We start from the raw sequence: 256,402 nt of genomic DNA on the forward strand, positions 1-256,402 counted from the left end.
TGCGGGATGACGGAAGATTGCCGTCAAATACGGGAGTCTTCCGCAAAATCCGGAAGAGTTGGCAGCTCTGGTTAGATGGTTGATTTCGAGACCTCAAGTTCTAAAGTTCTAAATCTGAGGTCTCGAAATCAAATTTGTGGAAAATTACTTCTTTCTCAAAAACTATGTCACTTCAGAGGGAGCCGTTTCTCACAATGTTTTATACCATCAACCTCTCCCCATTACTCATCACCAAGAAAGGTTTTATGCTAACAATTATTTTGAGTAATTACCAATAGTGTCCACTGCCTTTAACAGTTGATTAACAGTCGCTATGATGGGGGCACAACTCAAAACTGATCTAGCTTTTACTTCTACCATACATACATACACAAAATTAAGTGGCAATTTTGAAAGAGAAAAAAAACACCCCTCCCCCCCCTTCTTTCCCAGAACCGCCTACTATTTACAAAGTGCTCTAGGTTTACTGTTGAAATCTGATCCATGATTTTGTGCAAATAGTGTGAATGTAGCAATGTGGAATGAAGCCCCTGGTATGTATATCTAAATAAAGTTGGTTTTGGATGTAAACATTCCTCGTGTGTTTTGCTTAGATAGGTAAGGGGATTATTGGTGTGTGTAAGTGTAGTGTGATGATCGATTGGTACTAAGGTATGTCACGATGGGTAGCATTTGAAACTTTGCATGGTGGAGATACGATAAGGTTTGTGGTAATACCATGTAATGATAATCTCTAAAGGAGTTTGGGTGGTTCTGAAAATAACTGTTGGTTTCAACTCGACGTTTCGATCAGAGCATACGGAGTTATTATTGTTATTTATAGTATTATATTTCTGGTTATGAACACCTTCGCACTTCCAATCCACATGGGACCTACAGTCTAATGTCATATCGGAATGACAACATAGGAGTCTTGCTCAAGGACACAAGTGCCACGACAGGGACTCGAACCCCCACTGATCAGAAATGCATGGCTGAGTATGGTATGCTCTTTACCGCTGTGCCACGATACTCCGCGTTCATTAGGTCAGTCGGTCACTATCATCTAGAATCCATAGACCAGGGTCTGGTCACAGTGGTCGGTGTCATACCTGGTAATATGTTAAATTCTCTTCCTTTAATCCATCTGCTTTGGTTTGAACCATTGAACCCAGGACCGGATGACGCTGAGAAACGCCACGGGCGGTACTGTACAAGCGAAGAGGGCGCTAGCCTAACTTTATGAAAACTCTAATTTGACCGAGCGTGTATGCACCCCGTTGGGGTTGACTATTTTGACAAGTTAAATCTTCACAAATAACTTGAAAATAAACACCTTTGGCAAGTCTGAGCCAGAAGGAAACCGTGTTTAGATCCATTTTCACCCATCAGAAAATCCCCCTTTCATCGGTCTGAATGCATTCATCTAGTGCCCAGAGGATACCCTTTACCATAATTGCTTCTCTTCACCCAGGAATATACGAAACGTCCCAACACACACCTCAATGTTTTGGGGTAAAAATGAACATTATTTGTTGACGCAAACTTAACTTCAATGCGTATTAAAAATGTATCGATCACTGTGTACATTGGATCATTGGATCGTGGTTGAATTAAGGTGTCCCCCCCCCCCCTTCCTCCACCATTACTTTCCATCAGCATGCCATCATTAACCCACCCACCTGTTAAAACACACTGATTAGTTAAAGCACGATTCAGGTGGCTTGCCGCCAGCCTCTCTCCTTCCCCGGCCTTGGGTAGTGTTTAGACACATGATATACTGCTCTGAATGTGCTGGGGTTGGGGGTGGAGGCTGGAGCTATAGGCTGGGTTAAGCGGGCCTACAATAACCGTTATCTTCCAGTAATTGGCCCACTAGAATTCTCACTATCGAGAACTGTAAATCAGAGATGTTGTCATTATCTCAAGAGTTTATAACTCTCAAGGACCTCCGGATGCCTACATGGTGAGAAGACCAACATTAAAGAGCTCTTATTCTCAAGTACTGGACAGGAAGGCTTCATTTCAAAGAGATGTTTGAAGCACAACAAGTGGCTAAGCACATTAAGATAACGCTTACCAGAAGAAGGACCAGCCAACATAGCATGCCACATGCACCCATTTCTGACTGGTATCCCGCTAATTTATGCTAGGTCTGAAATCTACAGGTCTGAATTGTTATTGTTTATTTTATTAGAAAAATGGCTCAGTGTTGTCCTGATTTAAAAAAGAGACCATCTTCAGCTGACCATCTTGAGACAAGAGTCCGAAGACGAACCACTCACTCTAAAGTGATGAGAGGAAAGGTTATCATCTTAGCGAAATGATGACTGGGTTTCATCATCTTATAAATCGATTACGTGTGATATAATGGTCATCTTACCTCATGGAGAAAAGCATGCGACTAAAGCCACTTTCACACGAGAACCGAAAACTAACGACCATCGTTAAAGATCAACAAAATAAGTCCATGGCCTCAACCATATGTAAACTAACTTCACAATCTCGTAAAACGATTGGAACGTTTTCTATTGATGGGTTAAACATGAGTTCCGATCTTTTATAGTGTCGATGGTTTTATGGTTCCTGTCTGTAAATAGGTTAGAGTCGTCAGTCCCAACCAACTACGATTTGTGTTGCAGCCACTGACTGCCCTGGATGGATGTTCTGCCTGCACGGCCCAATTTCAACCGCTTATTGCTTAAACATGTTCTGCTAAGCATAAAGAAGCAGGATACCAGTCATAAATTGTACATGTGGCATAGTATTTTAGCTGGTAACATGATTGGTAGTAAGCATAATAATGATGTTCTTAGCTACTTTTGGTGCTTTAACAGCTCTATGAAATTGGGCCCTGGTTGGTCAGGATTTTGAACCATCGGCATGCCTGCGACTACGAACATGGACTTCCTTCCGAAATCCTCGCCCGTAAAGTTCAGCAGAGAAGAAGTAAGGTACCGATGTCCCTTCTAGGAATGTGGTTGATGTGGGGGTAAATGCCCCGGTTGGGTGGGTGTACCCCTCGGTAAGGCCGACTGGGGGAGGGGGAAAATGCCCCGGTTGGGTGGGTGTACCCCTCGGTAAGGCCGACTGGGGGAGCGGGGTAAATGCCCCGGTTGGGTGGGTGTACCCCTCGGTAAGGCCGACTGGGGGAGGGGGTAAATGCCCCGGTTGGGTGGGTGTACCCCTCGGTAAGGCCGACTGGGGGAGGGGGTAAATGCCCCGGTTGGGTGGGTGTACCCCTCGGTAAGGCCGACTGGGGGAGGGGGTAAATGCCCCGGTTGGGTGGGTGTACCCCTCGGTAAGGCTGACTGGGGGAGGGGGTAAATGCCCCGGTTGGGTGGGTGTACCCCTCGGTAAGGCCGACTGAGGGAGGGGGTAAATGCCCCGGTTGGGTGGGTGTACCCCTCGGTAAGGCCGACTGGGGAGGGGGGTAAATGCCCCGGTTGGGTGGGTGTACCCCTCGGTAAGGCCGACTGGGGGAGGGGGCAAATGCCCCGGTTGGGTGGGTGTACCCCTCGGTAAGGCCGACTGGGGGAGGGGGTAAATGCCCCGGTTGGGTGGGTGTACCCCTCGGTAAGGCCGACTGGGGGAGGGGGTAAATGCCCCGGTTGGGTGGGTGTACCCCTCGGTAAGGCCGACTGGGGGAGGGGGTAAATGCTCCGGTTGGGTGGGTGTACCCCTCGGTAAGGCCGACTGGGGGAGCGGGGTAAATGCCCCGGTTGGGTGGGTGTACCCCTCGGTAAGGCCGACTGGGGGAGGGGGTAAATGCCCCGGTTGGGTGGGTGTACCCCTCGGTAAGGCCGACTGGGGGAGGGGGTAAATGCCCCGGTTGGGTGGGTGTACCCCTCGGTAAGGCCGACTGGGGGAGGGGGTAAATGCTCCGGTTGGGTGGGTGTACCCCTCGGTAAGGCCGACTGGGGGAGGGGGGTAAATGCCCCGGTTGGGTGGGTGTACCCCTCGGTAAGGCCGACTGGGGGAGGGGGTAAATGCCCCGGTTGGGTGGGTGTACCCCTCGGTAAGGCCGACTGGGGGAGGGGGTAAATGCCCCGGTTGGCAATCGGTGTTTTTTTTCTTTTTTTCATTCATTTTTATTAAAAAACCAACTGGCAGCACGAAGCTGAATAATGTGGCATTACAAGATAACAATATTGATAAAAATAGCATAGATAAAAAAAAAAAAATTGCACCACCGCGGGGTACAAAGGAACATTATATAAGAAGACGACAATAAGTAAAAAATAAATATTAGATAAACCACTAAAAGACACTTAAGAAAATGCACAGGGTGTTGGGGGAACCCTCTTATACATTGAAACCCCACTATGGAATAAACCAGCTAAAAAAGAGAAACCCTAGCAGTTAAAAACTGAACATATGACAAAAACAATGATAGCAAAAAAGGGAAAACAAATTTGATAAAACAGAAAAGGCAAGAATATCATAATGGAAACGTATAAATCACAAATCTAAGTGCTCATGGCAACACAAACAATAATATACACGTGGGGTGAAACGGCCAATTAATAACATGGATATCATTATTTCTTGAATCTATTCTTCAATCGCTTAGGCATGTGCTTGCATGGGAACAGCACTGCTCAAAGAGCTTGATTGACAAGTCGCGCCTTGCAGGTGTGGGGGGGGGGGGGCTGGGGTTGACTTTAAAGTTTTCCTTCACAATTGGGGTTTGAACCAAGGATATTCTCACAAGGGCAAGGGTGGTCAGGATCCGGCGGACGGGCCTTGTGGTGCAGGGGACGTTCAGCCAAACCTTCCTTGAGTAATTAACTACAAGATCCTTCATCACTCAAAAACAAAATCCAACACCACACATTGTACACTACACCCACACTGTTGGAAACTTAACCTGATCCAACGTGTCGTGCAGCACATTGCGCAGTCCACAGTCAAACCAGCAAAATCCAGCAGAAAGTGCAATTGGATTTTAAGGGTTTCTAGATGGCACCATCTCCCCAAGGTTAACATCTTCCCATGGTGTATGAATTAGAAACACAGTTCGCAGGAATTTCAGTGTCAATATAATATGTCCGGTGCCATTACATCGCCCATTGATTAAACCCCTACCACTTCAAGTATCTTTAAAACAGATGGAGGAAACATCCCTGTAACATGAATTATAATGAAATGCTCTTCAGCTGTTGAAGAGGGCTCTATAAAAATGGGCGAATAAAAAAAAAGGAGTTTTGATGCATTGCAGACGGTTTGTTGCGGAGGATGGGCGTGTGAAGACAGAAGTCCGAGAAGCGGTGTGATTCATGTGGGATGGATGCCCGGGCCAAGGACACCGATCATTGGTAGGAGGGGAGCCCGAGGTCACGTAAACTACCCAGGTGTCGTGATCTGAATGCACCAGACTGATCAAGTACCCAATTACGGCTCTAATACCAACTTATTTTAGTTAACCCCCTTCCCCCACTAGACAACTACATTCAACTATTGAGCAAGGATTCAACAAATAACAAAATAACAGTTAGCATTTGTCGTTCTTGCTAGAATAAGGTTTCTGTCAGTTCAATTAAGTCAGCCGAAAAATCTCGGTAATGCTTTTCTCATTACTGAAGCTATAAAAACCTTAAAGGAATTATACATGATTAGAGCTGATTAGATAGTCACAGAGTGTGTTCATGTTTGGTTGGATCGTGTACATGTAGCCTACATGAAATTTAAAAAAACTGTGAAAATTTGGGCTCCGTTGTGTGAGATGAGAGAAAATAGTGAACAATTTTATGCACATTTTGTCAGTATACAGAACAGTTGTAAGAACAAAAACCAGCTGTTGCTTTTTCCTCAAAAGTAATTTCAAAGGGAAATGTTTCATAGCAGACATGATTCTACGAACCTCAAAAACAAAGACCATGTTAACCTGTGTGACATCACACATTCAACTAAACAAAGAGCTTGGATTTCCTGCATGCAAGACTTGTACACAAACCTGGAAAATAAAACCAATACTTCATGGAGTCCACCAGTGTCTGATTCTTACCAACTTGTCGTTTGAAGAAAGTGAGCACATCCCAAAACCTCTCCAGTTTTTCTTTTTATAATTCTTGAATCTTTGTGGAAACTATTACACAAAATGTAAAACTTCCCATGGACCAGTGTAGTATCTCGCAAAGGAATTGCTCTGGATAGTACGGGGTCACTCCTCATTGTAAAAACGTTTGTCATTGCATTTTTACGAAGTAGAACAAGGTTTTCCTTTCATAGGAGCTAGCGGAACAGATAGCCTTTATATATCAGATTCCACCATTCCCCTTAATCACCCAGTTTATGACTCGATATGGCGTAAAACACCCACTTAAAGCTAAACCAAATTGTACAATCACACAATTAATCTATAAAGGAACCAAAGAGATAAATAGGATCTAACTATTTCAACGAGTCCATCGGGTTAATGTAAACCCCATATTGACCTTAAACAATTCTTTGCAGAAGGATTTGTTTTCAAAAAGATGGTGTGATGAAAAAGAAGAAGGCTGGGACTATTGACTCGGGCCAATTACAAACACATTCAGTGACTTCGGGAAATAATTCAAATAAAACTAAAATGGTTGGATTAAAAAAGTCGTATTTATAATTGTAATGGAAGGATTTCAGGTAAAATGGACACGACGCTGTTGTCAGAGCTATAACTACTATAGACCTGTTTAATAATAATAATAATACCATTTATAAAGCGCCTTTTCCAAATTTCCTTATAACTGAAAACCGACTGTATTAAGTTGTTTCACATGTCTGAAAACTTTAACCCATTTTTAAAGGTAAAATTTGAATTAATTCTTCTATGCGTGCACAATACTGCCAATGGTAATAAGCGTTGTGGAGGGGGCGCACGCCATCCGAGTCCGAGTCGTCAAAAGTGATTCGAGCGGGACTGGAATCAGAGTCACGAGTGATCATTCCAAAACTAATTTGTCCAGATTCGTAAAATCAAAACTTGTTCTGGTAACGAGGGTTTGAACATCTTCCCTTTTTTAGACACCTGTGTATTCTTAATGAACCCCTTGAGTAAATCGGATTGAATCACACCTCAAGAGGGGAGCAGATCTCAGACAGGATGACAGAACCTGTAGAGATACTTTGGTTCTTATACAATGGAATAAAAACACCACAGTCAGTGGAAACACCAAAGAACTCAAGTGGTTGTTTCGACGACTGAAGAAAACATTTAAGAAGATGGGCTTGTCAATCAATATTGGTTGAAGCAAAAAGTTCGGTCAATGAGTAGCAAATAACAAAAGAGGAATGCAAACTGTGTTGACAAGACGTGGCCACCCTGGGTCGTCAATTAATATCCGAATCGGACACATTGATAATAGTCCAGTCAAATCTGTGAAAATGTTGTCTCAAATTGGTCATCGAAGTTGCAAGAGAATAATAAAAGAAAGAACACCCTATTTGCACAAATGTGTGGTTTCAGATGCCTAATAAAATGCTTCAGGCCTGAAGTCTTTTAATGTTTTTTGATTGAGAAATTACCTCTTTCTCAAAAACTATGCTGCTTCAGAGGGAGCGTTTTTCATAATCAACAGCTCTCCATTTCGCATTACCATGTAAGTTGCTAAGCTAACGATTATTTTGAGTCATTACCAATAGTGTCCAGTGCCTTTAATGATCGAATGCATGAACTTCAGTTGACCTGTTATTGACACCAATGCGTGCTAGTAGCGAAAGCTCGCCCATTATAACAACACTACAATAAGGGCAAACTGACCCTAGAGGGCGCACTGCAAAACTTACGGTCTCGAAAAAGACGAACGGTTTTGGACCTTTGTCAAAAGTGAAAAATAATTTATATTTTAAGTGACAAACATATTCAAACTTAAAAAGTGATTCACGATTGCTGTTTTGAAACTGATGATATAAGTATCAGTGGTTCCGGTGGTTTCATATGAGCCAATGCATAGTCTGAAATTGTTTTTATTTGTTGAATTACTTGTTGAATCTATACATATACTGTTACAATTTGAATTCAAAAGCTGACTCGTTTGTTAGTGCAAAAATAACCCATCAACAGAAACGTTGCACTGGAGAGGGAATGGAACGATGAAAATCTTGTAAACCAAGAAGGTTTATGACAAACCAAGAAGGTTTATGACACAACCTTAGAGACCATCACAAATATGTTCCAGTGTGATATGATAAATCCATAAGAAAAAATAACTTCCTATTAATTTAGTTCAAGACTGTTCGAAACAGACATCATGCCATCACTAGGTCGACGAAACATGCCAGCAACGATATGGCTCACAATAAAAACATAAGCAATGAAAGATATAGGGCTTTATGTCAAGTTTAAGAAGGGATCAATTCATTGTCCATTAGTTTTCCAATACTAATATTTTCGGAAAGGGGATACAAAGACATACCTAAACTTACATGTGTTAACACAATTAAAGCCCATCTGAGAAAACATAGGGGAAAAAAACCTCCAAAGTTCACAAACACGACAAAGGGTCTTTGATTATTATACAATTGACATTAAACCTTGGCATAAAATAAACAACAAACACAGATTAGTTGTTGGTTTACAGTCTACACGTAACCTTCCCTTGAAGGTACAGGATTGGTAAAAGCTGACAAACAGTCGTAGACAGTGTTCGTGTTTGTGAAAATAACAAAAGATAATGTGAAAGTGGGCTTACTCCATCATGAATGACGGGAGAAAATATAGAGGAAAACCATGCACAATTGTTCAGCATGTTAACACATTGTCCATAATTTTGAAAACTGTTGCATTTTTTTAAACACTTTTTAAAGGTGTGAAATTAACACATGATGAAGCCACTGGTGAAACGTCACTGAGCATTTTGTGAGTTTGTTCTCAGTTTTCATCCATATTATTGGAATTGGTAACAATTAACGTCTTTACTGACTTTGTTTCAAAGGTTTTGACAGTTTTCTCGAATATGACTTATTTCAGAGGGAAATATTTAACTGGATTTTTGTTTGTAGCATGACCTTCGTATAATGAGTAAACCGTTCGAAGTAAAATGCAACGATGATGATCTTTACCAATCCTGTAACATACGTGTGTGCTTCGTTTTTGAAAGGGCAGGGGCACAAAGGCACTTTCACTTAGGTAAAGGGCAAACATTGAGGAAATTGCAAATTTCTACTAGAGCATTTTAAGGCAATGACCATGGACATGGAGGCAATCAAAGTATGAGGCCTGCTGTATATCATATTTAGTTATAGAATTTGATATTATCAGCAAACAGCCGTTGGACTTGTAAAAGGTTAAAAGGGGCGCACGAGCGGTTCAGAGAGCTAGAGGGGTTCTGTTTGATTTGGCACGGTGACAAGATAGGGACGCTGAACAGGTGAACGGAACAATGGAACACACGACAGGTGCACTGGGTGCAGGTAAAGTGGGTATGGGGCTAAGAACAGACCTAAAGAATGTGGGTCTCGTGTCGAGACGCGTGCTTTTGTTGCTTATGACGCGTGCCAAGGTTTCAATTATTCATGCGATTATTAATTTTTCTTTCTCCCTTTTTTTTGTTTACTAAGGAGGATGTTTTCAGATGATGAATGATTTTGCTGGGTTGAAGAGGTGAATCGATTGAACTCGGCGTCGTACTAATGGCTTTTGATGCACGGTAGTGTATCTCGAATGCCGCTATGCCGCAGGCTAACTGAAATTTCAAACACAAAAACACAACATTTTGTAATAAAACTCTTAGTCTTATTCAACGTAATGACAAGAGGACGGGGGAATTCATGAAAGACGAGTTTGTGTTTTGTGGTATCATTGAAACGGTTCAGTTCCCATATTTCCTGTTAGTAGACGATTCTGGCTTATACCGATACAATTGAAAGTGTGCTAGACATGAATGGAGGTTTCAAAAAGCTCCATGTCATAGATTAGAACAATTCTATCAAACAGGTGTCCCAAAAACTCACTTAAAAAAGGAACAAATCAAAAACGGGAAACACTCCTACACCCATTCCTTTGATGGAACTCAAATACTGGTACCAAAAAAAGAAACAGTAGCCTATTTACAGCATTACAAGCTTGACCGCCAGTCAAACATATTTATAAATTTCTTTATTTTACATATTTATAAATTTTTATATTTATATGACACTAAACTTACATGTAGGTTCAAAAACATTTATGGAGCAAGTTCAAGTGTTAATCGTAAGTCAAAAACAATTTGTCATTTGAAACTACGCATGCAATTGGTCTTTGTTTCACCCGAACGCGTTTGATTGCAAAAGGTGACGACGGCCCGGAAAAATAAAAATGCTTAAAGTGCAAAAACAATTACTTTAATGGTTGGCATAAATTATTGGCAAAAACTCTGTTTAGCGATTAGGCGCTTTACAATGATGTCTTTAATATTGTTAGATATCTAACAGTCAAACTAAACTAACTATATGAATACAATTATATATAACAGTACACTTTATGTTCATCTATTCAATTGGAATAATTGGATAAATCTCCTCGTAGGTTTATAAAATGTTACATCAGATGATGGGTGTAACCCCAAACACCTCATCATCCTAGACCTGTCATCTTTGAAGCCTGCCATCTCAACGCAGCACCCACTAGCGCTAGACAATGACCGTTATATATGCCTAATTATATCGGTTGGCCTTCGGACCCTTATCGATATTCTATTGTTATGATACTCATCAACAACCCTGGGAAGACCTGCCATTGGATTATCTGATTTGACTTATCCTTAATCCGCTTTCGTCGACTTAAAGACACGAGTGTATAACTTTATCGATTGATCTTAAAACCTAACAAATGAGTTCGGCAGGGAGTTGTTATGAAAATAACATTTGAAAACACTCAAGTGAAAAGCTGGAAAATAAATTATTATTAATAAAAACAATGACACTTCGAGACTTTTGAACGCTAGGTGGCAACAGACTAGGTATATTTCCATTGTCTCGTCGTTCTAAACATGCTCACATTTCCAAAAACAACTGAGTCTGCCGCCAACTGGTATTATTAAAACAAGTCTCCTTTGCTTCACTTTAAAGTAATGTTGATATTGTGGAACAATTTATCCATTTTTATCCCGTAAATTTTGAAACTGCTGAGAAGCATTACAGACAGTGACAGTAACTTCTCTTAGATTGTAGGCCTATATTCCAATTACGGATTAATATTCTTCCTGCGTTGAGACTCGCTTCGGATTCACGGCGATATATAACAAATGCGAACACCTTTTCAAATGTCACCGATTAACTTTATTGCATTTATCTTCAACTATATAAATAATAGGACTAAAAACAATCAAACGGTTCCAAAATTCAAAGCTACATTTTCTCATAGAGACCCTGGACACTGTTGGTAATTGTTAAGACCTGTCATCTCACTTGCGTATCTCAACATATGCATAGAATAACAAACCTGTGAAAATTTGTGCTCATTTGGTCGTCGAAGTTGCGAGATAATAATGAAAGAAAAAACTCCTTGTCACACGAAGTTGTGTGCTTTCAGATGCTTGATTTCGAGACCTCAAATTCGAGGTCTCGAAATCAAATTCGCGGAAAATTACTTCTTTCTCGAACACTACGTCACTTCAGAGGGAGCCGTTTCTCACAATGTTTTATACTATCAACCTCTCCCCATTACTCGTTATAAGGTTTTATGCTTTAAATCAACAATGACGGGAATATTTCTTTTTTTCTTCTTTTTTTCCGGAAACATTTAAAAATATTCTCATGTTAAATAGGCCACCACGATGTATATTTAATGAACGTAGACGTATATAATTGTATTTATCAAACAACCAACCCCCAAATAATTTTATTCTCGTGATCAACAGAAGCAGTTAGGTCAATGCTGTCGTTTAGGCATCTGAAAGCACACAAATTTGTGCAACAATTTTCTTTCAACATTCTCTTGCAACTCCGATGACAATTTGACTCAAAATGTTCACAGATTTGTTATTTTATGCAGTGTTGGGATACACCGAGTGAGACTACTGGTCTTGATTAATAACCAAACGTGTCCAGTGCCTTTAAACCAAACATAAACAAAGAAATGAAAAGTACAAAGACATACGGGGAGAAAACAAACAGAATACGCTACAAAGTTTGAAATCCTCTCGTCTCGGGATGAGAACTCCCATGCGGCAAGACAGTTCACAGAACCGCCGTCGAGGCACGAGAGTTTATTTGAATATGAATAGAAATCAATAATTGGCACGAGGGACTGTGACAAAACAATCTGCTTGCTGGACGGCGCAGAAACACTCTTTTGATTGAATAGTGTGCATTAACTGAAATTAATCACAGACAAAGTTTAGATTGCTCATTTGCATATGGAATATATGGGATGACTAAGTCTGGAGAGTGCGATACAAATCGATGGGCGTTCATCGTGAAAGAGTTTGACCAAATTCTGATAACAATTAGTTTCATTTTGCTGTATTGATATATTTTTCGCTTTTGTTTGAACTTTGGTTCTGATTATTCACTGTACTATAGACTTTCGCTTTCGTCCTTCGATTTGAAAGAGAAAAAGGGTGTGAAATGGCAGCAACACCAAACTGTTGTCTTTGTAATATTCACTCATATTGATATCGTGATGTTGGTATTCGATACTAGACGGAGACGTTTTCGTCCTTTGATTTGTAAGACCAAGAGAGTGTAAAAATCAGCAAAGGGAACCCTTTTGCAACTTGTCATATTCAGTCCTATTATTGATACCATGTTCTTAGTGTCTATTCGTACCCCAACACTTACAGTAATTAGTAAAGTATTAATACCCATGTTTACTTTTATAGAAACACTTTGCCTTGGAGAAATGGTTATCGAAGGAGGGCAAAGTCACCTGATATTTATGTTTACATCCTTATGAAACAAACTGGTTTAAACTGTTCTCATATTGAAGCACTATGGATACTGTGGCATTAATTACTATTGCCACCATAAAGCGAAGACAAATGATTTGTTTTGCATAAAGTCTCTGTACTCAACATATACATGTATTAAACCCTGGTTCGTTTCTTTATTTCTGGAAAAAAGGAGTAGTGAATTTGTTATTGGTTAATTTGTGTGAACTTACAAACAAAACTACACCATCCTTTAATTACACTTCAATATTGGTCAATTTAGAAGCAACAGCTGCCGATGACCCGAGTACAGGTAATAGCAGATGCTACCAGCCAAAATGCCATTTGATATAATGCGTGTGGCGTGTTACCAAGAACTGAAAACTGGTATCCAAATTGAATTAGAGTGAATTTTGCGAAATATTGTGTTGAGCAAGTACAGTTGCCGTTAACTTATCCAACATATCGTATAATTTAACCAACATATCGTATAATTTGTTTTAAAAAGTCCAGCATTCTCCTGAAGACGATAAGAGTATACTGATCGAAACGTTGGGTCGTTAACCAACGGTTCTTTTCAGAACCAACACTATATTTAAAGAGTTTATAACATCAACATCTGCAGTGCGTCTCACCAAATAGTTTTTAAGGTCATTCATTTTTTAGTAATACCAATAAATGACCCACATTTTAACAAAAATTGTGGACATTTCATAAATTTGTGGTCAAATTGTATAGTGAAAATTGACAAAAAAAAACACAATCGAAGTGGATTTCGAATGAATATTGATCAAAGGTTTCCGTTCACGTGTTCCTGCTTTGAAACTTTTGTCGATTATAGACACTAAAGGTATTGTTAAAAACTAGAACAAACCATCGCTGGACTGTGATTCTCATTGTTTGTCTGTGTTAGCCGTGTGTTTTACTTGCTAAAAGGTCTGTTTGTCTAATTGATTGGTTTGTCTTTGTGTTGGTTACCTGGTATAGTCAATGAATCAGAACCCATACACACGGGTTGCAATCAGTGAAAAGACCAAATGAACCGTGGTTGAGAGCTTTCAGTAACGGCACCAGCCAACGTCAGCCCAGCCTGGCAGAACTTTTCCTCATTTTATTTATTGATATTATTTTTTTGTGACAAATTACAGCTGACAAAACTACGCCACGTTAATACGCCACGTTAATTTTGTCTACTACAAACGTCACTAAGAGTAATCGTTTGGTTCTTGCAACAGACAGACCCCCCCCCCACCAATTATCGATATTTCTCGCCAAAACACGCGACAGACGATGTTTTGTTTGTATTTTTACGGGCCATGTTAAAAGTATGGTTGGAGGATCGATCGGAAAGCTGTGTAAATAGTTTAATTCAAATGAAAATAATGTTGAAAGCAAGTTATTACACGAGGGGGGGGGGGTATAGCAGCAGTTTGTCAAATTGTAGCAGAATTATAAATGCACAACAAAGTTAACAATTGACGTTTGGAACCTAGCAGAGTCTTTCTCGAAGGCTAAAATGAATGCTGATAGGTATCATAAGTTAAATGAAACTATATATTTTTACAGGCATGATACATCACAAAGGCAACGTCTCCATCCCCCTGGCTTCGGTACCCCTTTCCTCATATGGTGCCCTTTACTATTATAAGGAGAAAATGCCTTGGTGCCCGTGCCCTTTAAAAAACGAAGAACACAGGCCTGGATATGTTTATCTCATAATGCTCTCAAAATGTTGTTCAGGTATTTCTATTTTTGTTCTGTTAAATTATTGTAAAGTTATTTTTGTGGAATGGTATTTTACAATGTACTACTTTAACAGTATATTATAGTTAAAAAAATCAAATCAAGATACAATTTGAAACACAGATATCCTGCTGACGTGCCCATAACGGCCAATCCTAAAATGTGGCTTTTATGAAAACAGATTCGTGCTGGATCGGCACCCCGAGGTGCTGATGCTCACGCCGACCAAGCAGCCCCCGTCCAGGCGGTCTAAAACACCCCAGTCCCACTTAGTCGCAGTTACATTAATGTCATCCATTCATGCTTGCGTCTCTGTGTGAATAACGGTAGAATTTAACATGAAATTATCATACCAGGCGCGCGTTACAGGCGACTGGACGTGGCGGAGCGACGGGGGAGTAATTGTTCCACAATCTACCCCCGCGGGTTCAGGTTCGTCTACGGTGAAACTAGACCGAGGACGGCGAGCCAATCGCGGGGTCGTGGACGGGTGAGACGCATCTGTCTTCTCGGTAATCATCAGAATCGTCTCTGAATTCATGAAGCAGTCACTGATTATTAAGACATGTATGTGTCAGCACATCTCACCAAACCATAATTACATGAACCGGTACAGTTAAGTTCCAGCTACTGTGAGCAGGACTGTGAGCTATCAAAAATAACCACGGCTGTTTAATGAGCTCTAGTAACAACAAACATTCATGGGACGCAAACTGGTTTTCCAATTATGTTGACATTCAAGTAATTTGCTTCAGACATATTTTATTTTATCAACCAGCTTTTTGATATCAAATTTAATTATGGCGCGGAGATGCCGGAGTTGCGTGTTCGACAACATTAAAGGCACTGGACACAACTGTCAAAGAGCAGTTATCACATGCATAAAATCTGTGAAAGTTTGTATTAGGCCTCTCAAGTGGTTATCGAAGTTGCAGGGGAATAATGACAGAAAAAACAGTCACCAATGTTGCAACAATTTGTGTGCCTTCAGATGCCGAAAAAAAGGCTTCAGGCTAGGCCTGATGTCTAATAAAGTCATTTAATATTTGAGCGAGAAATTACCTCTTTCTCAAAAACTAAGTTACTTCAGAGGGAGCTGTTCCCCATTACTCGTTACCAAGGTTTGCTAACAATTGTTTTGAAATTACCAATAGTGTCCAGTGCCTTTAAGGACAAACGAGCACATTTAATCCCCCACACTTCCAGGAAGAAAGTCTCAACTCAGGCTCTCGAGTTCATTAAGTTTGTTGGTGTATAAATAATGGTCGATCAAAACTAGGTAAGTGTTAATATTTACAGCTGGGCAGAGTTGTTAGTTTTTCAGGAATAAATATTGAAGGGAAAAATTACACAAGTTTGTTATCTACGTCTTAATTTGGAAACACTATAAGGGACCTGGAAATTTAATTTTGAAAGGACCATGCCATAAAGTCATCCAAAAACAAAACGAAAACATTTATAGTCAAAATGGACAATACACGAGTACTTCTCAAGGATCTTGTAGAGCCAAGTCAATGCAATTTTTTTTTAAATAATTCCTAGAAGGGGGAAATGTCGTTTTTCCCACTCACAGTATTTTTACCTTTTGTCCCCCGTGGCTTGATGTGTGCAGTGTGTATGCGGGTTATTTATAGAGCATTATAAATCAACCGCATTGTACTGACCAACGATCAGCATGTCTTTAATCACTGAATTATTTCTATTAATCTACTGTTTAATTATACAGTTTAATTAAGACTCGACTAGAAATAAATACAGAGAGGATCGACCGGAAATCACGATACTAAATCCAAGAATCAACTCTTGGGGAGCTAAAGCCAGACCGATAAATCCCTCTCTAAAGACCTGCAGCAAGCCCACACGATGTGTCAAATTCATAAATAATTCAACTGATTAGTGGCTGGCCTGTCTATCTTGGCAATTACTACTTGGTAAAAAGCTCTTGGCGTTGGTGCTTAAGAGCAGCGCGTCACGGTGCGACCCTTCCCCCGTGTTTTGCTTTCGATTCCCCCGCTACGAGCGGCGCGATAAGCGACCAATGGGAACGTCAACTGCTAATGATATTCACATTATATTCTGCTGTGTAACAAAGAGTTCAAGCTTATATAGGTCGACTGATAGACTCAGTCTTTGCTTAGCACTTCAAGCAAGCAGTTTTCAACCGTTTGACTTTCAGGATAGAGCTTGTATCTTTTATTTTCTCGGGGAGGAAGTCATTGAAACAAATGATACTTTAATTCATCAAGGCTCCTCTAAGCGACGTCACTTATTCAGAATTTCGTTGATTAAAACACTGGCCATTCAACCACTCTTTAGTTTAGTTGTTCTTGAAAGCCAATGAGGGTCCTTCCTTGAAACTATTTCAATTGAAAGCAGCCCATTCTAAACAAACCTTGTCATATTTTGATCTCAGCCAAGGGTCAATTCCGGAACAACTTCGTAAGTGTGTTTCGGAACGAGCGACAGGCCTCTGCACTTTAAAGCACTTCTACTTTATTAAAAACAAATTGATATCAGCAAATACAGATACCTTTATATCGAAAATAAAAAACACTTCATTCGAAATAGTCCGGCTCGACGACAATGGATTCAAGTTCCACTTGTAATTTTGCTCTTCAAAGTAGTTCCGGATTCAAAAAGAGGGGAAAACCCGGATCGATAAGGAAGGGCCTAACAATGAATGCTTTCAACAATGATTTAAACTCGGATTTCATATCATTTGGACCCACCTTGGAGTAATTTTGAGACAGACGACTCCGGGTGAACAAATGCGAAGAAATATGGAGGTTCTATAATACTAGCTGTTAAGGTGCCACGTGAATTCAAAAAGATGCCTGTTCTTTTATTGACATCTGAACTTTAACCTTTGACACAAAGTTTGTAGAGTGTAGATTTGGATGTATTCCTTTTCAATTAGACTATCCAGTCCGCTCTTAGTCTCTTAATCTATGGGATATTGATTACAAATTGCTAGTTTTCATACTTTGATGATAAAATTATGAACGTCGCCATAATTAAAACAAGATAATGAGTTTGACATTGTTGCTGGTAGAGACCTTGACCATTGGTTCACCAAAAACTGTGCCAAAGGATTAGGCCCTTTGACCAATAATTAATGGGCCACAGCGAATAGCTTATTGAAAAAGAATTTTAGTTCGAATTGTGCGAGACTTGCACTCCAATGTTTCTCCATACTGTTGAGGCAGAAAAAAGTAAAGTTTTAAGAAAAACCGCTTATAATTAATTTGAACCATTATAACTTTTGTTTAATCTTAACTTTGAACCCTACATGAACCGTCAGACAGAAAATGTAAATAATATTAGCAACTAATTATGGGGAAACTCTGTGTAGGTCACAGCTGTTTCTGATGCCACCATCTCTACATAGAAATATAAAAACAAATGGCTATTCCTGGAGCCTGACCGTTAGGTTCAACGGACCAGTGCTCTGCAACGGACCGTGGACGCCCGCCCTCACGCCGGCCGATGATTTAACAGATATGCCGGTAGAGAGAGATAACAAACAAAGGAGTACAACGAATTTTAATTTCTGTGTTGTCGTCAGCTGGTCAAACAATCATCGCTTGGGTTTTGAGGAAAGATAACTCAAGCGCTACTGTATAAATTGACTGTTTCTGCAAAGTCTACAATTAAAAATAATTGTGTTTACAATTTGAGTTTAATCGGCTGGAATAACAATGAAAATATTGATAAAATGCATGTACAACAATCCATTATAAAACTGATAAAAGTGAACTTCCATACGCAAGCGTATATGATGTGTATTTTCCACCAATAGCAGGGATAGTAAACGGGGGTAAAAGGAGAAATAAACATGTTTTTTTTTTTTTTTTTGCGGACATCTTTCAGGAGTTTAAAGTATATATTTTTAGGCTATGTTTTTCCTTAATATTATTTTGAATAAACAGGACCATAATGTAAAACAGCTGTTGTGCTGATGTATTATGTATGAAGATCTTAAAAAAAAAAAAAAGTAATAATAAATAAATTAAATACGAACGGAAAAAAGACTCACACATAAATTAAGCACGTCGACCAACAAAAGGGTATGTGATTTGGGGGACAATACTCTATAGAAAAATCTTGAAGAAGAAGAAAAATCAACTAAATCTCTAGGTTCACTTACACTATTTGGACTAAATTATGTGGAACTACAAATTATCCAAATACCTTGGAGGGAAAACAACCACTTTATAATCAAATAATAAATTGGATTGCGTGTGTAAACACATTGGTCATCACCATTCCAAAATCCCACATCTCAAAAAGTTCTCCAAAACGAATTGATGTTTGCAAAGTGCCTCTTGGTTCGTTCATTGAGCTGATCCACGGTCCGACACCACTTGCACTACGACGTGGAATATTCAGATTCACTAATTACATCCAAAATGGTGTTAACCAGATCGAGTTAGCCGGGTTTCGATCACCATTAACGCTGTATTAATTGGCGGTTCCATACAATACAATTACAGGAACAAACAGGATCGCCGTGGATTGCACCAGGAGAATGGCTTTTAATGGGTTAGGTTACATTGGGGATTAGCGCTCCGGGTCCGGCGGGAATTTCGAGTTTAACGCCGTGGCACGCGCCGTCACAAGTCGACCTCAGACGGCGAAACCAAAAATCTCATTACCCAAAAAGGCGAGGAAAGCTGCAACTCAAACGTGTGGGTAAATATTTCCAGCTTTATAATTGATTGAATTCTTAGGTACAGTACTTCTTCAACTTGTTTAAAAACGATCATATTTTTATTGACAAAAGTGGTTTTATTTCGATGAGAAATGTCAGTCCGTGTTTATGCTGAAAGCAAAATGGATAACAAATTAAGCAAGAACGAATATGGCTATGAATTTAGAGATGAAAATCATTGCGCCCTGTGTGCTGCTATAGGTTAATTTGATCCTAAGTTACAACATTAATTTCTCCAATTTGTTTTAAAACATCATATTTTTAACGACTAAAGTGGGTTTACTTCGACAAGACATTTCGGTCCGTGTTATTCTGAAAGCCACAGATTGAACACCAAATTGATCAACAATTGCTATAAATGTATCTTGTCTACAAGTAGATGAAAATCATTGTTATTTAGGTATTCACGCAATTTAAGTATACACCTTGTCTACAATTTTATGTAAAACAAACAAAGAGGCATCAAAACAATATTGTATTTTTTTAAAGCTAAATAACCTGTCCTTGTTAATTTCCGGCTTCCGATATCTTGGACATTTTCGTCGGATACAAGCGCCTAACCCTCGTCAAGGGACAAAGGATTCTCTCCAGTTTGAATCTGATCTGTGTATATAAAAATTTAACAAAAAATGGTTTGATTTGGCGCGATGCGTTCCAGGAAATTGATGATTTCTTTGTTCAATGTCAACGTCGCGGCATCCAATAGGTTGAGCTGTAGTGGTTTGTAAATAGCGCTGATGAATCATACAGTATGTAGTTGTGTCTACTGCTGTTTCATGTTTCGTAGGATGTTTGTTTTTTTACTTGGCTATGAACATTCAAATCAATTTATTTTGGCAAAGGACTTAAAATAATTATTCAAAGAGCTTGCTTAACTATAGAGGACGAGCACTTAGTAGCATAATATTGTTCGTTAGCATTGTTATTTTGTTGTTGCATGTCTATTGTTATTGAACTATCATTTTGTGTATTAAAATAAATTGTATTATTCTCAGCTTCCAGAGAAACAGTAACATGTTTAGTGTATCCCTAAAAACTGGTCACAATGACAACAATATTATTGTTTCTATACTTACTAGCAGTCTAGCCACGACGACAAGGGAAGGGGCTGTGGCAAGTGTCCCTATTGTTTACATAGTTCTGAGCATGCGCACATTGCTGGGAACAATGAATTCACCTGGTAAGTCTGCTGCCACCTCGTGTCCCCAAAAGTATCCCATTGTTAGTGACTATTTACTGAACGTATGATTAGCCTGTCCTTTAACCCAACAAGTATTTCTTGTTGCTGTTTGAATATAATTACAATGATGTGGGAATATAATTACAATGATGTATATTATTCCATCTGCTACATCTGACTTGTCTATTATGATGAATGTGTGAAAATCTAGTTACCAAAGCCATAAAGCAGACCTCTCTCGATTGACCGACAAAACAGCCGAGGTCAGCAGTGGGTGCATAGATGTTCTTTTGTTCACTTTAATCAAGAGTCCTCAAGCGCCACCAGAACATCCCCCACTTCATACAATGACTGAAACAGCCGTCTGTGACTCAAGACGGGGGACACAAGGTGTATGGGATGTGGTGTTGGCCGCAGTCTTCTGGCGTCTGGGACGACACGGCAGATGGTTGAGTAGCCAAGCGATAAGTACTACGGCTATTGTCAGATGAATAGATTGATGATAAAGCAAAAGCTCATCACCATCGTGGCAATCTTCTTATAGAGGAAGACCGTGGAGGAAGACCTCACTATACATAAGATGAGGAAACACCCAACCACAGTCTCTGGGTATCAACACTAAGGGTTAATATAAAAGACAAGGGACCCTTGTTAATTGTGAAAATACATGCTTTTCTCTGAAGGAATATTCGAAGAAACTGATTATACACACGGATGAATGACTATTCATTATTGTTCAAGAAGGATCAGCACCCAACCAGGGATAATATAGAAGACAAGGGACCCTTGTTAATTATGAAAATACAAGATTTTCTCTGAAGAAATATTCGAAGAAATTGATTATACACACGGATGAATGGTTATTCATTTCTTTGACCACAAAGTATCAGTACTCAAAAACCAGGGATAACATAAAGGACAAGGGACCCTTGTTAATTATGAAAATGCTTTTCTCCGAAGGAATATCATTTGGAGAAATTGAAATCACTTGGATGGGTGGATGATTATTCATATCCACAAAGTTAAGTTAAAAGGACGTTCACTTGGGCTTCGGTTGATACAGTTCATTGAACCTGAGATACAAATTCTGATAATTTCCATGACAGAAAAAACAAAAGCGACTCTTGGTAAATCGAGAGTCACGTACTCCCCTAAAAAGTACCCCCAAAAATAATATTAAATTTAAGCTAAGAGAAGCATCCATGTAAAATCATGAAGAAATATTGCAACACCATTCATTAATAAAGAAACTGCCAATGTTACCACATTTTCTGTTCAAAAAGTTTAAAATATAAATCACCATTCTGAAAATAGTAGAGTACACTGGATTTTCCCTCTTTCAATAACCTTACCTGCGAAAATCAAGACGGTCCTCATTTGGGATTTGAACCCAAGACCTCTGACACTCCGGGCAATACTATTACGTCTCTTTCAATAGTAACAATGGACAATGTTTAAATCATAAACAAGAGGCCAGACTAATTTAACATTCAACCTCGGTCTGGTAAAATTGTTTTTGAATTGAATGAAGAAATAAAACAAAGATTGCTTCAGATCTGGGCCCGATTTCACAGAGCTGCTTAAGCACAAAAAAATGCTAAGCACATTAAAATTAAGCTTACCAGAAGGTTACCAGCCAAACTACCATGTTTATCATTTGTGATTGGTATCGTGCTCATTTCAGCTTAGCACAGAGATTTTAAGCAATATTTTCTGCTGAATTAGCTCTATGAAATTGGGCCCTGCATGTTAAAACCGTGCCCAGGTTTTACAGCGATTGACATCACGTTCAAGTCTGCACTTTCTATGACATTTATAAGTCTGCATCACCTTTCGGTACACATCAATGGTGCTTCGCTTACAATAGCCGAAAAATAGTATTCAACGAACTCATTTGCATACAGGTGCGCGTCGCGTGCCGAAAAGCTCGGAGCCCGGGACTATTTTTTCTTTTGTTGTCATTGTGCATGATTAGCCACCGATGGTCCCAATGCGTAAAGACACACGACTTTGAACTGTGCCAATCAAAAATCTCAAATCATAATTCATGTCACTGACCCGTTGTGTCTGATTTTTTGCGGTTTGTTGTGGTCATTGTTTTGACACGGTTATAAACGGTTATACACCTAAGGGTTTTGGGTGTTATTCATTGGTGTTTTTGATGAATTTGTCATGTTAAGACAACAATGGGTTCAATTTGAGGGTCTACTCAAGCTTTGTTGCAAACTGTGTCTACACGATTTGTTCAGTTTATTATGATATATTTAAAGATGTTCTTAGTGGTCTTAGGCTAAAACCTGTTACATCACGTGTTTACAATGCAAACTCTTCAATGTAAAGTCCAGTGCAGTATCTTGCCTGCCAGAAAGGCCATTACATGTAAAATTTCACTATTTGTTTGTAACAAACACAATAACTATTGTATTTGGTATGATGCCTATTTTTTGCCTAACGAGAATTAGTGAAAAGTAAGAGAACAATCAAATGGTCCTCTTTTTGTAAACAATGGTTACAAGGTCTTAAACAACTTTTTGCAGATACCATCGGTTCTTTTTGCAGATACCATCGGTTCTTTTGGGTAAGTGGTTTGCAACAGCTAATTCTAATTTCTCAATAATAAGAAAGGAAACAATTTGTTGATATTCACATTAATTCTCGTTCAAAATAAATGATCACTATTTTTGTCAGTTGTTTAAAAAAATATATATAAATCTAGAAGAAACTTCTGTTGGTTCCAATTTATAACAAAACAAAAATAAAGCTTTATTTCAATGTCCTTAATTGTCTAGAATTTTTTTTTTATCAATATGCCATACCAGTTCAACTTTTAGTTTTATTCCTAAAAAATGATGTGACGTGTGAGAAAATGTCGAACCCTGGACGGCCCATGGCCTCAAGTCTGACCCATAAAGTTGAACTTTTTTTTACAAACAAAAAGAGGGCAAATCCATGACATAAAAGACCGATGTCACAAGATAATTCAAGAAACTTTAAATTCCAGCATTCCAGAAACTATTCATCCATCTAAAGTACACTCTTTGAAACTTGACCAGCGTTGCATGGTTTCCCTTAAGGATAAATCACAGCACTCCGTGACTAAACTATTAAGGACTTTAGAAAACCTTTCACGAACCTTGCAGCATTTTTTCAACAACCCAGGTGAAATAAAATAAACCTACAGAATTGTTCCTACTTCTGAAGCCCAGCAGGTAGACCTAAGTAAACACCACTGACGATGGTAAATAGAGTTAACAAAGAACTGGCCGCCAATAGTGGGCACACCTGTCCCATTACTTCCATTATAAACCAGACTTGTATGCCATTTCCGAGTTGGCGCCTCTCAAGTTCAAAGTTAGTTGTTAGAAAGAAAAAAATGACCAAAAAAAAACGGCAATAAAATCTATTACAAAAAGAAGTACAATCTGCATTGGAAAGTTCAGAGTTTTTTTTACCACAATTCACAAAAGTGCTTCTTCAAAATAGTTCAATATTTTCTAGTTTTCTTTTCTTAAAAAAATATTCCGTGACACTGCCATGCTTTTTGTGACAGTTTTACAGCACTGGACAACTATTATGAAACATCCTGTAACACTAACCTATTAAGTGTTACCAGTGTCAGACAACCAAATTCATGCTTGCCGCAGAAATCTGCATTTTGGCCCATAAAATCGCGCCCTTAAAAGTGTGCAAAAGAAGCACAGAACATCGTGATAATAATGGTTATGATAAATGTACACAAAAATATGCAATTGGATTTGAGAAACAAAGCTTGCGGTGAGTTCGGCTATACAGAAGTATAATATAATTTACAAAGAAACATACAAATTGTCAATCTGTATAGACACTAAGTGACATAAAGTGCATCGGTAGACACACACTCACTTTAAAGTCGACGATTTCATTATTGTGTATGTTCTTACAGAAACAATAATCTAATAATTTCCATGACAACTAACACGATGACCTTGACATTAACGGTGACTCACTCTATAGAGAGTTGATTCACGCTGTGGCATCATTGTCTGCGCGTTACCAACGCTCAGTTGAACATTAATGTCATAATAGTACACTGTGGCCACTCATACTAATGTACATGTGATTTCACTGCCCACGCCGCGTAGATGGTGATTCATGATTCACAGCGTACTCATAATGAAGTCTGGTTTTCCAGGAATATTCATGAAATACCCGTTGCAAAACAATGTGGCACAATATTCTCGGAATGTTACGTCAATAGAGGTCGCTATTCACAACTAACAATCTCATGGGCGGGGGCGGGGCCGCGGGGGTGCAAGGCCGGGGCGGTGGGAGTAGAATGAACCAACGTTAAAATCACGGCTCAACTTGTTAGATTGTGTATCTACCACAGTGGCCCCAGTTGTACCACTTTAAGAACACGCCCTCTAAACCACTACCTTACAAAGATTCTCACTATCCAACATCAAACACAAGTCATTGAGCAAAATAATTAATATACAACAATGAGTGGCCAATGAGGAACGGCCTATAAAACAAGACTTTGTGAAGTTATGATAACAAGAAGTAATTCATAAACCAATCAGTAACTAAAATGCAGATGAAAAACAAACCAACAATAATTATTAATATTATTTTGAACGTTATAATGAGCAGTTGTCTAATTTGTGCTGCGCAGATAAACAACGTCAGCGACTAACCTGCTGGTGTGAGGGCGCCCTTTATAACGCACGGTCATGTTTCGGGGGGGGGGGGCACAATTTCGTTTCGGTATTCGCTCTGCAGCATACAACACAAACTAAGCATACAACATAAATCAAGTGGTAAACATAATTATCTTTTAAAGTTTTGCCATTAAAAAAACTAATAACTGTAAGAACTGTTGAAATTGCTGCGGTAGTTACACCGTCGAGCTGCCAGTTCAGCAACACGGTACAACTGCTTAAAAGTACCAGTCTATTTCATGGTTTGTCTAATTTCGTCAACAGTTTTCCTACAATGGAGGAAATGCAAAAGAGTTCATTCGTACGAAATCAAACAGATACCAACACGGGAAGGGTAAAGAGACACTAAACATGTCATAGATCATTATTTTATTCAATCAAGCTAATGGAAGATTTCTTTTCAACATTACAGATATTTTAATCAACATCATTTCATGTTGATCATGCGGAAGATGTTTAGTTTATCAAACTACTTTAATTATTTGGAAGAATATTAATGAGACTCTAATGTAAGACATTTCAAGTGGTTGTTAGTAAAAAGGTTACCTTTGACGTAATTAAATCTTAGAATTGTATAGAAAGATTGACTCTTTTGTACTGTGTACGAATTCTGCACATCTTTGCGTTAAAATGTATCCTCTTTCCCGACAAAGTGTATGTCTACATACAAAAGAAAATAAATAACTGTAAAAAACATAAATAAATACGGTAAATAACACCAACTTCAAGTCAACATTGGTGAATTTGATTTTCTCATCATTCAAAGTGCATAGATCTCACTCATTAGGAGTCGAGTGTGTTTTATGGCGTTAGTAAAACTTGCTAAACGCTGCCATCACTTTAGTCTGGGAGTGGTTTATATTTTGGAAACAGCCCCTATACATTGTATACGTCAACAGATTGATATAATCAATCCTCGCTTCAAACATTGGTAAACATTCATTTTGACAATTTGTTATTTTCCGAGCTAGTCGAGCGCGGGGGCAATCATCCCGAATTGTACCTATTATTGAACTTATTTGAAGAGGACGTTTAAAACAAGACGCGTCGACGAAAAACCGACAGATTTAACGGTGAAGATTTGTTTCCCCATCAGCGAACAGACGATTTGTTCTGAATGAACTCGGCCGACAATAGTGAAAGTGAACAGCCAAATTTTCATCAGCTGATCTTATACTTTGTATATTTCTTGCTCTTTTGTAACAACGACCATTTAATCCTTGTCTCATAACCGAGAAAGTTACGTTGGGAAGTTTTAGTTTCGACAACTGCACGGATACTTAATGTCGTGGGTTCGAGTCCCACTAGGTATTGGTGGGACTGTTACCCCCAACACGGAAAAGCACTAAAACATTGTCAGTGAGTAGACTTAACTTACTTTTGTATTCAACTCCGTTATAACATAATGATCTAAATTCAATTTAATAAATCATAGTTATATTCCAAGAAAATAGAGGACGATCTTTTCATATAATATCAATCAAGGTCTGAGGTAGATTATCGTCACAGTTTTTTCCCATTGCTTTTGACTGGGTAGGTTTTTGTTACAAAACCAAGTTTTTGGTTTACGTGTTACGAGAATAGTTTGTTTCTATCTTTAATCCGTGCTTCTGTTAAAAAAAAGTTACTTAGTCTCGATTAGCGACGTTCGTAACGTGATTTCCTGTCTGCAACACGAATTACTATAGAGGAGAGATCCGTATCACACACACATCCACGGATCAAAAAATGATTCCATCCAGACTCATAGACTTGCCCAGTCCCTCCGAGTCGGCCTCCAAAACAGTGGATGTTGCGTCCTCTACCGTCGACTAATAAAAAGAAACAGCGTCGCGAATCAAGACTATTGAAAACTGTTTAATTCATCACTATGCGTATTTTAGTGCTTGGTGCATTTTGTTTCGAAGATACAAACACTGCTCAGACCAGCTTTTTCAAACAGATAATAAATAAATCTGACTGAAGGAAATCTATGTGGCCTGTTTCTCTGAGTAATTAAAACAATCGCATTAATACAAAAAAAATAAACCGCATGCATTAATTCCAGCTGTTGGGGCATTTCAGAAGTAACAAATTGAATATCATAACTACGCCTAGGGCGATCGATCCGTTAGTTTAAAACGCCCCGGTGTTTGACCCTTACTATCGTATTTTTATACTCAATAACACTATTGCAAGAAGTGCAATTATTTGTATCTGTATAATTTAAGTAAATAATTACTCCAACGCCCTGTACGTGTCTTCGATTTTGGACCAATGCGTCCCATCACGTTACTGAGGATGGTAAATATTCTGATTGCTCCATTATAGCCGCCATTTGATATAATTTTTTGTTTATGATCCATTCGGAATTGTGAATGTTTTAAGATTGCTGACTTTCTTTTCAAATGTGGAGCATTTGATTCCATGCAAGCACTATCAGACCATTATTTTAAACAACTCTAACTCAATCGAATAGGGCTCAACACTTTTAAGCAAAAGGCCGTCTTTTACATTACGTGCAAATTAAACAAAATCAAAACGGCAAATAATATTTACAAAATACAAAATATACTACTAATTTCATATCTCATTTGGAATTCAAGAAATTGAATGGCTAACCTACACACCCTGTATTTACGATTTACAAAAGCAACACAACAATTTGCTGGAAAACACGTACATGTACAGAATATACATGTACCAACTGGTTTGACCGATGTCAAAGGTTGCAACTGGGTCAAACGTCATTCCGGGTCGCGCTTCCTGTTCGCGTTCAGCTATCGTTACATTCTTGCACCAGTAGCTTTCTAACACGAATGTTAGACGTATTAAACTTTGAAAGGCACATGCAGTGCAGTGACTTTCAAAACATCATGTGCAATTTTAGCGGGTTACTGTAGAAAATTATAATAAAAATTATAAATATTGCTATTTAATTGTTCTTTTTGCTCATTTTTTGTTTATCAAAGCTGCTATAAGTATAACTGTCCGATTTACTTTGCCTCAAAACATTTCCTTAAAGTGCTCAGCACTCCTACAGTTTCAACTAGTTCAAATGGTGAATTTGTTTATTAGATTTAATAATGGGGGAACTGTACTACGTTCTCTTCAGGTTTGTTTCGAGTCTACCACTCATCTTATATACCGCCCTCTAGTGTCAACTTATGTTGGGAAAGTTGTTTATGATCAATAAATTCACCATTTGAACCGAGGTTCATCATGATTGAATCTGAACAAGCATAAACCAAAATTGCAACTTCATGATATCAGATCAAAAAAGTTGATCTCAGTTCTGAAAAGTAAACACATATAATATCCCAAACTTCTTTTATCTGTGTATTTTTTTCAACGGCGACGACGACGACTTACATTAATTAATTACTACACATAATTTTAATATACATTACTCAATCAAAAAATATGTTTCTATCTACAATATTCTATCCTGATAGAGAGTTCCAGATTGTTTTCACTTAAAACATTTACCATTTTAAAGGCATTAAGATTTTATTTAGTTTAAATTCTTTTTACAAACTGTGTGGCATCATCCTATACTCCATGAGATTTCTTCCACCGACTCAAACTCTACAGTACAAAATAACAAAAATAAAGATTCTATAAAAAGATTTATCATGATTATTAGTTATTACACCCAAAGAGAAACGTGTAGAAAGCTTGTTTTAGTGGGGCACACAAACTCTGTGATGTTCCCTATGGTAATGTCACTGCAGAAAATGTACCCATTCTTTACACAAAAGAATGACCTTGTACATTCCATGGCTTTTCCTGGCAGGCAAGATACTACTCTGGTCATCATTTTGTGTCCTGATTTCAACATCAATTACGAGTGATAAAAGTAACAGCTGAGTAACTTCTGAAATGTGTCACTCTCTTCATAATATCAAAAGTTGTTGTGTTCTTACATTGGGCTGTGCACAAAGTGTGGCTGCAGAGATTTGCACCACAATAGCTCTTTTGTAAAGATGAGATGTTGCATGTTATTTGGTCTATACACAGTCCTTAAACCTCCTCCGCCATTTAGGGTTGAGATAGTACCAAAGGCAATCACTATGTGACGTGTAATTCAATACCACAAACAAAAACAACAACCAGTAACAAATATAAATTGACTGTAAATAATAATGGTGACAAAAACCCCAAAACACACAAAATTACAAATGCTCCAGAAAGGGTTCCTGGAGTAGATTTCCTAACATGACAACTCAAACTATTTCTGGAAAAAAAATGTTGGCAGTCCAAACTACCTGTATAAAATGCAGAGTAGCTTTGCAAAAAAACTACATGAGGGCTACTTGATGTTTATAATAAATATACATAAATCTGTGGCTTTTTCACAGGCACAGTGTGTTACATTTGTAACCGATGGCAACACTGGTAATCAATCTACCATTACTGGACCCTTGATAATGGAATGCCTCAAACATTAACAAGATTTGACCCCAATAATAAAATCTAACAATAACAAAGGTTGTTGATTCTGTTGGATATAGTCACTTATTCCTGTAGATAACCATTTCTAAAATGGTTATATACACATGTATTTATGCACCAGAAAAAAAGAACAACAACCAAAAACAAAAAATACCACATCACCATAAAAAATTCTCCAGAGCTTGCAAAAAATGTGAAATCTGTTGTGAAGTGACTTTTATATATAAAAAATGGATTTCAAGACAAAAAGAAAACAAACAAAAACCCTCAATTTAACAAATCCCTCCTGGGATTAAGAAGACCACCTGAGGAATAGAGAACTGTAGGTAGGATGAAACTGAAGGTCATGTCAAAGGTCAACTCAGGTCAGGAGTGACCTGACAGCTGCTGGTGTACTTTCATCATTGAAATGTTTGGTTGTGTACCTGAAAGAGATATTAATGGGAAGAGGACGAGATCAGAACTGGAAACGGAAATTATCACATCAAACATTTTGTGAAAATATCAATTGTACATTAGGCCTACATGCATTATAAAACGAAACTAGGCGATTTTAGGCGATGCGGCATTTACGCGTACGCCTAATGACCACTCAAATGGTTAGCGTGGCACAGTCTCAGCGGGTGAGGTGCGTGCAAGGGGTCAATATGGGTCAAACCAAACTGAATAATCTTTGTTTACCTTAGAGCATTCATCAGGGAGTCAATATCATTTGGAGACTGATCCTTCAGCACCTTTATGCAGCTTTTCACCTGCATCAATCAATCAACAACATTGGTAATTACTCAAAATAATAGTTAGCATAAAACTTAGTTGGTTAACGAGTAATGGGGAGCTGTTGATAGTATAAAACATTGTGAGAAACGGCTCCCTCTGAAGTAACGTAGTCTTTGAGAAAGAAGTAATTTTTCACGAATTTGATTTTGAGACCTCAGAATTAGATTTTGAGGTACCTACTTGCCAGGTAGATTATAAAGCAAGACAAATTCGCAAAAGAACACAATCTACCTGGCAAGAAGATACAAAGATGGTGTTACCGCAACTTATTAGTAAAAACTTTAGTATCCTAAAAACACAGTTTATAGTCATCGCTAAGGCCTATAAACTGTGTCTTTTTTTGATCGCGCGTCAAGATTTACATCGCTCGACCATCGCGCAACCGACTATAACTCAGCCTTAAAATGTACTTACATCTATGCTTGACTTCTTGTCAAAAGCACCGACTGGATGGACGTGATCATAGAGAATGATAAGGCCAACCATGATACGCTGACAAAACACTGAGGTATCCTCATTCTGGAACCTTGAGTAATGCTCACTGAGGAGTTAAACAAATACTGCCGTGAATTGAGTATCAAAAAGGTATTGCTAATTAGAAAAGGTTACTTTGAGAAATATAACATTATAAATATAAATTATATGAGGACTATACTAAGACATTATGAATATGATATTTTAGGAAATATGAAGACATTTGAGAAATAAAACATTTAAGGAATATGACATTTAATGAAAAAATACACTTTAGGAATATCATATTCAATTTGAGAAATAAGACATAGTACTTGTAGGCCTAATATTAAAATAGCATTTGAGAAATAAGACATTAAAGGAATATGACATTTACTGAAAAAGACATTTTAGGAATTTCATATTCAATTTGAGAAATAAGATATAGTAGGCCTAATATAAAGTAAATTAGCATTTGAGAAATAAAACATTTGAGGAATAAAGCATTTGAGAAATGTGACAATTGAGAAAAATAGCATTTGAGAAATGAGACAAGATTGAGAAATATAGAACTTGAGAGATAAGACATTTGATCAATATAGCATTTTAGGAATAACACATTTGAGGAAAATATCTATTGAGAAACAAGACATTTGAGAAATATAGCATTCGAGAAATGAGACAATTAAGAAATATAGCATTTTAGGAATAAGACAATTGATAAATATAGCATTTTAGAAATAAAAAATGTTAGGCATAAAGGATTTGAGAAATAAGACATTTGAAGAGAAAGAAATTTCAGGGATAAGACAGTTGAGGAATATGATATTGAGCGGGGAGAATCAGAGAAAAATGTGTAGAAGATATCGACACTCTTTCAAAGAAAAAAATATGCAATTCTTCAAATGCAGTAGTTTAGAATCACAGCCAGAAAAAAATACATGATCAATGCAAATATAAAAGACACATTTCATTCCAGTTTTCAAAATATGAAAAGCAAAGGATCAATGCAAACATACAATTCATTTCAGTTTTCAAAATAAGAAATGCAAATGATCAATGCAATACAAGTATAAAAAAAGTGAAACACACTTCAATTCAGTTTTCAAAATAAAATAAAAACAAATGATCAATGCAAATATATGTGAAACACACTTCATTTCAGTTTTCAAAACATGAAAAACAAAGGATCAATGCAAACATACAATTCATTTCAGCTTTCAAAAGGAGATATGCAAATGATCAATACAATATAATATGTGAAACACACTTCATTCCAGTTTTCAAAATAAGAAATGCAAATGATCAATACAAATTTATGTGAAACACACTTCATTGCAGTTTACAAAATAAAAAAGGCACAGGATCAATGCAAATATATGTAAAATACACTTATTTCAAAGGAAGAAAAGCAAATGAGCAAGTGTAAAAGATGCATGTAAAACAACTGATACAAATAAAAAACCAACCAGTTTGGTTTCAATATCATACAGTAAATATTCCTGAACAATTTGATATAAAGAAAGGAAATATCAAAGTTACCTTCTTGCAATCATGAGTTTACATACAGAGACCATGGTGCTCAGTATATCTGTTGTGTTTTCCACAGGCACCTGTTTACACTGTAAACAAAGCAAGATATAAATAAACATTACATCACACATTTATACAAATTTAACTCCACTCCACTTTTACACAGCACCTCATGATTTTACTTTGAAATGACAAAACCAAAGCCATATTCTCATTGGGCTTTTTCTTCCGCTGGCGCGCGTAAAGTTATTGTGACTGGCTTTGGTGTTGTAACCATGCATTCCCATGTGGACTTATATTCCATGACGTTTGCATAGCATTTTACAGTATGGTCTCGAAAGGTTTACAGCGCGGAGCTGTTCCCATTGGACTTCTAGCGGCCCTGTTAAGTTAACAAGGCTATGCCAAAGTCTTCTGTGACAACTTTCATCCTGTTAGTTTTACACCATGGTCATGGTAAGTCAAAGGGAGGTTATTTTACCATGTGTCCCCATTGGATTTTTTGTCAGTCTACAGAAAAGTCTCTTTACAGGTATAAGTTAACAAGATAATAAATTGAGGACTTACTTCAGTGACAAATTTAGTTGTTGAATCACTGAGAACCTTCAACATTGGTGTGGCCTCGGCATAGAACAATGACATTCTGTTTGCCATTTCATTGTTCACAGCAAAGGTACGGTCACCACTCTGTTCCTATGGAGATGCCAACAATACAGAAACACGATTAAAACTAATGTCATAATACAATTGCAATAATGCTCAAGTTACTCCTGGGGCCAATTTCATAGAGCTGCTTAAGCAAAAAAATTGCTTAGGGCCGAAAACAGCCTGCTTATTTTACACATGTACTGGCCACAATTTCATGCCGTTATACATTGCTTGTGACTGGTATTAGCTGTTGTTTACTTAGCATAACACTTGAGTGGAGTCTTGGCCGGTAGTCTGATTTTACTAAGCAAGAATTTTTTTGCTGAAGCAAAATTTTGTGCTTAAGCAGCTCTATGAAATTGGGCCCTGGTCATTTGATTGGAGGAAAGACCCTTCAAATGAAATAATGCTTAGACCATATTGGTTGGCAAACGCCATAGAGATGTGCACTCAGCAGACACACAATCTGTTCATCAGAATACGGGAACTTTCTGCAGCTCTGCAGATGACTAAACACAGTGAATGTCAGTAGGATTTGAAACTTTGCATGGTGGAAGTATAACTAAGAGAGGCTTGCGGTAACACCATGTGAATATCTCTTTTTGAGCACTGTTGGTTATGAAAAGAATCAATGGTTAACGACTCAGTATTTTGATCAGTATGCTCAGATCGTCTTCAGGAGAATGCTAGACTCTGTTGCTGGATGGTGCTTTAAAAGGGACACATTGCCTTGGATCGGTCGAGTTGGTCTTTGAAAAGCGTTTAAAACCGTTTGTTATGAAATACATATGGTTAGAAAGATGTTTTGAAAGTAGAATATAATGATCCACACAAATATGCCTCGAAATTGCGTGGTTTTCCTTTTACTTTGCGAACTAACACGGTCGGCCATTTATGGGAGTCAAAAATTTTACTCCCATAAATGGCCGACCGTGTTTGTCGACGAGGGAAAGGAAAACTAAGCAATTTCGAGTGATACTTGTGTGGATCATTATATTCTACTTTTAAATGACCTTTCTAATCATATGCATTTTATAACAAATGAATACAAACTCTTTTCAAAGACCAACTCGACCGATCCAAGGCAACGTGTTCCTTTAAGTACTTGGCTCAGTGGTGCGCAAAGGTGGGGACCGGATAAGTGAATATCTTACCGATGGATCCTGCATCTTGATTCTGCTGAGTGTTCTCCGGTAGTAACTGAAATCGTTCTGAATGGATGGATTAGTCATCTGAAATAAAAGAACAAGATAATCAATTGATGGAATGCGCATGATGTCACTGACCACCAGCTCTGATGTAAAACAATGGAAAAGTGCAGGTGATGGAGGTGATCACATGAGTGCGACCCCTTTACAATTTGAGGATGAGGCGGCTACGGACGCAAGTCTTTGCCGAAGTGTAATAATAATAATAATAATAATAATAAGACTTGTAATGCGCACATATCCACCCTGCTGGGTGTTCAAGGCGCATCTTCAAGTATGAAGATGACCCCCTACAATGACCCCCTCTGATGAGATTTCTTACCTTGAGATCATCAAACTTGAGTGTAAAGTGAAGAATCCTTGCAAACTGTTTGGCAAGAGCTTGGTGCCTGTCGAGATGTTCAGCTGGCTTCATGTCAACGTCACTGCACAACATATGCAATAACGGCCGCAGAACTTTCTCTACAGGAAAAACAAATATCAAAAAAAATGTTGTCATACCTATGTAAAAGGAGCAGAAAGGAGAATACGGACTGAAATATATGACGGTAGACAATGACTACTTCCTCAAACCAACACATTTTACAACTTGTATAATAAGAGATGAGTCTATGTGTATGCTGCAAACAATGGGAATCCCAGTTCAAAGAACAGTCACATTTTTTGAACAAGTGTAATTTTTTTTTTTGAAAGCATGATTTTCATTAAGCCAAATAGTACACTTGAAGAATTAAAACGAAAGGCTTTAACAAAACAAACTTGAGTGTGTCTTATTGGACAGGTTTCTACATTTGAATTTATGTATTCATGTGTGAATGAGGTCAGGGGTCAATTTCACAAAGATAGTCCTAACTGAGGGCTACTCCTCGGACTCTTTAGGAGTTATTAAAAACATGAGGCTCGTCCTAAGTTAGGACAAGTAACTTGTCCTAACTTAGGACTAGTCCTAGAAGTTGTTTAAAACTTAAGGCTAGTCCTAAGTTAGGACGACGAGATAAGACTAGTCTTAACCCTTTGTGAAATCCCCCCAGGATAACCCAAGGCAATTATGAAAAATCCACAATAGTTACCAATTTGTTGTGAGTACTCAAAGTATCTTTTGAGTCTGGCCACCAACGGACAGACATCTGACCACGCTTTCTGCTGCAAATCCTCATTTCTTGGGTTACAAATGGCCTGGAAAAGACAAAAAACACAACCTTTATATTAAGGTTCATGTATCATGATAAAGTACATACTTACAAAACAGAAACCTGGAAATGCTTAACCAAGTATACCCTTGTAATTCATGTTTACGTTACATTGTTATATATCTAGAAATGAACTTTTTTTTCCATCAATGTTTTATACCATCAACCTCTCCCCATTACTCGTCACCAAGAAAGGTTTTATGCTAATAATTATTTTGAGTAATGACCAATAGTGTCCACTGCCTTTAATGGCATCTGCTACTCACTGATCTGATGGATTCTCCAGCTCCTCCATACTTCTGTAAGTCTAGTAGAATCCCATCAGCTTCAATTAAGACATTATCTACTGTGTTATAAACCTCCTCTTCATCCTGGGTAGGACTTGCATCTGAGAAACAAATCACAAAAAACATACAATACATTTTGGATACCGGAGCAGGATTCAATGGTTTGCAAAAGTGCATGGGTCGTGGATTACAATCTCATCAGTGGAATATTTATTTGAAACTAAATGTGTGGAATGATGTACCCCCTTCTATTGTGTCTTCATTGAAATCTCAAGAATTCTTACGAGGCTTGTAGGGGAGGGGGGTATTTCTGTACAAGGGGAAAAAATGTGTTTTATTTGAAGTACACAGTATGGAACCTTTTTTGGGGGGGAGAGCCTATGCCAGGCCTGATACTTCACGGAGGCAACGGAGGCGATTGCCTCCATTGCCCCTTGCCATTGCCTTGGTGTCCTTGAAATGCTCCAGTAGAAATTTACAATTTCCTCATAGGGTGCCCTTTGCCAAAGAGAAAATGCCTTGGTGCCATTGGCCTTTCAAAAACGAAGCATACAGCCCTGCTATGCCATATATCTTTATCCTGTAACCTTTGATTGGCAATTCAATGGCAAATCAACTTTCATTGACTGTAGTGTACATTATCAAATGACTTTCTTTACTTGTGAAAAGCACATTGTTTGTTCATTTAAGTAAAGTGATTGGAACCAGTGCATAGAAAATAGGGAATAGCGGAAAAAACTAAAGGTTATAAATACAAATTGGAAAAATGTCCTTTTGACCTGTAAAATTATCCTTTAATGCACTTTTTTCAAAATTTTAAGGTTCAAGTTGCAAATTTATTAGGGAAAAACTCTTGCCCCTTAATAATAGAATCCTTTTTGTCTCTTTCTTCATGTTTTATCACTGTCACTAACACAACGGTTTCACTTTGAACAATTTTAACAAATTGACTGTTTACATGTAGGTGTGTGTACATTGTGTATTGACACATTCACGTGACTGTATACATGTGCAAACATACACATTTTACATTGTATACATGAATTCACCAGGTCACATACATGCATTAGTCGTTGCTTCATCGATTGAAAATATTTCATTTTCCATTTCCTCAAGTAATCAAGAGTTGTTTCAGGTACACTCTACCAGACCAGGAAGACATTCTAAATGACTCAACATGAATTCAATGAATGAAAGGCAGTGGACACTATTGGTAATTACTCAAAATAATTATTAGCATTAAACCTTTCTTGGTGACGAGTAATGGGGAGAGGTTGGTGGTATAAAACATTGTGAGAAACGGCTCCCTCTGAAGTGCCATAGTTTTGGAGAAAGAAGTAATTTTCCACGAATTTGATTTCAAGACCTAGAACTTGAGGTCTCAACTTTGATGACCGATTGAGCCCAAATTTTCACAGGTTAGTTATTGTATGCATATGTTGAGATACACCAACTGTAAAGGCTAGTCTTTGACAATTACCAATAGTGTCCACTGCCTTTAAAAGTAGTTTACTAATATCAATGTGACTCTGACACTACACTCCGCTCACGCTACTCTTGGAATCTGAGATATTACATAACTAAAATTGGTGGAGACAGTTCAAAGGAAGAAGGGGAAAACCTTGAGGGTACTAGATTCAATAGAGCTGGATTAGGCAAACTATAGATCATGTAACCTGTGACTTGTTTACAAAGGAGCATCAGAGTTTACTTCCTGCAGACGCAGACAGAATTTGTACATGGCTCAAGGAAAGAAACTTAAAATCTTAGATTTTGTGGAGAATACACTATGTGATTTTTATCAAATTTTGTAAATGTAGAAATGGGCATGTCTCAAAGTTTATTCAGTTGTTACTTTCATAACTCTTGAATAAATGTGGAGCTGGATAAATGATGCAAAAAATTTCTTTTGCAACAACTTACTTTCAAAATCAATGAATATCTGAGGGTCGTCATCCTGTGGACCCCGCAGCTTTAACAGCAAGTTGCCCATGGCAACCAAAAACCTGCAAGTAAGAACAAACAAAGATAAGTTTGATCATCATCAGAATACTTTTTTTATAATCATATTTTAACCAGTGTGACCCATTCAGTATGTATCACGCATTGCAAGGTTTAAAAGCCAATCTTGTTTACCAACATGCAATGCATCGTACAGTGCACTGTACTATTACAAAGATGTGAACTCAAACTGTGCTTTACATATTTTTACAGGAAAAGTGTGGAACAAATATCACCTCATTTTATATTAGACTGACTATGTACACATAATGTGTGATTTAGGTCTAAATGTGGCAGAGCTGCCAATATTTGCATCTTGCAACCAAGGAGATTTTGTACAATAAGTAGGAAGATGATTACATTCAATATCAAAGGGAGAAAGTTTCCATTATCTGGGAGTTTTTCGAATTTGGACATTTGAACATGAAAAAGATTAGTTAAATTTCAGGGAACTTTGAGTAGAATCAGGAAGAGTTGGCAGCCCAGATGTGGGTGTAACTATTTGAGACAGCAATATGTACAATGCACGAACATCTTCGAGAAAGACTCTGCTAAGGGCGAAACGTCAGGCCATTAAAGGGACACGTTGCCTTGGATCGGGCGAGTTGGTTTTTCAAAAGCATTTGAAATCGTTTGTTATGAAATGCATATTGGTAAGATAAATAATTTATGAGTAGAATATAATGATCCACACAAACATGCCTCATAATTGCATGGTTTTCCCTTTACGTCATGAACTAACACGGTCGGCCATTTTATGGAGTCAAAATGTTGACTTCACAAAATGGCGGACCTTATAAGGAAAACCGTGCAATTTCGAGGCTTGTTTGTGTGGATCATTAAATTCTACTTTTAAATTATCTACATAACAACAATTTCAAAGACCAACTTGACCGATCCAAGGCAGCGTGTTCCTTTAACTATTTTTCGCCATCGGTCCTATTGGTTGAGAAGTTGTTTGCAACAGCTGTTCTGTTTTTCAACATTGCTGCACATTACATTCTAGATATATGTACAATCTACAGGTTAGTCCTTGTTTCTCTCTTTTCCTTTTTGGAAGGGGAGGGGCCAGTAGATTTAAGCTTGAAGGAAGTGAAGCCTTTGTTTCAAGAAGTTAGAAATATAGGATGTATCAATGTATAATGTGACATGGCACAGTTTCTTGCACTTTACTTGATAAGGGAAATGAAAAATTATAGCTCTGTTGAAATATTTGTGCTAGACCCAGTTATATATAATTGGGTTAAGGAAACTAGATCCACAAGGGACGCCACACGTATTGACGCTGTCAATCAGGTTGAATCAAACGGGTGGTTAAATTTGGGTAAGTAGAAATTTAAAGGTTTCTTCAACATTGACCTTGGTGGGAAAGAAGTTGAATATGAATCACAATCAAGTCCAACATTATAAAGATAATTGATTTTGTTGTCAAAGTTGTTGCACTTGCTTCTTATTTAATTAAGTCCAAGTTACAATTTTCCACCATACGTAAATTTGCATTTTATTGCCTGGTCATCAATTGTCTTTCCTGCCAACACGGATCAAGGTCCATCCATTCTTGAGATGCAAATATTTATCTCAACGTAAAGCGTGGCATTCCCTTCTTCCAGAATCGCTGACTATTTGCTTACGAAAGCAGAGCCATGAAGTTAGGCCCAGTACACAGCATATGTGTGCAGATGTGCACGTTACAGGAGGAGGGGGATAGGTGCACTTAATGAACTCGATCAGTCATTAAAAGCTTGATTACTTATTAGCTGTCAAATCTAATGACTATAGTACACAGTAGACACAACACAGTAATTGGGAATGGAATTTTGAAATTATAATTTCACGCCATTCAGAATACATTGTAGGTTACCAGTGTATGTATGTATGCCCATGGTATGCCGAAGGCCTATGCATCAAGTGTATGGTAATGCCAGGGCAAACAATTCACACTGGACCTCAGGCCCAAGTCTGGAGATTTTACTGTTGGGCCAGTCATGCCCGGACAAGTACGGTGATTTTTGTGTTTTTCAATTCACTGTGTACTATCATTTATTTAAAAACATTGTGTTCAAATGTTGACTTTGAACCCGATAAACACCTACATACTGATGTATACTTCAATTTTAACAAAATTGAAAATACTCATTAAACAATGAGATAAATTTATCTCTTTGCTTGCACAGCATTAAGTGGATATTGCGCAATATAAACATTCCCTATTATTATTATTATTTACTAGGATCCTTTTTCACTCCCTACAAAATCTAATAAGTCAAAAATAGCATCATGGTCCAACTAATCAAACAAAGTATTCCAATTAATTTTGATGCGTTGGGGTTATTTATTGTAAAAAAAAAAAAAAAAAACTATTCAGCTTTTTTTACAAGGCAAAACTGTCAAATGGACAGTTCTGATTCTCTTTCTTCCCATAGGCACAGACACAAATGGGAACGAAACACCGACCTTCCACAAAATGTTTATTATGTTTGTGCATTGTAGGTCTACATTTATGTTACCTTGAAACACATTGAAGGCTACAGGTACATGGTGTATGTTTGTACATTGTGTACAATGGATTGAAGTTTTGAACAACAAATGTACACAAGTGACATACTATGAACAGCAACACTAGATCAGTTTGTTGGACTCAACTGTTAAAACTTGTGGAGTTAGAATAATGTAAAAAATGAATGGAACTCCTGACTTGGTTCACCTTCCTTGTACATTTGTACAGTACAACGGTACAGACATACATGTAGTACAGTACACAATTGTACACAATTGATGTACGTACTGCTCAGTTCATGTTTTAACTCATGTTTTTACTGTACAGTGAAATGAATGTAGGCCTACTGTAAATATGGATATGCACCTCTCTGTGATTTGATCAACATGCACTTTATCATAGCCTATTACAGGCCTAATGTACATTCATGACAGTTTACACACGAAACGCTATTCATTGTACATGATTGTATTGTACCAGGGCTTACCCTAAAACACTTAGCCTAGTGTAGTATGTAAATCATCATCTAGTAAAACTGCTACGATGGGCTTCTCAACTTGGCCCTGCGAGCTACAATGTACAGGTACTACAAACTGTGCCACATACTTGTTTGTAATGCTCATTATTTTCTCCCTTTTCAGATGTGAATAAACATGTATGAACAATTTGTTTAAATGTGTTAGTTTTGATTGTGTGAATGTATTGTAACTTCATTTGACCATCTGGTTCCAATAATACATCAGAAAGATGCAAATACAAAACATGCTTCAAATCTGGGCTACTAAAACCTCCTGGGGGTAAGTAAAATGAACAGCAGCAGTTCAGTAGTCCGGTGGGCAACTATACAAAAAGCAACGCATACTTTGAACATTTTGTACAATCTGTACACGTAATGTACACGGTATACACTGTACATTGTACTTCAGTACACCGTGTACAAGTACACATACACGTAGGTCTATTTGTTTGAGTGCAAAGCATGCACAGCAGGATGGTAAGGCAGCGACCAAAAGGCCAACCAAGTCACAAGAACACTTAGACCTATGGACAGGATATCCTATACCACATTGGGTGGTTCCTCTTTCAACAGCAACTCAACTGCTGATGTTTTTAATAGGCTTTTTACACAAACAATACTCGTCCCTCATTGATAATATGCATACAGTATACTGTTTCATGTACAAGTCCCCCAAAAAAGCCTTGCTCTTCAAAAAGTCATAGTTTTCAATGTTTAGAGTGGAGTTTTGTTTCACTTCTTGTTTAAATCCCAGTCTTGTAAAAAAAACATCCAGAATGTACATTTATTTGGTTCATGCATGGAGGAATAAATTAAAATTAATTTATTCCTCCATGGTTCATGTATGAAGTAGAGTCGTCATACTCAATACCGCACCCTACTACACAGGTACGTGCCTCTAGTGTGGTATGACCCCGTTCAACCACAACAAATGTTGACTTCTAAGTTCTTTTGTATTGACTAGACACCCATGCAAGCCACAACAAACAAGGATACAGGACAAAAAGAAATTCACTGCCAGCAAATGTTCAATATGCCATTTGTACACTACCAAGTAACATAGAACAGTACACTGAAAGTTCAAATAGTGAATTCAATTGTACAATGGGTTCATTGGTGCTTGCAGCAGAGAATAATTAAAACCAGAGCTGCCAACTTTTGCAATAGCAATCGAATCAGGGAGATCTTCATTTATACAACAATATATATATATTCAACAACACAAATCAAAAGCCGATTATTCTAATTTTGTTCACCCATGTCTCCAGTTGTTGGCGGTGTACGCCTTTCTTAATATTTATGCATGAGGTACGTGACAATGCTAATCCAAAACGAGGCAATGGGCACAACCACTGCAAGTGATGGGGGACGTACGCCCATAGCCTCATTTTGGGTAAGAATTATGACGTCATGCATAAATATTAAGAGAGGCGTATAGATAACCCATCCAGAAGATGCACGATGCACTGAGGCCATAATAACCCTAGAGCCATTAGCGGGCAAAACCCATCTATTTTTGGTACTTGATATTGATACTGGATCTTGCAAGAAGTCCATTTCAGCTTGTCATCAACTATATTGATTACAATATCTGGCCATCAAAACATTACCATGCTGGTTTCTGAATCTCAAGGTGTGTACATACACTGTACATCTGAACACCCCCCCCCCCCACAAACAAACAAAATAATAATAAGAAGAACAAGAAGAGATGAAGAAATTTTTCGTTAGAAACTGCACAATATACAACTGTACTTATCAATGAAAATAAAACAAAATATTCTAAAACAAACAGATACAACAGACTGGTTTTTACAAATCTGTTTTTTATTGCAATTGTACATTGACAACATGTAGCACAATGAAGCGAATTTGTGACTGAAACCCCAATATGCTAGTACTTCATCGTCAAGACTAAAAACACAATATGGTGTATGAGTGAAGATCGTCTCTCTAGCGAGGACAGATGATGCTGCCGGTACAGTGACTCAATGTGGTGATTAGCCAGCAGTGACTGCCCTTGCCCTCAGGTTAGAATTTCCATTGAACATGATCTAATAAAAGCAGGACATTAACTGAGAATTAATAAATGGAAACAGGCAAGTCTGGAATGGAAGGAAATGGATCCAGTGACACTGGCTTAAGAGAAAACTGACCAAGCCCTACATGTGCATGTATGGACAAAATGAATGGAATAAAAATTGTTAATGCTTTTACTCTTAGGAAAATACTTTTACTTTTTACTATACACTTCCTAGGCTCATTTATAAATGTACTACAGGGAACAATTTCATCCAGCACTTTATCATTTGCATAGCAAAATATTTTGACAGAACAGACTATGTGCACACACAGAATCCTAATTCATATGAATCGCAAACAATGATTTTTGAGTAACATTTTGCTCTGCTATGCAAGGGAAATCATTATTAGTTTTACCCAAATGTAATGTATAGTCTAAATGCTGTGCATTTAAGTACTGTGTGTAAATAAATTTGGTAATGAAACTGGGGGTGGAAATTTCTTTAGGAATTTAGAATTTGTCAAGACACGATATTGACTTGATCATCAATCTAAATGGCAATGGCATACCGATGATATTACACATGGAATAGATGCAGTTTGGCATGAAAGAAATTACAATACATGGCCTTGTAACTCGCCAAAACTAGATCCATTTTAATTTCCAGAGTTGTATGTATTGTAAGTTACTCTGCTTCTCCAACACGGAATAAATTACACACCTCTGATGAAACCAGTGTTCCAGAAGAGATACTGGCTCCTTAGTTACTTTGTACTACACTGGCCTAATTTATAAAGGTTGGCTGTCTGCTCTAGGACAAATTAAGCACAAGTCTAGGATGTACATGTAGTCCTTATGGCCACTGAACCTGAACCAAATAATATTTATAAGTACCCGTACTACAGGTACTAATATTTAATTGACAAAACAAAAAATTCACACATGATGTACAATTTAAAAGACAGTGGGATGACTAGGAGACAGTGGGATGACTAGGAGAGTAAACAGTTTTAAAATATAACTGTCGCCATAAGGTGTCTTCCAAATTAAGATGGTTCGATCTTTTATTAATTGTGTAGTGTACATATATACATGTACATGTACTATATGCCTACATTGTACGTACATGTCACATACAGTGTTTTAAAATATTTTTCTAATTTTTGAAAGCTTTTTTTACAGTTTTCAAAAATACCAGTTGTTTGTTTTCGGCCTCGACATTACTTGCATGAAATTTATTTTAGATTCAAAGATAATGTATGTTCCTGTTTTCAAAGTAGAAAAATATTATCACAAACTCAGTTATTAGGCCTATTGCTACATCAATCAAATTTCCTGAAACGTTCAAAGCCACGAGATAAACACTGCAAACATGGCCAACAGTGACAGCAGTGCACGCATTACAAACCCAAACAGGCACCATTAGCAATGCTAATTAAACACTGCATCACAATTTCTTGGGAGCTAGTCTTGCAAGACTTGACATACACCATGTATATTCATACCCCATAGGGCCCGAGGACTTGGGATGACATGCAAGAAAGCAGCAGCAACAAGGACGAACTCCAAGTCCATGTAAATTTAACATTATGGTTAAAGTGGTTCTTGTTACAAAAAAGCAATGTGGCATAGAACATGGGTACAATGTTACACGTAGACACCGCAGGCAGAGTTTTATCAAAGCACTTCCTCCATTTTTTTACAAACTGATTTTTCCATTATTAATACTTGAAATTCTTTCTAGTCAATGCACCTGACATGGAACCGAATCTGAAACTGTCAATTAAAAACATCTTTTTGGGGTACCTACTTTAGAATAACCTATGTACTGTGTAATTTTTTAACACAATTGTATATTTTAACCATGTGGACAAAAAAACAAAAAAATTGCATTCAAAGTGGACTCGGGTGGCCAATGTGTGCAAACAAACTCTGTATACTGATTATTGAATCCAACTCCCCTTCAAAGGTGTTACCCAATAACAAGGAAGTTGAATTTTTAAAAAGAAGAAGATAGTCCACAGAATAAAGGTTCATTATAACACTGTAAGTAAGGAAACAAAACATATCTCTGTCCACTGAGTGATTCAGACAATAACTATGTTTTGTAGCAACCTTTGATTATTCCGAGGAACACGACTTCCTCTTGGACAGTTGTCAGGGTTCTTTTGTCAGTGGACAGTGCCCAAGATGTAAGAACACCAGTATTGAAGAACACCATGGACTCAGTGACTCTACACACTCAGACCCTACCTCAGGAATTACGACTAATCTAATAACAGGAAGTTAATGGGTAATACTAAAGTGATGATCTTCAGTGTCTGAGGAAAGTAAATTAGTGACTGTCTTTATGTCTTGTAACCTCGATAAAGTATGACCATAGACTCTGTCCTTACTCTATGGTATGACCATGGAGGTACAATGTACATGTAATTGTGGAGGTCCAGCTAGCATACAGTATGCATGGTAAATGCCCTCATAAGCTTATTGCCCTCAATGTACTGGCGGTAGGCCTACTTGTTTATGATCAAACAGTACAAAAATGTACTGTTCAGTGACTTACAGAATTGTACTACAGTACTACAATAATGTGCACTGGACTCAAGTATTGATGTTGATGTTTCTGACCAGCAGAGTGTGGGTTCGAGTTCTGGTCTTGACACTTGTGTCCCGTACATGTACACTTGTGTCCCGTGTGTTGTGTGATGCAAGGTACACTTTAAGAGGTTTGCCCCAGTGTTTAGGGGTATATTTCAAGCAGAAGTTATGCAGCTCCACATTCCTTGGTAATAAGCATTTGAGATGCCCTAAGTTACCTCAGGTGTGATAAAGCAATATTATAAGAACTGTGAATTATAAATTATTATCGCAAAAATTAAGAAATTTATGCTACACATAGCCTCCAGTTGGACAAGATTACTATTTATATTTGTTGAAAAAAAAGGAGTGGAATGTTTTATGCATTGCATGCAGTTCCCCCTTCCCTTTGAAAGAGAAAAAAATGTAGTGAATATGAGAGAAGAGAAGTTGCTATACACTACATGTGTAGATAACAACATCAAAGTCCAAGATGCTTAAAGGCAGTGGACACTATTGGTAATTACTCAAAATAATTATTGGCATAAAACCTTACTTGGTAACGAGTAATTGGGGGAGGTTGATGGTATAAAACATTGTGAGAAACGGCTCCCTCTGAAGTGACGTAGTTTTCGAGAAAGAAGTAATTTTCCATGAATTTGATTTCGATACCTCAAGTTTAGAACTTGAGGTCTCGAAATCAACCATCTAAACGCACACAACTTCGTGTGACAAGAGTTATTTTTCTGTCATTATTATCTCGCAACTTCGATGACCGATTGAGCTCAAATTTTCACATGTTTGTTATTTTATGCGTATGTTGAGATACACCAACTGTGAAGGCTAGTCTTGGACAATTACCAATAGTGTCCACTGCCTTTAAAACGTCATAGTCATACGGTCTACAGTAAATATACAATTTCAGTTATCCTAAAAAAAATTGGGTATAAAATCTACTGTACACAACACATGTACATGAATGAAATAACAAAAATTCCTGAGTGGCACGATAGCTGGGCAACGAGATTAATTTCCCTAGAACAAAATTCCTTTGAACTTTAATGTCATTGGAGGATGCAAATTTACAGATGGTAGTGATAAATTCATTATCTTTGTCTTCCATGAACCAGCTACTCAAATCTCAATCAGACCATTCAGCATCTGCAGCTAGGATTTGACCTTCAGGGTTGAAATAATGCAGTAATGCATTTACCAGGCATTGTACAATATTACTATGCAAACTGTACAATGACACTGAATGTGAATTATTAAAGCAAATACCCACATTGAAGCAAGTAAAACTCAATAGCAAATAGTTTGTTATGCAATTTAACCTTCATACATAACAAATTTAATTTATACATTAAATACTATTACCATTTAGCATTTAATAATAATATATTAGTATGCTACATGTATGCACACTGTATGTACTAAGTACTACACTGTGTTTTATTTTATGAACACAAATAATCTAATTTCAACTGCATCCCCCCTAATATGGGTAAAAATGGTACACTGAAAGAATTAAATGATATTTATGGGATATTTTGTTACAAGTGCAACAACAACAACAACAGGTACACATGTGTACATGTGTACACTGTACACACAGTTTACAATGTACAAATACATTGTATTATGTACAACATTATTGAATGTCTTTTTTTTTTACTTTGATCGATACAAATGTAGGTGAACATTTGACAACAAATTGTCAGCTATAAATGTGATTGGAATACCGTTTTGAACTGAAGTGAATGAAAAAAATGTAGCTTCACTTTAGACCCTTTGCTTTGACCTTGGTTCCCAAATTATGTTGAAAATCATTCTTTGTAGGAGTGTACATTGTAGCAGATTGTCTTATTCCAATAATGGCATGCACAACCCCTTGTCTTGGAGCGAAGGGCTACTACACATATCGCAACCTATTCCAAACCAAATATACAGCTCAAGTTTGGCTTGATGTACTGTTCATTTTTATTATTATTAACCAATTCCTGGAATTTCATCTTTGAAAGGGCCAAGCCAATGTAATTTTCATTTGGCAAAGTGCAATTCCATTGGAAAATCTTAAAGTCAATGCCAAAATGTGGAACTTTTGAAGGGGCACCAAGGAAAGGCAAGACCAGGGGCACCAAGAAAAGGCAAGACCAGGGGCAGTGGTGACCAGGGGCAACAGAGGCCATGACCTCCGTGGCTTGCGTGTATTAAATTTCAGGCCTGAATTTCAGGCTTGAAATTAATATATCAAATAAACAAGTTGCCATTGAATTGATACAATTATTACAAATTATGTCAGCGAGGCAGGGGAGTTGGTAGTTGGCATGGTTGGAGTTAAACATTCACATTTAATGGGTATATGTACAAATAAACAGCAGCTGCCGAGCAACGCAGTGTGAATGTATGCCTTAATGTTTATCGCAAATAGCAAGATATCAAGAGAGGGCGCTGTTGAACCCACACAAAGATATAGGCGATGCGTGCGCGAGTCGTGCATGACAACCCACACCGCAGTAGCCTTTAGTCAAGGCGCACGCGGCACACCGGATGACAAACACAACCCCAAAAATAAAATGCACGAAAAAAGAGTATCACCGCGAGCGGCGAAGCCGCGAAGCGCCTTTACCAACTCGTTTTGGGGCCTTATGTTTTTCTTTACATTTGCCAACGATTTTGGTGGGAGAAGAATGTAATGCAAAATGCATTAGCGTGGTGAGTTGCTGGCCAATAAGAAGCCACATTTACTTGCATGACGTCACAAGGATTCAGCCACAATATTTATTCTAGCTAGTCATTGTGAAAATCAGAGTTTAGATGGGGTGGGGGATTCGCACTCACAACAATGTGATTGCAAGTCCTGCAGTCTAACGAACCACGGTTTTATATTTGTTCGAGATTTATGTTCAGGGAATGTTATTTATTGTTTAGTGAGTGTGACTGTGTGATGTGATTGTGATACTTGTGAACCAATTTTCTTACCAATTCAGTTGACCAAAATCCAAATGACAAACATGACAAAAGTATTTATTAATATTATCTTGATTAATTAAATTAAACTTTAAGTTTAAACAGTTAAACTAAAGTGAGTCAATTTTAATAATTATTGACAAAATAAAAATGACATTGTTGAAATTTTGTCTCATTCTATTCTTTACTTTAGACCTAAGGCTTAGTTTGTCAACCCTAGCAATTAAAAAACAGTATCCCTCATCAGTTATCACGTCGTGCACGTAGATCACTACTACTAGCACTACTACTAGTACTACGGTAACCATTTCATTATCAGATTATTAGATGTACGATACGAGACCGAGGGTGACACTTGTCACACTGTGTGACACTGGAGTCGAGTGGTGGTAATAGTATTGAATAGAACAGATAGTGACTGTCTGACCATGGTCTGACCACACAGTCGGATGTCAACATAATATTTGTATGTCAAAAAGTATGCATGCAGTTTTGGTTTGCACTTTTCAAAATGTTCAATTCAATCAGATCAAGCCTTCAATTCAACAACAACTTAAACAAGGCCCCCTTTTTTGCCCAACATTTAGCAGTGTTGCAGTTCGTTTGAACAACTCACCTTGATCCCTTTTTATGGGCAAGAATTCAGACGGTTCTTTTCCTCTTCTACACCCTCCTCAAAATGAAGTACTTTCCTCGTTTGGGTAAAATGTCTTCTTAAATGCAAGGTTTTAATCCCACGCCGACCAGTTTACAAGCACTATTTCCGGGTTCTAACATCGGCGCCACACAAAATCAATGTGGCTGCGTTTGCGCAGAGAGTTTACCGTCCGTTCCGTTGCGCCCGTTATCATCTAGTCTTAGCACAAGACGGAACTGCTCCATGTTGGATAGTGTACTAGCTACGCTTAGTTGTAAATTGCTAAAGCGCACCCTCTTAATACGGAATGATTTAATGGTGAGCTTGAAATCTAGACTATACTGGGTTGCTCGCATTGCTCCATTACACTGACAGTATAATGGAGTTCAATGGTTTCTCGGCAGTATAGTCTAGATTTCAAGCTCGCCAGTAAATTATACCGTAAGAGGGCGCGCTATTAGCGATTTACATAGACCTTATCGCAAATACCAATGCGCAAGCGCAGACTGTTGAATGAGGTGCATTGTGGGATATATATGGATCAAATTTGGATACCAGCTAGACCACAATGCACCTAATTCCAAGCTTTACGCGCGCGCCCCTGTATTTGCGAAAAGGTCTATGTGAGCGTAAGCTAGTGCACTATCCAATATCGAGCACTTTCGTCTTGGGCCAAGACTAAAAATCATCACACGCAGTGCATGGGAGTTTACATAGACTGGCTGTGCGCCCTGTGCGCTAACGCAATATGAGCGTGGGAGAATCTCGAGTCTGTTGCCAGACTTATGTCCTCTGTCATATAAGCTATAATTTAAAGCCAAATCTAAACAAAATACAATTATTTAAAGAAATTAAACGAACATTTTATAAATTTTAAAGATTTTGTACAATAACTTTTGTCAGAAATTGTAATAATAGTGAAAAATATTGTATTTAAAAAAGTTTTATGTTTTTGAAGCAGACGTGAGTTTCTTATTTTTGCAGACGACATGGTTTTTAAAACAAAAGTCGAAGACTGGTCAACACACTTGTGCGCAAAGGCAAAATGGATTTTGAGTCTGTTGCCAGACTTGTGTCCTTGGTCAAATAAGCTATTACTTGAGAGCCAAATCTATACAAAATAAAACTATTTTTTAGAAATTAAAGTAACATTTTAATAATTTTAGAACAATTTATACATTAATTTTGATCAGAATTTTTAATAAAAGTGAAAAGAATGGTGTTTAAAAAAGTTTTAGATTTTTGATGTAGACGTACAGTGGAGAGGGGTTTTTTACTTTTTGCAGACGACATTCAAGACAAACGTCGGCTCGAAGACTTGCTCACCACTCAAGAACTCAGCGAGAAGACTTCTTCAAAAAATCAAAGTAAGTTTTCAAAACACAATATTTATTAATCAAAGTTGAAGTTAGAGTGACTTGTAATTGTATTGTATTAGAAGCGACATGGACGAAAAATCAAATCCAACTTCAAAATAAATAAAAGAAGTCCAACACCAACAATATTATCATATATCACTATATAATATAGATCAGACATGACCATCCATGTTGTTGCAAAACATGACCAACCATTACTTTTAACCAAAAGCAAGTTTGTTTGTTTGGGGGGGGGGGGTTGTATAAAAGCGAGGCATAAAAGTTCAAACTTCAAAGAGTGTCCATTTCATGTTGTCTGCTCAGCAAACAATACGTTAATTAAACATGCTTTAAAAAACGTTAAACATGCTTTGATAGTTTAATAGATTAGTTATAAATTTTTAAATAAAATAAATTAGAACTTAGATTAGAATTTTAGAAGCAGTGACTGCCCAGCTGTCAGGCTGTCCATTAATTAATAAGGTTTATCGCGATTCAGAGCCGCAATGCTTTGTTGGAAGGCATATGGGACAGTTTGCTATACCGTACGATGTACATGATGATGTATGTTGTCATGCACGACTTGCGCACGCTTCGCCTATATCTTTTTGTTGGTTCAACTTCAACAGCGCCTTCTTTTGATATTTTGCTATTGGCGATAAACCTTATCAATGTGATGTCATGGCTGTCCCCTGGTCCCTGGACCTTGCTTCTTCTGACATGACAAGTTGCAAAAATAATATTAAAATATTATTATTAGGCCTAGGCCTAAATATAATGTGTAATAAAGAAGAAACGGCTACGACTCGAGTTTTAGTTTTTACTAACCTGCTAAACATGCTAAATCTGTTCTTTTTCTTATTTAATCTCAAATCAGCTAATTAAATAATCAAATAATGATTTAAAATTGACAAATTCATAACATAAACTTAATAATTCGTTTAGTTATTTGGCCTACATTTTCAATGAGTCAGGCTGTGAATTACTTACAATTTTTGTGGTGTGTCATGCATGGTTATTTTTAGAAATGGAAAGGGAGAAAGTGTTTGTAAGCAGAAACTAAACAAAGGTGTTCAAACCCATTGTCTCACCCCACCCTTTCAATTCTTTCAGTTCATAAACTGTTGAAATCCTTGAGATTACAGTCTTTCGTTTCAAAAGATCGGCCGCCATTTACTGAATACATTGGTACTGTATTCACGGCATGCATGCACCGTCATATGTTTTCGATCCTTCCAATGAGAGGCAGTTTTTTCTCAACTTAAGACAGACGAACGACGTGCAAATTGTCTCAAAAAGGTAGAAGTTTAATGTCTGTAATGATGTATGAATAAATTTCTAATTATTTTTTCAGAATATCTGTATTAAATCCTTTCCTCTCTTATGGTTGGTGGATCAAAAATACATGTCAATTGAAAAAAAAAAAAGACAGTTCACAAAGTATATCAAAACATAAGTTAAACAGATTCTAGGCCTAAGCTTAATTTTGAACTTGATACATTTTTAAAATGTAAATTTTTGCTAGTGTCATCCCTTCCTATCTTTGTATATTGCTACTGTTAGTGTGACTTATATGCCTATATAGGCTCTAAGTTTATCTTATTACTTGAGGTAACATTGGGAATTGCATTAATGTTTTATTTAGCTTCATTTACTTGCTTTTTTGTTTTTGTTGGCTTTCTTGTTGGTTGTTTTTTTATGTTGTTGGTTTTATTGAGTATTTTTTTTTTTTTTAAGAAGACAGTCAACATTAATATCAAAACACTTCTACTACATTACAGTTAATACATAAAACAGATTCTATGCCTAAGCTTAAATCTGAACTTGATACTCTTTGAGGCTTATATATGCTTCCTTTGGGTCTTAACCTCTACTTACTTATTCTTACTTTTATTTCAGGAATTTACTTATAGAAACTACCAAGCAGCAGGCACTACAAAATCAAGAAAAAGGATGGATTGGAATCTTGACACTTACACCTTCATAAAGAGCACACAAAGAAGTTCTATAGAAGAAGAAGTGTGTCTTGCAGTAACGGATATGCTTGCAGAGCTGTTCCAGACAGCATCTGATGCCGCCATTAATTGTAAATTTGAACAGAATTTCTTGAGCAATGAGGCTCCCTGTGCTAAAAGGGAACAGATTTTGGCTTCAGTCAGGGAACTTATCGATGAGTTATTCATAAAAGCATCTCGTAATTATGATTGGGATCTGGCACCCAAATGTTCATCAGAAGAACACAAGAGCAGAGATGTAAACAAGAACTGCACCCCAACACCTATGACCGCTTTTATAGACAATAATGAAGAGGGACTTGCTGATACAAAAAGATCAGAAATATCCAAGGAATGTCAAACAGCGACATCAGCAGCAGAGACTCCCAGAGATATCAGCGATATTGAAGACATCATACCAGAACATCCACTATATGAAAGTGAATTATCAGATGGTCAAATCCCAGATCAAAATTTGATCATAATCAATGAAAAGTCTTGTTCTGACTTGCAAGAAAGTGAATCTCAACATAACACCAAATGTGATATTTCCAAGATAAGAGAGGATATGCAAAAAGAATATTTTGTGTATCTTCAAGATTCGGTTGATTCAGAAAAAATAAGTCAGACAGCAACTGACCAAGAAGAGGCTCAAAAAGACAATAGTGATGAAGTTCTGCAGGGAGGCAACAAGTCTCCTATACACGTGCCATTTTTATCTCTCAGAGATGAAGAACTAGAGGTTCCACCATGCAAGATAGCAAAACTTGATGAACACCCATTTGGATACAGCGCTGACTTTGAATTAAACCTCTTAAATGGCGTCAAGATGTTGTTAATGCAAACTGTAGACTGTGTTAGTGAAAGTAATGAGGAAATCCCAGTTTGCTTGGAAGACATCACCCCATCTCAAGTCAAGACCCATGAATCATCTGATGAAGATCTATTGGTTTCTGTTGAGAGTAAGACTCACACTTCCCTGTCAGCAGAGAGTGTTGATGTTACACTAAAGCAAACACTTATCACAGGTGAGGACACAAGGACGCCACAGCCCACGCTTCAAGGATGTGATTGTGATAACAACGACACGATAAACTCAAACCATGATGATGTCAGGGATCTCAAGACACTGGAGAAGATTACAAAAGATGATGTGGGGCAATATTTGCACCTCCTTGAGAACAAAGAAGGTGTTAAGCTGCCATCGGGGGAGTGTCACACTCTCAGAAATTCAGATGTGGAGTTTGATGTATCATCTCTTCACATAGATGATAGCATCTCTTCAAAACCATCCGACGAGAAGTGTGAATGTGATGTTACAGATGAAGTGAGGGATCACCAAGAGAAGATTACACATGATGATCTGGGGCAAGATTTGCAGCTTCTTAAAAAGCCACACGAAGATAAGCTGCCATCAGGCAAATGTCACACATTGGAAGATGAAGATATGGAGGAACATGCATCATCTTCCAAGGCTATCATCTCATCAGAACAACAAGATGAAGACAAATATACATCTGATGTTGCAGATAGCAACCAAGAGAAAAAAATTGAAAAGGTCAATAGAAGAAATGAACAAGAGGCAACTGAAATACAAGAGGACTTAATGCAAAGTTTAAATGCTCATACTGGGGAAGATAGAGGTAACGATACTGACACACAAACCATCAATGATCAGATGGTACCAAGCTTTCAGAGGGAGGAGGATTCTTGTTACCATGGAGATGACGAATTGTATGCAAATGATGAAGGTAAGTTGTGATTATTACTTATTGAAGAAGTTTACACCTGTTTCCATGATAGGTGTGCACATGAATGATGACATTTTACATTGCCTTGTTTGGTTTTTACTTGTATTTTTTTTAGTTTATAAAAAAACAATCAGTGTGTTATTTGCATTAACATTATTTTACATATGAACATGTAGTAACTGCACATGGACATGGCCTTATGTAGGATGCATGGATATTTGTAAAAACGATCTACAGTTTTTTCCCCGGATCATTAGCCTTTAAACAAATTAGCTTCACATTTTGCATACAAAGATGAACAAAGACTGCCATCTTAAAGTGTGAAATATTGATGGATTATAAGCTAGTTTGTGTAAAGCCAACACAGAAATGCAAGGCAGATTTGATGGCTAAATTTTTACTATACTAAATATTTGTAAAAACAACATTGTAAAAATCTTCTTATTATTTTACTGTTTAACTTTTATTTGATCAATGTATATACTGTGACCCATGAGAGACTCCTGGTTACCATTGAATGGGTCACCCAGTTGGAATCATGAATAAATAAATACAGATAAACTACAGATAATTATTTTGAAATGCTTTCTTTATATCTCAGAACCAAAAGATGTGAAGAGGAGGAGACTTGGCAATGACACCAAAGAGATTACTCCACAAACAAGCCCTGATCTCAGAGAATTAAAGGATCTACAGTTGACCAGTGAGGGAGCAGGGCTTGTACCCGAGTACAGCACTGCAGACAGATCGAATATGGGTAAGTAGATGACAAACCCTTTTAGAGATAAGATTTTAAGGGGTAAAGTGATACCTTGAAGAATGAATCCCAGTAAAAGCACTCGCAAGCTTTGTGGCAATTACCTTTGCTTTCAACACTCTCAGAGCAATATATTTACACTGTTCCTTAAGAAGGATTGATGAATATTTCAAGATGTGCCAAACTTATTCCTGTTATTCATAAGTAGGTCCTTGACTGCCAATGCTAGAAGGTCTGGTCAGGGCTTGAATTTCAGGGGAAGAAAATCCACTTGATCTCAAGTAGAGTGTATGAACATGTACCTCTGGACTTTCAGTTGATGAGCCATTAACAAAAAGTTTAGAATGTACATTTCAGTGGAATTTTTTGCTTTTAAATAGAAACATCTGCGATTAATCATTCAATTATGAAATGTCATGTTGAAACCGAAACCTGCTTGATTGATTGGTGAGTTTTATGTCATGGCAATTAAATCAAAGCAACTTCTCAGCAGCTGAGCCGATTTCCTCTTTTTCTTGAGTTTTTGTGCTATTGAAGATCATGACAAAAACCACTGTGCCGTTTTTGTGTCAAAGGCAGTTTCCTCTTTTGGGGGGTAATTACACATTGCATTTCTGATATAAGATATATATATGAGCATTATGGGTGTGGACAATATTGTGTGAAATTGAGATATTTTTTGATACAAACAGTTGTAAGTTTATTCCCTAATATTTTCATTTCAAATTCAATAATTATTTTACTTTACCAGTTCCTGACTTGCTTTGGCTATAATTGTACTTAATGTGTTTATTATTCTCTGTTTTTCACCAATATGGAAATGGTCATCGATTGAATTGAATTTAAATTGAATGTATATGGCTCTCTGTTCAGTTTCAGAGAGTGTCTCTCCACGAGCGACTGGCAGTGTGGTTCAGGTTGTTCCACAGAATAGCAGCACTGGAATGTTCCACTGGAGGCAAGACATAACTTTCCAGAGTCAACTCAATAAAACAGGTGACAGTACAAAACCCAATTGTAAGTTTATTCACATAGCAAAATCTGTTACCTTGTTAAAAAAAAATCTCAGCATTTTTGTTGGGAGTGAACAACATGCAACTGCTGTTGGCCAAACTTAATTAAATAAATAAACAGGCCTCATACTTCACTGAGGCAATGAAGGCGATTGCCTCGTTGCCCCCTGGTCACTGCCTTGGTGCCCTTGCAATGCTCCGATTGAAATTTACACCTCTTAGGGTGCCCATGAAAATGCCTTAGTGTCCTTGCCCTTTCATGACACAGATAATGATCAGTTTTGTGTTACTTTTTTAAAACACAGATCCACAAGGAGCAACAGTAGGCCCATCCCAGCAGAGACCACAACCCTTGCCTTCATGCAATCGGAAGAGAAGAGTTGGCCTCTCAAGGAGGCAGAGATTAAGCCATCTTCATAGTGTGAGCCGCCCTCCTTGTCATCAAGTAAAGATGGAGCCATCTAAGAAGCATGAAGACTGACTTGGAACTAAGAACAATTACAAGCAGAGTTAATTGTGAAACCAGTGATGTTCTCTGAGTCATCAGCAGGATCATCCAATATAATACTCCAAGAGGACCACAGAGTAGTGAAGTTTATAAATCGTTGTTTGTGTTTTCTCCTTTGCATTATGTTCAGATTAATAGGTAAAGATGTGCAAAAGTTATAAAAGTTCCTAAATTAAAGATGCATCCTTCTAAAGAAGCATGAATAGTAACTTGAGGACTCAGTGGTCAGACTCTACTTAATTTGTGAAACCTGTGCCCAATTTCATAAAGCCTGTTAGCACAAAAACTGTTTAAGCAAAAACTGTTTATGGCTCAATTTTTGCTTAGCAAAAACAATTCCAAGCAGTGGTTTCTGGGTAACAGTTTTATGAATTTGGGCCCCTTTATGTTATCCATGTCACCCACTGGATCTATTATGAAATTCCATGAGGGCTACAGAGCATTTAAATCAAACAAACTTAACTTTGTCCTTTGCATTATGTTCAGATATGCAAAGATGTGCGTACATTATAGAGGTATAAAAGTCACTAAATACAGTGTTTGTTTGGTGTTTGTTTAAGTTGGCTTTGTATAATTATAAAGCAGATAATATGTTAATAACCTTTTACATTGTTTTTAAATTTGTATTTTTAATGCTAAAATTAATAAAAAATAAAATACAAGTGTGTGTATAGGGCCTGAATAAGCCATTCGAAGGGAACATGTTCAAAACTCTTATTTCATAAGAGAAAAAGAATCAATAATTTCATGTGTTCGCTTTTTCAATTATTACTCTTTCAACTTGTCACAAAATAAGTAATATAAAAAGTGGAGATTTCCCTTTTGTTTACCCTGGATTCATCCAAGCATAATCAGGGATAAGAACTTTCAGACTTTGTAAAGTCTGGTAAACAAATCCAGATCAAATAAGTCTTGATCTTTGATCTACTTCTCTAGCACTGGGATACTGTTCCCAAGAGCTCATTGGAATAATATAACTCCATCCCAGGGGCTATCAAAAGGTGCAAATATCCCCTTTCAAATTGCCTCCTCCTAAAGTTATGTTCTAACTTTCAAACTTTTTTTGTCAACAATGACTCTCGCCCTTGCATGATGTAACCTGATTATATCCCCCAAAAACTTAGAACAGGAAATGTTTGGGCTCATCTTGTTTAATTGTTTTTTGTTCACACCAGACTGATTTGTTTTTGTTGGATAAATCTGAACAGGAAAGACATGTTCAAAACGGAAAGGAATTGTTTTTATTGTATAAAGTGAATAATATAAGTGTTTTTGTTACCAGTATTTATCAAGAACAAGTTTCCCTAAAACAAGGAACAGTTGTGACACAGTTATTACATTTTGTGCTATTTATTGTTGTGTTTTAAAATGTTTGTTTTACAAATTAAAACATTCAAAATTAATTTAATATTTTAACTGTAAATAAAAGAAGTGTCCTTGTCATTTAAGTTATAAAATAAAAGTGTTTTAAAAGTTAGAATTGTTCATTCTCTGAAAATTGTATAGTGTTTTTTCTCTCTCCACCCGTATCACTTTTTGACTTTTCGAGTGAATGGTATGTCTGAAAGGTTTTTGCATAACCTTTAATATGAGTCTGGGCGGTTTTTGTAATGTTTTGTAAAAATCTGAATTGGAAAATGGTAGTTACAATCTCTCAAAACTCGGAGCCAGCAATGAAATTACTTTTGATTGTTTATGTTTAAGTCTATGCAAATGAAATGCTAAGAATCCAAAGTTTCGGGAACTTGAAGAAACTACACTTTGTTGCCACATGTGCAGACCATAAATCGCTTTTCTTTTATGGTCAGGGTAGAGATTGTTCGGACTTGAATCCAGACTTTGTGACACGTCTACCCGTGAACAAGACTTAAATTTTTCTCCAAGTTAAATAAGTCATGGTCTTTGATCTATTGTGCATTATTTTTGACCTATACCACCGCGGGCCCACACTGATGGTGCGCCTTGAAAAAGTTCCAAGAGAACTATTGATTTTTCTATACTTCAATACACTTTTCCAATAGACAACTCCTCTCGTGTGTTCCTCCTCTATTCACTGACCCATGATTGACCGTACCCGACCCGTCTTGTCCAACCCTTACATCTTTGTATGGATGTGCAGTATACTGTTAATAATGAAAAGCAATATCGCCGCTTGTCTGGGCTTACAGTCCCAATAAGAGCAAAACATCGTTTTTGTAATGAAATATTCATCGCCCGCGGATCTGTTTCACTAAACAGACGACATACAAGTACTTAGCAACGCCTGCTCAATATTGATAATTTATTCATGTCTAAAGGCATGCAGACTGTGTTAGGAGACTGTTTTATGAATAAATTATCAGAGAACATACTTCCATTTCAGTTTCGTCTTCGTTATTCTTCAGTGTGGACATGTTTTATTCATGTTTCAGCAAGTGGTGACAGAAGGCTGTAATCGAAAAACGTTATGAACGATTTTTAAAAGTGAAATCATAAAATTTAAAACATTTTAAAATAAAAGCCCAATGAAACGAAAGTTTGTGTATTAGAGGCTAGGCTACCCTAAATCATAAACTCGTGTCATCATAAATATTATTGTGTAGCTCTCAATTATTGAAGTACGTATAGTCAACAGAGGGCGGTCGTCTCATTCACAAACGCACACTCTCTGTACGTGTTCATCACCATACATAACAGCAACGTGTCAATCGTATACTACTAACAACTATGTGCGACGTGTGAACTTGTGAAGTTTTGCGATTTAAATAACTAAGTTGTCAATAATTTAAGGTTCTTTCTCCAATCAAAGGAGTTCATGGATTGTGGACGGAATTCTTTGCCCCTCAAAATGTTATTCAACTTTTTACATTAAGTTTTTTTTTAAACAAAATCGTCATGGCAAGTCAGTCACGATGCGTTACTTGTCTTATCATTAACAAATGGCGTAATTGGTGTATTTGTAATCTCCTTGGGAGGAGACGCTTCATTTTCCGCGAGTCTTTCTTTCTTCTTGTTGACTTTCCTCAGTCTAAAATTCATATCAGCCGAAATGTACGGACTCCGTCCATTTTCGGCGTAGAGCCACTTGACGATGTACCGTTCTCTGACGCTCGGTGTCGGCGTTTGAATCTCAGGGAGCTTGAACTCAGCCGTGGACTTCGTCGGCGACTCTGTCATCTGCGCTCTGTGCATATCCCTCTGCTGCTGCTGGAATCTTCTCACATCATCATCGCAAAGAATGTGTTGGTATAACGGTGCCCCGATGGCGCCAGCGGGCTCCGTATGAGGTCGCCTGCGCCTCACCGACGGACGATGAGCTCTGGGAGTCTCGCTAGTGAGAAACTTATGCTTGGCAAAGAGTTGGCACTGATTCGCACTTAGCTCAGGAAAGATGGGTAGCTCTCTGCTGTTTTTAGACGGCTTGTAGACCTGCATCACGGGTGGGAAGCTCGCCCTACTCGACGTATACCTTCTGGACTGGCGATACAAGATGGCTGCGGAGTTTGCATGTGAGCGATGCCACATATTGTTCTGAGCGGGTGTTTTGGATGCACCTGGTTGGTAAGGAGGATCTCGGGCTGACTGTGCAGCAACCATGGCTTGTCTTGACATCTCCCGCATCCCTGAGATCCTAAGATCTCTCATCAGGTCTTCAGTGATGACGATGCGGTTACGGATGTCGTCAAATTTGAGTCCATGATCGATTCGTTGGGAGAGGTCTATCAAGGCTGCCATGGTAGACGGGCTGACCAGATCTTGATCCAGTGATAGTTCACGCATACGTTTCAACATCTGTCTAAACTCAGTTTTCTTAACTCAGGTTTCTACATTGTCTCATCAGTGTCACTGGACGCAAAATGAAGGGTTTTCCGGGCTTGATTTACTTTAATTCCACTGTTTTCTTCACTTGTTTTTAATTCTTCATTCGAGATTATTCTTGTGTATCACTGTGACGGAGGTTCTTTAAGTTACTATCAACAATGGAGACTTCAGTTTCCAAAATGGTTCACGCTGTTTTTGTAAACAAAATGTTTTTCAGTAACTAGTTTACAATTTCATAGTTCTTTATTTACCTTGTCGCATAACGTAGTGGAGGTCTCACAATCGGTTTCAGGAGATACTCCTTTTACTCGGCAATAAAGTATATATCTTGACGCGGTGGCGTCAACATTTGAAGAAATGAAACAAACGTTCCATCAGAAAGTTCAATTAAACAATGTAGATATCACATTCAAAAACACAACATCCAGGATTGTGTTTGCATTGCTCCAGGGTATGTGTCAAACAACAATGAAACGTTCTCTCAGCGGACTTGTTACATGTTCTCTAGCTGGAATCTGAGGTTGCTGCAACACGTCTATCTTAGGCGAAACACCGATTAATCCAAGATCAAGACTTCACAACAAAACACTGAATTATCCATCCCGTTTTGTCCTGTAAGGTATTTACCAAGTCATCGAGAGAACGAGAAGTGACTATTTGCAAGTTATGCGTCAGCCGTGCCGTTTCTCATGTCGTCAAGAGAAGTTTTCGCCGTAGTTACATAGTATGAATAAATGATAATATTGATGGAAAAAGAAACCCGCGCTCAACTTCTTGATGTGTACCAAAATGTCTGTATAGTCACGTGGTCGGCAATCGATGGCGTTGCTGGCAGTTGCTCATGATTTCTTAATAGAGTTTTGGCGCTGTGTTGGGGAAAGTTTCATCCAATCAGGGATATTAAATGATGCACGTGATGAATAATTTCAGACTAAGTGACATGATGAATGGGTCATTGGTCGGCGATACTCTATGTAGTGGTTTAAAAATAAGCATTTTCTTGGTGTGTGGTGTGCAACATATTGAATAATAAATGCAACTAAATAATGTAGGCCTATGCACACAATAATAGAAGGCGAAGGTTTGATTGCAGAGTGCACGGGTGTAGTGTTTCATTTTGCATGCTTGTAAAAAGTAACAAGTACTTTATGTATATACATGTACATAAGTCTGTAATGCCAAGAAATGTTGGTCCACATAGATCAAGGTCTAGTCATTGCTCTATGGCCCAATTTATTCCAAAAACATTATTTGTTAAGGCATACTCATATTTTCAACAGATTTTAAAACCTTCTCAAATGTCAAAAGTATTCATTTGATGCCAGCTCAGATATTGTTCATGCAATATCAATGATGCATCCGAATAGCATCAAAATTAATCGACAGATATGGAAACAAGTTTAAGTTTAGAGTTTATGAACAAACTCGTCTCATTGCACTGACGTCATAGCTGTAGTGTCAAACATTTTTTGAAAGTCAGCCATATACTGGGAATATGCATTCATGGCTCAACACGGGAGGCTCAACCAAAATGTATTGTGGGAGTGATGACGTCAGATGAATTGTGTCAACATTGAACCTTGAACTTAAAAAGAACTTACTATCTATAGGGTGTTAAAAAAGGGTGCCATGCCGATCTGGTGGCTGATATATTTTAGGAGCTTGTAGCTGGATCGATGATTTGAGTGTACTCGAAATGAACCCGTCAATGGTTTGGGGTTACATGTACATGGGGGTTTAATCTTGGTTTAAATCCTTTGAGTGGGATTAGAAAAAAGAACACTTGCATGTTTGAAAGGAATCAGGTTTATGCAGTTTCGGTATTCATGACACTGTTGTAATGGCAAACCATAAGCTTGTTGCTTTATTTGAAGCCTAATCAAGCAGTCTTGTGGGTTCTTGTTACTCATTGGACTCATTACTTTGTATAGACATAACGGCAAGGACGGTTGTAGCCTATCCGATCGTAGGACCATTGCTATTGTGAGACCATGGAGGTAGAAAGTTCTACCTACCTCCGTGGTGAGACTACTAATCTATTCCGAAGACTTAATTCTGCTAAGTAAGAGCTTATACCTGCTTAGTAGGCCTACGTATGTACCGATAAGAGAATACAAAATGCCCAACATATTTAGCATATGGAATTAATGCTTAGCAAATCAACCTCTGGCCAATAATTGTTACAACTTTGGTCGATATGTCCACAGCTTATAAAAATCTCATAAGTGTAAATAATACAACTGGTCACGATACAACAAACTATTGTGTCCAATCCAAAACACCTATTGTCCCGGTGTTTACACCGGGGGCACTCAGCCCTTTGTACGGCGTCAACTCCAGCGTTGGGATTGCCTCGCAACTTTTGTTCCTCGATGGATCGATCGGCCGTGAAGGGCCTCGGAGAAGTGGATTAATGTGGTGATAATAGCAATAAATGACGGTAGATGAGTACAGCCACCCTCCACATTAGTCCGAGGATACGCAGCAAATTGTTAAAAAGTCGCCATTATTATTACGAGACTGAGAGGAAGCTGTATAGGTTCTCGGCAGCCATGAGTCTTCAACCTCGAATTGGTTTATGCATGGTTTATGGCAGCCAGCTATGGGATCTCGAATTTATCGTATCGGAATTCATCGTATCGTAGCGATAGGAAGCTGGGAATGCAGTATTCACTGATTTAGTTTGCATAATCGTCCGTGTGATGATCAACCTCCATGGTATGATAAAACTGAATTGGATTTACGTGGACAACAACTACCGTGTGGAAACCGATGTGTAAATTCAGCCATGAGTTTTCCCTTTTGACCCAGTTTGAAATTACTCGATGAAAAGGAAATTCAATGACAGTATCACCATGGTATCACCAATTATTATGATAGCAAATTATTGAAACAACATTTTGTATGTGTTCATGCTGATGTTATCCCTGTCGAAATAAAACTGCGAAGTTAAGTCAATAGGACCTCCCGGAACTCTCCCAAGTGCGGATTAAGATAAGATAAAGAGACTCATCAGGATAACAATTATCTGGATCTGTTTCAACAACAATAATCCTTCACCATAACCATGAAGGTGCTATTTTAGGTAAGTTAAATGAGTTTCTACAATCATGTTTTGTAATTGTATATACATAGGAAGAGAACTGTCATTCCACTCGTATTGGGGTTGGTTGTTTGGCTGTTGGTGTAATACACTACCTCAAATTAAAGTAGTATTTTAAAGACGGAAACAAATCAAATTCTTTTCAAAAACTTCATCATTGGTTGTAAAAAATATTATTGGTAATTTATTGCCATCTGACTTATAATTCGTTCGTTAAGTAGTTCTCATTTTTTTTACAAAAGCAAATTATGAACGGATGGTACAGTATTGGTTGCTGGAGTAGATTCAAATCTAGCGAGGTTTTAAGTAGTAAAAAGAAAAGAGCACAACAAATTGGAAAAGTCCAATCACACATTTTCAAAAAAATTATTTCACAAACACCATAGGCCTAATCATCTTTATATTTTACAAGTTTGATTTCTGCTTGTGTGTTTGATTTATGATTAAGTTAGGATTGGGCAGTCAATAAGGTGTCCACTCTAACACAAAGATAACGTATTTATAAAACCTGTCAATATCTGGTTTTATATGTTCTGAATCTACACGTCTAGTGTGTACATAGAAATTACATGAAGCACCGATATGGTCTTTTGTAGGCGAGGTATTGCAAAAAAATGGCATCATAATCGAACTTTGCTCGCAACTGAGCCGTGTGTCCATTGCTGAAGGCTACGGTGTTGAGCTGTGGCTAACAATTGCACGTTTTTCGGGCTCAAGTTTTGCTTTGGGGGGGGGGGGGGGGTAGTATGTTTACTTGCTGAAATCGGAGAGACGGCTTGCCCGAAATCGTAATGGAGACACGTTTCTAAGGTAATCCAACACTAAACCCATTGTGTACTAATGCAAATTTGAGCTTGGATTGGTGATGTTTGATTGTTTTGGGTTTTTTCTGTTTACAGGCTGGTATGGCGATATTTGAAACGACACTTGTGTGGTTGGACTTGACTCGGAGCAGACAGCTATGAACGAATTTTCGGAGATTTAACTGATTGTAATTGCATTATTCAACGTAATTAGTTATCACATTGGATGGATCCTTACGTCAATGTGATAAGTTTTGGATTGATATGTCACGAAACAAATGCTTGATTTTCGACGAGGTATCACAAGCTGACCAAAGGTGACTAAAACAAAATGTCTTCCAACAACAAAGGCACACAATATGACCCACCGGGAGACTCAACAAGTACCCAAGACTCAACCAATAAGAAGCTGAAATCTAACAATGCTACCCGAGCTACGCAAGACGGCAGGATGTCGAGGGAGAACAGGGTTGTTCGTGATTTGACGGAAGTGTCTTGCGAGGAGGATGAACCTGAGATTCTACCCCCAAGAGTAACAATCACGCCACGTAAAGCATCACGTCGGATCACGAAAGTAAGTCCGAGAAGTTGCGGTGCTCGACCTCCTGAAAAAGTGACTGGCGAGAACCATTCGGGAGATACCGAAGAGAAGTCGGGCAACTCCGAAAACCTTTCGGTAGGATCCGGTAAACATTCGGAGAAAGACGGGGTGAGTTCGGGTAAAGGGGATACTATTGTTTGGTCCACGGAGTATCGCAACAAATTACGCAAACAGGATAAAATAATGACGTCACACATCACAGCCGATAACACACACCCAGAGTGTTTTAAGCCACCTACAGCAGCCACACTTTCACGGAATCTTACTCTTGGGAAATACCGACCCAATACATCAACGATTCAGTTCGTCGTCAAGAATGAGATCAAATTCTGGCCTTCGGGAACAATTCGAGGAACGACGACAGTTGGCGATGTTGACCGAGTGACGTATTCGCGACACGCAACTCGAGGGACTGGTCGACACTCGGCACGGTTGAGGTCCGACGAAGAGCTACTCGGGTCACCTCGGACTTCGTTAACTGCCCGAAAGGGTCAAATCGTCACTAATAGATTACCACTAATCTCAAAATCCAACACTAACTCCTTAAAGTTCACCCCTGAACCCACCTTCGTCCACCGTCTCGCTACCTCCCTTCCAGGGGTCAAACTAGTCAAATTTAAAAACATTTCCCTGGAAGATCTTAACAAGCCAATCGAACGCGTGAGGAAAGCCAATCGAGGCCAGCAGTCGCCCCCCGCTTCCGATTCGTCTGATCCGACACCATCTGAGTACGAGGAGGCAACCGGGAAGGTCCGGGCGTGGAACATACATCGAGATCGCGTAGGATCATCAGCTCAGAGTAACCCTGTGAAGAGACAAACCAGAACTGAAAGAGGACTTTGGGATTTTGGAATGAGCCCAATGCGAAGGGATATGATCAAACCATTACGGCGAGCACATCCTTTGGTTAGAGCAACCATCACCGTGGGGAACTTTATGACGGATGGTACGGCGAGTAGAAGTGCAGCAGCTCGCATTTCCCCCCGGTGTGCTGGCGGTGTTGCCAGGAGACAAATCACTGTTCCATTTTAAAAGACAATAGACCTTATGCACATGACGTCATTTCAGTACGGCGCCCCCGCATTGAGGTCAAAAGGAGATTGTTCATTGGTCAATCTATGTGCGTTTTGATTGTTTCGTCACCGTTTGACCTCAAAGATGGCGGCTGGATGACGTCAATGCATAAGGTCTATACATTGTGTGTCCATGACGAATGGAAACAAACACTTTCATTTTGCATCTTTAAGATAAATCTTTACTGCAAACTGAAAGATTCATTCGGGAAATCTAACTCCACCATCCCACATCTGTCCGACATTCAGTGCTTGAGGTCTCTGGGCTCAGTTTCAAAGCACACTTTATAAAGCGTTTTAACAAACTTGCTAGCTCAGAAAACATGTCAGATGAGAGAAGGCAGGTTCATTTGAGAAGGCTGCTTATGGATAAGGTTGTGTAACTTATTCTTGTTAGTAATGTTCACTTTCAATGATACACCGACCCTACGATTCAGTGTAAAAATTAGTTAACAGGGTTATGTATGATGGTGTGTTTTTTCTAGAATTCTATTACCGACTCACTCTAGTTTATTTTACTATATTTTCTGAAAAATGTGTTTATTTAGAAATCTTGGTCTCTTTATTTTGTGCAATCCCAACAGGGTTAAGTTGCCATATTATGAGTTTAAACCCGTCACGTTTGCTCTTTTTCAAATGGAGAGCTTGGGGCACCACGTGCTCGTTACTCCGTGTCAAGAAATGAAATTTTTTTACTGTGTTTATGTAAAACGTAACTGATGTGCATAACTACTTTTTGGCTCATTGTGTTTGTCACCCTGCCACTAAGTTTTTTTGTGCGAACAGTCTGTTTGCGACACGTTGCCATGAATTTTTATAATAAAACAAACTATAATTGCCTATACTTGATCATCTCAGCGATTAGATTTGTTTACATCTGCTTAATATGTTCAAAATGAATTTCGTTTATAACATGAATTGCTAATAATAGTTAATATAGGCCCTTTTCGAAACCACCACGGCTTAGGCCCCAGATTCGGCTCAGGCTAGCTTAAGCCGAATCCAAAGCCGAAGCCGTGGTTCCGAAAAGGGCCATTGTCTGTTAAGTTGAGTGTCGAATGAACAAGTGAGCCCTCTGTTGTTAAAAAATAGTAAGTTTTAACAATAAAGAACCGTCGCTTGGCACCACTGGTCTCATTCAAGACCGCTGGGATGGGCTGATGAGCTTTTGTACAACGTCTCGTAAGATGCATGAATGATAGTGAAGTCGATTAGTTGGCCCTCTCCATTTTGAGAGTTTTTTTAAAGTGTTATTTGGATCGAGCCATATTTTCATTACAATGCAAATAATTAGTAATCATTTCAGTAGTTATTATTCTTCTATTATTGATCGAGGTCGAATCTTGTGTAAACATGGTGAGGGTTATTGGGATTGTGTGTGTGGGGGGTGTGGGGGGGGGGGTTGTCCAATGGGCCAAGCGCATTGTATGCATATATAGCTCTATCATTGTATGTCAGCCCATCCCTCCCATCAAAATGCGCTGGTACCGGGCAAAATGGAGGATCCTCAGCAGCTTCATAACTCATGGGACAGACCATAGATGTGCAAAATTTGAGCAAATTTAGCTGGACATGCTGTGACAGCTGGCCGAGTTGCCATATGACCGTGATCTGCCCATGGATGTAGAAATCTCCATGATCTGCCGAAGGCAAAGCCGTCATACCACAAGTCCATATGATACCTATGTAGAACAATGATACAAGTTATTGTGGCTTCAGGGATAATTTTTTTTGGAAAGGCGCCCTCTTCCGCTTATTATCAAGGCTGTTGTCAGGAAGGACTCCCGGATTGCTAGCCTGAACATCTAACGTCACACTCCGAGGCTCGTGAATCCTTGCGGATAGAGAGGGGCTACAGGATTGCCTCCTCGCTGTATTGTGCATGAAACATTTTGCACAAAAAGTATATTATGCCTTTACCTGTGACTTATTATGCGTACAAAGTCAATAGACAATCTGATGAAATGTTATTTTTGTTTATCATATAAAACAGCCACACCCACATTCCACCTCTACACTCCTTAGGATTGCTTTGGCAGTTAATAATTTCAATAGCGACTATAACCAACGCCAGTAAATTCTCTGGTCGCAACTACTATTGTCTTCACATATATAAACAATAAAGGGAAAATATTTTCTCACATTCAATTTGGTTACATTAATTTGATTGGAGAAAGAAATAAAGAAGAAGAAGAAAAGATGGCTGACAAAATGAAACCCCAATACCAGTCGACTCTCTTGAAATGCAAATAGATATACAACTGAAATAAAAATCTCGACAAACTGTGTTCATAATCCCTTAAAATGTATTTGTTGACTAATTCAGCCTCCTCTTGAAACTGATATCCCCATCTGAGTAGCAAAATGAATTCATTACTTTATTTGGTTAAGACTACACTACCACGTGACGACGATCCGCCAATCATTGCAATCTCTTAACCAAATTAAAGCCGACTGTCCTACGTAAGGAAAATAACGTATCAAATCCCATTAAGATTTCAGCACTTAAAAGAAGCACTACTAATACCATTTATGACGGCAAGTTGGAACCTTAATTGAGAAACCGGAATATCCAATTACTCTAATAATACAAGGTTATAGGAAACATGGCATATGCTGGTAATATAGACACATGCTTAATGGTACATGTATAACAACATGGCAAATCTGGACTTGGACAAAATTAAAAGCTACGGAAGAATTCCAATGACAGGAGTTTACGATAAATGAATACACATTATTATTACAAGTTATATGTAAACGTCGTTTATACGAAAGAGAAAATGGTCGGGAACTCGTTTTTTATTTTTCAGCAGTGAGATTTCTTTTATGTGATCTGAAAGTGAAGATTTGTAATTTTAATATATTAAATATCAAAGTTGTCAATAAATTGTATACGAAAGCGTGGGGCTACCATATTACACATACACATACATATTATGCGAAAATAAGACAGTTTGCCCCCAAGATAGTAACGTACTATATAATAATTCGCAAGTATAGGTCTACAAGATAATAAGTCGTACGACGAGATAATAAGCCTCGTACGTACGAGATAATAAGTCGTACGTACATTACAAGTCGTATGTACGAGTGCGAGATTATACATCGTATACAAGACACGTCAATGATCAGCCGTATGTCGACATAGGTCGACCGAATCCCGCGTACGACAACTCGTACCACCGTTTTGTCGTTTGTACGACTTATAATCTTGTACCATACGACATTTAAAAAAATACATGTATGTATTGTGTTTGTATACAAGTTTTATGCTTCTGTGTGTATCTTATGCAATTGTGTATCGTCTGTGGGAAAAATACAATTGTTCTTGTTTCATGTTAACACATACACAATGTATACGCAAACAAATATTATAATGTTTATGCCGATGTGATAAACCAAAACAGTTTAATCCTTGAAAATGAGTTGTCCGAGGGAGGGAGTTTCACATCCACAGTTCCGATTAAGCTTCCACACCGGACCCACCATAATCACATTACCACCGTGTCATATTCACTCATTTTCCTTATCTCTTGATTCGCCTTATTTGGGCTTATTTGTGGCGTTCCCATTGGGGAAAATGGAAATGTTTCAATTCAGAAGGAATTTTATAGCTCAGTATCTCTGATGATTTATCCCCACCCTCCATGATTGTTATTCAATCAATTACTCACAAATCATAGATAATGTTTTTTTCCAATTTATAGTTATCTTTGTTCATATTTGGTCAACAAATTAAGCAATTATGACTCATAAATTGACCCGAGGAGGATATACCGTTTAATGATTTTAACGTGTGTCTTTGTTTTACTAATGGTTTAACAAGTTTTACGATCCAATAATTGTTGTCAGTTTGTAAAGCTCCAAATCCTACTCAGAATTCTACTTAGTAAGCACATCTGTTCAACTCATTACTGAGACGCCTTCAACTTAGCTTATACACTTTGAGGTTCCTTCGTCCGTTTTATATATTCATACTTAACATGTATACGTACTCAACACCATGTAAAAGCTATATGATAATTTATACATGAAATACAATAACAAAATGCTTAAAGAGCTTTACTTAAATCTTAAATTGTGAAAAGTGCATCAATCCAAACTCTAAACTTCTGTGACCTTGTACTATTGTTGCTGTTTCTGTGAGATTCACATATTCTGTAAGTGACAACGAACGTTATTTTCTTCACCCATTGGCGGGTACCAGTCTATCAACCCTCCCAGCCTCGGTCTGGTTACATAATAGAGCGTGGGTTACATTGGTCATGCTCGAGCGAGGGACTAAAGTTTACCATTGGGCGATTTTGTCTGGTACCCGGGATGTATTGCATGTATATAGGTAGTCGTGCATGGGACATTGACTAGTGATTGACATAATGGTCGCTGCTCAAGACGGTTGGCTTTTATCATGGAGAATTCATCTTGTTTTTCTTCCATTCAAAGCAGTGTAACCAAACTGAGACTGGAAGAGGACATAGTCTGGTTCCTCTTTATCGTTTAAAAATAGCTATCAGTGTTATTGTATATACAGAGTATCTGACAAAGATGGCTTAACAGTCAAACGTATTGCTTTATGAATACAATAGCTGGTATAATCAAATAAACAAGTGATATGTAACTTCCCGGACTCCGTCTAAAACAAAGAGTATAGATTGAGAAAAAAATTACATAAAAAGTATACTTTTAATTTGGTGTCAGATATCTAAGAAGTCTTCACAATAGCACGAATACATATAACCATACAACGACGAATTTGGTTGATAAAACATTGCCAAATCTATAAATTAAAAAGCTGTATCAAATTTAAATATTTCTTTTCGGTTTAAATTGGCAAACATTGACATAGCATTGTTAATGCCCTCTCGACAAGGAGATCGGTGAAAAGTGCACAAAAGAATGGTTCGATACATTAGCCCCACCCACTGTCAAATTTTGTCGCCCTCGCTTGCCCCCCCCCCCCCCCACCCCAGTGAAATTGTCTGGTTACCATGGAACTGATGATGGTAATATGGTCCATTAGTTGACGATGCGGTGTTTTGTTTCATATTCCCCTTCATTACAACTAAAATAAGTAATTGATGGAGCTGACAACTCAAGATGGCGCAGCAATAAATCAGTATGAGCATTTTGATGCCCACGTAACGCCTTTAAAAACCATTGTGTGTTCATTTTAAAACCTAATGAACAAATTGTTGACATAAACAATTAGCTGTCAGATGGGCGATTGTTTTGAGTTGAGTTACTACTTCCGACTACAAAATAAATAATATATCACTTGATAACAATTCCTCCAGATAAAAACTTGTTGCTTGTTACTCATTCAAACCATGCCAAATTGCGTTCACTTTACTATTATTTCAACTAATTTTATTGTTTTAATAATCTTCATAAAGATCACACAGTTGTTATAAATTATTTATGAATATCCATTTAAACAATTTGTAACAATAGCATTTCCCTATAAATTATCTCAATATAATTTATGTTGTACGATTTCCTGAAACTCTTTTAATTGTTTTTTCCCCCTTTTTTTCCTTTCAATTTTAAGGTATACAAGAGACGAGCTGGTGAGCTGTTCTTTTTACGGTAAGCACGCCTCATCTGCTTAGCAAATTTATATTGTTTTAAGCTTTGAAATTGGGTTTGTTGTGAAGTTTACAGTTGTCCCTAGTGTTCAAATGCTGAGATGACCAAAGCCAATTTGTGGAATCTTACTCCCACCGCGTCACTGATTTATTTTAACGGCATCAAAACAGTTTGCACGTCATCATCAGCTGTTAAGACCCATCTATAATGTACACGATACAAAATAAATTCACACTTAAGAAATAAAACTGTAGGCCCTGTGTGTGTAAAACAAGGCAATTTTATACATTTACAAGTGGTAAATATTTAGCGTGTGAACGAAGTGCGTCAGTAAGTAAAACAAAGGATGCTAAATAACATTATTAGTTATTGCCTCGGATAACAAAGCCAAATACCAATTATAATTTGAGCTCATTATATAAACTTTTGTATGGTAATTTCTACAAGTGCTTGGTAGTATATTTGTGTTCACAAGCTTTATAATGCTTCCAGGTTTTTAAAATGGTTGTTTTTAAACTCTTCACAAATTAAATTAGCAAATTCTTAAACTGATACAAATGCCGTCGCTAGACCATAGCCAAATTCTCATAGAACTGCCTAAAATCGTAAAAAGTAGCTAAGCACAAAACAATTTTGCTTACCGGATATATTTAGATTACCAGCCAAAGTGTCATTCCAACCATTACGTTTTTGACTGGTGTGCTTCGTTTTGCTGAGCAGACATAAGGAACGTTTTGTGCTTAGATTATCAGCTCTATACGAAATTGGGCATAGTTTCTCACAACTAAACTATGGGCATTCGCATATTATTATGTTATAATTTCTAACATGGGAAAAAATACAATCGACAAATATGACTACTTATATCTTTAAATCTGGTATGGACAGGGACAAATTGGAATGAGTATTAAGGTAGTTTGGTCATGAAAATGGAAATATTAATTAATATCACTAAAAATAAATTAAGAAATAAATATACATTGTATATACAATTTAATTTGAAATTCAAGCCAATTGAGTTGAAAACAAAATGACCAAAATGTATTTGTTCACTATACTGTCTCATTTTGCGAATCAAGTTTTAAAAACTGAACATTGGAAGTTTTTACTTTATACACTTACTTCATTAACAACATACTTAAATGTAATATACACGATTGGCAAGGCTAAACACATAACTGTTTAATTTTAGTCTCAAAGCGTCTTGATCATAAAGCTCACTACCATTTTTCTGTGAACTTTTCTTTCTGAAATAAAGTTGTATTCGAGAGAACCGTTCTGAAAACCATAACTTTTCGTTTCGTTTGTTAAAACCGAAATGTTTTAAAAACTGTGCATGTTTTTTATACTATTTTCTCCCGTCTCGTATACAAAACCAATCCAGCCCAAACTTTCTCAGGTTTATTTCATGTATTATGGTTGATCACATGAAAAATTTACACTGTGTGCGACTATTAATTTGACAGTTCTATCAATCATTTCATACTTTTAAACTCAGTCTTTGCTTAACGTTTTTACATTCGTACGGATTTGTAGTGATGTAAAGGTCAGAACATTATTGGACTGCCTTTGTCAAAACAAAGCTTCTGAGTTAATGTCACGGTATATGCAAGAGTATACAAGGTGTATATTATTGTTGATTTTGTAGACATCCCACTCAATTAATATTTCAACCTGAAAACTGATTTGTTTGGTTTGGTTTGTAAAAGCCATCAGGCTGTTTCTATACCGATGATTGTAATGTTTGGATTTGCAGTTTCTCTTTGGGGGATTTGGGTACTTTTTTACATGCTAAAATAATTTTCGTCTCATGATCACTGAGACGAAAATTATTTTCATGACATTGTTCTACTAATTTCTCAAAAACTACAGCACCTCAGCAAGTAATATTTTGTGTTTTTTAGTCCCGCAAAAAGTACCCAGACCCTTTTATTAAGTGCGCATTATTATGTCCATCTCATAGTTCCTTCGTGCTTTTGTAAATGAGGTCATATCATCCCGTCTCCGGAATAACTACACTTCAAAAACTGGGGGTGTTAAAACTGGCACCATGGGTGTTTTCACATTATATATACCGAACAGAGAATACAAATTGACATCTCTAGGGTGTTAAAAACAACACCAATGTACACGGTGTACATTTTGATTCATGTGTTAGTATCTATATGTGAAAACACCCAGCATGGTGTTAGTTTAACACCTCAGTTTTTGCAGTGTACTGACTGTGTTAAATTACAATGCTTTACTTTGTCACACCGGAATCCGCTTTGATCAGACACACGTAGTGATCTCACAGCTCTCGTACTCGTGGTCGTCAGAGTCATCAGAATCCCTGCCGAACGTTGCCGTTGACGGGCTGGAGTTCATCCCGCTAAAGTCCAGTGAATCCTTGGAGATTGAACTCGTCAACGAGTCGACTTGAGACTCAGAGCTCGGTACCCTCTGCAAGCCGACTCTCTGCTGTGGGGTTGCCCGTTGTGGTGAGGAGTCCACCCTGGGCTGCGGGTCCACTCTCTGCGGACCTACCCTCTGTACGGGCATAGCTACTTGCAAGATGGGTAGTTCGATTGGGGGTCTGTTATAGGTGGCATTAGACTGCTGTTGGCACTGCCTCATACTCGATAGGGGTACCTCGGGAGGAACCTGGTCTCGATTCCCACATTGTGGGTTAATTGTCTCATAGATAGGGGTGCTGATTTGAACTCGGCTGGTGGTACCACCTGTCTTGTTGTACCTGTTGTAACCTTTCGCGCAGCTGTACAAGAGGAGGAGCATGGAGCAAAAGAAGATACCGAGGATAGTGCCGACTCCCCCGGCAGCCAGAGCGCTCGGGAGACGCCATTCAGTGGAGCGGGTCTCGGGCTGCTTGACCTCCCCAATTGAAATAGATTGATACTCCGGAGAATGAACAACCAAGAGGCCGGTTGCTGATGCAGTAAGTCCGGAGAGCATGGAGACCGAACATGTTATATCACACTGTGTGGCATGGTTCAGTGTGCTCAGCGTGATGGTCTGGCTGCCAGACTCGGACCAGAAGTCCTCTGGAGCCTGTTGGTCCGGCAGACAGTTGACCATCCACACAAATGTTGAGTTTTGAGGAGCAACCGGTTCAGTTGCACATCTGAAGTTGGCCTCACCACCAACGGATGTCTCAAAAACCTTAGGTGTTATATTCACGGTAATGTGTGTGTCTCTCTGAGATATCAAGATGCCAGAATCAGTTGCTTTGATTCCAGTTGTAGTAGCGACGTCACAAGTGATCATGACGTCATTGTCAAACATCAAGGCTCGTTCCTTTGAAATCAGCAAAGTTGACCCTAAGTGACCTATGTTTTTTATTCCAAATGGATGATTCTCGGAGGTGGTGTTAGTAAAAATTTGCAAACTGTCAACATACCAGGTGTAAAACAATTGCTGACTGTCTTCCGTTTCAGCAAAACAGGTGAATGTGTAAATGTCTGAATCTTTAAATACACGGAGACGCTTTGGTGATATAGCAACCGAGAGTGGAAGGCTTTCTCTCAAGAGAATCCAGGCCGAGGCATTGCTAGATAGTCCAGAAGGAAGGCTTACCCCACAGGTAACCCTTGTGTTGTTTGAAGAGCGTTTTAAGTTTGGCAACCTCAAAGTTGAACCTTCCGAACCGACGTAAGATATTTCCGGAGTGTTTGTCCCATCTGTGTTGGAATGACTGAATGAGCTTTCACCTACGAACCAGGTGTATTTTACTATGTATGGAATTCCGCTTCCGAGGCATTTGAACACTGCACTTGATCCCACCGCTGACACTGAATTCTCCTTCGTTATAACACCATTTGGTGGTTCGTTTAAAGGCAAAACTGAGCACTTACGCGGAGTCACCAAACTCGGGTGCGTCACAAGACAAACAAATTCCCGTCCATTATCCTGTTCTTTCAACGAATATCGGTACAAGTTCGCGTTGCCAGTTGTTGAGAATAACTCTTTGTCTCCTGTGACCCAGGTTAAAGTTGGTAAAGGATTGGAAGCAATCGAGGAGATGCAAGAAAGCTCTACCAGAGCGCCTCCAAACGTCGGGTCAGCGGTGGCGATTTGAGACACGCCGCATGACGGCACGTCTCCCTCGGGCGGCGTAACCACCGTCAGCTGCGCCTGATTGTTTTGTCCCGTTGCATAAATATTACGGATAGAGTCACCCACTTTATATACGCAGTGAAATTTCCCTTGATCTTCATCTTGGGTGTTGTCGATTTGAAGCAAGCAGAGGTCCACATGGGACCCGTTTGAAGTGCTTACCTGCCGGTGCACCGTGGAGTACCGGCCATGGTCCCCGAGGGTTGCAACGGGGATGGTCGTCGTCAGTGCCGTACCACGGAATAAATATTCATGATTTGTGGTCCTCTCAGCTGGGAGATAGTACCACTTTAAGAGTGAGCCATCGTCCCATTTTATAGCCCAGTATAATTCCTCATCGGACGTTTTATCTGCTGCTGTACAGTTGAACTCAGCTCTTCCTCCCTCGATAGCTGTGAAGCTGGATGGCAGCCGCAAAGCGCGAATTCCAGAGGTTATGGTGAAACATTGGCACAAAATAAAAAAAACAAGTTTGAAAATCTGAAGATAAGTGATTGTCTCCATTGGGAATTTTAAAGTGGGAAACAGAGCAGGAGAATAAAAAATGTGTTATGAATTACTAGGCTGAGAAATTCTCATACACAGTTCGATCTTGCGGTAATTCGTTGCGACGTTCAGTTATCATTACTAATCCCAATCAACCAATGATCACGCGCCAAACATAACGAGAGGCAACTTGGAGTATAAGAAGTTAAACATTGACATCGAACCGTCTGTTCGTCAAATAAAAATTAAAACATCTCAAAGAATTAGTGAAGTTCACCCTCCCATCGGGTGCAGTCAGCCGAGCGATTCCCTACCGTGTTCCGAATTAATTTCTCCCGGTAAAATTTGTTTGCCGCAGACCACCACCGAGGGACCTACTTCAACGTGTGTGCAGTTAACTCCATCGTCCATCTGCTCCCCATCGAAATCAATTTCGAAAAAGCTGAATGTTTGTACATCAGAGGTATTTAATCAGCAAGTACTTGCGCTTTTACCGTGCTTCAAGTGTTCCGCGATGCCCTCATGAAATCATGATAAATCGGGTCAGGTGTAGTCATACCAGCAGTTTGTTTTTCCTTCTCTCGTTTCCAGCAATTTTTCCCCACCAGGAAGTAAAGTGTTCCACACTGCGGTAGCTTGATCCTGTAATCGCAGAAGAATTAAATTGACGGGCAGTGATGATGTTGAATGGTAAACAATTCATTGAATGTGGCCATGCACACACTCATGTCGATCTCTCCTTGGTAAACTATGCGGGTGCTAAAATCATCCCCCACACCAGCAACATTTTACTCATTCTACTTCTCCAAGTGAGTCAATTATCGCTGTGTGTCAATCAAATTGTTTTTTTTTCTTTTTGCAAATTAAAATCCTCACACAGCTTGACGTCGGGTCCAAGGAAAATGATACCGGTCATTTATCTATAATCGAAAGTACTGTATCTCAACATAGAAAAGGGCAGGTCGAGTTGACGTCACCAGCATAATTACATCCGGCTACTCATCAGCGAGCAAAGTCGTCCATTTGCCCAGATGACTCGTCACGCCCCAAGTTTATTTGTTAATTTGTGTGGGGAGTCTGGTGTCCAATCAACTCAAACAATGAAGACAAAAATCCACCGTCGAGTTCTGAAGCCGATTGTTAAATGCAATAATGTCAATCAGTCAAAAGTTCCATCGATATTTTATTTGCGGTTGCAAAGTCGATCCGATCCAACACGAAGAAAGTTCGTGGAAACTGTTTAAATTATTTATTCAGTTGCTGAAACATTACCACAAATTGAAACACTCAAATTGTATAAACTCTCTCGGACTTATAGTTCGAGGAAAGTTTCTCGTGCTGAGATGAGCATTATCCTCCACCCATCACGCCATACTGACAAATCGACACCTTTGTGGCACAGATTGAACACTGTATAAATCCACCCAAGCCTCACACATCCAATAAAAACCAAACAGACACGATGTAACACTAACATACCACGGACACTTTAAAGAAAGGTAGATGGATCCGCTAAAAGGAACGCTGGCAATTAAGTTTGGCATCTTCCAATCTCATTTGGAATTATGTCTCTAGCCATCCTTCACAAGACGGGCCGCTCCAAAATGCGTCTTAAGCCGATTCCCATCTGTGTAGTGTAAACACGTTCCAGAGATCTAGGCATGCGTGTATTGTGTTTATATATTGTATTTCTTTTTTGAATGATATTATTAATGGCGGCACGTGTCTCGTGTGACACACGTGGTGCGGTTAGGTTTGGACAACTGGTCTGCCCGTGATGATAAGGTCAACACCCCGGGGTGGGCATTATTTGGGGTGATGGATACCAAGACGAGCGGCCGGAGTGTCCAGAGCGGGCATCCAATGTCAAAATAATTAATGGCAATCAACAATCATGTTTGCAAACTTCTTCCGTGGGAAGTTTTTTATCATCTTTTTTCCCTTGTGGGTTTGGATATGATGGCCAATAAAAATTCTCAGTGGCGCCTTGTGGGAACTCGTCCAGAATAATATTTACAACTGTTGTCAAAAGTTTACGATTCTTTTTTATTTAAGTTCCTGCGTGAGAATATGTTGGTGAAAAGTAGACACATAATAAAGTGAGTTCTTGTTTTGGTGAGAGAGAAAAAATAAGGTTAATGCCTCGTATGGTAGACTCAGAGGGTGTGTGCGAAAATCATTCAAGTTTGACAGAACACACTTAATTAAATTTTCAAGGCTTGTTTTATGTTATCGAGCGGATCTTTGCATGTTAGCGTTCCTGGGTCTTTACAAAAATATGGTTTCACTACAAAGTTCTCCTGTCATGCATGACCAAACATACTGCCTTACAATCTTGATCCGGTGAACATTATTATTGATAATGCAAGCCTCATTCCTTGATATCTCCACAGGCTCGCCTTGGATCGCCTGGCATACCAGCATATGTTTTTCAAATTCATCCATGGCTTGAGCAAATAATGAATTTACGAAGACTGTATTTGGTCTGCATCTCATGCTTATCGTGTACCCGGTCAAGCGTGCTAAGATTTATATTAACGGTCAAATAAACTGAGCTGATGGACGTTATAAGGTAAATATATGACGAATGGATCTAATTTTGTTGTTACAAGAATAGTTTGAATTAAAATCTTTGGCTGTTTATTTTTATCGGTAAAACAGACAGAATTAAGTAAAATTGGAGACCATTTTGACCCTCTGCGTTTTTACAATCTCATTGTTTCAAAGTTATATAAAAATTGAATTAAAAAAGTGTTTACTTAAAATTGCTTTGGGAAACACAAATACCTCATTTGATTGTGACTTAGAAATTTCAAGATTCTATAAACTAAATTAAAGTATGACACGTGATGCGTGTTCCACCAATCAAATTACAAGGAATAAGAAACTGCGGTTTGTGTATACATTAGTCCAACCTAACAATGCCTCATATGCACTCTTGAATTAAAATCAAGGTGATGCACCGATGTAGCGTTGCTTTGCAATATTGCATAAATTAATCCTGTTCATTTTAATACAATGAGGCAGGGGTCGAAAATTAGGGTCTACATGTATTTGTAACTTAGGCCATCAGCTGTACCTTCTCCAGAAAACTGGAAGTACATTTTCATTACTGTTCATCTCTGTTATAAATCAGCCAGTCATAAACTAATAATATTATATAATGACCGTATAGTGCTTTGTGTACTCTAGTACGCGGAAGGTATAATTGAAAGGAGAGAGTAATAGTACATTAGTGAGCACATTGACCAGTCCTGTCATTTATAGGAGTACTTAATATCAATGGCTGAGCCAACAACTCGTCAGACCTATGTCATGGATGGTCAAACCATTTCAATGGCATTTTTGCAATCGCTGCAACACTGCAGTATGTGTAGCTCTTTTATGTTTACACTTCCTTAAGTTATGATGGTCTAGAATGTTAATTGCAAAGTGAAAAAAAGTACTCCAAAAGAAGGTCCTGCAAAACTCATTATGTACTGTCAAAAGGGATGGAACAAGTCCCAAGCTTGGAATTTAAAGTGCTGTTCCTATCACTGATTGAAAAGTCCTTCTAATAATGTTGCTTAAATCCATTAATGTTCTGTGAAACTCATTGTGGAGTTCAAGACCGGAAAATGTGTTTTCCTTTTACGTTGTCTCGATTTTTAACGACACTTTGTTTCCCCCTATTCCAATAACAAAGTAAAGACACTCACAGTACTTTCCGTATCGAAATGCAATTTCTCTGTTTACAGGAGAGAAGATAGTTACTAGTTACGTATGTCACTGAAAGTGCGTCTTTCTTACAAATCTTTGTTCAGATTGGAAACCCTTCTGCTTGATCACTTTTCCATTCCGCTTAGAAGTTTGTTTGTGAAGTTGTTGGTAGATATCAGAACCATAGTCTTTATAATCAAATATGTATCCAGTCTCATCCTTTGGTTTTTAATTGTACTGTATTTTATTTTATCCCGAAACTGGAACAGACCCCATAACCCTGAGAGGGTAACATCAGTATAATCATAAATACTAGTAAGTAAAGCTAGGAGTGTTATCTTAGAACATTGGTTAAGCGTAATCACACAGTTTGATTTTCTGTTAAAGGCAGTGGACACTATTGTTAATTACTCAAAATAATTGTTAGCATAAAAACTCACTTGGTAACGAGTAATGGGGAGAGGTTGATGGTATAAAACATTGTTAGAAACGGCTCCCTCTGATGTAACATAGTTGTCGAGAAAGAAGTAATTTTCTACGAATTTGATTTCGAGACATCAAGTTAAGAATTTGAGGTCTCGAAATCAACCATCTAAATGCACACAACTTCGTGAGACAAGTTTTTTTTTCTTCCATTATTATCTTGCAAGTTCGATGACCGATTGAGCTCAAATTTTCACAGGTTTGTAATTTTATTTGTGTGTTGAGATTCACCAACTGTGAAGGCTAGTCTTTGACAATTACCAATAGTGTCCACTGCCTTTAAGCATAATCACACAGTTTGATTTTCTTTTAAAACGGTAAATAAAAAGACATAATATTTGGCAACACAATTAATTATAAACACGATACACAAAGCCATCTCATGGAGTGATTTCGTCCAGCAATTTTGCATAGCAAAATATTTAGACTCAACTTTTTTGTTCACACTGAATGCTAATGTAGCAAACCATGATTTTTAAATAGCAACTGATATATTTTGTGTAGCATTTTGCTCTGCTTTACAAGGGAAATTATTCACTGCCTCTCCAAAGATAGTAAGTTCTGAGTGGATTCTCGAATGAGAGGCTATAAATCTCCTTGACTGGTCTCAGCTGTTACATTATGATAGTCTGTTGGGCAGATCTGTAATGTTCCTGATGGAAATTCTTTATTACGAGAGAGCGTTTAACAGATGGTATAATGACAACTGCCTAAATTTAAAATAATATAGTATTTTTAGATAAATATTACAAAAATAGTCCACATAAACTCTACAGGCGCCCTACACTCTGAAAATTTCTGAGAAATACTTCCATTAAAACCTCGATATTATGTTGTTATAACCGAAGTGTGATTATAATTCCAAGTTACCTATGGACATGCCCCGTCACAAACAGACACCCCATCAATCAAAAAAGCAACTAAAATTAACCACTATCAAAGTATATAACTAAGACCAAACAAATGACAAACTATCTAACAAACTATAACTAACTATCTGACGAATTAATTATCTAACTATTTTAGTAACTCTAAACTAAGTAAATTTTCCAACTAATTATTCTATAAAAATTGACTAAACAACTTTCGATCTAACTAATCAAATCAACCCATTAATAAGCCTATACTAGGCTTAAACTGACCAACACAGCAATCCGCAAGTTTTCTGACTTTCCAGGCTATCCATTAATTATTACTTGTAACTTGTACACACCCATCAGCAGTGAGATGGAACAGTAAGGCCCTTTTCGAAACGACGGCTTCGGCTCTGGATTAGGCTCGGGGTTCCGCTTCTCGTATGAAGCCCTGAGTGCGTATGTGCAAAGCACGCGCATATAACTCACTGCCGGGGCCAAGCTAGTCTGAGCCGGATCCAAAGCCGAAGCCGTCGTTTCGAAAAGGGCCTATGACATACAGACCCCACGGCATATTAAACGATCGATCATTGCATAATGGTTTACATGCACTGTATATAAACAGTAATTTCACTCAATGTCAAATACCAACCAACCATAACCCAAACATGAACAGCCCATGGTTATTATGATACCATGTTCAGTCAGTCATTTATCACACCTAAACCAACATGTACTTGCGACAATGTACATCTTCACATTTTATAAAAAACATATAAAAACAAAAAAGAAATTCATTAAGAATAGAATCTCCCTTTTACTCTTGCACTCTGTGGTTTAGGGATTATTTTATTGAATGTACTAAACCACTCATTTGTGATTTGTTTTCCAATCGCACTTGGGGAAGTGTAAGGGGTGGGGTATGTGAGCGGGGAGCTACAGTCCCCCCCCCCCCCCCCCCCCCTCTGGTGGCAGGAGATTCCCCTACCCCCCCCCCCCAATTAGGCCAACTGTGCACAAACTTCTTCTGATAGATAGCGCCCTCTTTCAGCCTATGTTAATTTCCCATGGCGATGGAGCGAATGTGGTTAGGCCTATCTGAGAACTCTCAGGAAATTCAAATGTTTTTGTTTGTTTTTTTAAATTAGAATTGAAAGTCTTGTATTACATAGCAGTATTCACACTATGACGCGAGGCCGCAAAGTCTCTGCCACTCCCCTTCATTAGAGCAAGCCCCGCCCCAAAAGAAATGGTATAATGAAGAGAAGACTTGGGGAAGTTGAACAAAGTTAGGTTTTCTTCGGATACGAGTACACGCGCACATGACACTACGGCCGCGGTATGTGTTCAAATGCTGACCACAAAGGAATTGTAAGTTTTTGTCATAAAAAGCTATATTTAACCGAATAATGAAGACAAATAGATTTGTGGAATTGATGAGGTATATTATAATCGAATAAAACTGTTTTTAGTCTCATATTTAGAGGGACTGGAATGCTAAGTCATTTTGAACGGGTCATTGAGTTGTCCGGAAATTGGGCAAAGTGTTATCTGTCTATCTTCTCGCACAAAACTTGTCACTGGCCCGGCTGGCTTACAGTTTTTTACCTTTACTTTACATGTATTATACAAAAGCGTTGGGCAAAACATGAACATAACTTGCAACTTGACTTGACTCAGGGAAAAACTATTTTTGAGTCAATTTGAGTCAAGGGGGGGCCAAGTTCTTTATGATTTATTTATTTATGAGAATGAGATTGAATCATGAACTGAATGAGACTTGAGAGTAATTTAAATTTGACTTGACTTGGAATTTGATTCATTTGAATTTTATTTTACAAATGCAATTATTTGTATTTGTTTATTGTTTTAACAAAAATGAAAAAATTGAATCTTCGGTAACGATGCAGCCCAACAATTTTGAATTGAGTGCATGCTTTTGTCACCTTTTTTTCAATGCCGAATGTTGTTAAATGTGCACTACTCTTCTTATTTTATTCATGGAATTAGAAAAACTACTTGTGACTTGACTGACTTGATCACTTGACTTGAGTTTCGAGTCAGAAATTACTTATGACACTGTTTGCTGCTCTTTATTTAGATTAGAGTTAGATCCTGCCCCAACAACATTGAGACTTGATCATCTTTTTGATTGAGTGGTCGTCTCTAAGGTTGTGACAATGGCATCAACATCACCACTCGACGCTCAGCTGCAGGAAATCCTCAATGATGCGCTGGTGAGTGCAAACAAAAGAGTAGGCCTGGAATTCTACAGAGGACACGGTGGGCATGGCGTCTGTTGCCCTGGTCTTGGCATTGGTTTAAATTCCTATATTATAGCAGGAGGTACCCCACCGGTTTAAGATGAGATAAGAATAAGATAAAAGAAGATCAAGAATATTATTTGTGTTTTACCCATACACTGATCTGTGTTAAGCCGCTAGTGATGGGTGTTTGAATAATGTCTGGTATACACAATGATTTGCTCAGTCACAAGTGACTGCTTAAATTGGAATCCCTTAACAGTTGCTATTGTTATTTTTTATTTTTGCAGAGAACTACATCAATAGAGGAAGCATTTTGTGGGTAAGACTATTTTATATTTTTTTTAAATCTTGTCTCAGTTCCAAACTAGCTTATTTTGGGATTTCATATTTGGTGAACGGTTTAATGCATCTTCTCGATACATAATTAGCCAACACAACCTGTGCACTGGGATGGCTACAAATGGTTGGTCAACTCTCTCAAAAATGGTACCAAGTGTAAGAGGGTTAAACTGATGATTGTCTTGTGTTTCCCGCTTTCATCGATAGCTTCATCCTTCACTCCCCTGAAGATGACAGGAACAAGGTTATGTGCTGCATCGACTCCTTCAACCGATTCTGGAAATCTCTTGCTGCTGTAAGTTCTACTCTTAGGCCGTATCGGAATTAGCGGCTACAGCTATGGCTACAAGGACGTCCTATACTTCAATGCATGATGAGGCCATAGCCATAGCCACCAATTCTATCCCACTAAATCCGTGACATTATCTTCTTCCTGCTAAATACTGAACAAGGGCTAATTTCACATCGCCGCTTTAATATCCAAAGCAAATTCTTGTGCGGACTATAGCAGATACGTAAGCGTATTTCCCACCACAAAGAAAATCGTAAAATGTCCGATGACGGACCCTAATTTCATGATCTGGATTGTGAATGTCAACGTGCATGCTATTTTTTTAGTGGAAAAGAATAAAGATATGACCTGTTCCCCAAGCTGAGTTACAACCTTGTCGAACTGACTATAAAGGATTGTTTTTATTTTTAGGAGTCACATGAGCTTGTCTTGGGGTTCTACGTGACCCACATACATCGTCAAAAGTCTCACCAACGGTTAAAGCTCCTGTGTGATATGCTACTGATGTCAGCAGATCAACATGGCATCCCAGCAAGGTAAGAATTAGGATGTCAATTATTGCTATCTTTTAATAACGTGAAATTCAGGTTTCAAAACAGTTTCAGCTACAGCACATTTTCAGCTACAAAACAATCCATCCACAAAATGAGGAGGGTGAAGTCTCTTGTTATTAACCACTCTTTTCTTGTTCACATTTTCCCCCTCTTTTTCCAGAATGCTTTGTGAAGCTCTCTTGTCCAACCCTAGTCTTGATTATAAGTCATCTGAACCATGGTGTAAGACGTTTCAGCTCGTAGACAGGATTATTGTCAACGTGGACTACAAGGTTTGCAATCAGTTTCATCGTTCTCTAGAATTTCCTGTGAAAATACCGTGATGATTTTTGTTGCTTTCTCAGCAAGTAGACACTGTATTCAGCTGAAACTTTCACATATTACTCCTTCTTTGTATCTTTTTTTTTCTCCTTATAAATAAGTATTAATTTGATAAAAACCAATCTATGACTCTACCTTTTGTGCAAAAAATAGTTATTGGCCTGGCATATTGACCCCAGCAGAGTCTTTCTCAAACGCTTAATGACAGCCCAACAAATATGAACCTTTGTTAGGTTTTTAGATTAATGGATAAAGTTATACACTCATGCCTTTAAAGGCAGTGGACACTATTGGTAATCAGTCAATATAATTATTAGCATAAAACCATACTTGGTAATGAGTAATGGGGAAAGGTTGATAGTATCACATGGTGCGAGAATTGGCTCCCTCTGAACCGACGTAGTTTTCGAGAAAGAAGTTATTTTCCACGAATTTGATTTCGAGACCTCGGATTTAGAATTTGAGGTCACGAAATCAAGCATCTGAATGCACCCAACATCGTGTGACATGGGTGTTTTTTCTTTCATAATTATCTCACAACTTCGACGACCAATTGAGCTCAAATTTTCACAGTTTTAGTATTTTATGCATGTGTTGAGATACACCAAGTGAGGAGACTGGTCTTTGACAATTACCAATAGTGTCCATTGTCTTTAATGACAGCATAACAAATATGAACCTGATAAGTGTAACATAAGCAGTGAAGTGGAAATACATGCATAGAGACAGAGAGAGAGAATCAGAAAGCATACTCTACCTTTAAAGCAGATTCCAGCCAACGCTTTATGATTGTCTGTTGTTTTGTGAATATCTAGGGATGCAGAGATCTCCTGAGGGTGATCTTAGAGAAGATAGAGCTGATTCCAGTCACGGTCAACGTCTCTGCCTCGAAGCAGCTTGATGCTGCCGTTAAGGTTCTCACCCACATCCTAGACAGGAATGCTTTCCTACTGCCGAGCTACTTCGCTGTCAATGAACTCAAAAAGCTGTTCCCAGATGACAATCCAAACACTCATTGGGTAGGAATCTATGTTGCTTTAATGATTGTTTTATTTTTTTGTATTATTATTTTTTTTTATACAAGCCGCCAGACACACAAGACCTTAAGGCTTCTTCAAGGTGTAGCCTACAGATCAACTATTTTTCCAGGGGCCGTTGCTACCTACTCCTGGGGCTGAAACAGGGTTACCCCCGTAACAGTCCATACGCACTACCTCCCCAACTTTACAAAGCAATCATGGTTAAGTGTCTTGCTTAAAGACACAAGTGTTACTACCGGGACTCAAACCCACATTCTGCTGATCAGAAACACCAGAGCTTGAATCCACTGCTCTTAATTGCTAGGGCGCGATGGCAAATGTATTTATAATTGATATTCCTTGTTTTACTACAGACTGTTGGAGAGTTGGTTACCAACTTCATTGACTCATTCAGGCCTACTGCTCGAATGGTATCCATCACCGGTAGGCCGTGCCTCTTGCCGGTCGTTGGTCACTTCAACGCCACTCATAACTCTTGGAAGTTGGACCCTATCACGTTGATGTTCCCACTTAAAGGACTGCTTCCTTATGACAAGGTAAGCTTCTTAAAGATTCTCTGATCATTTGCCATACCATTTTTTACGTACTTTTGCGGCAAAATGATTGGAATATCAAACCCTTTCGTTTGTTGTGACCCTTTTTGTTGTTGTTGGTTATAGGAGCAGACCCAGCGCCAGACTAAATTACTACGCTATGTTTTGGAACAGCCTTACTCAAGAGATATGGTGCGGATGATACTGGGGTTGAACATCCAGGTGAATCTTAGTTAATCGTTTATTATGATACTCTAGGATTTTCGTTTTTTATTTTCATTTATTATTTTCCTTGACCAGTTCTTGAATGTCTTTGACTTATACAATTGTATTTTATCATTCTCCTTTTTTTTTCACCAATATGGAAATAAATGTTGATTGGATTTAATTGAATTGAACTATTAATTTTAGATTTTGAATGTAGATGATTTATTGCTTCTTCACTTCAATTAACAATCAAAATGGTAGTTTACACTCAAACCCAGGAGACTCCTGGAAGATCTGTGAGATTTAGAATCACTAGAAATCTTCCATTCTCTAACCCCTTCTCCCATGTGTTTTTTCACCTATTAAAGCAAAAGCAACGGTGTCTAGTCCTGGAAGAGATGTTAGCAGACCTAGTGGTCGTTGCCATGGAACGTACGGAGCAGACTGATGGGTCATTTGAGCTTGGCTGCCCCACGAATGCCCTCTGGCAGCACCTGTCAAGTCAACTCATCTTCTTTTTGCTTTTTAATTTTGCCAGCTTCCCACACATGGTGATGTCACTTAATGAAAAGGTAAACCTCACAACCTTTGTACATGTATCTGTCATCAGAAGTTAATGACAAAACAGTTCTAACCGTAAACCAAACTTGAAAATGATTCCTTTAATTTGTGTTTCTTTGGAGCATTTAGCCTAGAGCTGAAACTTCATACAAAGCACTGCTTGGTTTAAATGATCTACTTTAATGATTTGAGTACTTTTTGTAACACAAAACGCAAATTCCACAGTTTTTCATTTAACCTAATACGTGTACCTGGTTTGGAGATAATGATGGTAGAAAGCTTCCCTTCAAACATTACTTGCGGAGGTTCTGTAGTTTTTGAGAAATGAGTAAAACAATTGCACAAAAATAATTTTCTTAGCACATACAACAAATTTAAGCTTCTCTCCTTAAAACATTGTTCTGTGAAGTTCACTTTTTTTTCTCAAAAAAATTGATGACTAATGAAGCTAAAAACTTCCATAGATAAATTACATAGAGTTTCATACACAGTGAGTAGGGATTCTTGTCATCAAAACCATTTAAAAGAAACGAGGTAAAAGAACAATCTCCTGACGATGACTAGAGCAAGCTAGTCAAAACGTTGGGACCAATTTAAGAACTGACTCTGCGGCAGTACAGTTAATTACGATCCTGTAAGCTAAAGTAGTAGTCCCAGCCTATTTTATGTACCATCTGCCCGGGTAATAGTTAAAAAAAGGACAGTTCTTTTCAGAACTAAGAAGTCTCCCGAACCCCCGAACATCTACCTCGCGGTAGTAGAATAAAGCAAGACAGTTCTCTAAGAACAAACTCTACCTGGCAAGTAGATACACACATGGTGTTACCGCAAACCAAATATATAAGAACAGGCAATTTGTTTCTCCATTTTCTTAGCTGTGTAATCGTCGTCTGACCAAGGGACGTGATCATCTGATGTGGCTTCTGCTCCAGTTCATCTCTGGTAGTATTAAGAAGAATCCACTCAGTGATTTCTTTCCAGTCTTGAAGCTCTTTGATATATTCTTCCCAGAAAAAGAGGTATGGGATTTTCTTAAGCCACTTGACTGATCTAAGAAGGTTTAACTTTTCATAATTGAGTTTTTACAGCATTACGTTTTGATATCAATAGACCTTGTAATTTCTGCTTCTTCTCACCATACACTCTTGATTTGTTGAGATATGTAGAACATCACCATTCCAACAGCTTTATTCCACGTACTGCATCTCTTTGGAACTCTTTGCCTCGTGCATGTTTCCCTCCATCCTACAATCTACACTGTTTCTAGATTAATATCAATTCCTGAATTCACATTAAATAATTTTTCTACTTGTAGCCCCATACCGAGAGTGGCTTTTAGTCTTGTTTGGGGCCAACTTGCATGAAAAAAGTCTTGGGCCTAATTGAAACTTTTTTCTTTGACTTTATTCTCTCTCGTTGTAGCCTCTACCTGTCCCAGACATAAGTCATCCACAGTGTACACATAGCCTGGCCATGGCTTGTATCTGGATTCATCTGACACGTAAAGCACAGAGTGATAAGGTGTCATTACAGAGACCTGCACTCCCATCTCTCAAGCTGCATCTAGAGTAAGTGCATCGGTCAATAGTTCACTATGGCCCTGTAGCCTGATCTCTATTGACCTTTGTCTACTAATGCCCCTGCTAATCACTGCATAAATATGCACTTCCATCTCTCTCTGCATCTAGAGTGAGTACAATCTCAAGGTAGTCAATATGTCACTAGGGCCCTGGTATATCTAAACATGGCCCTGTAGAACTAAAACAAGTGTGTCGGCCTGATCTCTAATGCCCTTTTGTCTACTAATGCCCCTGTTAATCACTGCATAAATATGCACTTCCATCTCTCTCTGCATCTAGAGTGAGTACAATCTCAAGGTAGTCAATATGTCACTAGGGCCCTGGTATATCTAAACATGGCCCTGTAGAACTAAATCAAGTGTGTCGGCCTAAACTCTTATGCCCTTTTGTCTACTAATGCCCCTGCTAATGCCTACTCAAAACAAAAAAAAGTCCAAACAAATGATGATGATTTCAATGGTAATTTGCATGGTGTTCATGATGAAATATGCCACAAAATGAAACTCTCTATCTCCTTTCTGTGCAGGTTCCTACAACAGAGTTACAACTGTACCAACCTTCCATTGACTGACTATCGTATTGCCATGCTATGCAATGCATGTAAGTTAAATTCAGTATAATGTTGTGATGAGATGACCAATGATTTGTAAATTTATTATACCAAACAGGAATGAGTGATTATTAAGCTTCGAATGGGTACCACTATGATAAGCCTGTGCGTATGTTGTCTCTGTCCGTTTGTTTACTTCTAATGTGCAGACCTTGAAATAGCTTTTGCTGTGGCGCCCTTTGCAATGTTCCAATACAAATTGTTCATTTCCTCATAGAAGTGTCCCATTACTTGAGGAAAATTGCTGTTCCCCTTCATGAATGAAATTCAACGCCTGAATGTGTGATCAAGGGTCCCCATTTAGCTGGCATGCGTGCCTGTTCGGGGTTTCCCCTTTTGTATTTTGATGTTTTGTACAAAAAAAAGTATAAACTTAACTAGAAATGTTAAATATTATTATTATTAACATTTACCGAATGCTGTGTGTAATGGTCTATTGATTTTTGATGGTTGTAGACAGTACAAGTACCGATATGTTCCCTCGCCCCATGGCTGTTCTGGTTGAGAGTACATACAGCTCTGGGAAGACCACTGTCTCCATGCCAGGTCCTGGGATGTGTGTTGCGTCTGGACCCACCACACCTCTCTCAATGAGCTTATTGGATTCACTCACTGTACATGCCAAAATGAGGTCAGTATAACATGCTGTTTATAAGTAGGATTCAAAACTTTGCATGGTGGAAGTACAACCAAGAAAGGTTTGTAATAACACCATGTGACTATCTCTCTTGATTAGTGTTGGTTCTGGTTCTGAAACGAACCGGTGGTTAACGACTCATAAAAACGACTCTTAACGACTCTGAGAAGAGCCACCGAAACCAGAACCAACTCCAATCAAGAGAGATATTCACAAGGTGTCACCGCAAACCTCTCTTACATTAGTTTTGCTGTATACACTATGAGAATACATTGGGTGTCATGGCCGAGCGGATAAGAACACTGTACTCGAGCTCCGGTGTTTCTGTTTAGCAGAGTGTTGGTTCGAGTCCCGATCATGACACCTGTTTCCAAATTGCTGAACCTGTTTTTTCCCGATAGTGACATCATTTATTCTCTCTCCCCTTAGTCTGATTCATCACATTGTCAACAAGAACATCATGACCGCTATCCACCATCAGGCCACAGCTGTGGCTCTATCTCCAGCTCTGGTTGAAACCTACAGTAGACTCTTAGTCTATACTGAGATCGAGACTCTCGGCATCAAGGGATTCATCTGTAAGTCTTTACTGACACCCACTCTCTTCCTCATCCCCTTCTCTCTTCCCTAACCCTAACCCAAACCTACAGTAGACTCTTAGTCTATACTGAGATCCAGACTCTCGGCATCAAGGGATTCATCTGTAAGTCTTTACTGACACCCACTCTCTTCCTCATCCCCTTCTCTCTTCCCTAACCCTAACCCAAACCTACAGTAGACTCTTAGTCTATACTGAGATCGAGACTCTCGGCATCAAGGGATTCATCTGTAAGTCTTTACTGACGCCCACTCTCTTCCTCATCCCCTTCTCTCTTCCCTAACCCTAACCCAAACCTACAGTAGACTCTTAGTCTATACTGAGATCGAAACTCTCGGCATCAAGGGATTCATCTGTAAGTCTTTTTTTTTAATTTTTTTAATTTTTTTTTATGACAAATTCTTATATAGCGCATTTCACAATAAACCGTATCAATGCGCTTTACATTAGTCCCCTGGTCATTGGGCCAATAAACATCCCTTTAATCTTTCTCAGCTCCTATTAGGGAGTATACAGCCCCGAGCTGCCGTGGCGCTCCGAAAGCTTTTCATTCACAATATCAACCTCTACCCTCGCAGGTACCCGTTTATACCCCTGGGTGAAGAGAAGCAATTATAGTAAAGTATCTTGCTCAAGGACACAAGTGTCACGACCGGGATTCGAACCCACACTCCGGGGAATTAGCACCAGAACTTGAATTCGATGCTCTTAACCACTCGGCCGTGACACTCTACAGTCTTTACTGACGCCCACTCTCTTCCTCATATCCTTCTAGATTTATGCTGCGGTTGAGATGTCCATCTATGACCCCTCCACCCCTCACATGGTACTTCCTGTGCCTTTGGTGTTCCCACTACCCCTCCTAGAGTCCACCTCAAGTCCACCTCAACTCCACCTGTGCCCTCTGTCAACCACTCCTATGGTGTCCCCTTAACCCCTCCCACAGTGTCTTCTCTCAAAATCATACCTGTTGACCCCTCCCATGTTGTCCCTTCTGCCCCTCCTCATCCCATGGTGTACTCTCTGCCTGTCTAATGGTTCACCCTCTGCTCCTACCCCCATGGTGCCCCTTCTCTTTTGACGTTGTTAAACTGAAATAAATTAGTGACTGTCATCCATCCCATGTTGAGCCATGCATGACGTCACCAATCTAATTACTGACTCTCCTTAACATGAACATGTACATGTATATCAGCTTTTCTCTCATTTGACTGTTGTATTTTTCATGTGTTTTAGCTAAAGTTCTCCCCAGTGTCTGTGAAGCCAAGGCGTGGGGTATGCTACACACACTACTGGAGTTATTCAGCTTCCGTTTACAGCACATACAGCCACAGTACATCGTCCAGCTATTGTGTAATCTACACTCACTCAGCAAGATCCCACTAGCCAATCAGAATCAACTGTATCAATGGTAAGGGTCGAAGGTCAATATGGAGAGACTAAGGCTGGTTTCTAATTTGGCCGTTATGGCTATGCCCACGGCATATCGCTGCGCCATCATGCGTTGAAATATACAACTTCCTTTGTACTCCAGTTAACATTTGCATGGCTTCTGACTGGCACCTCTGAACAAAGATATTGATAAAATAGGGAGACCGCCAGCATTAGGGTTAGGCAGCTCAGTTGTTAAAACCTGGGCACGTTAATTTGGAGGTCGCAAGTTCAAGTCTCGATCAAGTAAATTTGTGTTTGTTCCACCCCAACATTTTTGAAATCTTTGTTTACGTTTAGTATTGAGAGTACAGCATTACGCATCATCACTGGGCTAGGGAGTGCAGATGTTCAGCCCCAGCTGTCACGTTTTCTCACAGAGCCCAACAACCTTCTCTCAGCTGACTCGGAGGAGTTGAACCGTGCTTTAGTTCTCACTCTAGCAAGGGCCATGCATGTCACTGGTAAGAAGTAGATCCTAGTGGTTTTTATATCAAGCAAAGATTTTTTGCAAACGCCATTTTTTCGGAGAGCGTTCTCTTGCAGATCTTGCTTTTTTCAGGGCACTTGAGTCGTGAGAGATGAATTTAGCTCTTGAGTTTTCCTCTTTAACGAATTCCGGTTTAGAAACTAGAAACTCGGAAAGAGTTGATGTAAACAATTCGTTCAGCAGAGGTGCTGATTATTAATATTATTATTATTTGTTTCGGATCATCTCAGGCTGTTCTCCATGGTCATTATACATGTTATAAGGGTTGATTTGGTTGGATACCAAAGGGTGCCCTTGCTTGCCAGCAGCTCAAACACATAGCCAGGTTGTCATGGTTGTTTTTTATATAGCTTCTGAGCTTGCGAGTAAGTGAGGATAAGCCTTCCAAAATATTTTTATTGTGACCCTTGGAATAAATGCGGGCTGAAGCGGCAAAATGACTCTGATGTGTGAAGACAACACAAACACGTCAGTACCGGTCTTCGGCTGGCCCAAAACTTAATCAATTATTTTTCATTGTTATTATAATAAACTATTTGCCTTTCTTTAGGTTCAGAGACGCTCTCAGGTTCCTGGTGTAAAGACATCTTAGCTACCCTGTTTGCCAACACTCCTCATAACTGGGCCTCCCACACCTTGAAGTGTTTCCCTACTGCCCTCCAAGAATTCTTTGAGGCTAACCCCGCCATTCAGGAAGACCGCTCCCTTCTCAAGAAGACCGTCGAGGATGAGCATCGAAAATGGAAAGGTAAAGACAATAAAATAATAACCGCAGGCGACTTTAGTCATAACAGAGTTTGTAAAAATGGCCTTTGAATAAAAGCTTTTTTTGTGTAAGAATGTGTGTTTCAAGCTTGAATGGTCAAACAATGGGGTCTACAGCGGTTCTTAATGTTAAATGAATTCGGGATCAAAAGGGTTTTTACGATTTATCGATTTGATGCATTGGTAATAATTTAAATTTTAGTTAATGAGGTTTATTTTCCCGGACAGCAATGACCAACGAAGCAGAGATTCTAAACCGGTTTGCCAGCCAAGGGACACAGTCGTTATTCCTCTGGTAAGATTTTATTTGATTGCCCTCTCTTGTCGTATCAACAGATATGAGTTTTCAAACAGTCGTGTAGGCATTTCATGTAATTTTTGTATTGAAATTTTTTTTTTGGGGGGGGACAGTATGTAAACTTAATGTATGACTTTAAGTGCCATGACTGGGATTCGAATGACACACTTGATTCAGAAGTTGATTCGATGCCCTTGACTACTTGGCCACGACATCAAATTATTTTGTTCTTTCCCCGTCAGCTTGATTTGGAAGATGCTTCTAGAGAACGAGCCAAGTCATATCAATCCAGTCGCGGTCAAAGTCATTGAGCGTATTGGTCCGAGGGCGCTCTCCAAACACATCAGAACCTTTGCAGATTTCCTGGTGTTTGAATTCTCGACCTCTGCAGGGGGTCAACATGTCAATAAGGTCAGTATGTTAAAATATTCACTGTTGTTATCTTATTCACATTTTTATTTTACATTTCTTAAACTCATGGTACATATCATGAAAACAACCCTTGTTGCACAAATTTGTGTGCTTTCAGATGCCTCAAGAAGGCTTCAGGCCTGAAGTCTTTCAATATTTGAGTGGATAGGATTTGAAACTTTGCATGGTGGAAATACGATATAGAAAGGTTTGCGAAACACCATGTAATGACTATCTCTAATGAGTTTGGGTGGTTCTGAAAGAGCTTTCTCCAGAAGACGATCAGAGCATACTGATCGAAACGTCGGGTTGAAACAAGGGTTCTTTTCAGAACCACCCAAACTCATTAGAGATAGTCATTACATGGTGTTACCGCAAACCTTTCTATATAACATTTGAGTGAGAAATAACCTCTTTCTCTAAGCCTATAAGTTATTCCAGAGGGAGCCGTTTCTCACAATGTTTTATATCAATTGAGATCTCCATTACTCATTATCAAGTAAGTATTTATGCAATTATTTTTGAGTACATGTAGGCACCAATAGTGGCCAGTGCGTTTAAGACACTCCAACAGGTTCCTCCCCATGCTTACCCCAAACCCTACTTTAATGGACGCCCTCTTCGTCAATCATTAATCATTGCAGGAGATCAAAGGGGTAGAAAATGGTTACTTAATAACATTATAGTGGACGACCTGTTGATTTGTGGATGTTTTCTTGTTACAGTGTGTTGAGACGTTGAATGACATGGTGTGGAAACTCAACATCATCAGCTTGGACAGACTCATACTCAACTTGGTAAGTTTTTTATTATTATTATGGTTTATTTATTAACTGCACTGGCGGCCAAGCAGGCCGAAAAATTACATTTACAACAAGTTCCTTGTGGTATTCAAACCTTCTCTCACTCATCATCATTCAGGACCAGTGCTTTAGGTAGTTCTGTAAAACATTATGTTCCTGTTGCTAAACTTTTGTTTGCAAGTATTGTTTCTGTACTTTGTGAACTTACGGAATAACTAATAATAATATTAATAATAATAATAATAATAATAATAATAATAATAATAATAATAATAATAATAATAACAGCTGGTGTCAAGTTCATAGAGCTTCAATGTGTACACATGTTATTTGCTTAGCCATGAAATCATTAGTAGTAACAATAAAAGCACACTTGTAAGGGCCACTTAAAACATGCTAACGGATTGACGTCATCCAGCCGCCATCTCGGAGGAAAAAGCTATTGACGTCATCCAGCCGCCATCTCAGAGGAAAAACGCTATTGATGTCATCCAGCCGCCATCTCGGAGGAAAAACGCTATTGATGTCATCCAGCCGCCATCTCAGAGGAAAAACGCTATTGATGTCATCCAGCCGCCATCTCAGAGGAAAAACGCTATTGATGTCATCCAGCCGCCATCTCGGAGGAAAAACGGTATTGATGTCATCCAGCCGCCATCTCGGAGGAAAAACGCTATTGATGTCATCCAGCCGCCATCTCAGAGGAAAAAGCTATTGATGTCGTCCAGCCGCCATCTCGGAGGAAAAACGCTATTGATGTCATCCAGCCGCCATCTCGGAGGAAAAACGCTATTGATGTCATCCAGCCGCCATCTCGGAGGAAAAACGCTATTGATGTCATCCAGCCGCCATCTCGAAGGAAAAACGCTATTGATGTCATCCAGCCGCCATCTCGGAGGAAAAACGCTATTGATGTCATCCAGCTGCCATCTCGGAGGAAAAACGCTATTGATGTCATCCAGCTGCCATCTCGGAGGGAAAAACGGAAATGAAACAATCAAGACGCACAGATTTGTACGCGCGGCGCACAGTATTGGCCAATGAACACCCTCCTTTTGACCTCTAGGTGAGGCGCCCTACTGAAATGACGTCATTTGCATGAGGTCTATCGAAGGACTAGACTTATAAGGCCTGATGTTGAGATAAAAATTGTGCATATTTTACTTCCGATCCTAAAACTGATCCTTTATACATTTACTTGATTAAAACCAGGCTCTGCGTAACCATGAAGGCAGCGAGGCTCAGGTGTGTTTCTTCATCATTCAGCTTCTACTCCTCAAACCCAGTGAATTCAGGAACCGTGTCAACGATTTCATTAAAGACAACTCCCCTGAACACTGGCTGCAGTCTGACTGGCACACCAAACACATGAACTACCATAGAGTAAGTCAAATCCGTTTCTCTATGTTCCTGGTTTGATTGGCTGCATATTGCGCCACAGCACCTTGTAAACCATTACATTGTGCTATATGATACAGTAGGTCTCATAATTCAGATGTAGTCCCACGTACCTTGCAGGAAAATACTGTACAGCACCTTGAGCGTCACTGAGTGGCGGGTATGTATAATGCCTTGCTTTTTGTATTTTCATTTTGTCTTAAATTTCATATTTGTATGTGCATTTTCCTTTATATTCTTGTACCCCCTCTTCTGTCCCACCCTATTTAATATGTATATTAGCAGACTGAACCATCTGGTTTATGTATTTTCATATCGATTATAAATTTCATATTTGTATGTGCATTTTCCTTTATTCGCTTATACCACCTTCTTCTGCCACCCCATTGATGTAATTAGCAGACTGAACCATATATTGATTATTGTATTTTCATATTTTAATAAATTTCATATTTCTCTGTGAATTTTTCCTTTATTCTTGAATGCCCCCTTCTTCTGCCCCCACCCTATTTAATATGTTTATTGGCAAATTCAACTATTTGGTTATTCTGCCTGGTCCTGCATATATTTGTTTTCCTTGTGAAGTCTGATGTGTAAATATTGTATGGAAGTTTTCAACAAAAGCAGGTTTTAATAATAATTTTGTTTTGCTGTGTAGAAATATCCAGAGAGATATTACTACGAAGGTATGTTGGAGTTGACAGGAACGACCATGAGTACACCCTGTCAGAATCTCCCTGTGTACTTCAGTAACGTGTGTCTCCGCTTCATACCGGTAAGAACCAGTTCAATCCAGTTCAATCCAGTTCAATCCAGTTCAATCCAGTTCAATCCGGTTCAATCCAGTTCAATCCAGTTTCAAACTGAATTTTAAAAAATCTGTCTTGCCTTAAAGTAAATTTGTTGATTACAAATTCAGCATCAAGAGATTTTCTGATGATTGCAAAATACTGGTGAAAATATGCAGTTTCTTATACAGTGCTATAATTTACTAAACCTTCCTTCCTTGTCTTCTCTCTATGGGTTCTTGGCTAGTACAGTGATTAAGTTCAGTTTTCTGAGAGTCCTAGGCTGCACAACCAGATTAAATGAGATCAATTGAAGTGAAATACTTTTCTATTTCCTTCATATCAGGTGTTTGATATTCTCATCCATCGTTTCTTAGAGCTTCCTCCCGCCTCTAAGTCACTTGAGATTCTCCTAGACCACCTTGGAGGACTCTATAAATTCCATGGTAAGATATTGACTCTAGATTAAAAAAGGAAATGGTCTTATTTTTGAGACTTGATTTTTATTAATTTCTGAATCTTTGTCCCCCCAGATCATCCTGTGACGTATCTGTTTAACACTCTTCATTACTATGAGAAGAAACTCCGAGATCGTCCCCAGCTGAAGCGTAAACTCATCGGAGCAATCATCCTGGCCCAGAAGTCCATCAAACCAGCCGGCTGGTGAGTAAAACTAAATCAGTTCTTTAATTGAATGCATACATTTGGTTATTATTGTTAAAACTAAGGGCAATCAAAACTTTGTATCTTATCTTTGCATTGTATTCCTTTTATATATTGCTTCTACTGTGGCATATAAAGTGTCTTATGAATCATCATTTTGAGGAGCTACTTACATGTATTCCCTTGGGAATTGTGATTCAACACTTGAGAATTTGATTGAATTATTTTCCCATAAATCTTAATGACTGACTTTGTACTGTATGATTTCATTCAAACGTTTGTACTTTCTTCCTTTTTACATGTTGTTTATAATGTAATGTGCCATGACTCATTGAAGCTTGAAAAAGGCTTTTATAAGATCATTTTATTCTTAGTTGTTACTGTTTCATTTTATTACAGCATGCAAACGAGAGATCACATTTTTTCTTTGCGCCGATAACTTGACTCCTAGAGTCAGGTTACGCCCCATCGGCTTACATCTCAAGGGTCTTTCGCAGGATCCTCACTTTTATAATTATTATTATTAATTGCTGTGTGATTATTATTTGATATTTTACCATGTACAATGTAAATGGTTTCTTGCCAATGGTCGTATTTTTATTGTGTACATTTTGTTTACACTTTTAGCTCTGAATTCATTGACATTTTTCCAGTGTCTCTTCCAAAAGTGAAGCTCAATACAAAACTTTATTTCTTCCTGTTATTTAAGAACATGTTTACTTTCTCATTTATTGTTTTACAATTCTTTTCATAGGAGGTGGCCAGTTGATGTAGGTCTTATAGATTTGTGGTAATCATTGGACCATCTTGTGTTAATATATTCAACATTGTTATTACATTTCATTTGAATATTTGAATATGTATGTGACTGTTTCTTGTGACCCCCGTCCATCCCGTAGGTGTCTGACTCCTCCATACTTGGAGTACATCAACAAACCTGGGGAAGATGTCACATGGGATCCAGACCATGACTATTACTGCAAGCTGATTGGACGATTGGTTGACAATATCCTTGAAAATCTTATATTAAACCTATTCGTGTATTTAACCTATGCATTACACAACACACAGGACCAACAGTTTTATGTCCCGAAGGACAAAGCAATAATTATTTTCTTGCTTAAGGACACAAGTGTCATTACCAGGACTTGAATCCACACTCTACTGATCAGAAACATGAAAGCTTGGTGTGCTTAACCGCTCCACCACGAGCCTCTTCCTCTCATTCATGAAATAAAGTAAAGCAACAATCGCACAAATTCCTTCCAAAATTTAATAATTTGTTTAATGATTTGTCAAGATGGTCTGGGGGTTGTCCATGAGTGTCGGGGTTATGTACCTTTACGTGTTTATGTACCTTTTATTGTAAATGTAATATATTTCATCTTCTCCATTTGTTGAGCTTTTGTTAACATATCAACTTGTAAGTTCCTTAACTCCTTGGTCATTACCAGTGTCAGGCAAGGCCCAACCTCAGTTCCTGAATATGGATTGGCGTTTTAGTGAGTTTCCTAATCTAGCAGCCCATGCTCTTCATGTAACGTGTGTTGAGCTGATGGCCCTTCCTGGTCAGGGTAAAGTGGTAGGCAACGCTCTACTGGCAGTCATCTCTAAGAAGTAAGTATCCTGTACCACTGTTCCTTGATAATTTGATATGTTGAGTAATGCAGAGTTGCAGCTTTTCATGTCTGTTTCTTAAATAGTATTTGCATCTTTGGTACTATCGTATTGGTATTACAACAGTAGAGACTTGAACATCGGGGGATGGGGGACAAGTGAAATCACAACACTTATTTGTATCCCAAATTATCTTGAATATTGCATTGAGTTTTTCTGTATTCTTCTTCTTTCTAATAGTCCTGGTGGTGTACAGAGGGATGAAATCATGGCTTGGATAAACACAATCGCTCTGGTGCTCACCTCGCTACCCGTAAGTCTTCAAGTTCTCATGTGTTTTGTCCAAGATTTTAAAACCTAGAAATAATTGAACTTTGCAAACCTACACCATGTGTACATATAGGCCAGGCTTTTTACTCCATTTTCTAATGACAAGATATCGTGCCTAATGTATACATTGTACGTTTTCTCTCCCCTACATCCAGTCTTGTTACTGTGAGGTGATCCAAGATCACATCTTAGATGTTCTCGTCAGCGATCTCCTCGTAGGTAACCAGGTCATACAAGGGAGCGGCATTCTTAATAACATCTTCGCTGTCTTTGATTTCCGGGGGACGCATTCTTCCCATACTGAGATGATGTGCGCGTACGTGTTAGCCATGACTCACGCTGTGTGGCATCACTCTAATATTGGCCAGCTCACGCCACTTCAACAGTGAGTCTTTTTCTCCCTCACCTTCCCCACCCCCCCCCATAATTTGAGTGACAGTACCTTTTTTATTAACTTGCATTTGATTCAAGGTGTTTTATATTAGTTCTAGTTTCTTTCGTGCATTTTGTAGTGTAGACATGGTGCATTCCTATTTTATATATATTTGTACATTGGTTTATCTGTAAAAGTTATTATCTTGCCCCAACATTTCTGTCAGTTCCATGTTTCATGCTTTTATAACTTAATGAAGTGTTTTGTACTATAATATTATTATCTCTATTTTTTTAATTCCTGCTTTTATTTCCTATATTTGAATATATATATGCTATTTGTTGGCGAGGTCTGGTAGGGCAAATCGCTTTGATGATAGGTTTTAAAACTTTTGCCTTGCAAACAGAATTATGTCTGAAGATTTAAAATAAACTATTTGTTGTTTGTGATAGATTCATCCGTGATCAGGTGAAGCCACTGGTACAGACTGAGGAACAATACCTCTTTGTTTGTCATCTTGTCGGACCTTTCCTCCAGAGGTTCCATGAAGAGAGAACACGCTTACTCTTTGAGGTATGTCTCTGACTTCAATAGTTTTTAACTGTTGTACAAAGTCAGAACAACAATAGTTTCTACCTATTGCATATAACCAGGCCTTGATTTCATAAAGCACTGTGATTCATCTTAAAGGAACAGTCCTTGGATCGATCGAGTTGGTCTTTGAAAAGCGTTTGTAACCGTTTGTTATAAAATGCATATGGTTAGTCAGTCGTTGTAAAAGTTGAATACAATGATTCACACAAACATGCCTCGAAATTGCACGGTTTTCCTTTTACCTCGTCGATTAACACGGTCGGCCATTTACGGGAGTCAAATTTTTGACTCCCATAAATGGCCGACCGTGTTAGTTCGCACAATAAAAGGAAAACTTTTTAACACATCTTTTCAATCATCCAATCATAACAAACGGTTACAAACGCTTTTTATAAACCAACTCGTCCGATCTAAGGCAACGTATTCCTTTAAGATAAGTTGTTGCCAGTGATTTGTAACATTATTATTATTGTTATTGTTATGATTTATCTGTTTATATTTTAGATATGTTTTTGCTTTCTTCCCTTTTTCAATTTACTTCCTTATTAACCCGTTTCAAGGGTATTTTCCATTTATGTTTTAACCTTTCTTGTATGCCCTTGTATGTGTATTATTATGCGTATTTGTAATATTTTTTATTGCTGTTTGTGTACTTTTATATATTTCATAATTTCATATTTAAATTGATTGTGCTCCAGGGTTATTTGAATAGATTGTGCTCTTTAGCTTGAGAGAAGAGTCTCTAGACAGGAACTTTTTTTCTGTTATGCAATCCTTCAGGCTCCAGTTGTTTCTTTTCCCTTCCTGTATTTAAATTGCTGATTGCTGTATTTTGCAATTCTTCTACTGTAAAGTGCCATAAAGTGTCACATGAATTGACATTTGTATTATGAGTTATATTTGCCCCCATTTCATATTAATTTTGTATTGAATGTTTGCATTTTCTTCCTTTTTTAATTGCTCATTTCTTTATCTTTTTAAATTAATACCTAATTAATGTGCATTGTTGTACTTTTTATCTACCCGAGAAATGAAACAAGTACAACAAATATAAAATATCATAGCCATTGACTTGTTATCTTTGCCAGTGATTTGTATTGTGATATCACACCTTACTTACCAGTTAAGATTGATACACAGCTTCAGCTCAATTGTAGCTTTTGTGAAATAACTATTTGAATCAAAATTGAAATCGTTTTCATCTATTATATAGCATCATGCCAGAAATGGTATCAGATTAGAATAGTCTCAACTGTTATGTAGGAGTATACTTTTATATATTTTGTTTATAAAAGAACATACATAGTTAATTTTTTTATCTAGAATCAGAATAGAGATAGTATTATTAAGCTATCTATAGATTCAGAGTAGATATAGTATTAAGCTATTATAAGTATAGATTCAAGTAGAAATAGCATTAAGCTATCATATATAATCAGAATAGAAATAGCATTAGCTATCATATAAATTCAGAGTAGAAATAGTATCAAGCTATCATATAGATTCTGAATAGAAATAGTCTTAAGCTATCACATGGAATCAGAACAGAAACTATTGTTTCTTAAAATCAGAGTAGCTTACAAACACTAGTGTATTTTGTTGTGTTTCCACTCAAGATGATTCTCATAAATGTTGATTTTCTCATCAGATAACCAAGGATCTCTATGAGATGTTACTTGCAGTTGACCAACACTGCAGTAAGATTGTTCATATGGATGTCATCAGTGACTTTCTGTATCCTTTTCAAATAACCCTGGCCACCACCCTTCTTCACCTTCATTATCCTTTTTGGAACTACACTTTGCCGTACAGCTCACTCATTAATTGCTAATGCCCCAACCCAACTCAAGTTCTTATGCCTGTGTCATGGAAGTGTAAGGGTCGAATCTTGGTCGTGACACTCGACTCCTTGAGCAGGGGTCGGTTTCACAAAGAGCTAAGACTAGTCTTATATCTCGAGTTAGGATGACCTACTCATCCTAACTTAGGACTAGCCATTCGTTTTTAATATCTCCTACTAGGACTAGCCCTAGGCTAGGACTAGTCCTAACTCTTTGTGAAATCAATCTCAGGACATTTTAAATGCAATTGCTTTCAATGACCCAGCTTTTGATTTCACAAAGATATTCCTAACTTAGACCTAGTCCTATGACTTTTATAGGAGTTATTAAAAACTTAAGGCTAGTCCTAAGGACGAGTAACTCGTCCTACCTCGAGATAAGACTAGTCGTAACTCTTTGTGAAATCCACCCCAGGAGTGCAGTGACGTAAGAGGGTGGAGGGGTGGGGAGAAAGGAGAGAGGTTGAAATTGTAAATAAAGTCCCCCATAGTCGAGCCTTGCTCTTCAACATGTTTAAACATGGCCTTGTGATCTCTCCTTTTGACCAACTAGAATGGATAAACTGTCTAAGGATTTTATGAATGACTGAATGTTAATTATAAAGCAGTAATGATCACTTCAAGGGCTTGTTTGTTGTTTGTTTAAATTATGTTTCCATCAAGGGAACTTGACAAACTCAACAAGGGGATATAAACACCAAGCTGGCAACAGCTAATCTCTCTCATACAAACATTGGTTTAACGTCTATGATTATGAATTACAAAAATCAAGAATTAGGGTTCAGTAACTAGACGACAACATTTATTCTAGTCATTGTGAAGTCAGTGGTTAGCTGGGGGATTCGGACCCACAACCTTGTGATTGCAAGTCCTGCAGTCTAGCCACTTGACCACAGGGCTTAGGTAGGAACAGTCGGGTGGATATTGGTAAGGCATTAGTACATGAAAGATATCTTCCTTGACCGATGATTATTTGACCAGCTATCATATCAAGTACATGTTTGCTGGTGATGGCGTCAAAGCAGATACTGACCGGGTGATTAAGAATCTCCGGCTGGCTTGGCAGCAAAGACTACGCTTCATCAGTAGAGGAGTGGATCCCACGGCCAACACTCAGACCACAAGCTGAGAAAGAAGCGCTGCCTATTGGCCGAGGTATAGTTGGTTGCACGATGGTCGGGCGATGGAAATCTTGACGCCAATCATAAAAAGACACAGTTTTTAGGCCTCAGCGATGAATATAAACTGTTTTTTTAGTGATGGCGCAAGGGCAAGGGCACCAAGCGTTTTTCTCCTTGGTAAAGAGCACCCTACATGAGGAAATTGTAAATTTCTACTGGTGCACTTCAAGGGCACCAAGGCAATTGCCTTCATTGTCTCCGTGGAATGTCAGGCCTGACGTGTGACGTGGATGAATAAACCTTTCAATGCAAACCTTTGTATAGTGGGCATTTAACGCTATGCCCAACGGAAGAGTACTGTGATGGTCAGACAAAGAGGTATATTATTGTCAAACCTCTTTATAGTGGCCCGTTTGACATTGGACCATTGCCTGTAGAACCTTTTGGGATGTTGTGGACAGAGAGCTTTGGTGGTCAAACCTGTTTGCAGTGGACAGTTGACGGGTTTGAAAACTGAAGAAGACTGTTATTATGGACAGACAAAATCTGTCCACTGTGGGCGAATTTTGCGTAATCTAACAGTGGAATAATGTGACCAAATCATGAGCTCTGTGAATCACTGAGGCTGGAGAAACTTGTTGGGGTCAAATCACTCTGTAAAGGTCATCTCGGCAACCGACTCATGAGCTATGTGAATCAGCAAGGGTGGAGAAATTTGTTGGAGAACTTGTTGGGGTCAAAGGTCATCTCGACAACCAGTTCTTGAGCTGTATGAATCATCAAGGCTGGAGAAACCTGTTGGGGTCAATTACCTGCCGTGACCTTGCCCCGTTTTGACAAACGGGCAAGGAAGGATAATTTTGGAAATGACACTGCGAAGTGCCTAAAGTATGCTTTAATTATCCATATAGGATTCCTATATTAAATTTGGAGGGTCTCGTCAGTACACATGGCAAAATAATGGATAGCACGTGATGCTTGTTCACCAATCAAATAACAAGGATCTTTGGGTGCTAATCTTGTATCCCAGCTGTGTAAATCCGTATTATATCGACTGCAACACGCATTTACATGCTTACTGCTACAAGTTCACTTTGCAGCAAAGTTGCTATCAGAACAGGAGTGTAACTGTAAATTTAACCTTTTATGAGAATGTCATATTCTGAAATGTATTTTGTTCATGCAAACTTTCAGAAACAATAAAACCTGTGAGGTAAAATCCCTTTAAAAATGTACGTAGGGCATTAGTGTTTTGTGTTATTCGAATCTTTGTTTTGAAAATTGTCATCTTCATCTGTGCCTTCCTTTAACATGTTTAACAAAATGTGTACATGTGGTTTGCTTTGCAACCTCCATCTCAGCAAAGATTGGTACCGTTGTGCCGCGCATTTCAGCATAATTGTTGTACAGGGTGTTTGTTAGGTGTCATGGCCGAGCGGTTAAGAGCACCGAATTCAAGTTCTGTCGCTATGTCATCGTGTTGTGGGATCGAATCCCAGTCATGACAGTTGAAATAACCAATGATTTGTGGTGAATGCTATTTCTTTGACTTTTGACAGTATTTAAGATGATTATTTTTTTCTCAGGAGGATTGGTACTTCAGTAGGATAGTCTGTGAGTCTTCGAATTGACCCGTTACTCTTTGCAATTCTGTACTTAAACCGTACATTTTTTTCTCAGGAGGATTGGTACTTCAGTTGGATAGTCAGTGAGTCTTCGAATTGACCCGTTACTCTTTGCAATTCTGTACTTAAAACCTTACATTTTTTTCTCAGGATTGGTACTTCAGTAGGATAGTCAGTGAGTCTTCGAATTGACCCGTTACTCTTTGCAATTCTGTACAAAACCAAACATTCCCAAATCCTTTATTATCTGATTACCAACTCAGGACTGGGGTCTTATGTAGGCCCAAGTAATTTCATAGGGTAAGGTATTCCAACATTATTTTAAGTTCAAACAATTTGGTGTAGAGTAATATAGGATTGGTGGATGAACAGTAATCAAAACCTGGTCATTTAAACTTTGTTAGCATAAAAGTAACCTAGTACACTCCAGTGGCTTTCTGGCAGGCAGGACTCGACTGGTCATCTTTAGGGGAAATTGTACATTTTTATGTCATAACTTCCACATAAATTCAAAAATTGTAAGAAATAAGTTTTCAGGTGTACCCCCTTTCCTCATACATGTATTAAAACTTGATACAAATCAGACAGTGCAATTTCCATAAAATATAGATGTTAGTTTTCTTCCAATGGGCTGCGTACAAATCATACCGGCAGGAAGTCCAGGCTATGTGGCTCTAGCTCTCTTGATAACATGTGATGCCACAGATAAAATGGTCTATACTCTTTGTTAAACAGACATGTAAGGACAGAACAATCAAAAGAGGGTATAAAGATAGTTGCACTATCCACAAATATGCAGACACATGTATAACTAAAAAATACACAAACAAACTGAATATTTATTCAATTTCTTTTAATATAAATTTATTTCCCTCAACCTAAAAGCGCATAATCTTGCAGAACAAAAAAAAGAAGAAAACAAAATAATATTTTTATTTGTAAGTCTTAAGGAATTCTTATCGAAGACAGTGCTCTGTAATTTTTATGAAAATATATCCATCGAAATATTTCTTTTATTTTTGGTTAGTGAGTTAATTGGAATACGAGATGGAGCGGGACAAACTTTGAAATAAATCTGGACTTTGTTTTACATAAAACTACTTTAATCACTGTTTATAAACAGATTGTAATAAGTAAAACATGTCTAACCAACCTTCACTAACTAATTAAACTAGTCAAAAACTTCTCTGCAAACTTTGGTTTGGTTGAAGCAGGGAATGTCCTGTCGATGATTCTAATTTAAGTTGGTAGAGTGCAGGCATGTTAATCCACAGGTTGCTGCTTCCAATACGTTCAACACAAAATTGTTTAACAAAATTACCCAGTCAAACTGTAACTACTCTTAAAGCCATTGGACCCTTTCGGTAAACAGTATTATGCAAGGCCCACACTTATATCACAACTTCTATATAAAATAACAAACCTGTGGAAAATTTAGGCTCAATCGGACGTCGGAGTCGGGAGAAAATAACGGGGAAACCCACCCTTGTATCCGCACGTTTCACCGTGTCATGTCATGTTTTTAAAATAAATCCGTAATTCTCGATATCGAGAATTGATATTGTTTTACTGTTTTCTCAAAAAGTAAAGCATTTCATGGAATAATATTTCAAGAGAAGTCTTTCACCACTACCTTCTGTAAACCCTGTAAGTTATTTGTAAATCTGTGATTGTTTTTTTCTGTACTGAAAGGGTCCAATGGCTTTACACAATTTTGACATTTTTTTTTCTAATACATGTATAATGCTGAGAAAATGTACTTTTCCAACCTTAACATTAGTATTCTAACAACTACATGTGGGAGAAAATTACCCTAAAAGCTTCAAAATTATTTCAAATGAACAAAATGATTATAAAAGCGCAATAATAGGCATTGCCTCCCGTTTCCTGACCTAAACATAATTAATAAAGGCAAGAAAAATAAGGAAGAAATCAAAGTAGACTAGATCATTAAACAAATTAAATAAAGTATTCTATAATAATAGTCTATTCCAAATATCATTTATTTATTTTTTACAATAAATTTCTATAATTTTTGTTGTTGACCAATTAAACATTTTAATTTCAATAATAATACAGAAGATTTTTCTTAGCGAAAAATGTTCCATCTTTATTTATTTCACAAATACTGTACATGTACTTTAATCAAAATCACTAACACGGCTTTTCCAGTAACTTTATCCCCACAAGGCTTTTCCCAGGTCCATATTCAATATTGAATAGGGATACTTATTTGTGATGTGTTGTGGCCGAGTGGATAAGAACACCGGACTCAAGCTCTGGTGTTTCTGTTCAGCAGAGTGTGGTTCGTGTCCCGGTTGTGTCCTTAGCAAGTAACTTAACCATTACTGATGCGCCTTTTGGATGGGACATTAAGCCGTTGGTCCAGTCTGTTGTGTAATGCACATAAAAGAACCCAGCGACTTATACAAAAGTGAAAGGGTTTGCCTTGGTGTTCATGGCTTGATTGGCTATATATTTTCCTACAGCACCTTGGTGCAACGTAAAGGAACTTGTCCAATATTTCAAAAATGTAGCTCCACAATACCTTTCAGGAAAATATGTGCGCTATTTAAGAAGCCACGAACTTTTCAATACTGAACTTGCCAGCCGGACCACCAATGGATTTTTTTTACTGATCCCCAGGTGTTTTAATCAGCATTTGGCCTGCTGACCACTGCCAAGGGAGAATACTGACCGAGAATGTCTTTCTTGATTAACTTGACACACATCAAGAAGTATTGAAAATAACTTTTAAAATACCTTAGTTAAGAGAAGACATTTAGAACATTCATATCATTTAGAAAAATCTATTTGTTGTAATGTAAGTGCATGCTTAGCCAAATTATAGGTCTTTAGCAACAATTACACTGATGTGCAACTTTGTTTTGGCTAATCAATCATACAAAACTTCTAGTTGCTTATGTAACTATGTAAGTGCATGCTTAGCCAAATTATAGGTCTTTAGCAACAATTACACTGATGTGCAACTTTGTTTTGGCTAATCAATCATACAAAAATTCTAGTTGCTTATGGAATGTTTCATTCTGTAGAATATCTACTCATTTCTACCACTTCCTTTGCATACATAATGTACACGTCAGCGAAACTAATAATTACTCCATGAAAAAGGAAAACTTGTTCTAAAAGCACACTTAAAAGGTCACAACTTTTACAAAATAGCCTCACTAACTTTAAAGTTGCACTTAGGAATGAAGAAGGAGGGAAACATTAGGAATGAGCGTTTTTCTTTTGGATCCAACTTTTTGGAGAGAAATTTTCATTTCAGCATCTTACAAAAACAAAACACGAGCAAAATATATCGATTATTTTCTGATGAAAAATATAATCTTGTTTATGGAGCGTACATGTATTACCATTAACAAGTTTTATAAAGCAGAAACAAAAAGGAATAAACCTTAAATAAGCCTTTACTTGATTTACAAAAAATGTGGCATTATTGGATAATTTGAATGTTTTTCCAGTTGCAACCAGTTGACTGGAAATGAAATTGTTATAGCATATAAAGCATGCTTTCAGTTTCCAGCCATTTCAATTTCACAAAAGAAATAAGATTGATCTTAAAGATTTGTACCAATTTTAATTGCTAAGCAAAGTATATGTCACAACACAAATCACTATTGCAATAATGACAACTGCCCTAAAGATGACACAAGTATTTTGCAAAGAACAAGCATCCCAAATCTATAGTGCTGCCTAAAAAGAAAATACATGTACTGCTTAACAACAATGAGTAGGATACCAGACACAAATTGTGTCATGGTATTAATTTGGCTGGCTAACTTACCATGGTAAGCATAATTTTGTTATGCTTAGCTACTTTTTGAGCTTTAAGCAGAAATAAAAGCACCAGAGGAACTATATACATTGATTGTACAAATATGACATGGCTTACTTTATTTTCTTTTTAAAATAATTTCTTGCCTTGGAAATATTTCATCGAAAATTTGGTTGAGCATTGGGGAGCGAAACATGGGAGGGGAAAATCCACACACAAAAATAATTCAATCAGACACGGTAAACAACTGATTGTTTGTCTGAACTGGCTTGGACAACATGATCATAAAGTCACCTGGTATTTACTATCCAATCAGAAAGCGGTTACCTTGGAAACAGGCTGTTAGAACCAATCACAATCTTTCATTATATTCTTGTGACGTTTCAAAAGAATTTTGTGATTGTATGTGATATCACAATAGTCAGACCCATGGTAACCAATACATAATCAACTTAATGTGACTCGCCTCAATCCAATCAGGTGCAGTATGCAAATAACCTTGGATCAGAGTGACCAATCAATGCAAGGTATAGGCTACACATTTCAACCGCGTATACATTGTAGCTCACCGCTAGAAAGTTGACTGTCCATAAAAGGGCACGTCTTGAGCTACTTGTTGACCAATCGGCATCCAAAAAAGGCCTCACAGGTCTCGACGCACCTTCTTGCGTTTCTTCACCGGTTTGGCTTCAACCCATTTACCTGAAAAAGAAAAACAAATTCATTCATCGTTTAATAATACTAATACTAAGCCACATTTGTAAAGCACCTTAGCTAGGTCGGAAAGACACTCCTGGATCATAGAAAAAGAACTCCGCTAATGCCAGTACTAGAAGCTTTATTTAACTGAACAAGTGAGTTTCCAGTTTGGTTTTGAAGTTGTGAGAGTGTCTACTTGTCTTTTCTTTGTCAAAAAAATAGACAACATCTGAAAAGAGTTGTGGGTGATCGTTTATTCAGCTCTGCTGAGCAAATATCTTTGCCTAGTAATAAATTAGTGGGATACCAGTTGCAGCAATGCTTCGTGTATGAATTATGGCGGGTAACATCTTTTGCTAAGCAATAATTTTCTGTGCTTAACATTTTGTTAGCTCAGCAGTTATAAGTCATTATATTGCGCCACAGGAGTAGGTCTCATAATTCAAACATAGTCCCACATTCCTTGCAGGAAAATGGTGTATGTTAAAAGCGCCTGTATAAGAAGCCACTATTATTATTATCATTACCACTATCTTCAACTTCAGGCACTGATTCTTTGGGAGCAGCCACCGATTCTTTGGGAGCAGCCACCGTGGTTGGCTCTTTATCAGGTTTACGGGTAGGGGACCCCGATGGAGGTTTATCACCACCTCTGTCAGGGGTTGTGGCACTGGAAACATCTTTGGCATTGGCTGGCGGCACGGAATGTGAAGCTGATGGAGAAATAAAAGCAAAAACAACTGGTTTTAGTGGAAGGAATTTCAAAGCAATTTGACCATCTGCATGATCGAAGCCAGCCCATGGCCGGCGGTAAACTAACTCTCACGTTCCTTTGGTCTATTGGTTTTATTAGTTAAAAGCTACATAAACTTGTTTTAAATGGCTTCCATAAAAAATTTTTAAAAAAGTTGTTCACCACTGTAGTGACATTTTTGTTTTGCAACAATACTCTGTCTTTAACCTTGTCAGTCATCTTTCCTGCCATGCCAATTTAATCATTTCCTATTTATCGACCGTCCAGGCATACCACATGCACCCTGCTGGAATCACAGGATGTAGGAAAATTAAATTCACAACCTGTTGTTTAAACAAAAGGTTCTGTTGTTCTGTACTGTGCATGACCTTTTTTGATACACAGGTATTGTACTAGCGTGGTGTACATAGTCCAGTAAACATAGGTAAAGATTAGCAAGCAAGACTTCTCAACTTGCCCTGTGGGCTACTAAAAACTGTGCCAGTTACTTGCTAATTTTAATACCGATTTTTGTTTAAAGCCATTATACACTTTTGGTATAAACAGTATTGTCCAAGTCCCACACTTCGTGTATCACAACTTATATATAAAATAACAAACCTGTGAAAATTGAGGCTCAATCGGTCATCGGAGTCGGGAGAAAATAATGGGAAAACCCACTCTTGTTTACGCACGTTTCGCTGTGTCATGACATGTGTTTAAAATAAATCCGTAATTCTCGCTATCGAGAATTGATATAGTTTGAATGTTTTCTCAAAAAGTAAAGCATTTCATGGAATAATATTTCTCGAGAAGTCTTTCACCATTACCTTCTGTAAACCCTGTAAATTATTTGTAAATTTGTGAACTTTTTTTTTTTTCTGTACCGAAAGTGTGTAATGGCTTTAATATAATTTGGTTTCTACCCTTACACCACTGTATTAAGCACTGTATACTCAGTACTTTTTCCAAATTCTGTAAACAAAATCAACACGCAAAACAAGTCTGGTACGCTACTTCACAAAAACCTGATAATTCAGTGCATCTGTTTCATCTTGTTGTCAATTGAAAAATATGTCTCATTTGGATTCTTTAAAAGCAGCTGTATTCTTTAATTAATTAGCTCCAACTTTCCACTACAATTTACCTTTGTTAACTGTATCAATTGGTTTGCCTTTAGTCTCGCCACCTCCTTTCCTTTTGTTCTTCTTTCCATTTGTTTTAACGTCAACGCTCTCAACTTGAACATCGATTGTCTTAACAGCTTCTGGGGTCGCTGGCTGTTTGGAAGGTGGTGTGGGTGAAGCTGGGGCCGACTCTTTCTTGGATTTCTGGATTTTATCAGAGAAGAAAAAAGAAAAACCTTTTTATACAAAATGAAAAAGTCTTTACCATATTACTTCAAATGGGAATCTTTTCTCGAAATAGTATCAACAGCTGCAGTGCTTCTCAACAAGTAAGTTTGTATGGTCAACATTTTTTGGAATTAACCAATCTATGATACTTTCTTTAAAAAGGTAACGCAATACTGAAACATTTGAACTCATATGATTTGTGTGCCACTCTCAGTCTCAGTTTAAAGCGGGGCAGGTAGTGCTTTCTGCTCTACCAGCCAGGCCCCTAGTGGATGATACGCATGCCTACATCCGTATGGACTGAGGCGTAGGTGGCAACGGTCCTTGGAAAGTAGCTTATTTGTAGCCCACACCTTGAAGTGGCCTTCAGGCCTTGTGTGTCTGGCGACTTGCACCCAAGAAGAAATGTTTCAATAATAAACGCTAGTGGAAGAGAAGCTGACCTTTTTTGACTTGCTTTTGGCGTCACCAGCAACCTCTGAGGAAGTACTCTTCTTTGATTTAGACGAATCAGGAAGAGGTTTCTCATCTGGTTTCTTCTGTTGAGTAGAAGTCTTTTCACCACCTGACTTCTTATTGGACTTAGAAGGACTGCTATCACTTGAAGACTTAGATTTGGCTGGGCTGGTATCAAGGCTGGATGTTGCCGAACTGTTGGCTTTCTCTTTGCTTTTCTTGTCTTTTAATGGTTTAGAATCTAGAGGGAAGGCATTGAAGAAAACATTTTCTTTTACTATCACCACCTGACATTGAGGTGGTCAGTATTAAGCCAAATATTATATAAGGAGATGTGTTTCCTGCATTGTATACTTTTGAAAGGAATGGATGATGTGCGGGAAATGAAAACAATAACAACATTTGAACCCTCACTCTGTTGATCAGAAACACCAGAACTTGAGCTCGGCCACATCATGCCAAGTCACTTTGGTCAAGTGGTTAGACTGCATGACTTGCAATCAAAAGGTTGTGGGATCAAATCCTACAGGCTAACTGCTGATTTCACAATGACTAGATAAAGTATTATCATCTAGTTTCTGACTTCGGCTACAGCAGTCGGCTAGATCGCATGCGTATGCCTATTCTTCAACACTTGCAAACGCACTGAACTAGCCGTAGCTATAGTCGAAGTTGCTTTTTCGGACACGGCCCTACCTGATTTGGCTGGATTGGAGTTTTCTTTCTTGGTGTTCTTCTGACCCTTTGATGGTGAGGACATCTTAGCGTCGTCAACCTTGCTTGACTTGGATGAAGACCCTTCCACTGGTGCATTCGTGGTTGATTTATTCTGAGAAGGAGACACTGGCTTGCCTCCTGGAGACTTCTTGGATGATTTGGCTGGACTGCTCTCTGGACTTGAAGTCTTAGATTTCTGAGTCTTATTGTCTACTGGAGTTGTCTTTATTGTGGTTTCTTCTTGTGAAGTCTGTGGGATATACAACAGAAAATACTGCTTAAATAATCTGTGCTTAGCAATAACAAGCATGATACCAGTCAGAAAGTGTACATGTGACATGGTATTTTGGCTGGTAACCTTATTTTGTTAAGCATAATTTTGTTTTGCTTAGCTTATTTTTGTGCTAAAGCAGCTCTATAAAGTTAAGCCCAGAAGCATACCGTCAATATTAGCAACTAATGTTTAAATGGCAGTGGAATTTGAGCAAACTTGCTGAGTCCTATAGTTTGCAAAAACAAAGAATATTTTGAAAGACGGGTTTACAAAGAACAGCGTACCTTCTGTTTCTTCTTGTTCTTTCTGGATTTCCCGGGAGTAAAAGCATCCTCTGCCTCTCCACCTTCCTTCTTCTGATTGGTCAGTTTTGAATCCTCCACACTCCCATTGGTCAAGCCTGTTGTGTTGTCTGCTGTTTGATTGGTTGTTTCCCCACCTTCATGTTGACCCTTCTTCTTTCTCTTCTTGCCTTTATCAACGGGAGACTCTGGGGCTTTGGCCGACTGAGTCGAAATGGAAGAAGCCTTGACAACATCCTCAACAACCTATAAGTATCAATCATCGTTATTATTACCATGGTAACCGATTGAGAATTGTTATTGGTCGAGAACCAATCACAAGATAAAACACATAGGCGCTTGTTATAAGCTTCCTTAATAGTAATACAGCCTGTGCTGCCAAATGTTGCCCACCAAGCTAAATCAATTTCACGACCCATCTCTGCCTTTAGGTTAAGCAAACAATGCTTGTTCGAGGACACAAGTGTCATGACTGGGATTTGAACCAACACCCTAATGACTCGCCCACCAAAACGCAAATCCAATGCAATAAACTGCTCGGCCACGACACTTACAAGAAGCCTGGGGTTGATTTCACAAAGAGTTAGGACAAACTCGAAACTTAGAACTAGCCCTAGAGAATTTTCAAACTTTAAGGCTGCTAACTCTTTGATAAATTCACCCCTTTACCTTTTTAGGAGAGCCCTTCTGCTTTGGCACTGTCTCCTTGCTTCCTTGAGTCTTAGCTGTCTCCTCTTTCTTCACCTTCTGTGAAGCCTTCTCACCTCCTTTGGGAGATACCTTGGGTGATTTGTTGCTTGGTTTGGCTGGCACTCCGTTTTGAACAGCAGTCTGTTTGTTGGTCTTCTTATCTTTACGGGGAGCTGTGACTGTTATCCAGGCATCACCTTTATCAAAAGAAGTTGCAATAACTTCAGAACAACACAGACTAAACTTATTTGGAAAGGAATGAGAGTAACCAAGCCTGTATGATTTGCTTTTGAAAGGTGTTTTCTCCTTGGAAAGGGCACAAAATGAGGACATTGTAAATTTTGAGCATTTCAAGGACACCGGGGGGTTTGGAGGCAATCACCTTCTAGCCTCCTTGAAGTTTCAAACCTACCTTCATCCTTTTCTCGATCCTTTGCTCCACCATTCGCCACCTTCTTTATAATCTCCTCCTCCTTCCCACCACCGCTCTTGCTCTTCAACGACTTCTCTTTCTTAGGCGAGACTTTGGGAGCAGTCTCACCATCTTGCTCTACCTTTTGAGCTTTGACTTCTCTCGGGCTATCTGACGACGGCAGCTTGACATGGCCATTGGTGCTGGGTTTTAACTCTGATGTTGATAATACTTTCTATAAATACAAACAGTATTTGACGACAATAAATTTCACAATACAAATCTCTCCCAAAATATTACAAATTACAATACAACAGAGTAAAATATTAAAGACACATATTAAATTAAAAACCTATTTGGAACCAACTTAGATTTATAAGCTACATCAGGATGATGAAAAAGGAGATTTCTAGACAATCCTTTTGTAATCACTTTTAAAATTTTGTTAGGATATAAGCTTGATAAGAAAATTATTATTATTACTTGTTTCCATATACATGTAAATGATCAAGTAACATTTATTATTTTGAAGTTTTATTTAAATAAAAGGAATCATACTGACTTTGGTAAATTCCCCTTTTTGTAATAATAAATTATAAAATATGAAAAATATTATAAAATTAAATAATTCGTTGATTTTATTTCCCCTTCTATTTTGTAACCATCATGATTTAAAGCATAATAGCTTCAGGCTAAAGCGTATGCCAGCAAATCTCATCAATCAATGAAGAAAACTATATAGGACCATATGGTCATTCCGTGCCACGACGCAGTAGCACTGGGTTCACAGTGCACTAACTTCGGCAGGGGCATGCAGTCGCTTATGCAGTCCACCCACAACATCCGTCCGTACCAAGGTGCGATATCGTCGCACTCTGTTTACACACAAATCAAGTTTGCTAAATGCACAACGTAAAGAGATAATGGTCAAAGAAACCCTCACAACAGAACTACAAAGAATTTGAGATTCTCGTGGCTTTGTGACACTTTTAGGGAAACTTTTTGTTATAACAAAAAGCGGAATTGTACCGACCTTTCGCCTGCCACGTTTGTTTCTTTTCTCATTTTCGTCTTCGAACATAGAACTCGGAGGTTCAGTTGAACTTCGGAAGCCACAAGCGAACACAAGAACGACAAACAAAACGACACCAATAACTGGAATGTAGATAAACAACGGCTGAACTTCCGTCCCCTCCATGTTGGGATAAAATGTCACCTAAACTGGATTAAAACAGGGCACATTTGGCCGAAGAACTCGATAAAATACTTCCAAAATAGTCACAGCTGGCGATTTATTTTGCCATACAACAAGTGTGACGTCAATGATGTGTCAAAGGTCATTGTGATTTTTGTAACTGGTTCCCTCTCACACGCACGCCATGATGCGTTAAATTATCGTCGGCAAAATGAAAACATTAGGTTACCAACACAATCAATTGAGAAAATAAAACTTGTTTATGGGGCATATGAAACTTAATTTTTCATTATTTTTGATCAAAAGGGGGAAGTTCACTAATAATTTTGTTTACAGAAAAACATTGTATGTGATACCGAGTATTCTGAATGAGTATTTTAGACGGAACCTTACTAGTACTAGCTAGATTTCCCATACCCCCACCGATCAATCCTTAGCCCCACCCACATCATTCAGAACTTTTTCACAACTAACTTATAGAATCAAAATTAGGCTAATATAAAATTGCTGAAAATAACACGAGATTGGTTGCTCTCTCAAAAGTCAAAAGTAATGGTTGGTAGTAATAAACCACAAACAAATGCAAACAAATACACCACAAAATTTATTTGTAAATATTAATTTATTTTCCTTAAATCGATAATTCAACAATTAAAAATAATTCTATGTACAATTTGTTAGCAGATTTCGAAAAAGCTTCCGATGGAAAAAGCAAAAAAAAAAAAATTCATAAAATACTTTGAAATTGTCCATCTACAACTGAACTTTTACAATGAGTTACAGGCCCAAGAAAAAAATCACAAAGAATTTAAGATGTTGCACCCCCTGTTTACCTCGATGGCATATGCATTTAAAAGTTTCCTTACTATTGTTTTGTTGTTACAAAAATAGCACACCATAACAAAAATATAATAATAGTGAAAAACACATACAAAAAAACCCCTATATTTTCATCTTAATTTAAGTATCTTACAAGGTTGCCCCTCCCCTCCCCATTAAACAAGGTATTTTCTCTCCCATACAAATACAAGATATGTTAATAACATTTTAAAATCAATAACACATATGAAATTTCTCCATATTTTTTTAATGAGACAATATAAATGAGTTAATGTATTACCTAGGCTCATAGTAAACTCAATTTGAATGCAATAATCTTGATGCAATCTAATTATATTCTTATATAAAAGACGACTAATTTACACTTCCGCACAATAACTTTGAAATTCCTGTGTTGTTATAAGACTAAATCTGCTGTGGTAATGCTACTCCCAAGTTTGGCATTTCATTTGAGCCACTGATGCTATTGTAAATATTCTCCCTCTATGCCTTCTTTCCTTCTTCTTCTGTTTAAATGTTTCCATCACACACATACACCAAGACATTGGTCTTTGTTTTGGTTCACACAGCTTTATGGAATGAGCCACCACAACCCCCTCCCCCTAAACCCAGCAAAATGAACATGTTGTTTCTCAGATTCAAGTGTTGATTTCTGGTTGAAACGTTGTGACTGGTACTTAGCTGTTGTTTACTTAGTATAACAATTGAGTGGAGTCTTGGCCGGTAATCTGACTTTACTAGGCAAGGATCTTTTTGCTTAAGCAAAATTTTGTGCTTAAGCAGCTCTATGAAATTGGGCCCAGGATTTTATGGGCATACATTTTTGGACTATTCACCAATCTATGACACTACATTTAAACTCTAACATACACAATTTGATGAATTTCATGAAAGCTGAAATAAGCAGAAATGGATAAGTGAATATTTGTTTGTTTTAATCAAATAACTTAAGTAACAGTAAATGTATTCCTATTTGTGACCTGTTGGTGAGAATAATATATACAGGCAATTTAATTTGGAATTCAGTGAGTTGTGACAAACCAAATTAGATTGAGGCTCCATTACTATTTTTATTTTTTGGTGGCTCAGGTGTTGAAGCCCCCCCCCCTTCTCGCAGTTATACATTATTGTAATACTTCATAGCATTGTTAATACAGCTTTACACCTTCTACTGTTTACCCGAGCGAAAGAGTGGAATAACATTTCAGCACATTTTTTTAGAATGAAGATTACCTGCGACAGAAATGAAAAATTGTACACACTTATTAAGACAGAAGTATATTCGTTTGGCATTACAAAACTTTACCCCCTTCGGAATTCAACAAATCAAACTTTTCATGCACGTTATAGATCCAAACTGCTCCCATGATGCTCCATTTCCTTTCCCATGATGCCTCATTTCCTTCCCATGATGCCTCTTTCCCCCACACTGCTGTGCCTGTGTTTAGACTTCTGGTATGCTGTGATCCATGGAATTCTTCACAAGTGACGATGCCATGCTGAAGTGATAAAGAACACGTAAAATAATTATAATAATAATAACAACTAGTTTTTATGTAGCACTTTATCTGTATATTTTGTTTCTTTGTCTTAGGGTGGTCGTATGTTTGATTAATAATAATAATGACGTCGTCTATAACGCTGGTATCCACAAAAAGTGCTCAGGGCGCTTGCTACAACAACAAAAATCCCTGTTGGTTGTCCTCCAGCGGTGCAAAGATCAAGAAAAATAAAACAATCCACTGTCTTTGGAATGTTACTGAAATATTCATGAAAAAGTCTTCAGGGTTGTTTTGAAAGTGTCTATTGTCTGGATGGCTCTGATGGAATGTGGCAGACCGTTCCACACCTTCCCTGCAGCTACCTGTAAAGATATATTTACTTGTTTGGTTGGGGATTTTGGTCACACTTTGTTTGAAAGATTTTAAATATGTGTCAAGAGAAGAAACTTGTCTTACCTCTTCATGACATGGTCAAAGACAAAGTTTGGCATGATCGTCAGGGTAACTGTCTTTCCTTCCTTGGCCAGGATCTCAAGAATCTCCCGGTCCTGAAAAAAGTTTCAACACAAATTAAATGAAATGGAGTGAACATTGTCAAACTAATTTTATGGACCCCCAATTCACACTGAAGTACAAGATTTGTCAGGCATGTGCTACTAGCAGAGGGGCAGCAGAAGAAATTGCCTCCTGACACCTGCCTTGGTGCCCAATGAAACGTCACAGGGCTATTTTCACAGGGAACGTTTCGCAGGAGTTGAGCATAAATCAACTGATGCAAATTGTTTGTTGCGAATGTGTGACTTCAAAAGTCGTATTCGCATTCGCAGGAAGTATGAACCGGGCATAAGAAGACTCAATATTCCACAAACATACCTTCATTCCAATCACGTTTTGACCTTGCACTTCCAGCATTGCGTGGTCAATGAGAAGTCCGTTCCTTGCTGCTGAGGTGTCTTTAGCAATGGCTGTGATTTTGCCGCTCTTGAAGACGAAGCCGACGTGATTCGTGCTGTCCTTCTGTAAAGTAATGGTCCTCTCGAATGGTCTAAAAAAAGAAATAGGTAGGGTGTCATGGCAAAGTGGTTTAGCGCATCACATTCAAGTTCTGGTGATTATATCATTGGAGTGTGGGTTCGAAACACGGTCATGACACTTGTGGGGGTTAAATGCAAAGGTAAATGTTGAGATTGTCTGAAGAAAAACCTTCAGAGCGCAACGGCAACCCGGGGCTGTATGCTCCCTAGGTAGCTGAGGAAAATTAAAGGAATGTTATAGACCCAATAACCAGGGAACTAATGTAAAGTGCGTTGATACAGTTATTGTCAAAAGCGCTATATTAGAACAAGTTATTATTAATACATCGCAGAAGCAAACGATTAGTCCCTAGCTTGGTTGTGCCGTCAGCTTTCTTCCTTTTTCAAACACCATGCTTCTTACCTGTCTCTGAGAGCCATCACGATCCTTTCAGCAGATGCTTTGCGAAGTTTACTCATTGTCTGATCAGTTGACATCCCAGCGCAATTCTCACCGTTGATCTGCAGAATCTGGTCGCCAAATCTCACTCCGCCCATGGCTGCGGGTGATCCATTGTTGACAAACGAAACAAACACACCCTGTTGAAGGAGAAACTTTCAATTATCAAATGTACAAAATAATTTGTTTTAAAGTTATGAAAAGTAATCAAGTGAAGCTTGCAGAGACAACATAATCTCTTATGAGCTGTGGTGGTTCTGAGAAGAACCGATAGTTTAAAAACTCTCACTTTTAACCTCGCTTGATTGTATCTTTACCAGTTTTGTAGCTAGACAATTTTAGAAGTGGACTCTAAATCAAATTTAGTTTACCAAGGGTGAGCGGTTCAACACATTATTCATGTTCAGATATGGGTCCATCATTGCTGAAGTGCAATCTGTGCCGGGCAGCACAGTGTACATTTTGCTCAGAGTACTGGGCAAAATTTGTTAGTTCTGGACAGGGCGCCTGGCACCGCCCACCGTGGCTACAACATCTTTATCATGAAAACTTTCCTACACATAGAAATTAGGGGGATCTTTTACCTTACTAATGGCCTTGACTCGCAGACCAATTTTGCCTTTTCCATCCTTGCACAAGATGACTTGTCTTACACCATTTGTCACATTGGCCCTGATCAGTCCAAGGTTCTGGGATCCGGTCACTGGAGCAACCATACTGCTTGTTCCCATGGCAACGGTTCCAGCTTGTCTCGGAACTACCGCCTGTATTTAAAAAGACAATTCAGTTTTTCAGGTCAAAGTTTTATCCAAGTTTTGTTGAGAAAGCAAACCAAAACGGTGGCCACATTATTGGAATTCTTCTTCTTCTTGGTTATAAAGACTATTTAGGGCAGTCGGGTTTGCACAGTGGTTTCTTTCCTCGCCTTCTACTTCTAGAACCCCAGTTCAAATCCTGCCATGGGACCTATGTGAATTGAGTTTTCAGTCCCTATGTGTTCCCCATGGAATAATTCTCTGGGGTTTTCCTCCCACATCTTAAACTGATACCTCCTTCTTTGTCTTCTCTCCATGGGGTTCTTGGCTAGTACAGTGATAAGGTTCACTGTACTGAGAATCTCTAAGCTTCACGACCAGGGTTAGACTCATTATGCCAAGTGAATTTCCTTATGTCGCAATTGAAAAGAGAGCGCGTACCCATTGTTACGTCACCAAAATTTGTTTCAATTTCGCAGAAAGTATAAAGTGGGCTTTATACATACCTGTACATTTGGCATGTTAGCTGCAACCATTTCTGGTGAGAGATTCAACCCCATGTATTCTTCAAGAGAGGGATACAGGGAACTAGACGATGCCATAGCCGTCATCTGACCTGGAGCAGGAGGGGCCGCTACTGCTGCCTGGTGTTGCGCAACATACTGGTGTTGGCTCTGGGCCTATAGACAGGAAAAATACAACGTTAATTTCTGGCTGACTTCAAAGGTATTAACAAGTGATAATAAAGACTTGTAATGCCAATTACAACCGTACTGGGTGTTTTGGGCACAGAAAACCAACAGCTCGGAACTCAACAAATCTTGAGCACATCATTAAATGGCCAGGTCTGGAATTTATAGTAAAAGAGGACGAGGCCAATTTCATTTTGCAATTGCATTTCCAGTCACACTGCTTCCAGTGGATAATCTTACCGTCTATGTGAACTTTGTAGGGGCACTAAAGGCCACAAACAGGATATCAGAGAACTTTGGGACTTGTATTTTGAACTGATGTGTAGAGTGGTTGACATGTTGCAATGGGACTTTAAGTAACCATGCGGGACTAGTTGGAGCATAGAGCCTGGATTGTTCTGGAGAGTGGTCCTCGGGTGTTTTAGCAGGCATTGGTCAGCGGACCACTATAAAGGGAGAACGCACCATTGTATATTGTGTATTACATTACATACTGTACTTACATTTGCCATCTGGTCCACCTTCATGTCTTCAAGTGATGGATAAAGTGACATCTTGTATTTCAGTTGTTTTTAAACTCCAAACGAAATTGTAATCTATATGAAGGAAGAAATAATGTATTTTAGTACCTTGTAATATTAATAATGAGACAATAATATCAGCTGTTGAAAACTGCAAAAGGTCCTTCTATTTTTCTATTGCATAAAAACAAATTCATGATCATCTGTCTGATGACGATTCATCATCTTAACTTACAAAAATGTACAATGCTCAGTTCATAATATAAATAGGAGTTCCAAAGTTAATATGGATTTGGAAGGGCAAATGATGAACTTCAAGTTCATGGGGTGGTTCAACTCGCACGTCAGTCAAAAAAATCAAAGTTACAAAGTAGATAACGCAGACTTCATAGATGATAAAGTTTTGCAGTAATCTATGCATTGTAATGTTGAATGACTGAATGTTCGTGTTCATGTTGTTACGTTGTCTACTCTAGTCTAAATAATATTTAATAATCCTGCCACCACTTTGATTTGAGTTTGATTGTTTATTTGTTGAAACAAAATATACCTAATTCTAAAATTAAATCAGGTAAAAATGAGTGAAAAGTGGTGGCAGGATACATTTACTTAGATACTAGTAATAGTAATATCAAGATTATAAGATATTTTGCAGTTTGCAGTGTGTTTGTGGTGTGTACATTGAGGAAGTTGTGTTCGTACGGTGGCTGTCAATGCAGTGATCGCATACGAACGAATTGCGTTCAGTTTTGAAAAATAGAACCTCACTCAATCAACAAATCGAGTGCTGAAATTGTTAAAATCAACAAAGAGATTCGTTAACTTTTAATAATAAAAATGTATGGAGAAAGTGCTACTTTACTTACCAAGGGAAAACTTTTTTCAAACTAACCTAAAACTGTGTAGGTAGGTAAATATTATCACGAACACTGACTTGTCCCGTGACTTTGACTGGAGTGAACAATGTGTGTGCAATATATAGGTAAAGAAGAAAAGAGACTTATTTTGCAACTGGTGTGCAATGTTAACAGGTTTCCGTACGTGCGTAAAAACAGAGTACCAGCGGTATCATGACGTTGAGTCACGTTCAGACTGTTATGCATTACGTCATTTTCGAGCTATTTATAGAAAGTAATGAGGTCGGAAAGTGGGTTTGTTTTAATGCTTTGCAATGCCAAAATGACCGCATATCCTATAGACTTGTGGACAAGTCGTTAAATCGGCCCCACGTGCTGAGATAGTGCTCCCCCGACAACACTGCTCTCGCGCGAACTCACTGCTCTCGCGCGAACTGAAATCGGGGAGCCATATCAGTTCGCGCGAGAGCAGTGAGTTCGCGCGAGAGCAGTGTTGTCGGGGGAGCACTATCTCAGCACGTGGGGCCGATTTAACGACTTGTCCACAAGTCTACATATCCTATCGATGGGATGTTAGTTTTCGTAGAAATAGGAGTGGCTATTATTATTAAAGCTCTTACTCAACTTCAAAAGATACTTCAAAACAGATTATCTACGTCCATGATGCTGCGACATTGGAAAGAATAAATTTGTACTTACGTATAGCGCCCTCTTATGACGAAGGTGAACAACTTTTAGAAAAACTTTTTCCTGACAGGGGCCCGGGCTGTGGTGGGTGGAGGCAGCGTTGCTACAATTGGCAGCACGCCGTATCGATACCTCTCGTCATTAACCCCGGGAAAAGGATGTACTGAGAAACGACGCTGATTTGGCTAACGAAATTGGTTATGCATTTAGATGTAAAGTGAGGGCGCGCATAGTTTTAGGATAGCACGTTGATGATCACGCCTGCATTTTTGATGGCACGAACACGATTTTTAAAAACAACAACAAAAACATTCTTTAGGACGAAACACATCAGTGCGCGTGAAGACAAAATTAAATAGGTGCTAAGAAAAAATTACATAATATAGGCGCTCATATTCTAGCACGTTTTAATTTGCCAATTCCAGCTAGCTCGAGGGGGGATAAAAATATAAAGTTACCCCCCTTATTACAAAGTCACACAGACCCCCTTACAAAGTCACCCCTTACAAAGTCACCCCTTACAAAGTCACCCGTACCCAAAGTCACCCCATTACAAAGTCACAAATTCACCCCCTTTACAAAGACACCCCCTATACAGCAAAGTCACACCCTCGCGGCTCCGCCACTCGCGCTGGTCTTTTTTCCTGCGTGCTGGTGTCGTGCTTGACATCTGGGGGTGCTGCGTGCGCCTTGACTAAAGGCTAGGGTCGAGGGAGAGGGCGGTATAAAACAATACGAGCTTGATAACAAGACTAGTTTGAAGAAAAGAAACACGTGACAGTCAACATTGCACCAATTTTGATTCTGTCATAATTTAATTGTAGACGCTCTGCCCTGACAAGTTCTGTTGTGTGCCAAAAAAGTTCTTCATTCTCTCAGCCTCAAATAAAAGAAAAGATGCCGAAGAGATTAGTGTATTTGTAATTAATAATTCACAGCCTTGTCGTCTTGTCATAATCGATAGCCTACGCCCAGTGCAGAGCTTAACTTCAGGAGGCCGCCAGCGGCGGGCGGTCGGTCGGTCGGTCGGTGTAACATTTGCATGCAGCAGACATGGCCGGCAGAAGATCGATATGGCAAGTAAGTACTTTTTAACAAAGCAAGTTTCATTGAATTTATCTCGATCAATTTCTCTCATTGATTGTTACCAGGACATGCCACAAACAAGAAATATAATTTGGCTTCAGTTTGTTCCACCTCTTGCTGGTCGGAGAACTTCTAAAGTCTAACTTCATTCCGAACTTACTAACTAAAAAGTTACTAACTACTATTTACTATCTAAACGAAATCGACAAACATGTCGAGCTTTTTTTGTCACACATGAGATGAGGAGTTATAATAATATCTTGTCACTCTCGGCAGCGAATTTACCAACAGGTTTGTACCAGCATTTTTACTATTAATTTAGGTGAATTCTTTTTTTCTAGTTCACAATGTCCAATCTTTTAATTATAAACGTTATTGTTTTACCTATGGTTTGTATCCAAATCCATACCAACTGCTGAATGTGTATTAATTTTAGCCTTCGAAAAAGACTCTGCTAGGGCTAGGGTCAAAACGTCAGGCTGGTAACAATTTTTTGTATTAATTTAAAAAAAAATTAAACTAACAATAGTTTACAACAAAAATAAGGGGGTGGCCGGTGGGGTACCACAGGAATGTGCAAATTTTTCCTTCAACTATATGGAGAAATACTCCTCTTTTTCAATTTTTATAATTATGGGCCTATGGGCTTGGAATTTCATCTAATTGGGAGGCCGGCACTTTGACTCCATATAAGGACATTCCAATTTGGCAAACTGCACTTTTATTCCCTTTAAATCTTTTCTTGAAAATGTGTATTTTAGTGTTCAACTTCAACACACAGCACTGCACTGCAAATAAGACTTTTGATGTTTACAATTTTATCTAATTTATATTGACCTAGCTACACTAGCTAGTCAGTTTTTCCCTTGTTGTGGTTTATTTACTTGAAATTTATTTAGTCTATTCAGAATTATATCAAATTCTCTTGTGATATTTTTCTATTCCTAAAGGAACAATGAGGCTCTATTTCTTGTTGACGTTTCTTGTGATTGGTGGTGTTTTCCAACAAGGTAAGGGATAGTTGCCTAGGCCTCGCTCGTATGCCTTCAAATTGTTGTGTTTGTTTTCTACCTCCATCGTCCATGAATACTCATCGGCCTCAGGGTCTCCGGCCCATGTAGATTTTGAGCCCAGGAAGTCCACATCTAAACATGATAAATTGTATCTGAAAAAGATGTTTCACTGTTATTGAAACACAAGACGGCCACTTGCTTCATTGTTTGGTCTTGAGTTTACTGGCTCGACGCAAAAAGTCACTAGCCTGGTGCCTCTGCATTACAGTGTAAAGTGTGAGGCCTGCGCAACCCTGCGATTGTAAGTTCTACCTACAGGTTAACCACTTATAAACCTGGTAGGTCCCAGAGCTTGAATTTTTGGGGAAAGTCCACAAATATGCAGGGCTTGTAGCTTCAAACTTTTACTGGACCGGAGTATTTGTTAGGAGACCAAAATAAAAACAAGATGAACTCATATCTACACAGTTTTAAAGTTCAGCTGTTTTGGAAACAAGCACTTGGAGAATATTTATCTCATTTTTCTCAAGGGTAATATACTTTCTTACTCAAATGAAATGGAAAGATATTTGTATTTAGCAGTTTAAGTTAAAAACTCAGTGAGGTATTACTATTTATAAAAACAAGACCACCAGGCCTGTAGTGTCAGAAGTTTACTGGCCTGATGCTGAAACCACTGGCCTCAGACTTGTAGTCCAATATTAGTTTCAAGCCCTATGCTAGCCTTGCTCAAGGCAGTCGCATTATTCGCTCCGGCGGTCTTTTTTCGGAGTGAATAATTCGACTGCCTTGAGCAAGGCTAGCCCTATGCCCTTCTCTATGCAATTCTCATCATATAAATGATTTTATGAATGTTGTTTTACAGTGAGCAGTCAGACGTGTAGCTCTAGTGTTGCTCTGGGTATGGAGGATGACACAATAAATGATGAGCAGCTGACGGCATCCAGCTATATCAGCGGTTATTTCCCCAAAAATGGCCGCTATATGTCAACTAGTAAGTAAAACATACTGCAATAATTTCAGGCTCGGGGTTTCTTATCAACAGAGTTTGGGTTCAAGTTCGAGGCCCAAAATTGCTTCAACATTTTCTGTTTAGCAAAAATTAGCAGGATACCAGTCACATTTTGTACATTTAAAATTATGTTTTGGTTGGTAACCTAAATAAGCATAATTTGGCTGTGCTTGGTGACTTTTTATGCTTTAAACGCAGCTCTATGAAATTGAGCCACGGTCGTAATCATTGCTTTGTCCTTTGGATGTGATAAACATAAAACACATAAGACATATAAGGTCCTGTGTGTTGTGGAATTTGGCATGTAAAGTTCCCACTTACACTTAGCGGGTAGAGAAGGGTTTTGCCAAAAGGCAGTGGCTACCAAATGCCCTCGGGAAGGTGCTTAGCAAATAAGTCGCACAATTCAAAACATAGCTCTGCTTCTGTTGAAAAACAACTAGTTATTAAAGTACGCTTTGATATGCCCCTTGCGGTGAGATAAAGCACTATATAAGAACTTGGATTCAAGTGTTTCTGGGTGAAAAATTATCAAAACCATATTACTTCTGCTTCAAAAGGACAGTGTCCCCAGCCCTCAAACTGGCTCTCAAGACCCACCGTTTCCACTAGTCTGTAGCTGGACGACAGCGTCTTTGTACTGTCTTGTTTTCCTTTTTTCTTCGGCGCCTTACAAGTATCCTTTGGCAATTTGGTGCTTTATAAATACAGTTGTTATTATTATTACTATTATTTTTAATTGTCTGTGTTCCACTCTGAATTTAACTTCTCCCTCAGGTGACAACTTCTGCTGGATTCCTGAAACTAACTCTGGTTGTTGGTTTCAAGTGGACTTTCTCGCAAATACAGTCATTGATGGAGTAAGTCTACTAAATGCAAAACCACCAAAGAAAACCACAGGTCATGGGTTCGAATCCCACCTGAGTAATATACCTGTGATTTTTGTCACAGAACTGGGGAAAATACTGAGTATATACAGTGCTAACACATTGTTGTACATGTACAAAATGTATAGGGTAGAACCAAAAATGAATATTTTTTATCCCTGATGCAAATTTAACATCTACTAATACCACTTGTTGTTTAGCAAAATGGGTCTACTATTTTCTACACCAATCTCGGGCCATTTCTGAATGGCTGCTCTGGCTATGGCTACGCCTGTTGCTAAGGGTGTTGCTATAAGACAGTGATGTCCAATACTTCAATTCATGGTGACTCAGCAACCCAGCCCTAGCTGTAATCGTAGCCGCCAATCTGGACATGGCCTCATCAGTAGACTTTGGCTTTAAAGGCACTGTACACGTTTGGTTATTGTCAAAAGACCAGTGTTCTCACTTGGTGTATCCCATCATAAGCATAAAATAACTAGCCTGTGAAAATTTGGGCTCAATCGATCATCGAAGTTGCACGAAAAACACCCTTGTTGGACGAATTTGTGTGCTTTCAGATAGGAATAAAAGACTTTTAGCTAGAAGTCTTTTATTATTTTAGTGAGAAATTACCTCTTTCTCAAAAACTACGTTGCTTCAGAGGGAGTCGTTTCCCACAATGTTTTATACTATCAACAGCTTTCCAATGCTCGTTACCAAGTCAGTTTTTAAGTTAATATTTGTTTTGAGTAAAATTACCAAATGTGTACCTTAACCCTTTACCTTTTTGGTACACAAGGCTGTCGCTACACCGACCACCAAAAACACGTCAAATTGGACTTTGATAAATTGTCATACCTAAAAACTACAATACCTATATATACTGCCCTCTTTCAGTTGTTTAGAGCGTTTGTTGAGCTTTCGATTGATGTGATGTTCAACAGGAAAAAATTCAAAAATTTGAGAAAAACATAATTAAACATTTTTTTTGTTTTTTTTTGTGTTAAATAAATCTGTGCACCAAACGGTTAAGTAAAATGGCCAATATTGCAAGATTGGTTATGGCACAGTAATTTATTCACACTACCGTATGTTTGTTTCCAGATCTTAACCCAAACTCGAAGGGATCTTTCTACGGACATTCGAAGAATTAAGGCTTTTACCCTCCAGTACAGCTATGATGGCTCTACATTCTACTACTATGAAGAGAATGGTAGCACTGAGGTACAATGGGGGTGGGGGGATGTTAAACAACATTGGAAACGGATTGACATTTTAAATCATTGGTTATCTCTGCGGTAGACAATCCGTAAAAACAAATGTCAGATGAACATAGTCAGCCGAATGTAGGATGTCATGGCCGAGTGGTTAAGCGCATTGATTTCAAGTTCTGGTGGTTAAGTCATTGGATGTTATTGGCCCAATGACCAGGGCACTGATGTAAAGCGCATTGAGACGTTTATAAAATGCGCTATGTAAGAATTCATTATTATTATTATTATTATTATTATTATTATTATTATTATTATTATTATTATTATTATTATTATTATTATTATTATTATTATTATTATTATTATTATTATTATTATTATTATTATTATTATTATTTCATTTTATCACAGCATGCAAAAGAAAGATCTCATTTTCCTTTGTGCCGGTAACTCCTCGAGCCGGGCTACGTCCCGTAGCCTTAGATCTCAAGGGTCTTTCTCAGGATCCTCGCTGTTCCCAAAAGCGCTGCCTTTTGTAATAGATCTACCCTCACATTTGTCCCTATTTCATCTAGATGTTTCCCCAGTGCTTTGGGAATGGTGCCAAGTGCTCCAACCACCACGGGGACTACTTTTACCTTTACCTGCCAAATCTTACGAAGTTCCCTGGCCAGGTCCTGGTACTTCTCGATCTTTTCCATCTCCTTCGAAGCTACCCTTATATCACCTGGCACCGCTATGTCAATGAGATGACACATCTTCTTCGTCTTATCTAATAGCACAACATCCGGACGCCTATGTTGTATAACATGATCGGTCTGAATGTTAAAGTCCCATAGGATCTTGACCTGGTCGTTCTCTACAACTTTCTCTGGAACATGGTCGTACCATTTCGCAAGTACTTTGACACCATACTTCTTACACAGATCCCAGTGAATCACCTTGGCCAGCTTGTCATGTCTTCCTTTGTACTCCGTCTGGGCCATCTTACTGCATTCGCTAACAATATGAAATACAGTCTCCTCTGCTTTATTGCACATTCTACACATAGGAGAGACGTTTGCTTTCTCTATCCTTGCCTTCATTACATTTGTCCTTAGAGACTGGTCTTGCGCCGCAGTAATCAAGCCCTCTGTTTCCTTCTTTAGTTCTCCACTCTTTAACCAATTCCATGACTTGCTGCTGGCCACTTCCTCAGTACACCTCAAGAACCGGCCATGAAGTGGTTTGTTCCTCCAATCTTGATGTCTTTCCTCCTTCCTTTCCCTCTTGTACTCTTTCGGCCCAACTTCGTCTGCCCTCGTGTACCTTTGTGCAACTTTCAACAAGCTCTCCTCGGTCCTCCTGACATGACAATGCAAGCTTCTGCGCTCGATGTTAACACTGTCCGCCACGCTAAGCAACCCCCTTCCGCCCTCTGACCTCGGAAGGTAGAGTCTACTAACATTTGACCGCGGGTGTAGCATGCCATGCATGGTCATTAGTTTTCTTGTCCTCCTGTCAGTGACATCTAGATCTTCCTTAGTCCACTCGACAATACCCGCACTGTACCTCATCAAAGACACGGCCCATGTGTTAATCGCCTTAATCATGTTCCCCCCGTTTAGTTTAGACTTCAAACATTTCTTTACACGCCTGATGTATTCTGCCTTCAGCCTTACCTTTGATTCCTTGTGAAGGACATGGTCCGATTCAAGTACACCAAGATACCGATAACTCTCCTCCTCACCCAAAGCCCTCAACTGTGCACCATCTGGCAGAGCAATGCCATCGGAATGTACCCTCTTCCCCCTCTTCATGGTCATTGAAGCACATTTCTCCAGACCGAACTGCATCCCAATGTCATCACTGAAAATCCTGACGGTCTGCACCAAAGAGTCGATCTCGGCCTCATTCTTCGCAAACAACTTCAAATCGTCCATAAAAAGCAGATGGTTGATCTTACATCCGTCCTTCTTCATTACATAACCTGCACTCACCTTCCTTAGAATCATCGACAGGGGCATCATCGCAAGAACAAACAGCAGCGGAGACAGAGAGTCACCTTGGAAAATACCTCTTCTTATGCATACCTTGCCCAGATTATCATCGTTGGCTGTCAGATTTGTTCGCCACGTCTTCATGCTCTCACCTAAAAGACGTTTTACTGCATCAGCCACTCCAACCATATCCAGACATTCCATTATCCATGTGTGCGATACCATGTCATACGCCTTCTTGTAGTCAATCCACGCCATTGCCAAATTAGTCTTTCTGCTCCTGCAGTCCTTCAGTACAGCCTTATCGATGATAAGTTGATCCTTCGTACCTCTGGACCGCTTCTTACAGCCTTTCTGCTCCTCCGGAAACGACTGCTGGTCATCCATATGGCGATATAGGTCTTCTGCAATCATACTGGTCAAGAGTTTATACATCACAGGTAAGCACGTGATTGGTCTATAATTACTGGCAATGTTACCTTTCTTGACATCCTTCATGATCAGCACTGTTTTTGCCTCAGTCATCCAAGATGGGACCTTACCCTGTACTAGACAGTCTTGCAATTGTAGGGCCATTCGCTCATGCAAACTACGGAAGTTCTTCAACCAGTACCCATGCACATGGTCCATACCCGGGGCTTTCCAATTTGGCACCTTCTTTATCTCTCTCTTAACCTTGTCCACGTCAATCTGGAACCCTTCTTGCTGTTGTACCCCTCTCAATTCATCTTTCACATCTGTTAATTCATCTTTCACATCTGTTAGCCATTCCGCTTGTCGGTTGTGTTTTACTGGTTTGTCCCAAATACCACCCCAGAAAGTTTTTGCCTCTGTTGGTCTCGGAACCGCTTGCGTGCTGTCAGCCTTCCCATCCAATTCCTTAAACAACTGACGCTGATTGGTGTTAAATAATCTATTCTGGTGAAATTGTCTAACCCTGTCGTCATACCTCTTCACTTTTGCAGCCTTAGCCTTAACCCTTTGCTTAATCTCCTCTATTACAACACTCACACCCTTACGTTTGACGTTGTACTTTGTCATAATTGTATTCCTTAAGTCTGAACTATTCAATAAACCCTTATTCATTTGTTCTATTCTACTGAGATCTCTTCGCAAATCTTTAATTTGACCCTCCAGCCGACGTTTCCACCATGGTGTACTGTTCCCTTGTTGAGACACCTCTACCCTTAACTTTTCCCCTACTACAACTGCCCCTGCAAAAATAAGACGGTTAGTTTCCGATAAATTATCCGTACTTACCGACCCAAGGACTTTACTTACCACGGCTGACATTTCTGTCAGCCTTTTCCTTGGGACCCGGCGCAAAGCTGGAATACTCCACCCGTTTGACCCCTTCGCCGCTTCCATCACCTCTTGAAGCCTAGCCTTAATCTGCACTTCCTCCTCCGTGAACTCTACGCCCTCCTCATCGTCGATGCCATCATCATTCTGACCATTTCGCAACCCTGGCTGGTTCACCTCATCTTCACTCTGTGAGCTAGCAGCAGCCGCCTCCTCCGGTATTTGGTGGTTAACAATATCTGTTCCATCACTTTCAGCTTGTACTATCCTCCTCATCTCCTCAGTTTCCACATTGGTTAACCACTGGTTCCGTTTGATAGTACTTATCTGGTCTGCAAGACGCTGCTCACTAATCTCAAACATTCCTTGATCTTGCCATAGGCTTATCATTCTCCTTCTGTATCCTCTCTTGTCCGGTTCACTCTTAATATAACAGTCCATCGCAATTTTGTTATCGTTCTTACTCCATTTTCTCCTGGTTCCACCACGAATCCCGTTGTGAGCAGTTTGGATACGATCTGGTAGCACCTGCTCAGGCATACCAACCAGATCGGGTGAAGGACTTCCTCTCTGGGAGTTTGTCACTCTTTCACCGTTGAATTGATGCTCCATAGCACTCATTATTATTATTATTATTATTATTATTATTATTATTATTATTATTATTATTATTATTATTATTATTATTATTATTATTATTATTATTATTATTATTATTATTATTATTATTATTATTATTATTATTATTATTATTATTATTATTATTATTATTATTATTATTATTATTATTATTATTATTATTATTATTATTATTATTATTATTATTATTATTATTATTATTAACATTAAACAAAAATGTTTTGTGTTTGTTTCTTAGACTATTTACGGCAATGTTGATGCAGCGTCAACTGTTACCAACACATTTGGGCCAATCTTTGCACGTTTCCTCCGTTTGAACATGAAGACATTTGCCGTAAAGCCTGCACTGAGAGCCGAATACTATGGCTGCTACAACGGTAAGATATCAGACGTATAATGAGAAATCTAATTCAAGTCAAATTGCGTCACCGTGCTTCAGTTTACAAATAACTGTACATGAATAATGTGTTGTGTAGCGTATTTCTACAAAATCAGCGTGCCAGGATGGTTTGCTGATCTTGGCCCAATTTCATGGCTCTGCTTACCGTAAGCAAAGAATGCTTCTAATACGTAGCTGTTACACCAGTATACCTGTTTATGTTTAGTTTGCAACAGTTCATTCTTGTTTTTTTCACAGCACATTTAAATTAGTTTTGATTTTGTCTTATTCTTGCTGATATAGAGATGGACACATGTACAGCTTGGGTTGGTGCAGTGTCTCCAACAGACAGTGGTTGGTTTTTCATCACCGATTCCAGCGCTCTGACAATAGACGAGAATACAAACAGGGCTAACACAGGATTCTGCCTTCTGCTCGCCACAAGTATGTTATCCCACTTCTGACACCATATTTTTTTGTCGATGATACTCATATATAATGGTTGCGGTAACACCATGTGTGTATCTACTTGCCAGGTAGATTTTGTTCTCTAGAGAACTGTCTTACTTTATATTCTACTAACCCGGAGTAGATTTTTGGAATTTGGGAGACTTCTTATATAGTTCTGAAAAAAACTGTCCTGCTTTTAACTACCACCTGGGCGGAAGGTAGAAAATCGGCCGGGACTACTACTTTAGCTTTTAGTGGATCATTATTAACTTCACTGGAGTGAGTTCTTGATTGGTCTGAGCGTTTGGACTAGCTTGATTGCTCTAGTCATCTTCAGGAGACCAAAAAGAAACTCTACATGATAATGAGACACACACATGCTAATACCACAAACCAAATATATATTGATACCTCACCATGCAATGCCTCAAAACCCATAGACAAAAAAATTTAACCTGTTCAACACTGTTTTCAGCATTTGTGGAATGCTGCATTCAATAGTTAGCAATTGTAGTATTGCCTGCTAACTTGAAACTGCACTTATAATATGAACATTGCAGCATTTTTGTATCAGACTAACAGTGGCGTGACGCATACCCATCCACCTAAAGCACAACTCTTTGGTAATTACTATAACCAAGTTTCTGTAGGCACGCACGAACCTAAAATTTTAGCATTATTTCACGGGAAAAGCTAAGGCCCGGTTCATAGTTCCTGCGAATGCGATTTGAATTTTGATTCACAAATTCGCAACATACAATTCGCATCAGTCAAAGTGTTCTAAACTTCTGCGAAACAGTCGCAGCAAAAAACAGAACTGTGACGTTAAAATTGTCTTCGCATTCGATTGCGGAGGAAGTATGAACCGGGCTTAATTGGACGACAACTTATGACCTTGAATTAATTTGGTTTGAATGTCCTTTTTTGATTGCCCACAATTCAGATTGGTATTCCTGCCACCATGCTCTGGGGATGGAGTCGGGTGATATCACAGATGACATGGTCACTGCTTCCTCTGAAAGCAATTCTAATTTTGGTGCAAAGAACGCCAGACCAGGCAACAGCAGTAAGAACTTACATGAGCCCTTTTCGAAACGACAGCTTCGGCTTTTGACTCGGCTCAGGCTAGCTTGGCCCTGTGGTTGTTTTGAAAATATTGCTTGTCCTTAGCGTACACACTCAGGGCCCCAAACTAGAGGATGGAGCCTGAAGCTGACTCCAAAGCCGAAGCCGTAGTTTCGAAAAGGGCCTTTCTTGGCCCAAGACGTCAATAAATTAATAATGCATTGAATAAGCAATCAATATGCCAGGTAGTGTGGGGGTGTGTGTGTGTGTGCAGACATAAACAAAGCTGGTTTTTTTTTGTACAAAAAGTTTCCCACAACGTTTTTCTTTGTTTAAGGTAATGGACATTAATGGTAATTACTCAAAATAATTATAGCATAAAACCTTACTTGGTAACGAGTTATAGGGAGAGGTTGAGTGAATAAAACATTGTTAGAAACGGCTCCCTCTGAAGTGGAGTAGTTTTTGAGAAAGAAGTAATTTTCCATGAATTTGATTTCAAGACCTCAAATTTATAATTTGAGGTCTCGAAATCAAGCATCGGAAAGCACACAACTTCGTGTGACAAGGGTGTTTTTTCTTTCCATATTATCTCGCAACTTCGACGACCAATTGAGCTCAAATTTTCACAGGTTTGTTATTTTATGCATATGTTGAGATACACCAAGTGTGAAGACTGGTCTTTGACAATTACCATTAGCGTCCACTGCCTTTAAACTGTAGACCGGTTCATACTTCCCACGCATTGCGGTACAAAGTTTGACGTCACAATTCTTTGCAACAAATAATTCGCAGCAGTTGAACCGTGCTCAACTCCTGGGAAATATTTGTTGCAATAAAAGCTAGGTGACGATAAAATTTGCTTTGTATTTGAATAAACTGGGCTTCAGTCCCCAAACATGATTCTTTAGAAAGGACTGCGTGTATGTTTTGAGCTACTGTTGGCGGGATCTTGCAGTCATAATCGTTTTTATTTCATCATATGTCTTAATTTTAAAACAACTCAATTTTGTTCCCTTACAGAAAAACAATGTTTGTATGAATGTGATTATTTCTCATATTTATTTTCTTATTTCAGAATATTGGCGCCCTAGTGCGGATAGCATAAATGAGTGGCTGCAAATACAGCTCCCTATCCATACGTATATTAGTGCAGTAAGTATCTTTAGGACTTCATCCACTTGCATCCAAAGGTGTCGCGGCTGAAGCACCTTGAGCTTCACTGAGTGACCAATACAAGCGCTATATCAAGAAGCCACATTAATTATTTATTGATTTATTGTTTTTATATTGCGCCCATTCCATAAAATATACACAAGCAGATAACAAAATAATTAGACAATGATTAAAAAGCTAACAACTGGTAGAAGCAGGAATATACCACAGTCCTCCACCTCCCAAAATCAAGACCCTTAATACAGGACTTCCCAAACAGTAAAAATGCATTAACATTATTTTTATTATGGGCAGTTCAAATAAAATAATATTGAATATTTCCAATTATTTATAGTAAATTTTTGCATATTACTCTTTCTACATTCAGTTTTCAACTGAGAAATCCCCGAACGCCAACAACGGTCTGTTGGAATATGTCGTCGCATTTTCACATGATGGAGAAAATTTTCTTTTTTATCAGGAAAATGGTGAGAACAAGGTAAGATTTTTAAAATGGTATTCGTATGAAGTAGATGTTTACTGGCATGATATTCTTCTCACTTTAGGTTGTTTTCCCCAAAAACGTTGCCCTTGAAAAATTCTGATTTGTTTGATTAATATGGCTGAAAAGTCTGTTAAATATAAGATTTGAGGCATTGCATGGTGAGGTATCATGATATATTTGGTTTGCGGAACACCATGTGTGTATCTACTTTCCAGGTAGAGTTTGTTCTTAGAGAACTGTCTTGCTTAATTCTACTACAGCAAGACAGTTCTCTAAGAACAAACTCTACCTGGCAAGTAGATACACACATGGTGTTACCGCAAACCAAGTATATAAGTCTGTTAGAGCATACACCATGTGTACATGAAGATCAGCTCTTGTACTCAATAAAATTGTCTTACTTTTTTCCAAGAACCAATCTTCATGCCTGTAATTTACTTACAAATAGATTGTTGTGATTTAATTACTGCTGTTTTGCATCTGTTGAAGGATTTGGGTACTTTGTGTAACTTAAAAAAAATGTCCACAGATTTACATTAAACTTTCACAGTTTGAAGAAAATGATGTTAGAAGGCTACTCATTTAATTAATACTACAGCACCTCAGTCAGTAATAATGTAAGGGAATCCTTCTACCATCGTTATCGTCAAACCATGTAAGTTAAACGTGATTCTGTCAACATTATGTTTTGTATCCTGCAAAAAGTACCCTTACCCTTTAAAGGGAAGGTAGACGTTTGGAACAAACATTAACTTAAAACCTGACTTGGTAACCAGCATTGGAGAGCTGTTGATAGTATAAAACATTGTGGGGAACGACTCCCTCTGAAGTAACGTAGTTTTTGAGAAAGAGGTAATTTCTCACTAAAATAATGCAAAACTTCTAGCTAGAAGTCTTTTATTCGCCCAACAAGGGTGTTGTTTTCCTTCATCATTTTCTTGCAACTTCGATGACCGATTGAGCCCAAAATTTCACAGGTTTGTTATTTTATGCATATGATGGGATACACCAAGTGAGAAGACTGGTCTTAGACAATTACCAAACGTGTACCTTCCCTTTAAAGAATAGTGTGTTGTTGTATAAGGCCTCCGTCTAAGTGTTCTTTTTTAGTTCACAAAAGTTTAATTCATGCCTCTTTCTGGCTTCAGACATTCTCCGTGGATACCATTGGTCGTATACAGGGACCTACTCCGTATAGATACGTAAGGTTTTATCCAATATCTTGGGATAATTACATCGGAGTAAGAGTTGAGGTGTATGGATGCACCCCACGTAAGTCCATGTTTTGAATGTTTTCACCAGTCAAAAGTTCAAATTCTATATGTTGTTTTGATTAATTGTCATGAAAAAGCAGCAATGTACTTTAGGTTCTCCGTTCAAAATGTACAGGCAATTTGAAATGTGGCATCAAGCGTACTTGGATTTTAACAAATTGCACTGATGAAGAGTATCACCCAAAATGACATTTTACTTTTTTTCTTAGAGACTCGTATTTTTTCCCTCAATTTTTCTGGAAGGGCACATCGCTTTGATGACAGTTTTTACATTTTTTTTTTTTTTTTTTTTTTTTTTTACTTTTGCCTTGACCTGAACGGCCCTTGCCAACCAAGAGTGATGGTAAAAGATTAAACATTTTTTTTTTTAAAATCTACCGGGGTATTGGAAAATAAATGCCTAACAAAACTGAATTTGACTCTTATGCACTGCATCCAACCCACACAGCATGGAGTGGCTTTTATGTTGCTTCTTTTTTTTAACACATTTTTGTTCGTCTTTCTTTTGTCAGCTCTTGTTAATTGCGACTTTCTCCAGTTGAGCTATGACGTTACAGGAGGCTGGTTCACTGTAAACTCTGGTAGTGGTAACGAGACAGTTTACTGTTCGCCGTACAGTCACAGTAAGTTTTCCGGTTTTTAAAGGAACATGTTGTCTTGGATCGGTCGAGTTGGTCTTTGAAAGGCGTTTGTTATAAAATGCAGATGGTTAGAAAGATATTTTAAAAGTAGAATACAATGATCCACACAAATGTGCCTCTAAATTGCATGGTTTTCCTTTTACTTTGCAAACTAACACGGTCGGCCATTTATGGGAGTAAAAAAATTGACTCCCATAAATGGCCGACCGTGTTAGTCTACGAGGTAAAAGGAAAACCACGCAATTTCAAGTGATACTTGTGTGGATCATTATATTCTACTTTCAAAATATCTCTCTAATCATATGCATTTTATAACAAACGGTTACAAACGCAAAAGTTCTTGTTGTCTTTAATTTACTTCTGCAACAACATAAAAAATCATTGCAAACACAAACAATGAATGACCGTCCCAAACTTGTACTATAAAGTTCCCAAATCAAAGTATTCCCATAGCAAATTCTTTTTATACCTAATTATTCCCATACCAATTTCTTCTTGTATACCAAATACTTTGTATTGTAGCTCTATGGACTAACAAAGTATTCCCATACCAAGAAACTTCTAATACTAAAGTGTTCCCGTACCAAATACTTCTTATACAAATGAGTTCCTATACCAACGATTTCAGATCAGAAGTTCCCATCTGCCCATGCCTTTCTCATTTAAGCCGTGACACCTTTGGGGAATTTTCCGCTGAGATATACCAAGCATTTCACATTATAGAAGTAATAAAATTCCCACTTGAGAATGTCTTGTTAACCTTTTTTTTTTATTCTTGTAAGAGAGATTTGTGGTAACACCATGTGAATATCTTTTTCGAGTAGTGTTGGTTCTGAAAAGATCCAGTGCTAACAACTCAACCACCGAGAGTCGTTTACCACCGTTTTGTTTCGGAACAAACACTACTCAAAAGAGATATTCAGATGGTGTTACCACAAACCTCTCTTAGTTATACTTCAACCATTCAAAGATTCAAATAATGCTTAGGATTCTATCTATTGAAAAAAGGATCACAGCATACTGATGGAAACGCTGAGTCGTCAACCATCGGTTCTATTCAGAACCAGCACTATATGGTGTTACCACAAACCTCTCTTAGTTCTACTTCCACCATGCAAAGATTCAACTCCTACTGATTTCACTTTCCTCAGACTTTGAGCCTTGCGTAGATGCTTTAGGAATGGAGTCTCTGGTAATACGAGACGATCAGCTCAGTGCGTCGTCTGTCAAGGAAGACAACCCAGATTTCGGCGCAGCCTACGGTCGGCTGAACGATGCCCGTACGGCTGGAGAGGGGTGGATTGCCAATGTCAATGATGCAAATCAGTGGCTTAAGGTTGACACAGAAGCTCTGACGACTATTACAAAAGTAAGACTAGTGACAAAAATAAAATAAAACATTTTCCGCTGAGATATTATATTTTACTTGACACTTAAAGTTATGAATGGGTACCTGCGAGGGTGGAGGTTGATAGTAGAGAGGTTTCGCAAGGCTATGGATACACATACACAGTTACGTCAACACTTTGTGTGTTCACGTGATGCGTATACGCGACTATCGTATTTTGCACACACGTTAGCAACGGATACAGAAGCTCATACGCGTCGTAGAAAAAAACGGAGTGTTTTGCAGACTTTTAGTTGTCTTTTTGTCCCAGATCAAAAACATTTCCCACGGAATTGCTTTTACTGCCAGGTATCGTGCTCGGTATAGATAGAAATTGTTAGTCATTTGCAAGCAAAACGATGAGAAAATGCAGTGTATAAAACACTAAGTCTCTAACGGTCATGCTCGTCGGGAAAAACACTCATGAGTGTGTTGATGATTGCGAGCTCCCTCAAGAGACACATGCCAATATTTTGCGAAACAAAATCCAAGATGCAGCTGACGTGAACGGATACGGTTATCATATCCGTATCTGTAGCTGTATTCACACGCTTGCGAAACCTCTCTAGTGTGCTAAGGGCTGTATTCTCCCTAGGGAGCTGAGAAAGATTACTTACAGGAATGTTGCTGACTCAGAAACCAATGCACTATCATTTTTGTTTCTTTGTTTTACAGATCTCGATTCAATCCCGAGGAGGGGCAAACAATGACCAAATGGTTTCCACTTTTAAGGTTGAGTATAGCTACGATGACGCTAGCTACACAGAATATCAAGAGAACAATGCAGAAGTAGTAAGAGTATAACAATTATTTCTTTTACTTCAGGGGATGGTTAAAAATCCCTTTTTTCCCCAACCAAGTTGGGGCCCAATACCTTGTTATTCGCGATTGATCATTTTTGTGGAAATCACGCAATATAAATCTCTAATTATTATTCTAATTATTGCCCCATTAGGTCTTTCAGGGCAGCGTGTCAAGTGATGTTATCGTGCATAGTTACCTAACTACTTCAATCCTGGTGCGATATATCAAGATTGTTCCTGTGACGTACACAAATGCTGTTGCAATGAGGATAGAGCTGAGCGGCTGTGTCAACAGTGAGTATCACCCCTCTCCACAAATAAAAAAAAAATTGTTTTTTATATGGAAAGGTTTGCGGTAACACCATGTAATGACTATCTGTAAATGAGTTGGGGTGGTTCTGAAAAGAGCCGTTGGTTTCAACTCGACGTTTCAAGTTTTTGTTCTCCAGAAGATGATCAGAGCAAACTGATCGAAACGTCGAGTTGAAACGAACGGTTCTTTTCAGAACCACCCCAACTCATTTAGAGATAGTCCATTACATGAGGCTACTGCAAACCTTTCCATATCAGATTTCCACCATGCAAAGTTTCAAACCCTACTTATAAATTGTATTATAATGGTTTAGTAACAACTTGTGAGGTTTACAGAAAAGGAAAATATAAACACTAACACTTCTGACATGTATCATTACAGGTTGCTCTTATTAACCACTAATTTAAGTCAGCTATGGCTTAATTTTATTTGGGAGGCTAATCATCCTTACTCACAGCTGAGAGCTGAATTGTGAAGGGCGCGGCTACAACATGCCCAAGAAGCAGGCATGCAAGGGCACCTTTGGCAGCCAGCCACAACCCATTATGACTACGGAGCACAGCCAAATTTCGAAAGTGATTGAAAACCGGATGGACTGTTTGCTTAATATCACTGTCTTGTTTTTCATCTCCAGGTATTGCTCCTAGTTCATCTGTAATCGAACAAGCTGACCTGATTGGTGGATGGTTCTTCGCTTCAGATGGTTCCATCCAATACCTTCTGAATAGTAAGTCCCTTTTTGTTGGATGAGATGAACCTCCACTTAATAACAACAATAACAAATATTTATAGGCACCAAACTCCACCAAAATGAGGTGCTCAAGGCGCACAGGAGGGGCAACCACACAAAGCAAGGAAAATTATACAAATATACCACTTTTATATAGCGCAATTCCAAATAATTATCTTTGCACTTCCATCATTAACCCCTCGGCCAGCTCGGCCACGACATGCCTGACAACGGCCACTTCAAGATGAGGGGCTAAAATTAACTGATTTGGGCGGTCCACATAAGTCAACTGCCACAAGGGGCAATTGCCACCTACCTACTCTTGGGGCTGAAACAGGGTTAGCCCTTCCACAGTCCATAAGGGTGTAGGCAAGGGTATCGTCCACTAGGAGCCACCTACTCCTGGGGCTGAAACAGGGTTAGCCCTTCCACAGTCCATAGGGATGTAGGCATGGGTATCATCCACTAGGAGCCACCTACTCCTAGGGCTGATACAGGGTTACCTCTTCCACAGTCCATAAGGGTGTAGGCATGGGTATCATCCACTAGGAGCCACCTACTCCTGGGGCTGAAACAGGGTTACCTCTTCCACAGTCCATAAGGGTGTAGGCAAGGGTGTCATCCACTAGGAGCCACCTACTCCTGGGGGCTGAAACAGGGTTAGCCCTTCCACAGTCCATAAGGGTGTAGGCATGGGTATCATCCACTAGGAGCCACCTACTCCTGGGGCTGAAACAGGGTTACCTCTTCCACAGTCCATAAGGGTGTAGGCAAGGGTGTCATCCACTAGGAGCCACCTACTCCTGGGGGCTGAAACAGGGTTAGCCCTTCCACAGTCCTTCAAATATTTGAAGAATTGTTCTTGCTTTGCCAACATGAATAAAAAATTTCTTTTAAACATCTTTTCAAACCTGTACATTTTGAAAAAAAATATCAGCTGAAAAGGTTGTTTTTTATGATTACAAACAATCAACAATTTTTTCTTTATGTGGCCTAATGGGCACTGTATTACAAATTGCCCAAAATATTAAACTGAAACCCAAATGTACTCATCTCGAGTAAAAAGCGCTATTTATTTAAAAAGTTAATAAATAATGATACCAATTTCTATTTGTTACAGATTTCTCTCCCTCTAAAACCATCTATTTGGTTCTTGGTATGGAAGATTCTAGCATTGCTGATAACCAGATTACTGCCTCTAGTATCGACGGTGGATCAAACGCTAATTATGCCAGATTCAACCATAATACTGGTCAGTCCTTATGTAGATTCAAGGCTCTTATTTGCCCCTCAACGGGTCCAGATAAAGACAAGTATTGGTCTTACAGAAACTGTCGTCCATTTCACCAAAGTCTTCCTATCTTAGGATTAATCAAAGGACTTCGAGTTAGGTTCCCTATCTGAAGACGGAGACGCATTGAACCTAACTTAAGTTAGGACCAGTTACTCTTTCTAAATCGAGATAGGATATCTATAAAAAAGAAGAAAATTCCAAGAGACATTTATGTGAATTATTATCTTCTTCTTGTCAAATATCTTTCGAAGCATATTAATTTCAAAACAGCATAAAAAATAAGTATAAAAACAATTGAGGTTCAAACTATCCTTTGAAGCATCGGCTCCTGGATTAATGAATGACTAAAAACCAATTTTACCCGAAATGTTAGCATGCAATATTTTATATATATTTGTTTTGCGGTAACACCATGTGTGTATCTACTTGCCAGGTAGAGTTTGTTCTTAGAGAACTGTCTTTCTTTATTCTATTAGCGCGGAGTAAAATGTTCGGGGTATAACTGTTACCTGGGTGGATGGTATAGAAATAGGCTGGGACTACTACTTTAGCTTAAAGGATCGTAATTAACTTTGCTACTTTGTAGTCAGTTCTTAAATTGGTCTCAACATTTCGACTAGCTTGCTCTAGTCATCATCAATATTTTGTTGAAGTCCCTTCACTACCTTTCTCTTTGTGTAGGTTGGACCGCTAGCACTGCTGATACAGACCAGTACCTACTAATTGACTTCACAGCAAACACTTATATCTCAAAGGTAACTTAAACATTTGGCTTAAAGGCAGTGGATACTATTGGTAATTACCCAAAATAATTGTTGGCATAAAAACTTACTTGGTAACGAGTAATGGGGAGCTGTTGATAGTATAAAACATTGTGAGATACGGCTCCCTCTGAGGTTTTTGAGAAAGAGGTAATTTTCCTGGAATTTGATTTCAAGACCTCAGAATTACGTTTTGAGGTCTCGAAATGGAGCGTCTGAAAGCACACAACTTTGTGAGACAAAGGTGTTTTTTCTTTCATTATTATCTCGCAACTTTGTTGGCAAATTTAGCTCAAATTTTCACAGGTTTTTTTATTTATGCTTATGTTGAGATACACCAAGTGAGAAGACTGGTCTTTGACAATTACCAATAGTGTCCAGTGTATTTAAAGGGAAGGTATACATTTGGTAATCACTCTTAAAATTAATTGCAACAAAAACGTACACTGTATTCTCAGTACATTCCAGAGCTCTGTGAAAAAAAAAACTGCCTCTAGCTACCTGGCAATCTCGGTGGTTTAGTTTGTAAAAAAAACTGCCTCTTGCTACCAGGCAATCTCGGTGGTTTAGTTTGTAAAAAAAACTGCCTGTAGCTACCTGGCAATCTCGGTGGTTTAGTTTGTAAAAAAAACTGCCTCAAGCTACCTGGCAATCTCGGTGGTTTAGTTTGTAAAAAAAACTGCCTCTAGCTACCAGGCAATCTCAGTGGTTTAGTTTGTAAAAAAAACTGCCTCTAGCTACCTGGCAATCTCGGTGGAACTGCCTGTAGCTACCTGGCAATCTCAGTGGAACTGCCTCTAGCTACCTGGCAATCTCGGTGGAACTGCCTGTAGCTACCGGGCAATCTCGGTGGAACTGCCTCAAGCTACCTGGCAATCTCGGTGGAACTGCCTGTAGCTACCTGGCAATCTCGGTGGAACTGCCTGTAGCTACCTGGCAATCTCGGTGGAACTGCCTCTAGCTACCTGGCAATCTCGGTGGAACTGCCTCTAGCTACCTGGCAATCTCGGTGGAACTGCCTGTAGCTACCTGGCAATCTCGGTGGAACTGCCTCAAGCTACCTGGCAATCTCGGTGGAACTGCCTCTAGCTACCTGGCAATCTCGGTGGAACTGCCTGTAGCTACCTGGCAATCTCGGTGGAACTGCCTCTAGCTACCTGGCAATCTCGGTGGTTTAGTTTGCATGATACTGCTCTAGAATTACAAAGGTGGTGGGTTCCAATCCCAACGAGTAAGCTTGATGTTTTTTGTATCCAATATTTTGCTTTCTACAGGTCATCCTACAAGGAGCGTCATCTGACTCATACACAGAGAGTTACTATTTATACATCAGCTGGGATGGAGTGACGTACAACGCGTATAATTACACTGGGGCACAAAAGGTATGGCGTCAATGCAAGCTGACTATTTCTCTGGTACTGTTATATTAATAATAATAGTGGCTTCTTATAGAGCGCATATCCATCACTCAATACACTTAAGACCCGGTCCCATTGCAGCGATAACAAGAACGAAAATGAGGCAAAGAGAATGCATTTCATTGGTTGAATGAGCGTGTGCGTATTCTGCGTGGAGCAATTCAAGCAATACAATGCATTCTCTTTGCGTCATGATCGTTATTGTTTTCGTTATCACTGCAGTGTGACTCTGCCTTTAAGGCACTTTAACATACAATTATTTACGTGGTACCACGTTTGCATTATAAGACCTAATCCTTAGCACCAGATAATGTTTTACAAGGTGCTGTGGCGCAATACGCTTTCAATTTTAGTAATCTTTAAAATATGCAACGTACAGGGGGCTTGTCAAAATTAATCCAGGGACACCGCCAGTATAGGGCTAGATAGCTCAGTTGGTAGAGCGCCTGCACAATAATCCGGAGGTCGTTGGTTCGAATCCCACTCTAGTCAATTCTTTGTTCAACCCCAAAAATCATTTCAAAATTTACCCAGTCAGTTTCCCTTGTGGTTTATATAAATATCTGAAACAAAAAGTCGCATCTTCTTAAGGTGATCCCCTGGCTGCCGCTTCCCAGGTTGTATCGTAATTTGGGTGTGATCCCTGGCTACATGGCAGTTAACGGTTGTATGGCTTCTGACTGGCACCCCCGAACAAAGATATTGACAAAATAGGGACACAGCCAATATAGGGCTAGATAGCTCAGTTGGTAGAGCGCCGGCACGTCAATCCGGAGGTCGTTGGTTCGAATCCCACTCTAGTCAATTCTTTGTTCAACCCCAAAAATCATTTACAAATTTACCCAGTCAGTTTCCCTTGTGGTTTATATTGATATCTGAAATAAAAAAGTCGCATCCCCTTAAGGTGATCCCCTAGCTGCCGCTTCCCAGGTTGTATCGTAATTTGGGTGTGATCCCTGGCTACACGGCAGTTAACGGTTGTATGGCTTCTGACTGGCACCCCCGAACAAAGATATTGACAAAATAGGGACACCGCCAATATAGGGCTAGATAGCTCAGTTGGTAGAGCGCCGGCACGTCAATCCGGAGGTCGTTGGTTCGAATCCCACTCTAGTCAATTCTTTGTTCAACCCCAAAAATCAAAACTAATCCAAGACCGGTATTCGGATAAAAATTCTTCAATGTCAATTCTTCTACAAACCCTGGTTTGACTCATTTAAAGCTACACAGTTCTCTGATGCACTCGAGAGAAAGAACTATATGCCAATGTACCCCACTGATAAGTGCAAATTTAGTATCAATACACTGGCGATGTATTTTAACTTTTGAATATTTGAATAAAATAATTTTTATGAAGCTGTATATTCTATATTTTGTATATAACTATCTAGACTCCCTTGTAAATGTCTAGGTGCCACTGGAAAGTGCAATTAAAAAATCAAACTTTACAAAATAAAATAAAAATAACAATTTTTTTTGTTTATTTAGCTCTTAACTGGTAATACTGGGGATGGCGATTTGTCTGCCGAGGAGTACCTCCAGGAACCTCTCTTCGGTCGGTACCTAAAGATTAATCCGCAGAGCTGGACTGGTTCCAAACCTTCCCTGCGTGTTGAGCTGTATGGAGATGAAATCGGTGAGTACCCAACTATTTCAATAAATTCACAGGCATAAACGAGTTCTGACCCAAGTTAATGGTACCCCAATACATCACTGAAATTTTTATTATTATTTATTATTATTATTATTTATTCGGCCAGTGTCAAAAACAAATACATACAAGTAGAACAAAGGATAATAAGACTTCAAAAAAGGTAACTTAAATACAGGGTAACTAGAGGAGCGGGATTAGACAAAAGGGTACAGGACAGGTACGGGATGTGGAGGAAGGAAGAGGAAGGGACAACAATCCATTCTAAGACGGCCAGGATAGACAAAAGCGTACTACTACACTATGACTCAAAAGCCTGCTTATCCAATCCTCGAATAGAGTATAAATACAAAAATCACTATGATAAACACTTAGATACACTATAAAAAAAACAAATATAAATATATACTTTGAGTAAAACCAAAAGAAAATTTGAAGCACTAGATAGAAATTTGCTTGAATGTATAACAGGTGTTCAACATTTAACTTTGAAAAATGTTTCACTTTGTCCAGCTCTCGACACTTGTGATGAGTGGAAGAATAGCGGCTACACAACAGCAGGCTATTATTTTGTGCAGCGAACATCCGAGTCATCGTCCGTTACTGGTGTGTACTGCGAATTTACCAAAGGTAAGAACTCTAGCTGTATTTAGTTTCTCGCCAAAAAGCTCTTTCAGGTCTGTGATTTCTCAATTGGCAAGTTTCCCTTTTGCCCTTTTCTTAAACAAGCCCCTTTTCAGCATTCTTTGTTATAAATGCCATTTGTTATCTGTTACATATTCATTTTGTTTAACCCTTACACCAATGTGTTTGCACTGTACACTCAAAAATGTTGTGAGTTCGATGAAAGAAATCTCCGGCATATTAATGGGGTGGGGTTCTAACCCACGACCGTTGCAATTCTAGAGCAGTGAAAGAAGTCTCAAAATGCATTTAACTATCCAAACATGCTGTTCTTCTTACGTAGTAATTTTTTATTGCAATTCATTTTCAGAGTCATTACCAACAGACCACTTAAACTCATATAATGTTGTTTCTTCCTTCATTTTTTGTGTGCAGCCTTTACAAGTTGTTCTGACTATGCAACTGCAGGGTTTACCGATGCTGGCTACTTCCTAATCTATCCCCAAGGAACGGGAATCGGCCTAGTGGTCAGATGTTCGTTCAGCAGTTTCGTAAATATTGAAGCTCTTGTTACTGTAAGTGAAAATTTATTTTCAAGTTTTAAGTGGGGAATATGTTAATCATAACCTTCCTATAGTAGTGAAAATGTTTCATCAGCATGGCTCATCAGGCTGGTGTTTAAATCCATTGTCATTAATAATAATAATAATAACAAATTCTTGTACAGCGCATTTTACAATAACCATATCAATGAGGTTTTTTTAAATTAGTGCCCTGGTCATTGGGCCAATAACATCCCTTTAATCTTTCTCAGCCCCCAATAGGGAGTATACAGCCCCGAGCTGCCGTGGCGCTCCATAGGCTTTTTCATTCACAATATCAACCTCTACCCTCGCAGGTACCCATTTATACCCCTGGGTGAAGAGAAGCATTTATAGTAAAGTATCTTGCTCAAGGACACAAGTGTCATGACCGGGATTCGAACCCACACTCTGGTGACTTAGCACCAGAACTTGAATTCGATGCTCTTAACCAATCGACCATGACACTCTACGATTGGCATGAGGGTGTCTCAATCTCCTCCAGACAGGATATCAATCCATTGCAAGTTACTCCCTATAGCTAGATCTCACCGGTAGCAATTCCAAATGTCGAGGAACAAAGCTGTTGGAATGGCTCTTTGATCTGCAATCATCTCAGCAAAGCAAGAGTGAGAAAGCCTGAAAGCAGTAAACATAGGATGTCGATCGTTGCCGAGCGGTTAAGAGCACCGAACTCTCATCAGCCGAGTGTGGGTTGGCGTCCCGGTAGTGACACTGTGTCCTGAAGCAAGACACTTAACCATTGCTTCGTCCTTCGAATGGGAAGTAAAGCTATAAGCCCCGTGTGTTATTAAAACTATCAACGCACGAAGAAAAAAGAAGACATTACACACTTGTCACAAAGAGAAGGCGCTCGTCCGGACGGTCTAAGCAGGTTATTTCTTTAATCATGACGGCTGCACTAGAAGGAGAAGAAGAAGAAGAAGTAATGTTATATTGTTTTGTCCTTGTAGGTGACTCATGACAGGATAGGCGGGGTAACACTCAGCAGCAGCTCTCCCTCGCCAGGATCTGTCGTCCACACCTTGGATTACGGAAACTCGGTTGACATTGGTGAGTGCCTAAGAGTAATAACTTGCCAACCTTTATTAGTGGTCCTATTTGTGGTGTCACCTGCTTAAAAAGCACCCTCACTTGGATCAAAAAGCACCATTATTGCGGTTTAAGGAGGCAAATGATTGGACTGTAGCTGTTCTTTGTGCATCAAAACATGTGCTTGAGCTCAGCTTCCTTGTAGCGTTTCTCGCTATGCAAGGGCCCATGCGCAACAAAGTAATTGGTGTACATTTTTGGTATGAAACGAAGGATGCCTCATAAGTGAACTTAATCACTGCAGCTTGCAAGCCTGAGGGAACCTGTAAGCAAGGGTGCTTGCTATGTGATCCAGAAACCCTTAGGTAAACCTCTATTCTTCCATGATAAGTGTTATGGGTTCTTTTACGTGCACTACTACTCCTAGTTCACAGGACATCCCACTGCTTAATGGTCCATCCAAAGAACAAAGCATCGTCTTTCAGACTCTTACGAGCACCTCTCTTAAAGACAATGGACACTATTGGTAATTGTCAAAGACCAGTCTTCTCACATGGTGTTTCTCAACATATGCATAAAATAACAAACCTGTGAAAATTTGAGCTCAATTGGTCATTGAAGTTTCGGAAATAATGAAAGAAAAAACACAATTGTCACACAAAGTTGTGTGCTCTGAGATGCTTGATTTCGAGACCTCAAAATCTAATTCTGAGGTTTTGAAATCAAATTTGTGGAAAATTACTTCTTTCTCAAAAACCATGTTAATTCAGAGGGAGCCGTTTCTCACAATGTTGTATACCATCAAACTCTCCCAATTACTTGTTACCAAGTAAGGTTTTATGCTAATAATTATTTTGAGTAATTACCAATAGTGTCCACTGCCTTTAAGAAAGACTCTGCTAGGGTCAAAGGGTCAGGCTATTAACTATTTTTTGCAGTACGCTATCGATTCTTGGTTTGGTAAATTGTTTCTAACAGCTTATTCTCATTTTTCATTGAAATAACATCCTTCATCTTTTACTTTCTGATTAGCTGATATAACCGCCATGGCAGCTGCGTCATCATTTTGTTACCAGTATCTCACCTACGAGAGCAACAAGGCCAAAATATGGGACAGTGGCACTCAGAATGTGTGGTGGGAGGACAACGCGGGTAACAAGATGGCGTACTGGGCCGGGGCTGACCCGTCTGGCTCCAGTGGTTGTCGTTGTGGCCAGCTCAGTAACTGCGTCGATGACAATGAAAAATGCAATTCGGACTCTGAAATTAACGACCCGGCGTTCGACGGAGGCTACATTACAGATACAAGGTAATGACCAGGGATGAGATTGTTCAGACTTTTGGCTGAATTCAGACTTTTTATGTCGGCCTGGTGAAGAAAATTAGACAATATTTGTTTCCCCAAACAAAGAAATCCTGCTCATTGGTCTACTTCGCTAGTGCTTTGGATACTGTTTCCAAAAGCTCCTTGGAATCTATAACCCCAGGGGTTACCAATTGGTAGAAATGGCATCATTTCAACATACCTTTGAATTTGTATCCATGTTTCAGACTATTTTGTACTTAGTAATGACTCTCACCCCTGTAATCACCAAGGCCCAGTTTCATAGAGGCTGCTTTTTAACTTTGAAAAGTAGCTAAACACAACAAAATTATGCTTACCGGCGCACTATTAGTGTTCATATTATTATTTATTATGTTTCACTTGATTCTATTTCTTTCGCAGTGTTCTCCCGGTGACATCAGTTAAACTTGGAGGTTTTGATGGCTCTAATTCTGCCACTTATAGTTTGGAAGAACTAAACTGCCTTGAGGCTGGTATGTATTTGTGAATCACTTATTAAAATATAACCTGGGTTGGTACTTCACTGGTTTTGGGATTGAGCAGTTTTCAACAAGATCTTTCTCAAGTATTGTTTGAAGTTTTGCATGGTGTGGATAAATAGGAAGAAACTATAAATAAATAATAAACTAGCGGGTACAACCATGTGTAAATCTCTTGTGTGGGAGTGTTGGTCTCGACGTTTCAAACAGTATAATCTGCTTTCTTCTGAAGACGAGCAGTATACTGTTTGAAATGTCAAGACCACACTGGCTCTTTTCAGAGCCGACACTCCCACAAAAGAGATTTACACATGGTTGAACCTGCAAGTTTACTATTTATTTATAGTTTCTTCCTAAGATCTTTCTTGTCTGATCAAAATTTCAAGATGCGAAACAAGTAGTTTTGGGTCTCACTGCCTGTAAAACTTTCACAAATATCGACAAAATTTCACAGGTTCTTGTCCATACTGTAAAGTGTTTGGACTCAGTGTTGAACCTTTAATATGGAAGCAAATTGATTTAAGAAAAACGACCAAAAGCATCTTGAGAAATCAAATGAGAAACAGTAGGTTTGTCTCTCTGCTCTTTTCATTTTGGTTATTGGACACTAGCATTAGGCTTATGGGTCAGCAGGATCCCTGGCCTTTGGGAAGTGGGTTCCAGGGTGAATGTTTATATTACAACTACTTTACTGATAACAGCTGACACGTTGGTACAAACTGTTTCCGGCCGCTGTTGTATTTTATCACAAAATGCACTATGACCCATTTTGGTGGTCAATAGGTTTACATGTAAACGCTGTGGCGTGTTATGGCTGAGCGGTCAAGAGCACTGGATTCAAGCTCTGGTGTTTGATTAGCAGGGTGTAGGTTCGAATCCCAGTCGTGACACTTGCTACATAAAATTGGGGAGGTAGTGCTTTCTGCTCTACCGGCCAGGCTTCGGACTGATGATACCCAAGCCTACATCCGTATGGACTGTAAAAGGGGTAACCCTGTTTCAGCCCTAGGAGTAGGTGGCAACGGCCTCTGGAAAAAAAATATTTGTAGCCCACACCTTGAAGTGGCCTTCAGGCCTTGTGTGTCTGGCGACTTGCATTAAAAAAATAAAAAAATAAATAAAAAAAATAACCTAAAATGTGCACTTCACTGAATAACGCACAGTGACATTGACCACCAAAATGGCGCATCCAAGATATATTCTGATGATGAGGATGTCAGGTGAATTGGGTCAATTGTTGTTAGATTTCTAGTTATGCCGCTTCGCAAATGGTTTAAACAATACTTTCTGCTTAAAGGCACTGGACACTATTAGTAATTACTCAAAATTATTGTTAGCATAAAAACTTTCTTAGTAACAAGCAATGAAGAGCTGTTGATAATATAAAACATTGTGAGAAACAGCTCCCTCTGAAGTTTTAGTTTTGAGTTGATTTTCTCACTCAAATAATAAAAGACTTCAGCTGAAGCCTTTTGTTTAAGTAGATGAAAGCACACAATTTTGTTGAACAAGGGTGTTTTTTCTTTCTTTACTCTCTTGTAACTTTGGTGTCCAATTGAGTCCAACTTTGCACAGGTTTGTTATTTTATTAAATTGGGATACACCTAGTGAGAATATTGTTCTTTGACAACTACAAAAGGTGTCTAGCGCCTTACTGTCTGTGGAGACTGAAGCCAGACCGCTAATAAACACATATCCGAACTCAATTAATAATATCTTTCTATATCCATGGCTTTTTATTTGCAGCGAGTGCTCTCCCTGCATCCTGCCAAGCAGCCTACACCACACCTGGTCTGTACCTACTCGACCCTGATGGAAATGGACCACTTAATCCTGTTATTGGTAAGTTCTTAAGTCATTTTTGTAAATAAACTTAATCTTAAATCATTGCGGTACCCGCTGCAACTGCCTTTAGTTACCGGGCAATCTCGGTGGTCTAGTTGGTATGACACTGCTCTAGAATTGCAAAGGTCGTGGGTTCGAAACCTACCCGAGTAATATGCCTGTGATTTTTTTTCACAGAACTCGGGGGAAAGTATACAGTGCTAACACACATTGGTGGAAGGGTAATCCCTTTTTTTTTCCTTTCTTTTTTCCCCGATGCAAATTTAACATCTATTGAACTATCATCTTGTGACTTGTTTTTATTTGGGTTGAACAAAAAACATTTCTATAGCGGGATTTGAACCTGCCAACTCTGGATGACTGTGCAGGAACTTGTCATTTTACACCTTTTTAACGTGACGATGTATTTTTTGTCCACTTGAAAACTCCATTCTTGTTCTTGATAGCTCAATGCTCCGAGATTGGGAACGCCATTGTCACGGAAATTACCCACGACTTTGTAGGTAGCGTTGAGATAGTTGAATATTCTGGAGCAGGAGAGTTTGCTAAAGACATCTCTTACAGTGGAGACCTACCCTCCCTAATTGCTATGGTTGCATCGTCCACCGCCTGCTCTCAGTATCTCGAGATGAGATGCTTTGGTGAGAATTTTTTATTTTTTATTTATTCTATTTGTTTAATATTAAGAAGCAAATACGAACAATAGCCCAACAGACATTAACAGGGTCAATGAACACTAGACCACACTGAAGGCGCTTAAAGGCACTGGATAGTCCTTAGTTACGACTAGTCCTAGGAGTTATTAAAAACTTTAGGCTAGTCCTAAGTTAGGGAGAGTAACTCGACCTCACTCAAGATAAGACTAGTCTTAACTCTTTGTGAAGTCCAACCCTGGAGAGATGCAGAAGAAATAAAGGCTTACATAGATGGCAATTTAAGCACAAAAATAAGTTTTCAGATGAGTTTTGAAGCTGGTATATGTAGTGACTTGTCGGAGATTGGGAGGGAGTTCATTCTATAGTGCTGGGCAACAGTGTGAGTAGGATCGAGTGACCCATGAGTGGTGTCGATTTGGAATATGCTGTTGATTGGTTGATTTTTAATGTTTACAGAAGCGAAACTCTTGAGAGGTGATGAATCATGGTGGGTAAGCAGTGATGGCACAAAGAAAGACCACTGGTCCGGCACAACGATGTCTGGAAAATGTGCATGCGGCGCTACAGGCTCTTGCTATAAACACAATAGAAACTGCAATTGTGATGAAGGCGCGTCCTACTGGATGCAAGACAAGGGATACATCACTTCCAGGACCGACCTGCCAGTGTCTCAGATTCGGGCTGGGGACACATCTTCTAGCAAGCTGGGCTTCATAACACTAGGCAGTTTGAAGTGTTATGAAAGAGGTGAGTGGGATAAACACCATTGGCGCTGTCACAACCAACCCAATGGGGTTTTGGTTGCAACAGAGAAAAGCGCTGCATAATTATTACTAATGCTATTCCAAGATTGTATTTACAAATTAATATAATTTATTTACAAAACATTTCCTTTGACATAACCATACATACATAAGTGGCAACCGTTTAAGCTACCAAATTTCACACATCAAAATCGTACAAATTCAATCCCCGATGCAAATCTTCATCTAGTAAATTGCTGCGGTACTCGCTGCTCAAATATAGGATTCGAACCACCTCTAGCTACCGGGCAATCTCGGTGGTCTAGTTGGTAAGACATTGCTCTACAATTGCAAGGGTCGTGGGTTCAAATCCCACCCGAGTAAAATGCCTGTGATTTTTTTGTTCACAGAGCCCGTGAAAGTATACAGTACTTACACACATCAGTGTATATGGGTAAAACCAAAATTAATATTCGTTATCCCTGATGCAAATCTTCATCTTTTAAATACAATCCTCAAAAGTCATACTAAAGTTTGATCCCTTGATGCTTTTCTAATCTGTCTTTGTAGTTGGTCCGTTGGTTCAGACGTGTTATGACGTGAAGCAGAGCGGAGAAACAACTAATGGGTACTACTTGCTCGATCCCGATGGAGCAAGCGGAACGGATGCATTCATAGGTAAGTAAAACCCGTTTCAGACAGGCTTGATAGAGTCGCGCCGAAACCAAAAGATTAGGAGCGACTCTTGGTTGACCCAAATGAATTCTGGTTTCAGACAGGCGAACTTAACATAACATTTACATTGGCTCGACTCATTAAAAAATCAACATCTGAAACCAAGTCACTCCAGAATCGTTCGGAAGTACTGCAACAGTCGATCTTTCGACTTCTAGTCGGTCCAGTCGCAACTGTTCCAGACGTCGATCTCTTCATACACTTAATTCAGAACTGGTTTGGCACGACTCTGGAGTATCTATCTGAAACTGGTGTAAATCACTCACCAGCATACACTTAATTCAGAACTGGTTTGGCACGACTCTGGAGTACCTATCTGAAACTGGTGTAAATCACTCACCAGCATACACTTAATTCAGAACTGGTTTGGCACGACTCTGGAGTATCTATCTGAAACTGGTGTAAATCACTCACCAGCATACACTTAATTCAGAACTGGTTTGGCACGACTCTGGAGTACCTATCTGAAACTGGTGTAAATCACTCACCAGCATACACTTAATTCAGAACTGGTTTGGCACGACTCTGGAGTATCTATCTGAAACTGGTGTTAGACCATCAAGCCTGACATTCTTCTTCTTATTAATAATTTGAATTGAAACATTCTTAGATGAACCAAGTGAGAAAAAATATTGAATCGACTTGAAACACATTTTCCCTTCTCATACACAGAGGCCTTCTCATAGACTGGTTACATTATATTAATACGACAGATAGATGATGGGCTTGTGCCTTTTGATTAAAGCCATTGTACCCTTTCAGTAAATAGTATTGTCCAAGGCCCACACTTCGTGTATCACAACTTCTATATCAAATAACAAACCTGTGAAAATTTAGGCTCAATCGGTCATCGGAGTCGGGAGAAAATAATGGGAAAACCCACCCTTGTATCCGTGCGTTTCTGTACCGAAAGGGTCCAATGGCTTTAAACAAGCATAGAACTAGAACTTGACATGCATTCAGAGTGTGACATGAGAAAGATAATTCCTACGTTTTTTTATAAAAAGTGTTACATACTAATTGTGGACACGAGAACAAAAGAAGTCCACATAAGTCCACTTGAAACACTCTGTGGACTTACACCTGTCCACACAGTGTTTTGTACAGTGTTGAAGAGCATGGCATGAGAAGATATTTGGCTACTTGGGGATGTTTTTGTTTAAGCGTTACATACGATGTGTAGACCTGAGAACAAAAGAAGTCCATGTATGTCTACTTGAAACACTCTGTGGACTTACACCTGTCCACACAGTGTTTTGTACAGTGTTGAAGAACATGGCATGAGAAGATATTTGGCTACTTGGGGATGTTTTTGTTTAAGCGTTACATACGATGTGTAGACCTGAGAACAAAAGAAGTCCATATATGTCTACTTGAAACACTCTGTGGACTTACACCTGTCCACACAGTGTTTTGTACAGTGTTGAAGAATATGTTTTTTCATAAAGGCACAGAGGAATGTCCACAGAGTGTATGCAACACAGAACTGTTGGCTTATGGGATCACCCTTATGGGGTCTTTTAGATAATTTAACAATGGACCCCATAAGACAAGTCTTTGTTCCACAAATATCTTTCTCCTGTCATATTCATGGCACAATTCCATCAAATATTTTCCAGATTCCTTTCTATTACTGAGTTTCCTGAACACACAACAGACAATGATATACATTCTAAATGCAGAATTGCATCTTGACATTTTGAACTTGTGTCATATTGTTGACCTGATGATGATGCAATTGTTTTTGCCCACTTTACAGCTGAGTGCGACTTGAACTTTAACTCCACCCACGCCGTGACCATCTACAATCACGATAGCGAGAGCCGTGAGCACGTCGTTGACATTTCCGGCGACAAGGACTACATCCGATCTGTGGTGTATGAGAACATGGATGTTGAGCAGCTGGAGTCCCAATTCACTCTTGCTTCCAGCGACTACTACCAAACTTGCAAACAGTATATTAAATATGAATGCTACGGTAAGCAGCCCAGTGGACAACTCTGGCTTTTTAGTTTTGGTGAAAGCTCCATCGATATTACGGGAAAGCTCTTATAAAGAATTTCAGAGTTTGCCAAATATTCATCCTTTTCTGTGAGCGAGTATGATTTTGTTGAATTACTTGGGTCAGATAGCAGGACCCAATTTCATAGAGCTGCGAAGCACAAAAACTTGCATAGCATGACATTTCTTCCTTGATAATTTTGAACAAGATTACCAACCAAATTTCCATTTGTTGCATGCGCCGTAGCACCTTGTAAACCATTATAAGGTGCCAAATAATTGGGTCTCAAAACTCATCACTGCAATTACCTATTTTTCTGAAAGTTTGTATATACTCCGCGCCTTTGGTAGATACGTGCGCTATATAAGACTTTGATATTATTATTATATTATTATATTGCTTGTTCCTGGTATTCAGCTGTTGTTGTTTTTATCCTGAAAATCACGTGGAAATTTGGTTGGTAATCCTGTTTTTATCAAGGAAGAAATGTCATGCTCAGCAAATTTTTGTGCTTAGCAGCTCTATGAAATTGGGCCCTGAGTAGTTTATCAATAATTTGGCCTGTAAATCAGCAATGTATAAACAAAAACCCAATCTATGGCTGGCTATCCTTGAGAATTGGAAGATCTGTAGACCTTGTATATGCAAAAGCCTTTCTCAGGCATCTTAAATCACAACTTGGTACAACAAGGGTGTTTTTATTTTCATTATGTTCTAGCAACTTCGATGACCAATTGAGCCCAAATGTTCACAGATTTGTTATTTTATGAATATGTTGGTTTGACACCAACTAAGGATACTGGTAGTGACCAAACAGTCCAGTACCTTTAAAGGTAGTGGACACTATTGGTAATTACTCTAATTAATTATTATCATCAAAACTTACTTGGTAACGAGTAATGGGGAGCTGTTGATAGTATAAAACATTGTGACAAACTGCTCCCTCTGAAGTAACATAGTGTGACAAGGGTGTTTTTTCTTTCATTAATTTCTCGCAACTTCGACGACCAATTGAATTCAAAGGTTTGTTATTTTGTGCACATGTTGAGATACACCAAGTGAGAAGACTGGTCTTTGACAATTACCACTAGTGTCTAGTGTCTTTAAGGTGATAGGTGCACAATTTATTTGTTTCCTTCGTCCTCAGATGCACGTCTTCTTGATAGCTCCACTTCGGAATGGAAGACATTCAAAGGAGAAAGCAAGACGTACTGGGGAGGTGCCAACGGGCAAGACCTCTATTGCTCCTGTGGACTCAATGGAACATGTATCGGTAAGCCAAACAGTTTTCATCATCAGCAGGTCGAGCATGCTTGGCTTTCTTAGAAGCATTTCTTCCATCTTTCTCTGCATTTGGTAGATTTTCGAACCTGCATCCAGTATCCTCCATCAATCTGTCAATATAGGTCTTCTTTGGGCGTCCTGGTGTTTGTGGTTGGGTTTCCAAAGTAGAACTGCCCCAGCGAGTTCCTCTTTGCTGAGCCAGGAATGGCCAGCAAATCGAATTCTTTGTTTCTAAATTCTATACTAAACAGATATTAGAGTAGTAATTTAGATCTGTATAGTTTGAAGAAGTATCAGGATTCCTCATAAATCTGTGGAGTGACATGGCCGAGCGGTTAAGAGCACCCAGTCTGGTGTTTGGCACTTGTGTCCTTGAGCAAGATACTTTTACCTCAGTTGTAGACCTGCCAACCTGTACGCATTTTCCGTACCATGTATGCATTTTTACATCTGAGTAAGATGGTACGAGGTATTACGCAGAAAATATGCAAAGTCTATATCTCGGTGTTTTAAAACAGAGCATGAACTATATTGTCAAGTTATTTGCATGCTGAGTAAGTTGCTAAAAATTTCTTACAACTTTTTGCCCCTTGAGTTAATAGCATCTATGATCATTAAATAAATAGTTCAACTACATGTAGAATGAATTGGTCCATAGTTTTTTTCTGACTGACCACCAACAAAAGCATGTAGTTGGGCTTCTGGGTTATGCCGCTGTGCCCTGCGCTTCTGGTTCATGTCGCTGCGCTAATGTGGTACTAAACCAAAACTGACTCGTTAAGTATAATACGCTGGCTTCAGCAAAGGTTCTTATTGTTCTCATACTGTTCTCCAAAGATACCGATAAATTATGTAACTGTGACAGCCAGACAGCATCTTGGCTTCAAGACGATGGTTATCTGATCGACTACTTGGAGGAGGTGCTCCCCGTCACTCAGCTTCGTTTCGGTGATACAGGAGGTGGTGTCGGCAGTGAAGAAGGATACCACACACTGGGCAAGCTAATGTGTTACGTTTCAGAATGTGAGTATTAAGAAACCCTAGGGATAGACGAGTCAAAACATCTCACAGAAAGCGCAATGGCGTGCGAGCGATGCTGTAGCTTAGGGAAGCGCGCGCGTCATGTGTTTTTTTTTAGTTTGATTTCTCAACAGATGCTGGCAGATGATGTGACAGTGCGAGAGACTCTTCATGGGAGTCGTGAACGTGGAGTCACATCAGCATCAGAGAAGCTCTAGTCAGCCTGGAGTGAGGGTCCAGGACACTGCCTGGATTGAGGGCCCAGCACACCGCCTGGACTTGGTGCAGAGGCAGTTCTCCTGGAGCTTGACAAAGTATGGAGGTGGAGGCCTTCCTATAGCGAACTCAACTGTCTGCATTTCTGTGGCAATGACGGCAAGGGGTGATGCGATCAGCAAGATGACTAGGCTCAAGGGATATTGCTTTTATGGTAAGATGTGGGTTTAAGAGGGAGGTTTCGGGAGGACGAGACAGCCATTGGTTGACTAAATGTGCGCACTTGAACTTGCTCCTGGCTCTTGTGTTCTTGAGAGAATGTTATTAGATATTATGTTCAGTGCTTTTAACTGCTTGACGACGACATGCCTCGTATCTTAATTTTAGTTTGATCAAAGAAACATTTACTGAGACATGAACCTGCCGACGCTCCGCAAATTGAGCTATTTAGCCCCGAGGTCTCCCTGAGGTTCCCCTGTTGTTCTGGGTGCCAATCAGAAGCCATTCAACCTGTAACTGCTATCTAGCCAGAGATGCTTCATTTGTTGTAAATATCAAGTAATAAATCTGACTGCGTACTAAGTTGTTTTGTAAATATTTTTGTTTTTTTCTGATTCTTTTCAGCACACGTTCTAGCAACCTGTGTCTGCCTGGACAAACTGTAGGATTTACAGATCCCGGAAGCCAACATGAACTGTTCAACTTTTATTGAAATGACGGAATCTACAGACCTTTATCACAAAGAAGTCATCTTGTCCCACTCAAATGATCCTTGCTTATGCCGAGCCAAACATTGAAGCACCAACATGATGGACTGCATTGATGGCCATTTTGCTCTGGCTGTCTTCGCTGGGTTTCATATAATATAAGCAGCAGTGATTAAAATCACAGAAAAAAACTTACTATTTCATGCAACCAACGATTTTGATTCGATGACTACTCTGTGATAAGGGTTTGGAGTTGAAGCGACTGTCGGATCTGGATGTAGTGTTCTCTTTAAATTCTGTAATATTTTCCACATTTATTTTTTACTGATAATGCGCAACCTGACGCACACTTTACCATATAACCCCCTATCAATCTATGAAAGAGGTGAAAAGGAAACAATGAAAGAAGAGAAAAGTCTGCATGCTCGACCCTGCATTTCAACCCTTGAAATTCGTAAAACTTTTTGAAATTAAACGAATGTACTTATCAGGAACAAGTGAAAGAAATCACTTCTGTTAAAGGGGCTGGGTCGTCATGATGAAAGCATGCCTTAGGCTATACATGGAGTTATGAATTCTCACCAAGTTACTGTTTCTGTCCTCCCTCCTTTTGTATCATGTCTATTCAGAGCGCATGCGTTCTCTTTAACTGGGTGAGAGGTCAGAAATCCTTGTATGACCCGGGTGCTTTGATTGTGACAACACAGCCCCTTTAAATGTTTGGTATTGCCCTTTAAATTTCTACCTTAGTATGTTCGGAAGCTTGGCAAAAGACTTGTTGAAATTGGAATTAATAAACCAAAGTGTCCTAATTTTAAATGAAAACCTGACGATGTTCCCTCTGAATGTTTCTTTAATGTGCTACTTTGTTGTTTTATGTCCTGGCATGATAATTGTCCTTCTTAAGTCTAATTTTCAATATTTAAGCCTGAATTTTTTTTTAATACCACAGGAAATGTTCAGCAGCCTTTTTACTCGACGAAGTTTCCTTCTTTTTCCCGATGTGCCAATTATCATGCCTGTGCAAGTCTAACCCCCTCGCAGTTTTTTGAATTCTTGCTAAAAAAAGGCCAATTTTTAAAATTTGGCCCAAAAATGAAACGGTCCCAAATTCATCAAGAAAGCAAGTTTAACCCCTTGCAGTTTTTTTAACCAACAATTCTGGCTCAAAAAGGCCCATTTTTAAAAATTGGCCCAAAAAAGAAACGGTCCCAAATTCATCAAGAAAGCAAGTTTAACCCCTTGCAGTTTTTTAAACCAAAAATTCTTGCTCAAAAAGGCCCATTTTTAAAAATTGGCCCAAAAATGAAACGGTCCCAAATTCATCAAGAAAGCAAGTTTAACCCCTTGCAGTTTTTTAAACCAAAAATTCTGGCTCAAAAAGGCCCATTTTTTAAAAATTGGCCCAAAAAAGAAACGGTCCCAAATTCATCAAGAAAGCAAGTTTAACCCCTTGCAGTTTTTTAAACCAAAATTCTGGCTCAAAAAGGCCCATTTTTAAAAACTGGCCCAAAAATGAAACGGTCCCAAATTCATCAAGAAAGCAAGTTTAACCCCTTGCAGTTTTTTTAACCAACAATTCTGGCTCAAAAAGGCCCATTTTTAAAAGTTGGCCCAAAAAAGAAACGGTCCCAAATTCATCAAGAAAGCAAGTTTAACCCCTTGCAGTTTTTTAAACCAAAAATTGTGGCTCAAAAAGGCCCATTTTTAAAAATTGGCCCAAAAATGAAACGGTCCCAAATTCATCAAGAAAGCAAGTTTAACCCCTTGCAGTTTGTTTAACCAAAAATTCTGGCTCATAAAGGCCCATTTTAAAAAATTGGCCCAAAAATGAAACGGTCCCAAATTCATCAAGAAAGCAAGTTTAACCCCTTGCAGTTTTTTAAACCAAATATTCTGGTTCAAAAAGGCCCATTTTAAAAAATTGGCCCAAAAATGAAACGGTCCCAAATTCATCAAGAAAGCAAGTTTAACCCCTTGCAGTTTTTTAAACCAAAAATTCTGGCTCAAAAAGGCCCATTTTTAAAAATTGGCCCAAAAATGAAACGATCCCAAATTCATCAAGAAAGCAAGTTTAACCCCTTGCAGTTTTTTTAACCAAAAATTCTGGCTCAAAAAGGCCCATTTTAAAAAATTTGCCCAAAAATGAAACGGTCCCAAATTCATCAAGAAAGCAAGTTTAACCCCTTGCAGTTTTTTAAACCAAAAATTCTGGCTCAAAAAGGCCCATTTTTAAAAATTGGCCCAAAAATGAAACGGTCCCAAATTCATCAAGAAAGCAAGTTTAACCCATTGCAGTTTTTTAAACCAAAAATTCTGGCTCAAAAAGGCCCATTTTTAAAAATTGGCCCAAAAATGAAACGGTCCCAAATTCATCAAGAAAGCAAGTTTAACCCCTTGCAGTTTGTTTAACCAAAAATTCTGGCTCATAAAGGCCCATTTTTAAAAATTGGCCCAAAAATGAAACGGTCCCAAATTCATCAAGAAAGCAAGTTTAACCCCTTGCAGTTTTTTAAACCAAAAATTCTGGCTCAAAAAGGCCCATTTTTAAAAATTGGCCCAAAAATGAAACGGTCCCAAATTCATCAAGAAAGCAAGTTTAACCCCTTGCAGTTTTTTAAACCAAAAATTCTGGCTCAAAAAGGCCCATTTTTAAAAATTGGCCCAAAAATGAAACGGTCCCAAATTGATCAAGAAAGCAAGTTTAACCCCTTGCAGTTTTTTAAACCAAACATTCTGGCTCAAAAAGGCCCATTTTTAAAAATTGACCCAAATAAAAATATTTCCAAAATGCTCCCAAATCAGTCTAGAGAGCAAGTTTAACCCCTTGCAGTTTTTTAAACATCAAATTCTGGCTCAAAAGGCAATTTTTTTAATGTGGCCCAAAATGAAACGGTCCCAAATCAGTCAAGAAAGCAAATTTAACTCCACGATATTTTTTTTTCCAAAAATTCTGGCTCAAAAAGGCCCACTTTTTTTAAATTGGCCCAAAAATGAAATGGCCCACAATCAGTCAAGAGGTCAAGTGTAACCCCTTGCAGATTTTTTGTACCAAAAATGCTGGCTCAAAAAGGAATTTTTTTAAAAATTGGCCCAAAAATCAAACGGTCCAAAATTAGTCAAGAGAGCAAGTTTAACCCCTTGCAGTTTTGGTGCTTTATGCAAATTATTTCCTGGAAGTCCCGAGAGTCCCAGAATCATGGCTCAAAAAGGCACATGGAAAACAAAATTAAAAGCAACAATGTCCATTGATTTTGTCCAATGAGGAGGATTTTGTGCTCTATACAAATTATTTAATGGAAGTCATGAGAGTTGCATGATCACGTGCTACGAGGCACTGCTCATTGACGTTTTATACCAGTTTTGTTAGCAATTTTCTTGCAATTTTCTTGCCTCATTTAAACGAAAACTTTCATGTTTTGTTTTCATTTGGGGTGCTGCAACTTCCGATAAAACAAAACAAATCCGAATTTGTTGTGACCAAATGATTAAGACTGGCCAATGAAAACGACTGTTTCAAATGCAAATCCTGAAAGCCGTTGATCATGTGACTCCAAACAAGCGCGTAGTACTTCTCAGTTTCAGAGTAAAAATGGACGGCGTCACACGTCTCGATCCCGTCGTTGCTTTAGCGGCCAACAAATTGACGTTTTTACGGACTTTTAATGACAACAACTACCACGAACGGGTGATGGTGAGTTACTTATTTGTTTGTGATCATGGTGATACTGATAAACATGATTTATCATGGAGAATTTGACTTGATTGAATGTGGGGTCGTTGATTGATACAAACTGCCTTGTGATGCACAATACCCCATAGCCCCGGTAGGACGTCCGGGTGAACCGGTGAATTCAAACCTGGGCCGATGAATTCTCCAAACCTTTTCTTTCTTCAATCAGGAGCGAATGCATTGTACAAATTCAATAGCCTTAATTCCTACTCTTGCAAATTTGACAGGATTACCGACTCTAAATAATTCAACTAAAACGGAAACCCCACATCACTCCAAGCCAGTGGCGTGGCCATTTTTCTTTTGCTCGAAGTCGACCATGGACTTAAACGTTAATCGAATTTAATAGTGAGGACCATAGGTTGGTAAATAGGAAAAATGAAGGACAATGAAAACTTTGCACTTATTCATAGATTTTAAGAACTGAACTTCTTTCGAAGTAACAGGCAAATAGTTGTTAACCCTAAAACATTTCATTCTGTTAGACAATTCATGCATGAATCCTATTCTCTGATTTCTGAGGGTTGGTGTCCGTGTTTGAATGCTGCTGATACTTGGGTTAGGGTTACAGTTGAAATCAATACGACTGTTTTTTGTTTTTTTTTATCTGAAACTACTCTTGTGTTTCATTACTTGTAAAGTTTACTATAGCATTATATTGTTCTGTGTGTGTCTGTTACAGTGACGGCTGTTGTTTACAGAGAGATCTAGCCGTCAAGTGATGAGACCTAATAATGCCGAGACCTGCAAACATCAATGTACAGTATCTGGTAAATGAACTGCTCTCTCCGTTAAATAAGGTTAGTGCATAAAATATTTCATAATTTACTTTTTATTATAATTTCTTAGTGTATTTCCACCTATTGTAGTACATGAGCAGGCCCGTAACTAGAAAAGGGGGGACGCCCCCCCCCCCTCCTGGCAACTATTTTTGTAAGAATACCCAGTTTTTAAAACGATTGCTTTGTATATAATATTGTGATAATGTATTATCCTTAAACATTACATTCCGATTAACAGTTAATCCACGAATAGTTTCTCGGGGTTGGTGTCCAAGTGTAAATGCTGTTAAAACGAGGATGGACTACTCTTTTGCAAACACCATGTCAGTTTTGTTGTAATCCCAAACTACTCTTGTGCTTCATTACCTATTACTTGAAGCTAACTATAGCTTTATATTGTTCTCTGTGTGTCTGTTACAGCGACGACTGTCGTCTCTGACGAGATCTTGCGACCAAGTGATGAGACCTAAGATGCTGAGACCTGCAGTTGACAAGCCTCAAACATCGATGTACAGTATTAAAATAAACCGCTTCCTCAGTTAACAAAAGGTTAGTTCAGAAAATATTTCATATTGTAGTTCCACCTATTGTTGTACACTAGAAGGCCAGTAATCAGAAAAGGGGGGGACGGCTCCCCCCCCCCCCCCCCCCACAAAAAGGGGAAAGAAGGCGCATTCTACGCAGGATAATTTTTTGTCACAAGAAAAAAAAAAAAAAAAAAAGTCTGGAGTTATTTGATTGTCTATGGAACTCCTTTTGCACACCAATAAAAAGTTGTTTCTCTTGGTCTATGGTTTTTTATGGTGATGTTTCTGAAACCAAATCAGACCTTGAAACCCGTTTTATATTCATTTCATTCGTCGTTCAAGGCCCAGTCGAGTGGAATAGAGGAATAAAGGGAACAAAGACCTTTATACCCCTTAAATCAAATATTTGTTTTACCTCATGTAAAATATATATACTTCTCTTTTTTGAAGTCATGCCTTCTGTAGTTGACATCGAGCTGTCAGTGAAAGAGGAGTTTCTGATTGCCCATCATCAGCCAAATGCCTACCCAACTAGGAGTGTGAGGTTTACAATAAAACAGAAGTACGTACAAAACCATGTGGGCTTCATTACCCATTTTTTTACACTAACATCGAAAAGTGGGCTGTTTTTGCAGCACTATACAAGCGACACCCCTACGCCACATACCACAACATTCTGGGGAGAATATGCCGGCACCAGCCTAACCCAGATGAATGGTTGTCCCTACAGATTAATTACATAATCAAACATTGAGAACACGTTTTTACTAACAAAATTCTTTGCTTTCAAGTAAAAGCAGTGTCTATAATTCCATGAATTGAGTTATTGAACTATTCCATAAGACTATTAAAGGAACACGTTGCTATGAAATGTATATGGTTGGAAAGATGTTTTAAAAGTAGAATATAATGATCCACACAAGTATCACTCAAAATTGCACGATTTTAATTTTACGTCGCGAATCAACACGGTCGGCCATTTATGGGAGTCAACTTTTTGACTCCAATTTTATAACAAACGGTTCCAAACGCTTTTCAAAGACCAACTCGACCGATCCAAGGCAACGTGTTCCTTTAATACCTCAAGAAACCCTGAAAAATCATGTTTTTTAGTGATAATTATGAGCAGAATATCCAGTGAGTTTGCTGAACACATCTTTCTTGACTGAAAACATTCCTCAATTCAATTTTAAATGGTACCATTCAGGCAAATCAAATTTGATACAATTAAAGTTTAATGTGGTTTTAGAAAATTTGAATTCGATTGACAAATTTTGAATTAAAGGCACTTGACACTATTGGTAATTACTCAAACTAATTGTTAGCATAAAACTTGCTTGGTAACGAGCAATGGAAAGCTAAGAGGAACTATACTGAAGAAAGTTAGAACGATATATAGGTAGAAGGAAGATAGATAGACAGATAGATTGACAAGGGAAAAATGAAGCCACCAGAAAGAGGTCTGGTTCATTTGAACTTCTTTTTCATGCACATAATATGTTACCTCGATGCATTTGTTTTCTTTAACATTTATAGGAGCATTGCATTGGAAACGAGACATTCTACGCACCAAGGGAGCATGGAATAACAACCACCGAGCATGTTGGCTTGACTTCTGATATCTTAAGTAACCCTTTAGAGACCAATCATTTCTGTATAATACTCACAGACGCTGCTTATCTTTAGTGACTTTACACTCGAATATTTCAGGATAACTGAAAACAAAAAACAAAAAGATATGGGTTGTTTTTAGAAGTGCAGATTCTGTATTAACATAGGAAACATTTGAAATGTCAATTGAGTGCATTACCTATTTTGACCTCTTGACCCTAGTTTGAACATCAAATCATGTGGTTGTCTCGCAACTTCGACGACCAATTGAGCTCAAATTTTCACAGGTTTGTTATTTTATGCATAAGTTGAGATACACCAACTGGGCAGACTAGTCTTTGACAACTACCAATAGTGTCCACTGTCTTTAAGATCACCTAATTACATATCTTCACAAATTGAAAGAGTGTGTCATTTTGATTAGTTAACCAAACTCAAAACTATGAATGAAAAACAAAATTTTTAGTTGAACTAGATCCAAAAAGCGATAACTTATTTTAAAGTGTTCAAACAATACGTACTTTAAAAAGCTAAAACTTCTTTAGAAAACTTTCACACAATCAAACTTAGCGTTAAAAGTGTACAAATAGTTGACAAAAAAACTGATACCGGTGCAAATTGAAAATGTGTCTAAACATTGCAGTGTATGACTGGTCATGAACAGTGTCGACAAACAATTATTTAATTCATTCTTTAAAAGACTCAAAATTGTTCCCTTTTTTAGGCTAGTTCAATTACAGTCAAATTAATGTTAGTGATGTTAAATTTATATTATTAATTAAATAACGTGTCGAGTCAAATAAAATGATTCTAAAAATATAACAGAAGAAATTTGCCTTGAATTCCTTACTTTATGTGCTATTACTGTTAAAGTAACTTTTAAGAAAAACCACTTTGACCCTACCCTTTAAATTTGTTTGAAAAGTAAAAAAAAAATCCTTTAAAACTGTTTAAACTGTTCCTTTAAGTCATGTTCATCCTGTTAAACCCATAATACTTTAACTAACAATAACTTCAAAAACCTTCAAAACCATTATCTATTACTTCAAACAAATAACACCTTTAAATTTGTTTGTAAATTAAAACATTTTGAACTATTCCTTTAAGTTTGAACTGTCCCTTTTAGTCAATTCTACCCTTAAGAGACGTCCCATAAACGAATATTACCATAATAATTGTTGAAAACTTTAAAAAACCTTATCAAAACCCATTCTTTGCTTCAGTACAAAATAAACACCTTTGAATGTGTTTTTACAGTAAAACAAATATTTAAAAAAACAAACTTCTCCTTTAAGTCAATTTCACCATAGAGACTCTTCCCACGTCATAACTCCTTTAAAACTTTCTAAACCACCAATTAAACCTTCAATAAAATTATACACCTTCAAACTTGTCTGAAAATTATAGAATCCTTTAAAATAATTCTAAGTGTTCCTTTAAGTCAATTGTCATTTAAACTTAAAATGTACCACCCCTTTAAATTTATTTGTAATGTAAATATATTCCTTAAATACTATTAAAAATGCCCCTTTAAGTCAAATACACCCTATAGAGAAGTCCCCGATAAGACTTATTACCCATCTCAGCTAGCCACACCCTAGCATGATGCAGTCATCTCCCACACTAAGACCAAACCATCTTATGCCACTGGCAGACTATACCTGTATCCTTCCCATCTCAGCTAGCCACACCCAAGCATGATGACTTTTAATCCATCTCCCACACTATCATCCAATCATCTTATCCCACTGGCAGACTATACCTACATCATACCCATCTCAGCTAGCCACACCCAAGCATGATGACTATTGCTCCATCTCCCACACCAACATCCAACCATCTTATCCCACTGGCAGACTATACCAACATCATTCCCATCTCAGCTAGCCACACCCAATCATGATGACTATTGCTCCATCTCCCAAACCAACATCCAACCATCTTATCACACTGAAAAATACACTCCTTAAATACAGTTCATCATTTAGTGAAGTCTCATGAACCATTAAAAAAAAGTACTGTACCTTTAAACCAATTTCACCACCCAGAACTTTAAGACAAAGAAAACTTCAACTTTAAGTTCTTTAGTAAAGTATTGTTAACCCTCCAGAGTAAAATTTCATCAAAAGAAATTGCAACCACTCTGAGGTGAATGTATTATGTCTATACAAAATACCCCACAATAACATTACATCTAATAGTCCCTATTAAATTTAGACATATACCAGTCCTATAACATTAAATTGTGCTGCAAGATAATATAATTGTATTACTGTTCGAACTGCCCCTTTAAATCAAATACACCCTATAGAGAAGGCCAAGATAAGACTATTACCCATCTCAGCTAGCCACACCCAAGCATGATGACTATTACTCTCCCACACTAACATCCAAGCAGCTCATCCCAATGGCTGTATGACCCTCCCGCAACATCATGCCCGTGTATAATCAGCCATCGCCCCAAAAGATACCCTCACCCCAAGCCTGCATCAGTCAAATCAACTCAACCCCCTAGCTGACTGATCACCCCAAGCCCATCCTCCCAACCCCGCATCTCCATCCCCTCAGCAGCCCATCCCAAGTGACTGCATCCTCTCGACTCAGAGCTCCAAGGCCCTTGGCCAACCCTCAGATCAGCTAGAAATCCAAGGCCTGAGCCAGGCCAAACATTTGGTGACAAATTTGTGAAAAATTTTCTAAGTCCAAATGCGTTACATTCATCACTCCAAAAACCGTTAGATTTTTATAACAGCTCATAGCCCAGCGGTTAGAGAAAGGGCTTACAGAGCGGAAGGTCCCCGGTTCAAGCCCTACCGATTTTTACTAAAATAAAAAAATAAAAAAAGTTTACTGTTAAAAAAAGGGCTCTGGCAGGATTTGAACCCACCCTGCTCACAGCCCCGAGATTCCGGAAGCTGTGAGCTAGCCCGCTGGGCTACCATGGCTCTTGAAAAAAATTGCTCGGAACTAATATTTAAACCTCAGGATAGACAGGTCAAAAAAAAATATAAAAAATAATGAGATGCGCCCTATGACTGTTGACCTTAGTATGAGCCAGGAGAGGAAAAGTAATAGAGAAAACTTAGTTGGTGATAAAAAAAAGAGTTTATTTGTAGAAAAAAACCACTATTTAATGCTAGATACGTTAACAAGTAATAAGTACGTACTATTAAGATGACAAACCAAAGTAATTATCACTTAGCTAAACTTCAAACGATAAATTTAACGTAAAAAATAGTTAATTATTCGCGGTAAAACATTCTATCGACAGCGTTTAAATTTAACTTTAAAACTTGTATAAATATACACCTTGGATAAATTTAACATAAAAAATAGTTAATTATTCGCGGTAAAACATATTCTATCGACAGCGTTTAAATTTAACTTTAAAACTTGTATAAATATACACCTTGGATAAATTTAACGTAACAAATAGTTAATTATTCGCGGTAAAACATTTTCTATCGACAGGGTTTAAATTTAACTTTAAAACTTGTATATTTTTTATTTGAACACACAAATTGAATTCACTGCAACTAAGTAAACAGTCTTTATTTCCTTATCACAGTTCATGTATTAACATAAGTCGAGGCTGCTTTTTTGCATCGTTTAAATCGATCGCGCATAAATTTGATTTAACAATCATTTCTGTAGCGCTCTTTTACAAAAAATATAAACACGGTATTTGTTTACCCACATTTTATTTTATTAATGCAAAGTGATAGGCTAATTTATAATCACCTTTAACATTTAATTTCGTTAAACTTGTAATAATATAGATTTATATTACTTCCCTAATATTCCCAATTCTAGCTAATTCTTGAAATCATTTTATGTCATTTAATTTTTGTTTAAATTTGATATTAAACTTGTTTGTTTTGGTAAAACAACACCACCTAACTTCAAATCATTAATTGTTTGTTATAACATCGAAATTTTTATATTTGCATATTAATTAAGTGTTTAATCATTTTTGATCCCCCTCCTCCACCCTATTTGTAATTGTGTGGTTAAAGTAATATCCCCAAATCTAGCTTTCTCCATAATTTATTTTATATGTGTTAGCTATTATGTTAATTTAATATACTATATATTTCTATTTTGTAAACAAATACTAACTAACTACAAATCTACTACTATTTTTTGTATAAAAACAGCATTTTTTATATATGGATATTTATAAGTGTTATGTCTTTGTTTGATTCCCCGCCACATTAGTAATTTTGTGGTTAAAGTAATATCCCCAGTCTAGCTTTCTCCATAATCTATTTTATATGTGTTAGTTATTGTGTGAATTTAATATACTATATATTTGTACTAACAAGTAAACAAACACTAACTACAATTTTTTTTTTTTTTTTTATAACATCAGCATTTTTTATAAACTGATATTTAAAAGTGTTATGTTCTTGTTTGCCCCCTCGCCCTTTCCACATTTGTAATTGTGTGGTTAAACTCATACACACAGTCTAGCTGTCTACATAGTTCATCTTACATACATGTGAACTAGTTATTGTTTTAATTTGATATATTATATAGTTTTGGTCAAAATAACACTACATTACAAATCATAAATTGTGATAACATGAGTATTTCTTATATTCGCATTAATGTTAATTCCTTGATTGATCCCCCCACATTCGTAAAATCATACCCCCTCCCACAGTCTGGCTTTCTCCATAATTCATTTTCTATTTGATTTAATTAATGTTTCAATTTGGCATATTATATATATATATTTTGTTATAAATGTTACTACAAAACTTAATGTTTTGTTATAACATCAGCATTTTTTTATACGAATGTTTTATTAATATACATGTGTGGTTTAATTAATATACAGTCTAGCTTGTTTGGTAATTCATTTTATATATAATTTAGTTGTTGTTGAAATTTTACATAATATATATTTTAAAAATTGTTTCTTTTGTTGTTACAACATCATATTTTTTTTATATATATGCATATTAAATAAGTGTTTTATCCTTTTTTGACCCTCCCTCCCTCCACCCTCCCCCCCCCCCCCCGCATTTGTAATTGTGTGGTTCAAGTAATATCCCTACAGTCTAACTTTCCACATAATTTATTTCATGGGTTAATTATTGTGTTAATTTAATGTTATATATTTTTATTTTGTTTACAAATACTACCTAGTTACCAATTTGAATTTTTCAGCATTTTTTTGTATGATATTTTTTAGTGTTATGTGCTTGTTTGCTACCCCCCCTATTTGCAATTGTGTCCTTTAGTTAATATCACCCAGATTGGTCGAAAAATCATTTTGTATAGTGTTTAAGTTTCTGTTTATATTTATTAAATGATGATTTTCTTTGATAAAAAAAAAGAATTTTATAGACGCATATTTTATAAGTGGTAATTCTTTGTTTGATTCTCCTACATTGGTAAATATACCCCAATATACCCTTTTCCTTTAATCATTTTATAGGCTATTTAACTTTTTTTCAATGTTTATATATTATATATTTTTTTTTTACACGTGCAGTAATACTCTTGTTACTTGTACAATTTCGGAATAATGTTAACCTTTTTATACAATATGATCTTTTTAATATTTCCGGCGACATTTTCAACGCACGACGACATTTTGTCTGCCTGACTCATACAGCGACCCTCTACTCAGTACTTTACTTATCATGTATTATCCAAAATTACAAATCTCTCCACAGAAGTGTGGTTCAGGTAAACAAGAAATTACTTTTAGAGACATAACTATGTATGAATAAATTACAAATAACAATTACACAAATGCTAAGAATTAAAAAATAAATTATTCCCCTACTGATCTACCGAACAAACAAAGAAATAAATAAATTGTGCCCTCGCACCATTGAAGGACTAAGATTGTGCCCTCTGAAAACGGAAGGACTAAGATTGTGCCCTCTGAAAACGGAAGGACTAAGAGAGTGCCCTATGAACCGAGAAGGACTAAGAGTGTGCCCTCTGAACACAGGACTAAGATAATAATAATAATAATATAATAATAATTTGGGGGGCTAATCGTCCTTACTCGCAGCTAAGAGCTGAATTGCGAAGGACGCGGCTACAACGTGTTCGAGAAGCAGGCATGCAAGGGCGCATTCAGCTGCCAGCCACATCAACCCATTATGACCACGGAGCACAGCCAAGATCGAAAGTGTTTGATTTTTTCCTGAGGGAGGAAAGCCGGATAGTCTGGAAAACCCTCGTGGCACAGCAGAGAACCAACTCACAACTCAACTCACATATGGCCCCGACCGGGAATCGAACCGGGGTCACCTTGGTGAGAGGCGAGCGCTTTACGCACAAGCCAACCGTGCCACCCAAAGATTAAGCCCTCTGAAAACAGAAGGACTAAGATTGTGCCCTCTGAACACAGAAGGACTAAGATTAAGCACTCTGAAAACAGAAAGACTAAGATTGTGCCCTCTGAACACAGAAGGACTAAGATTGTGCCCTCTGAAAACAGAAGGACTCAGATTGTGCCCTCTGAACACAGAAGGACTAAGATTGTGCCCTCTAATCACAGGACTAAGAGTGTGCCCTCTGAACACAGGACTAAGAGTGTGCCCTCTGAAAACAGAAGGACTAAGATTGTGCCCTCTTATCACAGAAGGACTAAGATTGTGCCCTCTGAACACAGAAGGACTAAGATTGTGCCCTCTGAACACAGAAAGACTAAGATTGTGCCCTCTGAACACAGAAGAACTAAGATTGTGCCCTCTGATCACAGAAGGACTAAGAGTGTGCCCTCTGATCACAGGACTAAGACTTAGCCCTCTGAACACAGAAGGACTAAGATTTAGCCCTCTGAACACAGAAGGACTAAGATTGTGCCCTCTAAACACAGAAGGACTAAGAGTGTGCCCTCTGAACACAGAAAGACTAAGAGTGTGCCCTCTGATCACAGGACTAAGATTGTGCCCTCCGAAAACAGGACTAAGATTTTGCCCTCTGAAAACAGAAGGACTAAGATTGTTCCCTGTGATCACAGAAGGACTAAGAGTGAGCCCTCTAAACAAAGAAGGACTAAGATTGTGCCCTCTATCACAGGACTAAGATTGTGCCCTCTTATCACAGAAGGCCTAAGAGTGTGCCCTATGAACACAGAAGGACTAAGATTGTGCCCTCTGAACACAGAAAGACTAAGATTGTGCCCTCTGAACACAGAACTAAGATTGTGCCCTCTGATCACAGAAGGACTAAGAGTGTGCCCTCTGATCACAGGACTAAGATTTAGCCCTCTGAACACAGAAGGACTAAGATTGTGCCCTCTGAACACAGAAAGACTAAGAGTGTGCCCTCTGATCACAGGACTAAGATTTAGCCCTCTGAACACAGAAGGACTAAGATTGTGCCCTCTGAACACAGAAAGACTAAGAGTGTGCCCTATGAACACAGAAAGACTAAGATTGTGCCCTCTGAACACAGAAGGACTAAGATTGTGCCCTCTGAACACAGAAGGACTAAGATTGTGCCCTCTGAACACAGAAAGACTAAGAGTGTGCCCTATGAACACAGAAAGACTAAGATTGTGCCCTCTGAACACAGAAGGACTAAGAGTGTGCCCTCTGAACACAGAAAGACTAAGAGTGTGCCCTCTGATCACAGGACTAAGATTGTGCCCTCTGATAACAGGACTAAGATTTAGCCCTCTGAACACAGAAGGACTAAGATTGTTCCCTGTGATCACAGAAGGACTAAGAGTGAGCCCTCTAAACAAAGAAGGACTAAGAGTGTGCCCTCTGAACACAGAAGGACTAAGATTGTGCCCTCTGATCACAGAAGGACAAGGATTGTACCCTGTGATCAAAGAAGGACTAAGATTGTGCCCTCTGAACACAGAAGGACTAAGAGTGTGCCCTCTAATCAGAGAAGGACAAGAATTGTACCCTATGATCAAAGAAGGACTAAGATTGTGCCCTCTGATCATAGAAGGACAAGGATTGTACCCTGTGATCAAAGAAGGACTCAGATTGTGCCCTTTATCACAGGACTAAGAGTGAGCCCTCTAAACACAGAAGGACTAAGATTGTGCCCTCTGAACACAGAATGACTGAGAGTGTGCCCTCTGATCACAGAAGGGCTACGAGTGAGCCCTCTAAACACAGAAGGACTATGAGTGTGCCCTCTGAACACAGAATGACTAAGAGTGTGCCCTGTGAACACAGGACTATGAGTGTGTCCTCTGGAACACAGGACAAAAGTTAGCCCTCTGAAAACAGAAGGACTAAGAGTCTGCCCTGTAAAACAGAAGGACTAAGAGAATGCCCTGTGAGCACAGCAGGACAAAAAGTTAGCCCTCTGACCACAGAAGGACTAAGAGTCATTCGTTGAAAACAGAAGGGCTATGAGTTAGCCCCCTGAACAAAGAAGGCATCACAGTATGCCCTTTGAACACAGAATTACTAAGATTGTGCTCTGTGAATACAGGACGAGGAGTGTGCCCTCTGAACAAAGAGGGAAGAAGGGTTTGCCCTCTGAACACAGAAGGACTAAGATTATGAACACAGACGGACCGAGAGTGTGTCCTCTGAACATAGAAGGACTAATGGTCCACCCAAAGTGAAGATTAAGAGTTTGAATCGGTAGATCAACAAAGAAACAATCTATAATTATTTGGGGGCAAAACTTCTACATTAAAGCTAACATATACAATTAATTACCACAGTAATGCAAAACATAACCTTGTCATTAAATTTAATACATATGTTATAAGTACACCATCGCAAGCAAAAATTTGGCATCAGATTTTGTCTGATAATCATCCTGATCAGCTTAGTTTATTTAGCAGGGCCACCACGTGCAGGTGCCAGGATACCAGCCCCACACGCTTTCCAGATCGTAAGGGCCATTGCACCTCCTTCCGTTGGAGGGTCCGGTCCGCCGCCTCAGGTTTAACCCCAAGGCAGTCCCCTACTGTACTCACGCGGTCCCTAGCCGAAAAGACTAGGAACTCCTCCCGTTTAGCCAACCATTTGTGATAACACCGGCGCATCCTCAGGGGAGGAGCCCAAATGCACCTTTAAGATCAGCCACCCATTGTAGCGAGCCGGGAGTAGGACCCCACAAGCCACGTGCAAGTGTCCAGGTCCCTTTAGTTTATTTCGGAGTTATCCGAAATCTATTTCGGAGTTATCCGAAATTTGCCGCACCTGCAATCAAACATTCCCTCCACCAATTGTATACTCCCACCACCAATTGTATCCTCCCACCACCAATTGTATTTTCTCTACAATCGTCATTATTTCGTGTCATGCTTGCCCATGTTGGGCAGTTCGGTGTCCATCGTTATTAGTCATTGGTCATTTTAATTTGTAATGTTATTGTCACTTGTAAAAAAAAATTGTACAGTGAAATGTGTTTTGGTTTTGCGTGTCTAAAAATATGTTCACTAAAAATTTACCATTTATACAAAAAATTATCGAATCTATTGTCATTGGTAATTTGATTGGTCATTTGTCATCGTCATCGTCATCGTCAAGGTCCTCTACGTTGCAGGTGTTATGCACCAAACAACAGAATCAACTTACTTCCAATCCAATCGTCACACCTCCAATCCAATCGTCACACCTCGAGCCCAAGCGTCAGATCTCCAATCGAATAGCTGTGTCACCAAGGCTCCAAGATCTCCAATTTCAAAGCGCAAAAATCGCGTATGTGCTTGCTTGCTTGCAATGGTGTACTTATTTACAAAATGTAAACCGAATAGTATAGTTCTACAAAAACATTAAATATCTAAGAACTACATCTTACTATTGATGACAACAAATGGTACGGCGTCCACTCATGATCCAAAGACGAATTGCTAAGAAGTCTCGACGATAAGATGTCAGTAGAGAAGAATCCCTCTGCACTTGAATTCATGAACTGTCCGCTTCATCTTTGACTCTGAAAGGTAAGAGATATAAAAGTGTATGCAATTGTAAGTCAACAATGTGGAAAATCTCTTGTAGGGGTGAAAAGAAAATGGTGGAGACAGTCCCTCCCTCCTCAGTGATATAATTTGTTCTTTAGTGTGTAAAATCATCACTGTCATTCTTACGGTTTTCAAACCATTCCTAATCCTTGTTTTTGTATTAAAAGTAAACTCTAGTCTCTTTGATAAAGTTTGCCAAAATAATTAAGTGATTTATAATGGACTTAACTGCGAATGTGAAGCGTCAAGCAGTGACAATAATTTGCAATGGTCAAATGATTTCCAAATAATTTTAATAGCAGAAATTGCATCTATTAAAACTATTACAGTTTAGTATTACATTAAACAAAATACATACCGAGGAAAGTGCATCTTCAATACCAGTCTTGGACATCTACTTGTTGACAGGTAGATCTCTTTTCAGATGCAAGTCTCTCTGTCAAATATAAAAATTGCAAAATTTTTAAATTTACATTTGGTCCACGGTAAAATAGTTTGTTTCTGTTTCCCCCTGGCCGAATAAAAATTTTAGGGTCGCAAAGTGAAGTTAGGGTTGGTCTGGTAATGAGAAACAGAATATTTTAGGTGTTGGCCTGATCTTGTCTCATCACATCCTCTCCCTGTCTCAGACCTCGAATCACTAAAAAGTCTGTATTCAATTAGTTCAGACATCTCGACTGTGAGGGCCGACTACAAACATTATTCTTGTCAGCTGGAAGTGAAAAGAAGTTATATAAGGCAACATTCAGGCAGCTTTCCTTGAGGAAAAACATGGGTAATAATATCAAAGTCCTATATAGCGCACGTATCTACCAAACAAGGTACTCAAGGCGCTGAGTGTATACAACATTTTAGAAAGATATGTTATTGCAGTGATGAATTCTGAGACCCAATTATTTAGCACCTTCTAAGGGCTTACAAGGTGCTACGGCGCATACAGCAGCCACAGCCAGGAACACCGAGCGAACCCACTGGGTTCTTTTACATGCATTATACAACACATGGTACCAACGGCTTTATGTCACATCCGAAGGACGAAGCCATGGGTAAGTGTCTTGCTTAAGGACACAAGTGTCATGGCTGGGGATTCGAACCCACACTCTGCTTGTATGAAACCCAAGAGTTTGAATTGGGTGCTCTTCACCACTCGGCCACGACACTTCCAGGTAGAATAAACCATGTTGTATATTGATACTAAGATAGTAGAGAATAACAGCAACAATCCAATATTTCACTCCTCGACTTTGTTCAGGTTGTCTTACCTGTAAGAACTTTCCTCTAAATTACATCTCAGCCAAACAACAAGTTCAAGTGGAAGGCAGTCATCGAGAATGTTTGAGCTCCAGAAAGAAGACGCTGAGATCCCGGTCTAGTGCTACTAGTGGTATCTTCAATCCTAGGAGGACATCTCAACTGTATGGATGGTTTGTCTACTTCACTGTGCCAAAACAAAGACGTGGTGGATTTCATGGGCAGCCATCTGCAAAGAACAAAACGCGAACCTTTTCAAATGGACTATTATTACTGAAAGAGTACACTTCTTCCGATCTCTCAGAATTATTCACAAAACATACAAACATGTAAACATGTTAATAAATTGTAAATGTTGTTTGAAGCTTTGCATGGTGTGAAGGATATGAATAAACTATAAATAGTAGTAAACTTGCAGGAACAACCATGTAACAATTCTTTTTTGAGGGAGTGTTGGCTCTGAAAAGAGCCAGAATGTTTGGAACAGTATACCTCTGCTCATCTTCAGGAGGGAAGACGAGCAGAGTGTACTCTTTTGACAAGAGTAGGAGGAAATTGTATGAGGCATCAATTAAGAAGAATCAGAGATTGAAAAACACATGTTCAGTGGTGATACCGGAGAGTAAACAGCAACAATCCATTATGTCACTGACTTTATTCAAGTTGTCTTACACGTCAAGAGCTGTTCCTCCAAATTATTTCTCAGCCAAAGGTTCAACTGGAAAGCAGTCACTGTGAATGTCTGGAATCCAGAAAGAAGAACGTCAGATCCCTGTCCAATGCCCCTGGTTGTCATTTCCATCCAAGTAGGAGGACATCTCAACTCTTACATGTAGTAAGGGATGGTTCGTCTACTTCATCTTGCCAAAACAAAGACATGGTGGATATCATCAGCAGCCATCTGAAAGATACAAACTCAGATTCTGGTCCTTCTTATTAACAATTTAAATAGCCTGCAAAATAAATCTTTGTTCGGTTCAACTTGTCAGTTAGAAAACAGCTGTAGTTTTTATAGAAATGTTGTAATTTTGTTTACTGTTACAACTAAAATAATAAACAGTAGTTTCAGAGGTCTGGAAATTTAGCTAAAACCTCCAAATTTGATGCACGCTGGAAATAATTCTGTGGATGATTTATTCAGTGAGCTTCCAGAATGAAACGAATCAACTTTGCTTTCTGATGATTAAAAATCATGTCATTGCCATTGGTGGTATGGAAACTAACAATAATACTAAATAAGAACAATAAAGACGTATTGTGCACATATATCCACCCTGCTGGATGTTCAAGGCGCACCCTAACTACCATAGGAACCAAGTCAGATTGGTAGGTTGGTATTCTCACAGCTATTTAATGGTGTCATCCGACCAGGTTTACAGAAAGTTGGTGCTTGCATGGTAAGCTGAAAATAGGGCAGGAGTTCATGAGGTCTTTACTGGGTACCATACTCGAATCTGACTGAGGGCTCCACGCCAATCTGCTGCAGGATGGAACGATTTCTCCACAAGCACCAACAGTCCTGTATTGTAACTTTAAGAAATGTAATAACTTTTGTTGGTTTATATAGTGTTACATTATTGATACATTGTGGGTTATTGAAAGAATGCATACAATTCAAGCGTTTATTCAAGTTTGACTATTGGTAATGAAGGGTTTGTGAACTGACCAGCATACTCTCTATTGCTATCAAAATTGCATCTTGAAATACTGTATTTAGGTCTTTTGGTTTCCTTTGTGAAAACATAAAAACTTTTCCATCCTCGATCCAGAGTTAAAATCACCATGGCTTGTTTCCCATTGGCAACGTAGTTCTTTCATGCAATGGTATTGGGGGAGGGTACATGTACATTTGTACATCTTTTACTATAGGCAGCTCCAACATTATATTCACCTAACAATGACTTTATTGACTGATGACAGCATACAAAGTATCTAACAGAACTTTTTTGCTACAAGGTGATTACTGAAAAGAATTTTTGTTGATTAGTCTTCTCATGCATGTATAAAATTCAGTTGTTTTGTATGGATTTACCTATTTGATGAAAAACACAAAATAAAAACATAAAAAGTTGTTGGTCTAGTGGTTAAGATATCTGGACCCAATTTCATGAATAGGCTGGATACTGCACAGTTCTGCACTTACATCAGTCATTATTCTCAGGATTTCTGTGCAGGCTATGTATTAAAGGCAGTGGACACTATTGGTAATTACTCACAATAAGTGTTAGCATAGAAACTTACTTGGTAACAAGCAATGGAGAGCTGGTGATACATGTACATGGAGTTTAAAACATTGAGAGAAATGGCTCCCTCTGAAGTAATGTACATAGTTTTCAAGAAAGAATTAGTTTTCCACGAATTTGATTTCAAGACCTCAGAATTAGATTCTGAGGTCTCGAATTCAAGCATCTTAAAGCACACAACTTCGTGTGACAAGGGTGTTTTTTCTTCCAGTATTATCTCGCAACTTCGTTGCCCAATTGAGTTCAAATTTTCACAGATTTGTTAGGCCCCTATTTTGTGCATTCAGGTGTTCCGTGTCTTTAAATGAGGTAGCGTGATGTTTGTACGTCTACAAGCCAACATTCCTAGCTACATGTACATGTACCTTTGAAACATGCTAAGTACATACATTTGTGCCTCCATAAAAGCTCATGTTTGCTTAACATTCATGAAAGTAACCAGAGCTATGATTTTCAATCTACTCTTGAATGTAGAGAATAAAGTAACAATGCACACATCGGTGTTGAGTAAAACAAAGCATGTTACAGTTATACAATTAAATATTGACTGCTTGAATATACGTCAGCATAGCTGGGTCACTGGTAGTCTCAAGACGGCAGGACTCTCTGGAGAGTGTCTGTGTTCGTGATACATGTTGTCATTAGACAGTCCTTCATCCATGGTTTGAACAGTCGTAACTTCACCACTCTGGTGGGATGACATGGTTACCATCAACTTCATCCCTTGTATCACTCTCAGCATTATCATTGTCTTGTTTGCTCCAGGTGACACCTTGAAGACACCTTTAGCTCAGCTGGATCACTATCAGTCCTATCACTCACCCACTCACTACCGTATAGAGATCTGGGGTCTGTCATGCTGATCTCCTACGGTATGTACTCGCTTCATAGCTAGGTTCCAGAGTCAGTCAACGTTGTTTGGTGGACCCATCAGTTGCTCGACCCAAGATGTCCTTGAGCGGCCTCTAAATCTTGACCAACCAGGTGAAGGTGGGATTCTGCCTCTGCAGTTTACGACAATGTTTAGTGCCTTTTTTTGCCAGGGTTTGTCATCATAAGGCAGGCAATGTCCTACCAGCTCAGCTAAAAAAAGGGATTGCTCCCTTGATGTAACAGACAAACACCATGATTCAATTTTATTACATTTATTTTCATATTGACCAGTACAGTTAATAGATTTAACTTTCTTAACAAACAATGAGCAATAGATATTTAAAGCATTGTCTAAGTATACTAATAATGTACAATGAAATAAAGAAGGTAAACTTAACATGACACATTTTTCTGGGTTATGCTTTTTAACAATACACAAGGTGGACTCAACTCATTCACAAAGAACCAAAATATTACACTTCTTAGGGTCAGACTTTACTTAATGGCACATTTATGTCCATACTCTGCAAGACAAACGTTCACAGTTTGAAAATCACCCGATATATTTCGAAAAATGTGCTTCCTTCAAAACATGCATATAATATTTACATTTTGAGGTCTGATACATACATATAGGAGTAAACAAGGTAAGGATTGTAAAGTCAACCAGAAAATTAATTTGTGTTAAAAGCAGCCACATCTGGAGAAACTAATTATCAAAAAATTACTGACACAGAATAAAAACCAATGCTTTTGTTTGGGTCAAAGTTATTTCGGGTCAAAGTTATTTCGGGTCAAATTTATTTCCCTTCCTCCTCCACCATCGCTCTTTTCGGATGCACAACAGTTGAAAGTTTGAGTTACAAATAATGGTACATGTATGGCTGTTCAAATAACAATGAATTCATATTCATCATGGCTAAAATCCAAAATTTAACTTCTTTAACAAATTGTTTGAGGATTTTGGACCAAAACATATTCAGTTGGTTAGAATTACCTTCTTGTTTGTGTGTGTGTGTCTACAATGTATGTACATGTATATACAGGATTGGTCGACCTGACAAAATGTTCACAGACCTTGTTCATGTTTTACTTGATCGACCTTACATGTACATGTGACACAATAAACAAACCAGTGAAAATTGTTGGCTTTATCGGTTGTGAGTCTGGAGAAAAATGTCAAACCCATGTACAATTTTCATGAGCATTTAAAGACACTTAATTTTGGTTACAACTAAAATCAGCTGATTGCGCTTTTTTTATTTTTCAAATATGCATTAATTTCATGGGGAAATATTTCACAGAAATAAAAATAGCTCTCACACTAAAATTGGACAACTATTCTTTGTATCCTTACAAATCCTGTTTAATACCTTTTACTGAATTGGATTGCAAAGAAATACAAAAAAACAAACTCGTACAATTGACAACACATTTTATCAAAATAAACTGTTTATTTGCCAGTAAGACAACCATTTACAGTTGGACAAAACACACATCACAATAACAACACAAACAAAATATTACCAATTCAGAATCAAACCAATTCACTTTCTGGGGTCAGTTAATATAGGGCAAATTTATTTCATTACACAGCAAAAGAAGTTTGCTTGGTCCATACAAGTGTACATTTAAAATAAAGAATGGAAACTCACAATAAAACCCTTTTTTCACAAGTTTACAACACTTTAAAGACACAGGACACCTTTGCTAATTGTCAAAGACCAGTCTTCTCACTTGGTGTATTTCAACACAGGCACAAAATAACAAACCTATGAAAATTTGAACTCAATTGGTCGTCGAAGTTGTGAGATAATAACCAAAGAAAAAACACCCTTGTCATTTGAAGTTGTGTGCTTTCAGATACTTGATTTTGAGACCTCAAAATGGTCTCATTGTCATCGTCTTATATTGGGTTTTTTTTTTGTGGGGATGACAGCGTTTCGATCAATGCACATCGCACTGCTGCCAGTATCTTAGAACACAACACGAACATTGTTTACAAGTTGTCCGGTTAAAACGGCCAAGCTGTGGGCTAGTAAGTTTTCATTATTTCACTAATTGCATGCACTAAGCCTGGGCGACTAGTGAAGTTTACTGCACGACAAGTCGCGCCCAAACAGTTGCCATTTCAACATTAGTCGCGACTAATTTTTAATTCCCAAGATGCATTATAATAAAATTCATAGCGAAACAATTGAAGGATAGTGTCACTGATGTCTGATTGTGTTTTGCAAGTAAATTATGTTGTCATGAATAGTCGCGAGCGACACCCAGCGTGAAAGCGCGTCTAATATTTTAGTAGTCATGTCAACACGATTGGCCTAGTAGTTAAAGGGCAGTTGCGACCAGACTAAAAGCAATCAATAGGCCTAGTGGGAGGATACAGTTTCTGTCAGGGGCAATGCATGTGATTCCATAAATTGACTTTTTTCTAAATGCCTTGATAACCATCTATATACTTTATAAATCATGCTTTTAATGGAATTTTCTACAAAGGAATACTGGCATTCATGCTGTTTTCTTTACTTACTAACCTTTATACAATCATTGCTGACTGATCATACACTGCTCACATGCTGATGAGAGATCACCCCTGGCTGCTAGTTCCCTGACATCATGTCTTGGTTGAAATACAGATGGTGGTGCTGTACATGTGTCTTCACTCAAAACCAATAAGGAGGGGGGGGTGATAATTTAAAATCATCAATTTTCAATATTCAAACCAGGCTGATGTTTCACTGCTGTGAAAGTGAAGTACTTTGTGAATATCTTAATTGGCACACTTTCCTCTTTTGCACACAACAAACAAGAAATGAATGACACATGTATGTGTGTGTGGCATACTTTTGTCAATAGAGGGAGCAATTAAAAAAAGAAGTTTGGTCCTTTTTTTTTATTGTCCCACAATTAATCATTTTGTATTCTTGACCAAAAAACTTGAAATGAGAAAAGCGACTTTTATTTTAAACAAGGACCAATTTGGGTACAAAAGCAAAAGTTTAACTGAAGAGATTACAAGTTTTCAATGAGTTTTAAGAACTCATTTTTTAGTACAGATGATGCCTCCATACTCTATGTATTTATTTTTCTCACCCTCATTAAATAGCTTTGTTTATTGGTTATTCCTTAAAAACATTGGGAAAAGTTTCCGTATGGCGCCACCACTTTTTCATTTGAAATAAAATAATATAGTATCTAATTTACCTGATTGATATATCCCTTTTTGTAAAAATGAGTGAAAAAGTGGTGGCGCCATATGGAAAGTTATCCAAACATTGTTTGGAAGTATGGAAATAAATATCAGTTTGAATGAATGAATGAAAGTTTGAATTGACCCCCCTTTGACGGGCTTTGTTTTTGTTGACGATGATTGAAAAATAATCACATTATTATTTTTGTCAGCCAAAAATGCTCAGCAAAATAGCAACACTGAACACCCGACAATATTTTGAAACAAAACACAGTTGTCCAATTCATGTGTTCGTTTTTTGCTGCTGGATACGAAGAATTTCCATGCCGTTAAAAAAAGAATTCACCACTGTACAGCTTGACACATGTGCTTTTAAAAATGGCCGCCGTGCCAACTTTCAGTAATTTCCAGAAAACATTTTAATTTTTATTTTGACTGTTTCAAACCCCCACACTCAATGCAACAGATCTTTACCGGAAGGTATGAATAATGGTCAACTCACCTTGCTTAGTTTGCAGAGATTTTATCACCTGAATTGCACATAAATGTTAAAACTGCAGAGGATTTATCTTCAGAGAATGGCGATTTTGTTTTTCTGACGAAAGTAGAAGAGAAGTCGAATGTACATGCGCCCTCTTGTGTTAGGGTACACCACAACATTCGCTCGTCCCCAGCGCATTGCCGAAACCAAAGGCGCTGGGATGGGCAAACGTATCAAGCACGCTCATTGGTCTATCATTTATCAAGAAATAGCTCAGTCCCATCATGCATTAGAAATACATGTTCACTGGACGTTACTTCCTGAACAATAATCTGTGCAAGCTGATTAGCCCATCCCAGCGGGCCTGGATATACTGGGCGCTTGGTGGGGCCGAGCGAAATAGAACGCGCTAAGCTAAACCCACGTTTACTTTTGAATAACATGCAATTAGCAGATTTTGTAATTAAATTTAAGAGATACGTTTTAGACGTTTTTGAGTATTTTTTAATTTAGCATTATAATAAGTTGCTTGGCATAGCCGAACCGACGGCGAAAGGCAAGATTGTTTCTTTCAATGAAAGTGCCGAAAAGTCAGAACCTAAAGGAAGATTAGAACTAAATAGTTTTTGGAGTGTTGAGAAGGGGTAGGGATAACTTTGATAGATTGGGAGCACCCCTGCTGAATTTTGGAACAAACGTGCGTAATCCTTTTTTAGAGACACGAGGCAAAAACAAATAAAATAAACAGTTGATTGTCCCCTCCTTCATCCTTTTTTGTTTGAGGCCGCATCCTTTTTTCATTATTATATATTTCATTTAAACATTTCTTTTTCAAAAAGAAAAATTGTATGTGAATTTCTAAATAAACTTACTGATCTTTTAAGAACTGTCAACAACACAGTAAGTGGTGACTTTAAACATGAATTGGTGGCCAAAGTGCTTGGCGACCACCTATAAAAGAAATAAAATATAAAAAGGCCCTCATCCTTTTCTTTTTGGAAAACCTGGACGATCAACTGGTTATTATTTTTTACTTGGCCTTATGGATAATTAGTTCTTCAAGTGTTAATGCAAGTTTACCTTAAGTTAGTGTAATAACTATAAAGACAACAGAAAGTGGAAATCAAGAGAAAGTGGAAACGCTGTGTATTAATTGAAATTACCTTTATTTATAAGTTACGAGGAAGTTATCTGATCCCTTTTCCCCTCAAATATTTGAACTTAAAATATACACACACAGTTTCCCAAAACATTGAAAGTATATCAGTTAAAAATGTGTACATCTCTTTTCAAATGAGAAAAATAATAACAATATTGTAAAAAACATAGCTGTTCTATTTTTTCCCAGAAAAATACTATAAAAGAAAAAAATTATACACGCAATTTTGTGCTAAGCAGAAATGAGCAAGATACCAGTCGAAAATTGTACAAGGGACATAAGTTGCATAAGTTGCACTCTGCTGCTTTTGAGATAATTTTATGACTCAAAAACTATTTTTTAGCATAAAAACTTACTTGGAAACGAGCAGTGGAGAGCTGTTGATAAAAAATTGTGAGATACGACTCCGTCTGAAGAAACATAATGTTTGAGAAAGAGGTCGTTTATCACTTAAACAATTAAAGACCTCAGCTAATATGCCTTTTAATATGCATCTAAAGGCATACAAAGAAACGCAACAAGGGTTTATTTTCTTTCATAATCTCTTGCAAATTTGATGACAAAGTTATTTGTTGAGACCATTGTATTTACAGGTTTGTTATTTATGCATAAAATTATATTGGAATACACCAAGTGAGAATACTGGTCTTTGACAACTATAGCAAACGTGTGTCCATGTTGAGCTTTAGTCTTGATACAAGACGCACAGTATTTATTTGGAAAAAATATTAACACACAGCGATCACTTCCCGGCCTCTTCACACGAGCATCCAGGAATGCTGAAAGAGCCAGACCCAGACTATTGAATTAATAAACCTGAAAATGCAGATTTATAACAAACCTTTTACTTTATCATCAAACATTCAATCCATTGATTGGTGATAGAGCGCCCTCTGTTGATGGATTGTACAAACCTATATCAAAGCGCCTTATATGATACTACATATATACCTTGAAATTATATAATAATCTAGGTAACAATAATTTCCACAGTCACAATCTAATCTTACAAAACAATTTTTCACAACAATTCCTTTTTCCTAAAAAACAAACAAAATCTTAAAATTGACGTAAATGTTTAAGATCTGCTATTAGCGGTGAATTTGAGTTCGAACTGTCCGAGTTAGAATAGCATTCATAGATTTCATTGTCCACCATCATAGTGGTATCAGGGGCTTCTGAGTCATGGCTCCCATGTTCACTATGGGTGCTGCCTGATTGATCAAGAAGGGCACCACTTGTTACGGCTTGAACCTCCAAATCATCCGAATCATAGTCACCAGATCCAGCTGATCTCGAATCATCCATCTCTTCTACCCCAGACTCCTCGCAGGCTACCAGTGAGTTCTTACAACTGACTATACCCACAGCAGGGAACAAACTATAGTAGAAATGATCCGACAAATTACTACCAGGTCGTATAGTAGATGCCGTGGTGTCCAGTAAAACAGTTGATAAGGTTCTGTCACTATTATTCGCTGTCTCGCCCTGACTACAGAGCGTGCGCCGTAGAGTCTCAACGTCTGCAACGGATAAGTGCTGGCTCAACGTCCGAATCCTGCGCATGTGCACTGTCTCTAAGATATTCTTGAGCTCTTTCATGACGGGGAATGTTCGACTTTGTCTTCGCTGTCCAGTTGTAGAGCGCCTGGTGTATACACTGCGCCGTAAACTCTCTGCTGATGCCTGCAGACCAGTACCGGTCGAGGAACGCTTCGAGTGGAATCCCGATGAGGGCTTGGAACGCTTGGACCCGTAAGTTGTACGTTCGGACAGCGAGAAGAACTCTGTGGCCGACCCGGAGGTTGAACTTGGCGGGAAATTCAAGGTCATGTACGCCGTGGGTTCGCTTGGATCTATCGAATGTCGGTTGAAGAATTCCGATCCGTAGATGAATGGTTCATGGAAACGGCCCCGTCTCCTGTAAAAAAAATATACAAAAAATGTTAGGTTTTATAAAATCACAAGGATTATTAACCACGCCCTTTGTGTTTGCAGAGCTGCCCCATGTTCTTTTCTTGAACAAATCCTCCTAATGAACTTTAAGGGTATGGGAAGGAGGCCGGTATGGTAGGAGATTCTGCACCCCCAGAGATTCTGTCCCCATATGGCGTACTGTGTACAATTTTCTTCGGATAGCGCCCTCTTTTGAATCAAACTCCTACACTAGCTGCTAATGCATGGCAATAAAGCAGCCCTGCTACAAATATTTAATAAATTCATTTTGAGAAAATCAAATAAAGAGATAAACTGTAGTGCCATAAAAACAAAAGCAAGAGGCTGATGAGATAGGACACGTTATATTCACATCCATACATAGTATGCCTGTGAAACTTTGAAGAAAAAAAAACACGCCCCCCAATTAGCCCAGAAAATGATCTTATAAGAGACCATGCATTTTGGAGTTGGGCTGTTGGAAGGGCCAATTTACACCCTAATAATAATAATTATAATAAAAATAATAATAATAATCAGACTTGTAATGCGCACGTATCCACCCTGCTGGGTGTTCAAAGCGCATGTAAGTTTCTAACATGGGGACAGAATATCCGCGGGACAAATTTCCGTATAACACCGGCCGTCTTTTGATAAAAGAAGGAAGCATTCACTAAAATTCATCTATAGGTGTTCTTTGGGTCATTCTTACCTTCTCTTAGACCGGATCCGGATGTGAATCATTAAGGTTATGAGGAGCATGAAACATGTAGCTGCAAAGAGAACCAGCGCGATGACTACAAGGCTCACTGTAAAGATACAGACCAAACAAATCAATCAAGACATCGCCTCTAGAATTAACTATAGCAGCTTGAAAATATCTCACAAGAAGTTGATATCGTGAGAACTTTCCCCTATGAGCTTTCAGAGCAAATACTCTGTCAGAGTACGTTTCCAGCCTAAACATTTTAGTGCTGCTATACCTGGGAACGTTTTTGGTGTTACTTGTACGCTGGTAATCTATCTTGGGCTGATTCTTTTAAACTGCATCAATTTTATTCTCCCCGTTATTCTTTCGTTCTTCCAATGCCGTGACGATCTTTTGTTTGTAAATACTTTCACTTGGACCACATTGCACCGCTAGACATCCGGAACCCAGCAAGTTTTGCTTATAAGGTATTTAGTAAGCTAGAACAAATATCCAACTCACAGGTCATTTGGATTCTGAAACTTAGCGAGGTCATTGACCTAACACCTTTATAAAAGATGACGCATCTTTCTTAAAATAGCTGCATCTGTTGAATGCTGTCACAGTCCGGAAGGCTACATTTAAACCACTTTCTAAAAGTGCGAAGCCCCCAGGTCAAGAAAAGGGTAAATCACACTTTAAGAAATGAATTAAAAATTACACTTAATGTAGTTGTCACTAACGAAAGAAAGATCAACAAAGTGACTCTCTGGAATGTATTTTGTCTCACTGCATAAAAATTTGTTGTGTTATAACACCCTGATACAATGTGTAGATCTTATACATGTTTTTGTTCCTGCAAGTTTACTATTTGGTATTTATAGTTACTTCTTGTTATTCACACAATGCATAGCTTCAAACCCCATTTTCAATGTTGAGTTGCTTCTCATCTTTACAGAAAGGCGGATGGTGGGTTAGGTAGGCTGGGGCAAGAGGGGACAAGTCTACAAGGATAAACCTTTAATCAATATCTACAAACCTTATTTTACCACACCCCCCCCCCCCAAAAAAAAAAAAAATAGCTGCCTATATACCAGTTGAAAAGACCTGTGATCTAAATGCAATGGTCCCAAGATTCTATACTTTTATTTAAGTCTTTCCCAAAATGATAATGACAATTAAGCACAAACAAATTCTATAAGTTTAACAGTGAGGTGGACGTTGGGTAAAACTCAAGGAGCAGACAGAGTCTCTGCCAGGAGCAAAAGGTGAGTGCCACTTGTTTCTTTTTCAAGGTAAAAGTGACATTTCACTTGTTAAGGCCGAGTAAAAGTCGGTCATGCGATGGTCGGGCTGTGAAAATCTTGACACGTGGTCAAAAAAAGACACAGTTTTTAGACCTCAGCGATTTGCGCGCGTCAAGATTCCCATCGGCGACCATTGCGCGACCAACTTTAAACCGGCCTTCATGGTGGTAAACTAAAGCTTTTTTTGTAGCAGTATGTTATTCTGATTATTTTACCCGCCGTTTGAGGATCCATTCCTGTCCCTGGGCTGTCGGGTCCCAGTCCTGGATCGATTGGAGTACCTGCATCACCCTTCGTCAAAGAGGGCGCTTTAGTGGCCATAATGGTCACCTTGGCTTCATCGCTGGAATCATTATCGTCCCAAGTTATGTTTGGTTTGAATAAAGGAAAATCTGCGTGAAAACATAACATTTGATTAGCAAAGTACTGCTGCCTTGTAGGGTTGACAATTAATTTCAAAAGTTTTAATCTCAAAGATTAATTCATATAAATTCGACACAACTTCAACCACATCAAAACAATAGGCTTCTTGGGGATCCCATGATTAATCCACAAACCAAGTTTGGAGTTGATACGTCAAGTCCTTTTCGAGTTATTGCTCGGACAACATTTCTTTTGTTTAAGCCATAATGAGCTTAATATTTATCTGAGGGGGTCCAAAAACAATAGGCTTCTAGGGGATCCCATGACCAATGCACAAACCAAATTTGGAGTTGATTCGCCAAGTCCTTCTTGAGATTTCGCTCGGACAAGGATGATGTGCACACACGCACGCACGCCCACACACGGAAGGACAAGGCAAACACTACAATGCCCCTTCGGGTGGCTTCGCCGGCGGGGCATAAAAACAGCAGCAATAGCACAACAACAGAAGCAGCAACCACAACAACACTAAACAACAACAGCAGCAATACCTCTCACAATAATAACATCAACAGCAACAACAACAGCAACAAAAACAACAACAGCAACAACAACAACAACAATACAATTACAATAACATTGTCTCTACTTACCACACACTGTAACATTAACATCGTCGATTGCGATATCTGTGTCAGTCCCACTAATAAATCCTTCGAATATGATCTGGTGATATGAAGACAAAAGGCAATTCAAGGCTAATGTTCGGAGCTGCACAAAGACTGGTGTTGGACTGATGAGTTGGTTTTAGAGATTTGTCCTATACTGTTATCAAATATTAATAACACATTATCAATATTAAAGCGAGAAACGAAAGATCCAGACTTAGAAGTAATTAAACTCACATTTAAAAATAATTAAAACAAGAGTAGTAATTTTATTAAATATTTTTTTATAGGTAGAAATCTTATTGGCATTTCTTCCTTACATCCTCAAACGGTTCATCTTCAAGAAAACAATCTCATACCAACAAGTATTCTAGAAGTCACCAATAAAGATCCACATTAAACGGTTCAACCGTTTTTTTTGCACCAAACATCAATAAAAGATGAACTAACCAAAGTCGGCAAAAAAAGTGTGACTTTAGTTTATCTCAGATTTAATTACATCGATGTACAGTCTGAAAAGCCCAACTCGTGCACCTAGTCACTGTAACTCATGAATATACCCCAGTCACTGCGCATGAAATTCACTGCCGACAAGTTACTTGCAAAACAGGAACGGCTTCGTTTTAAAACTAAAATTTATCAATTGCTTATTAAGATGGAAGTTGGGACTTCCTCTAAATTACAAATCCTTGACAAATCAGTTCCAAATTGATCTACAGGTGCAACTTGTCACTGGTGGGACGAGGTGAAACTTGGCTCTGTGTTTTCATCAGAAAGGGGGGGGGGGAGGTTGGAAGTCAGTCTCAAATTATTACCACAAGTGCCCCGTGTCAATGGTAGAGACATCCACTCCCAGATAGTCAATTTCCCGTGTTTGATGAATGGCTTTCAACTATTACTCGACCGACTTCTGCTGATCAGGCTAACAGAGATTAAAATCAGTCTAATTTGTGGCTTGTCTTCCTTTACAGTGTCAAACAAGTTCTGCAATCACACTTTGGCATAAATAAATTTTGTGGGGGAAAGGGAAGAAACAACTTTTTATCAGTTTTGCGTCTGACCTTTGAGGTTTCCATCAATACCGTGTCCCACTTTTTTGGAACATGATTCTTACGATTACAAATTAGCCATACTTGCTCATTATAACTAGGCTTTCTCCTGACTCCACCTTCGCCCCTCCCCTACCCCTTCAACTCTCTTTTTGTTTTGCTTCTAATGGTCCTAATTTTGGCATTATTTCTTGTGCATTTTCTGTGTTTAGCTCAAATTGCAGTTACATTCTGCACTCTCTTTAGTCTTTTCTATCGTGTTTTTGTTTTGTTAATGTCTTTGCTTATTGTTTTTACCTTATCTAAGGCTTACCCTCACAAGCCTTGGCTGATTTGAACAGCCTACTTACTAGTTTCTTAATGTTAGCCTTTTTTCTTCTTAAAATCATCGGCCATGTTTACTCATGTACTGCTTGTATTGTACTAGTGATTCTGTCTGTTTAGACTGTGAGCACAGAAATAAATGTAATTGAATTGGCAGAAACTGCAAATGAATAGTAAACTTGTGGGTTCAACAAAGTGTACAGAGCCTCTTTTGTGTGAGAGTTGCTATGAAAAGAGCCGGTGTGGTCTTGACGTTTCAAACAGTACTGCTCGTCTTCAGGAGTAATTGAATTGATTGATATTGTAAAATCTTTGGTTTATTCACCTGACCACTGACCTATAATGGAAGTTAGATTGCGCTGTTAAGCCCGATTCATACTTTCTGCGAATGTGAATGCGAAGCGAATGTTGAAGTCACGAATTTCGCAGCAGTTCAGCTCTGGACAACTCATCCCACTTGCGAATACCGCTGCGAAAGGATAGTCGCGAGGTCAAATTCACGTCAAACTCGCTTTGCATTCACAGGAAGTATGAACCGGGCTTAAGTTTCTTGTAAACACATGTTGAAAGTACTTACCCTAAATGTACCATTGCACTGGATACGTATTTCAGCTTCCATCCACACGCTCCCCGCACTAGTAGAAGCCTTAAACACCAAGTCCTTCTGCTGGCAAGCAAAGACCTTTAAGGTACCCGCTGTAGGGTTCTCTTGAGCATTCCACAAATGGTAGAAGAACTTGAGATCTGCTTCCAGGGAGTCAGGAATCGTGATGGGTGGGGACATGATGCGAGCATGCCCGCTCGTCCGGCCGTTCTTTGCGGCGACCAGGTGGGCAAAGTGCCCTGTAAAGTTTGGAGTAAGAATCGTTGCTTAAAGTGAAGGTGTTTTTTTGTCGGATGTGTTTCTTCAATTGGGTATCACAAAAAAGTATAAAAAACATGAATTAGTAGTTATAGATGTCTGCAGCTGAGAAACCCAACAAGCTGTTTTTGTAGACAGTAAAGTTGTTCATATTGAACATTGGCTATTTACATAGGTTTGCACAGTGAACGTCTACTCTGCTATTTCGATATTGGACATATTGATTTACTTGTACAGTAAATATACTTTGCTATTTCGGTAATATTGAACATTGGCTATTTACATAGGTTTGCACAGTGAACGTCTACTCTTCTATTTCGTTATTGTACATATTGATTTACTTGTACAGTAAATATACTTTGCTATTTCGGTAATATTGAACATTGGCTATTTACATAGGTTTGCACAGTGAACGTCTACTCTGCTATTTCGATATTGGACATATTGGTTTACTTGTACAGTAAATATACTTTGCTATTTCGGTAATATTGAACATTGGCTATTTACATAGGTTTGCACAGTGAACGTCTACTCTGCTATTTCGATATTGGACATATTGATTTACTTGTACAGTAAATATACTTTGCTTTTTCGGTAATATTGAACATTGGCTATTTACATAGTGAACGTCTACTCTGCTATTTCGATATTGGACATATTGATTTACTTGTACAGTAAATATACTTTGCTATTTCGGTAATATTGAACATTGGCTATTTACATGTGCATAGGTTTGTACAGTGAATGTGTACTTTTCTATTTCGAGTTTGGACACTTAACATTAATATGTACTTTGTACAGTGAATATTATACACATAATGAATGTTTATGAGTGCAATGGTGCGAATATGTTCATGAGTTGAAAGATGGAATGTTCTATTCAACGAGGCGGAGCCGAGTTGAATGGAACATTCCAGCTTTCAACGAATGAACATTTTCGCACCATTGCACGAATGAAAAACATTCATTATTTGTTTTATATAACATCCAAGTAGATCTTTGTCATTTTGATTGAAAGATACAACTTTCAAAACAAACAAAGCGCAGGCCTACAATTTTTAATTGTAGAAGCCGAATGCTAGTAATTTTACTAATATGCCTTGCAGTAACACTGCTGCGTTACGACACGCGCACGCAGTGATGTTTTTACTCAGCTTTTTCGTTCCATCCGAAAAGTACCATTGCACGCTGGCAGCGTGCAATGGTACTTTTCGGATGGAACGAAAAAGCACGGTGAGTGACTCAGCGTGTATTGGTACTTTTATTTGCTATCACGTGACAGACAATCCTCCAATCAAATGGCAAGGATCTGCTTGGGTGTTATATAAACGTTGCTATTTCCATATTGAACGTTGGACATTTACACAGGTTGGTATAAGGAATATGTACTTTTCTAATTCGATATTGGACAAATTTTGACATTATAGGTTTGTATGTGAATATACAATGTCCAATGTCAAACTAACTAACATACCTGACTGATTCCCATAAGTGTGATCCACAAAATGCCTCCCTGGTTGCATCTTTGGCGGCAGATCAAGAAAGATGTTCCCGTTATCCGCGTCCCATTCATCCACGGGATCAAGTACCTGAATTAGACCCATGGGACCCGGCCTCGATTCGGCCCGAATGCTGCCTCTCTTTCTCCGGAGATGGCGTAGTCTTCGCTGGTGGTTGATGGGCGCTAAGCCTCGATGGACCTCCCAGTCAAAATCATCACTTGGGTCTTGCTCGATCTTGCAGTCCTCATTCGACTCAAAGGTGCAGTGATATACAACTGTTAGGAAAACAAAACATTACACCAATTAACAACTCATTGGAAGCTTTTACGTCAACACTTAATAATTCTTTACCTTTTTTCATTGCTTCCTAATAGATTTTAGCCTTGCTATGGGCAAACTTGCAAAACAAAAATAATAGTAATAGTAAACTAATCGCACCCAAAGCAAAAAATTATCTGTTTTCCCCTTAAAATTTAAATGCCCCTCCTTCCAGGAAATGCTGATAAACAATAATTGGCCTTAGACCAAGTTAAGTACGCTTAAGTACATTACCTAAAGGTCGTTTCCTATTCCGCAAATAACAAAACAAAATTATTGAAGTCTCTTTAAAAACTGTTAAAAGTAACGTTAAGAATGTATTTAGAGTACGTAACCTAAATAAAGAAAGATTAAGTGCATACTTAATCAGGTTTTGGGAACATGGGAATCCTGTGATCATCCCTTACTCTTGTTTAAAACTATGAGTAACACAAGGTGCAGCATGGTTTTACTACGCAATCCCTGATCTTATTATCTAAAAGAGTCGGTATGGCCCCAACGTTTCGACTAGGCTGCTCCAAGTCGACATAACTAACTTCGTGAGAAGGTCTCCGTTATGTGGAGTAATACACCAAGTAAAAGGAAAACCAGACACTTTCAAGAATCAATTGTGCGGCTCATGAATTATACTCTTTAAACTTTTAACTCTTTAACTTTTAAAACATCTTTCAAACCATACTCCTTTCACAGCAAAGGAGTGATTTTAAGCCTCAAACTCCCAAATCTAAAGTCAATGTACCCCTTTAAGATGCGCTAAAGGCCAAACACTTCCGTGAAACTCTGATACAATTTGCAAAACATCCACGGTACCTGTGCTATATTTAACCCATAAAAAAATGGATGTCCCCTTTCCACGTTGTCAACATTGACAACAGTCATGATTTACTGCATGGGGATACGCAGTTATATCTTTATTAACCAGCAACACATGTCCGATTTATCTGTTTAATTCACACAGATTCACTGGCACCATATTGTAATTAAAAAACTACGCAGTGCTAATCCGCTTTGTCGTTCTGCAAGGCTATAGTATGGAGGGGTGTTTGATCCACGGTAAGATTTCTTTCTTTCGCTTCACAGCCAGAGTTTTTACCAACTGAGCTCCGAGTTGTTCCCAACCGAGGTTGGATATCTATGGAAAGCCACGAATGCAAAACAAAGCAAACGGCCGAAGCTCAACAATGCCACACAACTATTTAAAAACAGAGTAGTTTTTTTGTGTGAAACAAAGCAACCAATCATGGGAGATATTTTATTTTATTGGCCATTCATGCCAACCAGCGCGGTTTGTTTATCCATGACGTGGTGTTGACCTACATTCAAAAACTCAACCATTACGATCTGGCGCAACTTCATTCCCACGGGTGATTGGTCTCTCGTGTTTTTTTTTACCCCGGTAGACCAAACTGTTACTGACACGTGTAATAAAGATATTGGTATCAAAGTCCTGAGTATTACTGGCAAAGCAATGGGCTTCTGTATCTTTGGGCTCCAGTGTTGTTTTAGAACCATGTATCAAGCTAAGGCCATCCCTATAGTACGTTATCTTCGGAAAAGAAATGTTTTCTGTAAGGTCAAATTGATGACAGTATGTTACTCTTAAATGTTAAACTTACCATATCTAGTCACATTTCCAAAGCCCTAGGCCTGGAGTGAATAGAAATTAAGCAAATGCTCTTAGTGTATGTCTCTGCCTTGAGTTGGGAAATTAAACTTTGGCTTGACATGTTTTCACGAGGAAACATTAATTTAAAGAATGACGGTAAAAGGAGATCAATTTTGTATTTCTAAGATTGATGTACGGGGTTAGAAGGTGCTAGCTAAGGGGGGCTCCCCTCAGCCCGGAGGCTCCCCCTAGCCTCTGGGGCTCCCCCTTGCGCAGGGTCCCATGGGGAAAAGGAGACCAAAGTGCCAGGAAACCCCCGTCTTCGGTGATAAAACACAAACACGTCTTGCTAAGTGCTATCGGCAGGTCTCACCGCTTATTATATTTTAACAGGGCTTTTGAGAATTTACTCTCAGAGATAAAAATAATTTATAATTGGAAACATTCCGTACTCTGGTATAAAAATAGAACTGGATATACGGATGTTTTAGACTTCATGGAAGTTGAACGTACATGTAAGGGGTAAAGTTATTATTGATGTAGCTTGCATAATTATGTTTTACTATAAATATAATATAATGTAATCCACAATTTTCTGTCATTGACCCATCGAGCTTAAAGGTATTATGATACAAAAAAGTCGCACATAGTGTTCATGTTTCGTGTGATCGACCACATACATGTACATGACTTAATGTGGATTCTGAGGAACGTTACTGTCAGATTCATTTCTCAGATTGTGTATTCTAATTACTAAATATTCTTCCAGCATGAACTGAATAATACGCTCTGACTTTCCGGAGTTAAAGTTAGTTGTTTTATGTTTAATTCTATATACACTGTAGTTCCATTGAACATTTCCAAAAACCCAAAGAAGACTTTCCCTTTAAACCATATACTTAGACCATAGAGCAAGGAACAGAAGGAGTTACAACTAGTCGAACTTCGAAGGTACCATGTGCGTTACCGCGGTCAGTTTTACAACCAGCGCTAATGACTTTGCTCTATGTTTAAACACAGTGAATACAGTGCTAAATAGTCATGCCTAATTTCAATGTTATGTTTATGGTTTGAAATTATTGCTTTACCGTATGTGTGTCTTAGCGCACACATCAACGAAGCACGCAGCCCCAGCAGTCCTGGTTGAAGTTCTACCTGGCACACGCACGCACACCCTTCACGCACACCCTTCACACACACCCTTCACGCACACGCTCACAGACGCCATGTTGGTAGGGCAGATTTGAACGGTGATGTCATTTTCAGTACGGTCTAGTGGTGTTCGCTGTTGATATTTCAATCTCTTTGACCCTCTTATTAACTTGGTTATCACAAACCACATCATCCTTATGTCGACCCCGTACTAATTATGTCCTAGTGATTAGACAAGTCACAAACCTGGTCATGTCTATTAACTGATATGAGTTGAAGTCATAAGCAATTTCCTCTCGCTGCGAAAACACGTTGCAGGTTTTGGCAAGTCCCCAGCCACAAACTTTAAAAGGTGATTACAGTTCCAGGATTTCAGTTACGATCGGGCGTAGTGGTCTCTGTCCTCGCTTTCTTAACTATTATCTCTAAGATCCTGGTTTGAAACCTGCCATGAGCGCTATGGATTGGGTTTTCAGTCCCTAAATGATTGCGTGTGTTTCCCCTAAATAGTTCTAAAACTAAAAAAACTACTTCTCTCCATCACTTTTTTTTGCTACGTTTATATGTGATTAACTTTGATTTTCTTCGTTGTTTTTTCGTTCATTATTCTCTAACAACTTTGATGACCAATTGAGTCCAAATTTTCACAGATTTGTAAAGCATATATATTTGGGGTACATCAAGTGAGAATACCAGCCTTTGACAGTTACCAAAGGTGTCCCGTGCCTTTAAACAGAACTGAATCCATCTCAGGAATCATACTTATTTTGCTTAAACAAGGGACACGCAAAACGGGGATCTTAACTAAAAAGGTGGGCGTCCCTATAGAAATGCTTCCTGCGTGGATTCCCTCGATACATCAGAAAATGAAAAAAAATGATGGGGTCAAAATTTTCTTTGCTGCCAAGGGTTTATGATAAAAAGTATGGTTCCCTTACCATTTCCACTATTATGGCTATGTGATCACAGCCACCATATTGACTGCACGTTGCTATCGTAAGTGTGCAATCAGTGATGACAGAGTCAGCCCCGCAGGGGGGTAGGTTGGATACACGACCTTCCTGGGAAGAGTAACTTCTTGGGTTACAACTACTTGGGTAACATCTTGATTCTGGATTGTCATGGGCAAGCGTGTGGATTCGGGTCCCAGAAGATAACACTTGTGGATTCTGGTACCAGAAGATAGCACTTTTGCCATTGAGCAAGGTGCTTTTTGCCATTGAGCATGGGGGTGGGGGGGGGGGGTCGATTTGGTACAAGACCTCGCTCGGAAGGGGCAGCTACGTACTTGGGTTAGACCAGGGGTTTAAACCCTCTTGATTCTGTGGTATTGTGGGGATTCAGGTACCCCCTATGTTCACTTTACTTTCACTTTACTTTCTCTGGCATTGTCTGTTCATAAATTATGGCTCTAGACACCTGTAATGCTAGACAAACTCAACTCATTTGATATTCAGCCATCTGGTTTCTACACCTTAGTCAATTTCTGGTCCTCCTCTATTTATTTCCGAATCCACTTTTAAGGGAGTTCGGATGAAGGTTTTTGGATGTAAAAAAGTCTGTAATAGCATCCTATACAAGCAGCATTGGAGGATTGGATATGGTTCCTGCCCCTCCCCAGGCATCCCTGTGTGGAAAGCTAAGATTACCGCAGGATGCAGACTAAAAGAAAATTTCAAAATGTTTTAAGGCTGGAAGTGAGGTGGGATTAAAGGTCTTAAACTAAATGTTAACAAATTTAAGTTAGTTGATTTCAGCTGATAAGAGATATTATGGAAGAGTGATCCCTCAACATCTAAAGAAAGTATTTCAGCGGCTACATTATGTCCTCCACTATTTTTAGCCAGCCTACTGGCCACGGAAATTTGCAATTCGCCAAATTCATCCAAAACGAGCGAAACAAATCTTAAGTCAGGTAACAAAGGCAAAGTTTTTAAGAAATAAATAAATATATAAATATATACATGTGCATGTACAAAAGTAACAAAACGACAGGAGCCATTTTGTTTTGGTCCTATAGGTTCAAAAAATTGATTCCCAAACACAAAAGGTACTAGTAAATTGATGAATTATCTTTCTTACCCCATTATTTGACCTCGGCTCAATTTCAAACAAAAATTGATGGCTCGTTTTTATGTTCGCCATTTACTTCAAGTTCGTCATAATTAGTTTCGATTTTTGCAAACAGGCAACGGTGATTACAGGAGGTTTTCAAATGATATCCTAACTCGATTTTGACAAACATCCTCTAATGTTCTCTAAATGACTGGCACTGGTATGAACTTAATACTTAGCTTGACCCTAGCTTGATCTTCATTGACTTATTATAGGCCTACTATGACTAGGAATCCTGTGTGTTTTACCTGCTTTGTGTGTTTGAGGAAAATACAGTCACTAAACGACGCTGGTTGGGTGTGTGTGTTTCTTTTTGTTTTGAAAGTTTAAAAAGTGGACAGTCTCTCTGGGGAGTGAATCAACTTGTCTGAATGAACTGTCTAAGGAGACGGAAACCAGACGTCTCAGTCTATTTTTGTCCCAACCCAACCCTTCCTTTCAATCAAAACAAAATGGCTTCTCGTCATCGTACAATAAGATAGATCTGGCATGATAACCAGTTCGATTTGAATGGGGTCTGCCCAGGAAGCTGGTGTAATTGCCACGGCCTGGTGAAGGGGAAATCTTTGATAAAAACAGCCGAAGAAATAAACCCTTTCTGTTTTGTATTGTTGGAAATCCCACTGCAGATGTTATACCATCATCATCACAATGTGTTTTGGTTGTAGGCTTAATACATTCCATATGACATGGACATCTAAGGAGTTTGGCAATACGCCTTGCTGGGATAGTACTGCTCCCTGGTGCTTTATTCTATATTATGTGTACTTATTATCAATGTTTTGTTGATGTCCATCTCTGCTGAGTTTTTAAACTGTTCAATATAAAACATCTCTTATGACACTAACAGTCAATGGCGGTTTCAGGGTCAATATACATGTAGCAGTCTATAGCGGTCAGTGGTGGTCTACAGCGGTCTATAACCTGATAACAGTCTTACCAAGTTTGTCTAAACCGGTCCTAAACGGTCTATACCGGATAACTACAGTCTTTACCGGTCTATACCGGTCTACACCGGTCTACAACAGTGTACACATGGTCAGTACAAGTTTACAAGGGTCCAGTTTCTAGTATATAATTTGAGCACTGGACTTTGGCCATTTGCCAAATGATCACCTCACTAAGTGTTAAAGGCAGGATTGGCTGGAGATATATTTGGCTGGAGATGTATATCAGCTATTGTTGGGTGTTCAGAAAGGGACTTTTTAGTTTTGTTTTAAAAGCAAATTAACCTTAAAGGATTTATGTTTGGTATTGACTCTGAAAATAAATGGCAACAAACTTGCTTGGCCGAATCCCAATTTTCAAGCACTGGACATTTGCCAATATTAATGATCATCTCAATGATAAGTGTATCTTCTGATTAAGCAAGTTAACCTGAAAGGGTCTGTACTGCTTGATAACTCTGAACAAAAATGGCAAAACGTGAATAAGACACCAGTTCCTGGTTCACTATTGCCACACTTCCACACAGTAATTTTGCATGCTAAAGGAGTGACTGGTCCACTACTCCTTTAATAACCGAATCTTGTTGTTCCGATAAACAGTCAGTAGTGTTGTGTCATTCTTAAACCAATTTGTTTGGTTTCGCAAGATGTCTAGGTTTTTGTAATTCCTTCCACAAGTACCACTTAGTTTATTAGAATGGACCAAGACGTACAATTGGATTGTCTACAAATTGGTTGGTGATTTAATTTACCCAAAGAGTCCTTGGTTTGGCTGGTACATCGGGGTACACCCATAATTCTGTCTGTTTTGGGATTATCAGACGATGACTGATGGTGGCAAAGATTGTGCAAAGACTGAGTGACTTGTCGCCATATTTGAGAAACTTTCACATGGGAAGTTTGTTCATTCGAGTCATTGAGTCCCTCAATAGACTACTGTGTGGACGGAGGTGGGACTGCAAGACAAACATGAAGAAAAGTGTAAAGTCTAATAAAACTAAAAACTCCTGCTTAAGGTGGGTTTCGAAATGGAGTTCACAGAGGAGGTAAAACAAAGAAAGGCAAGGAAAGAACCACTGATCATACGTGAATCTTGGCTTGAAAGGGCGTACAACCAAAAAGTATCCCTTGTAAAGTCTAATAAAACTAAAAACTCCTGCTTAAGGTGGGTTTCGAAATGGAGTTCACAGAGGAGGTAAAACAAAGAAAGGCAAGGAAAGAAACCACTGAGTGATCATACGTGAATCTTGGCTTGAAAGGGCGTACAACCAAAAAGTATCCCTTGTTTCCATACAAATCCTTGTTCTACTGTTGAGTAGAGCTTTCAGATCTAAACTCTGTCTCTACGAAAAGGTTACAGTGGTGCTTTACCGCAAACCTCCCTAGAGTGAAAATTGCATAGAATTATACTCAAGTTTATTAACTGTGGGTTTACTACAAACTGTGAGTCATAACCTTCTATCACTTCTCTATGAATCATATCAAATTTGCCAAATAATTCTTTTGAAAAGAACAAAAATATGATTGAGGGAATCGTAAGGATTATTTTCAAGAACCAGTACTGCTTGTGGTTTTCCTTTATAAAGGATCAAAGCGAACTATCTTAATAAAGTTAATTTTGAATATTTGTTTGTCAAGCTTGATCAAGTTTGTGATGAAAACGGCTGGTTTCGTTATGAAGTTGTTGTTGAATATATGGGAAAGGGTAAGTCAGCCCCCAGGTGCAACGCCACAGGAAAACACTGAGGGAGTCAACGAGAGCATTACAAGCTTGATGCCCCATCTGGGACAGAAGTTCAAGGACACAAGTGCCACGATCGGGACTTGAACGATCGGGACTTGACTTGCCACCACGGGATCGGCTCCAGATTCGGCTCAGGCTAGCTTGGCCCCGCGGTTGATTTGACTTTATGCGTGTGCTTTGGGTATGCGCCCAGGGCTTCAGACGAGAGGACGGAGCCTGATGAAGCCGAATGCAAAGCTGAAGTGGATTCGAAAAGGGCTTATATGTTGATCAGAGACATCAGAGCTTGAGTCCGTTGCTCTTAAACCATTTGATAAATTCTTATTAGATGAACAAACATGCTTACTAACGTCTTGAATCAAGACTATTCAAAACTCAGTACAGATTTGCAAACATGATCCTTTATCTGCTGCAAATCATTGCTCATCCTTGTTAGATTGCGAAGATAACGTGTAAGACGATCAACAAGTCTGTAATTACAACCAAGAAGCCTACGCCCTAATACTTGTTTGATTGTAATAAATGTTCAAGAAGATTGAAAAGTGCAGGGGGTTCATAGACTATGGAAGTAGTAACTTAAGTAATAAGGCTTCATGTCAGCTATACGTCACATCAATTACAAGAAGCCATTTTGAACAAATCGTCAGCACTTACTCAGTCAAACCATGCAGCAATGTCACAACCAGGACCTAACTCCTTGTTAAATAAAACGGTGTGCCTGGGTAACCTGTTGGTTTGGTTTTACTTAAAACTGTGACATCGTCTGACAGTGTCGCGTCACTGAGTGAACAATTGTTACTGGGTCATAGAGTGTCATCAGTGAAGGAAGCCTTACCCCTTCACTGAGAACCACGGTGCGAGAGCGACGGCCGGCAGCCGCGAGGAGAAGGAGTTGGTCGTTCTCCCCGCGAGGATTAATGGCTGCAGGCGTCAGAACGGGTAAAACCTTTGTGGACTACACATAAGGTCATAGATTAGGTTTTGTCAGTGTGGTGCTGATGTTACAGGGAAAATTAGCAAGACAATAAAAGTCACAGGTGACTTTTACAGGTCTGTGAAATTTTGAATACAGCTGAACAAACTGTCATGATATATATATATTTTTTTCGAAAGATGTAGACAAATTTAGCAACTGCATCTCTGACACTTAGCATTTGCGAACGGACACCAACCTTGAGAAATCTGAGAAACGATTCATGCATGAAAACGTTTCTCAGATTAAAGTTTGTCAACTGGATGAAACATAATCCAAACCATACTACGAAGGACTCCTTTTTCAAAAGAGTTTCTCAACAGTAGGTCTTCTTACCATGTAGGTTTTTAAAGTCAGCCATTTTTTTCCAATCTATGAAAATTGAACCTACAATTGATGTATCTTTACGAAATCCGAGTACAAAATGGTCCACTGGGTCAAGATAACAGAAGTTGTGATTTAAAACCCCTTTTGACCAGCGTCTGAAGGCCGGGCCTGACTATGTCTGGCCCCGGGACCCGAAATACGGGTACTTTTTCACACGGGAGATTTAAGAATACATGTGATGTCCCAACTTCTACACAAAATAACAAATTTTCTTCATCTTCACAAGTTCTTTATACATATGCAAACAAAAAGTGAACTTATTTTCTTCCGCTGTGCCTCGCACCCGAGTACAATTTCAAATAAATCTATGTGACTAATAACACTTTGAAACAACTTCAAAATAATCCCATATGCCAACATGGGCTCACCCTGCTACAGTTTAAGACACCCCCCCAATCTCATCGACCCAAACTGTTATTTTTGATCTTGGAACTTGTGGATATTTTGATGTGGCAGCGGAAGACAGTATCGGCTCCCCCGGAGTCTCGAGGGGTTAATTGAGAGACAGATCGCGGCGGTAATACGGCTTGGATTCTTCCTGTTTTGCTGCTTGTTCTTAAAGAACTACATCCTACCCCCTCGGACTAATCAGTCAGACATCCTTTCCGTGTTATGCCCACATTATATCAAAGCGATCGTTCATACTCCCATCAATTGGCCTTCAGAAAACCTTGATAAAAATACACAAACAGAAATATCCTCACTGCCCCACATTAAGAAAACATCAGCAGAGATTCATTTGATGGATTACAAGAAAACGAGTGTCAGTACTTCTAGCTTTGTCATACCCTGATTGAATTGTATTGCAATTGGAGCAATATTCATCAGAACCTTGGGTGGGAATTGAACCCATGACCTCTGCAATAGTGCGGGTGTCTCAGCTCTCTTGTAGTCTGAGACCCCTATACCTAAAAGTGGGATAACCTTGTACCCAAGATCTAAATGTGAACCTACCATATGACATGTCATGTCCCCAAGACCCATGGCCTAACCATGTAGCTCAACGAAGCCTGGACCTAAAGGGTTGGTCCAACCATGTACCCGCCACCCGGGTATAACTCAGGACCAATATGTAGGCAACACCTTGTACATGTAGCCCAGTCGTTAATTTAGCCTCAACTACCCAAGAAGTGTAACCCAGACCTAAATGTACCATTATCTTAAAAACCTTGATCCAGATAATACTGAGATATATTTCCTGCTCTCTGGTTCAGTACCAAGATTTTTGTTTATACTTACCCGATTGAAATAATCACAAAATCCCTGACAAAACTTAAACCATTACCCGGTGCTATCTCGAGAGCGCACCTCTTGATGTTGTGCAAAGTCCTCACCGACCGTAGTTTCACTTCTAGAAGACCCACTTCATGAGTTCTTTTTAAAAGCACGTAATTAGTTTAGGTATTTTCCATGAGATCTGTAGTCAACTTAGACCTTGACATTTGAGTGAGACTGCCAAGAGTAAGATAAGCAAAGGTGTCCCCATGCCTCAGGATAGGACTATTTCCTCCAGGTTCTTACAAGTCATTCCCGCTACAAGGGCGAGACGTGCCTCGCTGTAGACTAGGTTCAAGTCCCTTTCTCGTGCGAGGTCCCTAACAGCACAGATACGTAAGACCAGTGCGCCCTCACCGTCTGACGATGGCACGGGATTGAGACTTGAGTCAAGTCTAGCCTCGCTGTTGCAGAAACCCCTCGTCCTGTTGAGCACCAATTCAGTGGAAAAACAATACAGTGGGCGTTCCTATCTCGGGTCATGTCTGTAATACTCTAATTGAGGCTCAGTCACAGATGGCTGCAAGGGGCGCCAAAACTTGGGGGAGTTAAAGGTATACTTATCCATCCCATTCTATCCCAAAAGGTCCCAGGACAACCGCCAAGTCTTTCCCTTCACCCTAAGCTCCCAACAAACAAAAAGTCCTAAACATTTTTACCCATATCGAAGTTGCAAGAGAATAGTGCAAGGAAAAACAACCTTTTCATTTAAGTTTGTTTGCTTTCACGTGCTTAATAAAAGACCTCGGGCCATGAAGTCTTTTAATATTTGAGTGAAAAATTACCTCTTTCTCAAAAACTATGTCACTTTAGAGGAAGCTGTTTCTCACGATGTCAACAGTTCTCCATAAGCCTTTTTGAGATGGCGGACACAATGCTACAACAACACTATAAGGTTTGGGGAAATTTGTGTGTATACACCCAAACCAAACGGCACACTCCTATCAAGTCCGCCATACCTCAAAAAGGCTTATTGCCATTACCAAGAAAATGTTTATGCTGAACATTGTTTTAAGTATAACTAATAGTGTCCATTGTGCCTTTAAACATGCAAACTGTTTCTGGCAAGAGTCTGGAAGGGTTACAAACTGTCCCCACATTGCCAAGTCATGCTTCATAACCACGTGTGAACATTATTACACTTTACCAGTAAATGGGGCTACGATCCCCGGGACCTTTCCTCGACTACCAACCCCAATTCCCTCCCCTGATCTCACCATCACATGAATTTCGAGATCTTCCACCCATCCAGCCTCGTCCGTTACACTCGTTCACAATCATTTCCTGAAGAATCTCAGTCAACAATTCCTTGACAAGACATCTGTCATCTGACCGGCCGATGCCCTTATATAAAGCTCCCCTGGGAACTGTCCGTTAACCGGGCATGATATCATCACCAACTAGCTATGGGTGCTGAGTGACTAGATGTAGATACCCGCTCTGCGCCCCGGTTAACGGTTCAACTTACCAACAAAAGAAAGGACTGAACTTACAAACCATAATACAAAACACAGTCAGTTGACGAAGTGACCCGATCTGCTACGGAGCCTTCCGGAGCTAAATATTACCCAACATCATAACAATATGATGACAAAGGCAGTGTGGTTACACTCGTAAAACTTTAACCCCAGGTGAAACAAGCTTGAGCGGAAATTGCCGAGGCTAATTACTCATTACAGATATTTCTTCCCATAACCGTGAACAGGACAGTTGTTGTTACCATGAAAACCTATTTTTGTTTTCATCATACAGAGTTTTTGCTTATTAGGTTGAGTTAACCTGGATTCTCAAAGAAGTTAAAAAGCTTTTAAAAAGCTTCAATGAAATGTTGTTCATTAATTTTCAGTTTAGACAGGTCAAACAATGGATCTTTAGTACTAATGGCATCACAGTTTGATAACCATTGTGTTTTTGTACTACTGTCGGAAATTATACAGCAAGTAAGCAATGCAGTAAACAAACCATGACGTCACCAATACAATGGTCTTTTGCAAGGTTTAACAACAATACATCACGTACATAAGATTGTTCTAGTCCTGAAACTAATATTTGAGAAAGAGTTTACCCAAAGTTTTCATTGATTCGCCATAAGACCAGTGAGCTTGTCATTTCTCTAGACTACCATTTTGTTTTTTCATTGGCCCATGTTTCACGTAAAATCTTTTCTAGCTAACCAGCCGGATCAATTGGAGTGAATTTTGGCTGGTCCACTGATGTTTTAACTGGCATTTGGCCAGCATTAGAGAGAACCATGGCTAGGATCGAAATGTCAGGCGATTAACAATTTATGTTTGCATAATAAAGGTCCCTTTGGCCGACACGTTCTTTGCGACAGCTAATTCTATTTACTCTTGAAACTAATGGCTCAAATTAAAACTCTTGGCAGGCTTTGGGAGGGGCGAAGATTAGAATTAACATTTTGAAGTTAAAAAGCTCAGGTAATTGGACACATTTAACCGTTCGTAAACACAGCAACCATTGCTCATGAGTCATTATCCAGGGTAGTGGAAAAAGAACGCACTAAAAAAATAAAAACAAGTTTTCACTTTACTGCAGATATCTTGCACTCATGTGTATGTTCATTGCTACGATAAAAATGGGATTATTAATCATATTTGTGTACACACTCTAAAACGTTCGGGTCAGATTAAGCCGGATCTGGGTCCCACGGGGAGAGGCCTATTTCATGATCCGTGACCCCGGAATCTGTGTCAAAATTACGCAGAATCCGAGTGAAGTGGTATTAAAACAAACAGGAACTTAGCTACATATACATTACCGTACCAGTAGACTGGTACAGTGTTTACCCGCAGGAAAAGACAGGTACTCAAAGAGAAATCAAAGAGTTTATGAGGAACTCAAGCCTGTATGCTTCGTTTTTGAAAGGAAAAGGACAAGGCATGTTCTTCTTGATAAAGGGCACTCTCGTTGCCTCCGTGAAATATCAGGCCTGGGAACTAGCTGTTAAAAGTCCAAATGAGGGGCATTTTATCAGAGTTAATGCCGTTTTTGTGGTTGAAAAAACTCGACTTTGCTCTCCTTCAAAAGTTTAAAGCACATTATTGAATGCCAGCTATATGTAGCAGAGGGAATAAATTGCAACCAACTCCACAATGAATCATTGCCACCCGACATGGTATCATCGTGACCCATGTTATCATTCCAGTCCCTGTGGGTTTTAGGGTTGACTTCCAGGCTTGGAGAGGGGAACTCGGCTGCCTGTCAACAATGAAACCTCATTATTGTGGTCTGAGATAAGGGTCGCTGCAAGGTTGGATCCTATGGGAGGATCCCGTCAGGGCAGTAGTATCTATACATTCCAAATAGGTCGATCTGGGTTCGAATCCCATCTTCGCAAACAGAGTGTCGGGAGCGACCGAGATCTGGGGTCCACAGGGGGCCGGATGGGTATCATATGTTTCGAATTGAGGTCAAACTGATTAACACACTGGTTTCACGAGATGTGGTTGACTCACATTTCTTGAGACATGAAAACCATGCAGTCTTGTTTTTTCAGCCCGCAGTTTTATAATTCAAAATGTCTACCTGTCCTGGATATACGGGGTCGACAACCAAGTTAGTATCTGAGAACGAAAGAGGTCCACACATTTGTAATAGGGACTTGAAATACTTTTTGGCCTAAAAACACATTCACACAGTTGTTTTACGAATACTTGTTTTGGCAAGTACACAGACTATGCCCACAGTAGTCCACCGAGTGAATGGAACATGGAGCTGGGAGCTTTAAAATGGGAGTGACGTTGCATAGGACGTCATTGACCACCATCTTTGATGAAAAACAATGGAAAAGTGCACGCGCCATGCACGTGTACAAGCTGCGCACAACTCTCAGCCAATTATAATCTTTCACACGTGCAAGTTTCATCAAAGATGTCGGCCAATGCAAGCGATTATATTGGGTCATTCGCACAATGGAGCAATGTACATGTGTGGTGTGGGTATGTTACATCCCGAATGGGCTCATCCCTAAGTGGACTTGGCATGATTACAACTTGCTCATTTTCAACAATCTCCATGTCCTTGTTTTAATGTGGGGCTCACTAGCTCGCTGCAGGTACTTGAGGAGGGGTCCATTTGTCAAATACAAAAAACAGTATCCGAGTCACACCTCACTCGTAATGTTTTAGCAGCAGTAACCTTAGGGCTTTCTGTGACAGTGTTTAACAACCATATCTCCCAAGACACCGGGGATATGGGGCCACTAGTGGTCAGCCAAGGCAACGTTCCGCTAATATGGCCATGGGCAGGGAATTAAGACTAAAGACGCCAATAATTAGTTCCAACATAAGGCTGAGTAAGGCCAAATTTTGTTGTAATATTGTAAAACATTATCTAAAATCATGGAGTTAGAGGGAGAGGCAAAAGCTCAGCTATACAGTCGCCAGGGACATCACGGTGCTTCTGACTAATCTCCCCACAGTTTTCATGAGGTATAGACAAGAGTGGGTAAATCTCATCATGATTCTTACCTTGGTCTATTAGAGAGAGAAGGGGGGTGGGGCAAGGGTCCATGTTTGCCAGGTCTAAGACTCTAAGAGTTTAGTAAAAGGCATTGGACACCAAGGTTGTAGCTACCACGGTCGGAGCCGGTCGGCTATGACCGGCCCGAGCTTTCGCCGACCGGGATCCAACAAAAAATATCGAACTCCGACCGGCATAAATTTATGTAAAATTGTTTAAAATGTCATTGAAATAATTGAAAAATAAAGACAGCAATTATGATAAACTCCTAATTAGATGTGTATTTTATTTCTGTAAAAACAATCAAAACAATTTTCTATCCAAAACCGCGATCTTCTCCGTGATTGTTGCTTAAAAATAAGCCGCTAGAATGCTGCGAGTTTATGGAGTACTAAAAAAGCACGCACATTCGCCGGCGTGCGTGTAGTATACATGATGCACAAAACCACATGGTAATACTCACACGGTCGCCCACTGGTTCATGTAGCATCCATGCACAGCACATTACACACTCAGCCAGTCCGAAGTCCATTTTAACCTAGATATCGCACGCTGTGATTGGCCATTGATGGCTGTTGATAAATCCATATTCATATATTCTTGGCTAGCCTTTTTCACAATACACCCTCACAAACGGAGTAAAGAATTGGCAACCGTTGTGCATCACGCCTGCAGACTGTGCACAATGTACAGCCTTGGAGGAATGCTAATAACATGGACAACTTCTGCCAACAGAGGGCGTTGCTGGCCAAAGTTCATTGAATTATTTCTCAATGTGTGTTGTTGACCGGTCGTTGGTTCAAGAAGATTTTGTTGCAAACGGAGATCAGAACATGTTCAAAAACAAACAATTCTCAAACCACAAGTTCATTCAAATGGTTGTAGATAATTTAGGACATAAATTAAGAGATAAAGTCGTCCATTTTTAGGGACTTCACTTTCGTGTTTTTTTTTCTTTTTTTTTCTTTAGTTTAATTTGTTTTTATCATACTGTACATGCAGCAGGCTAGTGAAAAAGAATTTTGGTTGGCTCGCACGGCGGGCGATTGAAAAAAAAAGTTAGTCTGATGGGCGGACAAGGTCGGTGGAGTTGTCCAAGTTGCATGCAATTTTTATTTAGAATTTTCAGAGTGAGTGTAGGGTTGATGATTTTCCTGTCTATTAGTATTAATACTTGTGCAAAAAAAAATATATATATAAAAAATGAAATGACAAGAATCAAATTTTGCGTTTATTGAATGCACTTCGTTCAGAGATTGTCAATGAATATAACTTAGTGAAACGTGGCTTTTCTATTTTACAAAATTTACTCCTTTTTGAAATGGAATAGTCTAGATTTTGCGGCTGTGTTTCTGAACTTGTCTCTCCACTCTGCATTGCCTGCTGATGAATGTATGCAACTGCAAGCCTTTCAATTGATAAATTCAACACTCAAAAATTCTGCCTAGTAGTCTACCTACCCTATTTTGAGATGGGATTTAAATAGTAAACAGAATATATTTTATTTATAAATTTTACCCTGACATTTTACTTTAAAACTTAATAATTATTATTTTCTATGGCTCCCTGGGCATGTTTTTTCCTCTGGCAATGACTATGTCAAGGCACAAATGGGCAAGACATAGAGCCTGGGGAATCCGTCAAAGCTTAAACAAAACCTAAAACCCTTCAGCTTCCAAAGACGCTGCCCCTGTTGATCCCACCGGGTTGTGAGGCGCTACGCTGCCCCCATACACCCACCCTCTCGACCAAGCTCTCGACAAAATTAGCCGGCATCCAATTTGCCCTAGCTACAACCTTGTTGGACACTATTGGTAATTGTCAAAAACTAGTCTTCACAGTTGGTGTATCTCAACATATGCATAAAATAACAAACCTGTGAAAATTTGAGCTCAATCGGCCGTTGAAGTTGTGGGATGTTAATGAAAGAAAAAACACCCTTGTCGCACCATGGTCACACGAAGTTGTGTGCTTTCAGATGCTTGATTTTGAGACCTCAAATTCTAAACCTGAGGTCTCAAAATCAAATTCGTGAAAAATGTCTTCTTTCGCGAAAACTACTCCACTTCAGAGGGAGCCATTTCTCACAATGTTTTATACAATAGTGTCCTTTAAGGGAGTTGAGCAAAGAGGGGTTTACGATTAGGAGGCTAAACACCTGTGTGTGTGTGTTACTGTTGGGGAAGGGGTATCCTTGAACTTGAAACAACCTTTTGCAACAGTGAAAACATAACCTAAACCTTAAACCTTCAGTCATACATCTTGCAACAGGTGATCTAACCATTGTCCATGATCTAACACAATGACAAAGCAGTGCATTGTCATGCATCACCCACACAGTAAGCCCTACATTGTAATCACAACACATTGTCACGGTCATCACGCATTAAAAGGCATTAATGCCACTCAGTGACAATGCAGTTTTGTATTGTTTTGTCTGGCACAGTTAATAACCGAACAAGCATCTTGTAGTGTTTTGTAATGAGCAAGACGTTCATAATCAAAACCTTAAGCCTTCTAAGTCGTACATTTTGTAACAGGTGATCTAGCACAATTGACAGTGCATTGTCCATAATGACAACAAGAACACATTGTCACCGCCATCATGCATTACATGTCATTCATAAATACCTCAGACAGTTTTGCTATTCCTATTGGTGGAGAGCGCGTCACGTGGGTGTGTATAAACCTTTGTTTATGACCAGTAAAAAGTGTTCAAACATGGGCGTGACACGCCAGCTTGCACCTGTTCTTATAAGACAGTTTCTTCATTCCTATTGGTCGAGAGCAACGGCTGAAACAGTTGTGCCACATCACGCGATACGCGCGTCGCGCACAGCATTCCCTTATAAGGAGTTGTTCACACGATCGGGCCAAGGGCCTTACCATTTCATAGCTGGAGGGGTGTTGTGTTGAAAGAAGTCATTGAACAATTATAATTTACGCATTTATTTTACTTTTTGACCAAAAAGTGTTGATGTTTTTGACCGAAAAGGTATTTATGAATGGGAATCAAAGAGTGTTGAATCGGTTTTCACCACACATTGATTCCCTTATTAATGCCTCCTATTGACCGTGCAGTTTTGTATTGTTTTGTCTGGTACAGTTAATGACCAAGCAAGTGTATTGTAGTGTTTTGTAATGAGCAACACGCTCATTGTTCATAGCCTTTGGGAAGTTGACACACAAATAAATGTTAACTGACTGTGTCTGGGCAACAACAGGTTGCTACAACGAAGAGAACAACTGTCTTTTGTTTCTATTATAAGTTGACTTCAGCCAATCTACTACAAGTACATGTGTCATGGTTTAAGAAGTCTTTGCGTACTAAAGGGAAGGCACATGTTTGGTAATTACTCAAAACAAATTTTAACTTAAAAACTGACTTGGTAACGAGCATTTGAGAGCTGTTGGGGGACAAAACAATGTGGGAAACGACTCCCCCTGAAGTAACATAGTTTTTGAGAAAGAGGTAATTTCTCACTCAAATATTAAAAGACTTCTAGCTAGAAGTCTTTTATTCCCATCTGAAAGCACACAAATTGGTCCAACAAGGGTGTTTTTTCTTTCATCATTTTCTAGCAACTTCAATGACCAATTATAATAATAATAACTTTCCATTTATTTAGCGCCTAATAACTCACACTTAATTCTCTAAGCGCTTTACATTAGTGCCCTGGTCATAGGGCCAATAACATCCCTTTTTAATGTTTCTCAGCTCCCTTGGGAGTATACAACCTGGGCAACAGTTTATATCGCTCCAAAGGCTTTTTCATTCACAATATCAACCTCTACCCTCGCAGGTACCCATTTATACCCCTGGGTGAAGAGAAGCAATTATAGTAAAGTATCTTGCTCAAGGACACAAGTGTCACGACCGGGATTCGAACCCACACTCCGGTGAAAACGCACCGGAACTTGAATTCGATGCTCTTAACCACTCGGCTATGACACTCGTAGTGAGCCAATTGAGACCAAATGTTCACAGGCTTGTTATTTTATGCTTTTTTTTATATGATGGGATACACCAAGTGAGAACACTGGTCTATGACAATAACAAAACGTGTACAGTGCCTTTAAAACCAGGATACTTTGTCGCTCAGTTGGAGCTCGTCTAAGAATAGCATACAAGGGTGTACTAAAGCCTACAGTTTCTTGTGTGTAAGTGTGACAGACAGAACTTCTTGGCAGACTTCTTTAAGATCAGACAAAAACAAGACTATACATGTAGGTCACAGGATTATTATTCATGAAGGGCTTGCAATAACACTTCCGGGCATCTTGGTGTGTAATCCACTTCGACAGCAACAACAAGAATCTCTGGGTATCGAGAAGATTTAGCGACCACAATCCATATCCCGATTCGGGTAGATATGGGATTTGTTAGTGAATTATATGGGATTTATTAGGATTAAGTGGGAACAATACATAAAAAGATACATAATCGTGATCTATCAAGGAGTGATATCATCTCATGGGATCAAATCATACATCAGAACTGGTTCAGTGGTGAACACTTTGAGTGTCGCAATTTGACGGGCGTTGTTAAGCAGGAACTCATGTTCTTCCTTCAAGGGTTTTTTTAAGACAGTGAATCAGCGGCATGTGACGGCACGTTTTGAAAATGTACAGGAAGAAAAACTAAGCCTACAACTGAAAGAATTGTGCCTAAATACCACCTTGCATTGGGATGTTTTGGAGTACTACATGTACATCTAAGTAAAGTATCATCTGTGGTAACCTGATTAGACTAGCCAAAGCCACTCATAAGTTAGCCTGAACGTCTGACGTCATTCTTCGAGGCTCGTGAATAACGCCAGAGACCGACCAAAAACCGGCGTGTGGTTTGATCTTTGACCTCTCATAGAGATACATTTTGTATATGTACACACAAATTCTACACCAACATACAAAAAAAGTACCAAGCAATTGTACCGTATCCACCATGCATGTACTGTAGTATACTACCACACATGTGGACACACACGTGCGGACACCGAAAGTAAGCTTTCCATATCAGTGTTTTGATTGGCCAACCAAGGTGAGTCAGACCAATCAAAACAAACCCAGCTACTTTATCCTTGCGGATAAAGACAGAGGCCCAGTCTATTCATACATTGTAAGTAAGACTGCAACAGTCCCTCTTTAGAAAAAACTCACAGGACCAACCAACCAGATTTGACAAGCCACAGTCACACACACAGGCCTGATTCAAAATATCCACAACCACTTACAAGGAAATGAATTTAAAAAAGAAGAAGAAAGTATTAGCAAATCAACTCTTCATATACATGTCTGTGCAATACTTTCCTATTGCTCTTTATGTATTCTTCTGATTACAATACTTGATTAATGTATACCTGAACTTCAATGTCCTTACTTCACATTTTCACACCAAGTTTTTGAGCGAACTAAGCTGGTTCAACAAACTGCCAATCAAACACAAAACAACATACGTAAGCCACTTTGGCTATGACCCGGAAGATCTTTAAACACTTTTAAACCGCATGTCACCAAGGATTGCTGGTGAATAAAACTACACACGCTGCCATGAATTTATTCCACGAACAGGCACCATGTCCAGGCAAGGAAATTCCCCCAGGTTTAGAGAGGGGCTTACGGTTGGCTACAGTCACCCATCCTGTTCATCTCTTGTTACACGGACTCGCCTTAGTGGAGTTTGTTTGTTTGTCTGTTAGTTTGTTTATATGATCTTCCCATCAAGGGAACTTGTCAAACTCTTACAATGGGACTTTTTGGTTTCTCATCCTTGGTTTCATTTTTCACACCTCAGAGATTTACGAACTAAACAAAATGCTTCTGAAGGTACACTACTCAGTTTTTATTTCCCCAGGTTTAGAGAGGGGCTTACTGTGCAAAATGTAGGCTACAGTCACCAATCCTGTTTAACTCTTGTTACACAGACTTTGCTTGTTTGCTTGTTTGTTTGTTTGTTGTGTTTGTTTATATGATCTTCCCATCGAGCGAACTTGGCAAACTCCCACAAGGGGACATTTAATTTTTTTTTTAACTTGGGGATTTATTATAGCCTAAACTAGACAAAATGTTTCTGAAGGCCCACCACTCAGTTGTTGTCTCCAAAGACCTTAGCAGGTGGCTGATTTATCTTTCAATGCCAACATTGTAATTCAGTTTGGAGTGAATCACTGTTTCTAATCAACACCTAATTTGACTCACATCAAAACAAGAAGGAAAACTCATCCAGCATGTCCAGGGTATCAAGAAAGATTAGGATTATTTCAGCGGTTTTTAACAACTTTGTTTTTAGATAGACAAGATTTGCCAGGGTATCAAGAAAGATTAGGATTATTTCAGCGGTTTTTAACAACTTTGTTTTTAGATAGACAAGATTTCAGTTGGGCATAACTTTTGCTCGTCACAAAGTATTTATAGTAAATCATGCCAAATGATACCAATGAGGTACAACAAACAATATTTGATTTGTAATTGGTATGGTGCCTAATCACTCTAGGAGTAAAAAATAACCAAACATGGGATGAGAGAAAAATCAAATGTAACTCGATGGGATTTGAACCCAAGATCCCTGACAATAAGTTGTATTTTGAGTTTATTTCGCAAGTGCATGTACTTCCAGGCGTTATTGGGTGACATTTATTCAAGAAAACAAAACTGAAAAGTGATTTTAACATCAGTTGAAGACGTCGACAAAAACACAACCTGCCAAGTGAAGGCATTTCCCCTAGTTTCTTGTTAGCAGTTGTGAAAAACTTCATTCACAAGTGCTTGGAAATTGTCCAAATCTTGAGGCGAATAAGGAAATGAATTCAGGTCGAACATAATGGTGTTGGACGCGTCTACTTTTTATTCAATGAGCCGTGCACAAAGCCATGACATGGAGAGTCGGTGTTAGAAACGCTCAAACGGTTCTAAACAAGTATTTTCTCACTAGGTACGGCATTGAACTAATTTCTAAGTTACAAACTTGGATTTTCCATCAGGAAATTATGTAGCACCGGGTTTGAAGAGATAGTTTAATAATGTTAGTGATAGGATTTAAAACCTGGTTTAAAAACTTATTGTAGGAACGCTGTTTAAAGTCCAGTGAAAAGCTGATTTTAAAAGCATCACACTAGAAAACTTTCAAGACGTATTTCCGTAGGGACAATTCTGAAAAAGTATTTCCATAAAGCTCCTAAGAAAACTGCAACTGAGTTGGTAGGCATAATTCAAGAAATTAGCACATCCCGTGTGATGATGAAGTTAAAGTTCCCCTTTCCTTAATGTAAAACAAGCGTGAATAATGACATTCACAGTGTCTGTAAATGTTTCCGCAATAAGAACACCATCCATCAATGTGTACAGCGAACCTCATTTAAAACGGAACACATGGGGCTTTACACAAGAGGGAAGTGTAGCATCCACAAAAGTAAGGTGCTTACTGAAGACTGGTCTATATTTAGGGGTTGGTACATTAATCTAAGGGATGTTGGACAAGGCTTATCTCAAGTCAAACATAATAACTACAGAACTTTGAAACTATTAGCACAGGTTTTAATTTTATGCTTTTCCAATGGATGGGTGGGGCAGAGAACAAGATACGAAAGAGGGGATGATGTTGACAGTATTTTTGTTTTCGTCATGTTCATAACTCGTTGGTTGAGGAGCTTGAAAACAGGTAAGTAGACAATGATGTTTTGATTGATCGACTTGGGGTATGCCTTTAGTTTTATTGATTAATGAATGGTTGTCTGTTATTATTTCATACAGTAGGCCTACTTATCAAAACAAAGGGTGTCATCAATAAACATTTGCAACTGAAGTTGCACTTTGTTATTATGTTGTTGATGCATTGTTTATTTTAAAAACACTGTTAACTAAGTGACCGAAAAAAGGAATCGTTCAAACATTAGTTGTCAGTCATAAAAGAAATGTTAGTGTCAATCAACTTTTTTGATAACACATTCAACTCGTTGGTTGAGGAGCTTGAAAACAGGTAAGTAGACAATGATGTTTTGATTGATCGACTTGGGGTATGCCTTTAGTTTTATTGATTAATGAATGGTTGTCTGTTATTATTTTATACAGTAGGCCTACTTATCAAAACAAAGGGTGTCATCAATAAACATTTGCAACTGAAGTTGCACTTTGTTATTATGTTGTTGATGCATTGTTTATTTTAAAAACACTGTTAACTAAGTGACCGAAAAAAGGAATCGTTCAAACATTAGTTGTCAGTCATAAAAGAAATGTTAGTGTCAATCAACTTTTTTGATAACACATTCAATGACAGATTATTTTGGGGAGTGCTATCGTAAAAGTTAACCGTCGACTTAGATAAAAGTAAACAGTCGATCATCATTCTACGATTTCCTCTATGTGCCAACTGAATTAATTTTACTTGTTAGTGTCGATCAATATGTTATGAAAATCTTTAATTGTATACTCTATTAGCTTGCAGAGCTATATCATTGAAATAGTTTGATCATGCATGGCCCAACCTAGTTTAATATAACTTGCAAACTCGACAAAGTTTTGATGTTCTTAAACTGTGTTTCGATGTCGATAAACTTCTTCAATAATGCCGGTCAAATTTTCTTATCAACACTATAAATATAGACCCCTGAAATCATCCATTTTGAGGTATGGTGGACACAGTATTGCGGCACTATTAGATTTGGGTAAATCTGTCTCTAGACACCCAAACGATGCACTCCTGAAGTGTCCACCATCAAAAAGGCTAAGGATTTTGCCTGAAAGAAAAACATTTTTTGTCGATCAGTTTGACAATGCAACCGTAATGTAGAGTCTTACCTTGACTTGCTTGACAACTCCTCCCTTGCAGCGAAAGTAACACACACAGTAGAACAAAATACCACAGCGTTTCCATCGACAAAATCGAGAGCGTTGTCACCATGATTATTCTCAAGTCAAAGTATCTTATAATCCTTGCCCGAGCACAACAACAAGTCCTACATTGCACGAAGGTAGGGAGACCACACACAGCGTAGGGGCCGAGTAAAGTTCAAACCGCATGATCTTTAGACGTGTACGGTGTGCAAGCAGCGAGTACGTCCCAGCTCTATGGTCCCAGTGTGACTGGCCCCGGTGGTTGATTCGCTCACGGAGCCAGCTCAGGAAAAGGGGGGAAATGGAGATGACATCACTGGGTTGGCTTCTCCCTTGTACAGGGGCCTGGGACAACATAGACTAGCCTTGTATACTCCTCGTCAGCTTGGTGACTCATGTTGAATCTAGGAATTGGATATCCAAAAAGCAATACATTGAGATAGATTGTGTTAGGGTACCACAAGGGTCAAGGTTTTGAAATCAGTATACATACTGCAGCTGTTAATGCTAGATCAGTTTTTGTATTTGTGATTTTGTTTTACAGGGGCAGGGCTGCCTGCAGAGCTGAAAGGCACTGCACACCTTTGGTAATTGTCAAAGACCAGTATTCTCACTTGGTGTATTCCAACATAGTATGCATCAAATTGTTTCTCAGATTTTTTTTTTTTCAATTGCAAAGTATTCTTCCTGCATGGACATAACCGATCCATATTGTTGGACATTTCTCAAAAACGTTACAAATTTTTGATTTTTTTGGGGGGTTAGTTTTATGGTATGGTCTTCTAAATCTATAGGAATGAACAGTGGGTTCCAATTTATAACCAAACGTAGTATACAATCCCTTTAAATACTTTCCAGCTGTCTGAGCGACTGCTTCGAGTCACTCAATCATTACACTTTTTGTTTCCATTACAAACATGACAAAAGTCTAAACCATGGTTTATAGACATACATCCTCAGTCTCCTACCCATCAAGGGCGGCTACATCAAAAAATGTGCTTCCACTCAGAAGCCAAAATGCCATTATGAAGTTCTAAAAACACCATTTTGCATCGCGACCAGCAAACCTGATGTCAACCAAATGAAAAGTACAGTCAGGTGTCCCTTCGGGCAAGGGTGTACGCAGTGTATGGACTAGGTCAACTAGGGCGTGTCTTCTTGTAAAACCCCAGTAGGTAATACTTGAACTTGGTGTGACATAATAATCATGGAGTGGTTATCACGTGATGTCACTGCTAGACATTTTGGGTCTGCGAAGAGTAGTGCATAATAATGAAGAGGGGTGTGGTTTCGCCTAGCCTCTAGAGGGTGCTGTTTTGGCTTGTGATGTCATAGGATAGGTTAATGTGGCGTCACGATGCCGGATGCTAACCAGTCTTGTGCAAAGGGTTACATTTGGGTGTGTCAGCACTTAACCTCGTTGAGGGCGCTGCTTAAGCTTGTGACATCACATTCAATGAGACCCCCATGTCAACCTATACCTTGATGGGCTCAAAATATATACTTTCAGAAATGGGAGTCCGGAAATTAAAGTCTTAACTGGACCAAGCAGGAACCCTGAACCATTGTATGAGCCTTAGCAATGGTTCTAAAAAAAGGTAGTTGGCCAATCTACTATCAAGGGTATTCATGTTTACAGAGTAGGCCCAAAGTGTACTTGAGTCTAAATCTACAGTAAAAACTACGGCGAAAAACGGAGATGGATTGTTATTTTGATTTGTGTTTTTTTCCCATTAATATTTAACTTATTGTTTTTAAGTTTAAAATATTCCCCTTTCTTTGCCAAAAGAAACCACCCACAAAAGAGTCAAATAAACATTTACTTCCTATTTGCCTGCTTTGGCTAGAATAATCATTGTCAATACTTAAGCGACCATGACGTTAAAGCATGTGTGTCAAATCTCACACAACTCCCAGGTGTGTAAAACTATAACCAAGGGACTTGTTTTCAAGTCTACCAGTCTGCTATTTGTTTTGCTACAGGGGGCACCTCGCTGAATCACCTCTAGTCTTGGCCCAAGACATCGAGAGTGATCGAGAGTGGATAGTGTACCACGCTTAGTTGTAAATCGCTGTAGAGTGTCAATCACTGACGTCTTGGGCGAAGACTAAATCACTCCAGTCAAGTGACTGAATCACAGACACAAGGTTTACTGTTCTGCATGTCTGACAAAATATAACATGAGTTTGTGGCTCTTCACCACTGGGTAATGAGAGCTAATTATTCACTCAATCTTCACCTCGATTTCCAAAGGTCAATGGACCGATTTTCATTGCTAAAAGGTTATGTGATAGATTCACCCCTCTATTGCCGAACCCTATTTAAGGTGGAGTGTGGTAGAAGAATGGTTAGTAGGTAATTGCCTTATTACAAAAGTTGTTATCGAAAACAACCATTCGTTCTAAAGATGTCCATAGTAGATTGTATGAAAAAGATGAAGAAAGTTTTTTATTTTATTCATCCCCAAAAGTTCTAAATATTTTAGATGTTGGGTATTAGCTTTAACACCAATCAGTGCAACTCATGGCAAGGTCTCAATTTCACAGGGCTGCTTTAAAAGCACAAGATCTGCTTATATTTTTGCTCAGCAAAAATTAGGAGGATCCCAGACAGAAATTGCACAAGTGACATGGCATTTTGGCTGGTATAAACCTATGGCTAACATTATTTTGTTGTGGTTAACTACGTATCGTGCTTAAGCAGCTGATCGTTTGGTTGCTAACTAGACCAGCATATACCTCATTCAACAGTTAGCGCTTATTAAAAGGTCTATGAATTAGGGCTCTGAGACAACAAATCAATCTAGAGTTTCAGCTTATGTCATCTCTTTCCTCCTTATTAGAATCACGTTCAAGATCACCAGATTTTCTTCTTTAACTTTGTATACTGGGTCATGCACCTTTTGTCCACACTCCCCATGCACCGACTTGTACAGCTCCCCAGAGCCTAGTCACACGTGTCATTCATTGACTACAACTTCCTACCACTCCGCACCCTCTCAAAACAAGAAAGGTTTTGGTTTCCAGCTACTTCTAAGTTTCTAGAAGTACATGTAGTTTCCAGCCATCATCAATAAGATGGTGCTCACATCTGCCTCAGTATTAGTCTTGGTGCAAGACGTTCTTGTTGAGTTGGTAAAACCTTTAGGAGTAGTGGTGCAGAGGATTGCGATAGTTGAGTGATAGTGAATTCAACGTCTGGAAAAGTTTCCGTATGGCGTCACCACTTTTTCATTTGATATGAAATAATATATCATCTAGTTTACCTCAATGTGATATCCCTTTTTGTAAAAATTTGTGAAATAGTGGGGGCGCCATACGGAAAGTTTTTCCAACGTCTTGTACCAAGGCTACCTCATCAGTATCCAAACATTGAGCTGTCCTGATGAAGAATCCATGGTAAGAAACTCTTGGTTGCTACTCACCCTTTCATAGCGGATGATAACAGCTTTGTTTATGCAAACCTCCGCAGGTCGACTGCCCTCACCCTTTTCCTTCAGCAGCATGCAGGCCAAGATACTGGATGGAACAGACAAGGAACTAAAGAATTAAGAGAGTTGTTTAGTCCAGACCCAGTGACTGGGGCGTCAGATTCATTTTTCAAAATTTTGATCGATAAATTTTGACGTTAAATGTCAAAATTTTGAACTGAGGAATACAGCGCCCCTGCTGGGTCTTGTCATGCGTACAGTCCGTCAAATAGAGACTAGAGGGAACTTGCATATCGCTTGAAAAAATATTTAGGCCTACCGGAAAAGTTTACGTATGGCACACCACTTTTTCATTCGATATGAAATAATATAGTATGTAATTTACTTCAATGAGATATCCCTTTTTGTAAAAATGAGTGAAAAAGTGGTGGCGCCATACGGAAAGTTAAACTTTAGTTTATTGCTCCAGAGTCCATGTGCATGGTATCTGGTATCTTTTTAATACGGGTCCAACGCTAACAAAACTAAAACTAAGCCGACAACGCCGACAACGCGTCCAGAATTACGACAACACGCCGACAACAAGTTTCAAATACCTCAAAAACAAAAGCTTCTTAGTCTTCGAACGATGTGGTAAAACCTTACGAATAGTCTGAAATTTTAACCAGAAAAAAACACGAACTTACACACACGGCGAGCGGTCAGACGCCATCTTCGCTTTTAAGTGAAAAACCGTGTTTCGAGCAGTCCATTATGATACGGGTAGATTTAGCACTTACAAAAACAGAGGGCGGACGTCATGTCAGCCTTCCCTCTACACTGCGTGCACAAAATGAAGGTCTTTGCATGACGCCCGCCCGCTATTGGGTTGTAAGCGCCAATCCATCTTACCCTTTATAATAATGGACTGGTCGAAACACGGTTTTTAAGGAAGCGCAGCCAAGATGACGTTCGACAGCTCTCCGTCCGTGTAAAGAAAGTTCAGTTCAGACTTTTCGTGAAGTTTTGCCATTACATATCTGTATATACTACAAAGTACACTTAGTTGTAATAAGTCTATGGTTTTTTTTTGCTGTTGTTGAGGTACCTGAAACTTGTCGGCTCTCTCTTGACTTGTTGTCGGCGTTGTCGGATTGTTATCGGGCCCGATTCATACATCGGGTTTGCGAGTGATCTGCATGCAGTGATGGTCACGAAACTGGAGAGAGAAAACTCTGTGAAAAGTATACTTAACTTGGCAGGAATTAAGCATTAGCAACGATGTTGGGATCTCGATATGTTGTTGATTGTCCTAATGGAAACGATGACAAAAACAAAGCTAAATCTCTGAGGATAATGTGGAGGAAAATGTAGCGTGAACAATAAACGGAGCATGTACAATGTGTCAATGTTTGCCGCCATGCTTCAATCCATCCGTCCGTGAAGAAAGCACACGTGAGAGCATGTTAGACGTCTGGGTGCTATGCAATGGAATGCACGATTTCCCTATTGGTTGGAAGTTTTAGTCTGTGGATAATGCGAGTTTACGGCTCGGTGTTGTACAAACGGTTGCATCTCACACACAACGAACCAGTCCTTCGTACGCTAAAACAAGACAAGAGAAGTGATCCGTGGTAAGTCAAAATCATGTTTGTTTGTTAACAAACTTTATTTAAGAAGAGCAGAGCACTTCAGATTGTTATTTGAGGAGAACTTCCCGTATCCTATCACCACGTTTACCACGTTCCCACGTTCCCACTCAGAGTCATAGTCATAGTTATTTAAATATTAGTTTAGTAGGCATATACATCAAACATAAAGGCATAGCACTCTGATCATAAACCTCATTTGACTCATTGACATTACATTGAGGAGTAAAAAATACCATAATTTAAATTTATACAAGTTATAATGAATGAAAAAATGGTCTCCAGGATACGGGCAATTTTCCCGAGTTTACCTGTTCTGTAATTAATTTTAATTTTAAAGAATAACACCCTGAAACTAAACTAAAGCTCATACATTCCAACTAGCTGTTCATCACTTTGTACGTCTTGTGGTTGTACAGACTACTACCCGACCCGATTGGCGTTTCCTTTTTTCTGTTTGAAACCGGACGTAAGATGAAAGACGTATTCTTAAGCACTTCCGTTTCTTCAATGTTGTGTAAAATTATCTTTCACATTTTGATTAAACCGGTTCTGTGATCACCCTCAAGATGACTGACTCATTAGGTTATTTTACTCTTTCCTTTTGAAATGCTGTCATCAAGGATTGGAATGTCTATGTCATATCATGACAGGAGGAGATGTTCCTCCCCGGGCCCCTCCCCCATACGGCAAACTATTCACAAACTTGTTCTGCTAGCGCCCTCTTTTGATTTGTTTATCCCCCTGTTAGCTAAGTTTTTAAAAGGTTATTACTCTTTCCTTTTAAAATGCTGCGATCAAGGATTGTCTGTTTTTATGTGGCAGGAGATTCTGTGCGTCCCTCAATCCCCCATTGTGTCGAACTATTTACAAACTTCTTATGATAGCGCCCTCTTTTGAACCATCCTCTTTAGCCTGAGTTAATTTCTCATAATTATTGGGGGACAGAGAATATCCAGCGGACAGTTTCCTGATTGCCCCTTGCACACACTCTGCTGCATGTTGCAATTTAGACCACCCCAACACAGTTTACAGTTTTAAGCAAAGCCTAACTTTAATACCCCCTCCCCACCACCCCAACCCCCTTCTAATAATTATACCCTATTACTAGTTCTCTTCACTGAGGAAACATTCCTGTGGGGCTTCAGTTCTTCATTGTTCCGATTTCAATTTTAAGACTAAGCACTAAGCCTTGAAGGAGGAGAGAAGCCCGAATTGGTTATTTTGTTATGCCTTTTTAAATAAAGAAGGAACGTGACTTGCTTTGTCATTTTGTTTTGTACCGGTACGAGACATTTTCTTTTTCCGGAAAGCCGTTTTACATTTTAAGATAATATCCGACACGTCTTGGCAAGTGCCGTTGGCCACTTGAAAACAACGTATGGTTTACAATGTACCAAAACAATGCTTCAATGAAACTAAAAATGGTTGTTTTGTTCTCAAAATGGATGTCCTTGTAGAACAACTTGTATTTAAGAGTTTGTTTCCCAATCTTCCCTTGCCCAGATCATCGCATCCACCCATTGTCAAAATAAAACCACCCATATTCCCACGATATCAGAGAGTCAATTCATTGTCAATTTATTTTTTTATGGATTTAGATAAGCCCCTTTTGCCCCAGAAATGAACTTGAAGTTTTCAAGAATTGGGTATGCAATGTGTTACCTGTATGCTTTGTTTTTGAGGGACAAGGGCACCAAAAGGTAAAGGCTTAGCTCCATGGTAAAGGGCACCCTGTGAGGATGTCAAGGGCACCAAGGCAATGACCAGAGGGCACGGAGGCAATCGCCTCCATTGCCTCCGTAGTTTCAGGTCTGGATGTTCATGATTTTGAAATGTAGTTATAATTAAACAAGGTTTACTATACAACCAAGAAAACCGACCACAAAAAACAAACTACGATATCATAAACAATCGGTAGTTTATAGGAGGTGAGGTGTAAGAAAAGTTATCAACTTTGAAACGGAAGAAGGGGGCCAATATTTTTCCTTCATGTGGCCAAATTTTACAAGACTTTATTTAGTACAACCTTTCAATGCGGGGGCATTTCCTTTCAAGACGTTGTAGCACCAAGACTTGTTCTATTATGACATCCTGTTATGTATTAACTGATTGGTTGGTGGTTAATAAAGTAGTTCCGTTTATCGTCTTGGACATAATTCTGGTTTTTAGTACTAGGTCTATAGTTGTGATGTATGGGCTTGTGTAGAGAGGCAGCGTAGTTCGTTTTATTCAACCGGCTGTCAGTGTTATTAGTGTTGGCTAAGGAGTCACAAAGTGACTTATTATTTGTAGACTAAAGGGCCAGGGAAAGTATGCCTGTTGTTTCTGGAACTTCGATTGTTGTAATCCTTTATAAAATGTAGATTTACTGGCTCAATTTTATACGATTTAGAAAAAGAATTTTTTTTTTGGACACTCCAGCCTGTAGACATGTATTTTATTTGCCAAACAAAATCATTACCGTGTCTGGTAAATAAACTAGTTTTGACTTGTATCAGAAAACACCATTAACTTCGTACTTCATCATGCCAACTTGTGCAATTATTTAGACTGTGCACCAAAACTATAAAAAACAAACATATTTTGAATAACATACCAATGTCCTACCAGCAGACAACATCAAAATTGTGTTTCCATCAGTAGTAATTATTTACAAACAAACATTTTACATAACTTTGCCTACATATGAATTTTAAAACGGAACTTGATTTATGCATAAGAACTTTTAATTAAAGGTCTCAGAGGTTCGTATAGGACCTGTTTCTTGACATGTGGATGGATAGGTGATGCTTAAGTGGCCTCATCTTCCCTGGGGAAAATCGCTGAAATTATTACCGTCTCCTCGCTCCTCCCGTCCCAAATCGAAAGCTCTCTTATAGGCCGTGTCCGTAACGGCGACTTCGGCTACAGCTACGGCTGGCCGTAGGCGTCCTTAATATCATATTGGACCAAGCCGGGTAAAACATTAAATTTCTCTACCATTAATTTATTTAAGTTTACCTCTAGATTCTAGTTCGTTCTCTGTATGTGCAAAACGGCAGTTCGTTTTTCTATGAAGACAGCTATTATACAGTTATTCGAAGATTAGAGATAAGAAGTTTCTTCCTCGTCATAGTTATCTATAATTATCTCCACATTTGGCGAAACTGGAGATGGTGGGATAATGATCGGGGCACTGACGGGCAACGGGCGGAGCGAATTACCTCCCCGTCCATTTGGGAGATTTATCGGCGTGGCTGTTGGTTCATCAGCATCCTCGAACCGGCTGGCATCCGGAGGACTTTCTCGTTCATCGTCTGAGTCCCCGGTGCTGTAGTCAACGGTAGTGGGCTCCAGGGTGAAATAGGCCGACTCCACGGCAGGGCGCACGGGTCGTACCGGTGTACCGAAGGTACTCATTCTCGGGTTGTTGTAACCTTCGTCTTCATCCGGAATGCTCTCGGTATCCGTTCGGACACTTTCGCGAGACGAGTCCCGTTTAATTAGCAATAGCTGAGGCGCACTGCTCATCAATCTATCATTGTTCGTTTTTTTCGATGGTTTATCATAGAGTCTGTTGACTGGTGGGGGCGGGGCACGCCCTTTCGGCCTAGTGCGCGGTGACTGACCGTATTTCAAGACGCTACTTCTTGGCATCTGAGATGATGCCTTTCTTTTGATGTAATCATAATTTGAGGCTGACTTACTCCTGTCACGTGGTTCTTCGAAAAGAACACCAGTGCGCTTGCGCACTTCCTCGTACTGTACCGAGCTGGGTCTGTTCTTCCTGGCAGCAGCAAGATTCTGCACCCCGCGAGTACGTTCATTGAGCCTCCCGCCTCCGGGAATTCCCGGCGGCTTTTGCTTCGGAGCCGGTCGCTTCTCAAACCTCAGCGGCTGGTACTTACTCATTTCATCAATAGACTCGTATTCATTGATTGGACGACCGGGTAAACTTTTAGTCCTCGGATGAGGGCGCTGTTGCTCCACATCACTATCGTCGCTAACATCCAGCAATGCACCCTGACGGGGTGGCGGTATACCATGACTGATTGTTGCCCGACGTGGGTCTTGTTGCTTCAGTATATCTGATTCCCTAAGTTTGGCTAAATAGATGTCCTTGGCTGGTCTGCATAGACTGTTACTACACGGCGTGTCGGGTTCCTCGGTTGGAATAAGGTTCATTTCCAGGAGCATGCTATCACGTGGGTCAGGTTCTGGCGCCTGTTGTCGATCTATGCTACGAACCTTTTGAAGTTTTCTGCATCAGGACAAAACAATAAGTACTTGTCAGTTCTTAAAAAGGAGAAAATCTACTTGAAATGATGTGGGAAGTTGATTCAAGAATTTTGAGTTATCGATTCATTGAATTGTTTGAGGGTACGAAGTGACATTAGTTTTATACATTGTTTCAGATGAAACTGATATTTTTGTTTGTTTTTTATTGTCACTGGACTTTAAACATAAGTGCAACCCTCAAGTTGAGCAGTGACTTTGATTTTTATTTGAGGTGTTATCATTTATTTGTACTTAGTGTGGTACCTTAGATAATACTCAATGTAATGAAATAGTCCTTAAACCGGTGCACGTCTTCATCAATTTTACAGGACAGCGCCACCATGAGTCAGATATTGTTGATTATTATTAAAACCGGTTTCAAATCATGAGGAAATCTTAGCATACCTCTGTCTGCCCCATATAACGCAATGAACAGTGATGGTTACAACGCAAACAGCCACTGACAAAACAGCTAGAATCTGCGCAAGAAGAAGAGTCATTTCTGTGGAAGGAATCAACAACAACAACAACAACAAATTAATTTTACGTAGGTAACACAATTACTTTAGGGTCCATTAAGTTATTTGTTTTAGTTTCAAAGAAAATATTTCATCAAAATATGAATACAAAATTGTTCTTGGTAACGTCAGCTTGATCAACGATTGTCTTGTTAAACCATGGTTAAACCATGGATAAACATGTTGTGAATGTATGAAGCCCTGAGCTGTGTTTGAGGCAGGGCGCCCTCCAGCGATGCCTGTACTTACCGTGATCCAGAAGTTTGAAGCTATTTGCATAATCTGATCCGGAAGTCTTGGGTGTAGTTACATCTGTATTAACTGTTGTCTGGAATCCAATCGTAACTGTGTGTAAACCATACCAAAAGAATGTTAGTGTCCTTAGAAGTGTGTTTTAAATGTGGGCGTGATTGGGGACGGAAAGTGAGTCGCTCAATGACACGCATAGACTGTTCCCCTGCATGCAGGCGCATGCTTTACAGCACCAGCGATTTCATTGGATATAATTATTTCATTGGATAAACGTGCAGTGACGTCATGTAGTGACTCGTGATCACAGGCTTTGGTCAACGTAGGCTTGGTTGGATACAATCATTTCATTGGATAACCTTGCAGTGACGTACGCTTTCTGTATATGTGTTTTGATTGGTCCGGGGTGACGTTTGGCAGTTGCACTTTTGGTTGTATGCTTAATAATCTAGGTGAAAGGTGATTATGGAGGGTGCTGACCTGTGGCGTCTCCGCCATTACAGTTGCGTTATTCACGAGCCTCGAAGTGTGACGTCAGACGTTCAAGCTATGAAAGGCCTAGTAAATTATTTTCTCAACTGTTAATTGGTATTTCATTATTTTGAAACATTCACATTTTGTATGAGGGTTCAGCACACCAGCCTGGTCACCTTCTGGAGTGATCCTCTCACATCTAAAACCAAAACTTTCTTTCTTGGTCCTCTCTCGATCTCCATTGTATTTGGTTTCTATTATTTTGCTGGTATCAAAGTGACTCACTTCGCTTTCTGAGAGTCCTGCTTCGCAACAGTTTAGCATGAAATGGAATGAAATAGTTGCGCAAATATTGAATGACTTACGTGGATACCCTCCTGTATCTTCAACCTCCTCTCCTGGGGTCTGAGTAGTGCTTTGTATGTTGGCGTCGTTCTCATTTGGATCCTCCCTAGAGTCACAATTCAATGGGATCTCCAGAGGTATTGTTGGTAAAGGGAACTCTGCAAACAGATGACATGCGCAACAAATCAATATCATGTTCAAGTGTCACCACATTTAGGTAAACCAAAGATGAAACAATGAAAATGCAATCATTTGTGAAAATAAAAACGCACAAATTTGTACGCGCGGTGCGCAGTCCGGATTTACCCCCACGGCGCTCTACTCAAGTGACGTCATTATGCATACGATCTTTTATGATACGTCGGTGCAGGACTAGAATGAACATCTGACGTCACACTTTGAGTCTCGTGTGTTACGCCCGCGTACATACTCACCGTTGACCCCCACGCATCATTTCACATTGCTTTCATCATGGTTCTGCAGATTCGCAGTTAAATCCAACGTACATGTGTACATGTGTATACATAAATCAATTACCTGCGGGTAAGGACATGGGACAAGTCTAGGTCAGTACTTACCTTGCGGTTTGGTTCCTTGGACAACGACATCATCGACGCCGATAACTTGTCCACTTTCCCCAATCTTTGCTTCAAGTATTAACTGCGGGAAAATGTGAACACTTTTAAATACAAGGCCTTTCGTGAGACTGCATTTTGAAGTGTGATGCCTATTTAGTTTTTACACATATAGCACCATGTAGGCCTAATGATTTACATGGTTCTGTGGTGTAATATGGTGCCAATCAAACCAGGAACACCGGGCGAACCCCTTCTATTTTTGATAAATGCACTGGGTTATTTTACGTGCATTACACAACACACGGGACCAACGGTATTACGTCCCATCCGAAGGCTGCCAGCCGGCCACTCTGACTATTAGTCCATACCACAGTTCACGCAATTAGTGAAATCCCCCAAAGAGCAATTTTTATACAACTCACACTGAAAGTTCCTCTACTTTTTATAACCACTGAAGCTAAAACCCAAATGCCGTCAGTCCGCGATTCTGACGTGTCGACGGAACTCCAAACTTTGTAATTGGAGCAGTTATCACAATACAAACTCAGCACTGGTCTAATCTCTGGATCGTCGGATATACTGGACCCGTCGAGAACGTTGATGGCGTAGCTAAACGTCACTGTGCCGCTTCCACGCTCCCCAACAGCAAAAGAGGCGCCCTCTATTACCGATAGCTGGTAAATGCACTTGTTTGGACACGTGGCTACAACACGATTGCCTGATGAGCAAAGAAAACACATGATCGCATTTACTAAAGATTCAACGTTTAATAATGTCATCCGCTTAAAAGAATTAAAACTGATTGTTTAAAGAGTTTAAAGCTAAGGAAGGTTTCGTGACGTAGTTCCAGAGCTTGCACATTATCTAGCCTGAACATCTAACGTCACACGAGGCTCGTGAATAACGCCAGAGAGTGGCCTCAGGCCTAGGTCGATCCCGCCCATCTTCACCTTTCACCTAAATCTATATGCAAACGACCGAAAGTGCACGCTGCCTACGTCACCTCGGACCAATCAAAACACAGTATAGAAAGCTATACGTCACAGCAAGTTTATCCAACCATATGACTGTATCCAACTAAGTCAATAGGTTGACCCCAGCCTGTGATCACGAATCCGGTGTCTGGCCCATGTTGCAAGGATACCTGCTTGGAATTTCTCAGGCTAATATATTTATTACACCGAGAGCACTGGCTACAAACCTTGATTCGTCTGCTCGATCGACCATCCTGAAGTCCCACATGTAAACATTGGAAGACCAGAATATGCATTTCCTTCGAAACCCTGGATTTTGCTAGCTGTGAAAATAAAGAGTCATCAAAATCATATAAGGCTTGGTACATCACTCGTTACTGGAAGATAATTTTCTATTTATTACAATATAAATATCATAGGCTAAAATTGACCCAGATTTCTGGTTTTATGGGGCCTGGATCATTTTCGAGTCAGGCTGACCCCAAAGTGGTTATATTATTATGAGAAGATGACTCTTCCTCTTAAGATCAGTTTTTAGCTCTTTGTGAAATCGGCCCTCTGGGACTTGTTGACACCGTGATGAAGTTTTCAAGTAAAAGTAGTAAAAAAAAAAAAAAACATGAATAAGTATTGATAATAATTATTACAGTTACCAATTACGGCTGGCAATGACCACTTTCTTTGTATTTAAACCTGAACAAAAAAGCTTTTCCGAAATGCGGTTTCATGAAAATAACTTTGTACTGAAAGTAACAGCTACCGGATAAAGGTACCGGAAAAGCGGAAGTGTGTATTAATCATTGGTTTAGGTTTGTCTTCGGTGATAAACCCACATCTTCTTGTGGTAAACGAAAAATGTGATTTCATTTGCTGACTAATTTTGTTTGTGCAGTTTTCAAAACACCACACGTTCAAGATCAACTGTCAAATTAATATCGCTGCTTTTTTATTTTATTAATTTCGTGTAGTTTTTGTTTTGTGGTGCCACCATGTTTGTCGTGTTCCCAGTCTTCAACAACAAAACGAATGTTGATTTGTATTTTATCAAAGAGGGCCAACTCATTTATTGTTTTTACAACCTCGGCTCGAATATAATGTGTATAGATTGTGGTTTGCATGTCCACAAAATGTGTCCCACAGTAAAGTCTAGAAACAAACATGGCGAGTCAATGTTGATCACCAATGTTTAATTTCCATGTGGCCGTGGTGACTCAACGAGTGGGGTTCTTCATCAGCACGAGACGCCGTGTTCAGGATGCGTTTCTCGGGGTGGGCTGTTCACGTCCTCTGCTGAGGGTTGCGAACTGCCCCATTTATAAGTTGAGGGCAACACTGTACGATTTAACGACTTTATTTAAGGACGTGTTGTGGCACTTTGTATTTAGATGTCGATGACTAGACGTAAGGATGTGGTAGATAAATCCATGGGATGGATTCTATACACTATACGTACGGGGCAAGGATAGATGCTAAGGGTAATGGTGTTCTTCCCCCTCTTTTCATGAAGTAAAATTGTAATTTTTGTTTTAGCGCCATCGAAACTTACATTAAGTTTCAGGCTACATGTTAATACTACTGGGTTGGGGTAACGTATATAGGTTGTTGGTGCAGTGTAGACTTACATCAGGTTCTGGGTATGACATAATAGGGTACTTTCGGGCAACATGTAGGTTGGGTTGCATACAGTGTTAGTCTTCTATTCAAGGTTCTCAATGCATTTATGATGCATACTATTTCTGATACAAGAGTAGCAGAATTTGCATCCAAGAGTACTATGACCTCGGGCTACATGTAGGCGTCATAGGCTAACTCTGACCTCTGACCTAATGACCCACATCTAACCTTATTATTTGTTGTTCATCCACACAGTAGATAGTTGCTAGTTTACTTTCATAACCTGTGTACAACCATTGATGTAGAAATGGTACAACTATTCTGACTGCAATCTGTTTAGACAACGGATAGGGATTTCCGTTGTCATAATATTATTGAGTAAGTACCTTCATTGTACATTGAAGCAATCATGGGAACCTAGAGTCATTTACACAAGGATCTATCATTGGACCATTACCCTCTCAGTCTTATGGTCTTATGCCCTATGTGCGAGAGAAACGATGAGATACCAGTTTGCATTATGCCAAAACGGGATCAGACTATATTAGTCCATCAAGCCTCGCTTTGGTTATATTGATTAAATAAGAGAAAAAACAATGGCCGCACCTTGACAATGGTCCATTGTACTTTAAGTCTGACCAATCATCAGGTCCTGACCCGGTCCCCTACTGGACGTCATACAGTCCTGTAGTCGTCAATAACACTCCTACGCGTTTTATATCAATCGCTGAGTCAAAACCGATAGCTTCTCAATAAACATGTTTGGAGGTGACTCTATTCACAATGAAGATAAAGTGCGTCCAGGAACAGTTTTGTAGTTTTTAAACGAAAGGTAAAATTGTGTTTATTTATAAAGATGGTTGAACACGTACAGTGTATTCAACGGTGTGTTCAGTCTGACAATTTTTGTAAATAATAATATCACCTTCGTTAGCCGTTTTGGGGTGTCCTTTTTTTTTTTTTTGAAATATATTATTTATGATAATTTGTTTTTCTTTCATTTTTCTTTTCGGTTCTAAAACGGCTTGTATTTTTATCACTTAGTTAATTCATATTTTGTATTAAAAACAAACATTTAAAGCAAACTAATAGCATAGCGAAAGAACGCCATTCCTTACTTAATGTCTTATGTTTTCAAGGACGTATTAATCACTTATTCACGAATTCTTAATTTTTTTCGCGTCCAAGTTTGTATTGCCTTGAAATCAGATCTCTGACTCTTGTCTGACTCTCCAGCCTGGATCTCAAGTCAAGTCCGTTTCAATTGTAATTTCTCACTCAAATATTAAAAGACTTCAGGCTCGAAGCATTTTATTAGGTTTCTGAAATCACACAGATTTTTTTCTTCTTTCAATTTCATCTTTCTCTCGCAACTTCGATGACTAATTGAGTTGTAAATGTTCACTAAGTTTGGATACACATAGTGATGAGACTACTGTTTTTTGAGAATTATCAAAGGTGTCCAATGCCTTTAAAGTCGCAAACCTATTGTATCAAAATATAGACCGGAAGTCGTGTTTGCAAATCGTGACCTTCAGGTCTAAGGTCAGGAAGCGATTTGACTTCCGTTATCTAAATTCTAATAATTTTTTTTTATTGCATTTCCCTTATCGAGTTTGTAATTTCTGCTGATGGCTTAAGTTACCATTTTATTGAGCATTATATGGCTGTTGGGAGTAATGATACCTTGTTAAATATTTTTAGCATTATTTCAGTGAGTTCGTATGTCAAATATTGGTTTTGCAAGTCGAGTCGTATTTTTGTATTAAGGTTAAAAATTCAAATGTAACTAAAAAAAACAAAAACAAAACAAGACCAATGGACACCTTGCGAATCATACGACTTTAGGAGTTACGTTGATTGTTTGACAAAATAAATGTACACGTAACCATCACTCACTGGTTTAATTTAACTTAACAAAAATGTATTCCTTGTCAATATTATTTCTCCATTGTCATAACATTCTATCACAAACTTCTAAAGACACTCACAGCATACGGAATCGTAGGGCAAGTGCGTATACAGATGAGACCATTCTTGAACGAAATAATGTCCATGTATCATGCTAACATTAAATATTCTGTGAACTTTCAAAAACCCAACTTGGTAGCTTTTATAATTTAAAATAAGTTTCCAGAGTTTTTTTAAGGGTACTTACCGGCAGCCGACACTGCATGTGGAGTTGCTACATTTAGGAACCATACACTAATGTATAGGAGAACTCCTGATGTGGTCCAACGCTGGTATCCTTGCCAAACATGTATGTTCTTCAGTAGATCCATATTTTAAGGTACTTTCCCGACATGAAGGAAAACAACTTTAAATCCATACAAATATTTCATGTCAAAGTGAATTGAGATTCATCCGGTTTATCTGAGTTGATCTGCAGGAAACTGTGTAGCGTGGGGTGGTGCTCACTGCGCATGCTCAGAGTCTTGCCGCCATCTTGTTTGTTTCTTTTGTTTGGTGACGGTGTGAAGTGAGTGGTAGTTGGTTTCCGTTATGCTATGACAAACATGGGATGTGGCAACTTGTCTGAATTGGTCGTGGTTGGAAATCCAGGAAAAACATGGTTTTAAACATCGAGACAGCAAGAAGCTACATAATATCCTGCATCAACCTCTAGGCCCAACCACTCCACGTGCTGGTTTAACCACGTCTGCTGAAGATGACGAGTGAAGACTGGTAGGAAATACTGCTGCTTTGACTAATTCGGGCGTGCACACAGATAGATGCGTCCAGTGTTTTCTACGAACTTCCACTGACCACCGACTTGTGCCCTTACAGAAATGCTGCCTGCCTACTATACTGGGCTTGAAACCCATACCCGCTTGGTCTCCATCAAGGCCCCACGTAGAATCGGAAGTGTGTCACTAATTAAAACACAAAAGACCGACGTTGAAGCAATATTTTGACATCATTGGGATTATTAGACCCTCATTGCACATTAACAAAATCTTGACCGTCCTTTACGTAAGTTATAAAAAGTGTGCCAAAAATACGCACCTTAAAGCGTACTTCACCACTGTGCTAAATCATATGCATACGTCATCGATCAACCGCAGCCGTTTCACAGTCATTAGGCTCAAGATCACAGGATGGTCACACATTGGTTTGTAACCGTTGGATAGATTTAGGAAACTAAAGTGAAAACAGTTAATGATGGGACATATACAGCGTGTGTCTCTCTACCAAAGTCTCAACTCTGAACATAGTTGTATGGTGGCTTAGTATACAGCGTGTGTCTCTCTACCAAAGTCTCAACACTGAACATAGTTGTATGGTGGCTTAGTATACAGCGTGTGTCTCTCTACCAAAGTCTCAACACTGAACATAGTTGTATGGTGGCTTAGTATACAGCGTGTGTCTCTCTACCAAAGTCTCAACACTGAACATAGTTGTATGGTGGCTTTACGGAACATTGCAGACTTCAATGCTGACGCTGATTTACATGTCTTATTTCGTTCTTAGTATGTCCCTTTAAAGCATCCTTTAATGTATACAATTATATTCGAACGTAAAACATATTTGGCAGGGCTATCGTAAATTTGTCATTTTGACGAGACATGTATAACAAGTGGCAGCCATTTTGAAATAAAATACTAGTCTGCACAAGCTTTCTCACTCGTGACATTGACATTGACGAAGTGCTAAATTCCTTAGTTTTATCAGAGGTACATCCCCCCAACTACTGTGTCTGTCCCTCCCTGGCTCTTAGGACTGAAGACACATGCAAAGAGAAGATAACGAAGAAACGTCAGTTCTTACAGACCATATCATTGCTTGATGGGTCACCTCGTCCTACTGGATATATTATGTAATAGTTACGAGGAGGGATATAAAATCATTTCCCTCTTGCCTGGCTATCCTTCCATCTTTTCGTGGAAACTATGGATGAGACCACTATTGACCAGTCTTTATTATGCTAGGAGGAAATATAATTAATTATGTGACCATGGCCCGGGGCAGGAACGGAAGAGGGACTGAGCAACCCCCCCCCCCCCCGCCTCAGGTCCGAAGTCTTAATATTTGAGTGAGAAATTGCCTTTTTGTTGTTCTCTTTCTCACAATGTTTTTATACTATCAATAGCTCACCATTGCGCGTTACCAATTTTTTTTTATAGTAACAATTAATTTGAGTAATTACCAATAGTGTCCAGGGGTCGATTTCACAAAGAGTTAGGACTCGTCTTATCTCGAGTTAGGACGAGTAACTCGTCCTAAATTAGGATTAATCTTAAGGTCTGCATGCTACAGTGCAGGGTTGGGACTCTTCCTAAGTCCTAAGATTAATCTTAAGTTAGGAAGAGTTTTGTGAAATCGACGGCTATGCCTTTAATGGAGCTCCCACTCACCACCCGACTGACTGTTAAAAGACCTCTGCGGTAAAATAAAACATCTATTTTTATTATCAATGGGAACTCTATTGCAGACAAACGTCAGCAATACTTTTTTTTTTTTGATATTCCCAAGAGGGGCAATTTCCCCCCACTAAATCCTTATTTTAACTTTTTCCCGCAAGATTCTAATTCTGGATATGATGACGTCATTATGTACGGGCCGAAAACGGGCAAACTCACTCTTACCGCAGCTAGTCACTCTGTTCGTCGTTAGCGTAACTGGGTAACGGTTATAGAAGTTGTGGTTTTAGTTATTGTGGTATTTGCGTTGCAGACTGACGTAACCTCAGCCCTAAGGTCAAAAATAAATATTTATTATTACTTTATCTTTATGGGGTGGGTGTTGTTCATGTTCCGTAGAAATTAAAATAGAAATTGTTAAGTTTTCTTTTCTAAGTAGGTCTCTCACGCTTATAAATAATAATGAGTGAACGATACTTTGGACCGCGGGGGGGGGGGGGGGGGGGGGGGGGGAGGATGCTGCTGTTTGCTAGCCGAGTCTAAAAATAGCACAGCGTGCGCGGTATTTGAAACGCTCATTAAACATGCAGCAACTTAAAACTGTTGCGAGGGTTGATATAGTAGGCACGTCGAGCGCTAGAGAGTGCTGGTCATATCCACACACAGTCTGGAGTTCACATCTTAGTTAACAAAATGTAAGTGACCCACGCTGAAGTAAATGCAGCAAATTATCCCCCTTCAGAAAATTAATAGTATTGCTAAAATGTCCAAAATGTTCGTTTAGGTCTGGTGCATAGGCCAAAGGGTGCAAGATGCATGATTTGACCAACATGCTGTCGGTGGTCATGTGCTTTTAAATTACAAAACAATAATCTTAACAAATACAAACATTAGAGGAGGTGAACCCAACCCTTTTTATTTATTTGTCTTTCTTTATAACAGTCTTACTTTAGTCAAAAAAGAGTGTAAAGACATTTTCAGATTAATTAAAAAATAGTTAACTCAGAAGCTCGATACTAATTATTATTGGTTAGCCGTGAATCTGATTAAACTTTCTGCATACTGTGATTATTCGAATACTTTTGCTATTGGAGTAATTATTCGACTACTAGTACTAAGGGAGGGAGTCGACTGCTGTGCATCGTAGCTTTCGTTAGATCACAATATGCCCGAAGTGTCAGGGGTCTTGGGTTCAAATCCCGATGAGGACCATTTGATTTTTCTCTCATCCAATTTTATGTGTTTCGACAATCACTATTCGACTGCTATCACTATTCGACTGATTATACTAATCGACCACTGTCACAGTTTGACGACTGGGACGCAATACTGTGATTCTACTATTCGATAACTGACTCAAATGAAAGTACTCGAGTTTCTTCCTCGGCATCATTTTCACGGCAGTGCTCCTCATCAACCTCCTTCTCTCCACTGCCTGCTTTCGAAAGGATGTCACTGTCTTTATCGATGGGGTCGATGACGACGTACGCCGGACTCCTTAAGGCACAGACGAAGATGGTAAGGCCAATCAGAAGAACGCAGAAAGATACTGATGTTGCTATGGTAATCGCCACAATCCACTGTGCAGTGACCATAATATTATTTTCTTTTTCAAAATAGAGGGCGCTGCTTAACAAACTTCTTCTCGAAATAATTGGAGTCACCGTAACAGGTTGGCCTGACATGGAAGAAAACAACATTTTACGGAATGAAACGAAATTGCAACTATGTTAAGGTTGAAAATATAAAAAAATGTTCTGTGTTCTGGATCAGGTTCTGGTTATAACAGCTGATTTAAAGGTCTTTATTTTTGTTTATATTTCGGCACCCACTGAGCACACAAACCGTTCACCGTCGGCAGCCGCTCCCTTGTCTAGATGCTGAACACAGCCGGCCTTCGACAATTTTAGTTGTCAATTAAAATAGTAGCCGAAAAGATGTAGATGTAGATGTTTGGTGGTAATGCGTTCCAGTCTTTAACTGTTTGTGGGAAGAATGGGTATTTGATCACTGGTATGTTGTGCGGAGTATAGTTGAGTTGAGAAAAATGTAATGCTTAAAAATGTTATCGACAATATAAATAATACAAGAGCTTGAATGCCAGGACAATCTGTAATATTTTCTCCATTGTTTTCAAGAACAATTTGTCGCAATAATTTCGTTTAATAAAATAAACCAAATAAGGTCACATTATTCTTCGTATTACCTTGCAAGGAGCAGGAATCACCAGCAGACGGTTTGGGCAAAGAAACTAGCAGTTCGCCATAGAGCAGTTACAACAAAACATACTGAAAATTTACAAGTGTTTAGAAAAACTCGAGACGCAAGGCGCGTTCGATGCACACAGCACGAATACGCGTAGATAACCGTCTTTAGCCTAGTTTTGACAGAGGTGACGTTTACACGAATACTGTCCGCAACACGAATTACTGGAGAAGAGATATGTAAAACATATGGATCGAGATCCAGATCGGTAGACTTGCCCCAGTCCTTCCGAGTCAGGCTCTAAAACGGTCGATAAAGCGCCCTCTACAAAACAGGGTCGCCAAAGACTTACCATACCTTATCACAAATACTCGGTACTTGCGCTGTAGGCGTTGAATGAGATGCATGCTGGTCTAGTTAGCGTACAAGTTTGATCCCTAGCTAGACCGGCATGCACCTCATTCAACAGATAGCGCTTGCGCAATTTTGCGAAAGGTGTCCCCAGACAGGGCCCCGTATCGGTACCCCCACGTGGGCCTCAAATTGAAGGTCCCTTACTTCAAGGCCATTGGTCCAATGTTTGCCAAAATCGACTCCATTTTATGCAACATTCTGGCGCTGTGCCGACGGTTCTTTGCGCCCGTCTTCCCCACACCCATTCTCAAAATAATCGTTATACTCTAATACCTTGGACACACCCAATGTACAATATCTGAAAGGGCGTGGTACCCGTTAACATAACCATTTTGAGAAAATAAGAATTAGCTGTTGCAAACTACTTTCCACCAGCCTAACAACCAAAAAGGGACCCAAGGCATGTAATTGCAAGAAATAAGTTATTACTTGACATTTCGACCCTAGCAGATGAGTCTTTATCGAAGGCTAAATATTGGCTGTATATTGTAAAAAACAATAACCGCTTGTAAAAGTTCAAGCCAAGTTCATAATTATAAATGGAAACCCTGTCATAATAAATGTTGTCATCGAATTGTTGAATGAAAGTAATATGGTCTCTCTCCGCAGAGGGCGCCCTGTAAAGCTCCCGTAATAGAATACGTTTTGCACACTACTAAGATGCGCATGCGTGAGCCAAGGACTGACGATCAGGGCACAATTGCATAAAGCCTGTAAGCATAAACTATTAGAATATAATTTGCTAAGCAGAAACATCGCATTCGGTTTTTCAGTACCATCTGGATTTATTTTTATTTTGTTAAGCGCCCCAAATTAATATCATTCAACAATATTTATTCAAATGTACTAGGCCCTTGAACATTCTTGGAATTTTGAACATGACCGTAGTCCGGTTTTTACAATTTTTTTTTTTTTTGGGGGGCGGGGGTCAATAATTCAGAATTACAAATGTTTATAGATAATGCATTTTTATTTATTTCGGAGATAATTTTAAAAATATTTATACAAGTAAATTCTTTTTACTATTTTCCCTTCATCTTTTACAATCTAAATCCTATAGGCTGTAACTTCAGTGGACAATGGTTGTCTTCAACTTATTCAGTATAATTAATTTGTTTTATCTTTAAACAAGCACAACAAAAGAGCTAAAGCATAACAAAATTATGCTTTGATGCCAAACCAAGGTTAGCAGCCAAACTACCATACCACATGGGTACAATTTTTGTCTGGTATCCTGCTAATTTCTGCTTAGCAGACAACTGTTAAAGGCAATGGACACTATTGGTAATTACTCAAAATAATTATGAGCATAAAACCTATCTTGGTGACGAGTAATGTGGAGAGGTTGATGGTATAACACATTCTGAGAAACGGCTCCCTCTGAAGTGCCATAGTTTTCGAGAAAGAAGTAATTTTCCACGAGTTTGATTTCGAGACCTCAGATTTAGGACGTGAGGTCTCGAAATCAACCATCTGAACGCACACAACTTCGTGTGACAAGAATGTTTTTTCTTTCATTATTATCTCACAACTTTGATGACCGATTGAGCTCAAATTTTCACAGGTTTGTTATTTTATGCATATGTTGAGATACACCAACTGTGAAGACTAGTCTTTGACAATTATCAATAGTGTCCACTGCCTTTAATTTCCACTTAAGCAGCTCTTCTTTGGGCCCTGGTTTCAGTTGTGATCTATGGTGATCAAGTTCACTTATGACTTTGTCATCCTTGGTTTCATTTCCATAAATATAGAATGAAAACAATTATTTTTCTTCGATTCTACATTCCTTTTTTTTCTTCTTCTTTTCCTTGTATGAACAATAACTACACCATGGCATTTGACATGCCTTTATATCAGTTTCCGATCGAGGAAATGCTGGCACGTCCTTCGTTAACAAAACCACTTTGCTTGCAAAGTCAAGGCCATGTCGTTTGCCAGAACATGAGGCCTTTTCGAAACAACGGCTTTAGCTCCAGATTCGGCTCAGGCTAGCTTGGCCGGCCCCGTTGACATTAATTGGCGCGTGCTATGCGTACGCGCTCAGGGCTTCAAAGGAGAGGACGGAGCCTGGAGCCGAAACCGTGGTTTCAAAAAGGACCGTGGTTTGTGTATTATAGAGAGCCAATGCTTACAAACGAAACCCAATCCAAATAAATAGTTCGTGACTGATGAAACTAACTTCCATATATAAACACAAATGGAAAATTAACAAAGGATTATATACACACAGTATTGGTTAATTTTCCCTTTAGTCACATCTTCCATTTTCGTTAACATTATGCAAAACAGAATTGTAATAATGAAAACATTAATAATAACAATAACACTCCCGTTCCGTACTTACATATTAAATAGGTGCTCATCTAAATAATGGAATATTCATCATTGTAATATTGTGTCATGATAAATAATATTTCTGGGTATGAAAAAGACAGCCTTCTTCAATGAGGCCTCTATTAGTGTAAACAATCACTAATTGTGGATCTTATTTCATTGTTATATACAACACAAGGTCAATTTTAGTTTAGTCAGAATCAGTAGAGATTGCCTTTAAACTTGTAGTCGTAAGGTACAAGGAGGTCGGGTGTCTCGTATACAAATTACTCTGTTTGATTTTACACACCCAGCATAGCCACTTAGACTGGGCAAGTCTCGCGAGCATTCGAACGTTCTCCGTCTATTAGTGCGGAATTATGTTTTTAGTCATTTAAACAAATATGTTACAATCTCTTTGGAAAGGGTCGACTAAAAACAACAAGTTATATACGAATATGTGAGTCTGTTCTTGATTTTACTTTTGCAAAATTATAGTACAAAATATCAGCTAAATAGGCTCGGAGCTAGCGTCTGCATTCAGCGTGAAATACACAGGGTCTTCGCCATTTGTGTTTCCGTTTATAGTGGGTTTCTTTGGAACCACTGGTTTTGTGCTCACCGAGTCTTGTCCTCGAGGTGATGGTTTGGGGGAGATATCAGGGCGCCCTCTTTGTATTTTTGACAAGGAGCTAGTTCTTATTAGAGGTTTCGGGCTGGTGTTGATTGCAGGTCTAGTTCCCAGAGAGCCCCGTCTGATCTGTAACTCCTCGTGTAAGGTGTCATAGGTTAGGCTGGTGTTCCTTTGAAGCCGTAATGATTTCGGTTTTGGACCTACTCCAGGACGCAGTGCAAGCTTCTTTGCGGAACCATCTGAGGCCTGTTGAGAGAAGGTTTCTGGATCCAGAAGGTCGTAGACTGCGTCTGGTTGGCTTCTGGCTGGCTCTGGAGATGAGCCACGCCTTAAGGTAGCTGCTTTGAGTTGCTCTGGCAGAGTAGAGGGGCAAAGAGAATCATAGGCTGTTGAAGGTGTTTGATTAAACCTCTGGGAAGACGGGCTGGACCCTCGTCTTGTCGTGGGTAGAAGGGTTTGCGATCTTTGGTTGGACCCTGGCGATGGGAAGGCTCCTCGCTCGATGCAGTCATAGACGTTCTGAGAAGGTCTTTTGGGTAGCTCTCTGTTTGCCGGCTTGAATTGTCTCAGCGGCGCCCCGGTGGTAGTTCTCCCTATAACTGGGCCGCTGTTCTTGTTTGACGGAACAGGGGGTGCAACAGGTCCGGGCTCGAGTGTATCATAAACAGGTGAATCATCTACTTTTGAACTTTCTGCAGAAGCTTCCAAATCTTCGTAACCGTCATCAGCACTCTTGGAGTTTTCATTATCAGGATTCTTCTTATATGAAATGATATTCCTGGTGCCTTTGCTCTTTTTGTGATTTTTGGGAGAGTTTTTGAAGAGTAATGATTTAGTTCCGGTTTTGGAATCCTTTGAGAGAATGTTCTCCTGACATTTCCCAATGGCACTCTTCTCTGGCTGCTCAAGACTAAAGTAAACAGGACAAGTGGCTGGGTTTGGTTCCTCAATGAACTCTGGTTCTTCATAGATCGCGGATGAGGTTTCCGGGTTGGTTTTCCGTGCAGGGGAACTGGGTGGGGTCTTAGTCTTCTTCTTGTCCGATGTTTTACTCTTCCTGGAGAACTTAAAGGAACTGAGACCCAATTTCCGCTTGCCGGAGGACTCGTCAGTTTTTGTAATGTTGGTTTTTATGGGTGGAAGTGTCCGATACCTCTTATCATGATTCGGCTCCTGCTTCGAATGATTCGGCTCCTGCTCCGAATCAGGAACAAGTGTAAAATACGTAGGGTCTGCGTTTGAAGTTCCGGACAAAGACGTATCATCGAAGCTGACTTTATTTTTCTGACTTTTAGGGGAATGTCCTTGGCTTTCACTCGCGCTCCGTCCACGTCCTGGCTTCAAGGTAGCCGAAATAGTTTGCTTTAGCTCGGCATAGCCACCCGCCCCTAAAACCGGAACGTTGTCGAAACTGTAAGACCTTCTTTTAAATAGATCCTTTGGATGTTTTTTAATGTTCGTCCTCGTTTGAACGCCAGCGTTCAAAAGTTGGTATTCGGTATGTTCTTCGCTGGGTTGGGTTTGGAGTATTGTGGGGATGGTGTTTGGTTTGCAAATCGTGTCAGGTTTAGTGTCTTGTTCGTTCGGTGTTCCGGCAGTCCCACATTGTAAGAGCTCGTATTCGGAACATGGCTCGTTACCTGGGGATGCTGTCACATCAGAGGTACACTTTGAGGTTTCATTTTTCTCCACAGCATCCATCGTAAGACTTTTGCTGAAATTGGAAGATAGCCCATCCTCGCTATCTCCCTCGTCTGGACCATTCTCGGGTTGACCCGACGCCGCACTAGAGCTCCTTGATAAGGCCAGGGCAGGAAGCACCCTGATCCTAGTTGATGACCTTCTCCTCTCGTTCAAGTCTTGATCAAGCAGTGAAGAGGAGGGAGAGGATTTTGCCAGGTGGATTCTGGACGAATCAGAAGAGACTAAGTCCTTGTGGTCTCCTAACTCAATATCAATGGCGTCCATGGTGGAAGATTCAAAGTTTGTCGCTTTACCAGGAGTTTTAGACCAGTAAGTCGCTTTACCAGGAGTTTTAAACCAGCTCCAGCCTCTTTCTGGGCTGCCTGTCACAGACGCCCTCACTCGCTTGAGTCTCCTGTAAAGGCAGTTAAAAACGTATAAACGTTATGAGAGGCAAGTAAAAGACAAGGTTATAAAATAGTTTAATAGGTGCTTAGGAGTTTTTTTTGTGAGGTAGGGCAAGGGGCTACTTTGGAATCGAGATTGAGATTGGAATTTTGGAGATTGGGTATAAAGAATTGTTGATACACTTCTTGAAGTTGCATAAAGCTTCTGACTCCCTGATTGAGATGGTGAGTGCATTCCAGGTATGAGGAGCAAAGTGAGAAATGGTGCAACTTGATGCGGATTGAGAAGCTTGACACAGATTGGTGTTTACTCCGAAAAACAATGACCATAAAAACTTACTTGGTGGGAAACTGTTGTGAGAAAGGATGCCCTTTCGTAGATTATGGTTTTGGGGAGGAAATAAAAATGTTCACCCGAAAACATTTGAATCTAAGAAATAATTCGTTTATGAATCTTTTGCCATAACATTTCGGGTTGATCACACCCAATTTTACGTTACAACATGGGAAGCAGCAGCCAGGGGAGCATCTTAAAGGGGAAGCAGTTTTGCATTATCGGCACCCCAGATGCTAGGTTGTATAATTTTAATAGGAGACTTTGGAACGCTAGGTGGCGGCAGACTTACCAGGTAAATGTCCATTGTTTACGTAGTTCTGAGCGTGCGCACATGACCGATAACAACGAATTTTACCTGGTAAGTCTACTGCCACGAAGAGTCCCAAAGGTCTCTTATTGCTTTATAACGCCGGTAGACAGAAATTGTCTAATTTAACACATTGTAAAAGGTAGGCAACAGTTGTTAGAACCCCTCAGGCAAAACAAGAAATATGAAAGAGGAACCTTATTCCTTTTAAGAAAGGTTAACTTTAAATCTCGATTCACGAACTGTGATTTGGGCATTTGTTCAAATTCTCCGGACTTTTTGAGTCTAGTCCAGCTTGGTTCGGAAATTTGCGGTGTGGAGTAACCTTTACGCCAGGAAGTTTGTATTAACGAACTTGAATTAATGTGGTGCACAGGGGGGTAAATTAGGATTCGGTCTACCATCAAATGTTATAAATGATAATATTCTATGTTATGGTTTGCCTGTCTAATGTTTCAAATGTAAATACCATAAATTTTACGCTGAGCAGGGCCAGTTGGCTTGTCATTATTTCACTAGGCTGCCAGCACTATCACTAGTTCATACTTTGTAAATATAGGGATGTTTTTTAAACTCTAAAATAGCCAGCCGGATTACTTGCAGAGGATTTTGACTGGTCAATAAACATATTTTCAGAGCATGTAAAACGGAGCTGAAATCCGAAAACTTGGTTTTAAAAAATAATAAATGAAAAGTATTTAGGCATACAGATAGGCATAATTTGAAATTAAACATTGTTGAACAACATGATCCTTGTTTTGTGTGCATGTGATGGAAATTATAAACTAATGCATACTTTTGTGCAATTATTCCGGATTTACATTTTTTCCACTGAATACGATAGATGTGGCAGTTGTCAAAGACAAGTCTTCTCATTAGGAATATCTCAACATAAAATGCACAAAATAACAAACCTGTGGAAATTTGAACTCAACTGCATGCATGGTCGTCGAAAAGACACCATTGTCACACGAAGTTGTGTTTTATGATGCTTCATTTCGAGACCTCAAATTAAATTCTGAGGTCTTGAAATCAAATTCAGATATTTTAGTGAAAACTACTTTTTTTTCTCGAAAACTACGTAACTTCAGAGGGAGCCATTTCTCACAATGTTATACTGTCAACAGGTCTCCATTGATAGTGAAAACTATGTTGCTTCAGAGGGAGCCGTTTCTCAATATGTTTTATACTATCAACATCTTCCCATTGATCGTGAACAAGTAACAACAGTGATTACCAAGTGTCCAGTGCCTAAGAATGTTTGGGATTGTACTCACCATCTTCGATAGAATAGACATCCATGTATCAGAATGCAGAGCACTACCACAGCTCCAGCTATTGCGTATAGTATGCTAGACATATTTTCCATGTACTTCCCTGTTATGATGAGAACAAAACAATTAAGTAAATCAGTTTTGTTGATATAACCATATCCTTATAAACAAAATAACCAGGAAAACATTTTTGTTATGGCGCGCCTATTGTTGTATCTTTTCTGGTTAATGAAAAACAGTGCGTGGAGAATCCAAAGCGACCAGCGCTTTGATCTGCATATGCCTAAGAATATGATAATACAACAATTTTAAGTTTTAGATGTGGTTTAGGGAAACAAGGAAACCCCCAAACAGGGCTAACCCCCACCCCCACCTCCATAGGGAAAACCCACGTTTGACAACAATATCACTAAATACGTCACACATTTATACCGCAAAGTTTAGAAAATATTTATAGTTTTGTTTTACCGTGGCCGACCACCCAAGGCTGTTTCTGACAGAAACTAGCGCTATACAAGTCCCACACTCTTTTCACAAGTTTTATCTTCTGACTGTCTCATCTTCTTAATATATTTTGAAAAGCTTTCTCTGGGCCTGTTGTTAGTCTTGTTTTCATTTAATGGGAGACATCAGAAATGCTCAAAACATAACATTATTTTTTAAACTGACTATGCGAAACTGTTCTCCATATGGAGTTTCCGGTTTCCAACTTGTTATTTCTGGATGTGATTCAAACCAATTAAAGTTCAGTGTCATTAACACACCATGATCCTCTATTTAGACAATAGACAAACCAGTCATTAATTTGATTGAATTACCGTATAGTATCAGAAAGGTATTAACATATTTCTCAAATATCTACTGCAGTAGGCAGAACTAATGAGTTTGGGTTGGTCTTGGTCAGTTGGCGTAACAATAAGGGGCAGTGTGGTACCCCCCCCCCATGGTACCCCCCCCCCCCCATACACACACACCACCCTTGCTCCAACACCACCTTTACCTCCCTTGACCCCCATTGACCCCACCTTGAACCCACATTGACCCCAATGGAACCGAGAAAATGTATCACAATTTAATGATATAAGAACAAATGCCACCCATGTATTTTCCCCGAATGTTTCCGCTCCCTGTAATGGGTAAAGCCGGTGGTGTGACAACTTGACGTTTCGGTTAGTATACTTTGATTGTCTTCAGGAGAGGTGGGACTCTTACTTGCGTAAGTAAAAAAAAAAAAAACTATGTTGCTTCAGCGGGAGTTTCATCTCACACTGTTTTACTATCCACGTCAGTTCTCCATTGTTCGTTACCAAATAATTTGTATGCTAACAGTTATTTTGAAATGTATATCCAACTTGCCTTTAAAACAGGAAGATCACGTAATAGAAGGTTTGCCAACCATGTGGAATCCTATCAAGTCTTACCCCTCGAGTTAGGATTATTTCGTTATGACATTTCAAAACAGTTGACGGGACGCTGGAATTAATTTGTTGCACAAGCTGACAGTTGCCATGTGATGGTGTATTTAATTCGATTATAATTAAATGGGTTAGAAATAAGAATATGAATGCATTTTGATTCACTTTTTGTAAAATGGCTCTGTGGATTGTTAGCAACCGACATAAACATGCAAACAAATTCCTGAACATAAATGATTTTTTCCCCGGTGTTTGAACTAAAACGTTACCAAATAATATGCTGGAATGTGCACAGGGTGCATGCTTATTGAAAACTTTAGTAAAAAAATTTAACAATTTTTATCAGTAACAAAATATAGCTGTTGGCTGTAGCATAATTTTCACAATCGTACAGTTGTTTATAAATTTCAGTGAAAATCTTTATGGGGGAAACATTGGGTTTTCATTTATAATGAATATTGGGCGGGGGTCTGGCTTTCAAACGGGCGGTTAGCATCTTGGCATATACAAATCCACTATACAACCTGTCAATCCTTGTACAAGGTCCCCATTGCATTTTTTTGTGGCCGTCGAACCTACTACCAAAACGGGAGAGGATATAAAGCCACGGCCTTGGACAGGTATATAATCAATCATCTCCCATTATCATTAAAGGCACTTGACACTAAAATATTGTTAGCATAAAAACTTACTTGGTAACATTAACAAGCAATGGAGATATTTGATAGTATAAAACACTGTGGGAAACGGCTCCCTCTGAAGTAACGTAGTTTTTGAGAAAGACGTAATTTCTCACTCAAATATTTGAATTGAATTCGAGACCTCGCTGAGGTATCGAATTCAAGCATCTGAAAGCACACAACTTGTGCGACAAGGGTGCTATTTCTTCCATTATTCTCTCGCAACTTCGACGACCAATTGAGTTCAAATTTTCACAGACTTGTTATTGTTAAGTGAGAAGACTGGTGTTTGACAATTCCTAAACGTGTCCAGTGCCTTTAAGGTAGGAAACCCACTGCCCACCGCACTCTTAGACAACTTTTATTGGTATTTTTTTATTACGAGAGACCATGCCCGGGGAACCTTGACGCTCTCTACGCTCGGAAGTTGGTTCTGATTATCCCATGGCAACACTTCCGTTGTACTTTAGTTTTTTCTTCTTCTTGATCGTGTAATGTGCCTACCGCGTGTTTAAAGACAGTGGACACTATTGGTAATTGTCAAAGACCAGTCTTTTTACTTGGTGTATCTCAACATATGCATAAAATAACAAACCTGTGAAAATTTGAGCTCAATCGGTCATAGAAGTTGCGAGATAATAATGAAAGAAAAAACACCCTGTCACACGAAGTTGTGTGCTTTCTGATGCTTGATTTCGAGACCTCAAATTCTAAATTTGAGGTCTCGAAATCAAATTCGTGGAAAATTACTTCTCTCTCGAAAACTACGTCACTTCAGAGGGAGCTGTTTCTCACAATGTTTTATACTATCAACCTCTCCCCATTACTCGTAACCAAGAATGGTTTTAGGATGATAATTATTTTGAGTAATTACCAATAGTGTCCACTGCCTTTAAGAATGGATTTCCCACGATGAGATTTAAGGTGAAACCAATGGCTAAAGATGATCTGTGCTCAAGTTCATTCATAGAGCTGCGTAAAGGCACTGGACACCTTTATTAATTGGCAAATACCAGTCTTTTCACTTGGTGTATCTCAACTTATGCATCAAATTATAATTATAAATATTATGATATATAATGAAACTAATGTGATGATTTCTTTTGAAAATATATCATTTTTGATATTTCGCCGAAAATCCAGAGCGGTTATGTACACGCAAGAATAACCCGTCTATGGAATAGTTCTGGCAGAAACGTTTCTCAGACTAAATTTGGGGAGCAAAAACTGATGAAATTATTATCATAACCACACTATCGAATTGAAATAATTCTCAACTTCTTCACGCTATCAATACCAAATGTACTAACCAAGTGAGTGTGTATTGACAATAATTTTAAGAGTGCTTACCTAATGACACAGACCCTTTAAAATTAGAACAATGCATCTACATAAAATTGTGGTTTCAAATATTCATTTTACGATTTTAAGAATGATTAGGTAAAAGGAAGTTAGCCAAGCACTGAGTCGGATTTCACAATATTGTGAATGGAATTTCCCAAACCAGTCGTTTGCATGTTCGACCACAATAAATGTTGGGTTCTTTTCCACAGTTGTTCTTGGTTCAGCTGTTCAAATAAACAGAGTCGTATGTTATTGCATTTCCTCTTCCGTGTTTCTTGCATAAACAAATCTATGGAATAATGTTTAATCACGTATACATAAGGGGCCTGACTAAATCACCATCTAGCCTCTGTTTGGATGAAGTAAATTCACGCAGAGAGATAAAACAAGATGGCCGCCACGTGAGTGCCAACCCCCGCCACCCCATCCAGAAATCAAGCACAACTTTCATGGGTTTTTGTTGTTGCCATGAAAACTTGATTACGAAGTTGAAAATTTGATTGTCAAGGCGAGTTTGTTGACAACCACAACTAGTTCAATCTAGTTCCTTACGGTTGATGTTGTATCCCTTATAATGGAAGCAAATGAACCGTCAATTATGGTACCACAGTAAACCAAGAGTAACAAAACATTGCCACAATTTGTTCACCCCCCCCCCTCACCCTGTAAACCAACCGGGACATGGAGTGGCACTATACTAAGGTCATCATGCTATAGGTAACTATATAATAAAACAATGGTTCCTAATTGGGCTCTATTTCTCAAATGGGGTTTGCTGTAGGTGCCGTTGAAAATGTTAGGCGTGGTACTGAAAACGCAATCCATATATTAAGCTTCGAACCGTTAGACTTCTAGGAAAATGTTAGGGAGGTCACCCCAGTTGCGATCGGAAAACCCAATTATAGCCGTTCTGAGATATGGTGGACGCGTTACAATGCTGCTATGTGGTTTGGGTAAAGTCTGTCTGTATACACTCAAACCAAACAGTGAACTCTAGTAGTGTTCACCATATTTCAAGAGGGCTTTTTATCATCATGCAAAACAACCATTTTGACTCCAAGAAACCGAACAAGAAAAAGAGAAAAATAGATAAACGAAGAACATAGGGGCAATGCTTGGCAACAAACAGCTCAGGGATAGAGAGAAATTGAGAATTTATGAAGACAAAAACCCAAGAATTTCAATTTAAAGGCACTGTGGGGAAACACTTGGTATAATATGTCAAAGACCAGTATATTCTCACTTGATGTATACCAACATATGCATAAAATAACAAATCTGTGAAAGTTTGGACTCTAAAAAGATCATCGAAGTTGCCATAAAACAATGTAAGAAAAAACACCATTGTTACACAATAATTGTGTGCTTAATTTCAGATGCCGAAAAAAGGCTTCAGGCCTGAAGTCTTTTTTTAAAGACTTTAAATATTAAAATATTTGAGTGAGAACTTACATCTTTCTCAAAAACTACGTTACTTCAGAGGAAGCCGTTTCGCACAATGTTTTATACTATCAACAGCTCTCCATTGCTCGTTTACCATAGTAAGTTTTTGAGCCAAACCAATAGAGTCCACAGTGCCTTCAAACGGCATGTTTTACTTACTTGCCACAGAAGCCGATTCCTGATGGTAAGTTGTTAGTACATCCGTGTACGGTGAACCACTGACAACAGTCCAGTTATTACCACTTGGTAATGTGTCATATGCAGAGGAAGTTTCCATTGTCGATGGTAGATCTCTTAACCAAAGTGAAAGAGATTATTTCTAGTTTTGATGATATGAGTTTTATAACTGATTATCATTCAGTCATGTTTATAATTGGATGGCAAAACCAACGCAGAAAACTAATCCACCCTGTGTGTATAAATGAACGTCCAGTGCTTTCACATGTCTAAACATGGTCTAAATAGGCTAGTGGCACATCTATAGTAATCATACACCGAATTACATATCAATTGTAGAGTACCATAATCGATTTAAAGTGCCGTGTCTAAGAAGGTCATAACCGAAGGCAAAACCATTATGTTTCGGTCAGGGATTTCCCGTGAAGAGGGTCGTGGGACCTTCACTAGGCCTCACGGTGTGGTACTTAGGGGCTTGGAGTGGCTTGTGGTAAGTGATGTCTACCCAACGTCACTTCCCGGATAACTTTTGGCAGGACTTCAAAAAAGAACATGTATACATTTTGTGTCAGCTTTACTTCTTGGTTTAATCAATAAGAGATAAACATAAAACAATATTCAAGGAAATGATCTTTGCATGGTTTTGTTTTCATGGGAACATGATCTGATGTGTTACGTTTTGGTTTCATGCTTGTGTACTGTATCTATTAAGGACAAAGTGTCTTTCAAACGATACTCAAGCAAAACTTTCTACTCTTTGAATGAAAAAGTTGTAACATAGTCCAAACATATTCAACAAGAGTGTGGAATAAATGTATTATTGAATTGAATTGAATTGAACGTCAATCTGTAACGTTCGAACCAAACCCAAGAAAAGAAGAACATGTTTTTTTCAAAGAGGGCGCTGTCTTTGTTTTCGACAAAGATCGCAACTCGGCGCAGTGTCAATGGTGGGCTAGTCGAACAAAGAAGCAATTGGTTGACGCCAATTTTACGATATGAATATGCAGTGACCGTGTTAAATATTCATGAGACATCACAAGGTGGAAATACACATTATCTTGCACCAATCCGGTTCAATTCTGACCCGGGAGATTTAAGAGTGTATGCCAGCTCAAATTCTTCATATTGTTTTGTTTTTAAAAATAAATTGTCCTTCTATAGTCTGTCACTCTTTGATAGGGAACCAGCCAATGGTGTGATAACTATAGGCGTGCTTCAAGGGGTTAACCTAATATTTCCCTGTTCCATTTACTCTTCCTCTACACAGGAAATGACATAGGATGTGGATGGTGGGACAAGATAACGAATGAAAACACGTCTAATTTCAGTTTCGTCATCGTGAACTATACAAACAAGCCCCAATGGGAAAGGTAAAGTTAAATCTTTAGGAACATGCGTGTCTCTTCAACTGCAAGTACTTACTTCTGTCAATTGGGTGCATAACGTACAGCCCCCAACCCAAACCCCACCCAAACCCCAAGAGCCCAACCCCAAAAGGGGTATTTTTGGTTTTGTTTAAAGGTTTACATTTGCTTATTACTCCAAAACTTAATGCCTATTAAAGCTTACTTGGTAAGGAGCAATGAGAAACTTTCCTAACATTTTGCGAAACGATTCCCTTCTAAAATTTAGAGACAGGGATTTAACAAAATAATTGTCAATCTGAGAAACGTTTCTGCATGGCACTATCTGGCCTTTTCGAAAACAGGGCTTGTGCCTTGGGTACCAGCTTCGGCTACGTTGAAACCCCCCGTTCCGAAAGTGCACGTTTTCAAAATAATTTGTCATGATTTAAGCCTGAGCCCCATACCCAAAGTCGTGGTTTCCAAAAGGGACTTAAAGCTCTTTCACAACACAGCAATTTAACAAGGGTCCCGTGCTTAATTTTAGCATGGTTGTGACATTGACAAAATTCACCTCGTGTGAAAGGACAATCCATAAAGATGGGCAGTTTGAGAAAGATTTCACAAGGGACTTTGGACAGTCCAAACATTGTTCTCCTTTGACACAAAGCACAAATTGTACAACCTTGCTCTCCAATAAAGCAAGGGACCCCTGCTAAAAATGCCGCTGTGTGAACAGGTCTATAGCTGTCAAGTTCACCTCATGAACCTCTCCAGTGTCAGGAATCGCCTCTAGCAACATCCGGGCAATTAGTAAGAACGCTGTCAGGACAGTAACTTGTATTTCCCAATATGAACTTCCCAACCTTTGTGATGATACCATTTGGGCCCCATTATTGATGACGTCAAAGTCTATTCCCCCATCGCAGGCTGTGATTGGTTGGGGAGTATTGCATGTGGGAACTTGAGGGATCACTTATGGGCATGTAAATATTTAAAGATGCAACCGTTTTGTTGTGGAAGGGGGAAATTCGATACGGACTCTCGATCTCTGTGAATCGTCACGGACTGTGTGTCTTTTAGGAAGCTGCATTTATACTTTCTTTAAACCCCTTTTCTTGACTATGAGAGTCTTTTAGACTTTACATGTCTCTAGAGGATCGATATAAAGTAATTTTGTATGAACTGAATAATCAACTAACTTTCGGGTTGAAACCTATACATATCTGTCTTTGTATAGAGTCATTGTGGTGTGTGACTGATGGTCGAATGGTCTCTGCATCTGACCCAAGTTCTGATGGTTGAATTGTCGTAATGGGTTCAATTCATAGTCATGACACGTGTGTCCTTGAGCAAGGCGCTTTACCATCATTGCTTCTCTTCATCCATGTATATACATTGGAATAAGAGGGTTTTTTAGGCATCTAAAATCACACAAATTTGTGCAAAGAGGGTTGTTTTTTCTTTCATTATTCTCTTGCAACTTCGATGACCAATTGAGTCCATTATTGACAGATTTGGGATACGCCAAGTGAGCCCACTGGTCTTTGACCATTGCCAGAGGTGTCCAATGCCTTTAAAGGGCTCCTAAAGCTATAATATAGGACACTTCAGAAATGAAATAAGACGGGCAATTTTGCGGTGATTCCAAGACAATGTCAAACACACCGCAAATTAATTTGATTTGATAGAGGACGTCATTCAATTTGCTTCTGTAATTCATCAAAGTTGTTAACCATTGTTTCCTATAGTCAAAATATCCCCGACGGGATAGTAGCCAACGCCTTGCGTGCAATGGGTTATAAGAAATAAATATTTTTCCTCAGAATCAGGTTAATAGCTTAATTATAGTTTACATCCTTCTATGATTAGCGTACTTCAGATGGTTTCCATCCAACGTAAATGGGGGGGGGGGGGGGGTGCAACAAAGATGTTTCTTTCTCTTGGTTAACTCTTTTAACTTGTGAGTGGGCCTTTTTAAAGTAGGGTCATACTTTGATTAATGGCACCGAAAAGAACTTGTGTGTAATTTGTCTTTAATCCAAAAGCAGGTACTTTATCTTTAGAAAGGAAAAACGTAATAGGAAAATACGATAAATTAAACTGTAAAGAACAACATTGTTTTGTTCCTCTTTTCACAGAAAACACCCGAGATAAATCTTTATTCAGCAATTTTTTTATGACAAGTGGTTTCCTTGCTTGATTTCATGATACAACTTTTCTTGATATACTTGCGGAGCAGTCTTTAAACAAAATCCTTCAGCGAGTTCTATACTACGGATATTTGGTTTCGTTTGGAAGGAATTAATTTTACAAGTCTTTAGTTTAGCAAAAACCCACATCCGTTTCCCATTACAGCTGTTAAATTGACTCTGGCCCTGAGGGAGAGCGATGTGTGACATTTTAAATGTCATAATTGTGAACAGCAAATACAGTAAACTTTTGCAGCAAACACATTTTACGATCATTGACTAACCTTATGGTAACGTTAAATCTAAGATTACTGGACAAGGGAATAGGGTCAGAGGTGACTCTCTTGGAGTCAAACGATGAAACAGTAGCAACCATGCGATACAAAATGGTAAGTACATAGCAGCAGCCTACAGTTTATAATATTTAAAGATCGTGAACACTTAAAGGAATGGTGGTTGGTAACCTGCTTTTGCTTAGCAATTATTTCTGCTAAGCAAACTTGTGTGCTTACAGGACAGAAACTAGAACAAAACCCACATATGGCTATACAGAGTGGCACACTTAATTAAAAAAGAGCATGATAAGCATGATAAGGAAAAACTTTCAAAGATACCCAGTATCCCGGATTGAATCAACTGGAGATTTGGTAAAAGATTCCACAATCTGATAGTGAATACTCCTTTAATCTTCAAATTGTGATCCCCGGGTGCTGATTTTGACATCCGATGAGTACAGGACGCCGTTGACAGCTTCGTAAAGCCACCCATGGCATCTAAGACTGGGTTCAAAAGTTCGACCACGTCAACAGAAGTACAAACTCAAGTCATCCGACGGATTCCTTCACGGAAACCCTTTTTGACACTCATCTATCCGTTTTTTTTACGCCTTGGGCAATTTCGAGGAAAGAGTCAACTTCATTTTATAATATCAGGTGTACGGGAATGGAAGCATAGAACTGTGGGCGTGTCTAGTTTGAAGGATTGCGAGGGTAGCTGTAGCTGGTTGGGTTCTGAGAGGATGGCTGCGCGTATCATCAAAGGCACCGGTCCAGCATCGGGATAAAGTGGGAGGCTGCCACGACCTAGGGTTTGGAAGGTATTGATAAATAATGGGCGACAGAAAAAGATTAACCAAACTAAGACAAAATGAAAAAAATACATAGCTTTGAGGAACTAAAAGCGGAAGTGGAGCAAAACAAAACAATATGAGCCAATTAATTAGAGTGAACATGATGAAAGTCGTTGAACAATCAACTTAAAGGGAACGTAATCACTCTTGAAATTAATGGTTATAACAAACAATTGGTTAGAAGCCTATAACATGCAGCTTTCGATTGTAGGCTAAAAAGCATTCATTACGAGGTAATGTGGTTAAGTAAAAAGATATTAATATTGTCGTCCACAAATTTCTAATCTGGGAAGCGTTACTGTCATTAAACGTTTCTCAGAATGTGTCTTCCTTTTAATGGTTATTGCGTCCCTAGTGCGTGGACTCTAACTATTCGGTGGTATAAAAAAAAACGCGATCATAGATTATTTTATTGGTCGATGTACATCTACATTTACACTAGATTAAAACATACAAGAAAACGGTTTCAAACACCAAAGATATACATTGGCTTTAAAGGGAAAGTACACTATTAAAACATACAAGAAAACGGTTTCAAACACCAAAGATATACATTGGCTTTAAAGGGAAAGTACACTATTAAAACATACAAGAAAACGGTTTCAAACACCAAAGATATACATTGGCTTTAAAGGGAAAGTACACTATTAAAACATACAAGAAAACGGTTTCAAACACCAAAGATATACATTGGCTTTAAATGGAAGTACACTATTAAAACATATACAAGAAAACGGTTTCAAACACCAAAGATATACATTGGCTTTAAAGGGAAAATACACTATTAAAACATATACAAGAAAACGGTTTCAAACACCAAAGATTTGCTTTAAAGGGAAAGTACACTATTGGTAATTGTCAAAGACCAGTCTTCTCACTTGGTGTATCTCAACATATGCATAAAATAACAAACCTGTGAAAAATTGAGCTCAATGGGTCATTGGAGTTGGGAGAAAATGATGAAAAAAAAAAACACCCTCGTTGGACGAATGTGTGTGCTTTCAGATAAAGACTTCTCAGTTTTTAAGTTAATATTTGTGTTGAGTAAATAGCATCATTAAACAACATTACTTTCAGTCTCCGTGATGTGTGAATCAATTTTGCGCAATTATTTCCGGGTTCACAGTTTGCTCAACTGGACGTAAAACAGCTGTGGTATATAGATATTGATTTATTGATACGCTGTTTCCTATCCGAGGGAAACATAATTATAATTCCA

The 256,402-nt window shown here is 38.9% G+C and overlaps 12 protein-coding genes, 1 long non-coding RNA gene and 4 other non-coding genes across 21 annotated transcripts; 9 read left to right on the forward strand and 8 right to left on the reverse strand.

The window, feature by feature from the left end:
• Positions 1-2,841: 2,841 nt before the first annotated feature.
• Positions 2,842-15,090, reverse strand: LOC117304729 (extensin-like). The gene is made up of 2 exons (XM_033789331.1): positions 14,917-15,090; positions 2,842-3,786 (listed from the first exon to the last, which is right to left on the reverse strand). Exons 1-2 carry the CDS (start codon positions 15,088-15,090, stop codon positions 2,842-2,844), a joined length of 1,119 nt encoding a protein of 372 aa, XP_033645222.1.
• Positions 15,091-25,475: 10,385 nt separating this feature from the next.
• LOC117304402 (protein FAM49B-like) lies at positions 25,476-49,051 on the reverse strand. The gene is made up of 11 exons (XM_033788833.1): positions 48,872-49,051; positions 37,594-37,676; positions 35,650-35,771; positions 35,264-35,369; positions 34,516-34,655; positions 34,140-34,217; positions 32,905-33,030; positions 32,347-32,426; positions 30,766-30,892; positions 30,256-30,326; positions 25,476-29,999 (listed from the first exon to the last, which is right to left on the reverse strand). The coding sequence occupies exons 2-11, from the start codon at positions 37,661-37,663 to the stop codon at positions 29,936-29,938; spliced, it is 984 nt and encodes a 327-aa protein (XP_033644724.1). The 5' UTR covers positions 37,664-37,676; positions 48,872-49,051; the 3' UTR covers positions 25,476-29,935.
• Positions 49,052-52,290: 3,239 nt separating this feature from the next.
• LOC117304730 lies at positions 52,291-57,696 on the forward strand. The gene is made up of 4 exons (XM_033789333.1): positions 52,291-53,995; positions 54,597-54,752; positions 55,626-55,769; positions 56,071-57,696. The coding sequence occupies exons 1-4, from the start codon at positions 52,291-52,293 to the stop codon at positions 56,244-56,246; spliced, it is 2,181 nt and encodes a 726-aa protein (XP_033645224.1). The 3' UTR covers positions 56,247-57,696.
• Positions 57,697-64,399: 6,703 nt separating this feature from the next.
• LOC117304648 lies at positions 64,400-65,659 on the forward strand. The gene has a single exon (XM_033789205.1). It carries the CDS (start codon positions 64,432-64,434, stop codon positions 65,611-65,613), a length of 1,182 nt encoding a protein of 393 aa, XP_033645096.1. The 5' UTR covers positions 64,400-64,431; the 3' UTR covers positions 65,614-65,659.
• Positions 65,660-73,109: 7,450 nt separating this feature from the next.
• On the reverse strand, positions 73,110-75,860 carry LOC117304731. Its single transcript, XM_033789334.1, has one exon. The coding sequence runs from the start codon at positions 75,858-75,860 to the stop codon at positions 73,515-73,517; it is 2,346 nt and encodes a 781-aa protein (XP_033645225.1). The 3' UTR covers positions 73,110-73,514.
• Positions 75,861-82,188: 6,328 nt separating this feature from the next.
• LOC117304401 (mediator of RNA polymerase II transcription subunit 23-like) lies at positions 82,189-103,467 on the forward strand. Its single transcript, XM_033788832.1, has 32 exons — positions 82,189-82,249; positions 82,980-83,115; positions 83,433-83,464; positions 83,692-83,779; positions 84,188-84,312; positions 84,491-84,602; positions 85,467-85,670; positions 86,045-86,227; positions 86,351-86,446; positions 86,800-87,003; positions 87,868-88,011; positions 88,415-88,560; positions 89,099-89,172; positions 89,639-89,813; positions 90,249-90,397; positions 91,654-91,828; positions 92,149-92,312; positions 92,889-93,086; positions 93,332-93,398; positions 93,644-93,812; positions 94,538-94,609; positions 95,828-95,998; positions 96,672-96,788; positions 97,148-97,247; positions 97,335-97,464; positions 98,364-98,470; positions 98,916-99,081; positions 99,322-99,394; positions 99,567-99,796; positions 100,237-100,357; positions 102,027-102,112; positions 103,200-103,467. Exons 2-32 carry the CDS (start codon positions 83,059-83,061, stop codon positions 103,345-103,347), a joined length of 4,083 nt encoding a protein of 1,360 aa, XP_033644723.1. The 5' UTR covers positions 82,189-82,249; positions 82,980-83,058; the 3' UTR covers positions 103,348-103,467.
• Positions 103,468-109,406: 5,939 nt separating this feature from the next.
• On the reverse strand, positions 109,407-115,714 carry LOC117304732 (neurofilament heavy polypeptide-like). The gene is made up of 9 exons (XM_033789335.1): positions 115,435-115,714; positions 114,402-114,636; positions 113,969-114,186; positions 113,282-113,545; positions 112,703-112,973; positions 111,994-112,247; positions 111,343-111,526; positions 109,990-110,175; positions 109,407-109,465 (listed from the first exon to the last, which is right to left on the reverse strand). The coding sequence occupies exons 1-9, from the start codon at positions 115,597-115,599 to the stop codon at positions 109,407-109,409; spliced, it is 1,836 nt and encodes a 611-aa protein (XP_033645226.1). The 5' UTR covers positions 115,600-115,714.
• A 485-nt stretch (positions 115,715-116,199) lies between these two features.
• On the reverse strand, positions 116,200-122,354 carry LOC117304370 (syntenin-1-like). Its single transcript, XM_033788776.1, has 8 exons — positions 122,246-122,354; positions 121,362-121,454; positions 120,673-120,846; positions 119,996-120,175; positions 119,376-119,551; positions 118,812-118,983; positions 118,395-118,486; positions 116,200-117,935 (listed from the first exon to the last, which is right to left on the reverse strand). Exons 2-8 carry the CDS (start codon positions 121,410-121,412, stop codon positions 117,881-117,883), a joined length of 900 nt encoding a protein of 299 aa, XP_033644667.1. The 5' UTR covers positions 121,413-121,454; positions 122,246-122,354; the 3' UTR covers positions 116,200-117,880.
• A 1,402-nt stretch (positions 122,355-123,756) lies between these two features.
• LOC117304369 lies at positions 123,757-159,957 on the forward strand. The gene is made up of 33 exons (XM_033788775.1): positions 123,757-124,003; positions 124,960-125,019; positions 125,888-126,016; positions 126,812-126,894; positions 128,008-128,127; positions 132,276-132,414; positions 132,720-132,860; positions 133,810-133,932; positions 135,010-135,086; positions 135,475-135,585; positions 136,740-136,863; positions 137,378-137,488; positions 138,658-138,875; positions 139,569-139,685; positions 139,849-139,990; positions 140,644-140,736; positions 141,860-141,991; positions 142,715-142,788; positions 144,069-144,176; positions 145,701-145,848; positions 146,377-146,493; positions 146,923-147,062; positions 148,043-148,142; positions 149,154-149,430; positions 149,848-149,939; positions 151,692-151,787; positions 152,237-152,431; positions 152,903-153,193; positions 153,760-153,867; positions 155,684-155,902; positions 157,074-157,199; positions 158,048-158,660; positions 159,071-159,957. The coding sequence occupies exons 1-32, from the start codon at positions 123,997-123,999 to the stop codon at positions 158,242-158,244; spliced, it is 4,215 nt and encodes a 1,404-aa protein (XP_033644666.1). The 5' UTR covers positions 123,757-123,996; the 3' UTR covers positions 158,245-158,660; positions 159,071-159,957.
• Positions 144,632-144,704, forward strand: Trnai-aau. The gene has a single exon. It is a non-coding gene; the product is annotated as a tRNA-Ile (tRNA).
• Positions 144,944-145,016, forward strand: Trnad-guc. Its single transcript has one exon. It is a non-coding gene; the product is annotated as a tRNA-Asp (tRNA).
• Positions 145,257-145,329, forward strand: Trnad-guc. Its single transcript has one exon. It is a non-coding gene; the product is annotated as a tRNA-Asp (tRNA).
• Positions 153,501-153,573, forward strand: Trnac-aca. The gene has a single exon. It is a non-coding gene; the product is annotated as a tRNA-Cys (tRNA).
• A 2,794-nt stretch (positions 159,958-162,751) lies between the features above and the next one.
• Positions 162,752-166,102, forward strand: LOC117304714. The gene is made up of 5 exons (XR_004520618.1): positions 162,752-162,847; positions 163,569-163,686; positions 164,089-164,217; positions 164,646-164,757; positions 165,732-166,102. It is a non-coding gene; the product is annotated as an uncharacterized LOC117304714 (long non-coding RNA).
• An 18,826-nt stretch (positions 166,103-184,928) lies between these two features.
• On the reverse strand, positions 184,929-221,679 carry LOC117304758. 4 transcript variants are annotated; one of them, XM_033789363.1, is made up of 9 exons: positions 221,659-221,679; positions 220,874-220,967; positions 217,413-217,852; positions 193,593-193,895; positions 191,834-192,099; positions 189,869-189,941; positions 189,068-189,244; positions 187,570-187,666; positions 184,929-186,843 (listed from the first exon to the last, which is right to left on the reverse strand). In XM_033789363.1, exons 3-9 carry the CDS (start codon positions 217,513-217,515, stop codon positions 185,982-185,984), a joined length of 1,881 nt encoding a protein of 626 aa, XP_033645254.1. In that variant the 5' UTR covers positions 217,516-217,852; positions 220,874-220,967; positions 221,659-221,679; the 3' UTR covers positions 184,929-185,981. The 4 variants fall into 4 exon arrangements, with proteins under 4 accessions (XP_033645254.1, XP_033645253.1, XP_033645256.1 ...); XM_033789362.1 differs by lacking the exon at positions 221,659-221,679 and adding an exon at positions 221,566-221,601; XM_033789365.1 differs by lacking the exon at positions 221,659-221,679 and adding an exon at positions 221,265-221,283.
• Positions 221,680-224,938: 3,259 nt separating this feature from the next.
• On the reverse strand, positions 224,939-235,479 carry LOC117304851. The gene is made up of 8 exons (XM_033789472.1): positions 233,678-235,479; positions 230,133-230,228; positions 229,354-229,649; positions 228,932-229,013; positions 228,374-228,511; positions 227,535-227,630; positions 227,173-227,269; positions 224,939-226,750 (listed from the first exon to the last, which is right to left on the reverse strand). Exons 1-8 carry the CDS (start codon positions 233,799-233,801, stop codon positions 225,595-225,597), a joined length of 2,085 nt encoding a protein of 694 aa, XP_033645363.1. The 5' UTR covers positions 233,802-235,479; the 3' UTR covers positions 224,939-225,594.
• A 5,413-nt stretch (positions 235,480-240,892) lies between these two features.
• Positions 240,893-250,947, reverse strand: LOC117304698. 2 transcript variants are annotated; one of them, XM_033789295.1, is made up of 3 exons: positions 250,499-250,947; positions 245,461-245,560; positions 240,893-243,547 (listed from the first exon to the last, which is right to left on the reverse strand). In XM_033789295.1, exons 1-3 carry the CDS (start codon positions 250,614-250,616, stop codon positions 241,327-241,329), a joined length of 2,439 nt encoding a protein of 812 aa, XP_033645186.1. In that variant the 5' UTR covers positions 250,617-250,947; the 3' UTR covers positions 240,893-241,326. The 2 variants fall into 2 exon arrangements, with proteins under 2 accessions (XP_033645186.1, XP_033645187.1); XM_033789296.1 differs by having other exon boundaries at positions 250,349-250,578.
• Positions 250,948-256,402: the final 5,455 nt, after the last annotated feature.

The sequence above is a fragment of the Asterias rubens genome, chromosome 21, assembly GCF_902459465.1.
Source record: "Asterias rubens chromosome 21, eAstRub1.3, whole genome shotgun sequence".
In the NCBI taxonomy this organism is placed as follows: domain Eukaryota; kingdom Metazoa; phylum Echinodermata; class Asteroidea; order Forcipulatida; family Asteriidae; genus Asterias; species Asterias rubens.

Excerpts from the sequence above, each read along its gene's own strand:
- LOC117304729 (XM_033789331.1), bottom strand. The coding sequence starts at position 15,090 with ATGAATTCAGAGACGATTCTGATGATTACCGAGAAGACAGATGCGTCT. Across the intron at positions 3,787-14,916 it reads TCCGCCACGTCCAGTCGCCT|TCGGCCTTACCGAGGGGTAC; the intron begins GTAACGCGCGCC and ends CCCCTCCCCCAG.
- LOC117304402 (XM_033788833.1), bottom strand. The coding sequence starts at position 37,663 with ATGGGCAACTTGCTGTTAAAGCTGCGGGGTCCACAGGATGACGACCCT. Across the intron at positions 35,370-35,649 it reads CTGGAGAATCCATCAGATCA|GCCATTTGTAACCCAAGAAA; the intron begins GTGAGTAGCAGA and ends TGTCTTTTCCAG. Across the intron at positions 32,427-32,904 it reads CAACTAAATTTGTCACTGAA|TGTAAACAGGTGCCTGTGGA; the intron begins GTAAGTCCTCAA and ends CTTTGTTTACAG.
- LOC117304730 (XM_033789333.1), top strand. The coding sequence starts at position 52,291 with ATGCTTGCAGAGCTGTTCCAGACAGCATCTGATGCCGCCATTAATTGT. Across the intron at positions 53,996-54,596 it reads ATTGTATGCAAATGATGAAG|AACCAAAAGATGTGAAGAGG; the intron begins GTAAGTTGTGAT and ends TTTATATCTCAG. Across the intron at positions 54,753-55,625 it reads TGCAGACAGATCGAATATGG|TTTCAGAGAGTGTCTCTCCA; the intron begins GTAAGTAGATGA and ends CTCTCTGTTCAG.
- LOC117304648 (XM_033789205.1), top strand. The coding sequence starts at position 64,432 with ATGTCGAGGGAGAACAGGGTTGTTCGTGATTTGACGGAAGTGTCTTGC.
- LOC117304731 (XM_033789334.1), bottom strand. The coding sequence starts at position 75,860 with ATGGAGACAATCACTTATCTTCAGATTTTCAAACTTGTTTTTTTTATT.
- LOC117304401 (XM_033788832.1), top strand. The coding sequence starts at position 83,059 with ATGGCATCAACATCACCACTCGACGCTCAGCTGCAGGAAATCCTCAAT. Across the intron at positions 84,313-84,490 it reads CAACATGGCATCCCAGCAAG|AATGCTTTGTGAAGCTCTCT; the intron begins GTAAGAATTAGG and ends CTCTTTTTCCAG. Across the intron at positions 96,789-97,147 it reads TGTGTCTCCGCTTCATACCG|GTGTTTGATATTCTCATCCA; the intron begins GTAAGAACCAGT and ends CCTTCATATCAG.
- LOC117304732 (XM_033789335.1), bottom strand. The coding sequence starts at position 115,599 with ATGGAGGGGACGGAAGTTCAGCCGTTGTTTATCTACATTCCAGTTATT. Across the intron at positions 113,546-113,968 it reads AGAAGGGCTCTCCTAAAAAG|GTTGTTGAGGATGTTGTCAA; the intron begins GTAAAGGGGTGA and ends TGATACTTATAG. Across the intron at positions 110,176-111,342 it reads AATTGATACAGTTAACAAAG|CTTCACATTCCGTGCCGCCA; the intron begins GTAAATTGTAGT and ends TTTCTCCATCAG.
- LOC117304370 (XM_033788776.1), bottom strand. The coding sequence starts at position 121,412 with ATGTCACTTTATCCATCACTTGAAGACATGAAGGTGGACCAGATGGCA. Across the intron at positions 120,176-120,672 it reads CTAACATGCCAAATGTACAG|GCGGTAGTTCCGAGACAAGC; the intron begins GTATGTATAAAG and ends TTTTAAATACAG. Across the intron at positions 118,984-119,375 it reads GTGATGGCTCTCAGAGACAG|ACCATTCGAGAGGACCATTA; the intron begins GTAAGAAGCATG and ends TTCTTTTTTTAG.
- LOC117304369 (XM_033788775.1), top strand. Across the intron at positions 128,128-132,275 it reads AAGAGAATGGTAGCACTGAG|ACTATTTACGGCAATGTTGA; the intron begins GTACAATGGGGG and ends TTTGTTTCTTAG. Across the intron at positions 147,063-148,042 it reads ATATTGAAGCTCTTGTTACT|GTGACTCATGACAGGATAGG; the intron begins GTAAGTGAAAAT and ends TTGTCCTTGTAG.
- LOC117304758 (XM_033789363.1), bottom strand. The coding sequence starts at position 217,515 with ATGGTGACAACGCTCTCGATTTTGTCGATGGAAACGCTGTGGTATTTT. Across the intron at positions 193,896-217,412 it reads GAGTTGTCAAGCAAGTCAAG|TTGTATATCACTGCACCTTT; the intron begins GTAAGACTCTAC and ends TTTTCCTAACAG. Across the intron at positions 186,844-187,569 it reads CGGATCCGGTCTAAGAGAAG|GAGACGGGGCCGTTTCCATG; the intron begins GTAAGAATGACC and ends TTTTTTTTACAG.
- LOC117304851 (XM_033789472.1), bottom strand. The coding sequence starts at position 233,801 with ATGGATCTACTGAAGAACATACATGTTTGGCAAGGATACCAGCGTTGG. Across the intron at positions 229,650-230,132 it reads GATCGAGCAGACGAATCAAG|GCAATCGTGTTGTAGCCACG; the intron begins GTTTGTAGCCAG and ends TTTGCTCATCAG. Across the intron at positions 229,014-229,353 it reads AAAGTAGAGGAACTTTCAGT|TTAATACTTGAAGCAAAGAT; the intron begins GTGAGTTGTATA and ends ATTTTCCCGCAG.
- LOC117304698 (XM_033789295.1), bottom strand. The coding sequence starts at position 250,616 with ATGGAAACTTCCTCTGCATATGACACATTACCAAGTGGTAATAACTGG. Across the intron at positions 245,561-250,498 it reads GGAATCGGCTTCTGTGGCAA|GGAAGTACATGGAAAATATG; the intron begins GTAAGTAAAACA and ends TCATCATAACAG. Across the intron at positions 243,548-245,460 it reads TGTCTATTCTATCGAAGATG|GAGACTCAAGCGAGTGAGGG; the intron begins GTGAGTACAATC and ends CTGCCTTTACAG.